Source organism: Tasmannia lanceolata, unplaced genomic scaffold, assembly GCF_043159265.1.
Source record: "Tasmannia lanceolata isolate RefF3 unplaced genomic scaffold, GAP_Taslan_0.1 ptg000018l, whole genome shotgun sequence".
NCBI classification, from domain to species: Eukaryota; Viridiplantae; Streptophyta; class Magnoliopsida; order Canellales; family Winteraceae; genus Tasmannia; species Tasmannia lanceolata.
Window position 1 is genome coordinate 9772713 of NW_027518695.1, and position 279884 is coordinate 10052596.

General features: G+C 38.2%; 5 protein-coding genes, 6 long non-coding RNA genes, 8 other non-coding genes and 1 pseudogene across 28 annotated transcripts; 4 read left to right on the top strand and 16 right to left on the bottom strand.

The window, feature by feature from the left end:
• Positions 1 to 1471: 1471 nt before the first annotated feature.
• On the top strand, positions 1472 to 20253 carry EER4 (Transcription initiation factor TFIID subunit A). Of its 2 annotated transcripts, none has more exons than XM_077359037.1 (10): positions 1472 to 1920; positions 2741 to 2919; positions 3187 to 3408; positions 8207 to 8716; positions 11000 to 11074; positions 14762 to 14840; positions 15104 to 15168; positions 19430 to 19465; positions 19589 to 19821; positions 19931 to 20253. In XM_077359037.1, the coding sequence occupies exons 1-9, from the start codon at positions 1569 to 1571 to the stop codon at positions 19766 to 19768; spliced, it is 1698 nt and encodes a 565-aa protein (XP_077215152.1). In that variant the 5' UTR covers positions 1472 to 1568; the 3' UTR covers positions 19769 to 19821; positions 19931 to 20253. The 2 variants fall into 2 exon arrangements, with proteins under 2 accessions (XP_077215152.1, XP_077215151.1); XM_077359036.1 differs by having other exon boundaries at positions 1474 to 1920; positions 8198 to 8716.
• A 2590-nt stretch (positions 20254 to 22843) lies between these two features.
• LOC143851732 (ultraviolet-B receptor UVR8-like) lies at positions 22844 to 35300 on the bottom strand. 3 transcript variants are annotated; one of them, XM_077361219.1, is made up of 11 exons: positions 35052 to 35300; positions 32447 to 32544; positions 32265 to 32349; positions 30212 to 30343; positions 29894 to 30124; positions 29487 to 29726; positions 28857 to 28900; positions 24391 to 24573; positions 24162 to 24252; positions 23379 to 23422; positions 22844 to 23280 (listed from the first exon to the last, which is right to left on the bottom strand). In XM_077361219.1, exons 1-11 carry the CDS (start codon positions 35221 to 35223, stop codon positions 23158 to 23160), a joined length of 1443 nt encoding a protein of 480 aa, XP_077217334.1. In that variant the 5' UTR covers positions 35224 to 35300; the 3' UTR covers positions 22844 to 23157. The 3 variants fall into 3 exon arrangements, with proteins under 3 accessions (XP_077217334.1, XP_077217336.1, XP_077217335.1); XM_077361221.1 differs by having other exon boundaries at positions 32471 to 32544; positions 35052 to 35295; XM_077361220.1 differs by having other exon boundaries at positions 29487 to 29732; positions 32471 to 32544; positions 35052 to 35295.
• A 4459-nt stretch (positions 35301 to 39759) lies between these two features.
• LOC143851148 (BTB/POZ and MATH domain-containing protein 3-like) lies at positions 39760 to 48076 on the bottom strand (annotated as a pseudogene). Its single transcript, XR_013236225.1, has 4 exons — positions 47321 to 48076; positions 44222 to 44570; positions 42999 to 43275; positions 39760 to 40209 (listed from the first exon to the last, which is right to left on the bottom strand). The product of XR_013236225.1 is annotated as a BTB/POZ and MATH domain-containing protein 3-like (transcript).
• Positions 48077 to 50552: 2476 nt separating this feature from the next.
• LOC143851094 (methylsterol monooxygenase 2-2) lies at positions 50553 to 61961 on the top strand. The gene is made up of 7 exons (XM_077360420.1): positions 50553 to 50777; positions 53043 to 53180; positions 54726 to 54871; positions 55051 to 55170; positions 55277 to 55489; positions 55607 to 55687; positions 61688 to 61961. Exons 1-7 carry the CDS (start codon positions 50748 to 50750, stop codon positions 61761 to 61763), a joined length of 804 nt encoding a protein of 267 aa, XP_077216535.1. The 5' UTR covers positions 50553 to 50747; the 3' UTR covers positions 61764 to 61961.
• A 3636-nt stretch (positions 61962 to 65597) lies between these two features.
• On the bottom strand, positions 65598 to 67501 carry LOC143850038 (putative protein phosphatase 2C 24). Its single transcript, XM_077359364.1, has 4 exons — positions 66878 to 67501; positions 66469 to 66783; positions 66254 to 66359; positions 65598 to 66160 (listed from the first exon to the last, which is right to left on the bottom strand). The coding sequence occupies exons 1-4, from the start codon at positions 67355 to 67357 to the stop codon at positions 65850 to 65852; spliced, it is 1212 nt and encodes a 403-aa protein (XP_077215479.1). The 5' UTR covers positions 67358 to 67501; the 3' UTR covers positions 65598 to 65849.
• A 22615-nt stretch (positions 67502 to 90116) lies between these two features.
• Positions 90117 to 92250, top strand: LOC143851027 (uncharacterized). Its single transcript, XR_013236171.1, has 2 exons — positions 90117 to 90964; positions 92045 to 92250. It is a non-coding gene; the product is annotated as an uncharacterized LOC143851027 (long non-coding RNA).
• A 736-nt stretch (positions 92251 to 92986) lies between these two features.
• On the bottom strand, positions 92987 to 93074 carry LOC143852070 (small nucleolar RNA SNORD34). Its single transcript, XR_013236650.1, has one exon. It is a non-coding gene; the product is annotated as a small nucleolar RNA SNORD34 (small nucleolar RNA).
• A 15578-nt stretch (positions 93075 to 108652) lies between these two features.
• LOC143852071 (small nucleolar RNA SNORD34) lies at positions 108653 to 108740 on the bottom strand. The gene has a single exon (XR_013236651.1). It is a non-coding gene; the product is annotated as a small nucleolar RNA SNORD34 (small nucleolar RNA).
• A 15978-nt stretch (positions 108741 to 124718) lies between these two features.
• On the top strand, positions 124719 to 126629 carry LOC143851989 (uncharacterized). The gene is made up of 2 exons (XR_013236583.1): positions 124719 to 125252; positions 126425 to 126629. It is a non-coding gene; the product is annotated as an uncharacterized LOC143851989 (long non-coding RNA).
• A 741-nt stretch (positions 126630 to 127370) lies between these two features.
• Positions 127371 to 127458, bottom strand: LOC143852073 (small nucleolar RNA SNORD34). Its single transcript, XR_013236652.1, has one exon. It is a non-coding gene; the product is annotated as a small nucleolar RNA SNORD34 (small nucleolar RNA).
• An 18851-nt stretch (positions 127459 to 146309) lies between these two features.
• LOC143852074 (small nucleolar RNA SNORD34) lies at positions 146310 to 146397 on the bottom strand. The gene has a single exon (XR_013236653.1). It is a non-coding gene; the product is annotated as a small nucleolar RNA SNORD34 (small nucleolar RNA).
• Positions 146398 to 163468: 17071 nt separating this feature from the next.
• On the bottom strand, positions 163469 to 163556 carry LOC143852075 (small nucleolar RNA SNORD34). Its single transcript, XR_013236654.1, has one exon. It is a non-coding gene; the product is annotated as a small nucleolar RNA SNORD34 (small nucleolar RNA).
• A 16790-nt stretch (positions 163557 to 180346) lies between these two features.
• Positions 180347 to 181402, bottom strand: LOC143851511 (uncharacterized). Its single transcript, XR_013236368.1, has 2 exons — positions 181098 to 181402; positions 180347 to 180918 (listed from the first exon to the last, which is right to left on the bottom strand). It is a non-coding gene; the product is annotated as an uncharacterized LOC143851511 (long non-coding RNA).
• Positions 181403 to 189947: 8545 nt separating this feature from the next.
• Positions 189948 to 190035, bottom strand: LOC143852076 (small nucleolar RNA SNORD34). The gene has a single exon (XR_013236655.1). It is a non-coding gene; the product is annotated as a small nucleolar RNA SNORD34 (small nucleolar RNA).
• A 13973-nt stretch (positions 190036 to 204008) lies between these two features.
• Positions 204009 to 205064, bottom strand: LOC143851515 (uncharacterized). Its single transcript, XR_013236371.1, has 2 exons — positions 204760 to 205064; positions 204009 to 204580 (listed from the first exon to the last, which is right to left on the bottom strand). It is a non-coding gene; the product is annotated as an uncharacterized LOC143851515 (long non-coding RNA).
• Positions 205065 to 214432: 9368 nt separating this feature from the next.
• Positions 214433 to 214520, bottom strand: LOC143852077 (small nucleolar RNA SNORD34). The gene has a single exon (XR_013236656.1). It is a non-coding gene; the product is annotated as a small nucleolar RNA SNORD34 (small nucleolar RNA).
• A 13514-nt stretch (positions 214521 to 228034) lies between these two features.
• LOC143851085 (uncharacterized) lies at positions 228035 to 232442 on the bottom strand. The gene is made up of 2 exons (XR_013236211.1): positions 231678 to 232442; positions 228035 to 228858 (listed from the first exon to the last, which is right to left on the bottom strand). It is a non-coding gene; the product is annotated as an uncharacterized LOC143851085 (long non-coding RNA).
• On the bottom strand, positions 228458 to 228545 carry LOC143852078 (small nucleolar RNA SNORD34). The gene has a single exon (XR_013236658.1). It is a non-coding gene; the product is annotated as a small nucleolar RNA SNORD34 (small nucleolar RNA).
• Positions 232443 to 247878: 15436 nt separating the features above from the next.
• Positions 247879 to 249292, bottom strand: LOC143850898 (uncharacterized). The gene is made up of 2 exons (XR_013236100.1): positions 248627 to 249292; positions 247879 to 248458 (listed from the first exon to the last, which is right to left on the bottom strand). It is a non-coding gene; the product is annotated as an uncharacterized LOC143850898 (long non-coding RNA).
• A 2182-nt stretch (positions 249293 to 251474) lies between these two features.
• On the bottom strand, positions 251475 to 265624 carry LOC143849605 (eukaryotic translation initiation factor 2 subunit beta-like). Of its 6 annotated transcripts, none has more exons than XM_077358679.1 (10): positions 265310 to 265624; positions 264525 to 264577; positions 257650 to 257758; positions 257441 to 257496; positions 257309 to 257363; positions 257115 to 257209; positions 255824 to 255969; positions 253983 to 254125; positions 252710 to 252795; positions 251475 to 251790 (listed from the first exon to the last, which is right to left on the bottom strand). In XM_077358679.1, exons 1-10 carry the CDS (start codon positions 265395 to 265397, stop codon positions 251713 to 251715), a joined length of 909 nt encoding a protein of 302 aa, XP_077214794.1. In that variant the 5' UTR covers positions 265398 to 265624; the 3' UTR covers positions 251475 to 251712. The 6 variants fall into 6 exon arrangements, with proteins under 6 accessions (XP_077214794.1, XP_077214799.1, XP_077214795.1 ...); XM_077358684.1 differs by having other exon boundaries at positions 265277 to 265624; XM_077358680.1 differs by having other exon boundaries at positions 264525 to 264571; positions 265310 to 265623.
• Between the last annotated feature and the right edge of the window lie 14260 nt (positions 265625 to 279884).

Sequence of the window (279884 nt, forward strand, 5' to 3'; positions counted from 1 at the left end):
CTAGCCAAGTCTCATTCCCTCTCTCTTTCTCTATCTAATTATCTCCTCCTCCCCCTCTATGAAAAGCTTGCTATGGTAGTAGCAGGGGAGCTGACTAAACGTCTAGTTCTGACTCCGCCGCAGAAGCAGGTGATGGAAGGCTGTTAGATCGACATGATGGGCTGAACCAACCGAAGAAATTGGGTCAATTGAGGGGCTAGAGCACCGAAGCTTGAATATTGGATGTGTGTGCCCCTCCACTTCGACGCGAATGTGTTTGGAAAGATCGAATGGTGAAGCATGCCGGCTACTGCAATGACCCGTCTAAGAAGGTTGAAGGACCCGTTAAATTGACCCACTGGTAGAGGTAGAAACCAGTTAAAGGATCCTACAATTGTTGGATGATTAAAGAACTATTCGCTAAGCTCTTGAAAAAATTACCTATTCGATGGCAGAGGGTTTTTGCAAACTATTGGAGAATGATTTATAGGAGAGAGAGGTTAGGTTTAAAATATTCTTCCATGATATTCTTAGTTAGGGGTGGTAAAATTGGCCGAACCGGAACCGAGCCGAAACCGAACCGAAAATTCGGTTTCGGTTTGGTTAAACCAAACCGATTCAAATTTCGGTTTGGTTCGGTTTGGGGATCAAACCGAACCGAAACCAAAAATTTCCAATGATTATGAGTAAGAGGTGGCAAAATTGGCAGAACCGAACCGAAACCGAACCGAAAATTCAGTTTCGGTTCGGTTTCGGTTTGGTAAAACCATACCGATTCAAATTTCGGTTCGGTTTGGTTTGGGGTTGGAACCGAACCGAAACCAAACAATTGCCACCCCTATTCTTAGTTCTAAATCCCTCGCTTTAAATCCTCGTAACGCAAATGTTGAAACTCTTTCCCAAATTAGATTTGTTCAATTAGATTCGTAACGCAAATGTTTTCAATTATATTCGTAACGTAAATATTTTTAATTAGATTCGTAATGCAAGCATTTTTAATTAGATTCGTAAAGTAAATATTTTTCTCTTTTTAGAGAAATATGCATTAATTATAATTAGTGAGAGATTTTGGAGAGAGAGGGAGATATATTTCCATTTAAAATAATCAAAATTCTGGGATTTGCTACAGACCATCCGAGAAGGCATTCTGCGCCTGGGCTGTAGCATGTGAGAGCAGCCACCTTAGATGAATTAAACAAATAAGACAAAATCCAGCCTGTGTGGCTGCTCTCATATGCAACAACCCAGCTGCGAAATGCCTTCTAAAATAGTCCCTAGCAAATACCCCTAACTTTTGCTGGCATCCAAAGCTGGCCTTAATTTTTCAAACCAGCAGTAAATCACAGGCTAGGATCACTTAATGGAGCCTGATTTGTTATTTATAATCAGGCCCACAAAATTGAACGGCCTCGATCATCTAAAAGTGGGCCGACCTATTCATCCCATGCCCTCCCATTTTATTCCGAAAGAACACTTTTCCTTCCTCCCTACTTAACTGTGCGTTCGAATTTCCCCTCCCCCTCCATTCTCTTTTCTCCCTCTCCAGGAAAAAAAAAAAAACCCCTTTTCATTCTTCTAAGAAAAAAAAAATGGCGGAAAACTCATCCCCTCAAAAACCTCTACAAACCCAACCCCCAAATCAAAACGATTCAAACCCTAATCTCCATTCTCCATCAATCTCACCTTCTCCTTCAATGGAAATCCCCCAAATCTCTTCCCCTCGCCTTCCTCCTCTAACCCTAGATTACCAGAAACAACAACAACAACAGCAATTACAATCACAACATCACCAACAGCAAAATCTGATTTCATCTTCGAATTTCCAAATCCAACAAAACCTACAGAGATCTGCTTCCATGCCGAGGATGAATCCGATGCAACAGCAATACAGTGCCGCCACGTCAGCAGCAACAGGAGCGATGCGTCAGCAACAGCAATCTGGTATTGTGAAACAATCAATTACTCCAAAAGCTTAAGCTGTTATAGTTTGTGTTATTTAATCATTTATAGTTCAAACAACCAAAGGCCCTGATTCTTGGACTCAAATTTACGTTTAATTTTGAGTCCAATAATAATTGGTTTTGGACTCACAATCGGTTGGCATAATCTCAAACGAACAGGGTTTAAGCTGTTAGAGTTTGTGTTATTTAATCATTTATACTTCAACACTCTCGCTCATGAGTGACCTTTTTAGGGTTGTCCGTACGTATGGATTTTTAATATCAAGGAGTGGTTGGGTTTTGATTCTTTTGAACCTAGGATCAATGTTTAAAATTTCGGCCAAAACTCCAAAATATTTTGATTTCGATGGAGGCCAAAACGAAATTTACATGAAATCATTTTTCACAAGCTTTTGGCAAAAAATTTCTGAAATTATGAAATTTCGCCAAAATTTCATTTTTACCCCCTTTTTTTTTTTTTTTTTTTTTACAGAAGTTCCGCTGGAATTTTAAAAATGTCCACCAAAATGTTATGATTTCCACCGAAATCTATGAATTTTCCACTGAAATCGCAGAAATATCCACCAGAATTTTGACTGAGATTTAGATATTTCGGTGGAAATTAAAAAAAAAAAAAACAAAAACAAAATTATTGTCATATTTTTACATGATTTCAGCCGAAATTTCCACCAAAACATAATTTAAAACCTTGCCAACGACGTGCCGTGAGCCAATAGGTCTGATACCATGTGAAACAACCAATTACTCCAAAAGTTTAACCTGTTAGAGTTGGTGTTATTGAATCATTTATACTTCAACAGGTATTTACAGTCAGATGAACTTTGGGGGTCAGGGTGTTTCTCACCTTCAGCAGCAACAGTTGGGTGGCGCTCTGTCTCGGGCGGGATTGATTGGACAGAGTGGGCAAGCTGGAGGGAACCTTCCTATGTTACCCGGGCAGGGTCCGCAATTCAATTTGCCGTCACATTTACTTGCCCCGGTATGGGACTTATCTGTCACATGAAAGTTACATTTTGTTCTCTTTGGGTTTTTGATCTTGGATTGATTGGCAGTTGTGATGAAGAATTTCATTCTAGAACTATTTGGGTGATTTTTTTTTTCTTTTTTCAATTCTTATGCAAGATTCTAATGGAATTTTACTTTGGACTGTAATTCAGTCAATTTCTTTGTTAGCTTGCAAATATATGATTGCATTGAATTTTAATGGATTATTATCTCTGATTTTTTTTTTCTTTTCCCATTGCAGCCAAGGCCAAAGACGGGTTTAGTCCAAAATTCTCAATTCCATTCAGCTAATTCTTCAGGGCAGTCGTTGCAAGGCATGCAGGCGATGGGGATGATGGGCTCGCTTGGTTTGAATTCACAGATGAGAGCAAATGGACCTCTTACCTATCCCCAACGTGTGAACCATGCTGCAGCAATGAGGCATCAACAACTGAGTCAACAAACATCTCTTGGTTCTCCTCAGGTATTTGCCCAAGCGATAGCATCAACACAATGATAGAACCTTTTTCATATCATGCTTTGTATTACCACTTTTTGAATTCCAATTTCGGAGAAGTGTTTGCAATATTGAGCATGGTATAATTTCATTTTTATCACTTAGGTGCTATGTTAATCCCTCCTGTATTCCATGAATTTTCAAGTGATCATTAAGTTCTTTTTTTAAATGGATTTTTCAACTTTCTTTATTTTGATCTATGTATGGAAGTGTATAATGAAAACAAAGTAAACAACTTTTTTTAACCCATAATTTATCTAGGAACCCAAGCTTGCACCTTAAATTTTATTGATATGATAAAAGAGTACAAAGAGGGGGGCTGCACCTTAAATTTTATTGATATGATAAAAGAGTACAAAGAGGGGGACATACGAAGTAAGCAGGAAACGCCCCTAAAAAGGGGGAATCACGTTTCCCCGTAGCTCGTTTCGGCCCTAAAAGTAGGGAATCGCATTTCCCAGTAATGCGTTTCCGAAGCGAGAAATGCCTTGATTCCCGAAAAAATGTCGAAGCGGGGGAAGCGCAATTCCCCAATTCATGAATCACGTTTTGTAAAATTAGGAAACACGTTTTTAAGTTTTGGGGAAGTGCGCTCCATAGTTTGGGGAAGCATGATTCCAGATACGGAGAATCACATTTCTAGTTATGTGGGAATCTCAATTCCAAGATCAAGGAACACGATTCCTGTGTCATTTACGCTTATTTTTAAAAGAAATATTAACCACATAAGGCACTTGTAATTTATGTTGTTTGAAGGGTTATAAGTGTCTTTTCACTCTCATAACCCTAAATCATACTTATAAATACGTTTCCCATAGCTTCCCTTCGCACTTTCCCGACCCTTCACACTTCTTGCTTCCCACCATCTTGGAGAGCCTTCGCTTCCCGCTTTTGCTTCCTGCCCTGGCAACCTTGGAACATACTACCTTACCTCCAGATCCACAAAACTAATACTAACTAACCTACATGTTACAAATACTTTGAATGCCCAAGGAGTCACAAAAGTACGTGAGGGGGACATGCCACCTTACCACAGGAAACAAAAAAGCAACACATACCCAAAAATCTTACCTGCTACGAATGCTAGGGATTCCCAAGAAATCACTTCTCATAGCGCCTTTAGCCAATGCTGGAGGATCTCTCCAATGCTAAAAAATATTATTTTTCTTACACTTACAAGCATAGTTAGTAAGGTGATCTGCAGCCTTGTTATCCTATCTGAACTTATTTGTCATTTTAGGCTTCAAATCAAGGGTAAGAGACTAAAACTCCTACCAATAGTATTTAGTCGACCGAGGAGGATCCTTGTTAGAAACTATCACATCAATTAAGACATTGTTGTTTGATTCTACCTAAACATTCAAGAATCCAAAGGCTTTACAATATCTAAGGCCATCAAGAGTGCTTCTAGCTTTTGCATGGATATTGCTTCCCACACCATATTAATGAGAGAACGCAAAGATAATCCTGCTAGCATGATTCCTAACGATCCCACCGCCCTAGATAAGCTAGGATTGTCTTTTTACGTCCCCATCAATATTCAACTTTATCTCACATAGCTTTGGTCTTTCCCCAGCAAACACAAGTAATTCTAAGGCTTTTTTATGGCTTAGGAAATCTGTCAATGTCGCTAAGAGCCATCTCTTCCCAAGAAGAGTAATCCGAAAATTGAGAGATTCACGGCGGCAGAATGGAAAAGGGAGTCCATGATGCTGCGGGGCAGTTTTAAAACTATGTTCCCAAGTGTTTGAACTCGTCTAAGTTCAAAATCTAGATTTAGGCTGACCAAAACTAAAAAATCCTTTACTGCTTCTTTGCTTCTTTATATCTTTAGGAGTGAGGGCTGGTGGCTGATAGTGGTTAAGTTGCTTCCATATTTGCCTAGAAGTCTGAAATTAAGTTGCTTCCATATTTGCCTAGAAGTCTGAAATTATCGTCTATAGATAAAGTTTCCATTATGTATATTCGCAATCTCCTTATACAGTTGATACATTCGGGCTAGATCTTTCCGTTGTGAATACTCTTGGGCGACCGTGTCCCATATGTCCTGTGCTCTCTTCAAAACAAGAAGGCTTCTATTGATGTCTGGGTTCCATTGAATGTAATAGCCAAGCCATCACAAGGAGATCATCACTTTTCAATCATCATGGGTTGGAACATCTTCTTTGGGTTCTTTATCCTTCCCAGTTATGTTACCCAACTTTCTTCGACTATCAATAAACATCCTAGCCGATTGAGGCCATTCCAAGTAGTTTCTTCTATCATTCCAAGTAGTTTCTTCTATCATTCCAAGTAGTTTCTTCTATTAAGTCTAACCGTGATAATCATCAATCATTATGACTACTTCACATGGATGTAATTTCTGCATCTTCTATGAGTGCATTTTACTAAATTTGTCAGTATTATATCCTGCATCTTCGCTGACGAGATCCAAGGCATTTCCAAAATATCATTTGTTTTTATTTTCAGGGTGAATTAGATTGCATTTTATATCTTGATAATAATCATTATACGCACACACAACGGATTTATGTCAGATGTTTCCCTCTTATTTTGGAGCATCAACTATTGTATCTCTTTGACAGGTGATCGGATTGCTTTCAAAATGGAAAATTGGTTTTGCTATTGCTATATGAACTGTCTAATTTTGAGATATTAACAGCTTGATTATATTGTTTGAAATATTGTACACCTGTGAAGATATATATATATATATATATATATATATATATATATATATATATATATAATTGTCTTCTATAGATTGAATGGTTAGGATTATGGTATGGAGATGGTTTGTTAGGAACACCCTATCTATGTGAGGTCCTATAGAATGAATGGGTTGGATGAGTCAACATGTAGATGGTGTATTTATATAGCTCTAGCTCAGGATGAGCTAGAGCTCAGAACCTCGCCTTCTCTCTCTCTCTCTCTCTCTTTATATATATATATATATATATATATATATATATATATATATAGGAAATGGTTTGTGAGCAGCTACTCAGATAAGCTTATCTGAGCAGAGCTCACAAACATAGGGGGGCCCACATTATTTGGATGATCCAAAGCATTCATTTGACAGGCCCTCATATAGATAGGGTGTGCCCCAAAAAATCAGCTCCATGGGATCATCCTAACCCTTCAAACTGTGGAGGCAAAATATGGACAAATTTGTGAATGGTTGTGATGATTCCATGGAGCTTATGAGCTCGAGCTCAGCCCGAGCAATATATATTGGAATTGTAATGAGTAAATTAATATAGAAGAGGAAGAGATACAACACCGGTCAAGGAGATAAGAGAAAATAAGAAAGAAATAACAAAAGAAAAACAACTAAACACCCCCCCCCCCCCCCACCCACACGACCACACCCACCCACCCACACACACACACACACACCAAGGGGGGAAGAAAATAAAGAGCTCTAAGTCCCACCTAGCTACTCCTTAGCCATCCTGTCAACCTCTGAGTTCACTGACCTTTTGACGTGCTAGAAAGAGTTGTTTGAACCCTCTACTCGATCTCTAATATCATCAATCCAGCGAGAGAACCTCCAAGATATAAAATGAGTGAATCCCTTCAACCATCCTATGGTATTGAGTGAATCCCCTTTCACTATCAGCTTGTCCATAATGGATGTATCAATCAACCGAATGCCCTATAATGCGGCCCCGATCTCCGCTTCACTTGAATCTGCATTCCCAACAGGGCCAGAAAATGCCCACTTAGTGAACCCGTTTGCATCTCTTAAGATACCTCCAACTCCTGCAACTAGGGGTGTCAACGGATCCACTTCGGGTTGGATCGACCTATGTCACGGTCACGATCCATTCAAATTCCTTATCGGTCAGATCGGATTCGGATTGTTCTTCGGATCCTAGTTTCCACGTCACGATCACAATCCATTTTAAATCGGACCGTCCATCGGAGTGTCCTATTATGTCCTACTAAGCTAAGTACAAAATTAATTTTTTTCAAAAAGAGTTAGAATGCCAGTTCACCATAATGAAAAGCAGTGATCGACTTCAAAGAAGTGACTAAAAACAGGAAAAAAAATATGTATCCACTATCCAGTATTCTAAGAAGATAATAGAAATCGAAAACTTAGCAGGAGTTTTCCGTGCTTGCTGCTCGGATGCTGGGAAGGCAAGGTTGCAGCGATGGCGAGGGTGAGAGCAATGACTAGGGATAGAACATTAATGTCATTGGAGTAGATGGGTTAGGGTTACCGATAGGAAGATGAGATGTTCGTTCCGCAAATGGGGAAGGGTTACTTACACGGGAAGGAAGAGGAGATTTATTTCGAAAAGGAAAAAGGAGATTTCGTTCAATAAAGATGGAAACTGATAACTACTAAAAGAATATGGCTATTTTGACGAGAATACCCCCACTTAACATTGATGTTGTAATTATTTTTAGGGTATTTCTGTAAGATGATTTCAGATCGTGACTGTCCCTAAGGACTTTCGCAGCATGCCTGGATCTGATCTGAAAATTTTCGGATCATATGATTGGGAATCCAAAATATGCCCATGGACCCTCTTGGTATGCTTATATCCCGTTCATTAAAGTTCAGATTCGGATGGTCCATCGGACCGTCTGGATCCATTGACACCCCTACCTGCAACACCTGTTAAGATATTTATACTTGGTTTCTAGCTTGAGTATATTGTTTCCAATATTGTACACCTGTTAAGATATTTATACGTGGTTTAATTTTCCGTCATGTTTTTGACACCAATTCTATATGTAGAAACTACAGGCTCAAAGCTTACCAAGGACGTCGTCAATAGCAGCTATGAACCCTCAATTATCTGGATTGGCTCAAAATGGGCAATCTCCTATAATGCAAAATTCTTTGTCACAACAGCAATGGATGAAACAAATGCAGCCAGCGATTTCTGCACCAGGGTCTCCTTCATATCTTCAACAGCAGAGGCAACAACATGCCTTCTTGCAACATCAACTCTCTTCATCCCCTCAAATGCATCAAAAATCCGTGACCCTGAGTCAACAGCAAATGTCTCTAGTACAGCCGCCACAGATGAGTGTGCAACAACAGTTGCATCACCAGCAGCCGCCAACTTTGCAACATCAACAGCAGTCTCCTAAGATGCCAGCATCTGGAGTCCAGAAATCTGTGAGTTTGACCGGATCGCAACCAGAAACTCCGGCATCTGGCACGACAACACCAGGTGGAAGTTCAAGTCAAGGGACAGAAGCAAGTAATACCCTTCTTGGAAAGCGAAAGATACAGGATTTGGTTTCGCAGGTATGTTGCTATGTCACAAATATCTCCGAAATTTTCAAAATATAGTGTTTTTATTTACCAAGATGACGTTAAATTGGTAACGGTAAGGTTGCTCCAGTCACGGGTTCGAGTCACGGAAACAGCCTCTCTGCAAAGCAGGGGTAAGGCTGCGTACATCTAGCCCTCCCCAGACCCCGCAATGGCGGGAGCCTCGTGCACTGGGCTGCCCATTTTTAGTGTTTTTATTGCGACATTTTGATAAATGACAAAATCCTGAAATAATCCCTAGTTTTTTTTTTAAATAGCGATATTTTCACTTACCAAGATAATATCGCGATAATATCACGATATTTATATTTTGTATTTTTGCTTAATTTATCTATTTTTTATCTATTTTTAATTTTTTTATCGTTTTTCCCTGTATAAACCTGAAAAAATAAAACGAATTTAATATATCCCGAGATTTTCCCTTGCCGAGAAATTCCCGAGAACGATATTTGTGACTTTGGCCTGTTGGACGTTGTGTTTCATTCCTCGTATGTTACTCAGTTCGTTTTTATACTGTTTTGAATTTTAGGAAATGGAACCATTAAAAAAATAATGAATTTTAGGATCTCCGGTATAATTTTAAACTTTTAAAATGGCCACTCACCTCCTCTTCGACTTATGTAGTTATGTGATTGACCCTCAGCCAGTATTAACCTGTAAGTAGTAGCAAACTGGGCCATTGTCATAGAAAATTCATCATTATTGTGAAGAAATGGCCCATTTTTGGGTCAGTTGTTCATGATATTTAAAAGATGATGTTAATCAACCATCCAGATGAAAATTCTATTCAGAAACTGAAATGCTGTTTTGATTTATTGGTAATTACTAATTATTTTTTACATGTTATGTGCATGCCAATCATTTGCCTGTTACATGATCTTTTTGTTTCGGCTGGACACTGATTAATCATCATAAGTTAGCTTACTAATTGCAATTTATCTTTCTCTCTTGTTCTATTTGTTTCACATGGTAACTAACCACTCAGGCCCCTATAAAATACAATAGGCCAGTGATAAGTGATTTCGAGTTAAATTTTGTGCCCTAGTTTAAGAACCTAAACTTCTGAAAATTGATATTCTTATTCATTTTCATAAGTATAAGAAACAATTCAATTTCGGGCACCATGATCGTCTATTATACCATTCTATTTGTTTCAAATGGTAACTAAGTCGCTCAGGTCCCTATTGACTACAATGGGCCAGTGATAATCGATTTCGAGTTAAATTGTTCTAACCCTGTGACAATTGGTATTCTCAAGTCATTTTCGTGAGTATAAGAAACAATTCAATTTCGGGCACTATGATTGTCTATCATACCCAGATACAGGTATGGACACAGTCATGGAAACAGAGGTAGGGGTCAACATTTTCCAAAATCTAAAACACATACAAATACGGATACCATGAGATAAGACCTAAGACATAAATAAAGTATTATTGAACTATTCTAGATTTTACTTAAAAGGTGGAATTAATGATATGTTGAATACAGCACCTATAATATCCACGTACTCAATTATAATTGCAAATATGCAACACTTAACAAGTAAAAAGCATGATCATTGATTTGAAGTGTGAAATGTTTGAAACGTGATAGTTATTTTTATCAACAAAAGTATCCATGTAATACTAATATCTAATATGAGTATCGGTACTGTATTGTGTGGGACATGGTATATATTGGTTTGCACGAGCATCTGGCTATCATAGATGCATAGTTCGAAACAATAGACTCAGATCAGGACTCGATGACAGGGTCAATTCGATTGCATGACTTTCTGAGCCAAACTGTAGGTTAAGTGAATAACATTTAAATTATTTTATTACACAAAATACTAAAAGAAGTAGAACTATTAGAATATTCTATAACACCTAAATTAAATGTGGGAACCAAGTTTGTCTAATTGGGAATTGACGGAGTTGACTTGGCAAAAACTCACAGGGTGAAATCCGGCTTGGTTTTCTCGACCCATTACCCAGTTAATGACCGAGTCGAGTTGACTAGGATGAATCCCAAGTTGAGTACACGTTGTCTTTCAAACTGTGAAGATGTTAGTTCCCTTACATAACAAAGGAAGCTTCCCAATTTGCCGTTAATTCTGCAATGCATTGTGTGTGTGTGAAGGTGAACACAGATTGTTTTTTGTGCTAGTAGTTTCTTAATCCTATTGGCTAATTTGGCAACATTACTGTAGTTTGTCCTTCAAGTGGAGCTTCCATTTTTTCTTCTAATGATTACCCTTCGGTTGTATGTCAGGTGGATTCAAAAGGAAAGTTAGATCCTGAAGTTGAAGATCTCCTTCTAGAGATAGCCGATGATTTCATTGATTCGGTAATGCCCTTAATATGCTTGTTCCTTATAAGGCAAGATAACAGTGTAACTTGTGCTTAAATGAACATAAGATTAGAACTTTGTCTCTCTTTTTTGGTTCTTCATACGATATCTCCTTTGTTTTCATAGTGTATTAAAATGAGCTTAAAGTCAATATTTTCAATTTTAGTTGGGTTGTTTCTTTGCCATTAGCTATCACTTGTTAATTTTATTGTTGTGGTTTTAGGAAGATATTTCATGAGTTATTGACTTTCTAGGATGTGGAAGCTTGAAACCATGACTCAATATGCACATGAGCTCTGAATGGGTTCTATCTCTTGAGCATCTTTTGATCATTGTTTTCAGTTGATGAACAAAAAATAAATTGATGGTAAAATGGTTACAGAAAGAAGCGGCATTATAAGTGATATCTTTGCTCTGATGGTTAAAGCATATATGTCACTAGTCATTTCTTCTTGTTGTTGTTGTGTTCATCCATTCTATCCATGTGTTGCTAGGAATAACTGCAAAGGGAGTGTTGTGGAATTATGCTTGTTAGACTTAGAACATGCCAAGATGCACGAAATCTAACATGTGCAAAAATTAAACCAACAAATGTTGATGACTAGTAGCTTTTAAATGCCTTTCCATTAGGCTAGGGATAAGATTTTTAAAAGAACGTTGATCAAATCATTGACTTGAGAACATTAGGTGAAATGTTTAGGCTTGCAATTCCAGAACTTCCTTGCAATCATTGGAATCTTCAAATTAATTTAAGTTGACAAGAGTGATGGAAAACTGTAAATAGTTTGTGCAAAATGCCAGAAATAAGTTGGATAGTTCTAGTCTCGTCTTCTATTCTCACCGAACAGCTGGTTTGGTCATGGACACACTGTTGTACTTGTTCAAAGTGATAAAAGGTGTCAAAAGTAATTGGGTAACTTTTCTTATGAGAACAAAAGTGGTATGGTGAATACCCATATCGGATATGTGTGTTGAATATATGTCAAATGGCTTTTTTTTATGACGTAGGGTGTCCCCACCTCACTTTGTAGAGTGGGTACTATTTCCCTCCGGATGCGCGCAATCACCCGTAAACCACGCGCATCGGGTAAGCCCATGGGGATTCGAACTCTTGTCTCTAGGGAGCATACCCAAGACTTTAAGCCAAAGAGCCACACCTGTACGGTTTGTCAAATGGCTATTTGGCCAAAGCATTAATGTTTTTTATTTTGAATGGCGGCATTACTATATTTTCATTTAATGAGTTTTATGTCATTCCCAAAAATGGAAAGGGCTATAAAAGTGAGGGGTTTTAACCAATTATTTTTGCAAAACCAATTAGTATATTTGTGCTCATTCTAGCCTGCATTACCTGAAGTTTCATCTTAAAACTCAATCTTTTGCATAGGATTCGATAACATTTCTGTGATTTTATAGGATTTCCACTAAAATTTCCAACCAAAACCGAAATTGTTCTGTTTCCGTGGCCACCGAAACCGAAATTTAAAACGTTGACCATTTGTAATTTTGTCCCGTTGTAGCAGCTTATGCATACCTATATTTTTTGTTTTTTTCTTTCAGAGTAGGTGCTGCTACATGACAGCTCTTTCTTTTTACTATACTGCTGTTTATTTCAGTAACAATTGACAATAAAGTTTCTTTGTTGCTGCTGCTTATATATATATATATATATATATATATATATATATATATATATATATAGAGAGAGAGAGAGAGAGAGAGAGAGAGAGAGAGAGAGAGAGAGAGAAGGGTTCCTGAGGTTAACCTCATATAGCTTATATGAGGTGGCGCTCACAAAACATAAGGGGCCCACTTTATTAGGAATGATCCAAAGCATTCATTTGAAAGGCCCCATCATAGATAGGGTGTGTACAAAAAATCAGCTCCATTGGATCATCCTAACCCATCCAAAAGTGGAGGGCAAAATGGATAGACACTTTTTGCCCACAAATCTGCCCATTTTTGCCTCCACTTTTGGAGGGGTTAGGATGATCCAATGGAGCTGATTTTTGGTACACACCCTATCTATGATGGGGCCTTGCAAATGAATGGTTTGGATCATCCAAACAAAGTGGGCACCTTATGTTTTGTGTGCACCACCTCATATAAGCTTATATGAGGTTAACCCCTCTCTCTCTCTCTCTCTCTCTATATATATATATATATATATATATATATATATATATATATATATATATATATATATATGAGGAAAGTGTTCCTAAGTTATAGCTTAGATAAGCTTATCTAAAGCTATAGCTCAAAAACACATGTGGCCCCACATTTTTGTGGGATCCAAAGCATTCATTTGGAAGGCCCTTCCATGGATAGGGTGTGTACCTATATATATATATATATATATATATATATATATATATATATATGAGGAAAGTGTTCCTAAGTTATAGCTTAGATAAGCTTATCTAAAGCTATAGCTCAAAAACACATGTGGCCCCACATTTTTGTGGGATCCAAAGCATTCATTTGGAAGGCCCTTCCATGGATAGGGTGTGTACCAAAACTCAGCCCTATAGGATCATCCATCTGTTGAGGGAAAAAATGGGCAGAAACATGGACACACAGTGTCTGTCCATTTTCCACTCCACCTTTGATTGGGTTAGGATGATCCTATAGGGCTGATTTTTGGTACACACCCTATCCATGGAAGGGCCTTCCAAATGAATGCTTTGGATTCCCCAAAAAATGTGGGGCCACATGTGTTTTTGAGCTATAGCCTAGATAAGCTATAGCTTAGGAACACTTTCCTTTATATATATATGAGAATAGAGTTCCTAAGGTGTCACCTCATATAGCTTATATGAGGTGACGCTTAAAAACATAAGGGGCCCACTTTGTTTGGATGATCCAAAGCATTCATTTGATAGGCCCTCACATAGATAGGGTGTGCCCAAAAAATCAACTTCATAGGATCATCCTAACCCTTCCATTTGTGGAGGCTGAAATGAATGGGTATAAACCTCCATAAATCTGCGCATTTTTAACCTCCATAAATGGAAGGGTTGGGATGATCCTATGTACCTGATTTTTTGTAGGCACCATATCCATCTAAGGGCCTTTCAAATGAGTGGTTTGGATCGCCCCAAAAATGTGGCCCCTTATGTTTTGTGAGCGCCACCTCATATAAGCTATATGAGGTGACACCTTAGGAACTCTATTCTCATATATATATATATATTGCAACTTTATCACATTTCTGTTTAAATAGATACACTTTTCTAAGCTATAGCTTATCTAAACTTGAATAGATACACTTTTCTAAGCTATAAGCTTAGATAAGCTATAGCTTAGGAAACTTCTGACACACTCTTTCCATCTTGAAATTTTACCAAGAAAAATGGCTGTGGTTTGATGATGCACTAACTTCATGTATGAATTTTTTTATATAAACTTGAATCTATCCCCCTATTGCACAACTAACACAAATTTACTTTATTTTTGTCCTGTAATCGTGGCTAACATTCCTTGCATGCTAGGTATATGTTTTACATACAGTTTCACATATTTTGTTCCATTTTCTCATTGTTTTGACTGCACTGTTCTTGGACATATCCACCCTCCACTCTCTGCTAGTAAAACTAATACAGGCCATGGTTTGTCTTACTTATTTTAGCAATTTTGTAGGTTTTGATTAAAGATTTATACATTCATTTTTTCATTTTGCAGGTCACTTCATTTGCATGCAGTCTGGCAAAGCATCGAAAATCTTCTACTTTAGAATCCAAGGATTTATTGTTACACCTAGGTCTGAATTGTCATCCCAAGCAGCACTGGCCAATATTTATTTAAATTTTTTTTTCCAAAATAATTTTGTGTTCACTATAAATGAATCTATACTTCTATGATTAGAAGACATTCTTCTGTTAATGTGCCTTTTTCTGCTCATATAACTTCTAAAGAGGCCTTTCAAAGAAGAAAATTTCTAAAGAGTCAATGGTAAACATGTTTTTGCTGTGTTCTGCAGCTGTTTTCATTTCTTGAATCTAATCGAAATGAAATGTTGTGCAGAGAAAAACTGGCACTTGGACATTCCAGGATTTACAAGCGAGGAGCGAAAATACCAAAGAAACAATGTAAGTGTTCTTTTATGTCCATGAAAAACTATGTAAAAATATATATGGTATCAGCTAATCTATACCTGCCGGGTTATATGCAGCTTCCAATTGTGATCATTTCAAGCAAAAAGTCACTGTTTTGAAAAGATTGGTATTGATTGGGACAGATGGTCTAAGAACGAAATCAATGCAATCATTTAATTGACCTGAATCTATTGACTGGCCCACAATCATTTCAGAAGAGGGAAAGGGAACGGTGTTAGTGAAAAAGGGTGAAGCCCAATGATGTCCCCTGATTATGTGCCATATTAGTTATACAACCTTGACACCTAGGTTTACTATATGGTTGGCAGGGATAATGTTTCTCAGCATGCTACAGTTGAAAACTAGCATAGTGCTTCTTCTAGTGATCTCTCGTAAGGAATATGATAAGTTCATGAAGAGTGCTCAACAACTAGTGAATCATCCTTCCTTATCCACTGCTACATTATTCAGAAAATATATTTCTTCTTGTTTCCAGTCAGTCTTCTTGGGTCAGTGTCTCAGGAGCCTCTGAATATATGGCACGAGAGTCGTATGTGCTTTCTTCATTTGATAAGTCTCTTCTAAATCATGGTACTGTAGTCAACTGTTCTTTAGATATTGTGACTAGCGAAGAAGTAGTTTGTCCAACCAAGTCTCTTCCTCTATTTTTTGTTTTGCATGTACCAAAATTTCCCTGCCATTCAAAAAAAAGTACCAAAATTTCCCTTCAATTTGTTGTATGTGTAAGTTAACCAAGTCTCGTTCTCTAACGTTTTCCCATTTTGTGTTTCTTAGGATCTAAAGACAAAGGGGATGTTTGGTGACAGACTTGAGTCTGATGGATTCTAATGTCTGAATCTTAGTCTACCTGGTCCTCTTGATTTTTTTGTCTCTTCTCACTTTTAATGTTATGGACTTAGTCACCCGTAGCTTCTTTGTTTAAAATTGTTGCTTCCTAGTCTTGAGTTTGTTGCTACATTAGATTGTGAATCTTGTGAGCAGGGCAAGCATCACAGTTCCCTTTTATTCTAGAGATGATAAAAGGAACTTAGTTCTTTCTTCAATTGTTCATTCTGATATTTGGGTTATAGCTAGAGTTAAAAGTTTGTCAGGTCATAGGCATTTTGTTATTTTTGGGGACAATTGCTCTCATATGCCTGTTATATATAATGAAAGGGGGATTTGAAGCTTGTCTTTTCTTCAAGTCTCCTCACTTTATCCTATTTACTAATTTATTTTGTTGTGTTTGTTTTATTCGTTCTCTGAGTCCTGGCATTGAAATTCCTGTGCTAGTATGTGTCATTTTGATGTATTCTCGTACTATACAAGCGTATAATTGCTATAATCCTACTCCAAGAGGAAAGTTTATATACGCAAATGTTACCTTTCCTGAAAATAATCCCCATGTCTTTAGTTCAGATATTGGCCAAGTACCAAAATTATTACATACTCAATGCATGGAAACTTTCAAGGAAACAGTGCCTTCTCCTGTTTATATACGCAAATGTTACCTTTCCTGAAAATAATCCCCATGTCTTTATTTCAGATATTTGTCAAGTACCAAAATTATTACATACTCAGTGCATGGAAACTTTCAAGTAAATACTACTAAATAGTGTCTTCTCCAATTTCACTTCCTACCATTATTCCATTGTCTGATACCGATGTTTCTCATTCCACATCTCCCGTAGGTTACATAATGGTCAGCCCTTACAGGTTTATACAAGAAAAAGAGTAAGGAATATGACTCAACCTGTCAACCAATCATTGTCTATGTCAGTGGATCGTTACACCATATACTACTTTAGATCTATACATAGTTCTTTCATAGAGGTAAAAGGTCTTGTATTCAAGCTACATACGTTGTCATTTTGTTTGTGAAAAAGTCACAAGCAAATTTATATCCACTCCATGTATGATGTCTAAAGTCACTAGCATTGAAGCATGGATGGCATCAATGCTCTAGCTTGAGGGACAACATTATGGACTCGGATAGTTGTATATTGTTCATTTATGTTATTCATGTGCAATTGTATAGGTTAAGATAGGGCCCATAGTAAGTAATGGCCTTATTTTAAAAAAAAAAGGCGGCCCAGTGCTTGAGGCTCCTGTCATTGCGCGGTCTGGGGAGGGCTATATATAGTGTTCCTGCGCAGCTGCTCAGATAGCTTATCTAAGCAGCTGCTTCATAAACGCATGTGGCTCACATTTTTTGGGTGATCCAAAGCATTCATTTGAAAGGCCCTTCCAAGAATAGGGTGTGTACCAAAAATCAGCCCTATAGGATCAGTGTTTTGTCCATTTTCCCCTCCACCTTTGATTGGGTTAGGATGATCCTAAATGGCTCATTTTTGGTACATACCCTATCCATGGAAGGGCCTTCGAAATGAATGCTTTGGATCAACCCAAAAATGTGGGGCCACATGAGTTTTTGAAGCAGCTGCTCAGATAAGCTATCTGAGCAGGAACACTTTTCTCATATATATATATATATATATATATATATATATATATATATATATATATATATATATATAAGAAAACGGTTCCTACACATATGTGTAGATAAGTTATCTACACACTAGCTTAAAATACAGCGGGGGCCACATTATTTGGGTGATCCAAACCATTCATTTTTAAGGCCCTTACATAGATAGGGTGTCCACAAAAAATCAGATCCATAGGATCATCCTAACCATTCGAACTGTGGAGGCAAAAATGGACTAATTTGTGAAGGTTTAAAGACATCCATTTTACCTCCACAAATCGTAGGGTTGGGATGATCCTATGTATCTGATTTTTTGTAGACACCCTATCTATGTGAGGGCCTTTAAAATGGATGGCTTGGATCACCCAAACAATGTGGGCCCCCACTGTATTTTAAGCTAGTGTGTAGAGAACTCTCAACACATATGTGTAGGAACCGTTTTCTCATATATATATATATATATATATATATATATAGGGAAATGATTTTAGCGCTCCAATGTTTTGATAAACATGCGCTCACTTGTTTGTCGTGTAGCATTTAAAGGGCTTTAAGAGCCTTTTGAGAACCGTAATATCCTCTGACATCCCTTTAAATACTACACGACAGACAAGTGGAGCGCATGTTTATCAAAACACTGGAGCGCAGAAATCATTTCCCTATATATATGTGTGTGTGTGTGTGTGTGTGTGTGTGTGTGTGTGTGTGTGTGTGTGTGAGTTAAGTGAAGCTACACATACGTGTAGCTAACTTAGCTACACCGACGGCTTAAATTACAGTGGGCCCACATTGTTTGGGTGATCCAAACCATTCATTTGATAGGCCCTCACATTGATAGGGTGTGCCCAAAAAATCAGCTTCATTGGATGATACCAACCCTTCAAATTGTGGAGGCAAAAATGGACAGATTTGTGAAGGTTTTTACACGTCCATTTTTGCCTCGACAAATCGTAGGGTTGGGATGATCCTATGGAGCTGATTTTTTGGGCACACCCTATTTATGTGAGGGGCCATCAAATGAATGGTTTGCATCACCGAAACAATGTGGGGCCCATTGTATTTTAAGGCGTCGGTGTAGCTAAGTTAACTACACGTATGTGTAGCTACACTTCTCTCTCTCTCTCTCTCTCTATATATATATATATATATATATATATATATATATATATATATATATATATATATGGGGAAACATTTTCTGCGCGATACCTCAGATAAGTTATCTGAGCAAGAGCTCAAAAAATCATATGGGCCCACATTGTTTGGATGATCCAAAGCATTCATTTGATAGGCCCTCCCATAGATAGGGTGTGCCTAAAAAATCAGCTCCATAGGATCATCCTAACCCTTCGATTTTTGGAGGTTAAAAATGGACAGATTTGTGGAGGTTTATACCCATCCACTTTAACCTCCACAAATCGAAGGGTTTAGGATAATCTTGTGGAGCAGTTTTTTTGTGCACGCTCTATCTATCTTTGGACTATCCAAATGAATGCTTTGGATCATCCAAACAATGTAGGCCCACATGATTTTTTGAGCTCTTGCTCAAATAACTTATCTGAGGTATCGCTCAGAAAACGTCCCCCCCCCCGCTATATATATATATATATATATATATATATATATATATATATATATAAGGTTATGGGAGTCGTGCGGTTGTACCTTATACCCCATGAATCCTCTTTCCATTAATCATGGATTTTCATCCCCAACTTTGATAATATCATGTCATCTAAAAGGATTTTGTTTCAAATGTTTACGCAGATATCAAGTGATGCCCACAGAAAACGACTTGAGATGGTAATAATTGATTTTTTTTTCTTTTTATTCGTGCATGCACTTTCAGTTTTATGTCCTGTTTGCATTTCATTTGATCTAGATTGATATAATAATATGACCGCTAAGACTGAATGATCAAATCAGATACGATCAATGATAGAATCCTCGAATTCACAAACTGATACAAGCAATGCTAGAGACACAACCAGGCAGGGTTTTGGCAATGCTGTTGTTGATCATCCAATAAAGCCTACACCAAGTTCAGAGCAGTTGATTTCACATTCTCATGGCATTCCAATGATGCATAAAGTACCACGGTTTTAGTCAAGCTTCTTTGGCCTTCAAGGGGCCTCCATTCCTGTGCCTAAAACTGGCTGGTAAGTATTCTCGATCCAACTATGCATGAAAATTTTGTGGCACTCTTATAACATTCAAGGAATCTGAGAACTTTGCTAATCATCTTGACCCTTCCATGTCCTTGTGCAGGTCAGATCAGTGAATGCAGGGGCAGATTAAAATGGTGAAAATGGGGACTGCAGAAAGTTGATAGAAGGCATGCTGTTTTATTACTGCATCTGTTCATAAATAATCCGGGCATGAAAAGAAAAAGGGAAATTATTTCATTTGAGACGATTTATTTATCACCAAGTAGAGATGAATATTATATGGTTGCATTTCAAGTTAGTGAAGTTATTTTATTGTGTTTCGACATTAAAAGAACAGAATAAAGCTTTGTAATGTAGATGTATATGCATTCTTTGCCATACATACATGTGTAAATACTGATATAATTCACAGCTTGTACTTAATTTCCGAGTCCAAGGAATATCTACCTACACACATGCATTTATGTACGGGCATAAACCGATGCATGTGTCATAAAAATGACATGGCATCCATACATGTTCTTGAGAAAGCATTTGATTTAATTGTTTCCCTCCCCTCACATTAGAAGAGCCTGAATTACTTAAAACAGATTCAGAAAAGAAGGGATGGAAACATGATCGGGTGATTAGACACTGAGGCTCGGTGTATATTCTGTTATTACTGTGCAAGTGTAGTTTGAACCCTCTAGGAAGGGCCATAGCCTCAAGCTCGTAGGTGTGTCCTACTAGCTTAATACCAAATTTCGAAGCTTAATACCAAATTTCGGATTTCGGTGGGGTCCGAAATAGGTACCGAAACCGAAATTTAAAACCTTGGGTGTACCTTAACATGAGATAAAATTGCAGGAATTTTCTAGAAAAGTTTAGAAACGAAAAATATTTCTTGAATTTTCTACCTTTTTTTAACATAAGACAAGATAACTTGAACATCATCACATTATTTTCCGCCATAAATATTATCTTGCATGCCAACCAGGGCAAATGTAATGGGAAAAATCGGTGTCCCTATGAGATTATTTAAAACCTTTTGTATTTCTTGTAATCTCACCATATTTAGATGATCTTAAAACATTAATTAAGGTTTCTTTAAGTGCTTTCCAAAAGATGCCAAACCATTGTATCTTGGTCTTAGCTTACCAAAAGATGCCACACCATTGCACGTTGGTCTTACACATGTGTGAGATCAAGATTATGTAGGTGCTCATGAGGATCCTCATTCTATTAATGATCATTTGTACTAGGGCTGCACCAAAAACCGCCCAAACCGAACCAAAGCGGGCCTTTCAGTTTGGTTCGGTTCGGCTTTCCTAGGCATTGGTTCGGTCACGGTTAAGATTTTTACCAAACCGATCACATCGGTTCGGTTGACGGTTTTTTAGTTTTAATCCGAAAATGAACCGAGCCGAACCGATGGGAAACTCTACACACCCCATTTTAGCCACTCCCTGTAGACGCCCATTTTTGGCCGCCAACCCACCCCACCCCACCCACTCCCCCCCCCCCCCCCCCCCCCCCGCCAAAAAAAAAAAAAAAAAAAAAAAAACTCAAAATTGCACCTCCTTTCTTTTGTCTTCTTATTAAAGGGCATTTTTGCCATTTTGGGTAGTCTAGGGGTACTTCTGTCATTATAGTCACCCTAAGTGTATCACCCTAGATATAAATGCAACATAAAAGCTTCATTTGAAGGAGGAATTTTTAAAGCTGAACCAAAAACCAAATAAACCGTGAACCGAACCGGTCAAAATCGGTTCGGTTTGGTTCAGGTATACCTCCCATCGGTTCGGTTACGATTTGGATTTTCTCCAAACAGATGGGATCGGTCCGGTTCAAAAAATCTCCCTAAACTGAACCGGACCGTGTACAGCCCTAATTTGTACTGAACTTATAAATTTAAGCTCTTGATCTTCCATTTTGTACTTTGGTCTCAAATTTTATCTTAAGGCGGCATTTGTCAACATAAAAATGAGACTTTGAGTGATTTAGAGCTGCTCCCGAAGTTTCTCGAGTCGCAAATGCACCAATTTCTCGCACGAATCATGGGCGAGTCTCCATGGATCGCTTAGACAAGTAAGATGGCTAGTATTCCAAGTTCCGGTGTATGCAATTCTTGCACATAAGATCATTAGGGGTGTCAGTGGATCCAAACGGTCCGATGGATCGTCCAAATCTGAACGTTAATGAACGAGATCTAAACATATGAATATGATCCATGGGGATAATTCGGATCATCAAATCTGGGATCCAAAAATTTTTGGATTGTGTACGGGCACACCTCAGATGCCCATTGGATAGTCATGATCCGAAATGGTTTACAAAAATACCTTCCAATTTTTGTTAATGCTAACCGTTCTGTGAAGGTATTTTGGTCAAAACCTCTCTTATCACTTAATGAATCGGATGTGAATGCGATTTCCCTCATTTCAGTCGTTTCGTTTCATTTCATACTTGCACGAAGGAAAAGAGAGAGGGGTTTTGTTCTTTATGCATCATATTCTTTGATAATAGTAATACATTGTATTTGTGTATGTAATTTTGATTAGTTTTATTGTTTATAAGCATTATTATACACCTAGATTAAACATAGATAAATTTTTAATTTAGTTGAAGAAAATGGATAGAGACACTAATAGTGGAGTGCCATTCTATCTCTTAAAAAAATTAATTGTTTACTTAGCTTAGTGGGACATAATAGGACACTCCGATGGACGGTCCGAATTAAAATAGATCGTGATCATGACGTGGAAAGTAGGATCTGAAGAAAAATCCGACTCCGACCCGACCGATAAGGAATTTGAATGGATCGTGACTGTGACGTAGGTGGATCCGACCCGAAGTGGATCCATTGACACCCTTAAAGATCATTCTTCTTAATAGGAAACCATCCAACTTTCTTCGATTGGTTCTCCAGTAAATGGTAAGAAGACAGAACAAAAGGAACGTGTTAAAAATACCCCCTTGCCTTTTGTTACCATACCAAGCTGTTATATTAGTAAACTTAAAGAAAATATGCATACAACATAATGGCATTTCAGATCATTTAAACTGCAAAGAAAAACGTCTGAATTGTGTATGAAACTAGTGATTTTTTTTACATCAGTAATATTCATAATTACATCTGGGAACAGATATTTCCCATTGCAGATGCTCATAAAACAGTTTATGGCATATCATGACTACGAAAGAATGACTAAATATGCATTTAGAAACCTTATGCACATATTACATATAACATAATATGCACATTCAATTGCATATGAGAAATTGAAAGGGACTAACATCCTGACAAAACTGTTGCGCGAATTGCTGCTTACTGGCTTGAATTTGAGTTCAAGTTGGGGATTCGGCCAGCAACAGTGTGTGCCACCACCCACATGAGACGTTTTTCAGGATGCAACCATCAATGGGGACCTGAGAAGGAATGCTACGGTCTACCACGTCGCCTAACCCAAGCTGTTACAAGCAATGGGAAAACCGTTACTATAATTTTCTTATTATCGAAACTAATGAGCAGAGGAAAGGTGAAAAAGATTGAATCTAATAGAGTTTACCTGGCCATACTTGTTCCATCCCCAGCAAAACACCTTTCCTTCCTCTGAAGAAGAATCACAGGCAAAGTTAAAAGAATGTTTGGTGGGTTATAGAGAGGCCTAATTTTTATTGTCACAGGCATAAAAGCATATAGTTTTCAATTTGAGATTATGTACATCTTGAACGGTTTTGTAATACACATTAGTCCATGCCTGCACTCAAATATGCATCTCTTTTGCTTGGAAGAACTGGGAATGGCCGGAATTTGCACTTGGAAATTGATTTTTCTACCCGGGCAAATCAATTTCTGCGTGAGTACAAACTATTATTTGACTGAAAATTACATTTGTTTTGGATTTTGAGAACCGATTTTTTAGTCCAAAACTGATTATTGGACTCAACTTGAAGCTCAAACTGGACATGATGAGCTCTGAATCCATGTCATCTTGAACTGGACCTGATGAGTTTTAAGTGCATGTCAACACAAATATAGTAAAAAACTCTTTTGAATTCTTAAACATTATGTTGTAATCTGAATTTCAGAATGATTTGAGTACTCAACTTATCATGTACTTGAGCAAGAATTTCAAGCATACAATTAAGTTTTTCGATTCATAGACTAGTTGATCGAGTTATTTTGGAGTACTAAAAGAAATAATCTAACAACCGTATAATATGACCCCAATCTTGAATGAATCATTCAAATCAATTAATTGATGTAGTGGAGGATAAGTGAGGAGTAGGAACAAAAATTAGAAATTCTTCACCAAGGCATTTTATAAATCAGATGACTCAAAGCATACCTGTGACTACAGCGCTGTGACGTGCTCCACAAGAAACTATTTTGGCATGTTCGTTTTCCAAACTTGGGGCCTCCAAAAGCCTTGGAAGTGTCTGAAAACAAGATATTCAACGCAATTCAACATTTAATCTCACATGCATTCGATGTAAAAAGCAATGTGACATAATTCATGACTTCTTCCTCAGAGAAAAACTTGCGCGGTTCTCCCATTTGATGGTATTAGAATGTACCTCAGCTTGCTCAACACCAGTCCCCAACTGCCCAAACTGATTTCCACCAAACGCATACACATCCCCATCCGCAGAAATGCATACTGTATGCCACAGTCCAGCGGCGATTCCTTGCATGTGGATACCCCAGAGAGATGACACACAAGTAGGACTTAATTCATCATCTGTGCTTCCTTGCCCACACTAGTCCAAGAGAACACCATAAGAAAAAGAAAAATAGAACTGTTATATCATCTCCATGTAAGATTGTAACAGAACATGCCACAACTGAAAGCATAAAAGCATTGTCGCCTGGTTATGATGAACCTCATCTTGAACATTTTACTGTGCTTTTCTCCACCTTTTCTACAAGTCCTACATGTCGATGCTGGAGCGTATTAATAGTTTGGAAGAGCTGGAGACAAGTCTAATGGATACAGTTGGAAAATAAAGATGACAGAATGTCGGAAGCATGTCAAGGGAAAAAGCAGAAAACCATGTGTCGTAACCAGCACATATTCTTAGGAACTTCGAAGTATCTGTCCAATGTTCAAACTTATATTAAATCAAAGGTATCAATCACATACTGCATGGATTACTTCAGCATTACTCACTCAATATGGTTGCACCATTCGTCAATGAATTATAAACTGTATAACCGAAGTACTGATTTATACATTTGGTTCGCCATATACATAGATGATTAAATTTAAGAATGATGACTAAATAAATTTTACAAGGCAGCAATTTATCCACTTGCAAAAACTAAGCACTGATGTCAATTATTCAGCAACAGGTGAACCAGTAGATGGTACAGTACGAAATCAAATAAACAGAGGATAAACCCCACAGAGACTTAAGTATATCAAATTAATTTCGATCACTATGCTGTTACAAGGTTGTGGCCTATCTCCAGATATCATACCACTAGTTCTAGGGTTCACATGGCACTCATCTGTGTATATCTACAGTTGTAAACCACAGGAATCATTTGAGATTTCAATTTCTTATTTTTGCATGATTTTCCAAACTAAGTATGGGCTCAATTTGTTATATAGCATGGCAACGCATTAACTGTTGAAGAGCTACTGCTCTTCCAATAGCTTTATGCAACGGTTTGCAGGAATACGACTGATTCTGTGAAGGTTGTTGGGTCATGCCAAGCAAGGTTCAAAATATCTACATCGGTCAGCATATCAGCCAGTGGCTGAAATGAGTATAGTACGAAATACAAAGGATAAATGGAATTGAATAAGCTTTCCCCCTTTTTTCACAATGTCTGACTTGAATGTGAATTGATATGGATTTTTTTAACAGATAACAATTTCATTAAAGATAAAATAAAATTACAACAGAAAATCATTGGGTAGAGGTTGCCCCAATGACCGGATCTACTCTATTTACACCACTTTTCACAACTATATCGGCGAGGTAATTTGCACTTCATGGAATTTGCTTAAAACGAATCTGCCTATCTATGCATCTGTCCCAAATCGTATCTACAAAAACGGCCAGTCTCCATGGACCTTCACTCTCTTTCTTTGTCCAAGCAATAATATTGCAAGAGCCCTTCCACGACCGGCTACCCATCACACATCTCATGAAAAAATTTCAACCCAATGAAGACCCACTTCAGCTTCATTAGGATAAAATCCCTGAGTAGGATCTCAAAATATTGTCACCAGGATTGCCGATGGTACATTCAACCGCTGTAGGTCAAGGGCTGCAAATCGAAGAACCATCAAAGTTCAGCTTCAAACTATCTACTGCAAGAGGCTGCCATCTAGCTTGGATGGATTCTCTTGGATCGAAAGTCCAAAAATGCTCCATCCGACCTCTGATCATGTAAGTAAATGAAATACCCTAGCTCTTTTTTCTGGATTTAGCCCACCCAACAACCATAAACTTAATTTTCATCAAAAGCCTGAGATTTGTAGATTTTGTCATTAAAATTTATGCCATTCCTCTCATAGCAATCATAGCAGATGATGCAAAATATGGCAAAGAGGGCATACTTCCACAGGATCTTGTCAGGGGGACCCAAGCCTTTAAGATTTCAAGTCTAAGATATATCCTTAAGCGATCTAGTGATGACCCAACTCATTCCAAACCATCTTAGACTTCTCTGACATATCCATTGGCCGACCTTGCAAACATATGGCACATGATCAAACACCTATTTGTGAAACTAAACTTCTTCTTCTTGAGATGATATTGAGTGTTTATCCTCCTCAAGGCATGCTATCCAAGCAGAAGTGATGATTCGGGGGCAGAACAGGTGCTGCCCAAAGCCTGCTCCAAAAAGTATGTGAAGAATGAGTGGTGCTATGAACGATCTTGAAGGACTTCCTAGTAGATGCCCGTAGGATCCGGGACCCAAATAAGTTTATCTATCTCCACCTGTGAAACAAAGGACTACTCCTACACAAAAATCAAGCTACTGATACAATCAATTAGCTCCTCCATATTCCTACGTAACTCTCAACACCACCCCCCGCCCCCACCCAAAAAAAAAAAAAAAACACCACAAAAATCTCGTACACTCTTTCTTTCTTTTCTAATCTATAGAGCCTCAGGAATCTATGACATAGACATGCTCTACCTAGCCGGACATCTTCCCAAAAAGAATCCCCTCCCCTTTTCACACTCTAAAGCCTAATCCCCGCCCAAAACTCCTATTTCTTAGCTTCTCACCTCTTCTTGCATCCCCATATTTTCTTACGATCATTTTTTCCAATCTTGCTATTCAAAAATAAATAAATAAATCCAATCTTTCTCATTGCTGAATCTCCACAACAAGTTATCGAGACTTTGTTCCTTAGGGTCATATTGCGAGGGTCGAGATCACCATCCTTCTTGTCTTTGCAAACCATCTCTCACTTGACTAGATGCTTGATGCTTTTACCTTCCCCTTAACCCTCCAAAAGTTCTATAGACGTCTTCCAATTCTTTTTGCCACTTTAGGAGGAATACCACAACCCAACAGGAGACCAAGATAAGAGATTGAAAGCTTTTATTTTTAGCAAACCATTATACTCGCAAAATCTTTCGCTTTTGCCTCTTCAATATCACATCCAATAATTGAGCTCTTTTTCAAATTGATCTTGAGACCCGACACGGCCTCAAACCGTTGTAAGATAATCTTTAGATTGCGAATCTGCTCGCTGTTAGCCCCACGGAAAATTAGCATGTCATCATCAAATTGCAGGTGAGTAATAGTTCCCAAGCCCTCGTGTGAACTCCCATTATCAACCCAATAGACATGACCCTAGCAATGACTCTGCTCAAGGCTTCTCCAACCATGGTGACGAGAAATAGGGATAGGGATCCCCTTGCCAAAGGCCTCTTGAGCTAGGAAAGAATCCTTTGAGACTCACATTAAAGATAATCGAAAATGAAGATGGATCACGCATCATAGATATACCTTTGAACTAGGATATGTGAGTCACAAGGCTATGCGCAATATGTCATAAGCCTCAAATGGAGCTTTTGAGTAAATCATTGTACACCAATTAGTCAAGTGAGTAATTCAACCAAGGCTGATGCTTGGACCTAGCTTATGACAACTGATTAAAAAAACTGGATCGATGCTAGGGCCATACGATACTATTAGCAGGACAGCATAACAAAGGCACTCTAACGATCAAAAAGAATAAAATAACATACTACAAGCAACCAAAGTATTACAACTCCTAACAGTGACTTCTTAAATCTCATGGGTAGCTTCTGATAATTGACATCAAACATCAAGCATGTGAGCAAATGGCTACTACCATTCTTTTCGGGGCGGGGAATCAAAACAGAAGGGTTGAAGCTGTGGATAGAAAAAGTTCCAATTTAGGAAATGGAAGATGGATAGAGGATGCTTTCTTCCATGTACAGTATTCCTATTCCACCTTGCTTACTGTTATTTATTCAATATGTATTTCCAAGTAAACAGGTGTAAGGTTTTCTTAATTAGCTTCACATACACGAGAAAAAAAGTAAAGAACTAACAACGGAGAAACAAAAAACCCAAGAAAATCTCATTCACTAGCTTGCAGGATTTCCAACTTTTCTCAAGCTTGACCAAAGTGGACCTATCAAGCAACAAACCGGTGCATTTAGAAGGAAAAATCTGCTTGCATCTTCATTCATGAAAATGCAAAATTCATTGAGTTATGTCCATATGGCCTCCTATTCAATAACCAAAAGCTAGTTTTAACGGTCTAATCCTCTTGAGTTCACACTCCTAGCACTATGCAGAAGTTTATAGAACCAATAACACCCCCTCTGTCATAACAATCAGGGCAAAGCACATCAGCATGTCTAGTGAAATCATATAGCTCAAGCAAACAACAAAACCTTCTATATCAAGGGAATCATTCAATTCTAGTTTTTGAAAGGGAGTAAAAGTTCCCAAAATCAAAGCACCTCCAATGGATATGCCATAAAAAGGAAATCCAAGAAATGCATGGCAAGCAAAGAACATAGTAAACGGAACTTACCTGTCCATAAAGCCCCCATCCAAAAGTAAGCACTACTCCAGCATCTGTTAATGCACAAAATTATAGTTTAAAACAATATTAGGAAAAAAATATGATCCACAAGTTTAAGGAACATGTGTCAACCCAATAAAATGAAGAGAACCAAGCAAATTGCATGCTAGCAAAAGAGCGACCATGATAAGAAGATCCAACACATATTATAAAATAAAACATAAGACAAATAGCATATGTATTTTCCTTGCATAGAGAAGATGCAGATTTTAGTAATAACCTGGCATGATTAAACTAGATAATGATATGTATGAAAAAAAAAAAACATTGTTTAAAATGTGGAAGTTACGGTAATGCCCACCAAAAAATCATTATCCAGCTCAAAATTCACACAACCACCCAAACGCATGTCTTTAACTCCAAAATTGGAATGATTTAACAGCATGTCTCCATGTCTAAGGGAAAAACAAAACATCAGCTCTTAATTTTACGTTTCTATTGAATTAAAACCTATTAGTAGTAGGATCCTTTGAAAGGCAAAAGTCAAACAGAAGAAAATTCAGTCACGGAATGTAACTGAAACACAAACATTAAGCTTTATAAACTATCTGGGATGAAATAAGGCCATCACTCACTAACCTGTGATTACTGAACTATGCCGGCCACCACAAGCAATGGCCTTCACATAACTTCCATTAACATTATAAGCCTGCCCCTCAGAATTCATGCTTCCTCTCGGACCTGATGGAGTTCTGTCTTTCCCATAAGCAGAAGTCTCAATACAAGGTACAGGATGAGGAGAGGACACCATACGGATCCGAGAACCCAAACCTAGCTGTCCTTCCCCGCCGTAGCCCCAACCCCAAACCTGACCTATATCTGAAACTTTAGGGAAAATAGAATATGTAAGCTTTTTTACCTCTACATAATTTATTGTACATAATTTCATGCTTTGTAAATAATGTGCAAAATAAATGATCTTAAAGCATAGCTACATTTATAACCTTGCCTTGGACCTTCCGTACTTCGTAAAAGAGAGGCTTTACCTGACAATGCTAATGTATGGCGTCCACCAGCAGCAACTGTGGCAATCCTGACCCCTGGATTCAGTGCTACCAGACATGGCAATGCTGAAAGGGTTTCATCACCCGATGTTGAACTTTCAGGAGCCTGCTTAGCTGATGATAGTCGTCTACGCTTTGTACTTTCCTCACCACTTCTGTTCTCATAAGTAGATACCACACCAGTTGTTCTTGAAACTTGAGATCTGGGACTCACTGTAACAGACTTAACCATTTATTGAGTTAGTATGCAACAAATGAAGAGGGTTTTGTCCCTAATAAATTGGAATTAATTGAAATTACCTTGTTCACTCAATAACCCGCTCTGTCTCTCAAGTATATCCTTTTCGAGGTTACCCCCTGTAGACTGATCTCCGATGACTTTCCCAGAGGGAACACACTCTTTCCAACCCCATGTGTAGACTTCTCCACTGTCTGCCTTTTCAGAGAACGCAAATAAATTGCTTGACAACTTAGGATGAGTAATCCAAATAGTGAGAGAAATTCAGAGGCCATGGCATGATATATAAACAGCAGGCCCTCTAATGATTAATATTTCATAAACTTTTAACTTTTAATCTTACATAAAATTTTGAGTAACCAAATCTGTCCCATGGTTAAATCTAATAATCTCTATAATTTTCTAAGTTAACTAATAATAATTTTTGGGTGTTCTATGAGAATATTGGATATTAGAACATAACTATATATGTATCATAGTCACAATATTTGTCTCAGGAATTTCTTGGCAAGGGTGTATCAAGGGATATTTTAATTTTTTGTTATTTTCAGGTTTATAACAGGAACAACTGGGAAAATAAAGCATTTAAAATATATAAAAATAAGCATTTTAAGAGCAAAATTAGGATAACAAATAATATCATGAATTTATCAGGATATTTTCCTGATAAAAATAAAATATTAAGACATTTCAGTATTTTTTAGAATCTCGGCAAAATTTTGGAATTTTATCGATCTATAACAGCAAAAAAATCGCTACATTTTCAACACACACACACACACGCGCACACACACACACACACACACACAGATATCTGTGACTATGACATGTATTATGGTCTGAGCATACAAAGACAAAAGGTATGCATAAAAGTGATTAATATGTACACCCAAACAAAAGGAATGCTAGGGAATCCACCCAAAAATCCCCTAACCTGCGCTCACATCCTAACTTTACCAACTCAAGAGGTCTTGACATAAGATGATATGCTTGAAATAACTGAAGAGGAACTAAAATTGCAGTGACAGGAGAAGAGTTTTTTGGATGCACAGCATGCACACCAAATTAATCATTTTCAACACTTACAACCCGCCGTTACCAGCTCAAAAAGTCCTGACAGATGAAGATTTGTTTACACTTTGCAATAACAAATTAATGTGCCATATAAGAGGAAGGAAGACACTGATGAGGAATAACAATTGCAGTGACAAGGAAAGAGTTCTTGGATGTACATCATACACTCCAAATAGTCATTTTAAATTAGAGAAGGAAGCAATTACTAAGCATAAAATCATTAATCAAAAGAGGAAACAGAAGAAAAGAATTAAATGAGCAAGCCACACATTAGCAAGCATCATGCTTAAAAAACAAAGCACTAGGAGCTTTTCATGTAGTAACTTATACTGTGCATGAATGTCCTTTTCTTCGGAAGGGGGTTGCATCCATGTACACATGTACAGTGTTCCAAAACCCGGACTCGGATGAGAACACAGCCATGACAAAAGGGAGTTGACTGAGTCAAAGATTGATGCGATCAACTTTTCATTAACTAGAGTGAGCCAAAGGAATTTTGATTTGATTTGGTTGGCAAAATTCGGACCTGGATGAGAGCTCGACCAAGGTAAAAGGGATCCGACTCGAGCGAGTCAATGGTTGACGCAAGGAATTTTTAAACAGTGCATTACATACTTGAAAACAAAGACTGAACAAGAAATGTGACGTTTTCATACAAATATTATTATAAAGAGACATCTTTAATGAAAAAGAGTATAGAAAACTAATAAATAATACCCTAATACGTTCAAAGTCTCTTTCCACGGCAAATATTATTTACAAGAGGTCTATTGTGCCCATACCTTATACAAAAACTAATACCTAATACCCTAATATGTTCAAAGTCTCTTTCAACTGCAAATATCAGTTAATAGAGGGCCTACTGTACACACATATTATACGCTTGTCAGTTCATATGTCTGTCTCAAGAAGTATGTAGAAAATTCGTGTCCACAGTTCATGCTACTTGGCAGGTTTTTGCCCTGGACTTCTCTTTTTGTCTAGATTCACTTATTCTAACAAAATTTACGCATTACCAATCATTAGGAGAACAAGCATAACCTGTAACTGCAACACAATGGGCCCATCCTGCTGCTGCCTTTACTATGGAAGCTTCAGTTGGAAGAGGAAAAGGCTCTGGAATTTCCTGAACAAAATAAAACAGGAGAGGACATTTTTTTGAAATGGAAACAGGAGAGGACATTTTAATTTGATGAGAAGAACAAATTGGTCCAATCAAATACATGGAGCACCAAACACCTCACAACCTCATGCTTCCCTGAAGTCACATAGCTTTGACCCAGATCATCTGTTGAGCCCCATGTGATGAGCTTTCCTGATTCTGATGAAACAAGAAACAGTTGCAAGTGACATTCACTAGTTGTCAGTAGATTTAATCCAATTTTTTTTTTTGAATGGCATTATTCAAGTTGAAACAGATTTAATCAAAAATTAAAAGAGAGTACTTCAAAATAATATGCCAAATGTCTTCTGAAATATTAGCAATTTGAGAACACAAATGTTTGTGGTGCATTTGGGAGGCTCGAATGGTAAAGAAGAGGAATTGATCGACTCCTTTCGAGCAAAGCAGAAGAAGCCAAAATGATCAGAGATTGCGGAATCTGGTGGGAACTTATATTATTGGAATAGACTCAATAGTAGTCGCATAGGGAAAGTTTATTTACATCTGATGCTCTACCAGATAATGAAACATAAGGAGCTGCTCAAACATTAACATGCAATATCAATCACCAATTGTGCTATGGTGAGAAATGGAGTTTTGGGAACCATCTGCTCAAGATGGGAAATCAAAGGGCATGGCTTTTAGATATGTTGTGAGGATATATCATATAATGATGGCTAGCTGGTTCACCTCATCGGAAAATTTAACTCTATGGAAGGTCTCTTGGCAATCCAATTCCTGCCACCGTGCATGGGTTGTTTAGTGTCAAGAATGGTGACGTGGTTTAAGTGTTTTCAAGTTCGACTAGTGTCAAAGATTCAAATGAAGCAGAGGAACCTGCCTTCGTATTCTCAAGAAAGGCTTCCTGGTATGCTTAGTGGAAGTTGATTCATCCAACTCTATCGGATGGCATCTAGGTTGGGTTCCACACCTTGGAAACTGTCAAATGCTATTGAAAAAAATTTAAGATTTTAGATGACATTTGGATTTTTTTTCCTCACTTTTTTAGAGAAACTGACGGGATAGCAAATGATGTTCCAGGTAGGGTGTATCTAAAGTTGGGCTCTTTGTGGAGCAAGCTCTGCCTCTTATGTTTCCCATTCTTCCATGATAATTTTATTATTACATATCAAACAAAAATAAAAAATAAAAAAATTAATGTGCTAAAAAATCCAGGGGTCTGAACCCAAGAACATAGCACAAACAAATTTTCACTCATTAACTTACTCAAGAAATTACTTTGGAAATCTCTACTGCAATGTTAGCATATACATCTAGGTCTGTAGTCATGCATCTTGTGAATACATGGGAGCATATACAGAAAAAAAAATGATATCTGTCTGAAATAAATCAAATGGAGAAGCTTGAAGAGTATCTTTTCACTTTTCCTGTACTTTTGCATCAAATGAACGAAAATACAAGCCAGAATCACTGGAAAAACAGAGTAGGGAAGAAGCATCAGAAATATCCAAAATGAAAATTGGAGAAAAATCAAGCTTGAATATTAAGAACATGCAGTAATAAATCAGAGACCGAGTAAAATAACAGAAATTGCTTCCGAAACACAGAAAACAAACAAAATTGTCTAGAAAATCAAGAAATTGCTCAAATCTCAGAAGCCAACCCTATATTTCTCCTCAAAGCAAGAAACTGCAATGAGAATAAAATAAAATAATATAATTTAACTCCATCAGTTGCAAAACAAAGCGGAATAGCTAGAAAATGAGTCTTAAGACAGATTTAGATTGATCAATAGCATTTACTACTAAAAGTGAAGAAAGAGATGACAAAGAAAGACGAAAAATCAAATAAAACATTTTAAAAAAAAGAGAGTAAAATAACAGAAATTTCTTACGAATCATAAAAACCAACCAAACTTGTCAAGAAAATTAAAAAAACGTTCAAATCTCAGAAAGCTATATTTCTCCTCAAAGCAAGAAATTACAATGAGAATAGAATATAAAAAAATTCAACCCCATCAGTTGCAAAACGAAGCGGAATAGCTAGAAAATGAGTCAAAAGATGGATTTACGCTTGGATCACTCGATCAGTAGCATTTACCACTAAAAAAGAAGAAAGAGAAGACGAATAAAGACAAAAAATCAAAGAAACATTAGATTTAGGCTTCGATCACTCTCAGTAGCATTTACCACTAAAAATGAAGAAAGAGATGACGAATAAAGACAAAATATCAAATAAAGCATTAGATTTAGGCATCGATCACTCGATCAGTAGCATTTACCACTAAAATGAAGAAAGAGAAGACGAAAATCAAATAAAACATTAGATTTAGGCTTCGATCACTAGATCAGTAGCATTTACCGCTAAAAATGAAGGAAGAGAAAACAAAAATCAAATAAAACATTAGATTTAGGCTTCGATCACTCGAACAGTAGCATTTACCACTAAAAATGAAGGAAGAGAAAACAAAAATCAAATAAAACATAAGATTTAGGCTTCGATCACTCGATCAGTAGTATTTACCACTAAAAATGAAAGAAGAGAAAACAAAAAGACTAAAATCAAATAAAACATTAGGAAAGTTACTGAAAAAACAGCCATGGCAAATCCAGATCCGCCACAAGAGCTTGCATTCAAGAATCTACACCATAGAGAATCCAAAAGAAGATCTGAGACGATCGAAAATCAAGCCAGAGATCCCTTACCAGAAATCGCCATGGCAAATCCACATCCACCACCACAAGCATCTTTCCACGAATCTCCGGGTAAGGACGCCGGGAAAGGAACGACGGTCGGAAAAAGCACTGGTGACCTTTGCGGCGAAACTCCGGGAAGATATCCCCACATGAAAACCACTTTCTCTTTCCCTTCTTCCATTTTTTTCCAACATGAAACCCTAGAAATTGTTTCCCTTCTTCTTACTGGAGGGATGTGTGAGGGAGATTTGGGGAGCGTATCAGGAGAGCCACGTCGGATACCGACGTGGAGAAAAAGTACACGTGGCAAGCGATAAGTCTGTGGAATAGTCTCGACAATTCCTGGCCACAAGTTGCCGAGAAGCTTCTGGAAAGTCGAATGGCGAGGCGAGTTCGCGTGGCCGTATGATGTGGTGCAAACTGTCCTCTGTTCTAATGATTGCGACTTGCCACGTGGCTTACGACGAAGGCCATAGCTTTCGCCTTTTGGGAGTGGACTACACGAGAGTGACCAAATGCTTCGAATGAGGTTGGAATAGAATTAAACACGGGAGTTTGATACAGATATGACCTATAATTTATAAACGAGCCGTAGATATTTGGATGGTAATCGTGGCCGTCCATCTAGTGGGCCCAGTTTTTGCTGGCTTTATTACGAAGATGAGTGATGGTGACATGCTTTCGAAATGCCTTTCGGTCTCACCTAAACCGAAATTTCGGCCGAAATTTTGAAATTTCAGAAGACATCGGACGAAATCAAATAAAAGAATATTTTATCTCTACAGAATTTTGGGAAGACATTAAATAATTAATAAAATTCGAGATTTTTGTGTGAAATCTCTTTGAATTTTGGACGAAATTTCAGAAATTTCAGGACAAGGGAAATTTCAACCTAACAGTGGAAATAAGCTACGGTTTCAGGTATGTGTGATTTCAGTTTTCGTCTCGACCAGAACTCAACATTTCGGATTTCGGTCGAAATTTAAAACCATGGTGGATGGATGGACACGAGCACTTTTCTCTTTTTCATTTAAGTGTAGTATTTGATATTTGCCGACCACAAAAAATATTTCATGGAATATTCGATGGCATTTTGGCAATGGCTGTTGCATGTGAGAGCAGCCACACAGGCTCAGATTTTGTCATATTCATTTAAGTCATCTGAGGTGGCTGCTCTGACATGCAACAGCCCATCCCTGAAATGCCTCATGCAATGGTCCCTAGCAAATCCCCTTAGCAAAACGTGAGATGGGAAACAAAATGGGACAGGAAAAATTAGAGTTTAATACCGTATTGCTTCAAAAAAAAAAAAAAAACCATAATAAAAAAATGAAAATACAGTATAACAAAATTAAAATTAGCTGACACCACTTAGTTTGGGACAAAGGCTTAGTTGAGTTGAGCCCATAGCTTTTACCGCTCCCTCATTCCCACCCTCTCTCGGGATTGAGCCCATAGCTAGCTCAATTGGCTGAGGCTTATACCCTCTATAACACCCCCAATGGGCGTGTTCGAGAAGGGTTTTATTTCGTTCGGGTGAGGATTAGGCCTTGTTCATTTAAGATTATGACAACCAATTTTGAGTCAAAACTAATTATTGGACTCAAAATTAAATATAATTTGCTGGGGCACCATGCATGCAAAAGGCATGTGGGGGTCACAATAATTTGGTGGGACACCTAATTGCACCATGACTGGATGATTTTAGGGACTGCTTGGATCTGCGGAAAAAAGAAAATTGTGGGGGATTGTTAATTTGGTGGGACACCTAATTGCACTGTGGGTGGATGATTTTAGGGACTGTTTAGATCTGTGTAAAAAGAAATTATGGGTAAATTCTATAGAAAAAAATTCAAGGGTCTAGTAGATTTGCAATTTTCCTTCAAAATATAGAAATTTTTTAATTCAAATTCTTTTTTTTCAGTGACTGCTAACCTTACTCATTCCAAATTTGAAATTAAGAACCCATGTTAAAAGGGATTTGGCTCTAAAAAGTTGAACGGGTCGATTATTTTTGGACCTTGGTCGAACGGATGGCAATTGGATATGGTGGGCAAATGGATTCCAATTCATCAAAACCAATGTGAGTCCCATTTCATCTCTCTCTCTCTCTCTCTCTCTCTCTCTCTCTCTCTCTCTCTCTCTCGATCGAGCGCATACAGGTTATGATGCAGGTGCATCCAGCCGGTCGAAAGCTTCAAAGACATGATCGAACAATTTGGGCCTTGAGATCAAACACCAAGCCATCGGATCAATCCCGAGATATTGCCCGATCATTGTATTCACAAGCCGATCACCTCAGATCGCCAAGAGTTCAAGTCCGCATGCAGATCAATGGCGCACGTTGATCCAAAAGCATATAGTGTTTTAGCTTTATTAGAATTTCCTTTTATTATTATTGTCATTAGAAATTTTATTTTTATTAGGATTTTAGTTGGACAAATTTTATGTGTAGAGATTTTAGGTGTTTCATTAAAGTTGGGCATCCAAGGTTACCAAAGTTTTAGGGAATGTGAGAAGTTTTAGGAAAAAAAGAGAGAGCTAGTTAACGAAATTAGAAGATTTTGTTTTAGAGTTTTAGTAGTTTTGGACTTTTGGGATATTTGTTTTAGAGTAGGAAACGTCCACCAGAAGTCTTTAAATAGACATGAATCATGTAATCAAATAGGGGCTATTCAATTATGGAATAAAATTTGTTTTCTTTATCCCCTTCACAAGGTTCTTGTGAGGATTTGAGTTTTGTTTTGAAGAAGATGATGCAAGCTTTCCATGGAGAAAACTTCACATTCTCTTCTATTTATCTAACCCTGTTTTGATGCAGGTTTTCAAGCTTGTTGAAGGCAAGTTCTTATCTTCTAGAGGCATCCCTTACCTGCTTCTAAACCCACCCCAAAAACACATCCCCAACAGTCCCCTTTCACCCGCTTGATTGCCGCAACATCCGTGCATCAAACGCTATCCGCCCCCGCGTCAGGTTAGTATAACATGTTATTCTTGTGACACGGTACATGCCTAGGGGACCTCCTCTAAAGCCAATTCAAAGTCCATATAAAGCTAACAAACTGAAGAAAAAAGACTTGCAGATCAAAATAAGCTAGCAATGGAGAGCATGAAGATGAGGAACAACAGCACCTTTCAAATGCCCCTCCATTACCCTAGATACACAAAGGAGGACTATCAACACATGCCGGAATGGAAGCTCGACAATCTCCTCGCCGATTACGGATTGCCAGTCGCTGAAGATATTTCCGACAAGCGAGAATTCGCCATGGGAGCCTTCCTATGGCCAAATGCCGCGCCTTCCACTACATTATCTCTTGAAAATTCAGTTGGGGCCCAAAAGAAAGCCTAATAAGGCTCTTCAAAAGCCATGGAAATGTGTTTTAGCAGTGATTCCATGTATAACTGACTTGCAATCATGCTTCTTCTATTTTTTTTGTTTTAAGGAAATGATATTGGCACTCTCTTGTTTTGATAATGGTACTACACACTTTATTGACCATTTTTTTTTGTTTTAAGTAAATGATATTGGCACTCTCTTGTTTTTTCCAATATGGGATATTTCCACCCTCTTACCTAGCATTTTCATCCCTGGAAGTAAACCTTTTTTAAGAAAAGACAAACAAAATGTGGTGAAAATGCTTTTAAAGGATGTGGAAATATCATTTTTCAACACAAAAATACTGTTATTTTATTTAAAGGTTCACCATCTTCATGCAATGATCGACCATTGGAATTCATTAAATTTAAAGAAGAAAGGCTTTTTAGAGATTGTCTCTAAGGGGCGGTTTCAATGTTTTTCCCCATGGAAAATAAATTTTGGAGTTTTTCGTAACATCATTTTCCACGGAATCTTTTTTCTAAAATAAAAAATAGTCTTGGTTTTCAAGGAAAACTGCAAACATGTTGGACTCTGGAATTTTATTTTCCATGTAATATTTTTCCATAGAAAATATTATTTTCCCTAATTTTATACAATGAGATGATCAGGTGTAACCTAGCATTTCGACGGGCATGAAACAGCCTAATGATCTCAACCCTTGACACACACCACCCACTGTAGGATTATGCGCCCCCATTTTAACGTGATTTGACATAAAAAAAATAAAAAAAATTCATCTACCCATTTTTTTCATGATTAAGTAGTTTCTCAAGTGGTGAGAGAGTTGTAGGGAGAATGGATGAAGGAGAGGCGAGAGGGCACAAATGAGTAGATGGTGAAAAGTGGCTAAAAGGAAAAAAATAAATCAAATTTTGGTGGAGTTTTTTGTTTCCCTGTCGTTCAGGCTTTTCTTAACCTCTCCTCACTTAGTCCCTCTCGTGTCTATCCTTCTCTCACCGTCCTTCACAATTGGATTGGATGAGTTTATTCCAGGAAAAAAAACATTTCATGGTATCCCGGCAACCACGAATTTTTGGCAACCAGGAATTTTTTTCATGATAAATTTAGTTTCTCGTGAGAGGTGTAGGGCGAGTGGGTGAAGGAGAGATTTGAGAGGGCGGAATGAGAGCAGAGGGTGAGAAGTGCCTGAAAAACAAGGAAAAAATAAATCATACTGAGTGGAATTTTTTGTTTTCACCCTTTGCACTCATTTGTGCCCCCTCTTAAATCTCTCCTCCCACTCTCTCTCGCCGCTTGAGAAACTTAATTTATCACCACAAAAAAAAATCATGATTGCCAAACATGGCCTAAGTATCTCCCACTTTCCATGAAATCTAATAGAAACTCACAGACAGATTACTATTATCATTACCTCAAGGTGCTACAACTGACTAATAATTCCAACCACATGCAACACTGATCCATTTCTTCTCACCCCTCCCCCTCCAAAAAGTCCCCCTCCCTCCCATGAAAAAAACAGAGATTTCTTTTAAGCTCTACAGATGATCCTGTTTAACAGAGAATCTGTGTAGGAGAAGAGACACAAACACAAAAATACAGAGAGCTGAGTTGCACTGCATGATGACTAGAGTCGCCCTCGCCCCCGCCTCCCATTCGGATCAAACCCGCGTTCTAAATTAAGCACAATGTTACTGCTATCGCTCCTTTTCTTGTTCGTAGGGCTAGCGGTGTCATCGTCAACCACCGCCACAGTCTCCAACAGCTCCGACAGTAGCGTCGGACATGTATCCTCCGAGTACCCAAATCCTTCTGACTTCATTACCACTGCAACAAAACACAAGAAAAAAACTAAAACAATGACCGACAATTTCTGTTTACAAAGAACTAACAACTATACTTGCAGCAACCTTATGACATCTACTAACACAAATAAATGAAAGCTTTTCTGATCCACTTGTAGGAATAAACCAACATGCATAAAGCACAGCCCTGGTTTTCTTGGCAAAAAATCATGGGAAATGATATCAGCACAACCTTGTTTTAATAATTGCACTAACCGATCTTGCCTTTTATTATTTAAAGAGCTGTCAACAATTATTACAGTTCCTAAAAAGCTCTCACAAGCCAATTAAAAAAGAAAAGACAAGCTGAGTTTGTGCAATTATTAAAACATGGCTGTGCTATTATCATTTCCCAAAATCATATATTTCTATTTTCCTTCATAATTTTCAGAGGAATGATCCTTGGGACAAACTATATTTATAATAAGGCCCAGTTTACTATTAATGTATTATATTAGATACAGAACTCTTCTTTTTAATTTTTTTGACAAAAAATCACCTCTGAGTAATTGAAAGCACAATGCATTTTTTGCCCGAAAACTTCATTCCAATAAAAATACCAATCTACGAATGTTCCCTAGAATTTAAAATAAATGCCTGCAGGTAATCAGGTACACAATATGCAATGCAGCAAGTCCCCTGACATTAATATTAGTGGTTGATCTCTCATCTCATACTCCACCACAGTATGTTGTTTTGATTCAGTCTTTCACCTAACATTACCTAGCTACAAACTCCTCAGTAGAACTGACACACAAGCCTTTCTGAATCTGGTTCCCTCCCTTAACTAGATACGAGAGCTTTTCGCTAAGAAGCTTAAGGTGCGTTTGGCAGACCCTTTCTGAATCTGGTTCCCTCCCTTAACAGCAGACCTGCAGTTATTGCACAAAAGGTTGGCAGCTGTTGGAATTTGGCTTGGATTTGGAATGCCATTCCACAATTGGTTGCCAAAATAGTATTAGACTCCCCTTTGCCTCCCTTAAATGTCTCCCATGCAATAACTGCTGGTCTGCTGAGGTGGATTCCTTATCCCCTCCTTGTGGCTTTTAAACCAAATTCTTCCAAAAGCAAGAAATTTTGCTTGAATTTTCTAGGGAATGATACTCTCTCTCTCTCTCTCTCTCTCTCTCTCTCTCTCTCTCTCTCTCTCTCTCTCTCTCTACATTGGTAATGACACCCCCTACTTATTCTCCTACTCTGAGTATATGCTGCACAACCAAACACTATTCTCCGAGGTAATTCCAGACAAATAAAAAATGCTTGTCTCCTCCTTTTGACTTCTTATTCCACTACTCTCCAAGCCACCCTCGTGCAACCGAACATAGCTAGAAAACCAAAGGACTTCCACCCTATTTATTCATATAGGAACTGAAAGACTGCACACAAGAGATGGTGGTATTTGAGCTGAATGGCTGTTTGAAATCCTAATCATTTGACAGACATAGCAATTGCTTAGAAAGTTCTTGTGCACCAAAAATATCTGCATTGCCCTACAAGGCTCTGCTAATGACCAGTTTCTTTAAATCTTCATTGGACTTATTCATATTATTCAAACAATCGTATTTTCTTCAACACATCGTTGTCAGCTAAATCTTTTTATCTGATACTGCTACCTCTAACCATCATTTAGCTTCCAAAGCTTCCTTGGATTTTTATTTTTATTTTTTTGAATAATTGCTTGCTTGGTTAAATACGACCCAATGTCTTTTCCCCTGTTCAATTTCCATTTAGCATTTCTCCCCTTGCTAATATTATAGAATTCTTCCCAAGGTTATGCTAGACATAATTCTCCAGATGAACGTAATCAAACAAGATAGAATATTTTCTAACTTGTGGCTAACCACATCCACTATCTATTAATATTTTAACACCACTCCATGGGGGAGAATAGTGCCTTCCATATTTTTTTTCAACCCAGTGCTTGTGCATGGAGGTGGTCTTGCCTTTTTTGGTTCCACCAACAAACTTAATCTACCTGATAGCATTCTACATCAACATTCCTGGGATGCATTTACAACATATTCATAGTTACTAGCATTCCCTTATCATACCACTCAAAAAAGTTCGATTGCAGCATAGGTCATCCTGAATTGGCTTATTCTTTGTTGCATGCTCTCAAAGACCTTACAATGTGCATTTTCAAGCAATCATTAAATTAATATAGTGCATCGAGAGATGGTATCTAAGAGTTCCTAAAACCCAAACTACTCTCAAATCTAAAACATGGTGAATTTTCCTGTACAACCATAACCATAGGGAGCATTGAGCAAACAATAATAGACTTTTAATTAAAGATTAAAAGTAAAAAGACATCAAGCATTTCTACCCATTCCAACACTGACAATCTATAGCCTCCCTTGCACTTTTTTGGTCAGTCTCCTTCCATTAGTCAAGTGAACATCCCCAAGTATACCTAACAAATGAAACTACAACCACTGATTCCTTCCTCAATGCATTCAACATGTTAATTTTTGGTCAAACAAAATATTCAACTCTTTATATTCATCCCCTAGTTGCGTCCTCGCAGCCTAAATGTCATGTTTACTTTTGCTTCCTAACATAACTCAGTTATGATCATTGTACAGATGGCACTGCTAAATTGACTCCTAATCTTTTCTAGCTTTTTAAGCATTTCAAACACTTCTGCTGAAGTAAAGATTCAGGGCATTCAGGGCATTTTCATTATCCCAAGGGTGTATGTGAAATATCGAGGGTTCTTTCAAATTTTTTTACCAATAGGAATAAAACCGAAATGGTAGCAACAACACCTACCTCCCAAGTTTGATGGAGCTGCTGCGAATTTTAAACAGACAGACTTCAACTGAGCACAACAGTGCTTCTCTGCCAGGGCCAACGTCGCTGCCACAGTATCTGAACTGATTTCTTCACATAATTTCGCTTCGCACAGTAATTTCAGCCGATCCAAACCATAGAGGTCTGCTACAGCTAGCAGATGTTGTACCATGACTGTGGATGTCCACATTTAAACTGAACTCGTAAGCTCATGATCAACAGATAGCTCATCTGAGTACATAAATTGCAGCATGGCCTGTGTCACAATATGTAACGCCAAGCTTAGTTACCATAAGGCAAAATAATAAGAATGAAAAAGCAACCATGCACACAAGCTTGCATGTACACATATTCATGGCATGATGACAAGAATATATGCATTAAGCATGATTCAAAATTTCCCATCCACCAACGCAGATCCAATCTATTTTAGAAACAGATTTTTTTCACAGCAAAAAAAAAAAAAAAACAGATGTTATGGACCACATTCTCATGGATCACAATATCTGCATCTGAGCCACTAATTTTTTTTTAAAATGAAATCTTATAGAAAAGAAAATAACTTGATTACTTGTCCACTCTTTATCAAGTTTATAACTTTTTACAGTATACATTCTAACTCAAACAAAAAATATGAAATGGAACTTTGGAAGAACCAATGATATAGGTGTACCATACATAGATAAGTTACAAATGTTCAGAGTTTACCACTATTATTAAAAGTAGATTCACGTCTGGCCTGATATAGAGGTACTGGTGTCGGATGTCAACAAGTTCTGCTAACAACAGGAAGCCTAAAGAATCCATATATCTCTAAATCTATACAATAAAAATTGCATATTAACACTTTACACAAAACAACAACTAAATACATAAATAATTCAACAACTGCGCAAGACTCACAAGTAGAAGAAAAAGGAAGAATTGAGCTTCTACTAGCTAACAGATGAACATTGTCTGATACTACAGCCTTTGTTTACACAAAACAACAACTAGCTACATAAATAATTCAAAAACTCCGCAAGACTAACAAGTAGAAGAAAAAGAAGAATTCAGCTTTTCCTAGCTAACAGATCAACATTGTCTGATACTACAACCTTTGTTACTTGCAACGGACCCTATAATCCAAGGAAGAACGAAAGCATTTTTTTGAAATAGAACCAAGGAGTAATTGATCAAATAGGAGGTTTTAGAAGTGATACCTTGAAAACAGGAGGCTCCATATCCTCCACTACCACTTTGTCCATGTTTGGATTTCCATTCGAACCAAAGAATTGGTCTCTGAATACCGGAGAGCGAGCAGCAATTATCAACTTATGAGCCTTGAATGTCTCATCACCAACCTCAAAAACTATGTCAGAACTAATGCCGGATTCCAACAACCCCTTAAGACACTGACCCATGTCTGAGGGTGGTATGGATATGGAATACTGTTTGGGCCCCTCAGTCCGAGTTCTGACAACACCCACTGTGCAATGAATGGCAAGGCAATCATCCTTGAGGAAATCTGAAGATTCTAGGGCTGCTCTTCTGAAGAAACGCTTGTAACCCCTAACGATGCACATAATAAATCATTTTTCATGGAAATCAACCAAAGTGGCAATACATGTGATCTAAGCATACAAATTTTAACAGAAAGCCAAAGTGAAATCCATGTGATCCGACCATACAAAAAACTCATGGCTACCAATGTTTTGAATTACAACTATCAACTGAAAGCCAGGTGTTTCGGTCATTTGATAAAGGAAATTTATGGATTACAGCCTAAAGATACAAGTTTGACTACAAAGAACGCCCATTTTTTTTGTTTCACAGTCAGCTTGACTAACAACCAAATTAACTATCAAATCATAGACAAACTTAAATTGCCAGAGTGGCAGAACTTGTGATATTATGAGAAATATGATGTCACCGGCTTCTATAATCTGCCCGGAATCAGTTCCCATTAAGAAAGAATCGGATAAATCTACATGATTTCTTTATAGTCAAGCTTACTTTAGCCTGTAAGATATGTGTGAAGGCATCATTTCAAAAAAAAAAAATGTATGAAGGCATTGAACATATCAGATAAATCTACATGACATCAAATTACACTAGGGGATAAAACATAATGATATTGTTCTCACAAAGGCAATTGGACACGGACTATCTTCATATTTATCTTGAAATTCGCAGAAATTTATTTACAAGAAAACAATAGAAATAAACTTTCATGAAGATACACCAAAAAAATTGCAGATGCACCAAAAAAAGAAGGAAGCAAAGAAGATTTGAAGGTTGAGGAAAATTGGAGAAAGAAGTATAAGGAGGGAAAGGAAGGGATAGGAGGGGAAGCTAGTGGCTGGGGCAGTCGTGGACTGCAACCCAGTCACTCGACTGGGTTATCAATTAACATTTGTGACAGAATTGTTTTATGTTAAACAGTTAATAATTCCTGATTCATCCAGATTTATTGACAGTCTTTACCATATTATTGCCTGAATTATTTAGCCTGTAAACCCGACAAGCACTATTAACTGTCCAGATCTGTCATTCTTCCAATACCTGTCATAACAGTCATAAATTGTCTAAATCCAGCCTTATTCAACAGCCTATTAAATCCAAATTTGAACCCATATTTATATAGAGATTGTTTAGATTGCTTGCTTACATCACTTGGCATCAAAGCTGCAAACTAGTCGTCCCTTGGTACCCGTCCTACATCAGTTGGTATCAGAACTATATGAGAAGTGTTTTTGGCGTCCATCCTACATTTTTGTATCACCCCCTTTGGTATGAATCACATGCAAGTAGATGAAAAGTAAAAGTGATGAGCGGGACAGCAACTGTGGATTTTGATTTTACGAAGCAATGGATGTTTTACATATTTGAGTTGGCTTGGGTTCCTTAGGATAGGCATTAATGTCTAGGATTGTTTAGGATTATAAGACTATATTTTAGTTGTTTTGTTTGAATAGAACTGTGTTTTTGTTAATATTGAAGCTAGAATTAAATTGGAGTTATTGCCAATGATATCTTGCTTATTGTTTTGATTATTTCTAACAACTAAAATTCAGATTTCTGCGTTTGTTCGAACTTTCCTGGATTCATAGTTAAATAATGTGTATGAGCCTATTATAAGCTGGAATTTCGAGAGCATTGAATATTGAAAATGGGACGCTTGGATAAACCTTCTCAAGCATGAGACAAAGAAATGGGCATCCAAATGAGGACATTGTATCAATAAGATAAACAAGAAACTAAACATAAGTTTGCATCAATTTCCTTAATTGAGATTTATGAATTTGTTAACAGCACAAGCTATTTGAACTCTAAAAACATGAACATTACAAGCATCAAATTTACCAATCAGCAAAGAAAAGTATCTAGGTTAGGAGGAAAAAAATAAATGGGTAAAATCCCAGAAAGAAAAATAAGCCCGATCTATCAAACTTTCAAGCTATTGTGAGGAGCGAATTAAAAGAATAAAACAAAAGGTGAGTTTGATGCACAAGTCGGAATCTGTAGCAAGTGACACTAAATCTAAGTGGCCTAAATTCAATAAAAGCACAAATCAATTCATCGATTCCAGGAATTCAAAAAGAACAAACCAGAAATTCAAACAAAAGAAAACCCAAGTCTTCCATTGCAAGCAAACTTACAATAACTCATCTAGGCTAACACACCGTTCAAAACTTAAGTTATAGAAATCATTCCATGGATAGTGATATGTGCATGTTCTTAAGGTGTATAAAGGGTGAGTTAGAATCATGGTTTTAAATTTCGGACCGAAATTTCGGATTTCGGTGGAGACCGACACCGAAACCACTAAAATCCGAAACGGTCATTTATTTCGGCCAAAATTCCAAAATTTGACCCAAAAAATCTGTTTTTTTTTTAAATTAATTTAATATTTCACCGATATTGAATAAAATATTACTTTGGATTTTTTTACCAGATTTTGACCGAAAATTCGAAATTTCAGGGTCCGAAACTGGAAGCGAAACCGAAATTTTAAACCTTGGTTAGAATGTAGTAATTATGTGGTTATGCCTTGTGTGCTTTGGCTGCAAATTCTCTCCAACTCCTTGCAATACAACTATTTAATTTCAAGAACAAAGATAGTTACACGTCATCAATTTATTAGCCCACGTACAAAACACATCATCAATAACTAACACCCACCACCTTAAAACACACAAAAGGCGTAACCACATAATAACTATTTTTTGAATTCTACCCACTCACATGACATTGGTGAAAAATTTGTGAATGTAAGTTACTAGGGCACGAAAAAGCAATACTAAGAATGTAAAAGTTACCACATGCTCTCTTTGCATTTCAAAGTATAAGGCCCACTTTCTAGGGGATGATGAAAGTGACTATGAACTTTGTGTTTCCCCTTCCCGCTCTGGTCCAACAGCGTCAGCTCAAACAGTGCCCGCACGTCAGTATTATCACTTGCCAGCACGATGAAAACCGAAACATACAATGAGTCGTCCTCTGGATTTTTACCGTCTGGATAGAAGTAAATCCCCCACTCATACCCTCCCACCGTAAAAATATCACTCGATAAATATTTCCCTGATCCCATCCCTTTGGCCAGCGAGTAGTCCATGATCTTAAACCCGTGCGAACCAATCACTGTCTCGTTCACAGATTTGGAAAACGAATCATTTGGCAATGAATTTGAAACAATATCCGCCTCGAATTCCATTTCATCAGATACTTAGAAATCAAACCCTAGCATGAAAATGGCACCGCCTGAGATCGGAATCGGCTAAAATCCCCTCAAATTCGCATCAGATTCGGTGATTTGTAGGGTTCACGGGACCGAAATCGGGTTAAATTAATCAAAACGATAACGGGAATGGCCGGGACTGGGGGATTCTCGACGCGAATTTTTCGAAAACTCTCGACTCAAAAGCGAAACGATGCGCGAACCCTAATTCCGGTTCTTTCAGTGGGATTTTAATTCAATCGCCAGTCACGGTAGAATTTGTGGTTGTCGTATTGGATTTTGATAATTGATTTTGAAAAAGTGATTATTCGGAAAATGATGGAGAAACCAACGATTCATGAGGGGAGCCACGTGGTTAAGAAAAATCACTTTCATTACTTTGATAATCAGTTTTGGAGTCAGAAAAACAATCACACGAACCAAAACAAACAAGCGGATTGAGTTGCACTGTCAATCGGACGGCTAGGATCATCTGAAAAACGTAACTTTTTGGTAATAAAGACTGAGGAGATTACCATGCAGAACAGATGAAGGTGTTGTGGAATGCTTATACTATGGTGATGGGTGATTGACTCATTATTACTCTTTCAAGGTCCCTCGAGGTTTGATGAAGGTAATTGTCATTTTTAAGGGCTACCGATGTTGGCACTCCCATTTTTTTATAATTGTACTAATTCGGCTTGTCTTTTAATATTTAAACAGCTATCTAATGTCATTACCTTTGCCCAAAAGTCTCAAAAGTCAATTAAAAAAGAAAAGACAAGCTAAGTTTGTGCAATTATTAAAACACATAAGGTGGTAACCTTTTGACAACTCCTTTTGTTTCGTGCCTAATCAGCCGTAACGGAGATAAACGAAAAGAAAATGCAGAAGAGGGGGAGAGAGGTTGATTCGAGACAACCGGACCTCCTAATAACTACTTTGCAACTGCAACACATAGACTGTAGAGAGGTACATATCATCTTTAAATGCTAAAAAACAACATGGTTTGTGAAAATATCAAAATTTGATTGTGCTGGTATCATTTTCCATAAAAATAGTCATTTTATTTGCACATTGTAAACTATTTTCATTTTCCATAAAAATAGTCATTTTAAAGTATAAGTAGATAAATGTCTTTGGAAAATGATATATACGTCCCTTTTTTCTTTCTTGGGCCAGCCCCTTGTAGTGTAAAAGGGTAGCCATAAATAGACTAGAGGTGGCTGGCCCAAAGAGGAAAGGAGGGAATGTGTCACTTCCATGGTTTTAAATTTCGACCGAAATCCGAAATTTTGGATTTCGGTGGGGACCGAAACCGAAATTTCCCGAAATTTAATATTTTGCGAAATACCAAATTAATTTCGAGAAAATGGCATTTTTTTAAAATAAAAAATAAATGTTACAAAATTTTGGAATTTCAGTCTCAAATTTCGAAGATTAATACCAAATTTCGGATTTCGGTGGGGTCCGAAATAGGTACTGAAACCGAAATCTAAAACCTTGGTCACTGCCCATGTCTTTTAGGAAAGACGATATAAGTTGGAAAGAGAATCTAAGCCCACAAAGCCTTCGGCTGTTGATATTGACACTACCATGTTTTAGTAATTGCACAAACTTAGCTTGTCTTTTTTTTTAATTGGCTTCTGACAGTTTTTTGGGAACTGAAAATAACCTTTGAAAGCTGTTTAAATAATATAAGACAAGATGGTTTAGTGAAATTATAAAAACAAGGTAGTGCCAATATCATTAGCCATGCTTTAGGAAGGTGAGTACAAGCACCTTATTTAAAAAAATGGATTCGCTAGCGACCGCATTTCACGGATGGCCTGATACATATGACAGCAGCCACCTCGTGCATGAAGACAAAATAACATTTTAGCAGATTTTGTCTTCATTCACGAGGTGGCTGCTGTTAGATGCAACAGGCCATCCGCGAAATGCCTTATGTGATTGACGCCAGCAAATCCCTTTAAAAAAATTAAGAAGAGATCTGTTTCCATTGTGACCATCCTTCTCAGCTTTTTTGCCCTTCTTGCTTTACTTTCCAATAAGGGTAGATAAGCAAGTGGATCTTTGGAATCCAAAAATAACTATCAAGAAGTTACTTTCATGATCAATGGAGAAGAACAATTTTTGAGTCCTACTTGGGAGCAGGGGGACGTTGATGTGAGATTAAGACCATTATGAGTTGACCCTTATAGTCTACTTCCTGTCTCAAATTTGGGGTGCAACTTGGGTCGATTTTTGGGATTTTGGTTTGAGTTTTAACCTTGGAATAGGGGTGGGTTCGGGTTGATTCTAATTTATTCTGGGAAGTGATATACTCACCCCCTATTTTTATTTGAGATTTTACAAGATCTTATCAACTTGCATTCGGATCAACGGATCTGATCATGTAAACAAGACAGAAGTGAGCCCGATGAGGCCTTTTAGGAAGGAGCATAAAAGTGACTTTCTTTAAAGCATTGAATTCATTATTTTGTTAGGAAATGATAGCAGCACAGCCATGTTTTTGATAATGGCACAATCGGACCTTGTCTTTCCTTTTTAACCATCTGTCAGAAGGTATTACATTTCCTAAAGAACTCTCTCAGCATCCAATTAAAAAGAAAAAATACAAGGTGAGTTTGTGCCACTATCAAAACATTGGTAATGAAAGTATCAGCTGGTCTCCCCTCTCATTCTGGTTGTCGCAGCATAAAAAAATATCGTCCTTTTTTTAGTCAAAAAATCCCATAATAAAGGCAGGGGCAATTCCGGAATTAAAAATGAAAGAACACGCTGGTGACTGATGATGTTATCTTTACTATATGGGGAGAACGTAGTTGTGTTTGTGTGGCCCTTCAAAAACTGCCTCTCTCATTTCCTTTTGTTAAAATAAAGACAGAACGCATATGACGTGAATCCAATTCCCAACAAGGACAGTCTGTCACACCCTCTGTACCTGTATTGTGTCCACGAGCAAAGCTCCTAAAATCCTCTCTCTCTCTCTCTTGCCGGAGATCGAGTTTCTCTCGCCGGATTTCATGGCTTCGATTCTAGAATCCGGTTGGATGGTACGAATTTCTCATTTCTCATTTCTCGTTTCTCGTTTACTTTATCTGTCTAATCTTATTTCTCTCTTTACTTTTTTTTTTTCCGCATTTTGTCTCCCTTTTGCATTCCGCTTGTCTTTTTATTCGACCTATTATAGATTTTCATGTTTTTCTTGCAATCGTATATTCGTTATCAGATCGGTAGATATATGGATTTTTTTTTTCCTTTGTTTCTTGGATTTTCTTCATTTCGTATCGGTTTCTTGAGTTCTTGTTTCGATTAGGTTTTGTTTAGGGTTTTTATACTTTATCTTTTCGTAGTGGTTTGTGTTTGATTTGAGCTGTAGATTGTGGATTCCCTTTTTAGCCTTTTTCGACTCTGAAGATGTTGATGAGCTTAATGCTGATTTCTGAATAGTCATTAGTGATTTTTTCTTGATTTTGATTGTTAATTTGAGTCTTGTTGGTTAGAGTAATCTGTATCGTTCATTTAGAGTAGATCATGTGTGGACTGGTAGATATAATTTATTTATTTATTGTTCAGCTTAAATCATAGGAGACGGAGTTTAGATATTTGATGTGTTCACATGAAGGTTGAAATGCATGTCGTGCTGTGCAGCACTTGTTCACGTAGGAGATATGTGTTTTTTTAATAAATCTTGCCATTACCATTCAACCAAGTGTTTTCTTCATATTGGGTAGTTGTGATTTCTAAGGCCCTGTTCGATTAAGATTATGACAACCGATTATGATTGCCAAACCTACTATTGAACCCAATTTTACATTTAAATGTGAGTCCAAAAATCTGTTTAGCTGTCACAATAAGTGTCATAATCTTAAACGAACAGCGTATAGGTGTTTTCTTTCTCTATTGTGGTTGTGGAAGGATGAGATGGTTGTTTTGAGGAAATTATTCAGTCATTAGTTTCACATCTGGTGATAGTGACAACATTTAGGCCCTGTTTGTGTTTTGGATTTTGAGAACCGATTGAGAGTCAAAAACTGATTATTGGACTCAAAATTAAAGGTAAATTCAAGTCAAATAATCAATTTTGGACACACAATCAGTTCTTGCAATCCAAAACAAACAGGGCCTTAGTGTATGGATGACATTCCGTTATTCGCTCTTGATTTGGGGATGTATTTTCCAAATCATCTTTAAATTTATTTTGTGGATCTTCCCAACCTGCAATTAAATTTTGTTGAATCCGCTCCAAGTTTCTTGCATACATTTTGAAGCTTCAAGCCAGCTTACCTACTTGGAAAAAAAAACTCTATTATATTTTCAATTTTATGCCTCAATTGTAAATATTTCTTGTATTATGTATTGTAATGAAAATTAACTTTCAACAACAAAAAAAGGAAGTTACTGCCAAAAAGTTTTTTCATGCTATTGTGACTTCTTCTGATTGTATCTGTTCAATGGTTGAAACAATTGATTGGGTGCTGAATTACAACTGTACCAATTGGTTGTTGAGAAGTTAAGATATTCTTTTAAGGTGCTCAAGAGTGATAGCTGGGAATTATGCTCCAATCCCTTGGCAGAATCAGCATACCTCCCCCTGAATTCATATCTGGAATCTTGATATGTCAGGTTCAGTGGTTAAGATGGTGCTACAAGTTCTATTACAAGATCTATTATAAGATCGTTAACCTTTGAATATCTGCCGTTAGTACTTGAATGCTTTTCAATTTTTATGCCAAAGCCACTTATAGTTCATTTTTTGCTTTAGCGCAATAACTGTACTCATCATGTTTATAATTTGTGGGTGCATCCTTCATTGAGTTTTTCAGTTTATCTATGTATTTAAGGCCAAAGCCACTTATAATTCATTTTTGCTTTAGCGCAATAACTGTACTCATCCTGTTGATAATAATTGGTGGATACACCGGCCTTCATTGAGTTTTTCTGTTTATCTATGTATTTAAGGCTTTCATGTCATGATAATCTGTTGTTGATGAATAATCGACATTTTAGTTAGGAATGCACATTTCTGTCTTGTTATTGTTGTGGTATTTTTCTTCATATTCTTCTCTTTTTTTCCACCTGGATGGTATCTGTTTGCGAATAGCTTGTTTGCCATTCCATGGCTTAAAATTTCTTTAAAATGCTGAACTGGGGAAAATGTGTGGTGCTCTGAATTCTTATATATTTCTCTAATCACATGGTTTAATCAGGTGTTGAAGTTGATGTTGGCACTAAGTTTCCACTTCACCATATTCATACTACCAATAGCATGCATCTGATTATATAATTTGTTGAATGGTTATTTTCTTGTGCTGCAGTATCTGACCACTCATTTCAGTGATTTTCAACTGGCTTCCCTGGGAAGTTTCTTTCTTCACGAAAGTGTCTTCTTCTTGTCGGGACTCCCATTTATATTCCTTGAAAGGGCAGGCCTACTAAGCAAGTACAAGATTCAGGTTTTCTTTTCTTTCTCAGTTTCTTAAGTGTGAACTAGTTTTATTTTTGTTTATATTAATCGAAATTCCGGATCACTGAAAACTTGGAAGCGCTTGAGGAACTGGTTCTTGAACTTCCATTTTCATGCAAATTGACTATATAAACATCTTTTGTTTGCAAGATTATATGCAAATAACCTATATTAAATAATATAGGATCCTCTCATAAATTGTTCTTTCGATTTTTGAGATTCATTCAGCCAAGTTAATGAAAAGATTAGCAGATTTTTATCATAAATAGGCTGAGGCAATCATCAACTTGGCCGTTTTTTTTTATAAAATTGCAGCTTGAACTCCAGTATTTGGAGTACATCCAAACAAAGTTGACTTGGCCTAGTTCCAAGCAGAACAATGAGTATTTGAATAATGGAAGTTTTACATTAAAAATTAGGCTTAGTACTTAAGATACATTTTGATAAACTGCACATTACCTTACATGATCATTCAGTTAACTGGATGTCACATTAAATTACATTTGTTCTCATACTTGTACTTATGGCTTGAGTGTCATATAAAATATCTTGTTTTTTGTCCTCATCTTTGTCTTTGAAACTAGGCCTGACTTGTTAATCTTTTTTTTTTTACTTTCCATTTTTTTTTCTTATGTGTTACCCTTTCTTTCGTTCTTTATTGAAGCTTTGATTATTAAAACATCATGAAATTGCTAATAGTGGATGAAATAATATTAAGGAGCAGAGAGATTTTTTCCTCATTTTAGAGGCTTATCCACTGTTAAATCATCATGGCTTAGTATGCTTTGAACCTGGCAGCCGTCAATATCTCAAATTTTCTTCCCAGGGAAAGTCCTGACCATAGATCTTCGAACCGTCCCCTGCCCTGCAGCCTATTTCTTTCTGTTCCTAATCAGATTCCACACCCAATATTTAGCTTAAAATATGAGCTTGTTCTCAACACTGTTATTCTAGCTGCATTTCAGCTAGTTAGCTCAGCCATGAACTACAAAATTCTTTGTTGTTCGTTCTCTTCCAGTGCCTCCAATGTTTATGCAGGAAAGCCTTTGTCCGGTCCTTTTTTTATTGAGACGGTAAAAAAACAACTTCGTTAATAAGAGGAAAACAAAATTACAAAAGGGGCAAAACCTGCCCCATGATTAAGGACTCCACATATTTCATGATAAGTGAGACTCCGGAAAAACTTTAAGATAAAAGTCAATCAGAAACAGAAAAATTACATTGTGTGCATTTCATGAACTTAGCAGACTATGGAAATAAATCTTCAAAAACCAGGAGGTGAGCGAGTTTTTGGACTCATGCTTTGGTCCCAGCCAAGCTGAGCAACTTAGCTGATTTCTGACTCTGAGTCTTGATTCCTTGCGCACTGATTTAAGCTTGTTATTATCCATGGAAATGGGATACACACTTCTACTTTCACCGGTTAGCTAGCTAAGTTACAGTTTTTTCTTGATGGGTTAATTCATTCCACATTTCTCTATTAACCAGTGCTTTGTTTGTAACTTTCTCTGACGAGGGGTTTATGGTTCTGCAGGGGAAAAATAACACCCCGGCTGCTCAGGAGAAATGTATTACACGCCTATTGCTGTACCATTTTTGTGTGAACTTACCAGTTATGATTGTTTCCTATCCTGTCTTCAGACGTATGGGCATGAGTAGCAGTCTCCCATTGCCGTCCTGGTATTTTCAGGTTTCTCTAGATACTAAAGCTTCCAATTTTGTGACACAATATGTGGACTTTACATTCTCTGTTATCTCTAATGGAGACTACACACACAATGAAAGTTTGTACAGTATATTATTTTTTCAAGTTCACTTTCAACAAGATCCTACTGATTTTAGAAAATTTTCTTCTACAGGAAAGTAGTTTTGCCGCAAATACTCTTCTACTTCATCCTGGAGGATTTTGTGTTTTATTGGGGGCATAGGATTTTACACACAAAATGGTTGTACAAGCATGTCCACAGTGTTCATCACGAGTAAGTGACAAATTCTTTTGTTGAATTAAATGTGAAGTTTAGAGAGCTTTGTTTTAGTTCCTTCCTTGCTTTGGCTATCTTATGGGCTTATCTTAATCATATGCAGATATGCTACCCCATTTGGACTAACTTCTGAATATGCTCATCCTGCTGAGATATTATTCCTGGGCTTTGCTACGATTGTTGGTCCTGCTATTACTGGGCCTCATCTGTTGACTCTGTGGTTATGGATGGTATTAAGAGTCTTAGAGACAGTAGAGGCACATTGTGGGTACCATTTCCCTTGGAGCCTGTCGAACTTGTTTCCTTTTTATGGAGGGTCTGTAGCTACCTTCTCTTATTTGCATCTTGCCTTGTTGAGAGCATTTTTTTGTGGTTCCTTTGTTCCATTTTACCTCGTGGTGGCTGATTAGTTTCTTTTCATAAAATTATACAGTGCTGATTTTCACGACTATCATCACCGTGTGCTTTACACCAAGTCAGGCAATTATTCATCAACTTTTGTTTACATGGATTGGTACGTTTCTGTAGCCTCAATTGTTCAATTTGTAACTATGAGCTTAAGAATTTCCACAATCTGTCTTTCTTTTGTAACGATGTGGCTATGTCTTCACATAAAAAATAAATGTGTAGAATTTTTTTCACCAGAGACTGTATAATATTCTCCATATGAATCCATTCAATGTTGGTGCTTGGTCTTTTAGGTGTTGGACATTCATTTCTATTTTATTACATGCCTATGAACTTCCCGATCATTAGTTTCAGTTGTATCATATTCATGAAACATTTTACTTACAAGGATGACTGTTTTCTTGAAATGCATTGTGACTGGATTCCTATTATATATGGTTAGTGAACTGAAATCTAGATTGTCAGTAGGATGAACTCTAAGTTTGCCAATCTACATATTTTTTCCCTCTTGGATAAGTAAAGATATAAGTTTTTTTTTTTCTTTTTTCGAACAGATAATTCATTAACAGAGACAAATACAAATTAGCGCAACCAGTAGAAGGGCGTCAAAGGAAAAAAGAACAAAAGAAATACAAAACCATAAAACTGCAAACTAGGTGTATTGTCAAGAAAAGAATTTACATCATCAGAGAACAATTAAAACTGTGATTCTTTAAGGAGAGGTTGGCACATCCTTTTTTTGTGTGTTTCATGTAGTATTCCCATGTGCCTTCAGGTTTTCCTACAATTTCAAAATGTTGATGAGTTTTAGATCGTCCTTGAGTTATCCTCATTGGTACTGTGGAAGCCAACATTGCAGAAGTTAAAATCTTGAACAATACACTTTGCATCTCTATAGTGGACAAAATAACTTTGTTGATATATGAAGTCATCACTTGGTGGAAATCCATCATTTCGGTTACGGAAATCGTTGAGATGCGAGGGGATGAAGTTGAAGAGGAAGACGATGAATGGAGGATGACCAGCCGTAAGCCTCGAATCATGGAAATAAGTACTCATAGAACATTTATGTTGTTGTGATGGAGATCGAGGGACTGGCTGTGTAGTCCGTGTAATTATGTTAACTTCAGGCACAAGAAATGGTATTGCACATAGTGCTTTACCTTATGGAGCTGAAGATGGGAGGAAAGACATTCTTGGTAATTGAGCTCCAGAAGCATGGGCATCGCTCGGAATTTACAGGTTTCCATACAAGGGTGCATTGCTTCACCCTAAGTGCCCGAAGGTTGGTGGTGTAGGACAAATAGGAGAAGTTAAAATCAGAATCTAGATCTAGAAGGAAATGAAGTGAATCAAATTAGATCTGAGCAAATTGAATCTGGATTTTTTAAGGCTGTAAATTAAAGAAGGATTCGAGAGTTGAATCAGATCAGAATTTGATATTATATCTTAAGATGCAATCACAAAATCTGAGGATATTTGAAGTCAGAACCTTGAAATAGGAACAAATCTAGTGGTTTGACCACCACAAAAATGTAGATCTGATCAAATCTCAACAGATATGAGTGGATCTGGTTCAATCAATAATTGGAGAATGGATCTGAGTTTCTGTTTTGAAAACAAACTCTGATGCAGGACAATACCTAATTTAGGAAAAAGCCTACACTCCTAGTGTGATTAAGACTTTAGGACAATTTAGGGTTACGCGGAAAACTAAAAAACACTTAACAACTTACCTAGGGCCGAATTAACGTTTAATTCATCTATGGGCAGCAGCAATAATGAGACTTAAATAGCATAAATAATTGTAAATATTGTAATTAAGTATGAATTAAACCTTATACAGATCAATCAAAGCGATAAGGATTCGTTAGATGAATTGATAATAGAAAGATTAGTCCGAAACTAGGCCTAAGCTTGCAACCAATTAAAAGAACTAAAAGCTAATGTAAGTACCAATGAAATAGATGTCACACAAGCATGAAATAATAATATCCAATGAAGAAAAATAAAAAAAAATGTCCAGCAGCAGTAAAAGGCTCAAAACGGTCCAGTTTTGGATTGTGTGGGTATTTTGGTAATTTGGTAGATCTGGATTTTTGGTTTAATACTGTTGTCCAAATCTTAGGTTAAGGTTTAGAAGGTAAAAGAAAGGTTAATATAGGGTTTAGGCTCTGATTTGGTGGTAGGCTTAGGCTAGGGTTCACTAAAACTAATTTTAGGGCTTGAAAAGGGGTGAAAATTGCAATAAGGCTAAAACTGGGTTTAAAGTTAGGGTTCTTCGGTGTTTAGGCTGAGGTTTGATCATAAACACAATCCCTCAAAATCTCATGACAAGATCTTGGAGAACAAGGGAGATCTATGGATTTTGGGTTTTCTAGTTTTAGGGTTCAAGAACAAAGAAAATAGAAAATCTGATTTACTAACCTTGTTTGTGTTGATTTGATTGAAGAAATAGAAGATAATAGAAGAGAATAGATGAGAGGAGATGAGAGAAGAATGGCTCCAAGCCACCATGAGGAGAAGAGAAGAAGAAGTCCAAGCCACAATAGTTCTCACAAAAATTCTCAATTCTAAAGTCTTTTACATTGCTTTTATAAGATAAAACCCTAGAAGGTAACCTAAAGTTAAAAACTAATTTCAACCATTCATCTAATCCAAAGTAAGCTAAGTAAAGATAAAAAAAACTTACCGAAAATAGTAATCCCGTAATAGCCCTTTACCACTTCCTAAAAACACTCATAACTTGCTCAAATTACATCCAAATCACATGATCTTGGGCCCATTAGATAGGTAATTGAAAAACCTTTCTAATAATATCAAAAACATGTCAAACGGATGAGATTTGATGCCTAAAAAGTAGGTTAAAAATAAAATGACGAAAATAGAAAGTAAATAATAAAAAAAAAGACGCCAATGTCTGTGGCCCATTCTAGAGTCCCCGTCATCAGTCTCGTCTACGTCTACGCTTGTAAACCTTGAATCCATGCCCATTGTTGATGTCCCCATCAAACTCTTTGTTGGAAAGATGAACTGAGAACAACAAGTTTGAGCTGAATTTCAAATATGAACAACGAGACAAATCTGAGTTTCAGATTAAATATGACAGCAGAAAAAGTCAATAGAAATTGGAATTTACAGGTTTCTGAAGTATATTTGGACAATAACAGAAATAACAGAATTAGCTCCAAACCGTGAGTGCTGGAGGAAAGATCCGAAAGTGATGGGTACATGCCATTGTAGCTTTATATCTTGAAAGAATATTAGTAGCAATTGCAGAATTGCTTATCTTGTATGAAAAAACTGCAGTTCTTTAGTTTAGTGTGACCGGTGCAGCACACATATATCTGCTGTGAGGACTGTTGGACAACAGATTCACCTTGATCTAGTTGTTCAGAGTTTTAAAATTTCAGATCTGATGTAGAGTGGTGCAAATAAAAGACTTGCACTAATTTCAGCAATACCTTGATTATCAAGCCGTGAGCAAATTCAGATTTCTTGAAGGACTTCTGGATAGATTCAAGGCATCCCACCTGAGCTTTAAAAAATAGGTCACTTGAAATGGAAATTGCTCCTAAATCTAGTATGATTTTTTTTCTAAAAAGTATATATTCAAGAAAGGATGTTTCATTTCTTTCATGAATTTTGATCTTTCAATATTAGAGTTTGACCTGATTCAAAAATTGGTAATTCAAATTCGAAAATTTGAGCAGTTTTTGAGAATGATGGGAGACATTTCATCTAGTTGGAAAGAAGTGAACAATATAATTACCTTTTTATTATTGAGTGGCAAAGTAAAATTCGAAGAAATATTCAAGATCGTTAACTTCTTAATTATACTTGGTTGTTGATGCAACATTGAGAGGTTCACACCATTATTACTTTTTCTGAGATGATTGATTCTTACATAACATGAAAGAGCAAGTTCGCGATCAATGTCCGTGTTTTTCAAAAGAACTTGTGAAAGTTGGGCCATCATAAGATGTTGGTACTTGAAGATGCAAACTCGAGGGCGGGCTTTTTCCAACCCAAGGAGAACTGACGCAAGAAAATTTCATGAACAAATCCACTATTTGGCAAAGATAATCTGAGAGAATGTCGTTTGAGATCCAAAAGTTGGTCCAAAGGCATCCAAAACACCAAGCTAACGTCATTAGTGCATCCAATAGAGATCGTTCCATCACAACAGTTGGCAGGTCGTGTCATTATGAATTATAGAGATTTATGATAATTTTTGTTTGATTTTGTGAAAAGGCTTAGAGGGTTTTGGTGGGTCGTTTGTAGTGAAAACTTGAATAGTGGTTTTAGGACAACAACATGTAATGCATTTTCGGGATGGTCTCAACTCAACAAAGCCTTTGTCCCAAACTAGTTGGGGTCGGCTAAATGAATCCTTTAGAAAAATTTCATGAAGATGGTGAAAGGAATCTACCTGGCTCTAATCCCGGCTTTAGTTGGGTTCTTCTACGTGCATCATTTTCTTCCATTCTATCCTATCCAAGGTCATGTTCTCTGTTATGTTCTTAGCTATCAAGTCTTTCCGCACTGTTTCTACCCAAGTTGTTTTCGGTCTGCCCCTACCTCTTTTTACTCCATCAATTTGGCACGAGTTGCCTCTTCTCACCGGAGCACCCAAAGGCCTATGTTGGATATGTCCAAACCATTTTAAGTGGTGTTCTCTCATCTTCTCCTCAATTCGTGCCACCCCCACCTTTTTACGAATGTCTTCATTTTTAATTCTATCTAACCTTGTGTGGCCGCACATCTATCTAAGCATTCGCATCTCCGCTACACTCATCTTATGCACATAATGCTTCTTGGTGGCCCAACATGATGAAAATTAGGCATTTTCGGGATGCTCTAAAATAAAAATTAGGCATGTTGAAATTAATCCCATATCAACAGTTAGGATTAAACAGGTTTTAATTTGTTTCGGGCCTGTATGCATGAAATTCTGATCAGCTGTTAATGAGAATAATAAATAGTTACGAGTTGTTTTCTCTATTTTATTATGGGTTTTAAAAACTTTTAATAATGTTTTGATCAAATCAATTATTGCTTTATCTTTTTCTAGCACTCTTTCTAAGGATTTATTGGATTGTTTGTGCGACAGTTTTCAATATTGAGCTGATTTTTGCACCATCTTTTGATAAAATAGCCCATTTGTCTAAGAATTTTCTTTCATTGGCTGTTGCACAATTTTTAGTGAGCTGTATGAGATCCAATTGGAGTCGAAAATAATGATAATGGGTGTGATACCAAAACAAGTGGATGTGAATATCAGCTCCTCAATCAGTATCATATTGCATTTCGGCTGACTTGCCAGCATATTGGGTTACGAGAGGTTTTTTTGTGTGGGTGCGTTCCGCGAACGGCGTGTTCAGATGCTTACACCTTTTGTTTGTTTTATCTTTCAGTCAACATATTTTGGTTTGATCCAAGGAAACAAACTACCTTCTGTGTTCTTTAGCCATTCTCGACAGCGCTTTTGTGCCTTTTTCTGTGCCGGGAATAAAAAATGAATTAAAAATGAAGAATATATTCGTCAAGCTCGACCCACTTTTCCAAATCCTGAATTTTGGCGGCTCAATCTGCCAAATTCTCAGGCGAAGTAGTGGAGTCGCTCCAAGCAATTCTGTTCTGCCCATTTTGCCTCATTCGAAAGTCGGAGAATGAGAATGAGACACATTGAAGAACACAACCTTATCACCTTGACTTTTCTGATTAATTACCACAATAATTAGTAGAACATTATTGCATGAATAAGATGCTCCAAATAGTCAAATGCTCATTCTCTATCACTGTTTTTGTTTGTTTGTGAGAGATGTACCGAGGACTGACAATTGACTAGTTGTTTGGAAAATTGAAAGGAATATAGATATTTGTCCTACCCAGGTCCATGAAGCAGAATCCATTCCAAGTCCGTCTGGCATGCTTTCTGGAAATATAACTACATCATTCCATTTCTTCCTATTCTATTCCACTTTTGATCCCAATTCCATTGCTTTACTTCATTGACAACTATCACATGCCTGTTATTCTGATTCTGATTCCAGTTTGCTCACCACATATAATTTACTAACTCCTGCTTCTGATTGTAAAACAGGATATTTGGTACAGATAAAGGTTACAGAAAATTGCAGGTGCTGAAGAGTGGTGAATCAAACGAAAAGCAAATGTAAGGAAAGAGGAGATTCCTGTTGAAATGTGTGTGTTATGGTCAGGAAATAGTCGGATAACATATGTGACCCTCCACATGGTTTCCCCTATATTTTTTGTTCGGTGATTTTTAGGAGATTGGTTGCTGGTTTGTGTGATTATATGGAATTTTTTTTTACATAAAGTTCACTATGATAAATAAAGAAGAGATTATCAGTTCACATTGAAAGGCAAAAATGCCCTATAAGAAAAGAAGAAGAAGCAATGAGGCAAGTCTCTAGGGACTGAGATGAGAAGCCGAACAAATCTGACTAAATTATTCAAAATCATGACCTATTGCTTAATCTACAACAATGAAAGCCACCATATCATGCAATTTCTATGCTCAATAATAATGTGAGAAATTAAAAAAATAATCTTTTAAATATGGGATTTGCTAGGGACTATCGCAGAAGTCATTTTGCGGAAGGCTATTTGCATGGGAGTGCAGGCATGTAGGTTCAGATTTTGTCTTATTCATTTAATTTGTCTGAGGTGGCTGCACTCATGCAACAGCCGTTTCGCGTAATGCCCTATGTGAGGGTCCCTAGCAACTCCATTTAAATATTGATACATTAATAGAAAAACATCTCTGAGTTTTTATCACCTCAGCACTTACTCGTTAGAGTTGACCTACCCACTTCAAGTGGGGTCGAGTTTTTGAGTTTTTGAATTATGATGTAATGGATGTAGACGGTGTAAATGGGAAAGGACACATGCCTTGCCAAATTATTCCCGAATAGAACATTGGGGTTGGCCTAGTCGGATTCCAACCTCATACAATTTTCAATATATACCTATCTGAATAATTGGCTTATAAGCATCTCTTATGTTCTACAACATGAAATGGTGATGTTCATTTCATAATTGATACTCTCTTACAAGAATCAGATGCCCTCAAACAGTGTGACTTCTAATTATTCTCTTCTTATCACACGCTGAAATTTTTGTTTGCAAGAGAGTTTTCCAAAGAAAAATGGTTTTCCCCTCTCGAACCAGGGGTGCAACTCGGGTTGATTTTTGGGAATTTGGGTTGAGCTTTTACCTTAAATCCGTGTCGGGTTCAGGTTGATTCCTATTCATTTTTTAGCAAAAGCTCAACCTGACCCAACCCAAGTTGAACCCCTATCTCGAACTACAGAATGTGGTTCAAGTCCCACGGGCATGTTTTCTTGAAACCAACATCATTTCGTGGATTCTGATTCCATTTCTTCTGTTTCTATATAAAGCATCTGCTTGATATGTTTCTGCTTTTCATTTGCTCTGATTCTGATTCTGACTCTGATTCTAACCTATATATAGATGCTTCAATGCTCAAGTATATTACTATCTGTCATGCAGCTTATTATTGTAACATATAGGATATTCGGTACATATTTTTATATAATGGTGCCTGACTTTTGAATATTGTTTAAAAAAGGGATTTTCGCAGAAGAAGTCTTCTACGTTGCTTTATTTGCAAAAGCAGCCATCGAGTCTGACAATTTAGAAATGGAGTCATCACATTTCACTGTTGCCATCAGTTTGTGGCCAAATTAGCCATGGTAGTTTTTTTTTCCCATAAAATAACCGAAATAAATTCACACGTAAAAAATAAAAATCACCTCAAATAAAAACCTTGATTTAATTTAGGAGATGATAAAAGTATCCCCTTTTTCATTCTTCTCGTCTGTTGACCCCATTTTGAACCCCACCTTAGGCTTGATTCGAGAAGGTAGAACCCAACCTATCAAAACATGGTATAACCCACCCCTGGTTGGAGATGGTGAGCCCACTCATGAGTGTAAAATGGTAGGCCACTCATATGCAGGTAGAGATGGTAGGCTACATCATACAAAAACCAAGTAAAATAGTGGGCCCCACAAATGCTAAACCGATTAGCCTTGCCTTATCAAAAAAGGTGTTGTAAAAATCCTAGCCCAACACTGGATCTCATTATCTCAGCCCTGACCGGCCCTGACCTTGGGTCAGGGCCGAAAAACCTCAACCCATTGCCCGCCCTGATTGGCCCTGATTGGGCAAGGCCGGGCCGGGCTGGCCCAGATTGACCTTAGTGAAAATACCTGTTAAGAGCGCCAAAATAAAACAGCCGCATATCATATAGAAAAAAATGACCAATAAACAGAGAAGGGGAGCAAAATAAGACTATGAATTCAACAACATGAAGGTCAGCAGAGACAATTAACAATAATAATCTAAAGAAACATCAGTGCAGACCCCGACCCTGAGTCAGGGCCTAAAAAATGAACCCTGGCCCGCCCTCAGGGTTGGAAAATCCAGTCCAGACCCTATTCGGGCTCAGGGCGGGTCAGGGCTGACAGGGCCAAACTTGCACCTCTAGAAGGAGGTGTTAAAAAAAATCCACTAATTCCAGTATATTATGAAAAAAGTTTTTTTCAATAAAAAATTTCCATAAAAGGAAAACAAATGACAAAGTAAAGAAAGGTTATAATATAGAGACGCCTGGTAAGTCGGTGTAAGGCCCATTGACGGAGAGTGGCAACAGTGAGAAGGCGACACACCGTGACTAATTTAGCTGCGTGTGCAAAGGTTTCATCATAGTTTAACCCGGCCTTCACGCTTCCCTACTAAACAAGCATTATATCGTTCAATGGAACGGCCACATGATGCTTGATTTTATACACCTTTGAAGCTAATGGATTTTTTATTAGGTGGAAGAGTGGTGAGGGTCCAAGTTTTATTTGCATCCAAAGCTCAAATTTTCGCCGGCATGGCTTCTCTCCAACGGGGCTCTTTAACAGCTTGGGTAGAGGCAAAGTTACAGTAGTGGCCGCTTGATTGGCTACACAAATGCCATTGATATGTGTCACATACTTAGATTGCATCAGCCCTGGATTATCTTTCTTGGAAAAGACTATAAACTTTGTTGACAACAGGTAGGGTTTCCATTAGCAGGATATCGCTACGACCAAGAGCCTTCGTGACTCCACGGAATACAGTCATTGAGGCCTATTAAGAATTGCATGAGTTTCTCTTGCAGCTTAAACTCAGCAAGAGCCTTCATGACTTCACACAGGAACAGCGAGGGAGAACGAGGTAGTACGATGACAACTCGTCCCAGAGAGTTTTCAGCCTGGTATAATATGCAGAAAGCTGTTCTTAGTGTTCAGCCTGTTATAAAATGCAGAAAGTTGTTCTTAGTGAATGATATCGCATCTAATCCAAAAAAACTCTGGTGGCATTCCCTTAGGAAAAACGCTTGCTGCAGCTGCATTATCTAGAGTAAATAACGCTGTCTTAGAGATGTTCAGATATTGCACAGAGGAGCCAGGAAATGACCATCCTATGTTGCAGCAAGACCACAAGCCAAAATTCGAAGAAGACGCTTTGGGTTGCCGCAGAGAAATGTAACCATAAGGCGGGTAGAGACGAAGGATATTTCGGGGAATAACAGATGGATGAAGGTAGGACTGACTCTTGTAATTGTTAATGAAGGTATTGTTTGACGAATCACCAGGAGTATCCCATGGAGAATTAATTTATAGAAACATTGGAACTATTGGTCTAGCAGAGAGAGAGAGAGAGAGAGAGAGAGAGAGAGAATAACCCAGAAATAAAAAGAGAAGTAGGTGTATCAGAGTCATGAGAAATAGAGGAAGTATTTTAAATTCTGTATGTTCTGTATTCATGTGTGTGTAGGAGTTTACAAAATCCAATCCCCAAAATTAAGGGATGCAAAGAGACATAAAATCCCTACATTAAAGGGATGGTACAACTAGGTGGTGATCACCGATGATATTGGATTGACCAAGAAATCTAACATTTCACTCACATTTGTAAATTGTAAAACTAGGAAGTGAAAAGGGTAAATACCATTCATCCATTTCCAACAATCGGCCACTCAATTGAAAAACGTGAAACATGTATAGAAATTCCACTACATAGCAATATACGCCGTATCTATTCTTTCTTTTTACCGAGATTTTTTACTTCAAAATCCAATGGTAAAAGTGGCCTTCCTTTTTTTCCCAAAACATAAAACACTGAAATTACAGCCCTCCAAAAAAAAAAAAAAAAAACCCACTTTGATTGTCACAAATTCCCCAGTGCTACGTGTCACTCCTAAGATCAACCACGACGACACTCACATTGTCAGTACTCTGCCGGCCCAAAGCCAGCTTGGTCAGAAGAATAGCCGCGTCCGAGCAACCCTTGCCGGAACATTTGCCGCCGGCGCATTTGCCCGGGGAGTTCGCCGGAATGCCACGTAGGCACATGCGCACGATGCTGCAGGCAGTGTCGTTTGACACCACGTCCCACAAACCGTCGCTCGCCAGAATCAGACACTCGTCGTCCGGCGACCGTTCCGTCACCGTCACCTCCGGCTCCGATATCACAAACGGTTTCAAATAATTGTCACCTGAAATGGAAAACAAGAGAGCAAATGAGTTACAAAAATCTAACGTGCGCCGATGAGTGATTGATTAACGTGCGCACCCTTTCTCACACGTACCTATCGCACGTGACATGGCGAGAACGCCCAAAACCCTCGGACCATCCCAGTAGATAACCCGCCCCCCGGCATCTTGGATCCGGTTCAATTCGTCCGGCCGATCCGGCTGTGGCAAATGGAAGAAAAAATCACATCAATACAGGGGCAAAATTGGAAATCTAAATCGCAAAAATTAGATAAGATAACCCCATCGGACAGCTGAGAATGAATCTGACCTTGTGATCGGAGGAGAGGGGGATCGGCTTCCCGTTCCGGCAGAGTACGGCACGAGAATCGCCGCAGTTTGCGACGACAATCTTTTCAGGCGATATAACGGCAACGACGGCCGTTGATCCGACAGCATCGCACTTCGGAGTCTGTAACTCGCAACGGCAATTTGCCGTTAGATTCTCCGTCCGGCCACCAACTACCTCCGTATCCATACGTTTGAAGCTCCTTTCCATTACTTCCTTCCAATTTACTGAATCCTCTCCAGCTCCGAGCTCCTCTGCTACTAGATCATGTAACCGATTCTTGCAACTCGTTGCAACCTATGAAGGAAGGAAAAAAAAAAACAGAGGTACGGTTAGGGTTTGAGTTGATCTAAAGATCAGTGTTTTTAGTAGAAAAAGAAGAGTTTCTTACATGAGAGCATCCATGGCCATCGTAAACGCCGAAATAATGGAGTCTAGTCTCCGTCCGGCAGAATGACGGATGGATCGCGACTGCATCTTCCATGTCTCTTCTCCGGCCGCAGACCGAGGTCACGCCGAAGTTCAGACACCGATCAAAAGCGTCGGATATGGAGGGAAGAGAACTAGAACTAGAATTCAAATTCAGTTCTTCTTCTTGTCCTTGGCCTTTGTTTTCTCTCTCACTTTCCTTTAGCTCCTCTGTGACAGACGTGTCCACCGCGTTCAAGCACTCCCTTGGTGAGGACGGAAGCAAAGAGGCTTCAATCTTCTGCCGCTTGTAAGAGCCGGTATCCGGCACCGGAATCTGTTCTCCGGTGACGAACTTCAGCCGCCGAATCTCGATTCTCCGGCGTCTCGCCGCTCGAGAGCTTTTCTCGCACGGATCGGACGGTTTGGATTCACTCACCACTCCACAACAGATCTCCGCCATTTCCTATCTCCAATCTCCGATTTATGAAACCCTAATTCACATCACAAGAGCAAAAAGAAACAAAAACGAGAAATCTCGATCGTTAAACAACGATAAGAAACCCTAGAAAACAAAAAATAATCTCTCTTCCATGGGTGAATCAGAGCCTCAGGTGTGCCTTTTTACAGAGGGCAATTCAAAGTATCTCTCACGGGCAGCTGCCCGTCACTGTCACGGGCAGCCTCCCGACAGGTACAGTTGGTGTGACGTAGTGGTTCTCAACCAACATGAACTCATCCTGACCGTCCATCTGCCAATCTCCCTTCTCTCTCCTCTCCACCTTCCACCGCGTGTAAAACTATCCGTACAATAAAACACGTGTCCCAATGAAATTCCGACACGGATTTTAGCGGTCCCTCCTACTCTGACACGCATGTGGTCCAAGGTGCCCCTTTGCTTTTTGCGAAGGAGAACCCTTAATTTTTAATTTTCTTTTTTCAGGGAGGGTAGATCGAGACACGTGTCGTAAGCCTGGTATTACTAGTTTGCCACGCTCATTTAATTATTCTCTCTTTATTCCGCTGGTTCCAGTTGTCCAATTAAAAGCGTCTACGAAATGTCATGAGATTTTGACACGTGTGGGGTCCGCGTCGACTTTGTTGACGCTAGCTCTGAAGTTTTGATACCGTATAGCTTTACACTTACGCATTGCATCCGTGGACGGAGCCACTACCTCGTACATCGCGATTGACACGTGTCGATTACGTGATTTCCACGTATAAAATATCCCTGACTTTATAAAATATACAATAGAAATAGGGACATGATAAATACGCACCCCTGTAGGATAATTCGCACAACTGTCAACGTGAATTGTTGGCAGACTTTGACGTAAAGGAGTGCGAATTATCTTTCAGAGGGTGCGAATAAATCCTTGTGCCCTAGAAATAACATGTTTTCATGTGATTGGTGTGCTTCTGCCATAGAGATTAATAAATCTGGAAAGGGTGATGAGATTTCACACTCCTTGTCCACGTCAATTGTGGCAGAATTTAACGAATTTTGCATTTAACAGCGGTGCGAATTATCCTACGGGGGTGCGAATTTATCATGGCCCATCCAGAAACCATTGAAAAGAAAAAGTAATGGTGTCAATGGATCGTCTGAATCCGAACGTTAATGAACGGGATCTAAACATATAAATGGGATCCATTGGCATATTTCGGATCATCAAATCTGGGATCCGAAAAATTTTGGATTGGGTATGGGCACGCCACAGATGCCCATTGGATAGTCAAGTTCCGAAATGTTTTGCAAAAATACCCTACAAATTTTGTTAATGCTAATAGTTCTATGAAGGGTATTTTGGTCAAAAGATCTCTTATCACTTAATGATCGGATAGGAATGCGATTTCACTCATTTCAGTCGTTTCATTTCATACTTTCATGAATTCTTTAATAATAGTTATACATTATATTTGTGTCTGTAATTTTGATTAGTTTTACTGTTTACAAGTATTATTTTACACATTGATTAAACAGATAAATTTTCAATTTAGCTGAAGAAAATGCATAGAAACACTAATAGCGGACTGCCACTCTAACTCTTTTAAAAAAAAATAATTGTTTACTTAGCCTAGTGAGACATAATAGGACACTTCGATAGACGGTCCGAATTAAAATGGATCATGATCATGACGTGGAAAGTAGGATCAGAAGAACAATCTAACTCCGACCCGACCGATAAGGAATTTGAATGGATCGTGACTGTGACATAGGAGGATTCGACCCCAAAGTGGATCTGTTGACACCCCTAAGAAAAAGGAGTACAATGACAAGATTTTTATATGCGGAATGGACATCTCAACCATAAGTTGAACTCCCACAAAAATCAACCGTCGATTTTACTTTTCTGGATAGGCCCGTCTTTTTGAAAAAGTATTGTACGGACCACACTATAGGATGATCCAAACCGTTTATGTGATGGACTGATGGGCCATAACGTAACTAGGTTGTGCCCAAAAACTCATTTCCTTAGGATGATCCTAGCCCTCCGATCTATAGAGGTTTTGAAAAATAGGGGACTAGAAGAGCTTGCACCATATAAAATCTCTACGGATAGACCTCCTAATTATGCCACGACAATAATTTTCAATAATCATTTTCCTATGACAAAAGTACCCATCGTCCTTAATAAAATGACATTTTTTACGGGGTGTGGCCATATAGTCCAGTATTTTTTTTTCAAAAAGTAGAGTACAACCCACTACATGCATTTCAAGAAATAATGTACCACCCACTTCATAGGATGATCCAAACCGTTTCTTTGTCGAGCCAAAACGTTTTGAGCCCCTCCGTAGATCCGAGGGTTAGGATCATCCTTTGTGGTTCGACAAATGAACCAACCATTTTGATCATCCTAGTAAGCCGGTCGTACATTACTTTTTGAAAAATATTGCACTATAGGACCGCACACCATTTAAAACCTCAAACTATAGAAAGCTATTTCGAACAGCCTTGACACTAGCAGTCCCTTAATCCTAAGTGTGCAACTTCGGTTAGGTTCAACCCGATTTTGACTCGGTTGGTTGGCATTTTCTTGGGTCGGGCTGGGGTTGGGAAGAGCTAACCTGTTTTAATTTTGGTTTCGGCTAGGATTGAATCCTTAGGCAATCCAATTAATCTGACCCACCCCATCATCAAATTTTACCTTAAGTTTTTGCAGCTGTTAAAATATTAGGGCTATGTTTCTTGAGATTTTATAATTGGGCACACACTAGCGGGGCATCCACCCTTGATATTTGATCCAACAACAGCCCCACATTTTTAACTTTTTAAGGGGCTGCTGTTGGATCAAATATAAAGGGCAGATCCCCCGCCAGTGCTGGTGCCCGATCGGGCACCATATAATTTCTCTTGATTCTTTTCTTTTTTTTTTTTCTTTTTTTTTTTTTAATTTTCTTCTCTAGGCCAACCACAACAATCTCTGTGGCGTTCCTTGGTTTGCTAGAGTTTCCCTCAGCTCGACCTTGGGTGGGGCTAAGGGTTGCCCTCGACCTGACCCAACTCGGACCGAGTCCACCCCTGCTCCGCACTTCGCCTAACTATTTGGTCCACAAACTGCATCAACCATCATTACATTCTCTCCAAGATATTATATCATATTGCTGTTCTTCTACATCATCTCTCATGAATTCTAAGATCAAGCAATCCACACAAGCAATCTAGTAAAGTAACATGCAATGAATCAATCACCAAATTCCAAAATAATAATAATAAAAGCTTGTAAACTCTTTTTTTGTTTTGGGTAGTTAAGCTGGGGTTTGGCAGGGACCCATACTGGTTTATTTAATGAAAAGAAAGACGATACATTTAAGTATAATGACCACCATTCCTATCCTTGAGACATACTAGATTGGGAAAACAAAAGACTCAAAATGTTTAAAAATACTAGTGAACTCAAACCGATGGCGAAGAAACAAATTTCAAGCTCGTCAGATTGTCTTTGGATCCCAAAAGAGCCAGATGCACCCCTCTTCCACATGGCTATAATTAGCATGGAAATGCCTGGGCCGATAGCTTTAGTGAGCTTGATGCTCCTAATGTTCTTGGAGGTTTATCATCTTCTGACTCAGCTTCTTGATTCTCTGGTTCTTCCTGAACTCCTGAGCCTTTGGGGGTGAATCTAGAGGTTCTTTGTTTCCGATGGCCGATATGTCGTTTGAGAATGAACAACATCTTTACACTCAATTTTGTTTTGTTCCATTGGCTATGCTGGATGGCTGTTTTATTGTTTTTGTTTTCCATTGGCTGTTTCATTTTCTTTTGTTTCTGCTTTGTTTTTTTCATTCTGAAGAGACCTCTCCTTTGTCTAATTTCTCCTAATCAATTAGTTTCCATTTCTCATAGACAAATTACTGACATCATCTTAATCACTGAGAAAGTACAAATATATAGAAACACTATTTTTTCCGGAGGAAAATTAAGAAAGATAGGTGAATTCTAGTACAGATATCGAGAAACACTAGGTTTTTTTTTTGTGCGTGCATGCGTGCGTGCTCGTGCCCGTGCGAGAGAGAGAGAGAGAGAGAGAGAGAGAGAGAGAGGTGCAAAAATATTAGGGCGAGTTCGTTTGGGATTTTGGAATCGTTTTTTAGTCCAAAAATGATTGTCAGACTCAAAATTAAACACAATTTTGAATCAAATAATTAATTGTGGACACAAAATTGATTCTTGAGGAAGTCGCCAAACATGGATTGTGCATCCATACCAATAACACTTCGCTATGATCTCAAATACTTAAAATAAGAATTGGATGTCCTCAATTCCACAAAATTCACTAATTTGGAAGGTAATCATACATTCTATTCGAATTCTTAGAAATAGCCACAGTACCAATACCTGGGAAGATCACTAGGTCCCTAAGTACAAGTGCCTTACGACCCTAACCCCTCTTGCAAATGAATGGAAAGTCTTGATGAATGCTTGAAGATCCACATCTCTTATCCGCATTCTCTTTTTGATAAGTTCATCCTTAACTTTAATGTACCTGATGGAGCTCAGTGAATTATAATTATTGAACAAATCGTCTCCATACACATCTAATTTGGGGTATACTCCTTGGTTCCCTTTGAATGAACACCCTTCTCATAAGCTTCCTCTCCCTCAACATATATGAGGTTGTTTATTCACTTTCCCGTGAATAGCTGAGATTGGTCTAACTGAATTTTTTTTATCAGAAAAGGAAAAGTGAATGGGCTGATTTCGGCCAACACACTTGGTCGACAGAGGTGAAATCTACTCCTATACAAATACTGACCAAAATACTCACTACAAGAAAGTTGTATTTTACCAGTGTACATTTCTTTCTTAAACCTATCCCCTTTCTCCCCCCCCCCCCCCCCTCGCCTCTCTCAAATCTATTCAAATTGTTGAAAGGAGTGACGGACAATATGAGCAATTTGCATTAATGAAAGTATGGAACACCCCATAAATGACTGATCAAAGCAAATGAAAGGTTAGAGGGAAAAAATTGAGCTATCAAGCCCTTGCACATCATAAATCAGAGTATTCCAATTTCAAGCATAACAATAATGTAAATTGGATGATCCAAGTAACTGATTCAAATCCAAGTAACTGATTCAAGAACTCAAATACATCCAATGTTAATAAATATTTTTGATTGAAAATTTATAACTAGCGGAAAGCCCTAAACAAACGAGCAATATGGATCAATGAAAGGTGTTGGCCACTATTAATCAATTATCAAATCAATGAAAAGTTGCTAGAACCTATGTGGTACGTACACACACACTTTAGATAAGCTGTTTTTTTTTTTTTTTTTTTTTGATAAATTTCATAAAAACAATTAGGGATTTGCTAGCATCCATCGCAGAAGGCATTTCACGGATGGGGCTGTTGCTTGTGAAACCAGCCGCATTATGAATGAAGACAAAATCTGCTGAAAAGTGAGCGGGTGCGGCTGCTCTCACATGCAACAGTCTATCCGTGAAATGCCTTCTGCACTTCTGCCTCTAGCAAATCCCAAATAATTATCATTTTGGGCCCCACATTTCATTTCCGGATTGCTCATGATTGTGGGCCCCTTCTTTCATCAATCCATACTGCTCATACACATGGGAAGGGTTAGTTGGGAGAGGAAGAGGGACTAGGTTGAGGAGCGTGTGTGTGTGTGTGTGTGAGAGAGAGAGAGAGAGAGAGAGAGAGAGAGAGAGAGAGAGAGAGGGGGGGAGAGGCAGAGGGTGAGAGTTCTAATACAATACTCCAGAGCATGGTTTTAAATTTTGGCCGAAATCCGAAATTTCAGATTTCGGTCGGGACCGAAACCGAAATTTGGAATGTCGCGAAATACTAAATTTCGGGAGAAATTTCGATTTAATGTAATTTATTTTTAAAAAAAGCCGTTACAAAATTTCAGCCCAAAGTTTGGAATTTCTGTTCGAAATTTCGTAATTAATTAAATAATATTTTTTAATTATTACCGAATTTAGGCTAGAAATTTCGGATTTCAGTGGGGTCCGAAATGGGTACTGAAACCGAAATTTAAAACCTTGCTCTAGAGAAGATGCCAAAGCAAAGTATCTACTCGAGGCCGTAGTTCAACATAGCCCCTACCAAATGTCATTTAATTTTCTTTTAAATGGAAATTTTTTCCTATTAGCCGAGTAAGGATAAAATACTGATAACTAGGAATTCTAGCAGATCATATTTTTCTGTCTTTCTGTAGGCAATTCTAGCAATAATTGTCGACAGAAATCTTCATGTGATACGCCCGTACGTGCTACATGGGGCCTTCAATGGCACAACTGTCAGCCTCTCCATGAGCCATGGTCCCATCACGTACACCAATCACGCAAACATATCTTTCAAAGATTTTCACCCTTTACCCTCTCATCTGTGTGACTGTGTGTGTCAAACCCTAATACCCTATTCACTTTCATCCCTCATCCTCTTTCATATTTTCTATTTCCCACACATATACCCCACCACTATCCTTCTACGTCCAACTAACTCTTCAAGTGAATATCACACTCCAATTTGTGGAGATCCGCCAAGTAGAAAAGTCCTAGCAAAACTCATGATTTTACCTTCACTGGCCAATGTGGTTATATTTGGATGCGTGGCATAGACTCCGAGAGTAGTGGAGTAGGTAGTCAATAGGCGGCAGATAAGCATTGGATTTGCTTAAAATTACCTCAGAGAATGCTGGTAACCTAATGGAATAAGGAGAATTTGTGTCATTACCCATATAGACAAATGAGAGAGAGAGAGAGACTGATTGCACCATTCCCCAAAATCTTCGAGTCATTTTTACCTTCAATGGCACAACTAGACCTGGCAAAAGCAACCCGTGCCCGCGGGTCGACCCGACCCACCCGCAAATTTGCGGGCACGGGTCTGACTTTTAGTGACCCGTCAAATTTAACTCGCGGGTTGACCTAACCCGCAAAAACACGGGCTGGGTCGGGTCAACCCGCAGGCACCTGCATTTTTACAGTAATTTTTAAGAATTTATTGGAGAATATTATCAGCACTTCGGAAATCATCCTATGGAAATAATTTATGGAGCATAACCTATTTATGCTATGGCCCATCTAATGGATGGTTTGGATCATCCGATGGTGTGGGCCATACCATACTTTTAATAAAGTGAGAGTGCCCTCAATAGTGTTGATAACATTTCGTTTTTTTTTGTTTTTTTATAGGTGGTAATACTCTGTGCAAAGATGCGCACATGGGTTTCTAAAGCAAAAAGCAAAACAAAGTAATCATTAAAAAAAAAAAAAAAGTAAAATAACTGAGTTATAAAGTTTTAAATGAAAAATTACGTATAAATGGTTATGAAGTTATAAAATTATGAGAAAAATACTAACAACATGCAGAGAGTTATGACAATTACTGGAAAAACTTCTGCGGTGCGGTCAAATCATGAGAATTGGTCAAATCATGAGAATTACAATCCCATATTATATTTGCGGGTGACCCGCGGGTTGACCCGGCCCACCCGCGGCCGCGCGGGCCGCGCGGGTCACCAAAATTATGACCCGCAAAAATGCGGGTCATCTCTTGACCCGACCCGTGTGACCCGCACCCGCATCACCCGCGGATTGACCCGGCCCGACCCACCCGTTTGCCAGGCCTAGGCACAACTATGCCACGGTCCCATCACGTACACCAATCATGCAAACATATCACTCAAAGATTTTCACCCTTTACCCTCTCATCGTCAAACCTAATGCAGGGCGTATATGCGATAGCGGAAGCTTTGATACCAAATAATGCAGGGGCGTATATGCGATAGGGGCATATATGCGATAGCGGTAGCTTTGACATAAATTGATATTGGGTAGGCTAGCTAAGGGTAAGAGAAGAATGGAAGGGCTGAAAATATAAGGAACTAACCTGAAATAGGGACTCGGTACAGCAGCCACGGGTAATCGAGCAGCAGGTGGCTCGGTTGTGAGAGGGCAAAGAAGAGCAGCGGATGGCTCTCCTGTGCAATTTCCGGGCGGCAATCAGGCAACAAAGCAGCAAATTTTATTTCCAATCAAAGATAAAGAAAAAAAAAAACGTTACAATAATGCCTTTTTATAGGCTTTCATTTGCCGTTCCTAACTAGACTCAAAGTAGGAAACGAAAACAAGAAAATAATCCCAAAAGAAACTCTCGTCAACTCTATCCTAAAAAATAACTAAATCTCCTAAAAACTCTAACTCTAATTTACGTCTAACCAACACAAACTTCTTTCCTATCTAAAGTCTCCTAATGAAACTCTAAAAGATCCCTAAAATCTCTAACACAATCTTTGTAAAGGTAAAACTCCTAAATACAATCTCATCTTAGATGTCCCAATTAAAGAAAAATAACTAAAAATAATTAAAACCAATTCAAACTAATATAGGACTCTATTGAAGAGTAGTAATCAACGTGGGCCGTTGATTTGGGCGCCGTCCGATTGGATCATCAAATTAGTGATTTGGTAGTCCGATTAAGTATCCGACGATCCTAGCCATTCATCTTCTTGACCGTGCGATCCGTCGAGATGCACCTACATCAAAACCCTATTCACTTTCACCCCTCATCCTCCCACATACATACCCCACCACTATCCTTCTACGTCCAACTAACCCTTCAAGTGAATATCACAGCGCCAATATATGGAGATCCGCCAAGTAGAAAAGTCCTAGCAAAACTCATGACTTTACCTTCACCAGCCAATGTGGTTCTGTTTGGATGCGTGGCATACACTCCGAGAATAGTGGAGTAAGTAGTCAACAGGCAGCAGACAAGCATTGGATTTGCCTAAAATTACCTCAGCGAACAGTGGTAAGCAGTGTTTCATGGCATAGACTCAGAGAGTAATGGAATAAGGAGAATTGGTGTCATTACCAATATAGACAAATGAGAGAGAGAGAGAGAGAGAGAGAGAGAGAGAGAGAGAGACTCTGACTGACTGACTCTGACTGACTGCACCATGCCCCAAAATATTCAAGTAATTTTTACCTTTTTTTGTAGAATTTGTATTGAAAGTTATGAGAAGGGGATAAAAATTACACCTCAGAAGACATGCAATAATTACCCAGTAGGCATCCTAAGGAGTCTCCAAGGAGTTCAATGCAATATTGGCCGGCAACCAAATGAAAAATGACATCCCAAAGCCAAGCAAAATTCCAACAGCTGTCAGGATTTGGTGCAACCAAACACAACGACGCATCCCGTCAATAGTCAATAGTTACGACTTCATTAACCTTCCCACTCTAAGTTTTTGAACTCTCCAATGGCTTTTATGCTCTTTTTTTAAACTGTTCATTGGCATCTCATCATTATTTTTTGGCAGGTAAGGTGGCTTGAAACCACAATCTTTGTGATGACACACTAATGACCTTTCAACTGAGTTATGTGTCACTAGATAAAAAGGAAAGTGATGCAAACTCAGAAAATTTAAGGGCACGTTTGGCTTACTCAATGGAGGATGGGAGAAGGATAGACAAGAGAAGCCTGATTGAAGAGAGGGGAAGAAAAGCCTGAAAAATCAAGGAACAAAAACCTCAACCCAAAATATGATTAATTTTTTCCTTGTTTTTTAGCCAATTCTCACACACTGCTCATTCATGACCTCTCAAGTCTCTCCTTCTCCCACCTGCCTGACCGCTCTCTCATCACATGAGAAAATAATTGATCAGGAAAAAAAATCATGGTTTCCACTTTCCAGACATATATGGCTTAAAATCTAAAAATGTTCACGCGATCACTAATTGGATGGCTGAGATAATCCAAATATACCACGATTATTGGGCTAGTTTATCCATTAGTAGGCCCTGCTAGCATATGTCAGATCTTTTGAGATCTGACCATTGGAACTTGGATGATGCAAAGCTAGATTAAACAATCTAAGATCATCTAATATATGTATGCAATGCACATATGACCCTTCGCATTGTGCCAACCCCAAGGGAGTTGTATACAGTTCAAGGGATAGATAAGATGAAAAGAAAAATAGAAGTTCACAAAGAGCAACATTCAAGGAAAAAATGTGAACTTAGAGGCAGTGGTTAAGGCAAGAAAGAGCAAGGCAAGTGTCACGGGCCAAATATTTGAGCAACGGAATAACCCGTGCGGCGCCCCAACATGCACGAATGCTAGGGCCAGCCTTCAATCGTGCAAGCCTTTAAAGGCCCTACACGCCAACACCCCTTGATGCTTCAAATGTGCAAACAAACTCTAAGCTGTTCAACAGGCTACTTGGCTCAGATCTTGACATGCGCTTCTAGATACCCACACTCATGATCAGCCTGCATCACGAGTACATCGAACATAAGGCCTTGGGGCCTAATGCAAAGTCCATCGAGTACGAGGCATGACGATGCCACGCACCAATCCGCCAAGCACTAGGGCTTGGTCATCCAAGGAGCAAGATGCCCCATGGACTGATCCGCAAGGTGTACACCTCGCGAGGGCAACCGAAGTCGCCCCGGCACGAACCCATGGAAGGCCTAGAGAATGGCCTACCCACAAGACGTACCGCGGTGCAGATGGGCAAACAGTATAAGTAGCCCCCTGCACCGGTCCGCCGCGCAATGCATGTGGGAACCCAACCCAACATGCACTGTCTTTGGCCCCCATCCTCAACCAAAGAAACTGGAGCATCCCTATGGATAGCTCGCAGTCCGCACCCAATGTTCCCTTAGGGCACGCCTACGAGTTGAAGTATGATTTCCTACTGTGTGCAACAAAATGCACAAGTAAGTCCTCTTGCAACCCATGAGCAAGCCACCAAGGCTCCTGCCCACACCTGCTGGGCCTAACGGGGGAGGAGTCAGCAAGTCACGGGGTCAACTCCTCCTATAGAGTTTGGCCAACCAACCCCCTTAACCACCAGTGGCGACCAAAGGTGCTATAAACAACGCATTTCCAAGACGCAACGAGACGAGACGAGATGGATTTTAATACCGGTTGTGTCCTGAACTGTTTCCCCATGACACTCCCCCACTGATAACGTCGACGCCCTCGTCGACACTGAACGCTCTGTGAAGCTCAGTTCCACAATAACAATGACTTCTCAATCTTGAAAACAGCTGCCACTGGTACTTCGACAATCAGCGTATTCTGACTTCTACTGCATACCACACTGCCTCAAGTTCTGCCAATCACTGCACTATAGCTCTGCTGGAGTTATCTTTAACAACGATGGTTTTCCCGAACTCCATCAAACTAGGCGAAGGTTTTCTGACGGTGCCTACAAACGCTGTGGGTGACGTGCCATCACTTTCGGCACGGAAGGTTATGGCTCACCTACAACCGGATGACGTGCCACCACTTTCGGCACGGAAGGTTTTGGCTCACCTACAACCGGATGACGTGCCACCACTTTCGGCACGGAAGGTTTTGGCTCACCTACAACCGGATGACGTGCCACCACTTTCGGCACGGAAGGTTTTGGCTCACCTACAACCGGGTAGCGTGCCATCACTTTCAGCACGGAAGGTTTTGGCTCACCTACAACCGGATAACACGCCATCACTTTCGGCATGGAAGGTTTTGGCTCACCTACAACCGGGTAACACGCCATCGCTTTCGGCATGGAAGGTTTTGGCTCACCTACAACCGGATAACATGCCATCACTTTCGGCATGGAAGGTTTTGGCTCACCTACAACCGGGTAGCGTGCCATCACTTTCGGCATGGAAGGTTTTGGCTCACCTACAACCGGTTAACGTGCCAACACTTTCGGCACTGAAGGTTTTGGCTCACCTACAACCGGTGATGATGGTTCTGAGCACTCCACCAAACTCCATAAGGGCAGAGCGACCAGCTTGAATAATTTCCTCAAGCAACTCTCAAGTTCCTCCTCAGCTACACTCGAGCTTCCTCTGGAGTTGTCTTCCGAAATGGCCAACTTGCACCGCTTCGTCTCTCCCTGAATGTGCCACCACTTCTGGCACAGCACCTGCCTCACTTTCGGCCAAGTGCAGCACTTGCCACCTGCAAAGTGCAAACCAACCACGGAGTCCACAAGCACTCCCAAGCAAAGAGACCACCACATCAGTCTCGCCTCCTCCTGAGGCCAAGAATCCCCTGTTGGGATCAATCAACTGCGGCACTTAGTCTTGCCTGCTTCGGTTCAACAACATAGAACTTGATTTGAACAATCAACCCTTATGCCACAAATGGTCTCTTTGGGCACTTGCGGCTAGTACTCACACTGCTAACCACCCCAAATATTCCATCATTCAGATTGAGCTGTCCTTTCAATTTCGACAAACTAAGAGATTCTAAAGCAGCAAGAAACACACAAACATACCATGTCGTCCCATACCAACACAGTCTGCCCATATGCCATCTGAGCTCACCACACTGTCCCATATCAGCACAGCAAACCCATTATCAAATCTAAGCGGCCTTGGCGTTCGTTCCAAGGTCTTTCTGAGAAGAGCATCACGCATGCTCGATTGTAATTGTGAACTGCTATAAAAGTACTTCAGTCATTGACCAGCTCTTCATCCTGAGCATGTCTGCTAATTCGTCAAACTGGTTATGCCATCACACTGAGCAAGCAAATTCACTTCGATGAGCGCTTTGGTGCCGACACGTTCGACACCTCATCTGATAGGGGAAGGCTTATGCTAGCAGCCAACCCTTTTTTCATAGCAAGCCCTTAAGGCCATATGCTAACACATCAATGTTAGCCAACACTGCAACGGAGCATTCACAACTCCCCAACTGCCACTTCCGATCTCACACATCGGTGGGTCACTGAAAGATGCCAACCTGTTCGCTGACGGTTGCAGCTCTAACACTGTATCAAGCTTCGAGCAAATCCATTGAGCAATGCTTGAACAAACACTGATGGTACTAATCTTTGTAGGCCATCACGCCTCTGTTGCGCGACTCAAGTAGAATAAGGGAGAGTCCATCGAAAGGAACATACCCACGCAATTTCAGCTCTTCTTCGGCTGACTAATGGACTTTCAAAGTGTTAGATTCAAAGACATCCGTAACTTAGCACTTCCAACTTGGTGTGCTAACATTCAAGCTCTTTCCAACTCCGCCCCAACAGAAAGCATTTCCCGTTCCTTTGTGCAAAGCAACATGCACTAGAGATGCACTAATCATAGCCGCAAACACTGCCACTTGCTGCAACTATGCCAGCACAGACACCAACTGTATCATAGCTCCTTGAAAACTCTTGATTCACAACCTGCTCTGATCTGGCACTAGATACCATCTGGCACCAATTCTCAAAGCCCACTCTGAATACATAGCTTGGACATTCTGCTCTGATACCAACTGTCACGGGCCAAATATTTGAGCAACGGAATAACCCGTGCGGCGCCCCAACATGCACGAATGCTAGGGCCAGCCTTCAATCGTGCAAGCCTTTAAAGGCCCTACACGCCAACACCCCTTGATGCTTCAAATGTGCAAACAAACTCTAAGCTGTTCAACAGGCTACTTGGCTCAGATCTTGACATGCGCTTCTAGATACCCACACTCATGATCAGCCTGCATCACGAGTACATCGAACATAAGGCCTTGGGGCCTAATGCAAAGTCCATCGAGTACGAGGCATGACGATGCCACGCACCAATCCGCCAAGCACTAGGGCTTGGTCATCCAAGGAGCAAGATGCCCCATGGACTGATCCGCAAGGTGTACACCTCGCGAGGGCAACCGAAGTCGCCCCGGCACGAACCCATGGAAGGCCTAGAGAATGGCCTACCCACAAGACGTACCGCGGTGCAGATGGGCAAACAGTATAAGTAGCCCCCTGCACCGGTCCGCCACGCAATGCATGTGGGAACCCAACCCAACATGCACTGTCTTTGGCCCCCATCCTCAACCAAAGAAACTGGAGCATCCCTATGGATAGCTCGCAGTCCGCACCCAATGTTCCCTTAGGGCACGCCTACGAGTTGAAGTATGATTTCCTACTGTGTGCAACAAAATGCACAAGTAAGTCCTCTTGCAACCCATGAGCAAGCCACCAAGGCTCCTGCCCACACCTGCTGGGCCTAACGGGGGAGGAGTCAGCAAGTCACGGGGTCAACTCCTCCTATAGAGTTTGGCCAACCAACCCCCTTAACCACCAGTGGCGACCAAATGTGCTATAAACAACGCATTTCCAAGACGCAACGAGACGAGACGAGATGGATTTTAATACCGGTTGTGTCCTGAACTGTTTCCCCATGACACAAGTCTCATGCACTTCCCCCAAGGACTTCGGCATCTACCTCAAACGGTAGCTGCGGAAGCCCTTGAGGGAGAGTGAATGCTTAAATGCTTTGGTACAGACAACAATCTCTCACTTGTATCTTCCTTGTAAGCCAATATAATTTATATAGCCTCTAGCTAGGCATGCATGTTGAGAATATAACTTTAACATCTCTGTTGATTTCTACAGATATAGTACATATGATAAAGAATATGTTCCTGTTGTTTGCCAATTGGGTCTCCTCCATTATTTCTATAGGAGAAATATTTAATGAAAAAAGACTACGGCTTAAGTCACGTGTTTGTGTAAGTGCCTTTCACTCTCATGTGGTTCATAAATACATGAATTTGCTTACATACTTCAGGGAAATTCATAGATTTTAGTGTAGGAGACCCCTTGACCCTTGTGAAGAAATGCATTGTGAAAATAAAAAGGATAAAAAAGTGATTGCTGGTTGTCTTGTCTATGTTAAGGCTTAGAGGAATGTCAAATTAACTTTAGGTGCATGAATATTATCCTCAATAGATTTTATTCCCATGTTAAGGATTGAAGCTGCCTCTTAAGTTTTCCAAAAGTCAACCAGTTGGGACCATATGGAAAACTTATCGTGATCTTCTACTGGCATAGTATGGTGTATATAATTGTACTAATTATTTTCATCAAGTGTCGAATAATAATCTCTACTTGATTCCCTTCTTGCTGGAGCGAGAAGGTGCGATAGAGAATTCGATTCGAATAAGGAAAAAATTTATCAACATTTAAACATCACAAGATCTCGCAAATAAACCAAATTTCACGTCGTGGGATCATTCGCTTAATCGTAGCGAAGGCGTAAATGATTAAAAAATACCTCATTTGATAAAATTTGGCCTCTTGAAACTTCTACACATGACTAAAATACTATCCAATCTTATCTTTTAAAACATGACTTATTGGCATTCTGGAACATACCCATTCGACAAACAAGAGGAACTTATTCGTTTTCATTTCTTTATCCCAAAGTCAATCGATTGATCTTATGGACCCCACATGGGTAGCTCTATATAAGTCGCACTCCTCATCTGGTTTTAGCATTGAAGGTGCAGATGAACCTAGAGAGTTCAAATGGACTATTTCTAACAATGCATCTGTCATTCACTCTCCCTCAAGGGCTTCTACAACTACACAATTTGAGAATGAGAGTTGGAGAGGCCCTTAGATAGAGTTAATGAAAGCTGCCTTACACTTTCATTTTGCCACTCCATGCAAGGAACCTAGCTCTTTTACTTCCCCTCCTGGTGCCTCTTTGACTCTTGGTACTTTCTGTTTATTTATTTTGTACATATCTAAAACCTGAATTTGTTATCAAACCTTCTCTCTGACCTTTTTCTTTTCTTTTTTTTTTCCTGAGCTTCCATATTCTATCGATTGAGTCATATTAATTCGAACGTACACCCTCTTAGTTATTTTGATTAGTACAATCTTAAACTTCTATCCTTGGTTGTTAAATTTGGAGGAAGGGGACAAGCTTAATGTTGAAATGTGTTCGGTTGCAACTAAATGTGGTGCAATCTTCATATGAATATTTAATTGATATTCGTACCTCTATTTTTAGTCACTCCACCCCATTTTCTTATTTCATTTTTTTCCTGAGTTTCCCAATAAGACTTGAGAAAGCCCATACTGTTGTTCGGTCATGATCACATAAAAGGCCACCTATTCCAGCAGGCATGGGGTTCTCTAGGGCCATCGAAATTCAACTTGAAATGTCCGCAACTAGGAGGCTCCCATGCTTGTACAATGGCTGGCCTCGGCTCAATACTGGTGCATACCTTAGGCTATCCACACCATAAGTCATATGTTGAGAAAAATTGGAAGCTGTGAAGTGCTCTAACCCAAGAGAAGACCAGGGCTATCACCTTAATGTAGTGAAACGGGGTGTCTTCACTAATCCTTCAGACACTCTAGCATTCCTCTTATTCCATAACACCCAAATGGTGGACAATAGTGTCACCTTTTTATAGCATTTTACCTCATCCTTGCCAAGGAACATTAGACCAGCTTTTCAGTAGCTCAGCAAGCTTGGAAGGAAAAGCCCATAATATACTAAATCTGCGAAGGATTCTTTCTCATACATACATGGCTCTTTTTGCAATGCAGAAAAATATAGTCCAATGTCTCTCCCGCCTCCACACATAAAACGCAATGATCTATGATCTGCATTTTGTCGGTCTCAATTTGTTGTAATCAAATCTTTTAACAAGAAAGTTCCTTGGCGAGGACGACATAAAATCTTTCAACAAGATTAAACAATAAAATGGTTTTTCCCACTGTTGTAATCAAAAGATCTATTGAAAGACCCTAATAGCCCGAAGTGCGATGGGGCTGTTCTATAAGAATACCACCTCCCTTTTGTAAATCAATAGAGAAGAAAAACTAGAGCAAAAATGAAAGTGGCGAGCATGCAAATCAAGATGGGGCTGCTCTTGGGTTTGATATTTCAGGCAGTGAGTGTTGAGCATGTAAGGATTTGGGTAAAAGGATTGGTGAATAGCATTTTGTAATCTTTTATGCTTGTTACTTATAATGGAAGATAGATTCTCAATCGTTTGTGCAACTTGTGTTCTTTGTTTACTCTTTCTATTCATTGATGTGGTTAGAGATTGTTGGAAAAGAACGATCAAGAAATGAAGAGTTTTGAAACCATAATGCATATTCTAGGTGGAGATGGAGTTTCATTATTAGCTAACCTTCATTTCATGTCTATGTATGGTTTAGTTTTTATTTTGAATGTGTGTGGGTCGATCAAAGAAATTTCATATCAATTAGGACAGAAAACAAGAACTTTCTGAAATGCTAATTTCTCCGTCTAGCCAATAAGAGAAACATCTGTACAATCATCCGCACCTTATCCAATCAATTATTGATACTGATTGGATGACTAAAGACCAATTGGTCGTTCCCTAGACAATTGGATGAGTGATAATTCCATCGGACTACTAGAAAATTTGGACGATCAGAACCCAAGTCTAATTGTTTTTTCTATTTTTTTGGTGTGATCTGATGTTGGTCTAAATTGGTGGCAACTGGCTCAAATTCAAAAATTGAGATTAACAAATTTGATTGAAAATGTAGTTTCTCTCTATAGCAAAAAAGAGTGAATGATGTCCTAGTTTAACAGGGTCTTTCTATGACAGTGAAAAGGAAATGATAAGAATACGAAGAAGTTGCACGATAACAATTGGGAAAACTGAGATCCAGGGTCAGTGAGAAAGATATGCAATTTTATTGTGGTAAGAAATTTGACCATTTGAAGCACCAATGTACAGAACATGCTGAAAAGGGAATGTCAATGGTTTTGAAAATACTACAGTAGTAATGGACGTGAGCAAAACAAGGTGGTTGGAGATGTTCTCTTAGTCTGGACAGGTATCAATATTACTTCTCATAATGAGTAGATATTAGACTGACAATGTTCTATTCGTGTATGCCCTAGAAGAGAATACTTTGATACGTTATAGGAGGAAGGGCAGAAAAAATGTCCTTATATGCTGGGTTGACATGTGACGTCACATTACTCGGGACGGTGAAAATCGAAATGTTCAATAGAGTAGTGCACATTTTCGGTGTTGTGATGTTTCAGAGGAATTTGATGTCCCTTTCCAGGTTAGATTCTATTGTTGCAAGCATGGTTTTAAATTTCGACCGAAATCCAAGATTTTCGGTGGAGATCGAAACCGAAATTTTCTGAAATTCGAAGCTTAAAACCAAATTTCGGATTTCGGTGGGGTCCGAAATAGGTACCGAAACCGAAATTTAAAACCTTGGTTGCAAGTACTCAACTAAAGTTGGAACCTTAAAAATGACATACAGTTTGGTTGCTATTTCTAATGAAGGGAAATAAGTGTAGTGTGGATTATATCCGTGAAGTAAGAAATAGGGAAAATGACCAAATGAAAGGACTTTCTACTGACTATGACATATGAAGAGGGGAGACTTGGAAATAACCAATCTATAGTGATGGTGACCGGTTTGCAAGGGTTTAAGACAAAAATACCCTCATTTTTAAAATACCGTCACCTCTCTCTCTCTCTCTCTCATGGGATGATCCCAACCATCAATTAGAGGGTCACAATTCCTCTCTCTTTCTCTCTCATGGGATGATCCCAACAGTCCATTAGAGGGCTCTCTCTCTCTCGTGGGATGATCCCAACCGTCCATTAGAGGGCCCCAATGCCCCCTCTCTCTCATGGGATGATCCCAACCGTCCATTAAAGGGCCACAATGCCCCCCTCTCTCTCATGGGATGATCCCAACCGTCTATTAGAGAGCCACAATTCCTCTCTCTTTCTCTCTCTTGGGATGATCCCAACAGTCCATTAGAGGGCCACAATGCCCCTCGCTCTCTCTCTCTCTCTCTCTCTCTCTCTCTCTCTCTCTCGTGGGATGATCCCAACCGTCAATTAGAGGGCCCCAATGCCCCCTCTCTCTCATGGGATGATCCCAACCGTCTATTAGAGGGTCACAATGCCCCTCTCTCTCTCTCATGGGATGATCCCAACCGTCCATTAGAGGGCCACAATGCCCTCTTTCTCTCATGGGATGATCCCAACCGTCCATTAGAGGGTCACAATGCCCCTCAGGTTCGTGCACCTCTCTCCGGTATCCTCTTATTCTGAGTGAACCTCTTCTCACAGGTTGGTAGTCTCTCCCTCTCAGTTGTTTAAACCCCTAATTTTTTTAGAAATCTATGGTTTAAAGCCTTAAAGTTTGGTTTAAACCCCTAATTTTTCCCAAAATTTTCACAGATTATTGGTTTAAACCTCCAAGTTTGGTTTAGAAATTTAGTTTAGAAAACCCTATATTTTCCCAAATTAGTTGAGAAAACCGTATATTTTGGAAAATCAGTTTAGAAAACTCTATAATTTTCCCAAATCAGTTTAGACTCAAACTAATAAGTTAGGGTTGGTACTCTCTCTCTTTCAGTTTGGAAAATCAGCAACTAAAACCCTAATTTTTTTTTAGAAATCTATGGTTTAAAGCCCTAAAGTTTGGTTATGTTTTTTAGAAATATATGGTTTAAAGTCGTAAAGTTTTGTTTGAACCCCTAATTTCTTAGAATTGTATGGTTTAGAGCCCTAAAGTTTGGTTTAAACTCCTAATTACTTCCAATTTTTTCACAATTTTTTTCGACCCACAATTACGGGCAACTTCTTCCCGCCGATGTATTCAAATGATACCGCATCCTTTACAAAGCCGTAGACGTGTAAGATAAAAGAAGCTCTTCGTTCTACCGTTCTTCTGTTTACACAAAATTAAACCATTGTCAAAATAACCAATTGAAAAAAAATCATTCCAATTAACAAGTAAAGCAGCCATTTTAGAATTATGCACAACTTCAACCACTACTAAATCTCCATAAAACAACATAAACCACTACTAAGACAATTCGGGCCACTTTTAAACACTCTAGACCACTACTAAGTCATGACAAGGAAATATGAACCACTGCTTACCCTATGTAAACCACTTATAAATTCTATAAACCACTGTTAAGCCAATAGAAACCACTTATAAACACTCTAAACCATTGGTAATCCTAAATAAACAACTTATAAACACTCTAAAACCACTGGTAAGTCTATATAAACCACTTATAAACACTCTAAACGACTGATAGGGTTATATAAACCACTTATAAACACTATAAACCACTGATAAGCCACTCTAAAACCACTGGTAAGTCTATATAAACCACTTCTTACCCTGTATAAACCATGTATAAACACTTTAAACCACTGATAAGCCTACATAAACCACTTATAAACAGTCTAAACCACTGATAGGCTTATATAAACCACTGTTTACCCTATATAAACCAGTTGTAAAAACTCTAAACCCCTGATAAACCTATATAAACCACTTACAAACACTATAAACTTCTTCTTACCCTGTATAAACCATGTATAAACACTCTAAACCACTGATAAGCCTACATAAACCACTTATAAACAGTCTAAACCACTGATAGGCTTATATAAGCCACTGTTTACCCTATATAAACCAGTTGTAAACACTCTAAACCACTGATAAGCTTATATAAACCACTTATAAACACTATAAACTACTTCTTACCCTGTATAAACCAATGATAAACACTCTAAACCACTGATAAGCCTACATAAACCACTTATAAACACTCTAAATCACTGATAGGCTTATATAAACCACTGTTTACCCTATATAAACCAATTGTAAACACTCTAAACCACTTATAAGCCTATATAAACCACTTATAAACACTATAAACTACTGCTCACCCTGTATAAATCATTTATAAATCCTTATAAACCAATTATAAACACTCTAAACCACTGGTAAGCCTTAATAAACCACTAATTACGATTATAAACCACTACGGAGGATTCTTAACCAAAGAAGCTATATAAACCACTTATAAACACCCACTTCAGTACCGGTTTATGGTAGTGAAATACTGGTTAAACTTAAGAAATTAGTGGTTTACAGAAAAATAACAATGATTATAAAGTGTTTAAAGTAATTTAAATAAGATTAAATAGTGATTGAAGGCTTTCTGCAATGGAAGACAATAGTTTAGCATGGAAAACTTTCATTCAAGTTTATAAACATACCTTATAATGGAAAGAGAGGGGAGAGGGGTAAAAATACACACCTTTCCATTAAATGGAAGCTTTCTGCAATGGAATGGTGGTTTCTAGTGAAGATTTTTAAAATTTCCAAATCCAATAACATTTTTTTTCAATATTTGTTGAAAATGGAGGCGTTGTGCAATGCAATGAAGGGTTAGGAAGGCTTTCACATCTAAAAATGAGGTTTTCAGCAATAGAATGGAGCTTTTGGCATCTAACAATGGAGGTTTTTGGGTTTTTCATACGTACGTTTTTTTGGTAGGTGGGAGGAAGAAGAAGAAGAGGGAAAAAGGTGGGTTTTGGGATTTGTTTTTCTCTAAATGTAATCATTTCAAAAAGGTGATTTGATAGGGAGAGAGAGATAGAGAGAGAGAGAGTCAAGGGCATTTTAGTCATATGCACTATTGATTGGTGATTTAGAAAACACCCCTCTTGAAATGTCATAGTCAGTAGAAACCCCTTCTATTTGGTCATTTTCCCTAAGAAATATGGTGGCTAAAAGTATTCCTATGGCCTCAACAGTTGATTTGAAATGGAGTGCACAGAGTGCGGCAGAGGTAAATGCGACATAAATGTGATAGGTTTTTAGGGTGCATAAGATTGTAAGAGGCTAGTTCTTGTGATGGGAAAGGACAATTCGAGATATCTCCAGAGTTGACTAGTTGAGTTAACTCAGACAGCTATACATATGCATCGGCCATGTTCCTCGAATTATGTAGATTCAGTGAGAATGATTCTATGGTGTGGGTAGCTATTATTTCACAAGCCCAATGAGGGACACGTGTTTACGATGACAGCAGATTGCTAGAGTGCAAACAAAAATCTTCAGGCCTTTCGAATTATTATTTTATGATCCCATAAATCTTATCAAAAGTCTTTTGTCCACTAAATATGTATTTTTGGCCACTTTACCCTTAATAGCAGTGAATGTTGGATCATCTAGGAGTGCGGTTATGTGAGGGTGATCCCCCACCTATTGGAACCACTAAACTATGGGCCCCATCAATGGATGTGCCACTGTCCAAACGTCATCCATCTGAATGACCCCAATCATCCAATCAACAAACCCTTACATGTTAGATGAATGTAATAGAGAAAAACTAAGAGAAGCTATAAAGGATTGGTTATTGTAGACCTAAATCTTATAGATGGGATGTCCTTTCGCCAAAAGCTCCAAAAAGCTCCGATGGATTGTGTTAGGCTAGGCCCGTTAAACGTGTCCCATGCTATGTTGGGTCCCACCTAGTCACTTACCTAGGGAAGCCCCCACTCAGGGCCGTAACAGTTCGCCCCTTGCAAGCTAAACATAGAACATATCATTCACCTGTATAGACCTATACATTTAGCGACTGATACACTTGGTTCTTGAACGTAGATTACCATAAAGAATAATTTCCAACTGGGTCTCCTCCATAATCTCAATTACAGATTATTTTAAGATAAAAAAACCTACAGTTCTAGTAATGATCATGGTTTTCAACGGCCATGTTGTACATGGTGATGTTCTTGTGGATAATATTTTATATTTTACAAAAAAACATGTCCATTTATATTTCTACATATGTTGTAATTTGATATGCTGAATGCAGTGTATGATTTTGTTTATCTATTCCAAGAAAATCAATATTTTATCAGTCTCATGGATGGATTCATGAAACAAATGCACAAATTGATTTGTTAAAAGAAGATAAGAAAGTCCATGAAGGAATTTTCATATATGTGCCAAGATATAGAACGAATGTCTTGGATACATGATTAAGATTCTCAATCGACTTTATTCCCTCTTTAGGGATAGAAGCTACCTCTCAAGGTTATCTAAGAGTCAACCAATTGGGCCACTGAACTATATTATGTATTTATTAGTTGTATCAACTCGACCCCACATAGCATTCAACTTTCTAAAAGAACTCTTTCTTAATTGAACTACATGCATGGGCTTGCAGCTTCTAATCTATATGACCCTGTTGAGTCTCTGAGAGACAACAAAAGCTATATAAAGAAGCAAATTTCCCTTGGTGTTTTTACTTTCTAATTCACTAATTTTTGTTTTGCTAACCATTGTATAAATATGATCAATATATCAGTAAATTCACTTATAATTAGTAGACCTACATAGTTGTATAATTGTCGAATATAATCCCCCTTCGTTGGTTCGATGACAACTTGCCACGTTGTAAAATCACATTCGATTCGCGTCACCAAACAAACTGTGCAACTACTGAAAATTCTAGAAATTTTAAAGCTAACTGCCGCATGAACATAATGAAAGCTCAATTAAATCAACTTTCGTTCGATGAAATTATTAGCTTAATAATAATCGACAAATGATCAGAAAACCCTTCTTGAGAGTTAAGCACATGACTAAAAGCTATACGATCTTATCTTCAAAATCATGGCTGGTTGACATTCTGGAACATGAACAATTGGCAAACAAGAGGAACATATTCTTTATCTTATCTTTAGTGGTAGAATTGTTAAAGATCTTAGTGACCCCGCATGCATTAGTCTATATAACCATTAGAGTCCATCTGGTATTAGCATGGAAGAATAAGCAAATGAAACTTTAAAGCTGAAAGGAGACTACTTTCTTCCAAGGCATCTATCATTCACTCTCCCTCAATGGCTTTCAACTACCAGTGTTGGGCACTAGAGGTAGAGTAGATGAAAGCTGCCTTGTTCTTTCTTGTCCTGATCATTGCAAGTAATTAAACTCACTTAATAGTTTTACTCAATTTTTCCAATCAGGTACTTTCTCAACTCCAATTTCATTATGGTTATACATATATGTTTATAGTTTAACAAAGTTGATATCACCTTATTCTCTCATCCTTCCTTTTGATCATGAAACAAATATCTCCTCCCATTTGTATGCCATTAGAATTTTTTCGTTGGCTACAAAATATTCAAAATTAGGTGCACTTTTTAAATAAAGAGATGGTTGGGTACGAGTTTAATTGGTGGAAATATCCTTACCCAACTTTCTATTTTCACTTGTAGTTAGGAGGAGGGTTTATTCTCTGATCCATGTCTTTATTTTCTTCGAGAATTCAAGTGTTGCAAGTTAGAAATCTAATGGGACTGTTCAACATTAAAAAAAAAAGAAAAAAGGATAGCAAGCCAGGGATTAATATAGGGAAATGATTTCAACACAAACATGTTTTGATACAAGACGCTCATGTTTCTTGTCTTTTAGTATTTAAAGAGCTGTAAAAGGGTTTGTACAGTTCCCAAGAAGCAATTACATTTACATGACAATTAAATGCTAAAAGACAAGACACACGAGCGTATGTATCAAAACATAGTTGTGCTAAAATCATTTCCATTAATTTATCCTTCCATAAACTTGCTATCCTCTATGCATTTTGACCTCTGATCTTGGATAAAATATATTTTTTCGAAGGGTATGTTGGATAAAATATTACAAGAATAAAATCAGTGAACAACAGAAAAGATTAATTCGAAATAAAACTTTTTGAGCACGATAACCAATCCTTTTAACAGCTTGTCCAAGGATTTCTATCCCCATCATGATCAGCCCAGCTATATTGATCAAGGGTCTTGATCATCCAATCAAGGTGTTCTCACCATCATATGGCCATTCTTATGTTCAACAGATAGATACACGGATCCAATAACAAACACATGTGGCACAAGAGGGGATCTCCAATATTAGTGTCCTTTTACCTTGAGATATTTGAGGGAAATCAATCTTTCTTTTTCAAGTTGTGGTTAAAGTAATAAATATTATCAGCGTTTTAAGTTCATATCTCTTCTATTGTTATTCATATATTCTCTGCTTTCTTAACCCTTGTTTTCTGAAAGCAGGATTTGGCCCTTGATTGCCCATTTTTAATTCCAAGGTTTCTCTCAATTTGAAAGTTTCGCTTTGTGGAAGTTTGGAATGTAACGCATTTCACCATAGCCCAGTATTTCAGGATAGGTTGTTTTGGATAATTCCTGTCCCAAATGTTTTTATTCCTGAAAGATGTTGTATTAAAAAGTGAGAATAAGTGGAATTCTAGCTTTTGTTAGGAATTACCTCATCTTTATGTTTTTCAAGATAAAGTGCTTTTCTGAATACACTACTTACTTTTGTGCGACAGACAAATGAATAACTATCCATAGGCATCTATCTTGCAATCGGATGGTCAGCGTGTATCCATAATTCAAGATCTATGATTGGAATTCTGAAGATTTTGGCCATTTGTGGCTAATTTGGTGAGTCGACTCGGGTCGATTACCTGATTTGTGCATGCCATCTTATGGTGGGACCCACCAATGTACAGTTAATATTTGGGCCCCACCATTGCATGCCCATCTATAATATTTGAAAAAGGGTTACGCTTAAACCAACATTGTCACCTTCCATCCACATAAGATCCAAAATTCAAACTCAGGAAATGTAAAATAGTAAGTAATATTGTAGCTTTACATAGAAATGGTCAGGCAAAATCACAGGCTTTTAAGGAAAAACACTAGAAAACTAGAGCAACTATATAGGGTTTTAAAGACATTTGAAGATAATAAAACCATGTTACCCAATCATGTCCCAGCCTTACGACGTCCAACACGAGCCACAAAACCAGCCTTGATAGCTGCAACAGACCGCGAGCAGCCACACTGAAAAACAAAGAAAATAACATGAGAGAAAGAGAGAGACCAACAAAGGAACAGGTTAGATCATCTCAATAGGTAGGCCTCTCTCTTCTGTGGGCATGTATTAACACCGATTTACACTGCCATGTATCATATAAAATCTCTTGTAAAAGAGGCCACAGAATGAATGCAGATTCTTATCACGGATGAGAGAATCAAACAATGTAGGCCATTTTTGAAATAATCATCACAGGCCTCATCAAAAGAACAGAAATAATGGCAAAACAAAACTCAGAAAGGCAAGTATCTAACTCAAGATAAAATCAGCAGTTACCCAATTCCCTTTATTCAAATATAAACAAGGACTAACTTCTTTTTTTTGGAAAGAGACCAACATAGAAATGATGGCAATAAGATTTAGTATAGTGGACCATTCAAAAAAAAAAGAGAGATTTAGTATAGTGTAAAGAGCAAAGCTAAGTAATACCTGTTCGCATCGGAGAAAGAACATGCTGTTCTCCTTTGAAATTATAGTGTCTGGACTTTTACAGCCATTGCATATGACATACTCGTCTGGAAACATAATAAGAAATGTCACCGCTCAATAAAAACACCTGGACGAGATGTCTTTGGAAGGAAAGAAATTCTAGGATCTTTGAGGGTAAGGCGAAGTCTCCGTATTTTCTGTACATGAGCATTATCGCCTCGGTGATTTCATGGACGAGATGTCTTCCATCATTTCAATTTGTTTCGGCTTTTGACCTTTGGGAAGGTTGGAGGGAAGTGTGTTTTAGTAGTGAAAGATTGCCTAGCATCTTCCAAAGATGGGAACCTGCCTCCTCTTGGTATGTTCAAACTTAATTTTGATGGTGCTTCTTTCGGTAATCCCGGGCCGGCCAGGGTGGGAGGGTTATGCCGTAATGGTGAGGGTGTTGTTCAATGGGCCTTCTATGGGCCGATTGGTGTATGCAATGCTTCGGAGGCAGAAGTTAAGGCAGTATTCTACGGTATCAAGAAAATAAGTGGTGATTGTCTTGACAAGGTTATTATTGAAGGGGATTCCTTAAATGTTATCCGGTGGCCTAAGGGGGGAGTGGCGCCTCCTTGGAGATTCTTGCCGTTCATAGATGAGATCCACGAGATTATATCAGGGTCATCGGCTGTCATGAAGCATGTGAGGAGGGCGGCCAATGAGAAGGCTGATTTGTTAGCCAAGAGGGGTGTGAATAGTGGCTCTTTACAACGGTTTGCTTATTTTCCCCCTTGATCAGCCATGTCTTGTTCTGTTTTTCTGTTTCTGCTTTCTTATCTTGTAATCTGTTCTATTGGGCTGTCCCACCTCGGGCTTCCCTTTCCATTCTAATATGATTCACCATTCAAAAAAAATAAAAACACATAAAAAATAAAAAAAGTGTTGTGATCGGGTGTTCCATGGGACATTGTTAGAGCACCATCTAACAAAAAAACTCGACTAAATTGGATAAATGAGAATCACAAAAAGGCATTTATTTTGGGACAAAGAAGTGTTTTTCTTAATCCAAACATAACTTCCCCTCAGAAAAGCAGTCATAAACCTCACTACTTATAGGATTAATACTTGCAGGAAATTTAAACAGGGTGAGAATGTTAGGCCTAATGTTTATGGGTAAAAATTAAAAAGTATAACCAACTTGAGGACAACATCAATAGTCTAAAATTCATCAAATTGCCTCGCTGATGAACTGTCCTGATTCTCCTTGCTAAGCATATTTACGTAAGTAATGCATTTGTTCCACCATTCCATCCTCCCTGAGCATCCACATGCTATACTTCTAAATATTTGAGTTATTGAGAATCATTTTTTTAATGGTTTTATTGAGAATTATATCTTCACCAATGTTTTAGTTTAGCAATTAACAATAGCTTGGGGTTGAGCCTTTAGCCCAACTGGTTAAGGATTTGCGCTTCAACCATGAGGTCAGGGGTTCAATCCCAGCTTACTTACCCAAAAAAAGAAAAAAAAGAAAAAAAGATAGGTTATGCATGCAAGCATTACTTCATTTTCTGTTTTTCTTTTGCATCATAGCGCAGGTCCAATTTCTAATTATGCAACATGTCCTTCAGGAACTTTTTTCTAAGAAAACAGAATTTCCTTCCTTAACCAATGTAATCCTAAGGCATGGTTCAAAATGTCGGCTGAAACTGACACGGAATGGCAGATATATTTTCGTCAAAATTTAGACCAAAGCAAATAGAGAAGCTTGGGTCTTCACATTTTTCCTCGCAAGTGCAGATTTTATGTTTTTTTTGGCGGAAAGAAGCTTGGCCCTTATTACAATGATATTAGCTAAATCACTAACACAGCATGTGAGCAAACGTGTCCTCAGAAGGAAAAGGAAGGTTCAACGATGGGAAAAATATGAAGGCATACTGATTTTTTTTTTTTTGAAATAGCGATTTTGTATAAAATGAAAAGGGAGCACCCGAGAAGGGGCAACCCAGAGAACAAAAACAAGAAAGATACAGGAAAGAAGGAGAAAAAACAACAAAAATTACAATTTTAAACTACGGGGGAAGATGATCGAACCAGAGAATACTCTCCCCCCCAACACCCAGCTTGGCTAACACATCCGCCTTTTCGTTTGCTGACCTCCAAACGCATTTAAAGACAATAGCCGAACCCGCAACAAAATCCTCAATTTCATCAAATAATGCCAAAAATCTCCAAGGAGGAGCTGCTCCACCCTTCAACCACCGAATCACATTCAATGAATCCCCTTCAACAATAATATGGTCCAAGACTTCCCTACTCAACTTCTTGATCCCAAAATAGGCCGCTTTGACTTCCGCCTCCGAAAAATCAGACACACCAATAGGGCCAGAAAAAGCCCAAAGTATCTCACCAAACTCATCACGACTAAGGCCTCCCACCCCTGCCGGACCCGGGTTTCCAAAACAAGCACCATCGAAGTTGATTTTCAACAATCCTAGCATCGGAGGCTCCCATCTTTGGACTATGTTAATTTTGCTCTCACTACTAGAGCACACTTCCCTCCAACCTTCCCAAAGATCAATGGCCGATACAAAACGAAATGATGGAAGACATCTAACCCAGGATATGACCAATGCTATAATCTGCATGTACAGATAATAAGGTGATTTGGCCGTACCCTGAAACACCCTAGAGTTTCTTTCCTTCCAAACCACCTACCACGTAGCAAACACACATTCCACAATAATTTCCCTTTCTTTTTCCACGGCACAAACCCCCATATACTCAAAAGATTCTGATATATACTAGAAGTCGACACCATTCTGTGCAAGTACGCATATATGGCTTATGCTAAAAAAAAGTAAGCATATATGAAGGTGATATTATAGAAACTTACTGACATATCTTCTCAGTATCCCTTCAAAGTTTTTAGGAGCAAATCTTCCCTTAACAACTAATCTTTGCTGCCCATCAAGAGATCCACTCGTACCCATCTCAGCAAGTAAGAAATTCATAACATGTTCTGGCTGCCTATGCATCCCGTAAATTGTAATAACATAAACTGCTTATCGGTTAAAGAAAGGTAACAACTCAGTTCCTTTTATTAGGAGCTAAAACATATAATAACCTTGTGTTGATATTAACAAAAAAGATAACCATGTGGGAAACAAAAACTCAAATCAATATACATTTTGCAACTGAAAGGCTGCTACAACAGAAGATATTAGCTGAGATTTGGCAAACTTCGCTGAAGAATTAGGTGTATCAAAGAAATATTGGATTTAGAAAATACAAAGCAATGAGCTTGTTATTTGTTCTAGGTATTAATTATGGACTGGTCCATTGTTTTTTTCTTTCATTTTTTTTTTTCGTATCAAACTCTAAAGAAAAAATCGACGAGTCACACACTAAGCATATCAGATCTACCCTAGTGGGATTCGAACCTACCACCTCCCGGAACTTCCTCGTAGCAGCCCCGTTCAACGCTTCATTTCATAGAGAACCTCAAAGTGACTCCATTTCATTATATTCCATCCATATTCCAATTCAACCAGCTTGGAGAAGAAGAAAGATATAGCAGCCCAGTCTTATACAAATACTGACCAAAATACTCACTACAACAAAGTTGTATTTTCGGCCAACCGTTCACGGAAAAGGAAAAGTGAATGGGCTGATTTCGGCCAACACACTTAGTCGCGACAGAGGTGAAATCTACTCCTATACAAATACTGACCAAAATACTCACTACAAGAAAGTTGTATTTTACCAGTGAACATTTCTTTCCTAAACCTATTCCCTTTCTCTCTCAACTGAGATTCCTCCTCCTCCTCCCCCCCCATCTCTCTAAAATCTATTCAAACTTGGATTAATGAAAGTATGGAACACACCATAAATGGCTGATCAAAGCAATAAAAGGTTAGAGGGAAAAAATTAAGCTATCAAGCCCTTGCACATCATAAAATCAGAGTATTCCAATTTCAAGCACAACAATAATGTAAATTGGATGATCCAAGTAACTGATTCAAATCCAAGTAACTGATTCAAGAACTCAAATACATCAAATGGTAATAAATATTTTTGATTGAAAATTTATAAATAGCGGAAATCCCTTAACAAACGAGCAAATATGGATCAATGAAAGGTGTTGGCCACTATTAATCAATTATCAAATCAATGAAAAATTGCTAGAACCTATGTGGTACGTACACACACACTTTAGATCATGGTTTAAAATTTTGACCGAAATCCGAAATTCCGAAACCGGTTTTTGTCGAAAGTAAGTATTTCGCCATTTACCAAATTTCGGCCGAAATTTCGAGAAAATGCATTTTTTATTTAAAAAAAAAAAAACGTTACAAAATTTCGGTCTGAAATTTCGGAATTTTGGTCTGGAATTTCGAATGAGAGTACCAAATTTCGACTAAAATTTCGAAATTTCAGTCGAAATTTCGGTTTTCCGGAAGTCTGAACGGTTACTGAAACCGAAATTTTAAACCATGCTTTAGATAAGCTGTTTTTTTTTTTTTTGATAAATTTCATAAAAATAATTAGGGATTTGCTAGCGTCCATCGCAGAAGACATTTCACGGATGGGGCTGTTGCTTATGAAAGCAGCCGCATCATGAATGAAGACAAAATCTGCTGAAAAGTGAGCGGGTGCGGCTGCTCTCACATGCAACAGCCTATCCGTGAAATGTCTTCTGCACTTCTGCCTCTAGCAAATCCCCAATAATTATCATTTTGGGCCCCACATTTCATATCCGGATTGCTCATGATTGTGGGCCCCTTCTTTCATCAATCCATACTGCTCATACACTTGGGAAGGGTTAGTTGGGAGAGGGAGGGGGACTAGGTTGGGGAGTGTGTGTGTGGGTGTGTGTGTGTGTGTGTGTGTGTGTGTGTGTGTGAGAGAGAGAGAGAGAGAGAGAGAGAGAGAGAGAGAGAGAGAGAGAGAGAGAGAGAGAGAGTACTCCAGAGCAAGGTTTTAAATTTCGGCCGAAATCCGAAATTTCAGATTTCGGTCAGGACCGAAACCGAAATTTGGAATGTCGCGAAATACCAAATTTCGGCCGAAATTTCGATTTAATGTAATTTATTTAAAAAAAGAAACTGTTACAAAATTTCAGCTGAAATTTCAGAATTTCTGCTGAAATTTCAGAATTTCTGTCAAAATTTCGAAATTAATTAAATAATTTTTTTAATTATTACCGAATTTCGGCCCGAAATTTCAGATTTCGGTGGGGTCCGAAATGGGTACCGAAACCGAAATTTAAAACCTTGCTCTAGAGAAGATGACAAAGCAAATTATCTACTCGAGGCCGTAGTTCAACATAGCCCCTACGAAATGTCATTTAATTTTCTTTTAAATGGAATTTTTTTCCTATTAGCCGAGTTAGGATAAAATACGGATAACTAGGAATTCTAGCAAATCATATTTTTCTGTCTTTCTGTAGGCAATTCTAGAAATAATTGTCGACAGAAATCTTCATGTGATATGCCCGTACGTGCTACATGGGGCCTTCAATGGCACAACTATCAGCCTTTCCATGAGCCATGGTCCCATCACGTACACCAATCATGCAAACATATATTTCAAAGATTTTCACCCTTTAGCCTCTCATCTGTGTCAAACCCTATTCACTTTCACCCCTCATATGTCCTCTTTCATATTTTCTATTTCCCACTATATACCCCACCACTATCCTTCTACGTCCAACTAACCCTTCAAGTGAATATCACAGCTCCAATTTATGGAGATCCGCCAAGTAGAAAAGTCCAACCAAAACTCATGATTTTACCTTCACTGGCCAATGTGGTTATGTTTGGATGTGCGGCGTAGACTCCGAGAGTAGTGGAGTAATAGTCAACAGGCAGCAACAGGCAAGCATTGGATTTGCTTAAAATTACCTCAGAGAATAGTGGTAACCAGTGTTTCATGGCATAGACTCAGAGGGTAATGGAATAAGGAGAATTTGTGTCATTACCAATATAGACAAATGAGAGAGAGAGAGAGAGAGAGAGAGAGAGAGAGAGAGAGAGAGAGAGAGAGAGAGCACCATTCCCCAAAATCTTCGAGTCATTTTTACCTTTTTTTTGTAGAATTTCGATTGAAAGTTATAAGAAGGGGACAAGAATTACATCTCACAAAGACATACAATAATCACCCAGGAGGCATCCCAAGGAGTCTCAAAGAAGTTCAATGCAATATTGGCTGGCAACCAAACACGAAATGACATCCCAAAGCCAAGCAAAATTCCAAAAGGCTGTCAGGATTTTGTGCAACCAAACACAACGACGCATCCCGTCAATAGTCAATAGTTGCAGACTTCATTAACCTTCCCACACCAAGTTTTTGAACTCTGCCAAAGGCTTTTATGCTTGAAACCACAATCTTGGTGATGACACACTAATGACCTTTTCAACTGAGTTATGTGTCACTCGATAAAATAAAATAAAAGTGATGCAAACTCCGAAAATTTAAGGCACATTTGGCTACCATCATTTTTTTCCTCGAATATTAGCTTACCCGATGGAGGGTGGGAGAAGCATAGACAAGAGAAGGCTTAGTGTAGAGAGGGTAAGAAAAGTCTGAAAAATCAGGGAACAAAAACCTCAACCCAAAATATGATTAATTTTTTCCTTGTTTCTTAGCCACTTCTCACACATTGCTCATTCATGACCTCTCAAGTCTCTCCTTCTCCCACCCGCCCGACCCCTCTCTCACCACTTGAGAAAATAATTGATCAAGAAAAAAAAAATCATGGTTTCCAGGCATGGCTTAAAATCAAAATATGTTCACGCGATCACTAGTTGGATGGCTGAGATAATCCAATTATACCATGATTATTGGGTTAGTTTATCCACAAGTAGGCCCTGCTAGAATATGACAGATCTTTTGAGATCTGACCGTTGGATCATGCAATGCTAGACTAAACAATCTAAGATCATCTAATATATATGCATGCAATGTACATATGACCCTTGGCATTGTGCCAACGCCATGGGAGTTGTATACAGTTCAAGGGATAGATAAGATGAAAAGAAAAATAGAAGTTCACAAAGAGGAACATTCAAGGAAAAAATGTGAATTTAGAGGCAGTGATTAAGGCAAGAAAGAGCAAGGCAACTCTCATGCACTTCCCCCAAGGACTTCGGCATCTACCTCAAACGGTAGCTGCGGAAGCCCTTGAGGGAGAGTGAATGCTTAAATGCCTTGGTACAAGACAACAATCTCTCACTTGTATCTTCCTTGTAAGCCAATATAGTTTATATAGCCTCTAGCTAGGCATGCATGTTGAGAATATAACTTTAACATCTTTGTTGATTTCTACATATATAGTACATATGATAAAGAATATGTTCCTGTTGTTTGCCAATTGGGTCTCCTCCATTATTTCTATAGGAGATATATTTAATGAAAAAAGACTGGCTTAAGTCACGTGTTTATGTAAGGGCCTTTCACTCTCATGTGGTTCATAAATACATGAATTTGCTTACATACTTCAAGGAAATTCATAGATTTTAGTGTAGGAGATCCCTTGTCCCTTGTGAAGAAATGCATTGTGAAAATAAAAAGGATAAAAAAGTGATTGCTGGTTGTCTTGTCTATGTTAAGGCTTAGAGGAATGTCAAATTAACTTTAGGTGCATGAATATTATCCTCAATAGATTTTATTCCCATGTTAAGGATTGAAGCTGCCTCTTAAGTTTTCCAAAAGTCAACCAGTTGGGACCATATGGAAAACTTATCGTGATCTTCTACTGGCATAGTATGGTGTATATAATTGTACTAATTATTTTCATCAAGTGTCGAATAATAATCTCTACTTGATTCCCTTCTTGCTGCAGCGAGAAGGTGCGATAGAGAATTCGATTCGAATAAGGAAAAAATTTATCAACATTTAAACATCACAAGATCTCGCAAATAAACCAAATTTCACGTCGTGGGATCATTCGCTTAATCGTAGCGAAGGCGTAAATGATTAAAAAATACCTCATTTGATAAAATTTGGCCTCTTGAAACTTCTACACATGACTAAAATACTATCCAATCTTATCTTTTAAAACATGACTTATTGGCATTCTGGAACATACCCATTCGACAAACAAGAGGAACTTATTCGTTTTCATTTCTTTATCCCAAAGTCAATCGATTGATCTTATGGACCCCACATGGGTAGCTCTATATAAGTCGCACTCCTCATCTGGTTTTAGCATTGAAGGTGCAGATGAACCTAGAGAGTTCAAATGGACTATTTCTAACAATGCATCTGTCATTCACTCTCCCTCAAGGGCTTCTACAACTACACAATTTGAGAATGAGAGTTGGAGAGGCCCTTAGATAGAGTTAATGAAAGCTGCCTTACACTTTCATTTTGCCACTCCATGCAAGGAACCTAGCTCTTTTACTTCCCCTCCTGGTGCCTCTTTGACTCTTGGTACTTTCTGTTTATTTATTTTGTACATATCTAAAACCTGAATTTGTTATCAAACCTTCTCTCTGACCTTTTTCTTTTCTTTTTTTTTTCCTGAGCTTCCATATTCTATCGATTGAGTCATATTAATTCGAACGTACACCCTCTTAGTTATTTTGATTAGTACAATCTTAAACTTCTATCCTTGGTTGTTAAATTTGGAGGAAGGGGACAAGCTTAATGTTGAAATGTGTTCGGTTGCAACTAAATGTGGTGCAATCTTCATATGAATATTTAATTGATATTCGTCCCTCTATTTTTAGTCACTCCACCCCATTTTCTTATTTCATTTTTTTCCTGAGTTTCCCAATAAGACTTGAGAAAGCCCATACTGTTGTTCGGTCATGATCACATAAAAGGCCACCTATTCCAGCAGGCATGGGGTTCTCTAGGGCCATCGAAATTCAACTTGAAATGTCCGCAACTAGGAGGCTCCCATGCTTGTACAATGGCTGGCCTCGGCTCTATACTGGTGCATACCTTAGGCCATCCCCACCATAAGTCATATGTTGAGAAAAATTGGAAGCTGTGAAGTGCTCTAACCCAAGAGAAGACCAGGGCTATCACCTTAATGTAGTGAAACGGGGTGTCTTCACTAATCCTTCAGACACTCTAGCATTCCTCTTATTCCATAACACCCAAATGGTTTTATAGGATTTTACCTCATCCTTGCCAAGGAACATCAGACCAGCTTTTCAGTAGCTCAGCAAGCTTGGAAGGAAAAGCCCATAATATACTAAATCTGCGAAGGATTCTTTCCCATACATACATGGCCGTTTTGCAATGCAGAAAAATATAGTCCAATGTCTCTCCCGCCTCCAGACATAGAGCGCAATGATCTATGATCTGCATTTTGTCGGTCTCAATTTGTTGTAATCAAATCTGTTAACAAGAAAGTTCCTTGGCGAGGAAGACATAAAATCTTTCAACAAGATTAAACAATAAAATGGTTTTTCCCACTGTTGTAATCAAAAGATCTATTGAAAGACCCTAATAGCCCGAAGTGCGATGGGGCTGTTCTATAAGAATACCACCTCCCTTTTGTAAATCAATAGGGAAGAAAAACCAGAGCAAAAATGAAAGTGGCGAGCATGCAAATCAAGATGGGGCTGCTCTTGGGTTTGATATTTCAGGCAGTGAGTGTAGAGCATGTAAGGATTTGGGTAAAAGGATTGGTGAATAGCATTCTGTAATCTTTTATGCTTGTTACTTATAATGGAAGATAGATTCTCAATCGTTTGTGCAACTTGTGTTCTTTGTTTACTCTTTCTATTCATTGATGTGGTTAGAGATTGTTGGAAAAGAACGATCAAGAAATGAAGAGTTTTGAAACCGTAATGCATATTCTAGGTGGAGATGGAGTTTCATTATTAGCTAACCTTCATTTCATGTCTATGTATGGTTTAGTTTTTATTTTGAATGTGTGTGGATCGATAAAACAAATTTCATATCAATTAGGACAAAAAACAAGAACTTTCTGAAATGCTAATTTCTCCGTCTAGCCAATAAGAGAAACATCTGTACAATCGTCCGCACCTTATCCAATCAATTATTGATACTGATTGGATGACTAAAGACCAATTGGTCGTTCCCTAGACAATTGGATGAGTGATAATTCCATCGGACTACTAGAAAATTTGGACGATCAGAACCCAAGTCTAATTGTTTTTTCTATTTTTTTGGAGTGATCTGATGTTGGTCTAAATTGGTGGCAACTGGCTCAAATTCAAAAATTGAGATTAACAAATTTGATTGAAAATGTAGTTTCTCTCTATAGCAAAAAAGAGTGAAGGATGTCCTAGTTTAACAGGGTCTTTCTATGACAGTGAAAAGGAAATGATAAGAATACGAAGAAGTTGCACGATAACAATTGGGAAAACTGAGATCCAGGGTCAGTGAGAAAGATATGCAATTTTATTGTGGTAAGAAATTTGACCATTTGAAGCAGCAATGTACAGAACATGCTGAAAAAGGGAATGTCAATGGTTTTGAAAATACTACAGTAGTAATGGAGGTGAGCAAAACAAGGTGGTTGGAGATGTTCTCTTAGTCTGGACAGGTATCAATATTACTTCTCATAATGAGTAGATATTAGACTGACAATGTTCTATTCGTGTATGCTCTAGAAGAGAATACCTTGATACGTTACAGGAGGAAGGGCAGAAAAAATGTCCTTATGTGATGGGTTGACATGTGACGTCACATTACTCGGGACGGTGAAGATCGAAATGTTCAATAGAGTAGTGCACATTTTCGGTGTTGTGATGTTCAGAGGAATTTGATGTCCCTTTCCAGGCTAGATTCTAGTGTTGCAAGCATGGTTTTAAATTTCGACCGAAATCCGAGATTTTCGGTGGAGATCGAAACCGAAATTTTCTGAAATTCGAAGCTTAAAATCAAATTTCGGATTTCGGTGGGGTCCGAAATAGGTACCGAAACCGAAATTTAAAACCTTGGTTGCAAGTACTCAACTAAAGTTGGAACCTTAAAAATGACATACAGTTGGTTGCTATTTCTAATGAAGAGAAATAAGTGTAGTGGATTATATCCGTGAAGTATGAAATATGGTGGCTAAAAGTATTCCTATGGCCTCAACAGTTGATTTGAAATGGAGTGCACAGAGTGCGGCAGAGGTAAATGCGACATAAATGTGATAGGTTTTTAGGGTGCATAAGATTGTAAGAGGCTAGTTCTTGTGATGGGAAAGGACAATTCGAGATATCTCCAGAGTTGACTAGTTGAGTTAACTCAGACAGCTATACATATGCATCGGCCATGTTCCTCGAATTATGTAGATTCAGTGAGAATGATTCTATGGTGTGGGTAGCTATTATTTCACAAGCCCAATGAGGGACACGTGTTTACGATGACAGCAGATTGCTAGAGTGCAAACAAAAATCTTCAGGCCTTTCGAATTATTATTTTATGATCCCATAAATCTTATCAAAAGTCTTTTGTCCACTAAATATGTATTTTTGGCCACTTTACCCTTAATAGCAGTGAATGTTGGATCATCTAGGAGTGCGGTTATGTGAGGGTGATCCCCCACCTATTGGAACCACTAAACTATGGGCCCCATCAATGGATGTGCCACTGTCCAAACGTCATCCATCTGAATGACCCCAATCATCCAATCAACAAACCCTTACATGTTAGATGAATGTAATAGAGAAAAACTAAGAGAAGCTATAAAGGATTGGTTATTGTAGACCTAAATCTTATAGATGGGATGTCCTTTCGCCAAAAGCTCCAAAAAGCTCCGATGGATTGTGTTAGGCTAGGCCCGTTAAACGTGTCCCATGCTATGTTGGGTCCCACCTAGTCACTTACCTAGGGAAGCCCCCACTCAGGGCCGTAACAGTTCGCCCCTTGCAAGCTAAACATAGAACATATCATTCACCTGTATAGACCTATACATTTAGCGACTGATACACTTGGTTCTTGAACGTAGATTACCATAAAGAATAATTTCCAACTGGGTCTCCTCCATAATCTCAATTACAGATTATTTTAAGATAAAAAAACCTACAGTTCTAGTAATGATCATGGTTTTCAACGGCCATGTTGTACATGGTGATGTTCTTGTGGATAATATTTTATATTTAAAAAAAAAACATGTCCATTTATATTTCTACATATGTTGTAATTTGATATGCTGAATGCAGTGTATGATTTTGTTTATCTATTCCAAGAAAATCAATATTTTATCAGTCTCATGGATGGATTCATGAAACAAATGCACAAATTGATTTGTTAAAAGAAGATAAGAAAGTCCATGAAGGAATTTTCATATATGTGCCAAGATATAGAACGAATGTCTTGGATACATGATTAAGATTCTCAATCGACTTTATTCCCTCTTTAGGGATAGAAGCTACCTCTTAAGGTTATCTAAGAGTCAACCAATTGGGCCACTGAACTATATATTATGTATTTATTAGTTGTATCAACTCGACCCCACATAGCATTCAACTTTCTAAAAGAACTCTTTCTTAATAGAACTACATGCATGGGCTTGCAGCTTCTAATCTATATGACCCTGTTGAGTCTCTGAGAGACAACAAAAGCTATATAAAGAAGCAAATTTCCCTTGGTGTTTTTACTTTCTAATTCACTAATTTTTGTTTTGCTAACCATTGTATAAATATGATCAATATATCAGTAAATTCACTTATAATTAGTAGACCTACATAGTTGTATAATTGTCGATTATAATCCCCCTTCGTTGGTTCGATGACAACTTGCCACGTTGTAAAATCACATTCGATTCGCGTCACCAAACAAACTGTGCAACTACTGAAAATTCTAGAAATTTTAAAGCTAACTGCCGCATGAACATAATGAAAGCTCAATTAAATCAACTTTCGTTCGATGAAATTATTAGCTTAATAATCATCGACAAATGATCAGAAAACCCTTCTTGAGAGTTAAGCACATGACTAAAAACTATACGATCTTATCTTCAAAATCATGGCTGGTTGACATTCTGGAACATGAACAATTGGCAAACAAGAGGAACATATTCTTTATCTTATCTTTAGTGGTAGAACTTTTAAAGATCTTAGTGACCCCGCATGCATTAGTCTATATAACCATTAGAGTCCATCTGGTATTAGCATGGAAGAATAAGCAAATGAAACTTTAAAGCTGAAAGGAGACTACTTTCTTCCAAGGCATCTATCATTCACTCTCCCTCAATGGCTTTCAACTACCAGTGTTGGGCACTAGAGGTGGAGTAGATGAAAGCTGCCTTGTTCTTTCTTGTCCTGATCATTGCAGGTAATTAAACTCACTTAATAGTTTTACTCAATTTTTCCAATCAGGTACTTTCTCAACTCCAATTTTCATTATGGTTATACATATATGTTTATAGTTTAACAAAGTTGATATCACCTTATTCTCTCATCGTTCCTTTTGATCATGAAACAAATATCTCCTCCCATTTGTATGCCATTAGAATTTTTTCGTTGGCTACAAAATATTCAAAATTCGGTGCACTTTTTAAATAAAGAGATGGTTTGGTACGAGTTTAATTGGTGGAAATATCCTTACCCAACTTTCTATTTTCACTTGTAGTTAAGAGGAGGGTTTATTCTCTGATCCATGTCTTTATTTTCTTCGAGAATTCAAGTGTTGCAAGTTCGAAATCTAATGGGACTGTTCCAACATTAAAAAAAAAAAAAAGGATAGCAAGCCAGGGATTAATAATATAGGGAAATGATTTCAACACAAACATGTTTTGATACAAGACGCTCATGTTTCTTGTCTTTTAGTATTTAAAGAGCTGTAAAAGGGTTTGTACAGTTCCCAAGAAGCAATTACATGACAGTTAAATGCTAAAGGACAAGATACACGGGCGTATGTATCAAAACATAGTTGTGCTAAAATCATTTCCATTAATTCATCCTTCCATAAACTTGCTATCCCCATCGGGTGGGTCATTTCAAGAACAAATTGTATAAATGACGTTGCAAATATCCAATAGGGAAATGATATTTCACTCCCTATCTCAGCATTACCCCCATTTGGTTGCCTTTTCTTGAAAATGACTATGAAAACACAACAGAAGAAGTGGAAATGCAGCCATCTTTCGAAAAAATTAAGACAAAAAAGAGGGTGGAAATGATGGAAAAGAGGATGGAAATATCACTGATCCCATCTTGATCTGATGATTCTCTTCCTAAATCTAAATGACGCTTTATTGATCAAGGGCCTTGATCATCCAATCAAGGTGTTCTCACCATCATATGGCCATTCTTATGTTCAACACATGTGGCACAAGAGGGGATCTCCAATATTAGTGTCCTTTTACCTTGAGATATTTGAGGGAAATCAATCTTTCTTTTTCAAGTTGTGGTTAAAGTAATAAATATTATCAGCGTTTTAAGTTCATATCTCTTCTATTGTTATTCATATATTCTCTGCTTTCTTAACCCTTGTTTTCTGAAAGCAGGATTTGGCCCTTGATTGCCCATTTTTAATTCCAAGGTTTCTCTCAATTTGAAAGTTTCGCTTAGTGGAAGTTTGGAATGTAACGCATTTCACCATAGCCCAGTATTTCAGGATGGGTTGTTTTGGATAATTCCTGTCCCAAATGTTTTTATTCCTGAAAGATGTTGTATTAAAAAATGAGAATAAGTGGAATTCTAGCTTTTGTTAGGAATTGCCTCATCTTTATGTTTTTCAAGATAAAGTGCTTTTCTGAATACACTACTTACTTTTGTGCGACAGACAATGGATAACTATCCATAGGCATCTATCTTGCAATCGGATGGTCAGCGTGTATCCATAATTCAAGATCTATGATTGGAATTCTGAAGATTTTGGCCATTTGTGGCTAATTTGGTGAGTCGACTCGGGTCGATTACCTGATTTGTGCATGCCCATCTTATGGTGGGACCCACCAATGTACAGTTAATATTTGGGCCCCACCATTGCATGCCCATCTATAATATTTGAAAAAGGGTTACGCTTAAACCAACATTGTCACCTTCCATCCACATAAGATCCAAAATTCAAACTCAGGAAATGTAAAATAGTAAGTAATATTGTAGCTTTACATAGAAATGGTCAGGCAAAATCACAGGCTTTTGAGGAAAAACACTAGAAAACTAGAGCAACTATATAGGGTTTTAAAGACATTTGAAGATAATAAAACCATGTTACCCAATCATGTCCCAGCCTTACGACGTCCAACACGAGCCGCAAAACCAGCCTTGATAGCTGCAACAGACCGCGAGCAACCACACTGAAAAACAAAGAAAATAACATGAGAGAGAGAGAGACCAACAAAGGAACAGGTTAGATCATCTCAATAGGTAGGCCTCTCTCTTCTGTGGGCAGGTATTAACACCGATTTACACTGCCATGTATCATATAAAATCTCTTGTAAAAGAGGCCACAGAATGAATGCAGATTCTTATCACGGATGAGAGAATCAAACAATGTAGGCCATTTTTGAAATAATCATCACAGGCCTCATCAAAAGAACAGAAATAATGGCAAAACAAAACTCAGAAAGGCAAGTATCTAACTCAAGATAAAATCAGCAGTTACCCAATTCCCTTTATTCAAATATAAACAAGGACTAACTTTTTTTTTTTGGAAAGAGACCAACATAGAAATGATGGCAATAAGATTTAGTATAGTGGACCATTCAAAAAAAAAAGAGAGATTTAGTATAGTGTAAAGAGCAAAGCTAAGTAATACCTGTTTGCATCGGAGAAAGAACAGGTTGTTCTCCTTTGAAATTATAGTGTCTGGACTTTTACAGCCATTGCATATGACATACTCGTCTGGAAAGATAACAAGAAATGTCACCGCTCAATAAAAACACATGGACGAGATGTCTTTGGAAGGAAAGAAATTCTAGGATCTTTGAGAGTTAGGCGAAGTCTCCGTATTTTCTGTACATGAGCATTATCGCCTTGGTGATTTCATGGACGAGATGTCTTCCATCATTTCAATTTGTTTCGGCTTTTGACCATTGGAAAGGTTGGAGGGAAGTGTGTTTTAGTAGTGACAGATTGCCTAGCATAATCCAAAGATAGGAACCTGCCTCCTCTTGGTATGTTCAAACTTAATTTTGATGGTGCTTCTTTTGGTAATCCCGGGCCGGCCGGGGTGGGAGGGTTATGCCGTAATGGTGAGGGTGTTGTTCAATGGGCCTTCTATGGGCCGATTGGTGTATGCGATGCTTCGGAGGCAGAAGTTAAGGCGGTATTCTACGGTATCAAGAAAATAAGTGCTGATTGTCTTGACAAGGTTATTATTGAAGGGGGTTCCTTAAATGTTATTCGGTGGCTTAAGGGGGGAGTGGCGCCTCCTTGGAGATTCTTGCCGTTCATAGATGAGATCCACGAGATTATATCAGGGTCATCGGCTGTCATGAAGCATGTAAGGAGGGCAGCCAATGAGAAGGCTTATTTGTTAGCCAAGAGGGGTGTGAATAGTGGCTCTTTACAACGGTTTGCTTATTTTCCCAGCCCAGTCCTAGTCCTATACAAATACTGACCAAAATACTCACTACAAGAAAGTTGTATTTTCGGCCAACCGTTCACGGCAAAGGAAAAGTGAATGGGCTGATTTCGGCCAACACACTTAGTCGCGACAGAGGTGAAATCTACTCCTTTACAAATACTGACCAAAATACTCACTACAAGAAAGTTGTATTTTACCAGTGAACATTTCTTTCTTAAACCTATTCCCTTTCTCTCTCAACTGAGATCCCTCCTCCTCCTCCCCCCCCCCCCATCTCTCTAAAATCTATTCAAATTTGGATTAATGAAAGTATGAAACACACCATAAATGGCTGATCAAAGCAATAAAAGGTTAGAGGGAAAAAAATTAAGCCATCAAGCCCTTGCACATCATAAAATCAGAGTATTCTCAAGCACAACAATAATGTAAATTGGATGATCCAAGTAACTGATTCAAATCCAAGTAATTGATTCAAGAACTCAAATACATCCAATGGTAATAAATATTTTTGATTGAAAATTTATAAATAGCGGAAATCCCTTAACAAACGAGCAAATATGGATCAATGAAAGGTGTTGGCCACTATTAATCAATTATCAAATCAATGAAAAATTGCTAGAACCTATGTGGTACGTACACACACACTTTAGATCATGGTTTAAAATTTTGACCGAAATCCGAGGGGGACCGAAACCGGTTTTTGTCGAAATTAAGTATTTCGCCATTTACCAAATTTCGGCCGAAATTTCGAGAAAATGCATTTTTTATTTAAAAAAAAAAACGTTACAAAATTTCGGTCTGAAATTTCGGAATTTTGGTCCAAAATTTCGAATGAGTACCAAAAATTTTGGAATTTCAGTCGAAATTTCAGTTTTCCGGGAGTCCGAAACGGTTACCGAAACCGAAATTTTAAACCATGCTTTAGATAAGCTGTTTTTTTTTTGGATAAATTTCATAAAAATAATTAGGGATTTGCTAGCGTCCATCGCAGAAGACATTTCACGGATGGGGCTGTTGCTTATGAAAGCAGCCGCATCATGAATGAAGACAAAATCTGCTGAAAAGTGAGCAGGTGCGGCTGCTCTCACATGCAACAGCCTATTCGTGAAATGCCTTTTGCACTTCTGCCTCTATCAAATCCCCAATAATTATCATTTTGGGCCCCACATTTCATATCCGGATTGCTCATGATTGTGGGCCCCTTCTTTCATCAATCCATACTGCTCATACACTTGGGAAGGGTTAGTTGGGAGACTAGGTTGGGGAGCGTGTGTGTGTGTGTGTGTGTGAGAGAGAGAGAGAGAGAGAGAGAGAGAGAGAGAGAGAGAGAGAGAGAGAGAGTTCTAATACAATACTCCAGAGCAAGGTTTTAAATTTCGGCTGAAATCCAAAATTTCAGATTTCGGTCAGGACCGAAACTGAAATTTGCCGAAATTTGGAATGTCGCGAAATACCAAATTTCGGCCGAAATTTCGATTTACTGTAATTTGTTAAAAAAAAGAAACTGTTAAAAAATTTCAGCTGAAATTTCAGAATTTCTGTCCAAATTTCGAAATTAATTAAATAATTTTTTTAATTATTACCGAATTTCGCTGAAATTTCAGATTTCGGTGGGGTCCGAAATGGGTACCGAAACCGAAATTTAAAACCTTGCTCTAGAGAAGATGCCTAAGCAAAGTATCTACTCGAGGCCGTAGTTCAACATAGCCCCTACGAAATGTCATTTAATTTTCTTTTAAATGGAAATTTTTTCCTATTAGCTGAGTTAGGTTAAAATACGGATAACTAGGAATTCTAGCAAATCATATTTTTCTGTCTTTCTGTAGGCAATGCTAGCAATAATTGTCGACAGAAATCTTCATGTGATATGCCCGTACGTGCTACATGGGGCCTTCAATGGCACAACTATCAGCCTTTCCATGAGCCATGGTCCCATCACGTACACCAATCATACAAACATATATTTCAAAGATTTTCTCATCTGTGTCAAACCCTATTCACTTTCACCCCTCATATATCCTCTTTCATATTTTCTATTTCCCACATATATACCCCACGACTATCCTTCTACGTCCAACTAACCCTTCAAGTGAATATCACAGCTCCAATTTATGGAGATCCGCCAAGTAGAAAAGTCCAAGCAAAACTCATGATTTTCCCTTCACTGGCCAATGTGGTTATGTTTGGATGCGTGGCATAGACTCCGAGAGTAGTGGAGTAAGTAGTCAACAGGCAGCAGGCAAGCATTGGATTTGCTTAAAAGTACCTCAGAGAATAGTGGTAACCAGTGTTTCATGGCATAGACTCAGAGGGTAATGGAATAAGGAGAATTTGTGTCACTACCAATATAGACAAATGAGAGAGAGGAGAGAGAGAGAGAGAGAGAGAGAGAGAGAGAGAGAGAGAGAGAGAGAGAGAGAGCACCATTCCCCAAAATCTTCGAGTCATTTTTACCTTTTTTTCGTAGAATTTTGATTGAAAGTTATAAGAAGGGGACAAGAATTACATCTCAGAAAGACATACAATAATCACCTAGGAGGCATCCCAAGGAGTCTCCAAGGAGTTCAATGCAATATTGGCTGGCAACCAAACACGAAATGACATCCCAAAGCCAAGCAAAATTGCAATGGCTGTCAGGATTTTGTGCAACCAAACACAACGACGCATCCCGTCAATAGTCAATAGTTACAGACTTCATTAACCTTCCCACACCAAGTTTTTGAACTCTGCAAAGGCTTTTATGCTCGAAACCACAATCTTGGTGATGACACACTAATGACCTTTCAACTGAGTTATGCAAACTCCGAATATTAGCTTACCCAATGGAGGGTGGGAGAAGGATAGACAAGAGAAGGCTTAGTGTAGAGAGGGTAAGAAAAGTCTGAAAAATCAGGGAACAAAAACCTCAACCCAAAATATGATTAATTTTTTCCTTGTTTCTTAGCCACTTCTCGCACATTGCTCATTCATGACCTCTCAAGTCTCTCCTTCTCCCACCCGCCCGACCCCTCTCTCACCACTTGAGAAAATAATTGATCACGAAAAAAACAAAAATCATGGTTTCCAGGCATGGCTTAAAATCGAAATATGTTCACGCGATCACTAGTTGGATGGCTGAGATAATCCAATTATACCATGATTATTGGGTTAGTTTATCCACAAGTAGACCCTGCTAGAATATGACAGATCTTTGAGATCTGACCGTTGGATCATGCAATGCTAGATTAAACCATCTAAGATCATCTAATATATATGCATGCAATTAATGGACATATGACCCTTGGCATTGTGCCAACGCCAAGGGAGTTGTATACAGTTCAAGGGATAGATAAGATGAAAAGAAAAATAGAAGTTCACAAAGAGGAACATTCAAGGAAAAAATGTGAATTTAGAGGCAGTGATTAAGGCAAGAAAGAGCAAGGCAACTCTCATGCACTTCCCCCAAGGACTTCGGCATCTACCTCAAACGGTAGCTGCAGAAGCCCTTGAGGGGGAGTGAATGCTTAAATGCCTTGGTACAAGACAACAATCTCTCACTTGTATCTTCCTTGTAAGCCAATATAGTTTATATAGCCTCTAGCTAGGCATGCATGTTGAGAATATAACTTTAACATCTTCGTTGATTTCTACATATATAGTACATATGATAAAGAATATGTTCCTGTTGTTTGCCAATTGGGTCTCCTCCATTATTTCTATAGGAGATGTATTTAATGAAAAAAGACTATGGCTTAAGTCACGTGTTTGTGTAAGTGCCTTTCACTCTCATGTGGTTCATAAATACATGAATTTGCTTACATACTGCAAGGAAATTCATAGATTTTAGTGTAGGAGACCCCTTGTCCCTTGTGAAGAAATGCATTGTGAAAATAAAAAGGATAAAAAAGTGATTGCTGGTTGTCCTGTTTATGTTAAGGCTTAGAGGAATGTCAAATTAACTTTAGGTGCATGAATATTATCCTCAATAGATTTTATTCCCATGTTAAGGATTGAAGCTGCCTCTTAAGTTTTCCAAAAGTCAACCAGTTGGGACCATATGGAAAACTTATCGTGATCTTCTACTGGCATAGTATGGTGTATATAATTGTACTAATTATTTTCATCAAGTGTCGAATAATAATCTCTACTTGATTCCCTTCTTGCTGGAGCGAGAAGGTGCGATAGAGAATTCGATTCGAATAAGGAAAATATTTATCATCATTTAAACATCACAAGATCTCGCAAATAAACCAAATTTCACGTCGTGGGATCATTCGCTTAATCGTAGCGAAGGCATAAATGATTAAAAAATACCTCATTTGATAAAATTTGCCCTCTTGAAACTTCTACACATGACTAAAATACTGTCCAATCTTATCTTTTAAAACATGACTTATTGGCATTCTGGAACATACCCATTCGACAAACAAGAGGAACTTATTCGTTTTCATTTCTTTATCCCAAAGTCAATCGATTGATCTTATGGACCCCACATGGGTAGCTCTATATAAGTCGCACTCCTCATCTGGTTTTAGCATTGAAGGTGCAGATGAACCTAGAGAGTTCAAATGGACTATTTCTAACAATGCATCTGTCATTCACTCTCCCTCAAGGGCTTCTACAACTACACAATTTGAGAATGAGAGTTGGAGAGGCCCTTAGATAGAGTTAATGAAAGCTGCCTTACACTTTCATTTTGCCACTCCATGCAAGGAACCTAGCTCTTTTACTTCCCCTCCTGGTGCCTCTTTGACTCTTGGTACTTTCTGTTTATTTATTTTGTACATATCTAAAACCTGAATTTGTTATCAAACCTTCTCTCTGACCTTTTTCTTATTTTATTTTTATCCTGAGTTTCCATATTCTATCGATTGAGTCATATTAATTCGAACGTACACCCTCTTAGTTATTTTGATTAGTACAATCTTAAACTTCTATCCTTGGTTGTTAAATTTGGAGGAAGGGGACAAGCTTAATGTTGAAATGTGTTCGGTTGCAACTAAATGTGGTGCAATCTTCATATGAATATTTAATTGATATTCGTACCTCTATTTTTAGTCACTCCACCCCATTTTCTTATTTCATTTTTTTCCTGAGTTTCCCAATAAGACTTGAGAAAGCCCATACTGTTGTTCGGTCATGATCACATAAAAGGCCACCTATTCCAGCAGGCATGGGGTTCTCTAGGGCCATCGAAATTCAACTTGAAATGTCCGCAACTAGGAGGATCCCATGCTTGTACAATGGCTGGCCTCGGCTCAATACTGGTGCATACCTTAGGCCATCCACACCATAAGTCATATGTTGAGAAAAATTGGAAGCTGTGAAGTGCTCTAACCCAAGAGAAGACCAGGGCTATCACCTTAATGTAGTGAAACGGGGTGTCTTCACTAATCCTTCAGACACTCTAGCATTCCTCTTATTCCATAACACCCAAATGGTGGACAATAGTGTCACCTTTTTATAGCATTTTACCTCATCCTTGCCAAGGAACATTAGACCAGCTTTTCAGTAGCTCAGCAAGCTTGGAAGGAAAAGCCCATAATATACTAAATCTGCGAAGGATTCTTTCTCATACATACATGGCTCTTTTTGCAATGCAGAAAAATATAGTCCAATGTCTCTCCCGCCTCCACACATAAAACGCAATGATCTATGATCTGCATTTTGTCGGTCTCAATTTGTTGTAATCAAATCTTTTAACAAGAAAGTTCCTTGGCGAGGACGACATAAAATCTTTCAACAAGATTAAACAATAAAATGGTTTTTCCCACTGTTGTAATCAAAAGATCTATTGAAAGACCCTAATAGCCCGAAGTGCGATGGGGCTGTTCTATAAGAATACCACCTCCCTTTTGTAAATCAATAGAGAAGAAAAACTAGAGCAAAAATGAAAGTGGCGAGCATGCAAATCAAGATGGGGCTGCTCTTGGGTTTGATATTTCAGGCAGTGAGTGTTGAGCATGTAAGGATTTGGGTAAAAGGATTGGTGAATAGCATTTTGTAATCTTTTATGCTTGTTACTTATAATGGAAGATAGATTCTCAATCGTTTGTGCAACTTGTGTTCTTTGTTTACTCTTTCTATTCATTGATGTGGTTAGAGATTGTTGGAAAAGAACGATCAAGAAATGAAGAGTTTTGAAACCATAATGCATATTCTAGGTGGAGATGGAGTTTCATTATTAGCTAACCTTCATTTCATGTCTATGTATGGTTTAGTTTTTATTTTGAATGTGTGTGGGTCGATCAAAGAAATTTCATATCAATTAGGACAGAAAACAAGAACTTTCTGAAATGCTAATTTCTCCGTCTAGCCAATAAGAGAAACATCTGTACAATCATCCGCACCTTATCCAATCAATTATTGATACTGATTGGATGACTAAAGACCAATTGGTCGTTCCCTAGACAATTGGATGAGTGATAATTCCATCGGACTACTAGAAAATTTGGACGATCAGAACCCAAGTCTAAATGTTTTTTCTATTTTTTTGGTGTGATCTGATGTTGGTCTAAATTGGTGGCAACTGGCTCAAATTCTAAAATTGAGATTAACAAATTTGATTGAAAATGTAGTTTCTCTCTATAGCAAAAAAGAGTGAATGATGTCCTAGTTTAACAGGGTCTTTCTATGACAGTGAAAAGGAAATGATAAGAATACGAAGAAGTTGCACGATAACAATTGGGAAAACTGAGATCCAGGGTCAGTGAGAAAGATATGCAATTTTATTGTGGTAAGAAATTTGACCATTTGAAGCAACAATGTACAGAACATGCTGAAAAGGGGAATGTCAATGGTTTTGAAAATACTACAGTAGTAATGGAGGTGAGCAAAACAAGGTGGTTGGAGATGTTCTCTTAGTCTGGACAGGTATCAATATTACTTCTCATAATGAGTAGATATTAGACTGACAATGTTCTATTCGTGTATGCCCTAGAAGAGAATACTTTGATACGTTATAGGAGGAAGGGCAGAAAAAATGTCCTTATATGATGGGTTGACATGTGACGTCACATTACTCGGGACGGTGAAAATCGAAATGTTCAATAGAGTAGTGCACATTTTCGGTGTTGTGATGTTTCAGAGGAATTTGATGTCCCTTTCCAGGTTAGATTCTATTGTTGCAAGCATGGTTTTAAATTTCGACCGAAATCCGAGATTTTCGGTGGAGATCGAAACCGAAATTTTCTGAAATTCGAAGCTTAAAACCAAATTTCGAATTTCGGTGGGGTCCGAAATAGGTACTGTGGACCCCGATCCAAGGACGTAGTGAGGTGAGGGAAACTAGTCCCTACACCATCCTCTGGATCATCCACGTGAATGGAGAGCTCTGCCAAGGAACTCTCGAAACGGATGCCACCCTCATAGCATAGCACGAGTGGCGATATAAAAAGAAAGAGATATGTCTCGATCAGGAGCCAAAGCTCGAAACCGAGACATACCTAAAATAAACTCAGAGTCGCCATCGATGGATATGCCATGGAACCCTAAAATCAAATCCTCTGTGCAATGGATAACCAGAAATATATATGGGTTCGTGCCTAGTTACGAATGGGGAAGGTCTGAGAGCACCCCCGATTCGTCCGAGTGCAAGCACTTGGTCTCTTATGCCATTTTTAATAACTTCAAAGAAGTTTGGATAAAAATCATGTGAAGTGGGAACAATCCTCAGGACTCGTCTACCTAAGCATGCATTTCCTGAGGATAAAAATAATAAACACATATAAAATAAAATGAAAGATGTGTCACCTAAGCATAGCTAGGTTATGAGTGACGAGCCTAATGGGTGTCTAAGTTCTGATGTGCAAACACATGCAAGCTATAGCTAAAGGTATAAGATCAGTACAATAAAGTAAGAAAACATATCAAATCCTACAATAACAACACAACAAAACCTAAGACTCTAAACGAATTAGCCCGAGTCCTCGGATGGTCTGGTATTCATCCAAAGAAGCCTACGTATCCCCGCCTCCACGAGAATCAAGGCAACGTAGTTCTTCGCGCCTATTCTAAGATAGGATGCCTAAGACACCTAGACCTCTATCCTAGACTCGATCTAAAAGATCAGACTAGTTATTAAAGTTTCTTTTACAATTATTTAAATTCCAGTGAATTGTGGATTTTAGGACACCCTATATGCCCTAACTAAATGCAGATTAGCCCTAAGCTAATGCAGGTGGTTCCTACAACCTATGTGTAACTAGGCTGTATTTCCTAAGGAAAACAAAGAGTTGACTAACGCATCCTATTCTATTCATCACTCGGCGATGTGGATCGCCGACTGATCGGACGGAGGCGCTCCTATAACTCTAGGACAGACCCCTAACTCTAAAACAAGCACACAACAAACAATCAATCAAACAACCTATCAAAAGAAAAACCTAACTCTAAAACTCTCTATCTAGGAGAAACTCCTAACTCTAGAGGAAGATCTTTTGAAAACAAGATTTTAAAGGTTTTTGAAGAAGGTTTAAAACGTTTATTTACAAAAAGGTTTGGCTGGACTTGGGATGTAAATCCCAAGTTGCACTACGTACCTCGTGGAAGAGGATCAAGCCAACGTAGTTCGAAACGAACTCTCTAACTACTAATTCTAAAAAACACTCAACACTTTAGGCTTTTTAAGGTTTTTCAGATGTTTTTTCGTATTTTTAAAGTTTTCAAAAGTTTTTGAAGTAAAGAGTTTTCACCCTTTTGGTCAAAGACCTAAGGGAAAATACAAAGCAAAACCTTAGGGCCAAACCCTAGGGCAAATAGGGGAAAACCCTAAACAAGGCAAACTAAGCTATCGATGACAACAAAAAGATCTACGATCTCAAAAGGCAAAGCTATAATGAGACTGGGCTAGTCTCCAAAGAAGAAGGAAAGACAACAAGACTAAGGAGAAACTCCTTACTAACAGCACCAAAGAAGACAAATGAGCCATAGGCTCTCTAATACTACAACTTAAAGGAGAAATGAGTCAAAGACTCCCAAATAACACCAACGGAAGAACCAACGAGTCAAAGACTCCTTAGTAATACCACAAAAGAACGAATGAGTCAAAGACTCTCTAATAATACCAACTAAGAAAACGAAGTGAGTCAAAGACTCTCTAAAAGAAATGGAAATATGAGTCAAAGACTCCAATAATAGCAACTAAAGGATAAATGAGTCAAAAACTCTCTAAAAGAGAATGAAACACGAGTCAAAGACTCCACTAACACCAACTAAAAGATAGATGAGTCAAAGACTCTCTAAAAGAGAAGGAAACACGAGTCAAAGACTCCACTAACACCAACTAAAGGATAGATGAGTCAAAGACTCTCTAGAAAAACCAATAAGAGAAAGATTGAGTCAGAACTCTTTAATAACACCACCTGAAAGACAAATGAGTCAAAGACTCTCCTATAACACCAACGAAAATGCAAATGAGCCAAAGACTCTCCTATAACACCACCTAAAAGGCGAATGAGTCAAGGACTCTCTAATAACACTATCTAAAGGATGAATGAGTCAAAGACTCTCTAATCAAGGCTGACTCCTATGCGAATGGACTAACGACTAAGGAGAAGCTTACAAGCAAAAGGAATAAGAGACCTTGTGCATATTTGGCAAAGGTAAAACACCCAACCAGGCCGGACAGCTACCTAGCCCTAGGGTGCAACAAATGTGCAACCCAATACCCATAAGGGTAAGGGTATGAAGCCAAGCCGAGTAGGGTGTTCTTCCAAAACCAAACAGCGCACAAAGAGGAGGTTTAATAAGAGAATGAGACCGGGCGGGTCTAAAAAGGAATAAGAGACCTTGTGCATATTTGGCAAAGGTAAAACACCCAACCGGGCCGGACAGCTACCTAGCCCTAGGGTGCAACAAATGTGCAACCCAATACCCATAAGGGTAAGGGTATGAAGCCAAGCCGAGTAGGGTGTTCTCCCAAAATCAAAAAGCACACAAAGAGGACTAACGAGAGAATGAGACCGGGTGGGTCTCCCAAATACACACAAAGATGGGCTCCAAGTAACCTTATCATTGCCCCCAAGGGGTAAGCAAGGCTAAGACAACTAATTGACCAAATTGGTCTCTAATTTAACAGAGGAACAAACTGAGGTGCAATATCAGAGAGGATTTTACAAATGAGGCTTGCCTCCAAAGGAGGATTGCCTAACGAGACAGAGTATGACTCCTAGTACAGGTTCTATTATCTAAAGAAGTCTAGAAGACTACGCTAGTCTATCCAAAGAGAGAAGAAAAATGTTACCAAGTAAACTCAAATTTCCATTCAATTATTATAAAAACAAATCAAATATCCGCAAAGTAAGATCTACAACTAAAGAGTGCACAACATGTAGCAATCATAAAATGATAAACAACATTAATTAGTCCAGACCAGCCGCTGGATAGCCTAATAAAGTAAAAACAATATCAAACACTTCAAAGCCAACCACAAACCCCAATACAGGGACTCCAATGAAATCAGATGATGCCAAAGTAATCATCTGATTTCCTACACATATAATATTTCTACAAACCGCCTTGAAATCAGACGATATTCGTGTCAAGGACATCGAATAGTGCAAATCGTCTGATTTCCTTCTTCAATCAAACAATTTATAAAATTAATTAGCCCAGACCAGCCGCTGGGTAGCCTAATGAAATAAAAGAAAGTATGATAAGGTTTCAAGATAGTCTCACCTGAATAATCCATTCATCACCATCTTCAAAACCTAACTCAAAGCTTAGTATAAGAAGAGTATTAGATTTTCAACAGATTATACGAATATATCAAATGATATTCCCAATTTATAAAAATTTTAGTGCAAAACATAGTTGAAAAGTGGACGGATAAAGCTAGCTCTATAGAGACACAAATTGTCTCTCTAAAGGAGAGGCTCTAAGCAACGAGGCTTGTCCCCAGAGGAGAGCTGCCTAACGAGACAAAGCGTGTCTCCTAGAACGGTACTTGCTAATGAGACCACAATGGTCTCCTAAATGAAGAAGAGAAACTACCATCTAATGGTGTCTAAAAGACTAAGTAAGTCTACTAAACTAAGAGGGGAAACCTACTCGGACTAAGCAAGTCCCCAAAGGATGGGCTTGGGCTAGCTTGAAAATTAGATGAATCTCCTGCAATTATACTTGCTAACTGCCATGACTCGAGAATTAACATATAAACAAGAACCGAAATGAATAAACTACCTGAATCTATGTCAAAAGCTTAAGAGTGAACGAACTTGCTGGGCCTACATCTACTGAAGTAACAACAATATCTCCAAGAAAAGAGTAATATCTAAAAGAGAAGATCATTAGGCACAATTACCTTGATATACCAAAGATATTGTCATATGCTTAAATTGACAAGCATAAACAAAGATTCAGCTATGGTTACCAAGACAGAACTACATTACCCTCATGAAATCATTACAAAATGAAAATGTCAGCCCCTCTTTTGAATTAAAGCCATTGCATAACAATGTAAATCTCCTTTGCCACTCAGACACTAGGAAGCTATATATCATGCGATTATCTAAATGGTATTTAAACTAATACAACCAAGCTGTCGAATATCCAGGAAACTATAAACTCAGTTCTACTAAAAGATAATCTCTAACCCCAAAATATTCCAAGTTCCAAGGTACAAGCAGATTTAGCATTTGATCACATACCAAGACCTTGCTTAAAAACAAATGCAGCATTAGCAAAGGCTGGTATCCATGAAATATAAACCAGTAAAACAGGGGATTGATTCATTGGATGAGAAATTTATAACCAAGCAAAGCAACTATTAATCACAGAGAAAGAATAGGAGTGAGATATGCTACCTGTTAATTGGAGATGAAAACGTTACAAGGGATTAAATCCACTCCTTTCAAATCAAAATTTGCATTCGACGATCATCGCGGCAAAGCTTCACACGCTCAGATCTGAGTTATATGCGCTCAAATCCAATGCTTTGAGTAAAGAAAATTGAAGATCAAAATTTAGAAAGCTCGAAATCTTAGCTTTAATGCCTTGAATCGGGATATGACCGGAATCCAGCCGGAGGTAGCCGCAGATCTTAGGAAAAATGAAAGGGGTTTGGGGTTTTGGGGTTTTGGGGTTTTGCAGAGAAGAAGAAGGTGGGGTTGCTGGTGGTCGGAGGTGGCTGGTGATGGTAGAGGTTGCAAATGGTGATTGGAAATGGTGACGGCTTAGATTCCGGCGGCTTGTGGTGGCCGGCGGTGATGAGATTACCGGATTCTGGTAGGGGAGAAGATGGTGGGGCCGGAGAAAAGGAGATGGCCGGCGAGCTCTCTCTCTCTCTCTCTCTCTCTCTCTCTCTCTTCTCAGATCTGAGATTTCAAATTTCAGATCTGAGATTTCAGATCTCAGATCCTGGAATCTAGCCATGATCGGCCAGAGCTTGGAGGTGGGAGAGGTGGCGGTGGAGGAAATAGAAGAAGAAGAAGAAGAAGTGGAGGCCGGAAGTGATGGAGGTGGGATTCGGCCGGAGTTGCAGAGATGGGTTTCGGCTGGGGGTAGAGATCAAGAAGAAGAAGAAGAAGAAGAAGCCGGAGATGGGGATGGTGATCGGAGGTGGCACGGCCGTGGGAGAGAAAATGGTGGCCAGCCACCCAAAAACCCTCGTCCCTCCTCTCTCTGCCGTTCTTTACGAAGAAAATGGAGATCTCTCCTTTTTTTCTTTTTTTTTCGAAACCCTAATCGGTTGGGTTTATAAAGAAAAAGGGAGCAATATTCGACCCCCTTTCTTCCTTGGACAGCCCCCCATATGGTGAATTTGTGACCATTTTTCTATACTAGCAAAGGGGGCTAAACAGAAAACATGGGGGGGGAATATTTTTCTTCTCTCTCTTAATCTAAACCCTAGTTTGTTTGGTATTTATAAGGAAAATGATAAATTCTCACACCCACTACTTCATGGACAGCCCCTTCTGCAGATAGCTCACCCCCCCCCCCCTTATACATCTGCACTGCGCACATTCTCTCGGCTAGTTGGTTAGGTGAATGAGCTCAGATCTCGACGAAATTTTGTGAGGATCTGGACGAGACCCTAATCTATGCTGGGGTTAAATTTGGGGCACATACTCACTCATTGGACAGGGTTTTGCACAATCAATACGAATTTGGGTCTGGTCAAAATGGGGTGTCTACAGGTACCGAAACCGAAATTTAAAACCTTGGTTGCAAGTACTCAACTAAAGTTGGAACCTTAAAAATGACATACAGTTTGGTTGCTATTTCTAATGAAGGGAAATAAGTGTAGTGTGGACTATATCCGTGAAGTAAGAAATATGGTGGCTAAAAGTATTCCTATGGCCTCAACAGTTGATTTGAAATGGAGTGCACAGAGTGCGGCAGAGGTAAATGCGACATAAATGTGATAGGTATTTAGGGTGCATAAGATTGTAAGAGGCTAGTTCTTGTGATGGGAAAGGACAATTCGAGATATCTCCAGAGTTGACTAGTTGAGTTAACTCAGACAGCTATACATATGCATCGGCCATGTTCCTCGAATTATGTAGATTCAGTGAGAATGATTCTATGGTGTGGGTAGCTATTATTTCACAAGCCCAATGAGGGACACGTGTTTACGATGACAGCAGATTGCTAGAGTGCAAACAAAAATCTTCAGGCCTTTCGAATTATTATTTTATGATCCCATAAATCTTATCAAAAGTCTTTTGCCCATTAAATATGTATTTTGTCCACAAATCTTTATGCCTGCCAAATCATCCCAACGATCTTATCAAAAGTCTTTTGTCCACTAAATATGTATTTTTGCCCACTTTACCCTTAATGCACCATGATTGTTCAAATAGCAGGGAATGTTGGATCATCTAGGAGTGCGGTTATGTGAGGGTGATACCCCTCCTATTGGAACCACTAAACTATGGGCCCCATCAATGGATGTGCCACTGTCCAAACATCATCCATCTGAATGACCCCAATCATCCAATCAACAAACCCTTACATGTTAGATGAATGTAATAGAGAAAAACTAAGAGAAGCTATAAAGGATTGGTTATTGTAGACCTAAATCTTATAGATGGGATGTCCTTTAGCCAAAAGCTCCAAAAAGCTCCTATGGATTGTGTTAGGCTAGGCCCGTTAAACGTGTCCCATGCTACGTTGGATCCCACCTAGTCACTTACCTAGGCAAGCCCCCGCCCAGGGACGTAACAGTTCGCCCCTTGCAAGCTAAACACAGAACATATCATTCACCTGTACTGACCTATACATTTAGCGACTGATACACTTGGTTCTTGAACCGTAGATTACCATAAAGAATAATTCCCAACTGGGTCTCCTCCATAATCTCAATTACAGATTATTTTAAGATAAAAAAACCTACAGTTCTAGTAATGATCATGGTTTTCAACGGCCATGTTGTACATGGTGATGTTCTTGTGGATAATATTTTATATTTTACAAAAAAACATGTCCATTTATATTTCTACATATGTTGTAATTTGATATGCTGAATGCAGTGTATGATTTTGTTTATCTATTCCAAGAAAATCAATATTTTATCAGTCTCATGGATGGATTCATGAAACAAATGCACAAATTGATTTGTTAAAAGAAGATAAGAAAGTCCATGAAGGAATTTTCATATATGTGCCAAGATATAGAACGAATGTCTTGGATACATGATTAAGATTCTCAATCGACTTTATTCCCTCTTTAGGGATAGAAGCTACCTCTCAAGGTTATCTAAGAGTCAACCAATTGGGCCACTGAACTATATTATGTATTTATTAGTTGTATCAACTCGACCCCACATAGCATTCAACTTTCTAAAAGAACTCTTTCTTAATTGAACTACATGCATGGGCTTGCAGCTTCTAATCTATATGACCCTGTTGAGTCTCTGAGAGACAACAAAAGCTATATAAAGAAGCAAATTTCCCTTGGTGTTTTTACTTTCTAATTCACTAATTTTTGTTTTGCTAACCATTGTATAAATATGATCAATATATCAGTAAATTCACTTATAATTAGTAGAGCTACATAGTTGTATAATTGTCGAATATAATCCCCCTTCGTTGGTTCGATGACAACTTGCCACGTTGTAAAATCACATTCGATTCGCGTCACCAAACAAACTGTGCAACTACTGAAAATTCTAGAAATTTTAAAGCTAACTGCCGCATGAACATAATGAAAGCTCAATTAAATCAACTTTCGTTCGATGAAATTATTAGCTTAATAATAATCGACAAATGATCAGAAAACCCTTCTTGAGAGTTAAGCACATGACTAAAAGCTATACGATCTTATCTTCAAAATCATGGCTGGTTGACATTCTGGAACATGAACAATTGGCAAACAAGAGGAACATATTCTTTATCTTATCTTTAGTGGTAGAACTGTTAAAGATCTTAGTGACCCCGCATGCATTAGTCTATATAACCATTAGAGTCCATCTGGTATTAGCATGGAAGAATAAGCAAATGAAACTTTAAAGCTGAAAGGAGACTACTTTCTTCCAAGGCATCTATCATTCAATCTCCCTCAATGGCTTTCAACTACCAGTGTTGGGCACTAGAGGTAGAGTAGATGAAAGCTGCCTTGTTCTTTCTTGTCCTGATCATTGCAAGTAATTAAACTCACTTAATAGTTTTACTCAATTTTTCCAATCAGGTACTTTCTCAACTCCAATTTCATTATGGTTACACATATATGTTTATAGTTTAACAAAGTTGATATCACCTTATTCTCTCATCCTTCCTTTTGATCATGAAACAAATATCTCCTCCCATTTGTATGCCATTAGAATTTTTTCGTTGGCTACAAAATATTCAAAATTAGGTGCACTTTTTAAATAAAGAGATGGTTGGGTACGAGTTTAATTGGTGGAAATATCCTTACCCAGCTTTCTATTTTCACTTGTAGTTAGGAGGAGGGTTTATTCTCTGATCCATGTCTTTATTTTCTTCGAGAATTCAAGTGTTGCAAGTTAGAAATCTAATGGGACTGTTCAACATTAAACAAAAAGAAAAAAGGATAGCAAGCCAGGGATTAATATAGGGAAATGATTTCAACACAAACATGTTTTGATACAAGACGCTCATGTTTCTTGTCTTTTAGTATTTAAAGAGCTGTAAAAGGGTTTGTACAGTTCCCAAGAAGCAATTACATTTACATGACAATTAAATGCTAAAAGACAAGACACACGAGCGTATGTATCAAAACATAGTTGTGCTAAAATCATTTCCATTAATTTATCCTTCCATAAACTTGCTATCCTCTATGCATTTTGACCTCTGATCTTGGATAAAATATATTTTTTCGAAGGGTATGTTGGATAAAATATTACAAGAATAAAATCAGTGAACAACAGATAAGATTAATTCGAAATAAAACTTTTTGAGCACGATAACCAATCCTTTTAACAGCTTGTCCAAGGATTTCTATCCCCATCATGATCAGCCCAGCTATATTGATCAAGGGTCTTGATCATCCAATCAAGGTGTTCTCACCATCATATGGCCATTCTTATGTTCAACAGATAGATACACGGATCCAATAACAAACACATGTGGCACAAGAGGGGATCTCCAATATTAGTGTCCTTTTACCTTGAGATATTTGAGGGAAATCAATCTTTCTTTTTCAAGTTGTGGTTAAAGTAATAAATATTATCAGCGTTTTAAGTTCATATCTCTTCTATTGTTATTCATATATTCTCTGCTTTCTTAACCCTTGTTTTCTGAAAGCAGGATTTGGCCCTTGATTGCCCATTTTTAATTCCAAGGTTTCTCTCAATTTGAAAGTTTCGCTTTGTGGAAGTTTGGAATGTAACGCATTTCACCATAGCCCAGTATTTTAGTATGGGTTGTTTGGATAATTCCTGTCCCAAATGTTTTTATTCCCGAAAGATGTTGTATTAAAAAGTGAGAATAAGTGGAATTCTAGCTTTTGTTAGGAATTGCCTCATCTTTATGTTTTTCAAGATAAAGTGCTTTTCTGAATACACTACTTACTTTTGTGCGACAGACAAATGAATAACTATCCATAGGCATCTATCTTGCAATCGGATGGTCAGCGTGTATCCATAATTCAAGATCTATGATTGGAATTCTGAAGATTTTGGCCATTTGTGGCTAATTTGGTGAGTCGACTCGGGTCGATTACCTGATTTGTGCATGCCCATCTTATGGTGGGACCCACCAATGTACAGTTAATATTTGGGCCCCACCATTGCATGCCCATCTATAATATTTGAAAAAGGGTTACGCTTAAACCAACATTGTCACCTTCCATCCACATAAGATCCAAAATTCAAACTCAGGAAATGTAAAATAGTAAGTAATATTGTAGCTTTACATAGAAATGGTCAGGCAAAATCACAGGCTTTTGAGGAAAAACACTAGAAAACTAGAGCAACTATATAGGGTTTTAAAGACATTTGAAGATAATAAAACCATGTTACCCAATCATGTCCCAGCCTTACGACGTCCAACACGAGCCACAAAACCAGCCTTGATAGCTGCAACAGACCGCGAGCAACCACACTGAAAAACAAAGAAAATAACATGAGAGAGAGAGAGAGAGAGACCAACAAAGGAACAGGTTAGATCATCTCAATAGGTAGGCCTCTCTCTTCTGTGGGCAGGTATTAACACCGATTTACACTGCCATGTATCATATAAAATCTCTTGTAAAAGAGGCCACAGAATGAATGCAGATTCTTATCACGGATGAGAGAATCAAACAATGTAGGCCATTTTTGAAATAATCATCACAGGCCTCATCAAAAGAACAGAAATAATGGCAAAACAAAACTCAGAAAGGCAAGTATCTAACTCAAGATAAAATCAGCAGTTACCCAATTCCCTTTATTCAAATATAAACAAGGACTAACTTTTTTTTTTGGAAAGAAACCAACATAGAAATGATGGCAATAAGATTTAGTATAGTGGACCATTCAAAAAAAAAAGAGAGATTTAGTATAGTGTAAAGAGCAAAGCTAAGTAATACCTGTTCGCATTGGAGAAAGAACAGGTTGTTCTCCTTTGAAATTATAGTGTCTGGACTTTTACAGCCATTGCATATGACATACTCGTCTGGAAACATAATAAGAAATGTCACCGCTCAATAAAAACACATGGACGAGATGTCTTTGGAAGGAAAGAAATTCTAGGATCTTTGAGGGTTAGGCGAAGTCTCCGTATTTTCTGTACATGAGCATTATCGCCTTGGTGATTTCATGGACGAGATGTCTTCCATCATTTCAATTTGTTTCGGCTTTTGACCTTTGGGAAGGTTGGAGGGAAGTGTGTTTTAGTAGTGACAGATTGCCTAGCATAATCCAAAGATAGGAACCTGCCTCCTCTTGGTATGTTCAAACTTAATTTTGATGGTGCTTCTTTTGGTAATCCCGGGCCGGCCGGGGTGGGAGGGTTATGCCGTAATGGTGAGGGTGTTGTTCAATGGGCCTTCTATGGGCCGATTGGTGTATGCGATGCTTCGGAGGCAGAAGTTAAGGCGGTATTCTACGGTATCAAGAAAATAAGTGGTGATTGTCTTGACAAGGTTATTATTGAAGGGGGTTCCTTAAATGTTATCCGGTGGCTTAAGGGGGGAGTGGCGCCTCCTTGGAGATTCTTGCCGTTCATAGATGAGATCCACGAGATTATATCAGGGTCATCGGCTGTCATGAAGCATGTGAGGAGGGCAGCCAATGAGAAGGCTGATTTGTTAGCCAAGAGGGGTGTGAATAGTGGCTCTTTACAACGGTTTGCTTATTTTCCCCCTTGATCAGCCATGTCTTGTTCTGTTTTTCTGTTTCTGCTTTCTTATCTTGTAATATGTTCTATTGGGCTGTCCCACCTCGGGCTTCCCTTTCCATTCTAATATGATTCACCATTCAAAAAAAATAAAAACACATAAAAAATAAAAGAAGTGATGTGATCGGGTGTTCCATGGGACATTGTTAGAGCACCATCTAACAAAAAAACTCGACTAAATTGGATAAATGAGAATCACAAAAAGGCATTTATTTTGGGACAAAGAAGTGTTTTTCTTATTCCAAACATAACTTCCCCTCAGAAAAGCAGTCATAAACCTCACTACTTATAGGATTAATAATTGCAGGAAATTCAAACAGGGTGAGAATGTTAGGCCTAATGTTTATGGGTAAAAATTAAAAAGTATAATCAACTTGAGGACAACATCAATAGTCTAAAATTCATCAAATTGCCTCGCTGATGAACTGTCCTGATTCTCCTTGCTAAGCATATTTACGTAAGTAATGCATTTGTTCCACCATTCCATCCTCCCTGAGCATCCACATGCTATACTTCTAAATATTTGAGTTCTTGAGAATCATTTTTTTAATGGTTTTATTGAGAATTATATCTTCACCAATGTTTTAGTTTAGCAATTAACAATAGCTTGGGGTTGAGCCTTTAGCCCAACTGGTTAAGGATTTGCGCTTCAACCATGAGGTCAGGGGTTCAATCCCAGCTTAATTACCCAAAAAAAGAAAAAAAGATAGGTTATGCATGCAAGCATTACTTCATTTTCTGTTTTTCTTTTGCATCATAGCGCAGCTCCAATTTCTAATTATGCAACATGTCCTTCAGGAACTTTTTTCTAAGAAAACAGAATTTCCTTCCTTAACCGATGTAATCCTAAGGCATGGTTCAAAATGTCAGCTGAAACTGACACGGAATGGCAGATAAATTTTCGTCAAAATTTAGACCAAAGCAAATAGAGAAAGCTTGGGTCTTCACATTTTTCCTCGCAAGTGCAGATTTTATGTTTTTTTTTTGCGGAAAGAAGCTTGGCCCTTATTACAATGATATTAGGTAAATCACTAACACAGCATGTGAGCAAACGTGTCCTCAGAAGGAAAAGGAAGGTTCAACGATGGGAAAAATATGAAGGCATACTAGGTAAATCACTAACACAGCATGTGAGCAAACGTGTCCTCAGAAGGAAAAGGAAGGTTCAACGATGGGAAAAATATGAAGGCATACTGATTTTTTTTTTTTGAAATAGCGATTTGTATAAAATGAAAAGGGAGCACCCGAGAAGGGGCAACCCAGAGAACAAAAACAAGAAAGATACAGGAAAGAAGGAGAAAAAACAACAAAAATTACAATTTTAAACTACGGGGGAAGATGATCGAACTAGAGAATACTCTCCCCCCCAACACCCAGCTTGGCTAACACATCCGCCTTTTCGTTTGCCGACCTCCAAACGCGTTTAAAGACAATAGCCGAACCCGCAACAAAATCCTCAATTTCATCAAATAATGCCAAAAATCTCCAAGGAGGAGCTGCTCCACCCTTCAACCACGGAATCACATTCAATGAATCCCCTTCAACAATAATATGGTCCAAGACTTCCCTACTCAACTTCTTGATCCCAAAATAGGCCGCTTTGACTTCCGCCTCCGAAAAATCAGACACACCAATAGGGCCAGAAAAAGCCCAAAGTATCTCACCAAACTCATCAAGACAAAGGCCTCCCACCCCTGCCGGACCCGGGTTTCCAAAACAAGCACCATCGAAGTTGCTTTTCAACAATCCTAGCATCGGAGGCTCCCATCTTTGGACTATGTTAATTTTGCTCTCACTACTAGAGCATACTTCCCTCCAACCTTCCCAAAGATCAATGGCCGATACAAAACGAAATGATGGAAGACATCTAACCCATGATATGACCAATGCTATAATCCGCATGTACAGATAATAAGGTGATTTGGCCGTACCCTGAAACACCCTAGAGTTTCTTTCCTTCCAAACCACCTACCACGTAGCTAGCAAACACACATTCCACAATAATTTCCCTTTCTTTTTCCACGGAACAAACCCCCATATACTCAAAAGATTCTGATATATACTAGAAGGCGACACCATTCTGTGCAAGTACGCATATATGGCTTATGCTAAAAAAAAGTATACATATATGAAGGTGATATTATAGAAACTTACTGCCATATCTTCTCAGTATCCCTTCAAAGTTTTTAGGAGCAAATCTTCCCTTAACAACTAATCTTTGCTGCCCATCAAGAGATCCACTCGTACCCATCTCAGCAAGTAAGAAATTCATAACATGTTCTGGCTGCCTATGCATCCTGTAAATTGTAATAACATAAACTGCTTATCGGTTAAAGAAAGGTAACAACTCACTTCCTTTTATTAGGAGCTAAAACATATAATAACCTTGTGTTGATATTAACAAAAAAGATAACCATGTGGGAAACCAAAACTCAAATCAATATACATTTTGCAACTGAAAGGGTGCTACAACAGAAGATATTAGCTGAGATTTGGCAAACTTCGCTGAAGAATTAGGTGTATCAAAGAAATATTGGATTTAGAAAATACAAAGCAATGAGCTTGTTATTTGTTCTAGGTTATTAATTATGGACTGGTCCATTGTTTTTTTCTTTCGTTTTGTTTTTTCGTATCAAACTCTAAAGAAAAAACCGACGAGTCACACACTAAGCATATCAGATCTACCCTAGTGGGATTCGAACCTACCACCTCCCGGAACTTCTTCGTAGCAGCCCCGTTCAATGCTTCATTTCATAGAGAACCTCAAAGTGACTCCATTTCATTATATTCCATCCAGATTCCAATTCCACCAGCTTGGAGAAGAAGAAAAATATAACAGCCCAGTCCTATACAAATACTGACCAAAATACTCACTACAAGAAAGTTGTATTTTCGGCCAACCGTTCACGGCAAAGGAAAAGTGAATGGGCTGATTTCGGCCAACACACTTAGTCGCGACAGAGGTGAAATCTACTCCTATACAAATACTGACCAAAATACTCACTACAAGAAAGTTGTATTTTACCAGTGAACATTTCTTTCTTAAACCTATTCCCTTTCTCTCTCAACTGAGATCCCTCCTCCTCCTCCTCCTCCCCCCCCCCCCCCCCCCAATCTCTCTAAAATCTATTCAAATTTGGATTAATGAAAGTATGGAACACACCATAAATGGCTGATCAAAGCAATAAAAGGTTAGAGGGAAAAAATTAAGCTATCAAGCCCTTGCACATCATAAAATCAGAGTATTCCAATTTCAAGCACAACAATAATGTAAATTGGATGATCCAAGTAACTGATTCAAATCCAAGTAACTGATTCAAGAACTCAAATACATCCAATGGTAATAAATATTTTTGATTGAAAATTTATAAATAGCGGAAATCCCTTAACAAACGAGCATATATGGATCAATGAAAGGTGTTGGCCACTATTAATCAATTATCAAATCAATGAAAAATTGCTAGAACCTATGTGGTACGTACACACACACTTTAGATCATGGTTTAAAATTTTGACCGAGGGGACCGAAACCGGTTTTTGTCGAAATTAAGTATTTCGCCATTTACCAAATTTCGGCCGAAATTTCGAGAAAATGCATTTTTTATTTAAAAAAAAAATGTTACAAAATTTCGGTCTAAAATTTCGGAATTTTGGTCCAAAATTTCGAATGAGTACCAAATTTCGACCGAAATTTTGGAATTTCAGTCGAAATTTCAGTTTTCCGAGAGTCCGAAACAGTTACCGAAACCGAAATTTTAAACCATGCTTTAGATAAGCTGTTTTTTTTTTTGGATAAATTTCATAAAAATAATTAGGGATTTGCTAGCGTCCATCGCAGAAGACATTTCACGGATGGGGCTGTTGCTTATGAAAGCAGCCACATCATGAATGAAGACAAAATCTGCTGAAAAGTGAGCAGGTGCGGCTGCTCTCACATGCAACAGCCTATTCGTGAAATGCCTTCTGCACTTCTGCCTCTAGCGAATCCCCAATAATTATCATTTTGGGCCCCACATTTCATATCCGGATTGCTCATGATTGTGGGCCCCTTCTTTCATCAATCCATACTGCTCATACACTTGGGAAGGGTTAGTTGGGAGACTAGGTTGGGGAGCGTGTGTGTGTGTGTGTGTGTGTGTGTGTGTGTGTGAGAGAGAGAGAGAGAGAGAGAGAGAGAGAGAGAGAGAGAGAGAGTTCTAATACAATACTCCAGAGCAAGGTTTTAAATTTCGGCCGAAATCCGAAATTTCAGATTTCGGTCAGGACCGAAATCGAAATTTGCCGAAATTTGGAATGTCGCGAAATACCAAATTTCGGCCGAAATTTTGATTTAATGTAATTTATTAAAAAAAAAGAAACTGTTACAAAATTTCAGCTGAAATTTCGGAATTTCTGTCCAAATTTCGAAATTAATTAAATAATTTTTTTAATTATTACCGAATTTCGGCCCGAATTTCGCTGAAATTTCAGATTTCGGTGGGGTCCGAAATGGGTACCGAAACCGAAATTTAAAACCTTGCTCTAGAGAAGATGCCAAAGCAAAGTATCTACTCGGGGCCGTAGTTCAACATAGCCCCTACGAAATGTCATTTAATTTTCTTTTAAATGGAAATTTTTTCCTATTAGCCGAGTTAGGATAAAATACGGATAACTAGGAATTCTAGCAAATCATATTTTTCTGTCTTTCTGTAGGCAATTCTAGCAATAATTGTTGACAGAAATCTTCATGTGATATGCCCGTACGTGCTACATGGGGCCTTCAATGGCACAACTATCAGCCTTTCCATGAGCCATGGTCCCATCACGTACACCAATCATACAAACATATATTTCAAAGATTTTCACCCTTTAGCCTCTCATCTGTGTCAAACCCTATTCACTTTCACCCCTCATATATCCTCTTTCATATTTTCTATTTCCCTCATATATACCCCACGACTATCCTTCTACGTCCAACTAACCCTTCAAGTGAATATCACAGCTCCAATTTATGGAGATCCGCCAAGTAGAAAAGTCCAAGCAAAACTCATGATTTTACCTTCACTGGCCAATGTGGTTATGTTTGGATGCGTGGCATAGACTCCGAGAGTAGTGGAGTAAGTAGTCAACAGGCAGCAGGCAAGCATTGGATTTGCTTAAAATTACCTCAGAGAATAGTGGTAACCAGTGTTTCATGGCATAGACTCAGAGGGTAATGGAATACGGAGAATATGTGTCACTACCAATATAGACAAATGAGAGAGAGAGAGAGAGAGAGAGAGAGAGAGAGAGAGAGCACCATTCCCCAAAATCTTCGAGTCATTTTTACCTTTTTTTCGTAGAATTTTGATTGAAAGTTATAAGAAGGGGACAAGAATTACATCTCAGAAAGACATACAATAATCACCTAGGAGGCATCCCAAGGAGTCTCCAAGGAGTTCAATGCAATATTGGCTGGCAACCAAACACGAAATGACATCCCAAAGCCAAGCAAAATTCCAACGGCTGTCAGGATTTTGTGCAACCAAACACAATGACGCATCCCGTCAATAGTCAATAGTTACAGACTTCATTAACCTTCCCACACCAAGTTTTTGAACTCTGCAAAGGCTTTTATGCTCGAAACCACAATCTTGGTGATGACACACTAATGACCTTTCAACTGAGTTATGTGTCACTCGATAAAATAAAAAAAAGTGATGCAAACTCCGAATATTAGCTAACCCAATGGAGGGTGGGAGAAGGATAGACAAGAGAAGGCTTAGTGTAGAGAGGGTAAGAAAAGTCTGAAAAATCTGGGAACAAAAACCTCAACCCAAAATATGATTAATTTTTTCCTTGTTTTTTAGCCACTTCTCACACATTGCTCATTCATGACCTCTCAAGTCTCTCCTTCTCCCACCCGCCCGACCCCTCTCTCACCACTTGAGAAAATAATTGATCACGAAAAAAACAAAAATCATGGTTTCCAGGCATGGCTTAAAATCGAAATATGTTCACGCGATCACTAGTTGGATGGCTGAGATAATCCAATTATACCATGATTATTGGGTTAGTTTATCCACAAGTAGACCCTGCTAGAATATGACAGATCTTTGAGATCTGACCGTTGGATCATGCAATGCTAGATTAAACACTCTAAGATCATCTAATATATATGCATGCAATTAATGGACATATGACCCTTGGCATTGTGCCAACGCCAAGGGAGTTGTATACAGTTCAAGGGATAGATAAGATGAAAAGAAAAATAGAAGTTCACAAAGAGGAACATTCAAGGAAAAAATGTGAATTTAGAGGCAGTGATTAAGGCAAGAAAGAGCAAGGCAACTCTCATGCACTTCCCCCAAGGACTTCGGCATCTACCTCAAACGGTAGCTGCGGAAGCCCTTGAGGGGCAGTGAATGCTTAAATGCCTTGGTACAAGACAACAATCTCTCACTTGTATCTTCCTTGTAAGCCAATATAGTTTATATAGCCTCTAGCTAGGCATGCATGTTGAGAATATAACTTTAACATCTTTGTTGATTTCTACATATATAGTACATATGATAAAGAATATGTTCCTGTTGTTTGCCAATTGGGTCTCCTCCATTATTTCTATAGGAGATATATTTAATGAAAAAAGACTATGGCTTAAGTCACGTGTTTGTGTAAGTGCCTTTCACTCTCATGTGGTTCATAAATACATGAATTTGCTTACATACTTCAGGGAAATTCATAGATTTTAGTGTAGGAGACCCCTTGACCCTTGTGAAGAAATGCAATGTGAAAATAAAAAGGATAAAAAAGTGATTGCTGGTTGTCCTGTTTATGTTAAGGCTTAGAGGAATGTCAAATTAACTTTAGGTGCATGAATATTATCCTCAATAGATTTTATTCCCATGTTAAGGATTGAAGCTGCCTCTTAAGTTTTCCAAAAGTCAACCAGTTGGGACCATATGGAAAACTTATCGTGATCTTCTACTGGCATAGTATGGTGTATATAATTGTACTAATTATTTTCATCAAGTGTCGAATAATAATCTCTACTTGATTCCCTTCTTGCTGCAGCGAGAAGGTGCGATAGAGAATTCGATTCGAATAAGGAAAAAATTTATCAACAATTAAACATCAGAAGATCTCGCAAATAAACCAAATTTCACGTCATGGGATCATTCGCTTAATCGTAGCGAAGGCATAAATGATTAAAAAATACCTCATTTGATAAAATTTGGCCTCTTGAAACTTCTACACATGACTAAAATACTATCCAATCTTATCTTTTAAAACATGTCTTATTGGCATTCTGGAACATACCCATTCGACAAACAAGAGGAACTTATTCGTTTTCATTTCTTTATCCCAAAGTCAATCGATTGATCTTATGGACCCCACATGGGTAGCTCTATATAAGTCGCACTCCTCATCTGGTTTTAGCATTGAAGGTGCAGATGAACCTAGAGAGTTCAAATGGACTATTTCTAACAATGCATCTGTCATTCACTCTCCCTCAAGGGCTTCTACAACTACACAATTTGAGAATGAGAGTTGGAGAGGCCCTTAGATAGAGTTAATGAAAGCTGCCTTACACTTTCATTTTGCCACTCCATGCAAGGAACCTAGCTCTTTTACTTCCCCTCCTGGTGCCTCTTTGACTCTTGATACTTTCTGTTTATTTATTTTGTACATATCTAAAACCTGAATTTGTTATCAAACCTTCTCTCTGACCTTTTTCTTATTTATTTATTTTCCTGAGTTTCCATATTCTATCGATTGAGCCATATTAATTCGAACGTACACCCTCTTAGTTATTTTGATTAGTACAATCTTAAACTTCTATCCTTGGTTGTTAAATTTGGAGGAAGGGGACAAGCTTAATGTTGAAATGTGTTCGGTTGCAACTAAATGTGGTGCAATCTTCATATGAATATTTAATTGATATTCGTACCTCTATTTTTAGTCACTCCACCCCATTTTCTTATTTCATTTTTTTCCTGAGTTTCCCAATAAGACTTGAGAAAGCCCATACTGTTGTTCCGTCATGATCACATAAAAGGCCACCTATTCCAGCAGGCATGGGGTTCTCTAGGGCCATCGAAATTCAACTTGAAATGTCCGCAACTAGGAGGATCCCATGCTTGTACAATGGCTGGCCTCGGCTCAATATTGGTGCATACCTTAGGCCATCCACACCATAAGTCATATGTTGAGAAAAATTGGAAGCTGTGAAGTGCTCTAACCCAAGAGAAGACCAGGGCTATCACCTTAATGTAGTGAAACGGGGTGTCTTCACTAATCCTTCAGACACTCTAGCATTCCTCTTATTCCATAACACCCAAATGGTGGACAATAGTGTCACCTTTTTATAGCATTTTACCTCATCCTTGCCAAGGAACATTAGACCAGCTTTTCAGTAGCTCAGCAAGCTTGGAAGGAAAAGCCCATAATATACTAAATCTGCGAAGGATTCTTTCTCATACATACATGGCCGTTTTGCAATGCAGAAAAATATAGTCCAATGTCTCCCGCCTCCACACATAGAACGCAATGATCTATGATCTGCATTTTGTCGGTCTCAATTTGTTGTAATCAAATCTTTTAACATGAAAGTTCCTTGGCGAGGACGACATAAAATCTTTCTACAAGATTAAACAATAAAATGGTTTTTCCCACTGTTGTAATCAAAAGATCTATTGAAAGACCCTAATAGCCCGAAGTGCGATGGGGCTGTTCTATAAGAATACCACCTCCCTTTTGTAAATCAATAGAGAAGAAAAACTAGAGCAAAAATGAAAGTGGCGAGCATGCAAATCAAGATGGGGCTGCTCTTGGGTTTGATATTTCAGGCAGTTAGTGTTGAGCATGTAAGGATTTGGGTAAAAGGATTGGTGAATAGCATTTTGTAATCTTTTATGCTTGTTACTTATAATGGAAGATAGATTCTCAATCGTTTGTGCAACTTGTGTTCTTTGTTTACTCTTTCTATTCATTGATGCGGATAGAGATTGTTGGAAAAGAACGATCAAGAAATGAAGAGTTTTGAAATCGTAATGCATATTCTAGGTGGAGATGGAGTTTCATTATTAGCTAACCTTCATTTCATGTCCATGTATGGTTTAGTTTTTATTTTGAATGTGTGTGGGTCGATCAAAGAAATTTCATATCAATTAGGACAGAAAAGAAGAACTTTCTGAAATGCTAATTTCTCCGTCTAGCCAATAAGAGAAACATCTGTACAATCATCCGCACCTTATCCAATCAATTATTGATACTGATTGGATGACTAAAGACCAATTGGTCGTTCCCTAGACAATTGGATGAGTGATAATTGCATCGGACTACTAGAAAATTTGGACGATCAGAACCCAAGTCTAATTGTTTTTTCTATTTTTTTGGAGTGATCTGATGTTGGTCTAAATTGGTGGCAACTGGCTCAAATTCAAAAGTTGAGATTAACAAATTTGATTGAAAATGTAGTTTCTCTCTATTGCAAAAAAGAGTGAATGATGTCCTAGTTTAACAGGGTCTTTCTATGACAGTGAAAAGGAAATGATAAGAATACGAAGAAGTTGCACGATAACAATTGGGAAAACTGAGATCCAGGGTCAGTGAGAAAGATATGCAATTTTATTGTGGTAAGAAATTTGACCATTTGAAGCAACAATGTACAGAACATGCTGAAAAAGGGAATGTCAGTGGTTTTGAAAATACTACAGTAGTAATGGCGGTGAGCAAAACAAGGTGGTTGGAGATGTTCTCTTAGTCTGCACAGGTATCAATATTACTTCTCATAATGAGTAGATATTAGACTGACAATGTTCTATTCGTGTATGCTCTAGAAGAGAATACCTTGATACGTTACAGGAGGAAGGGCAGAAAAAATGTCTTTATGTGATGGGTTGACATGTGACGTCACATTACTCGGGACGGTGAAGATCGAAATGTTCAATAGAGTAGTGCACATTTTCGGTGTTGTGATGTTTCAGAGGAATTTGATGTCCCTTTCCAGGTTAGATTCTAGTGTTGCAAGCATGGTTTTAAATTTCGACCGAAATCCGAGATTTTCGGTGGAGATCGAAACCGAAATTTTCTGAAATTCGAAGCTTAAAACCAAATTTCGGATTTCGGTGGGGTCCGAAATAGGTACCGAAACCGAAATTTAAAACCTTGGTTGCAAGTACTCCACTAAAGTTGGAACCTTAAAAATGACATACAGTTGGTTGCTATTTCTAATGAAGGGAAATAAGTGTAGTGGATTATATCCGTGAAGTATGAAATATGGTGGCTAAAAGTATTCCTATGGCCTCAACAGTTGATTTGAAATGGAGTGCACAGAGTGCGGCAGAGGTAAATGCGACATACATGTGATAGGTTTTTAGGGTGCATAAGATTGTAAGAGGCTAGTTCTTGTGATGGGAAAGGACAATTCGAGATACCTCCAGAGTTGACTAGTTGAGTTAACTCAGACAGCTATACATATGCATCGGCCATGTTCCTCGAATTATGTAGATTCAGTGAGAATGATTCTATGGTGTGGGTAGCTATTATTTCACAAGCCCAATGAGGGACACGTGTTTACGATGACAGCAGATTGCTAGAGTGCAAACAAAAATCTTCAGGCCTTTCGAATTATTATTTTATGATCCCATAAATCTTATGAAAAGTCTTTTGCCCATTAAATATGTATCTTGTCCACAAATCTTTATGCCTGCCAAATCATCCCAACGATCTTATCAAAAGTCTTTTGTCCACTAAATATGTATTTTTGCCCACTTTACCCTTAATGCACCATGATTGTTCAAATAGCAGGGAATGTTGGATCATCTAGGAGTGCGGTTATGTGAGGGTGATACCCCTCCTATTGGAACCACTAAACTATGGGCCCCATCAATGGATGTGCCACTGTCCAAACATCATCCATCTGAATGACCCCAATCATCCAATCAACAAACCCTTACATGTTAGATGAATGTAATAGAGAAAAACTAAGAGAAGCTATAAAGGATTGGTTATTGTAGACCTAAATCTTATAGATGGGATGTCCTTTCGCCAAAAGCTCCAAAAAGCTCCGATGGATTGTGTTAGGCTAGGCCCGTTAAACGTGTCCCATGCTATGTTGGGTCCCACCTAGTCACTTACCTAGGGAAGCCCCCACTCAGGGCCGTAACAGTTCGCCCCTTGCAAGCTAAACATAGAACATATCATTCACCTGTATAGACCTATACATTTAGCGACTGATACACTTGGTTCTTGAACCGTAGATTACCATAAAGAATAATTTCCAACTGGGTCTCCTCCATAATCTCAATTACAGATTATTTTAAGATAAAAAAACCTACAGTTCTAGTAATGATCATGGTTTTCAACGGCCATGTTGTACATGGTGATGTTCTTGTGGATAATATTTTATATTTTACAAAAAAACATGTCCATTTATATTTCTACATATGTTGTAATTTGATATGCTGAATGCAGTGTATGATTTTGTTTATCTATTCCAAGAAAATCAATATTTTATCAGTCTCATGGATGGATTCATGAAACAAATGCACAAATTGATTTGTTAAAAAAGATAAGAAAGTCCATGAAGGAATTTTCATATATGTGCCAAGATATAGAACGAATGTCTTGGATACATGATTAAGATTCTCAATCGACTTTATTCCCTCTTTAGGGATAGAAGCTACCTCTTAAGGTTATCTAAGAGTCAACCAATTGGGCCACTGAACTATATTATGTATTTATTAGTTGTATCAACTCGACCCCACATAGCATTCAACTTTCTAAAAGAACTCTTTCTTAATTGAACTACATGCATGGGTTTGCAGCTTCTAATCTATATGACCCTGTTGAGTCTCTGAGAGACAACAAAAGCTATATAAAGAAGCAAATTTCTCTTGGTGTTTTTACTTTCTAATTCACTAATTTTTGTTTTGCTAACCATTGTATAAATATGATCAATATATCAGTAAATTCACTTATAATTAGTAGACCTACATAGTTGTATAATTGTCGAATATAATCCCCCTTCGTTGGTTCGATGACAACTTGCCACGTTGTAAAATCACATTTGATTCGCGTCACCAAACAAACTGTGCAACTACTGAAAATTCTAGAAATTTTAAAGCTAACTGCCGCATGAACATAATGAAAGCTCAATTAAATCAACTTTCGTTCGATGAAATTATTAGCTTAATAATCATCGACAAATGATCAGAAAACCCTTCTTGAGAGTTAAGCACATGACTAAAAACTATACGATCTTATCTTCAAAATCATGGCTGGTTGACATTCTGGAACATGAACAATTGGCAAACAAGAGGAACATATTCTTTATCTTATCTTTAGTGGTAGAACTATTAAAGATCTTAGTGACCCCGCATGCATTAGTCTATATAACCATTAGAGTCCATCTGGTATTAGCATGGAAGAATAAGCAAATGAAACTTTAAAGCTGAAAGGAGACTACTTTCTTCCAAGGCATCTATCATTCACTCTCCCTCAATGGCTTTCAACTACCAGTGTTGGGCACTAGAGGTAGAGTAGATGAAAGCTGCCTTGTTCTTTCTTGTCCTGATCGTTGCAGGTAATTAAACTCACTTAATAGTTTTACTCAATTTTTCCAATCAGGTACTTTCTCAACTCCAATTTCATTATGGTTATACATATATGTTAATAGTTTAACAAAGTTGATATCACCTTATTCTCTCATCCTTCCTTTTGATCATGAAACAAATATCTCCACCCATTTGTATGCCATTAGAATTTTTTCGTTGGCTACAAAATATTCAAAATTAGGTGCACTTTTTAAATAAAGAGATGGTTGGGTACGAGTTTAATTGGTGGAAATATCCTTACCCAACTTTCTATTATCACTTGTAGTTAGGAGGAGGGTTTATTCTCTGATCCATGTCTTTATTTTCTTCGAGAATTCAAGTGTTGCAAGTTCGAAATCTAATGGGACTGTTCAACATTAAAAATAAAAACAAAGGATAGCAAGCCAGGGATTAATATAGGGAAATGATTTCAACACAAACATGTTTTGATACAAGACGCTCATGTTTCTTGTCTTTTAGTATTTAAAGAGCTGTAAAAGGGTTTGTACAGCTCCCAAGAAGCAATTACATGACAATTAAATACTAAAAGACAAGATACACGAGCGTATGTATCAAAACATAGTTGTGCTAAAATCATTTCCATTAATTTATCCTTCCATAAACTTGCTATCCTCTATGCATTTTGACCTCTGATCTTGGATAAAATATATTTTTCGAATGGTATGTTGGATAAAATATTACAAGAATAAAATCAGTGAACAACAGATAAGATTAATTCGAAATAAAACTTTTTGAGCACGATAACCAATCCTTTTAACAGCTTGTCCAAGGATTTCTATCCCTATCATGAACAGCCCAGCAATATCGGGTCATTTCAAGAACAAATTGTATAAATGACGTTGCAAATATCCAATAGGGAAATGATATTTCACTCCCTATCTCAGCATTACCCCCATTTGGTTGCCTTTTTTTGAAAATGACTATGAAAACACAACAGAAGAAGTGGAAATGCAGCCATCTTTCGAAAAAATTAAGACAAAAAAGAGGGTGGAAATGATGGAAAAGAGGATGGAAATATCACTGATCCCATCTTGATCTGATGATTCTCTTCCTAAATCTAAATGACGCTTTATTGATCAAGGGCCTTGATCATCCAATCAAGGTGTTCTCACCATCATATGGCCATTCTTATGTTCAACAGATAGATACACGGATCCAATAACAAACACATGTGGCACAAGAGGGGATCTCCAATATTAGTGTCCTTTTACCTTGAGATATTTGAGGGAAATCAATCTTTCTTTTTCAAGTTGTGGTTAAAGTAATAAATATTATCAGCGTTTTAAGTTCATATCTCTTCTATTGTTTTTTTTTTTGAAGAAGGCAACAGAATATGTATATATATATATATATATATATATATATATATATATATATATATATATATATGAAGAAGAAGAACAGAGATGGTCCTGTTGGAACAATGAGCAGAGAAAATAGCAAAACAATAACTCAAGAGGGGAGATAGTCAAAACACTCCAATTCGGCCCGAGAAACACCGCTCTTAGCCAGGGAGTCGGCTGCCACATTGGCCGATCTCCGGACATGCTGAAATACCATGGAGTAGCCCTTTGCTCTATCCTCTATCTCCTCAAAGAAAGGCACAAGTCGCCAAGGGGGAGAAGCGGCTCCCGAAAGCCAGCGAATAACATTTACGGAGTCGCCTTCGACTATCAGTCTGTTGCACTCCAAGCGAGGCATGGAGAGAATCCCACTGTGAACGGCTCTAACCTCCGCCTCAGTCGAGTCGGCAAATCCAAGAGGCCCCGAATAGGCCCAAATGACTTCCCCTTTGTGATTCCGACATAACCCCCCCACTCCTGGGTTGCCGAGAGAGGAACCGTCAAAATTGAGCTTCAGAGACTCCGGCGGCGGGGGGGACCAGAAGGGCCGAGATTTCACTTTGGTAACTGATTCCATGCATATGGTGGACCACCCTTCCCAGAGGGCATACGCAAAAACAAACCGAAAAAGAGGAAGTGAACGTGCCCAGGAGATGACCGCTGCTACCACCTGTATATATATCCAATATGGGGCCCGGGCCTTCCCTTCAAAGACCCGCGCATTCCGCTCTTTCCACAAGAACCACCAGGATGCTAAGAGACACATCTTCCACAAAATTCTACCTTTCCTCTTCCACGGAGCCCAGTCCCAACTCCGAATGAATTCGGCCATAGAATTGGAAGCAACCCAACTGACTCCAAATCTAGAAAAGAGATGACCCCAAATATATGAAGCAACCTGGCAATGTATAAAAAGGTGGTCGATGGATTCCCCGGCGGATAGACATAGCGGGCAGTGATCCACCAGCCACATTCCTCGCTTCCGCAAGAAATCCATCGTCTGGATTCGTCCCCAGCTAACCGACCACCCAAAGAAAGGAACTCTTGGAGGGCACGCGTGGCGCCAAACCGCGGAGGACGCATGTTCCACTAGAGTGGGGGTCAGATGGATATAAAAAGATTTAACGGAGAAAATCCTCGACGGATTCCAAATCCAAATTCGACGATCTACGCCCGAAGACTTGATGTAGCAGGAGGCCAATAAGGATATGAGGGCGCTGTAATCGCTTAACTCCCGAACAAAGAAGGCTCTGCGGAACTTGGGAGTCCACTCCACTTGCCCTTGTACCCGAGCGAAACATTCCGATACCCAAGCATCTTTCTGAGAAGATACAATATATAAGGCAGGAAACAAAACTTGGAGAGAATGGGACGAACACCAAGGGTCCTGCCAAAACCGAATGTGATCCCCCCTATAGACTCGGAAGCGCACTCCAGAGGCAAATACGGACTTCAAACGCAATATGTCCCTCCATACAGTGATTCCTTTGATTTTAAAATTATCAACAGAGTCCCAATTCCCATGAGATGAACCATACTTACTGTCAATGACCCGAACCCACAAAGAGGAGTGTTCGTCTCCATATCGCCACAACCACTTGCCCATAAGGGCCTGATTAAAGAGCTGGACTCTCCTGATACCCAAACCTCCATTTTTAATTGGTGAGCAGACTAGACGCCATTTAAGAAGGGAGACCCCCTTGGAAGTCCTTGAACCACCCCACAAAAATCGTCTCTGAATTTGCTCTATGCGCTTAGCAACAGAAGCGGGACAATGAAAAAGGGAAAGAAAATAAATCGGCATATTAGAGAGAACAGCCTTTATAAGCACCAATCTACCTCCTTTGGATACCAAACGGCGCTTCCATGTGGCCAACCGACGCTCAATCCGTTGTATAATAGGAGCCCATAGGTTGTGTCTCGGACGGCCCACCCCGAGGGGGAGACCCAAATATGTAGCGAGAAAGACATCTAGACCGCACCCCATAATTCCGGCGAAGGAGGCCTCGCTCTCAGATACATTAATCGCATACAACCGAGATTTGCCAAAATTGGATCGTTGACCTGAGACCATCTCATAACACCGAAGCATGGCTTTAAGATTGAGAAGTTGGGAGAGGACCGGAGAACAGAACAGGAGGGTGTCATCCGCAAACTGAAGCAGCGAGACTTCCACCTTACTGTTCCCAATTAGGAATCCTCTATATAGCCCCATGTCACTACCTTTCTTCAGAATACTGCATAAGGATTCGGCCACTATCAAGAAAAGAAATGGAGAGAGAGGGTCGCCCTGCCGCAATCCTCTAGAGGATTTGAAGAATCCTTTTACTGAGCCGTTGAGGAGAACAGAAAACCATGCAGAGGATAAGCAATTCCGGATCCACCCTCTCCACCTTTCCCCAAACCCCATACGACCCATAAGATAATCTAGAGCGGCCCAATCCACACGGTCATATGCTTTCTCCATATCAAGCTTGCACAGTATGCTGCCTTCCCCTGTCCTCCGGTAATAGTCAATGGCCTCATTTGCTGTTAAGGAACAATCAAGAATTTGACGCTTGCCTAGAAAAGCACTCTGATTTACCGAGATAATGGATGGAAGAACCACTTTGATACGGTCCGCCAGCACCTTCGCAAGCACTTTGTATAGGCTGCCCATCAAGCTAATCGGGCGAAAATCTGATACTTTGGATGCTCCATCAATTTTGGGAATAAGGACTAGAAAAGTTGCCCCCGTCCCCTTGTCGAGAATAGCACCCTCAAAAAATTCTTGGAAAAAACGAACAAGATCCGGTTTAACTGTGTCCCAACACGTCTGAAAGAATGCCAAGCAGAATCCGTCAGGACCAGGGGCTTTGTCCTGAGCTAGAGAGAACAGAGCGATTCGGATTTCCTCCTCAGAGAAGGAGATTTCTATTGTTATTCATATATTCTCTGCTTTCTTAACCCTTGTTTTCTGAAAGCAGGATTTGGCCCTTGATTGCCCATTTTTAATTCCAAGGTTTCTCTCAATTTGAAAGTTTCGCTTAGTGGAAGTTTGGAATGTAACGCATTTCAACATAGCCCAGTATTTCAGCATGGGTTGTTTTGGATAATTCCTGTCCCAAATGTTTTTATTCCTGAAAGATGTTGTATTAAAAAGTGAGAATAAGTGGAATTCTAGCTTTTGTTAGGAATTGCCTCATCTTTATGTTTTTCAAGATAAAGTGCTTTTCTGAATACACTACTTACTTTTGTTTGACAGACAATGGATAACTATCCATAGGCATCTATCAGCGTGTATCCATAATTCAAGATCTATGATTGGAATTCTGAAGATTTTGGCCATTTGTGGCTAATTTGGTGAGTCGACTCGGGTCGATTACCTGATTTGTGCATGCCCATCTTATGGTGGGACCCACCAATGTACAGTTAATATTTGGGCCCCACCATTGCATGCCCATCTATAATATTTGAAAAAGGGTTACGCTTAAACCAATATTGTCACCTTCCATCCACATAAGATCCAAAATTCAAACTCAGGAAATGTAAAATAGTAAGTAATATTGTAGCTTTACATAGAAATGGTCAGGCAAAATCACAGGCTTTTAAGGAAAAACACTAGAAAACTAGAGCAAATATATAGGGTTTTAAAGACATTTGAAGATAATAAAACCATGTTACCCAATCATGTCCCAGCCTTACGACGTCCAACACGAGCCACAAAACCAGCCTTGATAGCTGCAACAGACCGCGAGCAACCACACTGAAAAACAAAGAAAATAACATGAGAGAGAGAGAGAGAGACCAACAAAGGAACAGGTTAGATCATCTCAATAGGTAGGCCTCTCTCTTCTGTGGGCAGGTATTAACACCGATTTACACTGCCATGTATCATATAAAATCTCTTGTAAAAGAGGCCACAGAATGAATGCAGATTCTTATCACGGATGAGAGAATCAAACAATGTAGGCCATTTTTGAAATAATCATCACAGGCCTCATCAAAAGAACAGAAATAATGGCAAAACAAAACTCAGAAAGGCAAGTATCTAACTCAAGATAAAATCAGCAGTTACCCAATTCCCTTTATTCAAATATAAACAAGGACTAACTTTTTTTTTTGGAAAGAGACCAACATAGAAATGATGGCAATAAGATTTAGTATAGTGGACCATTCAAAAAAAAGAGAGAGATTTAGTATAGTGTAAAGAGCAAAGCTAAGTAATACCTGTTCGCATTGGAGAAAGAACAGGTTGTTCTCCTTTGAAATTATAGTGTCGGACTTTTACAGCCATTGCATATGACATACTCGTCTGGAAACATAATAAGAAATGTCACCGCTCAATAAAAACACATGGACGAGATGTCTTTGGAAGGAAAGAAATTCTAGGATCTTTGAGGGTTAGGCGAAGTCTCCGTATTTTCTGTACATGAGCATTATCGCCTTGGTGATTTCATGGACGAGATGTCTTCCATCATTTCAATTTGTTTCGGCTTTTGACCTTTGGGAAGGTTGGAGGGAAGTGTGTTTTAGTAGTGACAGATTGCCTAGCATAATCCAAAGATAGGAACCTGCCTCCTCTTGGTATGTTCAAACTTAATTTTGATGGTGCTTCTTTTGGTAATCCCGGGCCGGCCGGGGTGGGAGGGTTATGCCGTAATGGTGAGGGTGTTGTTCAATGGGCCTTCTATGGGCCGATTGGTGTATGCGATGCTTCGGAGGCAGAAGTTAAGGCGGTATTCTACGGTATCAAGAAAATAAGTGGTGATTGTCTTGACAAGGTTATTATTGAAGGGGGTTCCTTAAATGTTATCCGGTGGCTTAAGGGGGGAGTGACGCCTCCTTGGAGATTCTTGCCGTTCATAGATGAGATCCACGAGATTATATCAGGGTCATCGGCTGTCATGAAGCATGTGAGGAGGGCAGCCAATGAGAAGGCTGATTTGTTAGCCAAGAGGGGTGTGAATAGTGGCTCTTTACAACGGTTTGCTTATTTTCCCCCTTGATCAGCCATGTCTTGTTCTGTTTTTCTGTTTCTGCTTTCTTATCTTGTAATATGTTCTATTGGGCTGTCCCACCTCGGGCTTCCCTTTCCATTCTAATATGATTCACCATTCAAAAAAAATAAAAACACATAAAAAATAAAAGAAGTGATGTGATCGGGTGTTCCATGGGACATTGTTAGAGCACCATCTAACAAAAAAACTCGACTAAATTGGATAAATGAGAATCACAAAAAGGCATTTATTTTGGGACAAAGAAGTGTTTTTCTTATTCCAAACATAACTTCCCCTCAGAAAAGCAGTCATAAACCTCACTACTTATAGGATTAATACTTGCAGGAAATTCAAACAGGGTGAGAATGTTAGGCCTAATGTTTGTGGGTAAAAATTAAAAAGTATAATCAACTTGAGGACAACATCAATAGTCTAAAATTCATCAAATTGCCTCGCTGATGAACTGTCCTGATTCTCCTTGCTAAGCATATTTACGTAAGTAATGCATTTGTTCCACCATTCCATCCTCCCTGAGCATCCACATGCTATACTTCTAAATATTTGAGTTCTTGAGAATCATTTTTTTAATGGTTTTATTAAGAATTATATCTTCACCAATGTTTTAGTTTAGCAATTAACAATAGCTTGGGGTTGAGCCTTTAGCCCAACTGGTTAAGGATTTGCGCTTCAACCATGAGGTCAGGGGTTCAATCCCAGCTTAATTACCCAAAAAAAGAAAAAAAGATAGGTTATGCATGCAAGCATTACTTCATTTTCTGTTTTTCTTTTGCATCATAGCGCAGCTCCAATTTCTAATTATGCAACATGTCCTTCAGAAACTTTTTTCTAAGAAAACAGAATTTCCTTCCTTAACCGATGTAATCCTAAGGCATGGTTCAAAATGTCAGCTGAAACTGACACGGAATGGCAGATAAATTTTCGTCAAAATTTAGACAAAAGCAAATAGAGAAAGCTTGGGTCTTCACATTTTTCCTCGCAAGTGCAGATTTTATGTTTTTTTTTTGCGGAAAGAAGCTTGGCCCTTATTACAATGATATTAGGTAAATCACTAACACAGCATGTGAGCAAACGTGTCCTCAGAAGGAAAAGGAAGGTTCAACGATGGGAAAAATATGAAGGCATACTAGGTAAATCACTAACACAGCATGTGAGCAAACGTGTCCTCAGAAGGAAAAGGAAGGTTCAACGATGGGAAAAATATGAAGGCATACTGATTTTTTTTTTTGAAATAGCGATTTGTATAAAATGAAAAGGGAGCACCCGAGAAGGGGCAACCCAGAGAACAAAAACAAGAAAGATACAGGAAAGAAGGAGAAAAAACAACAAAAATTACAATTTTAAACTACGGGGGAAGATGATCGAACCAGAGAATACTCTCCCCCCAACACCCAGCTTGGCTAACACATCCGCCTTTTCGTTTGCCGACCTCCAAACGCGTTTAAAGACAATAGCCGAACCCGCAACAAAATCCTCAATTTCATCAAATAATGCCAAAAATCTCCAAGGAGGAGCTGCTCCACCCTTCAACCACTGAATCACATTCAATGAATCCTCTTCAACAATAATATGGTCCAAGACTTCCCTACTCAACTTCTTGATCCCAAAATAGGCCGCTTTGACTTCCGCCTCCGAAAAATCAGACACACCAATAGGGCCAGAAAAAGCCCAAAGTATCTCACCAAACTCATCAAGACAAAGGCCTCCCACCCCTGCCGGACCCGGGTTTCCAAAACAAGCACCATCGAAGTTGATTTTCAACAATCCTAGCATCGGAGGCTCCCATCTTTGGACTATGTTAATTTTGCTCTCACTACTAGAGCATACTTCCCTCCAACCTTCCCAAAGATCAATGGCCGATACAAAACGAAATGATGGAAGACATCTAACCCATGATATGACCAATGCTATAATCCGCATGTACAGATAATAAGGTGATTTGGCCGTACCCTGAAACACCCTAGAGTTCCTTTCCTTCCAAACCACCTACCACGTAGCTAGCAAACACACATTCCACAATAATTTCCCTTTCTTTTTCCACGGCACAAACCCCCATATACTCAAAAGATTCTGATATATACTAGAAGGCGACACCATTCAGTGCAAGTACGCATATATGGCTTATGCTAAAAAAAAGTATGCATATATGAAGGTGATATTATAGAAACTTACTGCCATATCTTCTCAGTATCCCTTCAAAGTTTTTAGGAATCTTTGCTGCCCATCAAGAGATCCACTCGTACCCATCTCAGCAAGTAAGAAATTCATAACATGTTCTGGCTGCCTATGCATCCTGTAAATTGTAATAACATAAACTGCTTATCGGTTAAAGAAAGGTAACAACTCACTTCCTTTTATTAGGAGCTAAAACATATAATAACCTTGTGTTGATATTAACAAAAAAGATAACCATGTGGGAAACCAAAACTCAAATCAATATACATTTTGCAACTGAAAGGTTGCTACAACAGAAGATATTAGCTGAGATTTGGCAAACTTCGCTGAAGAATTAGGTGTATCAAAGAAATATTGGATTTAGAAAATACAAAGCAATGAGCTTGTTATTTGTTCTAGGTTATTAATTATGGACTGGTCCATTGTTTTTTTCTTTCGTTTTGTTTTTTCGTATCAAACTCTAAAGAAAAAACCGACGAGTCACACACTAAGCATATCAGATCTACCCTAGTGGGATTCGAACCTACCACCTCCCGGAACTTCTTCGTAGCAGCCCCGTTCAATGCTTCATTTCATAGAGAACCTCAAAGTGACTCCATTTCATTATATTCCATCCAGATTCCAATTCCACCAGCTTGGAGAAGAAGAAAAATATAGCAGCCCAGTCCTATACAAATACTGACCAAAATACTCACTACAAGAAAGTTGTATTTTCGGCCAACCGTTCACGGCAAAGGAAAAGTGAATGGGCTGATTTCGGCCAACACACTTAGTCGCGACAGAGGTGAAATCTACTCCTATACAAATACTGACCAAAATACTCACTACAAGAAAGTTGTATTTTACCAGTGAACATTTCTTTCTTAAACCTATTCCCTTTCTCTCTCAACTGAGATCCCTCCTCCTCCTCCTCCCCCCCCCCCCCCCCCCCCCCAATCTCTCTAAAATCTATTCAAATTTGGATTAATGAAAGTATGGAACACACCATAAATGGCTGATCAAAGCAATAAAAGGTTAGAGGGAAAAAATTAAGCTATCAAGCCCTTGCACATCATAAAATCAGAGTATTCCAATTTCAAGCACAACAATAATGTAAATTGGATGATCCAAGTAACTGATTCAAATCCAAGTAACTGATTCAAGAACTCAAATACATCCAATGGTAATAAATATTTTTGATTGAAAATTTATAAATAGCGGAAATCCCTTAACAAACGAGCAAATATGGATCAATGAAAGGTGTTGGCCACTATTAATCAATTATCAAATCAATGAAAAATTGCTAGAACCTATGTGGTACGTACACACACACTTTAGATCATGGTTTAAAATTTTGACCGAGGGGACCGAAACCGGTTTTTGTCGAAATTAAGTATTTCGCCATTTACCAAATTTCGGCCGAAATTTCGAGAAAATGCATTTTTTATTTAAAAAAAAAATGTTACAAAATTTCGGTCTGAAATTTCGGAATTTTGGTCCAAAATTTCGAATGAGAGTACCAAATTTCGACCGAAATTTTGGAATTTCAGTCGAAATTTCAGTTTTCCGAGAGTCCGAAACAGTTACCGAAACCGAAATTTTAAACCATGCTTTAGATAAGCTGTTTTTTTTTTTGGATAAATTTCATAAAAATAATTAGGGATTTGCTAGCGTCCATCGCAGAAGACATTTCACGGATGGGGCTGTTGCTTATGAAAGCAGCCGCATCATGAATGAAGACAAAATCTGCTGAAAAGTGAGCAGGTGCGGCTGCTCTCACATGCAACAGCCTATTCGTGAAATGCCTTCTGCACTTCTGCCTCTAGCGAATCCCCAATAATTATCATTTTGGGCCTCACATTTCATATCCGGATTGCTCATGATTGTGGGCCCCTTCTTTCATCAATCCATACTGCTCATACACTTGGGAAGGGTTAGTTGGGAGACTAGGTTGGGGAGCGTGTGTGTGTGTGTGTGTGTGTGTGTGTGTGAGAGAGAGAGAGAGAGAGAGAGTTCTAATACAATACTCCAGAGCAAGGTTTTAAATTTCGGCCGAAATCCAAAATTTCAGATTTCGGCCGAAATCTGAAATTTCAGATTTCGGTCAGGACCGAAATCGAAATTTGCCGAAATTTGGAATGTCGCGAAATACCAAATTTCGGCCGAAATTTCGATTTAATGTAATTTATTAAAAAAAAAGAAACTGTTACAAAATTTCAGCTGAAATTTTGGAATTTCTGTCCAAATTTCGAAATTAATTAAATAATTTTTTTAATTATTACCGAATTTCGGCCCGAATTTCGCTGAAATTTCAGATTTCGGTGGGGTTCGAAATGGGTACCGAAACCGAAATTTAAAACCTTGCTCTAGAGAAGATGCCAAAGCAAAGTATCTACTCGGGGCCGTAGTTCAACATAGCCCCTACGAAATGTCATTTAATTTTCTTTTAAATGGAAATTCTTTCCTATTAGCCGAGTTAGGATAAAATACGGATAACTAGGAATTCTAGCAAATCATATTTTTCTGTCTTTCTGTAGGCAATTCTAGCAATAATTGTTGACAGAAATCTTCATGTGATATGCCCGTACGTGCTACATGGGGCCTTCAATGGCACAACTATCAGCCTTTCCATGAGCCATGGTCCCATCACGTACACCAATCATACAAACATATATTTCAAAGATTTTCACCCTTTAGCCTCTCATCTGTGTCAAACCCTATTCACTTTCACCCCTCATATATCCTCTTTCATATTTTCTATTTCCCACATATATACCCCACGACTATCCTTCTACGTCCAACTAACCCTTCAAGTGAATATCACAGCTCCAATTTATGGAGATCCGCCAAGTAGAAAAGTCCAAGCAAAACTCATGATTTTACCTTCACTGGCCAATGTGGTTATGTTTGGATGCGTGGCATAGACTCCGAGAGTAGTGGAGTAAGTAGTCAACAGGCAGCAGGCAAGCATTGGATTTGCTTAAAATTACCTCAGAGAATAGTGGTAACCAGTGTTTCATGGCATATACTCAGAGGGTAATGGAATAAGGAGAATATGTGTCACTACCAATATAGACAAATGAGAGAGAGGAGAGAGAGAGAGAGAGAGAGAGAGAGCACCATTCCCCAAAATCTTCGAGTCATTTTTACCTTTTTTTCGTAGAATTTTGATTGAAAGTTATAAGAAGGGGACAAGAATTACATGTCAGAAAGACATACAATAATCACCCAGGAGGCATCCCAAGGAGTCTCCAAGGAGTTCAATGCAATATTGGCTGGCAACCAAACACGAAATGACATCCCAAAGCCAAGCAAAATTCCAACGGCTGTCAGGATTTTGTGCAACCAAACACAATGACGCATCCCGTCAATAGTCAATAGTTACAGATAGGGGTGGTTATTCGGTTAAAACCGAACCGAATAGACCGAAATTTGGAAACCGAAATAATTTCGGTTCCAAATTTCGGTAACCGAAACCGAACCGAAATTTGCCAAAAACCGAACCGAAACCGAACCGAAATTTTATTCGGTTATTCGGTTATAACCGAATAACCGAATTGTGGGAGAAAAGAGGGAAAAAAATCAAAATCTCGGTTTGGATCGGAGGGCTAGGATCATCCGATCGAAATGATTTTTTGAGCATAACCTAATTAAGTTGTGATCAATCAAATTGACGGTTTTGATCATCCTACGGAGTACACATATAGCACTTTTTTTGGGGAAATAATGGTTTTCATCCATTATTTCGGTTAATTCGGTTAACCGAATTTTTTTTTTATAAAACCGAAACCGAAACCGAATAACCGAATTTCCGAAAAAAAAAAACCGAAACCGAACCGAAAAGAAAAAAACCGAACCGAATCAGCCAATTCGGTTCGGTTCGGTTCGGTTATTCAGTTTTAACCGAATAATGCTCACCCCTAGTTACAGACTTCATTAACCTTCCCACACCAAGTTTTTGAACTCTGCAAAGGCTTTTATGCTCGAAACCACAATCTTGGTGATGACACACTAATGACCTTTCAACTGAGTTATGTGTCACTCGATAAAATAAAAAAAAGTGATGCAAACTCCGAATATTAGCTAACCCAATGGAGGGTGGGAGAAGGATAGACAAGAGAAGGCTTAGTGTAGAGAGGGTAAGAAAAGTCTGAAAAATCAGGGAACAAAAACCTCAACCCAAAATATGATTAATTTTTTCCTTGTTTTTTAGCCACTTCTCACACATTGCTCATTCATGACCTCTCAAGTCTCTCCTTCTCCCACCCGCCCGACCCCTCTCTCACCACTTGAGAAAATAATTGATCACGAAAAAAACAAAAATCATGGTTTCCAGGCATGGCTTAAAATCGAAATATGTTCACGCGATCACTAGTTGGATGGCTGAGATAATCCAATTATACCATGATTATTGGGTTAGTTTATCCACAAGTAGACCCTGCTAGAATATGACAGATCTTTGAGATCTGACCGTTGGATCATGCAATGCTAGATTAAACAATCTAAGATCATCTAATATATATGCATGCAATTAATGGACATATGACCCTTGGCATTGTGCCAACGCCAAGGGAGTTGTATACAGTTCAAGGGATAGATAAGATGAAAAGAAAAATAAAAGTTCACAAAGAGGAACATTCAAGGAAAAAATGTGAATTTAGAGGCAGTGATTAAGGCAAGAAAGAGCAAGGCAACTCTCATGCACTTCCCCCAAGGACTTCGGCATCTACCTCAAACGGTAGCTGCGGAAGCCCTTGAGGGGGAGTGAATGCTTAAATGCCTTGGTACAAGACAACAATCTCTCACTTGTATCTTCCTTGTAAGCCAATATAGTTTATATAGCCTCTAGCTAGGCATGCATGTTGAGAATATAACTTTAACATCTTTGTTGATTTCTACATATATAGTACATATGATAAAGAATATGTTCCTGTTGTTTGCCAATTGGGTCTCCTCCATTATTTCTATAGGAGATATATTTAATGAAAAAAGACTATGGCTTAAGTCACGTGTTTGTGTAAGTGCCTTTCACTCTCATGTGGTTCATAAATACATGAATTTGCTTACATACTTCAGGGAAATTCATAGATTTTAGTGTAGGAGACCCCTTGACCCTTGTGAAGAAATGCATTGTGAAAATAAAAAGGATAAAAAAGTGATTGCTGGTTGTCCTGTTTATGTTAAGGCTTAGAGGAATGTCAAATTAACTTTAGGTGCATGAATATTATCCTCAATAGATTTTATTCCCATGTTAAGGATTGAAGCTGCCTCTTAAGTTTTCCAAAAGTCAACCAGTTGGGACCATATGGAAAACTTATCGTGATCTTCTACTGGCATAGTATGGTGTATATAATTGTACTAATTATTTTCATCAAGTGTCGAATAATAATCTCTACTTGATTCCCTTCTTGCTGCAGCGAGAAGGTGCGATAGAGAATTCGATTCGAATAAGGAAAAAATTTATCAACATTTAAACATCACAAGATCTCGCAAATAAACCAAATTTCACGTCGTGGGATCATTCGCTTAATCGTAGCGAAGGCATAAATGATTAAAAAATACCTCATTTGATAAAATTTGGCCTCTTGAAACTTCTACACATGACTAAAATACTATCCAATCTTATCTTTTAAAACATGTCTTATTGGCATTCTGGAACATACCCATTCGACAAACAAGAGGAACTTATTCGTTTTCATTTCTTTATCCCAAAGTCAATTGATTGATCTTATGGACCCCACATGGGTAGCTCTATATAAGTCGCACTCCTCATCTGGTTTTAGCATTGAAGGTGCAGATGAACCTAGAGAGTTCAAATGGACTATTTCTAACAATGCATCTGTCATTCACTCTCCCTCAAGGGCTTCTACAACTACACAATTTGAGAATGAGAGTTGGAGAGGCCCTTAGATAGAGTTAATGAAAGCTGCCTTACACTTTCATTTTGCCACTCCATGCAAGGAACCTAGCTCTTTTACTTCCCCTCCTGGTGCCTCTTTGACTCTTGGTACTTTCTGTTTATTTATTTTGTACATATCTAAAACCTGAATTTGTTATCAAACCTTCTCTTTGACCTTTTTCTTATTTATTTATTTTCCTGAGTTTCCATATTCTATCGATTGAGGCATATTAATTCGAACGTACACCCTCTTAGTTATTTTGATTAGTACAATCTTAAACTTCTGACCAAAATACTCACTACAAGAAAGTTGTATTTTCGGCCTACCATTCACGGAAAAGGAAAAGTGAATGGGCTGATTTCGGCCAACACACTTAGTCGCGACAGAGGTGAAATCTACTCCTATACAAATACTGACCAAAATACTCACTACAAGAAAGTTGTATTTACTAGTGAACATTTCTTTCTTAAACCTATTCCCTTTCGCTGAAATTTCAGATTTCGGTGAAATTTCAGATTTCGGTGGGGTCCGAAATGGGTACCGAAACCGAAATTTAAAACCTTGCTCTAGAGAAGATGCCAAAGCAAATTATCTACTCGAGGCCGTAGTTCAACATAGCCCCTACGAAATGTCATTTAATTTTCTTTTAAATGGAAATTTTTTCCTATTAGCCGAGTTAGGATAAAATACGGATAACTAGGAATTCTAGCAAATCATATTTTTCTGTCTTTCTGTAGGCAATTCTAGCAATAATTGTCGACAGAAATCTTCATGTGATATGCCCGTACGTGCTACATGAGGCCTTCAATGGCACAACTATCAGCCTTTCCATGAGCCATGGTCCCATCACGTACACCAATCATACAAACATATATTTCAAAGATTTCACCCTTTAGCCTCTCATCTGTGTCAAACCCTATTCACTTTCACCCCTCATATATCCTCTTTCATATTTTCTATTTCCCACATATATACCCCACGACTATCCTTCTACGTCCAACTAACCCTTCAAGTGAATATCACAGCTCCAATTTATGGAGATCCGCCAAGTAGAAAAGTCCAAGCAAAACTCATGATTTTACCTTCACTGGCCAATGTGGTTATGTTTGGATGTGCGGCATAGACTCCGAGAGTAGTGGAGTAAGTAGTCAACAGGCAGCAGGCAAGCATTGGATTTGCTTAAAATTACCTCAGAGAATAGTGGTAACCAGTGTTTCATGGCATAGACTCAGAGGGTAATGGAATAAGGAGAATTTGTGTCATTACCAATATAGACAAGTGAGAGAGAGAGAGAGAGAGAGAGAGAGAGAGAGAGAGAGAGAGAGCACCATTCCCCAAAATCTTCGAGTCATTTTTACCTTTTTTTCGTAGAATTTCGATTGAAAGTTATAAGAAGGGGACAAGAATTACATCTCAGAAAGACATACAATAATCACCCAGGAGGCATCCCAAGGAGTCTCCAAGGAGTTCAATGCAATATTGGCTGGCAACCAAACACGAAATGACATCCCAAAGCCAAGCAAAATTCCAACGGCTGTCAGGATTTTGTGCAACCAAACACAACGACGCATCCCGTCAATAGTCAATAGTTACAGACTTCATTAACCTTCCCACACCAAGTTTTTGAACTCTGCAAAGGCTTTTATGCTCGAAACCACAATCTTGGTGATGACACACTAATGACCTTCCAACTGAGTTATGTGTCACTCGATAAAATAAAAAAAAGTGATGCAAACTCCGAAAATTTAAGGGCACATTTGGCTACCATGATTGTTTTTCCTCAAATATTAGCTTACCCAATGGAGGGTGGGAGAAGGATAGACAAGAGAAGGCTTAGTGTAGAGAGGGTAAGAAAAGTCTGAAAAATCAGGGAACAAAAACCTCAACCCAAAATATGATTAATTTTTTCCTTGTTTTGTAGCCACTTCTCACACATTGCTCATTCATGACCTCTCAAGTCTCTCCTTCTCCCACCCGCCCGACCCCTCTCTCACCACTTGAGAAAATAATTGATCATGAAAAAAACAAAAATCATGGTTTCCAGGCATGGCTTAAAATCGAAATATGTTCACGCGATCACTAGTTGGATGGCTGAGATAATCCAATTATACCATGATTATTGGGTAGTTTATCCACAAGTAGGCCCTGCTAGAATATGACAGATCTTTTGAGATCTGACCGTTGGATCGTGCAATGCTAGATTAAACAATCTAAGATCATCTAATATATATGCATGCAATGTACCTATGACCCTTGGCATTGTGCCAACGCCAAGGGAGTTGTATACAGTTCAAGGGATAGATAAGATGAAAAGAAAAATAGAAGTTCACAAAGAGGAACATTCAAGGAAAAAAGGTGAATTTAGAGGCAGTGATTAAGGCAAGAAAGAGCAAGGCAACTCTCATGCACTTCCCCCAAGGACTTCGGCATCTACCTCAAACGGTAGCTGCGGAAGCCCTTGAGGGAGAGTGAATGCTTAAATGCCTTGGTACAAGACAACAATCTCTCACTTGTATCTTCCTTGTAAGCCAATATAGTTTATATAGCCTCTAGCTAGGCATGCATGTTGAGAATATAACTTTAACATCTGTGTTGATTTCTACATATATAGTACATATGATAAAGAATATGTTCCTGTTGTTTGCCAATTGGGTCTCCTCCATTATTTCTATAGGAGATATATTTAATGAAAAAAGGCTATGCCTTAAGTCACGTGTTTGTGTAAGGGCCTTTCACTCTCATGTGGTTCATAAATACATGAATTTGCTTACATACTTCAGGGAAATTCATAGATTTTAGTGTAGGAGACCCCTTGACCCTTGTGAAGAAATGCATTGTGAAAATAAAAAGGATAAAAAAGTGATCGATTGCTGGTTGTCTTGTCTATGTTAAGGCTTAGAGGAATGTCAAATTAACTTTAGGTGCATGAATATTATCCTCAATAGATTTTATTCCCATGTTAAGGATTGAAGCTGCCTCTTAAGTTTTCCAAAAGTCAACCAGTTGGGACCATATGGAAAACTTATCGTGATCTTCTACTGGCATAGTATGGTGTATATAATTGTACTAATTATTTTCATCAAGTGTCGAATAATAATCTCTACTTGATTCCCTTCTTGCTGCAGCGAGAAGGTGCGATAGAGAATTCGATTCGAATAAGGAAAAAATTTATCAACATTTAAACATCACAAGATCTCGCAAATAAACCAAATTTCACGTCGTGGGATCATTCGCTTAATCGTAGCGAAGGCATAAATGATTAAAAAATACCTCATTTGATAAAATTTGGCCTCTTGAAACTTCTACACATGACTAAAATACTATCCAATCTTATCTTTTAAAACATGACTTATTGGCATTCTGGAACATACCCATTCGACAAACAAGAGGAACTTATTCTTTTTCATTTCTTTATCCTAAAGTCAATCGATTGATCTTATGGACCCCACATGGGTAGCTCTATATAAGTCGCACTCCTCATCTGGTTTTAGCATTGAAGGTGCAGATGAACCTAGAGAGTTCAAATGGACTATTTCTAACAATGCATCTGTCATTCACTCTCCCTCAAGGGCTTCTACAACTACACAATTTGAGAATGAGAGTTGGAGAGGCCCTTAGGTAGAGTTAATGAAAGCTGCCTTACACTTTCATTTTGCCACTCCATGCAAGGATCCTAGCTCTTTTACTTCCCCTCTTGGTACTTTCTGTTTATTTATTTTGTACATATCTAAAACCTGAATTTGTTATCAAACCTTCCGTCTGACCTTTTTCTTATTTCATTTTTTTCCTGAGTTTCCATATTCTATCGATTGAGTCGTATTAATTCGAACGTACACCCTCTTAGTTATTTTGATTAGTACAATCTTAAACTTCTATCCTTGGTTGTTAAATTTGGAGGAAGGGGACAAGCTTAATGTTGAAATGTGTTCGGTTGCAACTAAATGTGGTGCAATCTTCATATGAATATTTAATTGATATTCGTACCTCTATGTTTAGTCACTCCACCCCATTTTCTTATTTTCATCAAATGGTTTTATAGGATTTTACCTCATCCTTGCCAAGGAACATTAGACCAGCTTTTCAGTAGCTCAGCAAGCTTGGAAGGAAAAACCCATAATATACTAAATCTGCGAAGGATTCTTTCCCATACATACATGGCCGTTTTGCAATGCAGAAAAATATAGTCCAATGTCTCTCCCGCCTCCACACATAGAGCGCAATGATCTATGATCTGCATTTTGTCGGTCTCAATTTGTTGTAATCAAATCTTTTAACAAGAAAGTTCCTTGGCGAGGACGACATAAAATCTTTCAACAAGATTAAACAATAAAATGGTTTTTCCCACTGTTGTAATCAAAAGATCTATTGAAAGACCCTAATAGCCCGAAGTGCGATGGGGCTGTTCTATAAGAATACCGCCTCCCTTTTGTAAATCAATAGAGAAGAAAAACCAGAGCAAAAATGAAAGTGGCGAGCATGCAAATCAAGATGGGGCTGCTCTTGGGTTTGATATTTCAGGCAGTGAGTGTTGAGCATGTAAGGATTTGGGTAAAAGGATTGGTGAATAGCATTTTGTAATCTTTTATGCTTGTTACTTATAATGGAAGATAGATTCTCAATCGTTTGTGCAACTTGTGTTCTTTGTTTCCTCTTCTATTTATTGATGTGGTTAGAGATTGTTGGAAAAGAACGATCAAGAAATGAAGAGTTTTGAAACCGTAATGCATATTCTAGGTGGAGATGGAGTTTCATTATTAGCTAACCTTCATTTCATGTCTATGTATGGTTTAGTTTTTATTTTGAATGTGTGTGGATCGATCAAAGAAATTTCATATCAATTAGGACAGAAAACAAGAACTTTCTGAAATGCTAATTTCTCCGTCTAGCCAATAAGAGAAACATCTGTACAATCATCCGCACCTTATCCAATCAATTATTGATACTGATTGGATGACTAAAGACCAATTGGTCGTTCCCTAGACAATTGGATGAGTGATAATTCCATCGGACTACTAGAAAATTTGGACGATCAGAACCCAAGATTCTCAATCGACTTTATTCCCTCTTTAGGGATAGAAGCTACCTCTCAAGGTTATCTAAGAGTCAACCAATTGGGCCACTGAACTATATTATGTATTTATTTTGTATCAACTCGACCCCACATAGCATTCAACTTTCTAAAAGAACTCTTTCTTAATTGAACTACATGCATGGGCTTGCAGCTTCTAATCTATATGACCCTGTTGAGTCTCTGAGAGACAACAAAAGCTATATAAAGAAGCAAATTTCCCTTGGTGTTTTTACTTTCTAATTCACTAATTTTTGTTTTGCTAACCATTGTATAAATATGATCAATATATCAGTAAATTCACTTATAATTAGTAGAGCTACATAGTTGTATAATTGTCGAATATAATCCCCCTTCGTTGGTTCGATGACAACTTGCCACGTTGTAAAATCACATTCGATTCTCGTAACCAAACAAACTGTGCAACTACTGAAAATTCTAGAAATTTTAAAGCTAACTGCCGCATGAACATAATGAAAGGTCAATTAAATCAACTTTCGTTCGATGAAATTATTAGCTTAATAATCATCGACAAATGATCAGAAAACCCTTCTTGAGAGTTAAGCACATGACTAAAAACTATACGATCTTATCTTCGAAATCATGACTGGTTGACATTCTGGAACATGAACAATTGGCAAACAAGAGGAACATATTCTTTATCTTATCTTTAGTGGTTGAACTATTAAAGATCTTAGTGACCCCGCATGCATTAGTCTATATAACCATTAGAGTCCATCTGGTATTAGCATGGAAGAATAAGCAAATGAAACTTTAAAGCTGAAAGGAGACTACTTTCTTCCAAGGCATCTATCATTCACTCTCCCTCAATGGCTTTCAACTACCAGTGTTGGGCACTAGAGGTAGAGTAGATGAAAGCTGCCTTGTTCTTTCTTGTCCTGATCATTGCACGTAATTAAACTCACTTAATAGTTTTACTCAATTTTTCCAATCAGGTACTTTCTCAACTCCAATTTCATTATGGTTATACATATATGTTTGTAGTTTAACAAAGTCGATATCACCTTATTCTCTCATCCTTCCTTTTGATCATGAAACAAATATCTCCTCCCATTTGTATTCCATTAGAATTTTTTCGTTGGCTACAAAATATTCAAAATTAGGTGCACTTTTTAAATAAAGAGATGGTTGGGTAAGAGTTTAATTGGTGGAAATATCCTTACCCAACTTTCTATTTTCACTTGTAGTTAGGAGGAGGGTTTATTCTCTGATCCATGTCTTTATTTTCTTCGAGAATTCAAGTGTTGCAAGTTCGAAATCTAATGGGACTGTTCAACATTAAAAAAAAAAGAAAAAAAAAGGATAGCAAGCCAGGTATTAATATAGGGAAATGATTTCAACACAAACATGTTTTGATACAAGACGCTCATGTTTCTTGTCTTTTAGTATTTAAAGAGCTGTAAAAGGGTTTGTACAGTTCCCAAGAAGCAATTACATGACAATTAAATGCTAAAAGACAAGACACACGAGCGTATGTATCAAAACATAGTTGTGCTAAAATCATTTCCATTAATTTATCCTTCCATAAACTTGCTATCCTCTATGCATTTTGACCTCTGATCTTGGATAAAATATACTTTTTCGAATGGTATGTTGGATAAAATATTACAAGAATAAAATCAGTGAACAACAGATAAGATTAATTCGAAATAAAACTTTTTGAGCACGATAACCAATCCTTTTAACAGCTTGTCCAAGGATTTCTATCCCCATCATGATCAGCCCAGCTATATTGATCAAGGGTCTTGATCATCCAATCAAGGTGTTCTCACCATCATATGGCCATTCTTATGTTCAACAGATAGATACACGGATCCAATAACAAACACATGTGGCACAAGAGGGGATCTCCAATATTAGTGTCCTTTTACCTTGAGATATTTGAGGGAAATCAATCTTTCTTTTTCAAGTTGTGGTTAAAGTAATAAATATTATCAGCGTTTTAAGTTCATATCTTCATATATTCTCTGCTTTCTTAACCCTTGTTTTCTGAAAGCAGGATTTGGCCCTTGATTGCCAAGGTTTCTCTCAATTTGAAAGTTTCGCTTAGTGGAAGTTTGGAATGTAACGCATTTCACCATAGCCCAGTATTTCAGGATGGGTTGTTTTGGATAATTCCTGTCCCAAATGTTTTTATTCCTGAAAGATGTTGTATTAAAAAATGAGAATAAGTGGAATTCTAGCTTTTGTTAGGAATTGCCTCATCTTTATGTTTTTCAAGATAAAGTGCTTTTCTGAATACACTACTTACTTTTGTGCGACAGACAATGGATAACTATCCATAGGCATCTATCTTGCAATCGGATGGTCAGCGTGTATCCATAATTCAAGATCTATGATTGGAATTCTGAAGATTTTGGCCATTTGTGGCTAATTTGGTGAGTCGACTCGGGTCGATTACCTGATTTGTGCATGCCCATCTTATGGTGGGACCCACCAATGTACAGTTAATATTTGGGCCCCACCATTGCATGCCCATCTATAATATTTGAAAAAGGGTTACGCTTAAACCAACATTGTCACCTTCCATCCACATAAGATCCAAAATTCAAACTCAGGAAATGTAAAATATTTACATAGAAATGGTCAGGCAAAATCACAGGCTTTTGAGGAAAAACACTAGAAAACTAGAGCAACTATATAGGGTTTTAAAGACATTTGAAGATAATAAAACCATGTTACCCAATCATGTCCCAGCCTTACGACGTCCAACACGAGCCACAAAACCAGCCTTGATAGCTGCAACAGACCGCGAGCAACCACACTGAAAAACAAAGAAAATAACATGAGAGAGAGAGAGAGAGACCAACAAAGGAACAGGTTAGATCATCTCAATAGGTAGGCCTCTCTCTTCTGTGGGCAGGTATTAACACCGATTTACACTGCCATGTATCATATAAAATCTCTTGTAAAAGAGGCCACAGAATGAATGCAGATTCTTATCACGGATGAGAGAATCAAACAATGTAGGCCATTTTTGAAATAATCATCACAGGCCTCATCAAAAGAACAGAAATAATGGCAAAACAAAACTCAGAAAGGCAAGTATCTAACTCAAGATAAAATCAGCAGTTACCCAATTCCCTTTATTCAAATATAAACAAGGACTAACTTCTTTTTTTTTGGAAAGAGACCAACATAGAAATGATGGCAATAAGATTTCGTATAGTGGACCATTCAAAAAAAAAGAGAGAGATTTAGTATAGTGTAAAGAGCAAAGCTAAGTAATACCTGTTCGCATCGGAGAAAGAACAGGTTGTTCTCCTTTGAAATTATAGCGTCTGGACTTTTACAGCCATTGCATATGACATACTCGTCTGGAAACATAATAAGAAATGTCACCGCTCAATAAAAACACATGGACGAGATGTCTTTCGAAGGAAATAAATTCTAGGATCTTTGAGGGTAAGGCGAAGTCTCCGTATTTTCTGTACATGAGCATTATCGCCTTGGTGATTTCATGGACGAGATGTCTTCCATCATTTCAATTTGTGTCGGCTTTTGACCTTTGGGAAGGTTGGAGGGAAGTGTGTTTTAGTAGTGAAAGATTGCCTAGCATCGTCCAAAGATGAGAACCGCCTCCTCTTGGTATGTTCAAACTAAATTTTGATGGTGCTTCTTTTGGTAATCCCGGGCTGGCCGGGGTGGGAGGGTTATGCCGTAATGGTGAGGGTGTTGTTCAATGGGCCTTCTATGGTCCGATTGGTGTTTGCGATGCTTCGGAGGGAGAAGTTAAGGCGGTATTCTACGGTATCAAGAAAATAAGTGGTGATTGTCTTGACAAGGTTATTATTGAAGGGGATTCCTTAAATGTTATCCGGTGGCTTAAGGGGAGAGGCGCCTCTATGGAGATTCTTGCCGTTCATAGATGAGATCCACGAGATTATATCAGGGTCATCAGCTGTCATGAAGCATGTGAGGAGGGCGGCCAATGAGAAGGCTGATTTGTTAGCCAAGAGGGGTGTGAATAGTGGCTCTTTACAACGGTTTACTTATTTTCCCCCTTGATCAGCCATGTCTGGTTCTATTTTTCTGTTTCTGCTTTCTTATCTTGTAATCTGTTCTATTGGGCTGTCCCACCTCGGGCTTCCCTTTCCATTCTAATATGATTCACCATTCAAAAAAAATAAAAACACATAAAAAATAAAAAAAGTGATGTGATCGGGTGTTCCATGGGACATTGTTTGAGCACCATCTAATAAAAAAACTCGACTAAATTGGATAAATGAGAATCACAAAAAGGCATTTATTTTGGGACAAAGAAGTGTTTTTCTTAATCCAAACATAACTTCCCCTCAGAAAAGCAGTCATAAACCTCACTACTTATAGGATTAATACTTGCAGGAAATTCAAACAGGGTGAGAATGTTAGGCCTAATGTTTATGGGTAAAAATTAAAAAGTATAATCAACTTGAGGACAACTTCAATAGTCTAAAATTCATAAAATTGCCTCGCTGATGAACTATCCTGATTCTCCTTGCTAAGCATATTTACGTAAGTAATGCATTTGTTCCACCATTCCACCCTCCCTGAGCATCCACATGCTATACTTCTAAATATTTGAGTTATTGAGAATCATTTTTTAATGGTTTTATTGAGAATTATATCTTCACCAATGTTTTAGTTTAGCAATTAACAATAGCTTGGGGTTGAGCCTTTAGCCCAACTGGTTAAGGATTTGCTCTTCAACCATGAGGTCAGGGGTTCAATCCCAGCTTACTTACCCAAAAAAAGAAAAAAAGATAGGTTATGCATGCAAGCATTACTTTATTTTCTGTTTTTCTTTTGCATCAAAGCGCAGCTCCAATTTCTAATTATGCAACATGTCCTTCAGGAACTTTTTTCTAAGAAAACAGAATTTCCTTCCTTAACCGATGTAATCCTAAGGCATGGTTCAAAATGTCGGCTGAAACTGAGACGGAATGGCAGACATTTGGGTCTTCACATTTTTCCTCACAAGTGCATATTTTATGTTTTTTTTGGCGGAAAGAAGCTTGGCCCTTATTACAATGATATTAGGTAAATCACTAACACAGCATGTGAGCAAACGTGTCCTCAGAAGGGAAAGGAAGGTTCAACGATGGGAAAAATATGAAGGCATACTGATTTTTTTTTTTTGAAATAGCGATTTCTATTAAATGAAAAGGGAGCACCCGAGAAGGGGCAACCCAGAGAACAAAAACAAGAAAGATACAGGAAAGAAGGAGAAAAAACAACAAAAATTACAATATTAAATTACGGGGGAAGATGATCGAACCAGAGAATACTCTCCCCCCCAACACCCAGCTTGGCTAACACATCCTCCTTTTCGTTTGCCGACCTCCAAACGCGTTTAAAGAGAATAGCCGAACCCGCAACAAAATCCTCAATTTCATTAAATAATGCCAAAAATCTCCAAGGAGGAGCTGCTCCACCCTTCAACCACCGAATCACATTCATTGAATCCCCTTCAACAATAATATGATCCAAGACTTCCCTACTCAACTTCTTGATCCCAAAATAGGCCGCTTTGACTTCCGCCTTCGAAAAATCAGACACACCAATAGGGCCAAAAAAAGCCCAAAGTATCTCACCAAACTCATCACGACAAAGGCCTCCCACCCTTGCCGGACCCGGGTTTCCAAAACAAGCACCATCGAAGTTGATTTTCAACAATCCTAGCATCGGAGGCTCCCATCTTTGGACTATGTTAATTTTGCTCTCACTACTAGAGCACACTTCCCTCCAACCTTCGCAAAGATCAATGGCCGATACAAAACGAAATGATGGAAGACATCTAACCCATGATATGACCAATGCTATAATCCGCATGTACAGATAATAAGGTGATTTGGCCGTACCCTGAAACACCCTAGAGTTTCTTTCCTTCCAAACCACCTACCACGTAGCTAGCAAACACACATTCCACAATAATTTCCCTTTCTTTTTCCACGGCACAAACCCCCATATACTCAAAAGATTCTGATATATACTAGAAGGCGACACCATTCTGTGCAAGTACGCATATATGGCTTATGCTAAAAAAAAGTAAGCATATATGAAGGTGATATTATAGAAACTTACTGACATATCTTCTCAGTATCCCTTCAAAGTTTTTAGGAGCAAATCTTTGCTGCCCATCAAGAGATCCACTCGTACCCATCTCAGCAAGTAAGAAATTCATAACATGTTCTGGCTGCCTATGCATCCTGTAAATTGCAATAACATAAATTGCTTATCGGTTAAAGAAAGGTAACAACTCAGTTCCTTTTATTAGGAGCTAAAACATATAATAACCTTGTGTTGATGTTAACAAAAAAGATAACCATGTGGGAAACAAAAACTCAAATCAATATACATTTTGCAACTGAAAGGCTGCTACAACAGAAGATATTAGCTGAAATTTGGCAAACTTCGCTAAAGAATTAGGTGTATCAAAGAAATATTGGATTTAGAATATACAAAGCAATGAGCTTGTTATTTGTTCTAGGTTATTAATTATGGACTGGTCCATTGTTTTTTTCTTTCGTTTTGTTTTTTCGTATCAAACTCTAAAGAAAAAACCGACGAGTCACACACTAAGCATATCAGATCTACCCTAGTGGGATTCGAACCTACCACCTCCCGGAACTTCTTCGTAGCAGCCCCGTTCAATGCTTCATTTCATAGAGAACCTCAAAGTGACTCCATTTCATTATATTCCATCCAGATTCCAATTCCACCAGCTTGGAGAAGAAGAAAAATATAGCAGCCCAGTCCTATACAAATACTGACCAAAATACTCACTACAAGAAAGTTGTATTTTCAGCCAACCGTTCACGGCAAAGGAAAAGTGAATGGGCTGATTTCGGCCAACACACTTAGTCGCGACAGAGGTGAAATCTACTCCTATACAAATACTGACCAAAATACTCACTACAAGAAAGTTGTATTTTACCAGTGAACATTTCTTTCTTAAACCTATTCCCTTTCTCTCTCAACTGAGATCCCTCCTCCTCCTCCCCCCCCCCCCCGCCCCCCCCCCCCCCATCTCTCTAAAATCTATTCAAATTTGGATTAATGAAAGTATGGAACACACCATAAATGGCTGATCAAAGCAATAAAAGGTTAGAGGGAAAAAATTAAGCTATCAAGCCCTTGCACATCATAAAATCAGAGTATTCCAATTTCAAGCACAACAATAATGTAAATTGGATGATCCAAGTAATTGATTCAAATCCAAGTAACTGATTCAAGAACTCAAATACATCCAATGGTAATAAATATTTTTGATTGAAAATTTATAAATAGCGGAAATCCCTTAACAAACGAGCAAATATGGATCAATGAAAGGTGTTGGCCACTATTAATCAATTATCAAATCAATGAAAAATTGATAGAACCTATGTGGTACGTACACACACACTTTAGATCATGGTTTAAAATTTTGACCGAGGGGACCGAAACCGGTTTTTGTCGAAATTAAGTATTTCGCTATTTACCAAATTTCGGCCAAAATTTCGAGAAAATGCATTTTTTATTTTAAAAAAAAACGTTAAAAAATTTCGGTCTGAAATTTCGGAATTTTGGTCCAAAATTTCGAATGAGAGTACCAAATTTCGACTGAAATTTTGGAATTTCAGTCGAAATTTCAGTTTTCCGGGAGTCCGAAACGGTTACCGAAACCGAAATTTTAAACCATGCTTTAGATAAGCTGTTTTTTTTTTTTTGGATAAATTTCATAAAAATAATTAGGGATTTGCTAGCGTCCATCGCAGAAGACATTTCACGGATGGGGCTGTTGCTTATGAAAGCAGCCGCATCATGAATGAAGACAAAATCTGCTGAAAAGTGAGCAGGTGCGGCTGCTCTCACATGCAACAGCCTATTCGTGAAATGCCTTCTGCACTTCTGCCTCTAGCGAATCCCCAATAATTATCATTTTGGGCCCCACATTTCATATCCGGACTGCTCATGATTGTGGGCCCCTTCTTTCATCAATCCATACTGCTCATACACTTGGGAAGGGTTAGTTGGGAGACTAGGTTGGGGTGTGTGTGTGTGTGTGTGTGTGTGTGTGTGAGAGAGAGAGAGAGAGAGAGAGAGAGAGAGAGAGAGAGAGAGTTCTAATACAATACTCCAGAGCAAGGTTTTAAATTTCGGCCGAAATCCGAAATTTCAGATTTTGGTCAGGACCGAAACCGAAATTTGCCGAAATTTGGAATGTCGCGAAATACCAAATTTCGGCCGAAATTTCGATTTAATGTAATTTATTAAAAAAAAAAAACTGTTACAAAATTTCAGCTGAAATTTAGGAATTTCTGTCCAAATTTTGAAATTAATTAAATAATTTTTTTAATTATTACCGAATTTTGCTGAAATTTCAGATTTCGGTGGGGTCCGAAATGGGTACCGAAACCGAAATTTAAAACCTTGCTCTAGAGAAGATGCCAAAGCAAAGTATCTACTCGGGGCCGTAGTTCAACATAGCCCCTACGAAATGTCATTTAATTTTCTTTTAAATGGAAATTTTTTCCTATTAGCCGAGTTAGGATAAAATACGGATAACTAGGAATTCTAGCAAATCATATTTTTCTGTCTTTCTGTAGGCAATTCTAGCAATAATTGTTGACAGAAATCTTCATGTGATATGCCCGTACGTGCTACATGGGGCCTTCAATGGCACAACTATCAGCCTTTCCATGAGCCATGGTCCCATCACGTACACCAATCATACAAACATATATTTCAAAGATTTTCACCCTTTAGCCTCTCATCTGTGTCAAACCCTATTCACTTTCACCCCTCATATATCCTCTTTCATATTTTCTATTTCCCACATATATACCCCACGACTATCCTTCAAGTGAATATCACAGCTCCAATTTATGGAGATCCGCCAAGTAGAAAAGTCCAAGCAAAACTCATGATTTTACCTTCACTGGCCAATGTGGTTATGTTTGGATGCGTGGCATAGACTCCGAGAGTAGTGGAGTAAGTAGTCAACAGGCAGCAGGCAAGCATTGGATTTGCTTAAAATTACCTCAGAGAATAGTGGTAACCAGTGTTTCATGGCATAGACTCAGAGGGTAATGGAATAAGGAGAATTTGTGTCACTACCAATATAGACAAATGAGAGAGAGAGAGAGAGAGAGAGAGAGAGAGAGCACCATTCCCCAAAATCTTCGAGTCATTTTTACCTTTTTTTCGTAGAATTTTGATTGAAAGTTATAAGAAGGGGATAAGAATTACATCTCAGAAAAACATACAATAATCACCCAGGAGGCATCCCAAGGAGTCTCCAAGGAGTTCAATGCAATATTGGCTGGCAACCAAACACGAAATGACATCCCAAAGCCAAGCAAAATTCCAACGGCTGTCAGGATTTTGTGCAACCAAACACAACGACGCATCCCGTCAATAGTCAATAGTTACAGACTTCATTAACCTTCCCACACCAAGTTTTTGAACTCTGCAAAGGCTTTTATGCTCGAAACCACAATCTTGGTGATGACACACTAATGTCCTTTCAACTGAGTTATGTGTCACTCGATAAAATAAAAAAAAGTGATGCAAACTCCGAATATTAGCTTACCCAATGGAGGGTGGGAGAAGGATAGACAAGAGAAGGCTTAGTGTAGAGAGGGTAAGAAAAGTCTGAAAAATCAGGGAACAAAAACCTCAACCCAAAATATGATTAATTTTTTCCTTGTTTTTTAGCCATTTCTCACACATTGCTCATTCATGACCTCTCAAGTCTCTCCTTCTCCCACCCGCCCGACCCCTCTCTCACCACTTGAGAAAATAATTGATCACGAAAAAAACAAAAATCATGGTTTCCAGGCATGGCTTAAAATCGAAATATGTTCACGCGATCACTAGTTGGATGGCTGAGATAATCCAATTATACCATGATTATTGGGTTAGTTTATCCACAAGTAGACCCTGCTAGAATATGACAGATCTTTGAGATCTGACCGTTGGATCATGCAATGCTAGATTAAACAATCTAAGATCATCTAATATATATGCATGCAATTAATGGACATATGACCCTTGGCATTGTGCCAACGCCAAGGGAGTTGTATACAGTTCAAGGGATAGATAAGATGAAAAGAAAAATAGAAGTTCACAAAGAGGAACATTCAAGGAAAAAATGTGAATTTAGAGGCAGTGATTAAGGCAAGAAAGAGCAAGGCAACTCTCATGCACTTCCCCCAAGGACTTCGGCATCTACCTCAAACGGTAGCTGCGGAAGCCCTTGAGGGGGAGTGAATGCTTAAATGCCTTGGTACAAGACAACAATCTCTCACTTGTATCTTCCTTGTAAGCCAATATAGTTTATATAGCCTCTAGCTAGGCATGCATGTTGAGAATATAACTTTAACATCTTTGTTGATTTCTACATATATAGTACATATGATAAAGAATATGTTCCTGTTGTTTGCCAATTGGGTCTCCTCCATTATTTCTATAGGAGATATATTTAATGAAAAAAGACTATGGCTTAAGTCACGTGTTTGTGTAAGTGCCTTTCACTCTCATGTGGTTCATAAATACATGAATTTGCTTACATACTTCAGGGAAATTCATAGATTTTAGTGTAGAAGACCCCTTGACCCTTGTGAAGAAATGCATTGTGAAAATAAAAAGGATAAAAAAGTGATTGCTGGTTGTCCTGTTTATGTTAAGGCTTAGAGGAATGTCAAATTAACTTTAGGTGCAGGAATATTATCCTCAATAGATTTTATTCCCATGTTAAGGATTGAAGCTGCCTCTTAAGTTTTCCAAAAGTCAACCAGTTGGGACCATATGGAAAACTTATCGTGATCTTCTACTGGCATAGTATGGTGTATATAATTGTACTAATTATTTTCATCAAGTGTCGAATAATAATCTCTACTTGATTCCCTTCTTGCTGCAGCGAGAAGGTGCGATAGAGAATTCGATTCGAATAAGGAAAAAATTTATCAACATTTAAACATCACAAGATCTCGCAAATAAACCAAATTTCACGTCGTGGGATCATTCGCTTAATTGTAGCGAAGGCATAAATGATTAAAAAATACCTCATTTGATAAAATTTGGCCTCTTGAAACTTCTACACATGACAAATACTATCCAATCTTATCTTTTAAAACATGACTTATTGGCATTCTGGAACATACCCATTCGACAAACAAGAGGAACTTATTCGTTTTCATTTCTTTATCCTAAAGTCAATCGATTGATCTTATGGACCCTACATGGGTAGCTCTATATAAGTCGCACTCCTCATCTGGTTTTAGCATTGAAGGTGCAGATGAACCTAGAGAGTTCAAATGGACTATTTCTAACAATGCATCTGTCATTCACTCTCCCTCAAGGGCTTCCACAACTACACAATTTGAGAATGAGAGTTGGAGAGGCCCTTAGGTAGAGTTAATGAAAGCTGCCTTACACTTTCATTTTGCCACTCCATGCAAGGAACCTAGCTCTTTTACTTCCCCTCCTGGTGCCTCTTTGACTCTTGATACTTTCTGTTTATTTATTTTGTACATATCTAAAACCTGAATTTGTTATCAAACCTTCTCTCTGACCTTTTTCTTATTTTTTTTTTTCCTGAGTTTCCGTATTCTATCGATTGAGCCATATTAATTCGAACGGACACCCTCTTAGTTATTTTGATTAGTACAATCTTAAACTTCTATCCTTGGTTGTTAAATTTGGAGGAAGGGGACAAGCTTAATGTTGAAATGTGTTCGGTTGCAACTAAATGTGGTGCAATCTTCATATGAATATTTAATTGATATTCGTACCTCTATTTTTAGTCACTCCACCCCATTTTCTTATTTCATTTTTTTCCTGAGTTTCCCAATAAGACTTGAGAAAGCCCATACTGTTGTTCCGTCATGATCACATAAAAGGCCACCTATTCCAGCAGGCATGGGGTTCTCTAGGGCCATCGAAATTCAACTTGAAATGTCCGCAACTAGGAGGATCCCATGCTTGTACAATGGCTGGCCTCGGCTCTATACTGGTGGATACCTTAGGCCATCCACACCATAAGTCATATGTTGAGAAAAATTGGAAGCTGTGAAGTGCTCTAACCCAAGAGAAGACCAGGGCTATCACCTTAATGTAGTGAAACGGGGTGTCTTCACTAATCCTTCAGACACTCTAGCATTCCTCTTATTCCATAACACCCAAATGGTGGACAATAGTGTCACCTTTTTATAGCATTTTACCTCATCCTTGCCAAGGAACATTAGACCAGCTTTTCAGTAGCTCAGCAAGCTTGGAAGGAAAAGCCCATAATATACTAAATCTGCGAAGGATTCTTTCTCATACATACATGGCTCTTTTTGCAATGCAGAAAAATATAGTCCAATGTCTCTCCTGCCTCCACACATAGAACGCAATGATCTATGATCTGCATTTTGTCGGTCTCAATTTGTTGTAATCAAATCTTTTAACAAGAAAGTTCCTTGGCGAGGACGACATAAAATCTTTCAACAAGATTAAACAATAAAATGGTTTTTCCCACTGTTGTAATCAAAAGATCTATTGAAAGACCCTAATAGCCCGAAGTGCGATGGGGCTGTTCTATAAGAATACCACCTCCCCTTTTGTAAATCAATAGAGAAGAAAAACCAGAGCAAAAATGAAAGTGGCGAGCATGCAAATCAAGATGGGGCTGCTCTTGGGTTTGATATTTCAGGCAGTGAGTGTTGAGCATGTAAGGATTTGGGTAAAAGGATTGGTGAATAGCATTTTGTAATCTTTTATGCTTGTTACTTATAATGGAAGATAGATTCTCAATCGTTTGTGCAACTTGTGTTCTTTGTTTACTCTTTCTATTCATTGATGTGGTTAGAGATTGTTGGAAAAGAACGATCAAGAAATGAAGAGTTTTGAAACCGTAATGCATATTCTAGGTGGAGATGGAGTTTCATTATTAGCTAACCTTCATTTCATGTCTATGTATGGTTTAGTTTTTATTTTGAATGTGTGTGGGTCGATCAAAGAAATTTCATATCAATTAGGACAGAAAACAAGAACTTTCTGAAATGCTAATTTCTCCGTCTAGCCAATAAGAGAAACATCTGTACAATCATCCGCACCTTATCCAATCAATTATTGATACTGATTGGATGACTAAAGACCAATTGGTCGTTCCCTAGACAATTGGATGAGTGATAATTCCATCGGACTACTAGAAAATTTGGACGATCAGAACCCAAGTCTAATTGTTTTTTCTATTTTTTTGGAGTGATCTGATGTTGGTCTAAATTGGTGGCAACTGGCTCAAATTCAAAAGTTGAGATTAACAAATTTGATTGAAAATGTAGTTTCTCTCTATAGCAAAAAAGAGTGAATGATGTCCTAGTTTAACAGGGTCTTTCTATGACAGTGAAAAGGAAATGATAAGAATACGAAGAAGTTGCACGATAACAATTGGGAAAACTGAGATCCAGGGTCAGTGAGAAAGATATGCAATTTTATTGTGGTAAGAAATTTGACCATTTGAAGCAACAATGTACAGAACATGCTGAAAAAGGGAATGTCAATGGTTTTGAAAATACTACAGTAGTAATGGAGGTGAGCAAAACAAGGTGGTTGGAGATGTTCTCTTAGTCTGGACAGGTATCAATATTACTTCTCATAATGAGTAGATATTAGACTGACAATGTTCTATTCGTGTATGCTCTAGAAGAGAATACCTTGATACGTTACAGGAGGAAGGGCAGAAAAAATGTCCTTATGTGATGGGTTGACATGTGACGTCACATTACTCGGGACGGTGAAGATCGAAATGTTCAATAGAGTAGTGCACATTTTCGGTGTTGTGATGTTTCAGAGGAATTTGATGTCCCTTTCCAGGTTAGATTCTAGTGTTGCAAGGATGGTTTTAAATTTCGACCGAAATCCGAGATTTTCGGTGGAGATGGAAACCGAAATTTTCTGAAATTCGAAGCTTAAAACCAAATTTCGGATTTCGGTGGGGTCCGAAATAGGTACCGAAACCGAAATTTAAAACCTTGGTTGCAAAGTACTCCACTAAAGTTGGAACCTTAAAAATGACATACAGTTGGTTGCTATTTCTAATGAAGGGAAATAAGTGTAGTGGATTATATCCGTGAAGTATGAAATATGGTGGCAAGAAGTATTCCTATGGCCTCAACAGTTGATTTGAAATGGAGTGCACAGAGTGCGGCAGAGGTAAATGCGACATAAATGTGATAGGTTTTTAGTAGGGCTGCAACTCGGGTCGGGCGGGTCGGGTTTTGGAGAACCCAACCCTACCCGAGAAATATCTCGGGTCGGGTTTTTTTTCGGAAAACCCACGATTCCCAAACCCGGCCCTACCCATGATAAATCTCGGGTCGGTTCGGGTCGGGTCGGGTTTTTTCACGTTGACGCAAATTTTTAAGGAAAATTCTTGTTTGGCAAGGCAACTCAACTCATAGAAGCAGAAATTACACTCACATTACACTTGAATCAAACAATGATGTAATTACACTCACATCACACTTGAATCAAACAATGCTGTAATCAAACAATGTTGTAATTACAATCAAACAATGCTGAATCAAACACTTGAATCAACCCAACTCATAGAAGCAGAAATTACACTCACATACAGTAACAGTGGGTGCGTGGGTTTTCACTTTTAACTTTGGGATAATTACATTTACACCCCCTCTAGTTTCTGACACATCCACTTCCACCCCTATAGTTTAAAACGTGACAAATACACCCTTGTAGTTTCAATTTGTTTAAGGTTTGCCCCCTCAGCTGAAGGTTCGTCCATAGATTGAAGGGTTAGGATGATCCGATGGAGCTGATTTTTTGGGCACACCATATCTATGTCAGGACCCATCAAATGAACGCTTTGGATCATCCAAATAATGTGGGCCCCTACCCGAATCCAAACACTACCAAAAAATCATCCAAATAATGTGGGCCCACATTGTTTGGATGATCTAAAGCGTTCATTTGATGGGTCCTGACATAGATATGGTGTGCCCAAAAAATCAGCTCCATCGGATCATCCTTACCCTTCAATCTATGGACGAACCTTCAGCTGAGGGGGCAAACCTTAAACAAATTGAAACTACAAGGGTGTATTTGTCACGTTTTAAACTACAGGGGTGGAAGTGGATGTGTCAGAAACTAGAGGGCGTGTAAATGTAATTATCCCTTTAACTTTTAACTAACAATAGAAAAAAATGTACATACTATAACTTATGTAACTCGGGTCGGGTCGGGTCGGGCCCCTTCAAACCCGGCTCGACCCGAGATTCATGCGGGTTTTTGAATGCTGAACCCGGCTCGACCCGAAACCCATGAAACCTGAACCCGACTCAGGCTATTTTTGGGTCGGGTCGATGCGGGTCGGGTAAAACCCGGCTCGAGTTGCAGCCCTAGTTTTTAGGGTGCATAAGATTGTAAGAGGCTAGTTCTTGTGATGGGAAAGGACAATTCGAGATATCTCCAGAGTTGACTAGTTGAGTTAACTCAGACAGCGATACATATGCATCGGCCATGTTCCTCGAATTATGTAGATTCAGTGAGAATGATTCTATGGTGTGGGTAGCTATTATTTCACAAGCCCAATGAGTGACACGTGTTTCCGATGACAGCATATTGCTAGAGTGCAAGCAAATTAAAATCTTCAGGCCTTTCGAATTATTATTTTATGATCCCATAAATCTTATGAAAAGTCTTTTGCCCATTAAATATGTATTTTGTCCACAAATCTTTATGCCTGCCAAATCATCCCAACGATCTTATCAAAAGTCTTTTGTCCACTAAATATGTATTTTTGCCCACTTTACCCTTAATGCACCATGATTGTTCAAATAGCAGGGAATGTTGGATCATCTAGGAGTGCGGTTATGTGAGGGTGATCCCCCTCCTATTGGAACCACTAAACTATGGGCCCCATCAATGGATGTGCCACTGTCCAAACATCATCCATCTGAATGATCCCAATCATCCAATCGACAAACCCTTACATGTTAGATGAATGTAATAGAGAAAAACTAAGAGAAGCTATAAAGGATTTGTTATTGTAGACCTAAATCTTATAGATGGGATGTCCTTTCGCCAAAAGCTCCAAAAAGCTCCAGAACTGATGGATTGTGTTAGGCTAGGCCCGTTAAACGTGTCTCATGTTAGGTTGGGTCCCACCTAGTCACTTACCTAGGCAAACCCCACTCAGGACCGTAACAGTTCGCACCTTGCAAGCTAAACACAGAACATATCATTCACTTGTGTAGACCTATACATTTAGTGACTGATACACTTGGTTCTTGAACCGTAGATTACCATTAAGAATAATTTCCAGCTGGGTCTCCTCCATAATCTCAATTACAGATTATTTTAAGATAAAAAAAACCTACAGTTCTAGTAATGATCATGGTTTTCATTGGCCATGTTGTACATGGTGATGTTCTTGTGGATAATATTTTATATTTTACAAAAAAACATGTCCATTTATATTTCTACATATGTTGTAATTTGATATGCTGAATGCAGCGTATGATTTTGTTTATCTATTCCAAGATAATCCATATTTTATCAGTCTCATGGATGGATTCATGAAACAAATGCTCAAATTGATTTGTTAAAAGAAGATAAGAAAGTCCATGAAGGAATTTTCATATATGTGCCAAGATATAGAACGAATGTCTTGGATACATGATTAAGATTCTCAATCGACTTTATTCCCTCTTTAGGGATAGAGGCTACCTCTTAAGGTTATCTAAGAGTCAACCAATTGGGCCACTGAACTATATTATGTATTTATTAGTTGTATCAACTCGACCCCACATAGCAATCAACTTTCTAAAAGAACTCTTTCTTAATTGAACTACATGGGCTTGCAGCTTCTAATCCATATGACCCTGTTGAGTCTCTGAGAGACAACAAAAGCTATATAAAAAAGCAAATTTCCCTTGGTGTTTTTACTTTCTAATTCACTAATTTTTGTTTTGCTAACCATTGTATAAATATGATCAATATATCAGTAAATTCACTTATAATTAGTAGACCTACATAGTTGTATAATTGTCGAATATAATCCCCCTTCGTTGGTTCGATGACAACTTGCCACGTTGTAAAATCACATTCGATTCGCGTCACCAAACAAACTGTGCAACTACTGAAAATTCTAGAAATTTTAAAGCTAACTGCCGCATGAACATAATGAAAGCTCAATTAAATCAACTTTCGTTCGATGAAATTATTAGCTTAATAATCATCGACAAATGATCAGAAAACCCTTCTTGAGAGTTATGCACATGACTAAAAACTTTACGATCTTATCTTCAAAATCATGGCTGGTTGACATTCTGGAACATGAACAATTGGCAAACAAGAGGAACATATTCTTTATCTTATCTTTAGTGGTAGAACTATTAAAGATCTTAGTGACCCCGCATGCATTAGTCTATATAACCATTAGAGTCCATCTGGTATTAGCATGGAAGAATAAGCAAATGAAACTTTAAAGCTGAAAGGAGACTACTTTCTTCCAAGGCATCTATCATTCACTCTCCCTCAATGGCTTTCAACTACCAGTGTTGGGCACTAGAGTAGATGAATTAAAGCTGTAGAGTAGATGAAAGCTGCCTTGTTCTTTCTTGTCCTGATCATTGCAAGTAATTAAACTCACCTAATAGTTTTACTCATTTTTTCTCTTCAGGTACTTTCTCAACTCCAATTTCATTATGGTTATACATATATGTTTATAGTTTAACAAAGTTGATATCACCTTATTCTCTCATCCTTCCTTTTGATCATGAAACAAATATCTCCTCCCATTTGTATGCCATTAGAATTTTTTCGTTGGCTACAAAATATTCAAAATTAGTTGCACTTTTTAAATAAAGAGATGGTTGGGTACGAGTTTAATTGGTGGAAATATCCTTACCCAACTTTCTATTTCACTTGTAGTTAGGAGGAGGGTTTATTCTCTGATGCATGTCTTTATTTTCTTCGAGAATTCAAGTGTTGCAAGTTCGAAATCTAATGGGACTGTTCAACATTAAAAAAAAAAAAAAAAAGGATAGCAAGCCAGGGATTAATTTAGGGAAATGATTTCAACACAAACATGTTTTGATACAAGACGCTCATGTTTCTTGTCTTTTAGTATTTAAAGAGCTGTACAAGGGTTTGTACAGTTCCCAAGAAGCAATTACATGACAATTAAATGCTAAAAGACAAGATACATGAGCGTATGTATCAAAACAGAGTTGTGCTAAAATCATTTCCCTCAATTTATCCTTCCATAAACTTGCTATCCTCTATGCATTTTGACCTCTTATATTAGATAAAATATTTTTTTTCGAATGGTATTTTGGTTAAAATTTTTCAAGAATAAAATCAGTGAACAACAGATAAGATTAATTCGAAATAAAACTTTTTGAGCACGATAACCAATCCTTTTAACAGCTTGTCCATGGATTTCTATCCCCATCATGAACAGCCCCGCTATATCGTGTAATTTCAAGAACAAATTGTATAAAATGACGTTGCAAATATCCAATAGGGAAATGATATTTCACTCCCTATCTCAGCATTACCCCCATTTGGTTGCCTTTTCTTGAAAATGACTATGAAAACACAACAGAAGAAATGGAAATGCAGCCATCTTTCGAAAAAATTAAGACAAAAAAGAGGGTGGAAATGATGTAAAAGAGGATGGAAATATCATTTCCCTTTCCAACATAAATATGTAATGGTTGAGAATAGTTCTGGCAGAACATGTTTTTAAGGCAGGGGGTTTCTCTATCGACATCCAAAGACCAAAAATACATTCAAATAGATGTTAGGATTGTATGATTGGTGTATTTTTTTGGGCATTGGGTCACACCCTCCCTCTTACGCCTCCTCCTCTCCTTGATATTGTATCTTCGGATAGTAGAGAGTCATGCTATTTCAGATTGTAATTGTTATTCTTTATAAATAAACCGGTAGGTTCTCCTAAACCCCAGCTTACCTACCAGAAAATAAGGGCCGCACCCTTTATCGGTCCGAACCTTTCATTTGGTAGATCTTGCTTTGGATATCCTATGGATCAAAAATCACACCAACCAATAAATACTAACATCCAATGATGTGTATTTTTTGCCATTGAATGTCAACCTTAGCCTACATGTAGTTTTCAACTGCCCATGGTCAATTACAATATCACACAATGTTCAATGTTCGGATTATATGATTGGTGCCATTTTTGGGCCATAGAAGATTGATCTGAACTATCAAGTGGACAGTTCAAATCAATTATACGCCGGACCCATTAGTGGGCACACCTCATTGTATAACAACAAGGTAGCTCTGAACTTTTAGCATTCCTCTTTGATTGTGTAGCTTGTAATATACTAGGTATTTCAAATCTGCAAGCTAATTTGTATGTTTGGAAAGTAAATGGTTTTAAGGAGAGGACACCACTAATTTTCTAGAAGGAAAGTTGCACAAGACTGAAATATAGAACCCCTATTTTTCTGGTAGGTAAGCTGGGATATAGAAGCATGGTTTCTTGTATACTACGGTGGTTTTGTTAAGTCAAGGGGGTAGTAGTACCTCATTCCATCTTGTATATCCTTGCCCTATACGACGTTATGTCAATTGCAGAGCGAGAGAGACTAATAAATGTCATTGTCTTAGACTATAACAACCAATTGGATATAGAAGTTCCACCAAATGGAGCATTATTGTATGGAATATCAAGAAACATTGAAATATGATTCACTCTGGAGTCTTGACTCTTGAAAATATCCAATGGAAATAAAACACATAAACACAATACAACACTCATCAAAGTACAGAGCATGGAAGACAGGGTAACATGTCACAAAGAACAAGTAGATAAACCAATGGAATTAAAACAAACACATCACATTAAACCAGGCCCCCAAACCATTACATTCATAAAAAAGAAAAAACATAGAACAAGTCCCTAAAACATTTGGGGCATTACTAACATGCAGATAAACTCATCTAAGCACAGAGCTTGGGAGATAAAAAGAGGATGATATTTGTAATGTAATCAATGGAAATGGCTGTGATGGTGGTGGTGTCTGTGCTCATCCAATCCAAAGCATTGCAAGAAAGGGTAGCAAGCCACAAAGAAGCATCTCCCAATTCCTCTAAATAGAGAGGCAACCAGAAAACAAGGGCAACAACAACAAGCCAAAAAAGGATCATCATAAGGGCTTTCACTTCCATGGTGATGATGATGGTGGTGGTGGTCATGGTGACCCATATCCCTTCCTTTCAACTAATTACAAAATATAACAAAAGACCCACCAACCCAATATCAAATTAGAGCAAAACCCTTTAACTTGAATCACTTTAATCAGAGGATACTGTGGTCCTGATCACAGATCCAAAGCCAATCTCCTTGAATACCTTCCCTAATATCAATCTGACAAATTAGTAAATTCCAATGAGTAAATACAAGCTTAAAAAATACCCAAAAAAACCATTCAAAAAACCAGTATTGGGGAAAATGGATGTAAGTCCAATGATGCCAAAGGATTCTGATCAAGAAAAGAAAGAGAAGATTAAAATAAAGCAAAACTTCAAATGATACCTTGTGTTACTGGCGCCAAAAACCTTGTGTTGAAGGCAAGACCAGCACAAATACTCACCAACAGGCAACAACAGCCTAAAATACTAATCAGAAGACAACCCAGTTTGGCTTTGACGTTTGTGTTTTGAGAGAAATTTATATGGATCCGTCCAAAAGAATAAGAGTGGGTTTCCTTGTTAGAGATGGGATCTATACAAAAATAGGAAGCTAGGGTGGTAAACGCGTTGATGACGTGTATTTTGTGCGTGTACTAGAAAAACGGGATGATGTGGGCATAAGTCTGAGCAACTGTCACTGATCCCCTCTTGATCTGATGATTCTCTTCCTAAATCTAAATGAGGCTTTATTGATCAAGGGCCTTGATTTACCTTGTAGACAGAGGGAGGGGTGTCATTACCAATATATATATATATACTAGTAAATCACCCCGCGCGATGCGCGGGTGAGAAAAAAAACTTAATTGTTATAAAACGACATCTTAGTAGTTATTTAACAAAAAAAATGTAATGCATTGATTATAATTATTTCAATCAGAAGTTAGTTTTGATTAAGAGAAGTTAAAAGGGAGCAAGGGACATGATTACAATGGTAATACAAAACTAACACAATGAGTGGGATTGGAAATATCCCTCTAAATCTTCGAAAGAAATTTTTTACCTATTTACATTGTGGCTATCAAATGGACGGTTTGGATCATCCAATAGTGGGGGTTGGATAGTGTTTTTACATTGTCGCCATCGAATGGACGGTTTGGATCATCCTATGGTGTGGGCTGTATAGTCCATTTTGAAAAATAGGGGTGAATCTTGTAGTAGAACTGTAGAAGGGGGTGAATTTATCACCGGGAAATGGCATACATTTATATGAAGTGGGCCCCACAGAGCATCCATAACGTGGGAGATATGCTGGCCATCAAATAGACTGTTTGGATCATCCAATAGTGGGGCTGGATAATGGTTTTAGCCATCAAATGGACGGTTTGGATCATCCTATGGTGTGGGCTAACAGCCACAAATGTTGACTTTTGATCCACATAACATTTGGGATGTACTAGCGTCCAATGCTACAGGCATTTCGCGGATGATTTGTTGCAACTGGCAGCAGCCACCACGTGAATGAAGAGAAAATCTGCAACAGAACATCTGCGACATGTCTTCTAAGATGGATGCCAGCAAATCCCTAAACATTTTAATCTTCCACGTGTCAAGCTATTGGTTTTTTCAACAAAGTAAAAAAAAAATCTGAATTTCCGTATCTTATTATATATATATATATATATATATATATATATATATATATATATATATATATATATATATATATATATATATATATATGAGCAAAGTGTTCCTGCGCAGCTGCTCAGTTAGCTTAACTGAGCAGCTGCCCCAAAAAATTCATGTGGCCCCATTTGAAGCAGATGGAGTTTCATTATTAGCTAACCTTCATTTCATGTCTATGTATGGTTTAGTTTTTATTTTGAATGTGTGTGGATCGATCAAACAAATTTCATATCAATTAGGACAGAAAACAAGAACTTTCTGAAATGCTAATTTCTCCGTCTAGCCAATAAGAGAAACATCTGTACAATCGTCCGCACCTTATCCAATCAATTATTGATACTGATTGGATGACTAAAGACCAATTGGTCGTTCCCTAGATAATTGGATGAGTGATAATTCCATCGGACTACTAGAAAATTTGGACGATCAGAACCCAAGTCTAATTGTTTTTTCTATTTTTTTGGAGTGATCTGATGTTGGTCTAAATTGGTGGCAACTGGCTCAAATTCAAAAATTGAGATTAACAAATTTGATTGAAAATGTAGTTTCTCTCTATAGCAAAAAAGAGTGAAGGATGTCCTAGTTTAACAGGGTCTTTCTATGACAGTGAAAAGGAAATGATAAGAATACGAAGAAGTTGCACGATAACAATTGGGAAAACTGAGATCCAGGGTCAGTGAGAAAGATATGGAATTTTATTGTGGTAAGAAATTTGACCATTTGAAGCAGCAATGTACAGAACATGCTGAAAAAGGGAATGTCAATGGTTTTGAAAATACTACAGTAGTAATGGAGGTGAGCAAAACAAGGTGGTTGGAGATGTTCTCTTAGTCTGGACAGGTATCAATATTACTTCTCATAATGAGTAGATATTAGACTGACAATGTTATATTCGTCTATGCTCTAGAAGAGAATACCTTGATACATTACAGGAGGAAGGGCAGAAAAAATGTCCATATGTGATGGGTTGACATGTGACGTCACATTACTCGGGACGGTGAAGATCGAAATGTTCAATAGAGTAGTGCACATTTTCGGTGTTGTGATGTTCAGAGGAATTTGATGTCCCTTTCCAGGTTAGATTCTAGTGTTGCAAGCATGGTTTTAAATTTCGACCGAAATCCGAGATTTTCGGTGGAGATCGAAACCGAAATTTTCTGAAATTCGAAGCTTAAAACCAAATTTCGGATTTCGGTGGGGTCCGAAATAGGTACCGAAACCGAAATTTAAAACCTTGGTTGCAAGTACTCAACTAAAGTTGGAACCTTAAAAATGACATACAGTTGGTTGCTATTTCTAATGAAGGGAAATAAGTGTAGTGGATTATATCCGTGAAGTATGAAATATGGTGGCTAAAAGTATTCCTATGGCCTCAACAGTTGATTTGAAATGGAGTGCACAGAGTGCGGCAGAGGTAAATGCGACATAAATGTGATAGGTTTTTAGGGTGCATAAGATTGTAAGAGGCTAGTTCTTGTGATGAGATTGGACAATTCGAGATATCTCCAGAGTTGACTAGTTGAGTTAACTCAGACAGCTATACATATGCATCGGCCATGTTCCTCGAATTATATAGATTCAGTGAGAATGATTCTATGGTGTGGGTAGCTATTATTTCACAAGCCCAATGAGGGACACGTGTTTACGATGACAGCAGATTGCTAGAGTGCAAACAAAAATCTTCAGGCCTTTCGAATTATTATTTTATGATCCCATAAATCTTATCAAAAGTCTTTTGTCCACTAAATATGTATTTTTGGCCACTTTACCCTTAATAGCAGGGAATGTTGGATCATCTAGGAGTGCGGTTATGTGAGGGTGATCCCCCTCCTATTGGAACCACTAAACTATGGGCCCCATCAATGGATGTGCCACTGTCCAAACATCATCCATCTGAATGACCCCAATCATCCAATCAACAAACCCTTACATGTTAGATGAATGTAATAGAGAAAAAGTAAGAGAAGCTATAGAGGATTGGTTATTGTAGACCTAAATCTTATAGATGGGATGTCCTTTCGCCAAAAGCTCCAAAAAGCTCCGATGGATTGTGTTAGGCTAGGCCCGTTAAACATGTCCCATGCTATGTTGGGTCCCACCTAGTCACTTACCTAGGGAAGCCCCCACTCAGGCCGTAACAGTTCGCCCCTTGCAAGCTAAACATAGAACATATCATTCACCTGTATAGACCTATACATTTAGCGACTGATACACTTGGTTCTTGAACCCGTAGATTACCATAAAGAATAATTTCCAACTGGGTCTCCTCCATAATCTCAATTACAGATTATTTTAAGATAAAAAAACCTACAGTTCTAGTAATGATCATGGTTTTCAACGGCCATGTTGTACATGGTGATGTTCTTGTGGATAATTGTAAGCCCAAGGGTTCCCCATGGGTTCATTCAATCATCTTGTTTTGATGATTAATAAACGCAAATTGATTAGTCGTTTATGGATTAATTGTTTGCCTTGAGTGTTGTGCTATACACAGGGAATTCATATGTCAATCCATGCTAGCACACACCATTGTTGGCCTATGCTTAAAGATGAACCAAACACAATGGCAAAGGAGCTTGGAACATACTTGGACCAATCACACCTTGGAGGACCAAGGAGAAGTTCCACACAACCATATCAAAGCATTGAACAAGCAAAGGAAGATCAATGAAGGCCAAAGCTTGTGGATCAACAACTTGCAAATGAGCTTGAACCAAATGGTGGCATCATCCTTTGAAGGTGTCAAGCAAAGAAGCTCAACCTTGAAGATCCCAAAGCAAGCCATGCACTCAAAGAGAAGATCAAGCAATGGCTACCTCAAGAGTTCATTCAAGAGAGTGGTAAAAATGGTAGATTGTATCACCTATCTCTCTTGTGTTTTCTCTTATCAAAGCACATCTTAAAACCCCTAAAATATGTTTTTCAAAGAGACTAACACACCCTTTAAGGACTTAAATGGATAAGTGAATGGCCATGGTGGTGTACCAACATGTTGGGACCCATATGGCATTCAACACAAGAAAGAACAAAACAGAGTTCCGAAGCAACAACCTGGACCAGCAACTAAATCCTATCAAAACTTATTTAAAACATTTTCAAATATTTTTGAAAATATTTTTAACAGATAGTTCTCATTTTTCTCATATCCGTAGAGTATAAGAACATCGAAATCTGACGAGAAATGAGGGAGATATGAATTTTTCAAATGAAACACTGTTTACTGGAAATCCAGGCTCGGAACTCCGAGAATTATTCTCGGAGCTCCGAGCTCGGAACTCCGAGACCATTCTCGGAGCTCCGAGAAATGGTCCAGGTTCTAAAAATAAAGACTCTGTTTGGATTCTCGGAACTCCGAGAATTTTGCTCGGAACTCCGAGAATTTGCTCGGAACTCCGAGAACACTATGAATTCAAAAAAATATAGCCGTTGTTGTACAACGGCTAGTTGATTTTTTGACCCAGTTTTGACTGTTTTGCCCCCCAAACGGTCACATGGAGTTGGAACACCATATATACCCATCTAATGGGTCTAAAACAAGAGAGGAACATTGTCCAACTTCAACAAACTATAGAAAATCATTTGTGAACTATTTTTGGTTAAATTCTCTCACCAACCAAACTCTTTGTGCCTTGATTTGAGAAAATCTTTTGAGATTGGTTTAGGCTTAAACTTGTTTATTCTTGAGAGCATCCTTGGAGCTTCAACTTGCATTGTAGCCTACATAGAGGCAAAGCTTTTATCTTCTTCTTTATTCGATCGGTGGCAAGGGCATCCGTGTTTAATTCCCTTGGGAGAAAGCGCTTAGAACTCGGCGGAGAAGGAGAGTCATTGTAAAGGTGGAAGGGCATCCTTATCTAATTCCCTTGGAGTGTAAAAGCCTCGGAGCCGGGCGTCGTGGAGGTCTCAATAGTGAAAATCCTCAAGTGCGACCTTGAGTAGAGTGGAGTAGGCCGTTTGCCGAACCACTATAAATCTTTGTGTCACTTGTGTTGGTATTTCTCTATCTTTCTCTCCCTCTCACTTTCTTATTTATTTGTGCTTGCATTCTTACATATTTGGAATTGAGTGAGTAGTTAGCATTTTGGTTTTGATTGAATATTGGTACCTTGCTAACTAGGCTATAAATCACCAAATTAAGTTTGCTAATCAACAAGGATTTTTGAACTTATATTAATTTGTAATATTGTTTAAGTTCAACTATTTCAAACTTAATTAAACAAGGGATAAGTCTTGGGTGAAATTTTAGTAAAAGTTTTCAAAATGTAAAATTTTTATAAACATCCTATTCACCCCCCCTCTAGGTTGCCAAACCAAGTCACTACTTGGATTTCAATAATATTTTATATTTTACAAAAAAACATGTCCATTTATATTTCTACATATGTTGTAATTTGATATGCTGAATGCAGTGTATGATTTTGTTTATCTATTCCAAGAAAATCAATATTTTATCAGTCTCATGGATGGATTCATGAAACAAATGCACAAATTGATTTGTTAAAAGAAGATAAGAAAGTCCATGAAGGAATTTTCATATATGTGCCAAGATATAGAACGAATGTCTTGGATACATGATTAAGATTCTCAATCGACTTTATTCCCTCTTTAGGGATAGAAGCTACCTCTCAAGGTTATCTAAGAGTCAACCAATTGGGCCACTGAACTATATTATGTATTTATTAGTTGTATCAACTCGACCCCACATAGCATTCAACTTTCTAAAAGAACTCTTTCTTAATTGAACTACATGCATGGGCTTGCAGCTTCTAATCTATATGACCCTGTTGAGTCTCTGAGAGACAACAAAAGCTATATAAAGAAGCAAATTTCCCTTGGTGTTTTTACTTTCTAATTCACTAATTTTTGTTTTGCTAACCATTGTATAAATATGATCAATATATCAGTAAATTCACTTATAATTAGTAGAGCTACATAGTTGTATAATTGTCGAATATAATCCCCCTTCGTTGGTTCGATGACAACTTGCCACGTTGTAAAATCACATTCGATTCGCGTCACCAAAGAAACTGTGCAACTACTGAAAATTCTAGAAATTTTAAAGCTAACTGCCGCATGAACATAATGAAAGCTCAATTAAATCAACTTTCGTTCGATGAAATTATTAGCTTAATAATCATCGACAAAAGATCAGAAAACCCTTCTTGAGAGTTAAGCACATGACTAAAAACTATACGATCTTATCTTCAAAATCATGGCTGGTTGACATTCTGGAACATGAACAATTGGCAAACAAGAGGAACATATTCTTTATCTTATCTTTAGTGGTAGAACTGTTAAAGATCTTAGTGACCCCGCATGCATTAGTCTATATAACCATTAGAGTCCATCTGGTATTAGCATGGAAGAATAAGCAAATGAAACTTTAAAGCTGAAAGGAGACTACTTTCTTCCAAGGCATCTATCATTCACTCTCCCTCAATGGCTTTCAACTACCAGTGTTGGGCACTAGAGGTAGAGTAGATGAAAGCTGCCTTGTTCTTTCTTGTCCTGATCATTGCAGGTAATTAAACTCACTTAATAGTTTTACTCAATTTTTCCAATCAGGTACTTTCTCAACTCCAATTTCATTATGGTTATACATATGTTTATAGTTTAACAAAGTTGATATCACCTTATTCTCTCATCCTTCCTTTTGATCATGAAACAAATATCTCCTCCCATTTGTACGCCATTAGAATTTTTTCGTTGGCTACAAAATATTCAAAATTCGGTGCACTTTTTAAATAAAGAGATGGTTTGGTACGAGTTTAATTGGTGGAAATATCCTTACCCAACTTTCTATTTTCACTTGTAGTTAAGAGGAGGGTTTATTCTCTGATCCATGTCTTTATTTTCTTCGAGAATTCAAGTGTTGCAAGTTCGAAATCTAATGGGACTGTTCAACATTAAAAAAAAAAAAAAAAGGATAGCAAGCCAGGGATTAATAATATAGGGAAATGATTTCAACACAAACATGTTTTGATACAAGACGCTCATGTTTCTTGTATTTTAGTATTTAAAGAGCTGTAAAAGCGTTTGTACAGTTCCCAAGAAGCAATTACATGACAGTTAAATGCTAAAAGACAAGATACACGAGCGTATGTATCAAAACATAGTTGTGCTAAAATCATTTCCATTAATTCATCCTTCCATAAACTTGCTATCCCCATCGGGTGGGTCATTTCAAGAACAAATTGTATAAATGACGTTGCAAATATCCAATAGGGAAATGATATTTCACTCCCTATCTCAGCATTACCCCCATTTGGTTGCCTTTTCTTGAAAATGACTATGAAAACACAACAGAAGAAGTGGAAATGCAGCCATCTTTCGAAAAAATTAAGACAAAAAAGAGGGTGGAAATGATGGAAAAGAGGATGGAAATATCACTGATCCCATCTTGATCTGATGATTCTCTTCCTAAATCTAAATGACGCTTTATTGATCAAGGGCCTTGATCATCCAATCAAGGTGTTCTCACCATCATATGGCCATTCTTATGTTCAACAGATAGATACACGGATCCAATAACAAACACATGTGGCACAAGAGGGGATCTCCAATATTAGTGTCCTTTTACCTTGAGATATTTGAGGGAAATCAATCTTTCTTTTTCAAGTTGTGGTTAAAGTAACAAATATTATCAGCGTTTTAAGTTCATATCTTCATATATTCTCTGCTTTCTTAACCCTTGTTTTCTGAAAGCAGGATTTGGCCCTTGATTGCCCATTTTTAATTCCAGGATGGGTTGTTTTGGATAATTCCTGTCCCAAATGTTTTTATTCCTGAAAGATGTTGTATTAAAAAATGAGAATAAGTGGAATTCTAGCTTTTGTTAGGAATTGCCTCATCTTTATGTTTTTCAAGATAAAGTGCTTTTCTGAATACACTACTTACTTTTGTGCGACAGACAATGGATAACTATCCATAGGCATCTATCTTGCAATCGGATGGTCAGCGTGTATCCATAATTCAAATCTATGATTGGAATTCTGAAGATTTTGGCCATTTGTGGCTAATTTGGTGAGTCGACTCGGGTCGATTACCTGATTTGTGCATGCCCATCTTATGGTGGGACCCACCAATGTACAGTTAATATTTGGGCCCCACCATTGCATGCCCATCTATAATATTTGAAAAAGGGTTACGCTTAAACCAACATTGTCACCTTCCATCCACATAAGATCCAAAATTCAAACTCAGGAAATGTAAAATAGTAAGTAATATTGTAGCTTTACATAGAAATGGTCAGGCAAAATCACAGGCTTTTGAGGAAAAACACTAGAAAACTAGAGCAACTATATAGGGTTTTAAAGACATTTGAAGATAATAAAACCATGTTACCCAATCATGTCCCAGCCTTACGACGTCCAACACGAGCCACAAAACCAGCCTTGATAGCTGCAACAGACCGCGAGCAACCACACTGAAAAACAAAGAAAATAACATGAGAGAGAGACCAACAAAGGAACAGGTTAGATCATCTCAATAGGTAGGCCTCTCTCTTCTGTGGGCAGGTATTAACACCGATTTACACTGCCATGTATCATATAAAATCTCTTGTAAAAGAGGCCACAGAATGAATGCAGATTCTTATCACGGATGAGAGAATCAAACAATGTAGGCCATTTTTGAAATAATCATCACAGGCCTCATCAAAAGAACAGAAATAATGGCAAAACAAAACTCATAAAGGCAAGTATCTAACTCAAGATAAAATCAGCAGTTACCCAATTCCCTTTATTCAAATATAAAAAAGGACTAACTTTTTTTTTTGGAAAGAGACCAACATAGAAATGATGGCAATAAGATTTAGTATAGTGGACCATTCAAAAAAAAAAGAGAGATTTAGTATAGTGTAAAGAGCAAAGCTAAGTAATACCTGTTCGCATCGGAGAAAGAACAGGTTGTTCTCCTTTGAAATTATAGTGTCTGGACTTTTACAGCCATTGCATATGACATACTCGTCTGGAAAGATAACAAGAAATGTCACCGCTCAATAAAAACACATGGACGAGATGTCTTTGGAAGGAAAGAAATTTTAGGATCTTTGAGGGTTAGGCGAAGTCTCCGTATTTTCTGTACATGAGCATTATCGCCTTGGTGATTTCATGGACGAGATGTCTTCCATCATTTCAATTTGTTTCGGCTTTTGACCTTTGGAAAGGTTGGAGGGAAGTGTGTTTTAGTAGTGACAGATTGCCTAGCATAATCCAAAGATAGGAACCTGCCTCCTCTTGGTATGTTCAAACTTAATTTTGATGGTGCTTCTTTTGGTAATCCCGGGCCGGCCGGGGTGGGAGGGTTATGCCGTAATGGTGAGGGTGTTGTTCAATGGGCCTTCTATGGGCCGATTGGTGTATGCGATGCTTCGGAGGCAGAAGTTAAGGGGGTATTCTACGGTATCAAGAAAATAAGTGGTGATTGTCTTGACAAGGTTATTATTGAAGGGGGTTCCTTAAATGTTATTCGGTGGCTTAAGGGGGGAGTGGCGCCTCCTTGGAGATTCTTGCCATTCATAGATGAGATCCACGAGATTATATCAGGGTCATCGGCTGTCATGAAGCATGTGAGGAGGGCAGCCAATGAGAAGGCTGATTTGTTAGCCAAGAGGGGTGTGAATAGTGGCTCTTTACAACGGTTTGCTTATTTTCCCAGCCCAGTCCTAGTCCTATACAAATACTGACCAAAATACTCACTACAAGAAAGTTGTATTTTCGGCCAACCGTTCACAGCAAAGGAAAAGTGAATGGGCTGATTTCGGCCAACACACTTAGTCGCGACAGAGGTGAAATCTACTCCTATACAAATACTGACCAAAATACTCACTACAAGAAAGTTGTATTTTACCAGTGAACATTTCTTTCTTAAACCTATTCCCTTTCTCTCTCAACTGAGACCCTCCTCCTCCTCCCCCCCCATCTCTCTAAAATCTATTCAAATTTGGATTAATGAAAGTATGGAACACACCATAAATGGCTGATCAAAGCAATAAAAGGTTAGAGGGAAAAAATTAAGCTATCAAGCCCTTGCACATCATAAAATCAGAGTATTCCAATTTCAAGCACAACAATAATGTAAATTGGATGATCCAAGTAACTGATTCAAGAACTCAAATACATCCAATGGTAATAAATATTTTTGATTTAAAATTTATAAATAGCGGAAATCCCTTAACAAACGAGCAAATATGGATCAATGAAAGGTGTTGGCCACTATTAATCAATTATCAAATCAATGAAAAATTGCTAGAACCTATGTGGTACGTACACACTTTAGATCATGGTTTAAAATTTTGACCGAAATCCGAAATTTCGGATTTCGGTGGGGACCGAAACCGGTTTTTGTCGAAATTAAGTATTTCGCCATTTACCAAATTTCGGCCGAAATTTCGAGAAAATGCATTTTTTATTTTAAAAAAAAAACGTTACAAAATTTCGGTCTGAAATTTCGGAATTTTGGTCCAAAATTTCGAATGAGAGTACCGAATTTCGACCGAAATTTTGGAATTTCAGTCAAAATTTCAGTTTTCCGGGAGTCCGAAACCGAAATTTTAAACCATGCTTTAGATAAGCTGTTTTTTTTTTGGATATATTTCATAAAAATAATTAGGGATTTGCTAGCGTCCATCGCAGAAGACATTTCACGGATGGGGCTGTTGCTTATGAAAGCAGCCGCACCATGAATGAAGACAAAATCTGCTGAAAAGTGAGCAGGTGCGGCTGCTCTCACATGCAACAGCCTATTCGTGAAATGCCTTCTGCACTTCTGCCTCTATCAAATCCCCAATAATTATCATTTTGGGCCCCACATTTCATATCCGGATTGCTCATGATTGTGGGCCCCTTCTTTCATCAATCCATACTCCTCATACACTTGGGAAGGGTTAGTTGGGAGACTAGGTTGGGGAGCGTGTGTGTGTGTGTGTGTGTGAGAGAGAGAGAGAGAGAGAGAGAGAGAGAGAGAGAGAGAGAGAGTTCTAATACAATACTCCAGAGCAAGGTTTTAAATTTCGGCTGAAATCCGAAATTTCAGATTTCGGTTAGGACCGAAACCGAAATTTGCCAAAATTTGGAATGTCGCGAAATACCAAATTTCGGCCGAAATTTCGATTTACTGTAATTTGTAAAAAAAAAGAAACTGTTACAAAATTTCAGCTGAAATTTCGGAATTTCTGTCCAAATTTCGAAATTAATTAAATAATTTTTTTAATTATTACCGAATTTCGCTGAAATTTCAGATTTCGGTGGGGTCCGAAATGGGTACCGAAACCAAAATTTAAAACCTTGCTCTAGAGAAGATGCCAAAGCAAATTATCTACTCGAGGCCGTAGTTCAACATAGCCCCTACGAAATGTCATTTAATTTTCTTTTAAATGGAAATTTTTTCCTATTAGCCGAGTTAGGATAAAATACGGATAACTAGGAATTCTAGCAAATCATATTTTTCTGTCTTTCTGTAGGCAATTCTAGCAATAATTGTCGACAGAAATCTTCATGTGATATGCCCGTACGTGCTACATGGGGCCTTCAATGGCACAACTATCAGCCTTTCCATGAGCCATGGTCCCATCACGTACACCAATCATACAAACATATATTTCAAAGATTTTCACCCTTTAGCCTCTCATCTGTGTCAAACCCTATTCACTTTCACCCCTCATATATCCTCTTTCATATTTTCTATTTCCCACATATATACCCCACGACTATCCTTCTACGTCCAACTAACCCTTCAAGTGAATATCACAGCTCCAATTTATGGAGATCCGCCAAGTAGAAAAGTCCAAGCAAAACTCATGATTTTACCTTCACTGGCCAATGTGGTTATGTTTGGATGCGGGGCATACACTCCGAGAGTAGTGGAGTAAGTAGTCAACAGGCAGCAGGCAAGCATTGGATTTGCTTAAAATTACCTCAGAGAATAGTGGTAACCAGTGTTTCATGGCATAGACTCAGAGGGTAATGGAATAAGGAGAATTTGTGTCACTACCAATATAGACAAATGAGAGAGAGAGAGAGAGAGAGAGAGAGAGAGCACCATTCCCCAAAATCTTCGAGTCATTTTTACCTTTTTTTCGTAGAATTTTGATTGAAAGTTATAAGAAGGGGACAAGAATTACATCTCATAAAGACATACAATAATCACCCAGGAGGCATCCCAAGGAGTCTCCAAGGAGTTCAATGCAATATTGGCTGGCAACCAAACACGAAATGACATCCCAAAGCCAAGCAAAATTCCAATGGCTGTCAGGATTTTGTGCAACCAAACACAACGACGCATCCCATCAATAGTCAATAGCTACATACTTCATTAACCTTCCCACACCAAGTTTTTGAACTCTGCAAAGGCTTTTATGCTCGAAACCACAATCTTGGTGATGACACACTAATGACCTTTCAACTGAGTTATGTGTCACTCGATAAAATAAAAAAAAGTGATGCAAACTCCGAATATTAGCTTACCCAATGGAGGGTGGGAGAAGGATAGACAAGAGAAGGGTTAGTGTAGAGACGGTAAGAAAAGTCTGAAAAATCAGGGAACAAAAACCTCAACCCAAAATATGATTAATTTTTTCCTTGTTTTTTAGCCACTTCTCACACATTGCTCATTCATGACCTCTCAAGTCTCTCCTTCTCCCACCCGCCCGACCCCTCTCTCACCACTTGAGAAAATAATTGATCACGAAAAAAACAAAAATCATGGTTTCCAGGCATGGCTTAAAATCGAAATATGTTCACGCTATCACTAGTTGGATGGCTGAGATAATCCAATTATACCATGATTATTGGGTTAGTTTATCCACAAGTAGACCCTGCTAGAATATGACAGATCTTTGAGATCTGACCGTTGGATCATGCAATGCTAGATTAAACCATCTAAGATCATCTAATATATATGCATGCAATTAATGGACATATGACCCTTGGCATTGTGCCAACGCCAAGGGAGTTGTATACAGTTCAAGGGATAGATAAGATGAAAAGAAAAATAGAAGTTCACAAAGAGGAACATTCAAGGAAAAAATGTGAATTTAGAGGCAGTGATTAAGGCAAGAAAGAGCAAGGCAACTCTCATGCACTTCCCCCAAGGACTTCGGCATCTACCTCAAACGGTAGCTGCGGAAGCCCTTGAGGGGGAGTGAATGCTTAAATGCCTTGGTACAAGACAACAATCTCTCACTTGTATCTTCCTTGTAAGCCAATATAGTTTATATAGCCTCTAGCTAGGCATGCATGTTGAGAATATAACTTTAACATCTTTGTTGATTTCTACATATATAGTACATATGATAAAGAATATGTTCCTGTTGTTTGCCAATTGGGTCTCCTCCATTATTTCTATAGGAGATATATTTAATGAAAAAAGACTATGGCTTAAGTCACGTGTTTGTGTAAGTGCCTTTCACTCTCATGTGGTTCATAAATACATGAATTTGCTTACATACTTCAGGGAAATTCATAGATTTTAGTGTAGGAGACCCCTTGACCCTTGTGAAGAAATGCATTGTGAAAATAAAAAGGATAAAAAAGTGATTGCTGGTTGTCCTGTTTATGTTAAGGCTTAGAGGAATGTCAAATTAACTTTAGGTGCATGAATATTATCCTCAATAGATTTTATTCCCATGTTAAGGATTGAAGCTGCCTCTTAAGTTTTCCAAAAGTCAACCAGTTGGGACCATATGGAAAACTTATCGTGATCTTCTACTGGCATAGTATGGTGTATATAATTGTACTAATTATTTTCATCAAGTGTCGAATAATAATCTCTACTTGATTCCCTTCTTGCTGCAGCGAGAAGGTGCGATAGAGAATTCGATTCGAATAAGGAAAAAATTTATCAACATTTAAACATCACAAGATCTCGCAAATAAACCAAATTTCACGTCGTGGGATCATTCGCTTAATCGTAGCGAAGGCATAAATGATTAAAAAATACCTCATTTGATAAAATTTGCCCTCTTGAAACTTCTACACATGACTAAAATACTATCCAATCTTATCTTTTAAAACATGACTTATTGGCATTCTGGAACATACCCATTCGACAAACAAGAGGAACTTATTCGTTTTCATTTCTTTATCCCAAAGTCAATCGATTGATCTTATGGACCCCACATGGGTAGCTCTATATAAGTCGCACTCCTCATCTGGTTTTAGCATTGAAGGTGCAGATGAACCTAGAGAGTTCAAATGGACTATTTCTAACAATGCATCTGTCATTCACTCTCCCTCAAGGGCTTCTACAACTACACAATTTGAGAATGAGAGTTGGAGAGGCCCTTAGATAGAGTTAATGAAAGCTGCCTTACACTTTCATTTTGCCACTCCATGCAAGGAACCTAGCTCTTTTACTTCCCCTCCTGGTGCCTCTTTGACTCTTGGTACTTTCTGTTTATTTATTTTGTACATATCTAAAACCTGAATTTGTTATCAAACCTTCTCTCTGACCTTTTTCTTATTTATTTATTTTCCTGAGTTTCCATATTCTATCGATTGAGTCATATTAATTCGAACGTACACCCTCTTAGTTATTTTTATTAGTACAATCTTAAACTTCTATCCTTGGTTGTTAAATTTGGAGGAAGGGGACAAGCTTAATGTTGAAATGTGTTCGGTTGCAACTAAATGTGTTGCAATCTTCATATGAATATTTAATTGATATTCGTACCTCTATTTTTAGTCACTCCACCCCATTTTCTTATTTCATTTTTTTCCTGAGTTTCCCAATAAGACTTGAGAAAGCCCATACTGTTGTTCCGTCATGATCACATAAAAGGCCACCTATTCCAGCAGGCATGGGGTTCTCTAGGGCCATCGAAATTCAACTTGAAATGTCCGCAACTAGGAGGTTCCCATGCTTGTACAATGGCTGGCCTCGGCTCTATACTGGTGCATACCTTAGGCCATCCACACCATAAGTCATATGTTGAGAAAAATTGGAAGCTGTGAAGTGCTCTAACCCAAGAGAAGACCAGGGCTATCACCTTAATGTAGTGAAACGGGGTGTCTTCACTAATCCTTCAGACACTCTAGCATTCCTCTTATTCCATAACACCCAAATGGTGGACAATAGTGTCACCTTTTTATAGCATTTTACCTCATCCTTGCCAAGGAACATTAGACCAGCTTTTCAGTAGCTCAGCAAGCTTGGAAGGAAAAGCCCATAATATACTAAATCTGCGAAGGATTCTTTCTCATACATACATGGCTCTTTTTGCAATGCAGAAAAATATAGTCCAATGTCTCTCCTGCCTCCACACATAGAATGCAATGATCTATGATCTGCATTTTGTCGGTCTCAATTTGTTGTAATCAAATCTTTTAACAAGAAAGTTCCTTGGCAAGGACGACATAAAATCTTTCAACAAGATTAAACAATAAAATGGTTTTTCCCACTGTTGTAATCAAAATATCTATTGAAAGACCCTAATAGCCCGAAGTGCGATGGGGCTGTTCTATAAGAATACCACCTCCCTTTTGTAAATCAATAGAGAAGAAAAACCAGAGCAAAAATGAAAGTGGCGAGCATGCAAATCAAGATGGGGCTGCTCTTGGGTTTGATATTTCAGGCAGTGAGTGTTGAGCATGTAAGGATTTGGGTAAAAGGATTGGTGAATAGCATTTTGTAATCTTTTATGCTTGTTACTTATAATGGAAGATAGATTCTCAATCGTTTGTGCAACTTGTGTTCTTTGTTTACTCTTTCTATTCATTGATGTGGTTAGAGATTGTTGGAAAAGAACGATCAAGAAATGAAGAGTTTTGAAACCGTAATGCATATTCTAGGTGGAGATGGAGTTTCATTATTAGCTAACCTTCATTTCATGTCTATGTATGGTTTAGTTTTTATTTTGAATGTGTGTGGGTCGATCAAAGAAATTTCATATCAATTAGGACAGAAAACAAGAACTTTCTGAAATGCTAATTTCTCCGTCTAGCCAATAAGAGAAACATCTGTACAATCATCCGCACCTTATCCAATCAATTATTGATACTGATTGGATGACTAAAGACCAATTGGTCGTTCCCTAGACAATTGGATGAGTGATAATTCCATCGGACTACTAGAAAATTTGGACGATCAGAACCCAAGTCTAATTGTTTTTTCTATTTTTTTGGTGTGATCTGATGTTGGTCTAAATTGGTGGCAACTGGCTCAAATTCAAAAGTTGAGATTAACAAATTTGATTGAAAATGTAGTTTCTCTCTATAGCAAAAAAGAGTGAATGATGTCCTAGTTTAACAGGGTCTTTCTACGACAGTGAAAAGGAAATGATAAGAATACGAAGAAGTTGCACGATAACAATTGGGAAAACTGAGATCCAGGGTCAGTGAGAAAGATATGCAATTTTATTGTGGTAAGAAATTTGACCATTTGAAGCAACAATGTACAGAACATGCTGAAAAAGGGAATGTCAATGGTTTTGAAAATACTACAGTAGTAATGGAGGTGAGCAAAACAAGGTGGTTGGAGATGTTCTCTTAGTCTGGACAGGTATCAATATTACTTCTCATAATGAGTAGATATTAGACTGACAATGTTCTATTCGTGTATGCTCGAGAAGAGAATACCTTGATACGTTACAGGAGGAAGGGCAGAAAAAATGTCCTTATGTGATGGGTTGACATGTGACGTCACATTACTCGGGACGGTGAAGATCGAAATGTTCAATAGAGTAGTGCACATTTTCGGTGTTGTGATGTTTCAGAGGAATTTGATGTCCCTTTCCAGGTTAGATTCTAGTGTTGCAAGCATGGTTTTAAATTTCGACCGAAATCCGAGATTTTCGGTGGAGATGGAAACCGAAATTTTCTGAAATTCGAAGCTTAAAACCAAATTTCGGATTTCGGTGGGGTCCGAAATAGGTACCGAAACCGAAATTTAAAACCTTGGTTGCAAGTACTCCACTAAAGTTGGAACCTTAAAAATGACATACAGTTGGTTGCTATTTCTAATGAAGGGAAATAAGTGTAGTGGATTATATCCGTGAAGTATGAAATATGGTGGCAAGAAGTATTCCTATGGCCTCAACAGTTGATTTGAAATGGAGTGCACAGAGTGCGGCAGAGGTAAATGCGACATAAATGTGATAGGTTTTTAGTAGGGCTGCAACTCGGGTCGGACGGGTCGGGTTTTGGAGAACCCAACCCTACCCGAGAAATATCTCGGGTCGGGTTTTTTTTCGGAAAACCCACAATTCCCAAACCCGGCCCTACCCATGATAAATCTCGGGTCGGTTCGGGTCGGGTCGGGTTTTTTCACGTTGACGCAAATTTTTAAGGAAAATTCTTGTTTGGCAAGGCAACTCAACTCATAGAAGCAGAAATTACACTCACATTACACTTGAATCAAACAATGATGTAATTACACTCACATCACACTTGAATCAAACAATGTTGTAATCAAACAATGTTGTAATTACAATCAAACAATGCTGAATCAAACACTTGAATCAACCCAACTCATAGAAGCAGAAATTACACTCACATATAGTAACAGTGGGTGCGTGGGTTTTCACTTTTAACTTTGGGATAATTACATTTACACCCCCTCTAGTTTCTGACACATCCACTTCCACCCCTATAGTTTAAAACGTGACAAATACACCCTTGTAGTTTCAATTTGTTTAAGGTTTGCCCCCTCAGCTGAAGGTTCGTCCATAGATTGAAGGGTTAGGATGATCCGATGGAGCTGATTTTTTGGGCATACCATATCTATGTCAGGACCCATCAAATGAACGCTTTGGATCATCCAAATAATGTGGGCCCCTACCCGAATCCAAACACTACCAAAAAATCATCCAAATAATGTGGGCCCACATTGTTTGGATGATCTAAAGCGTTCATTTGATGGGTCCTGACATAGATAGGGTGTGCCCAAAAAATCAGCTCCATCGGATCATCCTAACCCTTCAATCTATGGACAAACCTTCAGCTGAGGGGGCCTACCTTAAACAAATTGAAACTACAAGGGTGTATTTGCCACGTTTTAAACTATAGGGGTGGAAGTGGATGTGTCAGAAACTAGAGGGCGTGTAAATGTAATTATCCCTTTAACTTTTAACTAACAATAGAAAAAAATGTACATACTATAACTTATGTAACTCGGGTCGGGTCGGGTCGGGTCCCTTCAAACCCGGCTCGACCCGAGATTCATGCGGGTTTTTGAATGCTGAACCCGGCTCGACCCGAAACCCATGAAACCTTAACCCGACTCAGGCTATTTTCGGGTCGGGTCGATGCTGGTCGGGTAAAACCCGGCTCGAGTTGCAGCCCTAGTTTTTAGGGTGCATAAGATTGTAAGAGGCTAGTTCTTGTGATGGGAAAGGACAATTCGAGATATCTCCAAGAGTTGACTAGTTGAGTTAACTCAGACAGCTATACATATGCATCGGCCATGTTCCTCGAATTATGTAGATTCAGTGAGAATGATTCTATGGTGTGGGTAGCTATTATTTCACAAGCCCAATGAGGGACACGTGTTTACGATGACAGCAGATTCCTAGAGTGCAAACAAAAATCTTCAGGCCTTTCGAATTATTATTTTATGATCCCATAAATCTTATGAAAAGTCTTTTGCCCATTAAATATGTATTTTGTCCACAAATCTTTATGCCTGCCAAATCATCCCAACGATCTTATCAAAAGTCTTTTGTCCACTAAATATGTATTTTTGCCCACTTTACCCTTAATGCACCATGATTGTTCAAATAGCAGGGAATGTTGGATCATCTAGGAGTGCGGTTATGTGAGGGTGATCCCCCTCCTATTGGAACCACTAAACTATGGGCCCCATCAATGGATGTGCCACTGTCCAAACATCATCCATCTGAATGACCCCAATCATCCAATCAACAAACCCTTACATGTTAGATGAATGGAATAGAGAAAAACTAAGAGAAGCTATAAAGGATTGGTTATTGTAGACCTAAATCTTATAGATGGGATGTCCTTTCGCCAAAAGCTCCAAAAAGCTCCGACGGAGTGTGTTAGGCTAGGCCCGTTAAACGTGTCCCATGCTACGTTGGGTCCCACCTAGTCACTTACCTAGGCAAGCCCCCACTCAGGGCCGTAACAGTTCGCCCTTGCAAGCTAAACACAGAACATATCATTCACCTGTATTGACCTATACATTTAGCGACTGATACACTTGGTTCTTGAACCGTAGATTACCATAAAGAATAATTCCCAACTGGGTCTCCTCCATAATCTCAATTACAGTTTATTTTAAGATAAAAAAACCTACAGTTCTAGTAATGATCATGGTTTTCAACGGCCATGTTGTACATGGTGATGTTCTTGTGGATAATATTTTATATTTTACAAAAAAACATGTCCATTTATATTTCTACATATGTTGTAATTTGATATGCTGAATGCAGTGTATGATTTTGTTTATCTATTCCAAGAAAATCAATATTTTATCAGTCTCATGGATGGATTCATGAAACAAATGCACAAATTGATTTGTTAAAAGAAGATAAGAAAGTCCATGAAGGAATTTTCATATATGTGCCAAGATATAGAACGAATATCTTGGATACATGATTAAGATTCTCAATCGACTTTATTCCCTCTTTAGGGATAGAAGCTACCTCTCAAGGTTATCTAAGAGTCAACCAATTGGGCCACTGAACTATATTATGTATTTATTAGTTGTATCAACTCGACCCCACATAGCATTCAACTTTCTAAAAGAACTCTTTCTTAATTGAACTACATGGGCTTGCAGCTTCTAATCCATATGATCCTGTTGAGTCTCTGAGAGACAACAAAAGCTATATAAAGAAGCAAATTTCCCTTGGTGTTTTTACTTTCTAATTCACTAATTTTGGTTTTGCTAACCATTGTATAAATATGATCAATATATCAGTAAATTCACTTATAATTAGTAGACCTACATAGTTGTATAATTGTCGAATATAATCCCCCTTCGTTGGTTCGATGACAACTTGCCACGTTGTAAAATCACATTCGATTCGCGTCACCAAACAAACTGTGCAACTACTGAAAATTCTAGAAATTTTAAAGCTAACTGCAGCATGAGCATAATGAAAGCTCAAGTAAATCAACCTTCGTTCGATGAAATTATTAGCTTAATAATCATCGACAAATGATCAGAAAACCCTTCTTGAGAGTTATGCACATGACTAAAAACTAAAGGATCTTATCTTCAAAATCATGGCTGGTTGACATTCTGGAACCTGAACAATTGGCAAACAAGAGGAACATATTCTTTACCTTATCTTTAGTGGTAGAACTATTAAAGATCTTAGTGTCCCCACATGCATTAGTCTATATAACCATTAGAGTCCATCTGGTATTAGCATGGAAGAATAAGCAAATGAACCTTGAAAGCTGAAAGGAGACTACTTTTTTCCAAGGCATCTGTCATTCACTCTCCCTCAATGGCTTTCAACTACCAGTGTTGGGCACTAGAGGTAGAGTAGATGAAAGCTGCCTTGTTCTTTCTTGTCCTCATCATTAATTGGTTTACTCAATTTTTTCCTTCAGGTACTTTCTCAACTCCAATTTCATTATGGTTATACATATATGGTTATACATATATGAAACAAATATCTCCTTCCATTTGTATTCCTTTCCACACATCTCTTAGAATTTTTTCGTTGGCTACAAAATATTCAAAATTAGGTGCACTTTTTAAATCAAGAGATGGTTGGGTACGAGTTTAATTGGTGGAAATATCCTTACCCAATTTTCTATTTTCACTTGTAGTTAGGAGGAGGGTTTATTCTCTGATCCATGTCTTTATTTTCTTCGAGAATTCAAGTGTTGCAAGTTCGAAATCTAATGGGACTATTCAACATTTAAAAAAAAAAAAAAAAAGGATAGCAAGCCAGGGATTAATTTAGGGAAATGATTTCAACACAAACATGTTTTGATACAAGACGCTCATATTTCTTGTCTTTTAGTATTTAAAGAGCTGTAAGGGTTTTTACAGTTCCCAAGAAGCAATTACATGACAATTAAATGCTAAAAGACAAGATACATGAGCGTATGTATCAAAACAGAGTTGTGCTAAAATCATTTCCCTTAATTTATCCTTCCATAAACTTGCTATCCTCTATGCATTTTGACCTCTGATCTTGGATAAAATATATTTTTTCGAATGGTATGTTGGATAAAATATTACAAGAATAAAATCAGTGAACAACAGATAAGATTAATTCGAAATAAAACTTTTTGAGCACGATAACCAATCCCTTTAACAGCTTGTCCAACGATTTCTATCCCCATCATGAACAGCCCCGCTATATCGTGTAATTTCAAGAACAAATTGTATAAAATGACGTTGCAAATATCCAATAGGGAAATGATATTTCACTCCCTATCTCAGCATTACCCCCATTTGGTTGCCTTTTCTTGAAAATGACTATGAAAACACAACAGAAGAAATGGAAATGCAGCCATCTTTCGAAAAAATTAAGACAAAAAAGAGGGTGGAGATGATGGAAAAGAGGATGGAAATATCATTTCCCTTTCCAACATAAATATGTAATGGTTGAGAATAGTTCTGGCAGAACATGTTTTTAAGGCAGGGGGTTTCTCTATCGACATCCAAAGACCAAAAATACATTCAAATAGATGTTAGGATTGTATGATTGGTGTATTTTTTTGGGCATTGGGTCACACCCTCCCTCTTACGCCTCCTCCTCTCCTTGATATTGTATCTTCGGATAGTAGAGAGTCATGCTATTTCAGATTGTAATTGTTATTCTTTATAAATAAACCGGTAGGGTCTCCTAAACCCCAGCTTACCTACCAGAAAATAAGGGCCGCACCCTTTATCGGTCCGAACCTTTCATTTGGTAGATCTTGCTTTGGATATCCTATGGATCAAAAATCACACCAACCAATAAATACTAACATCCAATGATGTGTATTTTTTGCCATTGAATGTCAACCTTAGCCTACATGTAGTTTTCAACTGCCCATGGTCAATTACAATATCACACAATGTTCAATGTTCGGATTATATGATTGGTGCCATTTTTGGGCCATAGAAGATTGATCTGAACTATCAAGTGGACAGTTCAAATCAATTATACGCCGGACCCATTAGTGGGCACACCTCATTGTATAACAACAAGGTAGCTCTGAACTTTTAGCATTCCTCTTTGATTGTGTAGCTTGTAATATACTAGGTATTTCAAATCTGCAAGCTAATTTGTATGTTTGGAAAGTAAATGGTTTTAAGGAGAGGACACCACTAATTTTCTAGAAGGAAAGTTGCACAAGACTGAAATACAGAACCCCTATTTTTCTGGTAGGTAAGCTGGGATATAGAAGCATGGTTTCTTGTATACTACGGTGGTTTTGTTAAGTCAAGGGGGTAGTAGTACCTCATTCCATCTTGTATATCCTTGCCCTATACGACGTTATGTCAATTGCAGAGCGAGAGGGACTAATAAATGTCATTGTCTTAGACTATAACAACCAATTGGATATAGAAGTTCCACCAAATGGAGCATTATTGTATGGAATATCAAGAAACATTGAAATATGATTCACTCTGGAGTCTTGACTCTTGAAAATATTCAATGGAAATAAAACACATAAACGCAATACAACACTCATCAAAGTACAGAGCATGGAAGACAGGGTAACATGTCACAAAGAACAAGTAGATAAACCAATGGAATTAAAACAAACACATCACATTAAACCAGGCCCCCAAACCATTACATTCATAAAAAAGAAAAAACATAGAACAAGTCCCTAAAACATTTGGGGCATTACTAACATGCAGATAAACTCATCTAAGCACAGAGCTTGGGAGATAAAAAGAGGATGATATTTGTAATGTAATCAATGGAAATGGCTGTGATGGTGGTGGTGTCTGTGCTCATCCAATCCAAAGCATTGCAAGAAAGGGTAGCAAGCCACAAAGAAGCATCTCCCAATTCCTCTAAATAGAGAGGCAACCAGAAAACAAGGGCAACAACAACAAGCCAAAAAAGGATCATCATAAGGGCTTTCACTTCCATGGTGATGATGATGGTGGTGGTGGTCATGGTGACCCATATCCCTTCCTTTCAACTAATTACAAAATATAACAAAAGACCCACCAACCCAATATCAAATTAGAGCAAAACCCTTTAACTTGAATCACTTTAATCAGAGGATACTGTGGTCCTGATCACAGATCCAAAGCCAATCTCCTTGAATACCTTCCCTAATATCAATATGACAAATTAGTAAATTCCAATGAGTAAATACAAGCTTAAAAAATACCCAAAAAAACCATTCAAAAAACCAGTATTGGGGAAAATGGATGTAAGTCCAATGATGCCAAAGGATTCTGATCAAGAAAAGAAAGAGAAGATTAAAATAAAGCAAAACTTCAAATGATACCTTGTGTTACTGGCGCCAAAAACCTTGTGTTGAAGGCAAGACCAGCACAAATACTCACCCACAGGCAACAACAGCCTAAAATACTAATCAGAAGACAACCCAGTTTGGCTTTGACGTTTGTGTTTTGAGAGAAATTTATATGGATCCGTCCAAAAGAATAAGAGTGGGTTTCCTTGTTAGAGATGGGATCTATACAAAAATAGGAAGCTAGGGTGGTAAACGCGTTGATGACGTGTATTTTGTGCGTGTACTAGAAAAACGGGATGATGTGGGCATAAGTCTGAGCAACTGTCACTGATCCCCTCTTGATCTGATGATTCTCTTCCTAAATCTAAATGAGGCTTTATTGATCAAGGGCCTTGATCATCCAATCAAGGTGTTCTCACCATCATATGGCCATCCAATCACGGATCCGATAACAAACACGTGTGGCACAAGAGGGGATCAATATTAGTGTCCTTTTAGCTTGAGATATTTGAGGGAAATCAATCTCTCTTTTTCACCATAGCCCAGTATTTCAGGATGGGTTGTTTTGGATAATACCTGTCCCAAATTTTTTTATTCCCGAAAGATGTTGTATTAAAAAGTGAGAATAAGTGGAATTCTAGCTTTTGTTAGGAATTGCCTCATCTTTATGTTTTTCAAGATAAAGTGTTTTTCTTGTAACTATCCACACGCATCTATCTTGTAATCGGATGGTCAGCGTGTATCCATAATTCAAGATCTATTATTGGAATTCTGAAGATTTTGGCCATTTGTGGCTAATTTCGTGAGTCGACTCGGGTCGATTACCTGATTTGTGCATGCCCATCTTATGGTGGGACCCACCAATCTACAGTTAATATTTGGGCCCCAGCACTGCTTCCTTTAGTCCAATGCAAAAGTAGCAATTTCAGGGAAAATTAAGACAGCTGTTTATTCTCACTCGTTCGTTATTTTGAAGGCGCCCATAAAATTTGAATCCGATTTCGTAGGCTGTGTGTGTGTGTGTGGGGGGGGGGGGGGGGGGGGGGGCTATTTAGTCGTTTTTTAAGCAGATCCCTTGTTCCAGGAAATTGGTTTCTGTCGAAAATGGATTCCCACAAAAACCCATTTTCTCCACAAGAATTACTTGCATCCAAACTACTTTTTTGTGGGGAAAGCTGTAGATAGGCAGGAGGGAGAGATTTAAGAGGGTTTGAGGGGAGCATGTTGATTTACCTTGTAGACAGAGGGAGGGGTGTCATTACCAATATATATATACTAGTAAATCACCCCGCGCGATACGCGGGTGAGAAAAAAAACTTAATTGTTATAAGACGACATCTTAGTAGTTATTTAACAAAAAAAAATGTAATGCATTGATTATAATTATTTCAATAAGAAGTTAGTTTTGATTAAGAGAAGTTAAAAGGGAGCAAGGAACATGATTACAATGGTAATACAAAACTAACACAATGAGTGGGATTGGAAATATCCCTCTAAATCTTCGAAAGAAATTTTTTACCTATTTACATTGTGGCTATCAAATGGACGGTTTGGATCATCCAATAGTGGGGGTTGGATAGTGTTTTTACATTGTCGCCATCGAATGGACGGTTTGGATCATCCTATGGTGTGGGCTGTATAGTCCATTTTGAAAAATAGGGGTGAATCTTGTAGTAGAACTGTAGAAGGGGGTGAATTTATCACCGGGAAATGGCATACATTTATATGAAGTGGGCCCCACAGAGCATCCATAACGTGGGAGATATGCTGGCCATCAAATAGACTGTTTGGATCATCCAATAGTGGGGCTGGATAATGGTTTTAGCCATCAAATGGACGGTTTGGATCATCCTATGGTGTGGGCTAACAGCCACAAATGTTGACTTTTGATCCACATAACATTTGGGATGTACTAGCGTCCAATGCTACAGGCATTTCGCGGATGATTTGTTGCAACTGGCAGCAGCCACCACGTGAATGAAGAGAAAATCTGCAACAGAACATCTGCGACATGTCTTCTAAGATGGATGCCAGCAAATCCCTAAACATTTTAATCTTCCACGTGTCAAGCTAATGGTTTTTTCAACAAAATAAAAAAAAAATCTGAATTTCCGTATCTTATTATATATATATATATATATATATATATATATATATATATATATATATATATATATATATATATATATATATGAGCAAAGTGTTCCTGCGCAGCTGCTCAGTTAGCTTAACTGAGCAGCTGCCCCCAAAAATTCATGTGGCCCCATTTGAAGCAGATGGAGTTTCATTATTAGCTAACCTTCATTTCATGTCTATGTATGGTTTAGTTTTTATTTTGAATGTGTGTGGATCGATCAAACAAATTTCATATCAATTAGGACAGAAAACAAGAACTTTCTGAAATGCTAATTTCTCCGTCTAGCCAATAAGAGAAACATCTGTACAATCGTCCGCACCTTATCCAATCAATTATTGATACTGATTGGATGACTAAAGACCAATTGGTCGTTCCCTAGATAATTGGATGAGTGATAATTCCATCGGACTACTAGAAAATTTGGACGATCAGAACCCAAGTCTAATTGTTTTTTCTATTTTTTTGGAGTGATCTGATGTTGGTCTAAATTGGTGGCAACTGGCTCAAATTCAAAAATTGAGATTAACAAATTTGATTGAAAATGTAGTTTCTCTCTATAGCAAAAAAGAGTGAAGGATGTCCTAGTTTAACAGGGTCTTTCTATGACAGTGAAAAGGAAATGATAAGAATACGAAGAAGTTGCACGATAACAATTGGGAAAACTGAGATCCAGGGTCAGTGAGAAAGATATGGAATTTTATTGTGGTAAGAAATTTGACCATTTGAAGCAGCAATGTACAGAACATGCTGAAAAAGGGAATGTCAATGGTTTTGAAAATACTACAGTAGTAATGGAGGTGAGCAAAACAAGGTGGTTGGAGATGTTCTCTTAGTCTGGACAGGTATCAATATTACTTCTCATAATGAGTAGATATTAGACTGACAATGTTCTATTCGTCTATGCTCTAGAAGAGAATACCTTGATACATTACAGGAGGAAGGGCAGAAAAAATGTCCATATGTGATGGGTTGACATGTGACGTCACATTACTCGGGACGGTGAAGATCGAAATGTTCAATAGAGTAGTGCACATTTTCGGTGTTGTGATGTTCAGAGGAATTTGATGTCCCTTTCCAGGTTAGATTCTAGTGTTGCAAGCATGGTTTTAAATTTCGACCGAAATCCGAGATTTTCGGTGGAGATCGAAACCGAAATTTTCTGAAATTCGAAGCTTAAAACCAAATTTCGGATTTCGGTGGGGTCCGAAATAGGTACCGAAACCGAAATTTAAAACCTTGGTTGCAAGTACTCAACTAAAGTTGGAACCTTAAAAATGACATACAGTTGGTTGCTATTTCTAATGAAGGGAAATAAGTGTAGTGGATTATATCCGTGAAGTATGAAATATGGTGGCTAAAAGTATTCCTATGGCCTCAACAGTTGATTTGAAATGGAGTGCACAGAGTGCGGCAGAGGTAAATGCGACATAAATGTGATAGGTTTTTAGGGTGCATAAGATTGTAAGAGGCTAGTTCTTGTGATGAGAAAGGACAATTCGAGATATCTCCAGAGTTGACTAGTTGAGTTAACTCAGACAGCTATACATATGCATCGGCCATGTTCCTCGAATTATATAGATTCAGTGAGAATGATTCTATGGTGTGGGTAGCTATTATTTCACAAGCCCAATGAGGGACACGTGTTTACGATGACAGCAGATTGCTAGAGTGCAAACAAAAATCTTCAGGCCTTTCGAATTATTATTTTATGATCCCATAAATCTTATCAAAAGTCTTTTGTCCACTAAATATGTATTTTTGGCCACTTTACCCTTAATAGCAGGGAATGTTGGATCATCTAGGAGTGCGGTTATGTGAGGGTGATCCCCCTCCTATTGGAACCACTAAACTATGGGCCCCATCAATGGATGTGCCACTGTCCAAACATCATCCATCTGAATGACCCCAATCATCCAATCAACAAACCCTTACATGTTAGATGAATGTAATAGAGAAAAAGTAAGAGAAGCTATAGAGGATTGGTTATTGTAGACCTAAATCTTATAGATGGGATGTCCTTTCGCCAAAAGCTCCAAAAAGCTCCGATGGATTGTGTTAGGCTAGGCCCGTTAAACATGTCCCATGCTATGTTGGGTCCCACCTAGTCACTTACCTAGGGAAGCCCCCACTCAGGCCGTAACAGTTCGCCCCTTGCAAGCTAAACATAGAACATATCATTCACCTGTATAGACCTATACATTTAGCGACTGATACACTTGGTTCTTGAACCGTAGATTACCATAAAGAATAATTTCCAACTGGGTCTCCTCCATAATCTCAATTACAGATTATTTTAAGATAAAAAAACCTACAGTTCTAGTAATGATCATGGTTTTCAACGGCCATGTTGTACATGGTGATGTTCTTGTGGATAATTGTAAGCCCAAGGGTTCCCCATGGGTTCATTCAATCATCTTGTTTTGATGATTAATAAACGCAAATTGATTAGTCGTTTATGGATTAATTGTTTGCCTTGAGTGTTGTGCTATACACAGGGAATTCATATGTCAATCCATGCTAGCACACACCATTGTTGGCCTATGCTTAAAGATGAACCAAACACAATGGCAAAGGAGCTTGGAACATACTTGGACCAATCACACCTTGGAGGACCAAGGAGAAGTTCCACACAACCATCTCAAAGCATTGAACAAGCAAAGGAAGATCAATGAAGGCCAAAGCTTGTGGATCAACAACTTGCAAATGAGCTTGAACCAAATGGTGGCATCATCCTTTGAAGGTGTCAAGCAAAGAAGCTCAACCTTGAAGATCCCAAAGCAAGCCATGCACTCAAAGAGAAGATCAAGCAATGGCTACCTCAAGAGTTCATTCAAGAGAGTGGTAAAAATGGTAGATTGTATCACCTATCTCTCTTGTGTTTTCTCTTATCAAAGCACATCTTAAAACCCCTAAAATATGTTTTTCAAAGAGACTAACACACCCTTTAAGGACTTAAATGGATAAGTGAATGGCCATGGTGGTGTACCAACATGTTGGGACCCATATGGCATTCAACACAAGAAAGAACAAAACAGAGTTCCGAAGCAACAACCTGGACCAGCAACTAAATCCTATCAAAACTTATTTAAAACATTTTCAAATATTTTTGAAAATATTTTTAACAGATAGTTCTCATTTTTCTCATATCCGTAGAGTATAAGAACATCGAAATCTGACGAGAAATGAGGGAGATATGAATTTTTCAAATGAAACACTGTTTGCTGGAAATCCAGGCTCGGAACTCCGAGAATTATTCTCGGAGCTCCGAGCTCGGAACTCCGAGACCATTCTCGGAGCTCCGAGAAATGGTCCAGGTTCTAAAAATAAAGGCTCTGTTTGGATTCTCGGAACTCCGAGAATTTTGCTCGGAACTCCGAGAATTTGCTCGGAACTCCGAGAACACTATGAATTCAAAAAAATATAGCCGTTGTTGTCCAACGGCTAGTTGAATTTTTGACCCAGTTTTGACTGTTTTGCCCCCCAAACGGTCACATGGAGTTGGAACACCATATATACCCATCTAATGGGTCTAAAACAAGAGAGGAACATTGTCCAACTTCAACAAATCATAGAAAATCATTTGTGAACTATTTTTGGTTAAATTCTCTCACCAACCAAACTCTTTGTGCCTTGATTTGAGAAAATATTTTGAGATTGGTTTAGGCTTAAACTTGTTTATTCTTGAGAGCATCCTTGGAGCTTCAACTTGCATTGTAGCCTACATAGAGGCAAAGCTTTTATCTTCTTCTTTATTCGATCGGTGGCAAGGGCATCCGTGTTTAATTCCCTTGGGAGAAAGCGCTTAGAACTCGGCGGAGAAGGAGAGTCATTGTAAAGGTGGAAGGGCATCCTTATCTAATTCCCTTGGAGTGTAAAAGCCTCGAAGCCGGGCGTCGTGGAGGTCTCAATAGTGGAAATCCTCAAGTGCGACCTTGAGTAGAGTGGAGTAGGCCGTTTGCCGAACCACTATAAATCTTTGTGTCACTTGTGTTGGTATTTCTCTATCTTTCTCTCCCTCTCACTTTCTTATTTATTTGTGCTTGCATTCTTACATATTTGGAATTGAGTGAGTAGTTAGCATTTTGGTTTTGATTGAATATTGGTACCTTGCTAACTAGGCTATAAATCACAAAATTAAGTTTGCTAATCAACAAGGATTTTTGAACTTATATTAATTTGTAATATTGTTTAAGTTCAACTATTTCAAACTTAATTAAACAAGGGATAAGTCTTGGGTGAAATTTTAGTAAAAGTTTTCAAAAGGTAAAAGTTTTATAAACATCCTATTCACCCCCCCTCTAGGTTGCCAAACCAAGTCACTACTTGGATTTCAATAATATTTTATATTTTACAAAAAAACATGTCCATTTATATTTCTACATATGTTGTAATTTGATATGCTGAATGCAGTGTATGATTTTGTTTATCTATTCCAAGAAAATCAATATTTTATCAGTCTCATGGATGGATTCATGAAACAAATGCACAAATTGATTTGTTAAAAGAAGATAAGAAAGTCCATGAAGGAATTTTCATATATGTGCCAAGCTATAGAACGAATGTCTTGGATACATGATTAAGATTCTCAATCGACTTTATTCCCTCTTTAGGGATAGAAGCTACCTCTCAAGGTTATCTAAGAGTCAACCAATTGGGCCACTGAACTATATTATGTATTTATTAGTTGTATCAACTCGACCCCACATAGCATTCAACTTTCTAAAAGAACTCTTTCTTAATTGAACTACATGCATGGGCTTGCAGCTTCTAATCTATATGACCCTGTTGAGTCTCTGAGAGACAACAAAAGCTATATAAAGAAGCAAATTTCCCTTGGTGTTTTTACTTTCTAATTCACTAATTTTTGTTTTGCTAACCATTGTATAAATATGATCAATATATCAGTAAATTCACTTATAATTAGTAGAGCTACATAGTTGTATAATTGTCGAATATAATCCCCCTTCGTTGGTTCGATGACAACTTGCCACGTTGTAAAATCACATTCGATTCGCGTCACCAAAGAAACTGTGCAACTACTGAAAATTCTAGAAATTTTAAAGCTAACTGCCGCATGAACATAATGAAAGCTCAATTAAATCAACTTTCGTTCGATGAAATTATTAGCTTAATAATCATCGACAAAAGATCAGAAAACCCTTCTTGAGAGTTAAGCACATGACTAAAAACTATACGATCTTATCTTCAAAATCATGGCTGGTTGACATTCTGGAACATGAACAATTGGCAAACAAGAGGAACATATTCTTTATCTTATCTTTAGTGGTAGAACTGTTAAAGATCTTAGTGACCCCGCATGCATTAGTCTATATAACCATTAGAGTCCATCTGGTATTAGCATGGAAGAATAAGCAAATGAAACTTTAAAGCTGAAAGGAGACTACTTTCTTCCAAGGCATCTATCATTCACTCTCCCTCAATGGCTTTCAACTACCAGTGTTGGGCACTAGAGGTAGAGTAGATGAAAGCTGCCTTGTTCTTTCTTGTCCTGATCATTGCAGGTAATTAAACTCACTTAATAGTTTTACTCAATTTTTCCAATCAGGTACTTTCTCAACTCCAATTTCATTATGGTTATACATATGTTTATAGCTTAACAAAGTTGATATCACCTTATTCTCTCATCCTTCCTTTTGATCATGAAACAAATATCTCCTCCCATTTGTACGCCATTAGAATTTTTTCGTTGGCTACAAAATATTCAAAATTCGGTGCACTTTTTAAATAAAGAGATGGTTTGGTACGAGTTTAATTGGTGGAAATATCCTTACCCAACTTTCTATTTTCACTTGTAGTTAAGAGGAGGGTTTATTCTCTGATCCATGTCTTTATTTTCTTCGAGAATTCAAGTGTTGCAAGTTCGAAATCTAATGGGACTGTTCAACATTAAAAAAAAAAAAAAAAAGGATAGCAAGCCAGGGATTAATAATATAGGGAAATGATTTCAACACAAACATGTTTTGATACAAGACGCTCATGTTTCTTGTATTTTAGTATTTAAAGAGCTGTAAAAGCGTTTGTACAGTTCCCAAGAAGCAATTACATGACAGTTAAATGCTAAAAGACAAGATACACGAGCGTATGTATCAAAACATAGTTGTGCTAAAATCATTTCCATTAATTCATCCTTCCATAAACTTGCTATCCCCATCGGGTGGGTCATTTCAAGAACAAATTGTATAAATGACGTTGCAAATATCCAATAGGGAAATGATATTTCACTCCCTATCTCAGCATTACCCCCATTTGGTTGCCTTTTCTTGAAAATGACTATGAAAACACAACAGAAGAAGTGGAAATGCAGCCATCTTTCGAAAAAATTAAGACAAAAAAGAGGGTGGAAATGATGGAAAAGAGGATGGAAATATCACTGATCCCATCTTGATCTGATGATTCTCTTCCTAAATCTAAATGACGCTTTATTGATCAAGGGCCTTGATCATCCAATCAAGGTGTTCTCACCATCATATGGCCATTCTTATGTTCAACAGATAGATACACGGATCCAATAACAAACACATGTGGCACAAGAGGGGATCTCCAATATTAGTGTCCTTTTACCTTGAGATATTTGAGGGAAATCAATCTTTCTTTTTCAAGTTGTGGTTAAAGTAACAAATATTATCAGCGTTTTAAGTTCATATCTTCATATATTCTCTGCTTTCTTAACCCTTGTTTTCTGAAAGCAGGATTTGGCCCTTGATTGCCCATTTTTAATTCCAGGATGGGTTGTTTTGGATAATTCCTGTCCCAAATGTTTTTATTCCTGAAAGATGTTGTATTAAAAAATGAGAATAAGTGGAATTCTAGCTTTTGTTAGGAATTGCCTCATCTTTATGTTTTTCAAGATAAAGTGCTTTTCTGAATACACTACTTACTTTTGTGCGACAGACAATGGATAACTATCCATAGGCATCTATCTTGCAATCGGATGGTCAGCGTGTATCCATAATTCAAATCTATGATTGGAATTCTGAAGATTTTGGCCATTTGTGGCTAATTTGGTGAGTCGACTCGGGTCGATTACCTGATTTGTGCATGCCCATCTTATGGTGGGACCCACCAATGTACAGTTAATATTTGGGCCCCACCATTGCATGCCCATCTATAATATTTGAAAAAGGGTTACGCTTAAACCAACATTGTCACCTTCCATCCACATAAGATCCAAAATTCAAACTCAGGAAATGTAAAATAGTAAGTAATATTGTAGCTTTACATAGAAATGGTCAGGCAAAATCACAGGCTTTTGAGGAAAAACACTAGAAAACTAGAGCAACTATATAGGGTTTTAAAGACATTTGAAGATAATAAAACCATGTTACCCAATCATGTCCCAGCCTTACGACGTCCAACACGAGCCACAAAACCAGCCTTGATAGCTGCAACAGACCGCGAGCAACCACACTGAAAAACAAAGAAAATAACATGAGAGAGAGACCAACAAAGGAACAGGTTAGATCATCTCAATAGGTAGGCCTCTCTCTTCTGTGGGCAGGTATTAACACCGATTTACACTGCCATGTATCATATAAAATCTCTTGTAAAAGAGGCCACAGAATGAATGCAGATTCTTATCACGGATGAGAGAATCAAACAATGTAGGCCATTTTTGAAATAATCATCACAGGCCTCATCAAAAGAACAGAAATAATGGCAAAACAAAACTCATAAAGGCAAGTATCTAACTCAAGATAAAATCAGCAGTTACCCAATTCCCTTTATTCAAATATAAAAAAGGACTAACTTTTTTTTTTGGAAAGAGACCAACATAGAAATGATGGCAATAAGATTTAGTATAGTGGACCATTCAAAAAAAAAAGAGAGATTTAGTATAGTGTAAAGAGCAAAGCTAAGTAATACCTGTTCGCATCGGAGAAAGAACAGGTTGTTCTCCTTTGAAATTATAGTGTCTGGACTTTTACAGCCATTGCATATGACATACTCGTCTGGAAAGATAACAAGAAATGTCACCGCTCAATAAAAACACATGGACGAGATGTCTTTGGAAGGAAAGAAATTTTAGGATCTTTGAGGGTTAGGCGAAGTCTCCGTATTTTCTGTACATGAGCATTATCGCCTTGGTGATTTCATGGACGAGATGTCTTCCATCATTTCAATTTGTTTCGGCTTTTGACCTTTGGAAAGGTTGGAGGGAAGTGTGTTTTAGTAGTGACAGATTGCCTAGCATAATCCAAAGATAGGAACCTGCCTCCTCTTGGTATGTTCAAACTTAATTTTGATGGTGCTTCTTTTGGTAATCCCGGGCCGGCCGGGGTGGGAGGGTTATGCCGTAATGGTGAGGGTGTTGTTCAATGGGCCTTCTATGGGCCGATTGGTGTATGCGATGCTTCGGAGGCAGAAGTTAAGGGGGTATTCTACGGTATCAAGAAAATAAGTGGTGATTGTCTTGACAAGGTTATTATTGAAGGGGGTTCCTTAAATGTTATTCGGTGGCTTAAGGGGGGAGTGGCGCCTCCTTGGAGATTCTTGCCGTTCATAGATGAGATCCACGAGATTATATCAGGGTCATCGGCTGTCATGAAGCATGTGAGGAGGGCAGCCAATGAGAAGGCTGATTTGTTAGCCAAGAGGGGTGTGAATAGTGGCTCTTTACAACGGTTTGCTTATTTTCCCAGCCCAGTCCTAGTCCTATACAAATACTGACCAAAATACTCACTACAAGAAAGTTGTATTTTCGGCCAACCGTTCACAGCAAAGGAAAAGTGAATGGGCTGATTTCGGCCAACACACTTAGTCGCGACAGAGGTGAAATCTACTCCTATACAAATACTGACCAAAATACTCACTACAAGAAAGTTGTATTTTACCAGTGAACATTTCTTTCTTAAACCTATTCCCTTTCTCTCTCAACTGAGACCCTCCTCCTCCTCCCCCCCCCCATCTCTCTAAAATCTATTCAAATTTGGATTAATGAAAGTATGGAACACACCATAAATGGCTGATCAAAGCAATAAAAGGTTAGAGGGAAAAAATTAAGCTATCAAGCCCTTGCACATCATAAAATCAGAGTATTCCAATTTCAAGCACAACAATAATGTAAATTGGATGATCCAAGTAACTGATTCAAGAACTCAAATACATCCAATGGTAATAAATATTTTTGATTTAAAATTTATAAATAGCGGAAATCCCTTAACAAACGAGCAAATATGGATCAATGAAAGGTGTTGGCCACTATTAATCAATTATCAAATCAATGAAAAATTGCTAGAACCTATGTGGTACGTACACACTTTAGATCATGGTTTAAAATTTTGACCGAAATCCGAAATTTCGGATTTCGGTGGGGACCGAAACCGGTTTTTGTCGAAATTAAGTATTTCGCCATTTACCAAATTTCGGCCGAAATTTCGAGAAAATGCATTTTTTATTTTAAAAAAAAAACGTTACAAAATTTCGGTCTGAAATTTCGGAATTTTGGTCCAAAATTTCGAATGAGAGTACCGAATTTCGACCGAAATTTTGGAATTTCAGTCAAAATTTCAGTTTTCCGGTAGTCCGAAACGGTTACCGAAACCGAAATTTTAAACCATGCTTTAGATAAGCTGTTTTTTTTTTTGGATATATTTCATAAAAATAATTAGGGATTTGCTAGCGTCCATCGCAGAAGACATTTCACGGATGGGGCTGTTGCTTATGAAAGCAGCCGCATCATGAATGAAGACAAAATCTGCTGAAAAGTGAGCAGGTGCGGCTGCTCTCACATGCAACAGCCTATTCGTGAAATGCCTTCTGCACTTCTGCCTCTATCAAATCCCCAATAATTATCATTTTGGGCCCCACATTTCATATCCGGATTGCTCATGATTGTGGGCCCCTTCTTTCATCAATCCATACTCCTCATACACTTGGGAAGGGTTAGTTGGGAGACTAGGTTGGGGAGCGTGTGTGTGTGTGTGTGTGTGTGTGAGAGAGAGAGAGAGAGAGAAAGAGAGAGAGAGAGAGAGAGAGAGAGAGAGAGAGAGTTCTAATACAATACTCCAGAGCAAGGTTTTAAATTTCGGCTGAAATCCGAAATTTCAGATTTCGGTCAGGACCGAAACCGAAATTTGCCAAAATTTGGAATGTCGCGAAATACCAAATTTCGGCCGAAATTTCGATTTACTGTAATTTGTAAAAAAAAAGAAACTGTTACAAAATTTCAGCTGAAATTTCGGAATTTCTGTCCAAATTTCGAAATTAATTAAATAATTTTTTTAATTATTACCGAATTTCGCTGAAATTTCAGATTTCGGTGGGGTCCGAAATGGGTACCGAAACCAAAATTTAAAACCTTGCTCTAGAGAAGATGCCAAAGCAAATTATCTACTCGAGGCCGTAGTTCAACATAGCCCCTACGAAATGTCATTTAATTTTCTTTTAAATGGAAATTTTTTCCTATTAGCCGAGTTAGGATAAAATACGGATAACTAGGAATTCTAGCAAATCATATTTTTCTGTCTTTCTGTAGGCAATTCTAGCAATAATTGTCGACAGAAATCTTCATGTGATATGCCCGTACGTGCTACATGGGGCCTTCAATGGCACAACTATCAGCCTTTCCATGAGCCATGGTCCCATCACGTACACCAATCATACAAACATATATTTCAAAGATTTTCACCCTTTAGCCTCTCATCTGTGTCAAACCCTATTCACTTTCACCCCTCATATATCCTCTTTCATATTTTCTATTTCCCACATATATACCCCACGACTATCCTTCTACGTCCAACTAACCCTTCAAGTGAATATCACAGCTCCAATTTATGGAGATCCGACAAGTAGAAAAGTCCAAGCAAAACTCATGATTTTACCTTCACTGGCCAATGTGGTTATGTTTGGATGCGGGGCATACACTCCGAGAGTAGTGGAGTAAGTAGTCAACAGGCAGCAGGCAAGCATTGGATTTGCTTAAAATTACCTCAGAGAATAGTGGTAACCAGTGTTTCATGGCATAGACTCAGAGGGTAATGGAATAAGGAGAATTTGTGTCACTACCAATATAGACAAATGAGAGAGAGAGAGAGAGAGAGAGAGAGAGAGAGCACCATTCCCCAAAATCTTCGAGTCATTTTTACCTTTTTTTCGTAGAATTTTGATTGAAAGTTATAAGAAGGGGACAAGAATTACATCTCAGAAAGACATACAATAATCACCCAGGAGGCATCCCAAGGAGTCTCCAAGGAGTTCAATGCAATATTGGCTGGCAACCAAACACGAAATGACATCCCAAAGCCAAGCAAAATTCCAATGGCTGTCAGGATTTTGTGCAACCAAACACAACGACGCATCCCATCAATAGTCAATAGCTACATACTTCATTAACCTTCCCACACCAAGTTTTTGAACTCTGCAAAGGCTTTTATGCTCGAAACCACAATCTTGGTGATGACACACTAATGACCTTTCAACTGAGTTATGTGTCACTCGATAAAATAAAAAAAAGTGATGCAAACTCCGAATATTAGCTTACCCAATGGAGGGTGGGAGAAGGATAGACAAGAGAAGGGTTAGTGTAGAGACGGTAAGAAAAGTCTGAAAAATCAGGGAACAAAAACCTCAACCCAAAATATGATTAATTTTTTCCTTGTTTTTTAGCCACTTCTCACACATTGCTCATTCATGACCTCTCAAGTCTCTCCTTCTCCCACCCGCCCGACCCCTCTCTCACCACTTGAGAAAATAATTGATCACGAAAAAAACAAAAATCATGGTTTCCAGGCATGGCTTAAAATCGAAATATGTTCACGCTATCACTAGTTGGATGGCTGAGATAATCCAATTATACCATGATTATTGGGTTAGTTTATCCACAAGTAGACCCTGTTAGAATATGACAGATCTTTGAGATCTGACCGTTGGATCATGCAATGCTAGATTAAACCATCTAAGATCATCTAATATATATGCATGCAATTAATGGACATATGACCCTTGGCATTGTGCCAACGCCAAGGGAGTTGTATACAGTTCAAGGGATAGATAAGATGAAAAGAAAAATAGAAGTTCACAAAGAGGAACATTCAAGGAAAAAATGTGAATTTAGAGGCAGTGATTAAGGCAAGAAAGAGCAAGGCAACTCTCATGCACTTCCCCCAAGGACTTCGGCATCTACCTCAAACGGTAGCTGCGGAAGCCCTTGAGGGGGAGTGAATGCTTAAATGCCTTGGTACAAGACAACAATCTCTCACTTGTATCTTCCTTGTAAGCCAATATAGTTTATATAGCCTCTAGCTAGGCATGCATGTTGAGAATATAACTTTAACATCTTTGTTGATTTCTACATATATAGTACATATGATAAAGAATATGTTCCTGTTGTTTGCCAATTGGGTCTCCTCCATTATTTCTATAGGAGATATATTTAATGAAAAAAGACTATGGCTTAAGTCACGTGTTTGTGTAAGTGCCTTTCACTCTCATGTGGTTCATAAATACATGAATTTGCTTACATACTTCAGGGAAATTCATAGATTTTAGTGTAGGAGACCCCTTGACCCTTGTGAAGAAATGCATTGTGAAAATAAAAAGGATAAAAAAGTGATTGCTGGTTGTCCTGTTTATGTTAAGGCTTAGAGGAATGTCAAATTAACTTTAGGTGCATGAATATTATCCTCAATAGATTTTATTCCCATGTTAAGGATTGAAGCTGCCTCTTAAGTTTTCCAAAAGTCAACCAGTTGGGACCATATGGAAAACTTATCGTGATCTTCTACTGGCATAGTATGGTGTATATAATTGTACTAATTATTTTCATCAAGTGTCGAATAATAATCTCTACTTGATTCCCTTCTTGCTGCAGCGAGAAGGTGCGATAGAGAATTCGATTCGAATAAGGAAAAAATTTATCAACATTTAAACATCACAAGATCTCGCAAATAAACCAAATTTCACGTCGTGGGATCATTCGCTTAATCGTAGCGAAGGCATAAATGATTAAAAAATACCTCATTTGATAAAATTTGCCCTCTTGAAACTTCTACACATGACTAAAATACTATCCAATCTTATCTTTTAAAACATGACTTATTGGCATTCTGGAACATACCCATTCGACAAACAAGAGGAACTTATTCGTTTTCATTTCTTTATCCCAAAGTCAATCGATTGATCTTATGGACCCCACATGGGTAGCTCTATATAAGTCGCACTCCTCATCTGGTTTTAGCATTGAAGGTGCAGATGAACCTAGAGAGTTCAAATGGACTATTTCTAACAATGCATCTGTCATTCACTCTCCCTCAAGGGCTTCTACAACTACACAATTTGAGAATGAGAGTTGGAGAGGCCCTTAGATAGAGTTAATGAAAGCTGCCTTACACTTTCATTTTGCCACTCCATGCAAGGAACCTAGCTCTTTTACTTCCCCTCCTGGTGCCTCTTTGACTCTTGGTACTTTCTGTTTATTTATTTTGTACATATCTAAAACCTGAATTTGTTATCAAACCTTCTCTCTGACCTTTTTCTTATTTATTTATTTTCCTGAGTTTCCATATTCTATCGATTGAGTCATATTAATTCGAACGTACACCCTCTTAGTTATTTTTATTAGTACAATCTTAAACTTCTATCCTTGGTTGTTAAATTTGGAGGAAGGGGACAAGCTTAATGTTGAAATGTGTTCGGTTGCAACTAAATGTGTTGCAATCTTCATATGAATATTTAATTGATATTCGTACCTCTATTTTTAGTCACTCCACCCCATTTTCTTATTTCATTTTTTTCCTGAGTTTCCCAATAAGACTTGAGAAAGCCCATACTGTTGTTCCGTCATGATCACATAAAAGGCCACCTATTCCAGCAGGCATGGGGTTCTCTAGGGCCATCGAAATTCAACTTGAAATGTCCGCAACTAGGAGGTTCCCATGCTTGTACAATGGCTGGCCTCGGCTCTATACTGGTGCATACCTTAGGCCATCCACACCATAAGTCATATGTTGAGAAAAATTGGAAGCTGTGAAGTGCTCTAACCCAAGAGAAGACCAGGGCTATCACCTTAATGTAGTGAAACGGGGTGTCTTCACTAATCCTTCAGACACTCTAGCATTCCTCTTATTCCATAACACCCAAATGGTGGACAATAGTGTCACCTTTTTATAGCATTTTACCTCATCCTTGCCAAGGAACATTAGACCAGCTTTTCAGTAGCTCAGCAAGCTTGGAAGGAAAAGCCCATAATATACTAAATCTGCGAAGGATTCTTTCTCATACATACATGGCTCTTTTTGCAATGCAGAAAAATATAGTCCAATGTCTCTCCTGCCTCCACACATAGAACGCAATGATCTATGATCTGCATTTTGTCGGTCTCAATTTGTTGTAATCAAATCTTTTAACAAGAAAGTTCCTTGGCAAGGACGACATAAAATCTTTCAACAAGATTAAACAATAAAATGGTTTTTCCCACTGTTGTAATCAAAATATCTATTGAAAGACCCTAATAGCCCGAAGTGCGATGGGGCTGTTCTATAAGAATACCACCTCCCTTTTGTAAATCAATAGAGAAGAAAAACCAGAGCAAAAATGAAAGTGGCGAGCATGCAAATCAAGATGGGGCTGCTCTTGGGTTTGATATTTCAGGCAGTGAGTGTTGAGCATGTAAGGATTTGGGTAAAAGGATTGGTGAATAGCATTTTGTAATCTTTTATGCTTGTTACTTATAATGGAAGATAGATTCTCAATCGTTTGTGCAACTTGTGTTCTTTGTTTACTCTTTCTATTCATTGATGTGGTTAGAGATTGTTGGAAAAGAACGATCAAGAAATGAAGAGTTTTGAAACCGTAATGCATATTCTAGGTGGAGATGGAGTTTCATTATTAGCTAACCTTCATTTCATGTCTATGTATGGTTTAGTTTTTATTTTGAATGTGTGTGGGTCGATCAAAGAAATTTCATATCAATTAGGACAGAAAACAAGAACTTTCTGAAATGCTAATTTCTCCGTCTAGCCAATAAGAGAAACATCTGTACAATCATCCGCACCTTATCCAATCAATTATTGATACTGATTGGATGACTAAAGACCAATTGGTCGTTCCCTAGACAATTGGATGAGTGATAATTCCATCGGACTACTAGAAAATTTGGACGATCAGAACCCAAGTCTAATTGTTTTTTCTATTTTTTTGGTGTGATCTGATGTTGGTCTAAATTGGTGGCAACTGGCTCAAATTCAAAAGTTGAGATTAACAAATTTGATTGAAAATGTAGTTTCTCTCTATAGCAAAAAAGAGTGAATGATGTCCTAGTTTAACAGGGTCTTTCTACGACAGTGAAAAGGAAATGATAAGAATACGAAGAAGTTGCACGATAACAATTGGGAAAACTGAGATCCAGGGTCAGTGAGAAAGATATGCAATTTTATTGTGGTAAGAAATTTGACCATTTGAAGCAACAATGTACAGAACATGCTGAAAAAGGGAATGTCAATGGTTTTGAAAATACTACAGTAGTAATGGAGGTGAGCAAAACAAGGTGGTTGGAGATGTTCTCTTAGTCTGGACAGGTATCAATATTACTTCTCATAATGAGTAGATATTAGACTGACAATGTTCTATTCGTGTATGCTCGAGAAGAGAATACCTTGATACGTTACAGGAGGAAGGGCAGAAAAAATGTCCTTATGTGATGGGTTGACATGTGACGTCACATTACTCGGGACGGTGAAGATCGAAATGTTCAATAGAGTAGTGCACATTTTCGGTGTTGTGATGTTTCAGAGGAATTTGATGTCCCTTTCCAGGTTAGATTCTAGTGTTGCAAGCATGGTTTTAAATTTCGACCGAAATCCGAGATTTTCGGTGGAGATGGAAACCGAAATTTTCTGAAATTCGAAGCTTAAAACCAAATTTCGGATTTCGGTGGGGTCCGAAATAGGTACCGAAACCGAAATTTAAAACCTTGGTTGCAAGTACTCCACTAAAGTTGGAACCTTAAAAATGACATACAGTTGGTTGCTATTTCTAATGAAGGGAAATAAGTGTAGTGGATTATATCCGTGAAGTATGAAATATGGTGGCAAGAAGTATTCCTATGGCCTCAACAGTTGATTTGAAATGGAGTGCACAGAGTGCGGCAGAGGTAAATGCGACATAAATGTGATAGGTTTTTAGTAGGGCTGCAACTCGGGTCGGACGGGTCGGGTTTTGGAGAACCCAACCCTACCCGAGAAATATCTCGGGTCGGGTTTTTTTTCGGAAAACCCACGATTCCCAAACCCGGCCCTACCCATGATAAATCTCGGGTCGGTTCGGGTCGGGTCGGGTTTTTTCACGTTGACGCAAATTTTTAAGGAAAATTCTTGTTTGGCAAGGCAACTCAACTCATAGAAGCAGAAATTATACTCACATTACACTTGAATCAAACAATGATGTAATTACACTCACATCACACTTGAATCAAACAATGTTGTAATCAAACAATGTTGTAATTACAATCAAACAATGCTGAATCAAACACTTGAATCAACCCAACTCATAGAAGCAGAAATTACACTCACATATAGTAACAGTGGGTGCGTGGGTTTTCACTTTTAACTTTGGGATAATTACATTTACACCCCCTCTAGTTTCTGACACATCCACTTCCACCCCTATAGTTTAAAACGTGACAAATACACCCTTGTAGTTTCAATTTGTTTAAGGTTTGCCCCCTCAGCTGAAGGTTCGTCCATAGATTGAAGGGTTAGGATGATCCGATGGAGCTGATTTTTTGGGCATACCATATCTATGTCAGGACCCATCAAATGAACGCTTTGGATCATCCAAATAATGTGGGCCCCTACCCGAATCCAAACACTACCAAAAAATCATCCAAATAATGTGGGCCCACATTGTTTGGATGATCTAAAGCGTTCATTTGATGGGTCCTGACATAGATAGGGTGTGCCCAAAAAATCAGCTCCATCGGATCATCCTAACCCTTCAATCTATGGACAAACCTTCAGCTGAGGGGGCCTACCTTAAACAAATTGAAACTACAAGGGTGTATTTGCCACGTTTTAAACTATAGGGGTGGAAGTGGATGTGTCAGAAACTAGAGGGCGTGTAAATGTAATTATCCCTTTAACTTTTAACTAACAATAGAAAAAAATGTACATACTATAACTTATGTAACTCGGGTCGGGTCGGGTCGGGTCCCTTCAAACCCGGCTCGACCCGAGATTCATGCGGGTTTTTGAATGCTGAACCCGGCTCGACCCGAAACCCATGAAACCTTAACCCGACTCAGGCTATTTTCGGGTCGGGTCGATGCGGGTCGGGTAAAACCCGGCTCGAGTTGCAGCCCTAGTTTTTAGGGTGCATAAGATTGTAAGAGGCTAGTTCTTGTGATGGGAAAGGACAATTCGAGATATCTCCAAGAGTTGACTAGTTGAGTTAACTCAGACAGCTATACATATGCATCGGCCATGTTCCTCGAATTATGTAGATTCAGTGAGAATGATTCTATGGTGTGGGTAGCTATTATTTCACAAGCCCAATGAGGGACACGTGTTTACGATGACAGCAGATTCCTAGAGTGCAAACAAAAATCTTCAGGCCTTTCGAATTATTATTTTATGATCCCATAAATCTTATGAAAAGTCTTTTGCCCATTAAATATGTATTTTGTCCACAAATCTTTATGCCTGCCAAATCATCCCAACGATCTTATCAAAAGTCTTTTGTCCACTAAATATGTATTTTTGCCCACTTTACCCTTAATGCACCATGATTGTTCAAATAGCAGGGAATGTTGGATCATCTAGGAGTGCGGTTATGTGAGGGTGATCCCCCTCCTATTGGAACCACTAAACTATGGGCCCCATCAATGGATGTGCCACTGTCCAAACATCATCCATCTGAATGACCCCAATCATCCAATCAACAAACCCTTACATGTTAGATGAATGTAATAGAGAAAAACTAAGAGAAGCTATAAAGGATTGGTTATTGTAGACCTAAATCTTATAGATGGGATGTCCTTTCGCCAAAAGCTCCAAAAAGCTCCGACGGAGTGTGTTAGGCTAGGCCCGTTAAACGTGTCCCATGCTACGTTGGGTCCCACCTAGTCACTTACCTAGGCAAGCCCCCACTCAGGGCCGTAACAGTTCGCCCTTGCAAGCTAAACACAGAACATATCATTCACCTGTATTGACCTATACATTTAGCGACTGATACACTTGGTTCTTGAACCGTAGATTACCATAAAGAATAATTCCCAACTGGGTCTCCTCCATAATCTCAATTACAGTTTATTTTAAGATAAAAAAACCTACAGTTCTAGTAATGATCATGGTTTTCAACGGCCATGTTGTACATGGTGCTGTTCTTGTGGATAATATTTTATATTTTACAAAAAAACATGTCCATTTATATTTCTACATATGTTGTAATTTGATATGCTGAATGCAGTGTATGATTTTGTTTATCTATTCCAAGAAAATAAATATTTTTTCAGTCTCATGGATGGATTCATGAAACAAATGCACAAATTGATTTGTTAAAAGAAGATAAGAAAGTCCATGAAGGAATTTTCATATATGTGCCAAGATATAGAACGAATGTCTTGGATACATGATTAAGATTCTCAATCGACTTTATTCCCTCTTTAGGGATAGAAGCTACCTCTCAAGGTTATCTAAGAGTCAACCAATTGGGCCACTGAACTATATTATGTATTTATTAGTTGTATCAACTCGACCCCACATAGCATTCAACTTTCTAAAAGAACTCTTTCTTAATTGAACTACATGCATGGGCTTGCAGCTTCTAATCTATATGACCCTGTTGAGTCTCTGAGAGACAACAAAAGCTATATAAAGAAGCAAATTTCCCTTGGTGTTTTTACTTTCTAATTCACTAATTTTTGTTTTGCTAACCATTGTATAAATATGATCAATATATCAGTAAATTCACTTATAATTAGTAGAGCTACATAGTTGTATAATTGTCGAATATAATCCCCCTTCGTTGGTTCGATGACAACTTGCCACGTTGTAAAATCACATTCGATTCGCGTCACCAAAGAAACTGTGCAACTACTGAAAATTCTAGAAATTTTAAAGCTAACTGCCGCATGAACATAATGAAAGCTCAATTAAATCAACTTTCGTTCGATGAAATTATTAGCTTAATAATAATCGACAAATGATCAGAAAACCCTTCTTGAGAGTTAAGCACATGACTAAAAACTATACGATCTTATCTTCAAAATCATGGCTGGTTGACATTCTGGAACATGAACAATTGGCAAACAAGAGGAACATATTCTTTATCTTATCTTTAGTGGTAGAACTGTTAAAGATCTTAGTGACCCCGCATGCATTAGTCTATATAACCATTAGAGTCCATCTGGTATTAGCATGGAAGAATAAGCAAATGAAACTTTAAAGCTGAAAGGAGACTACTTTCTTCCAAGGCATCTATCATTCACTCTCCCTCAATGGCTTTCAACTACCAGTGTTGGGCACTAGAGGTAGAGTAGATGAAAGCTGCCTTGTTCTTTCTTGTCCTGATCATTGCAAGTAATTAAACTCACTTAATAGTTTTACTCAATTTTTCCAATCAGGTACTTTCTCAACTCCAATTACATTATGGTTATACATATATGTTTATAGTTTAACAAAGTTGATATCACCTTATTCTCTCATCCTTCCTTTTGATCATGAAACAAATATCTCCTCCCATTTGTATGCCATTAGAATTTTTTCGTTGGCTACAAAATATTGAAAATTAGGTGCACTTTTTAAATAAAGAGATGGTTGGGTACGAGTTTAATTGGTGGAAATATCCTTACCCAACTTTCTATTTTCACTTGTAGTTAGGAGGAGGGTTTATTCTCTGATCCATGTCTTTATTTTCTTCGAGAATTCAAGTGTTGCAAGTTAGAAATCTAATGGGACTGTTCAACATTAAAAAAAAAGAAAAAAGGATAGCAAGCCAGGGATTAATATAGGGAAATGATTTCAACACAAACATGTTTTGATACAAGACGCTCATGTTTCTTGTCTGTTAGTATTTAAAGAGCTGTAAAAGGGTTTGTACAGTTCCCAAGAAGCAATTACATTTACATGACAATTAAATGCTAAAAGACAAGACACACGAGCGTATGTATCAAAACAGAGTTGTGCTAAAATCATTTCCATTCATTTATCCTTCCATAAACTTGCTATCCTCTATGCATTTTGACCTCTGATCTTGGATAAAATATATTTTTTCGAAGGGTATGTTGGATAAAATATTACAAGAATAAAATCAGTGAACAACAGATAAGATTAATTCGAAATAAAACTTTTTGAGCACGATAACCAATCCTTTTAACAGCTTGTCCAAGGATTTCTATCCCCATCATGATCAGCCCAGCTATATTGATCAAGGGTCTTGATCATCCAATCAAGGTGTTCTCACCATCATATGGCCATTCTTATGTTCAACAGATAGATACACGGATCCAATAACAAACACATGTGGCACAAGAGGGGATCTCCAATATTAGTGTCCTTTTACCTTGAGATATTTGAGGGAAATCAATCTTTCTTTTTCAAGTTGTGGTTAAAGTAATAAATATTATCAGCGTTTTAAGTTCATATCTCTTCTATTGTTATTCATATATTCTCTGCTTTCTTAACCCTTGTTTTCTGAAAGCAGGATTTGGCCCTTGATTGCCCATTTTTAATTCCAAGGTTTCTCTCAATTTGAAAGTTTCGCTTTGTGGAAGTTTGGAATGTAACGCATTTCACCATAGCCCAGTATTTCAGGATGGGTTGTTTTGGATAATTCCTGTCCCAAATGTTTTTATTCCTGAAAGATGTTGTATTAAAAAGTGAGAATAAGTGGAATTCTAGCTTTTGTTAGGAATTGCCTCATCTTTATGTTTTTCAAGATGAAGTGCTTTTCTGAATACACTACTTACTTTTGTGCGACAGACAAATGGATAACTATCCATAGGCATCTATCTTGCAATCGGATGGTCAGCGTGTATCCATAATTCAAGATCTATGATTGGAATTCTGAAGATTTTGGCCATTTGTGGCTAATTTGGTGAGTCGACTCGGGTCGATTACCTGATTTGTGGATGCCCATCTTATGGTGGGACCCACCAATGTACAGTTAATATTTGGGCCCCACCATTGCATGCCCATCTATAATATTTGAAAAAGGGTTACGCTTAAACCAACATTGTCACCTTCCATCCACATAAGATCCAAAATTCAAACTCAGGAAATGTAAAATAGTAAGTAATATTGTAGCTTTACATAGAAATGGTCAGGCAAAATCACAGGCTTTTGAGGAAAAACACTAGAAAACTAGAGCAACTATATAGGGTTTTAAAGACATTTGAAGGTAATAAAACCATGTTACCCAATCATGTCCCAGCCTTACGACGTCCAACACGAGCCACAAAACCAGCCTTGATAGCTGCAACAGACCGCGAGCAACCACACTGAAAAACAAAGAAAATAACAAGAGAGAGAGAGACCAACAAAGGAACAGGTTAGATCATCTCAATAGGTAGGCCTCTCTCTTCTGTGGGCAGGTATTAACACCGATTTACACTGCCATGTATCATATAAAATCTCTTGTAAAAGAGGCCACAGAATGAATGCAGATTCTTATCACGGATGAGAGAATCAAACAATGTAGGCCATTTTTGAAATAATCATCACAGGCCTCATCAAAAGAACAGAAATAATGGCAAAACAAAACTCAGAAAGGCAAGTATCTAACTCAAGATAAAATCAGCAGTTACCCAATTCCCTTTATTCAAATATAAACAAGGACTAACTTTTTTTTTTGGAAAGAGACCAACATAGAAATGATGGCAATAAGATTTAGTATAGTGGACCATTCAAAAAAAAGAGAGAGATTTAGTATAGTGTAAAGAGCAAAGCTAAGTAATACCTGTTCGCATTGGAGAAAGAACATGTTGTTCTCCTTTGAAATTATAGTGTCTGGACTTTTACAGCCATTGCATATGACATACTCGTCTGGAAACGTAATAAGAAATGTCACCGCTCAATAAAAACACATGGACGAGATGACTTTGGAAGGAAAGAAATTCTAGGATCTTTGAGAGTAAGGCGAAGTCTCCGTATTTTCCGTACATGAGCATTATCGCCTTGGTGATTTCATGGACGAGATGTCTTCCATCATTTCAATTTGTTTCGGCTTTTGACCTTTGGGAAGGTTGGAGGGAAGTGTGTTTTAGTAGTGAGAGATTGCCTAGCATCGTCCAAAGATGGGAACCTGCCTCCTCTTGGTATGTTCAAACTTAATTTTGATGGTGCTTCTTTTGGTAATCCCGGGCCGGCCGGGGTGGGAGGGTTATGCCGTAATGGTGAGGGTGTTGTTCAATGGGCTTTCTATGGGCCGATTGGTGTATGCGATGCTTCGGAGGCAGAAGTTAAGGCGGTATTCTACGGTATCAAGAAAATAAGTGGTGATTGTCTTGACAAGGTCATTATTGAAGGGGATTCCTTAAATGTTATCCGGTGGCTTAAGGGGGGAGTGGCGCCTCCTTGGAGAGTCTTGCCGTTCATAGATGAGATCCACGAGATTATATCAGGGTCATCGGCTGTCATGAAGCATTTGAGGAGGGCGGCCAATGAGAAGGCTGATTTGTTAGCCAAGAGGGGTGTGAATAGTGGCTCTTTACAACGGTTTGCTTATTTTCCCCCTTGATCAACCATGTCTTGTTCTGTTTTTCTGTTTCTGCTTTCTTATCTTTTAATCTGTTCTATTGGGCTGTCCCACCTCGGGCTTCCCTTTCCATTCTAATATGATTCACCATTCAAAAAAAATAAAAACACAAAAAATAAAAAAAGTGATGTGATCGGGTGTTCCATGGGACATTGTTAGAGCACCATCTAACAAAAAAACTCGACTAAATTGGATAAATGAGAATCACAAAAAGGCATTTATTTTGGGACAAAGAAGTGTTTTTCTTAATCCAAACATAACTTCCCCTCAAAAGCAATCATAAACCTCACTACTTATAGGATTAATACTTGCAGGAAATTCAAACAGGGGGAGAATGTTAGGCCTAATGTTTATGGGTAAAAATTAAAAAGTATAATCAACTTGAGGACAACATCAATAGTCTAAAATTCATCAAATTGCCTCGCTGATGAACTGTCCTGATTCTCCTTGCTAAGCATATTTACGTAAGTAATGCATTTGTTCCACCATTCCATCCTCCCTGAGCATCCACATGCTATACTTCTAAATATTTGAGTTATTGAGAATCATTTTTTTAATGGTTTTATTGAGAATTATATCTTCACCAATGTTTTAGTTTAGCAATTAACAATAGCTTGGGGTTGAGCCTTTAGCCCAACTGGTTAAGGATTTGCGCTTCAACCATGAGGTCAGGGGTTCAATCCCAGCTTACTTACCCAAAAAAAGAAAAAAAGAAAAAAAGATAGGTTATGCATGCAAGCATTACTTCATTTTCTGTTTTTCTTTTGCATCATAGCGCAGCTCCAATTTCTAAATATGCAACATGTCCTTCAGGAACTTTTTTCTAAGAAAACAGAATTTCCTTCCTTAACCGATGTAATCCTAAGGCATGGTTCAAAATGTCGGCTGAAACTGACACGGAATGGCAGATATATTTTCGTCAAAATTTAGACCAAAGCAAATAGAGAAGCTTGGGTCTTCACATTTTTCCTCGCAAGTGCAGATTTTATGTTTTTTTTGGCGGAAAGAAGCTTGGCCCTTATTACAATGATATTAGGTAAATCACTAACACAGCATGTGAGCAAACGTGTCCTCAGAAGGAAAAGGAAGGTTCAACGATGGGAAAAATATGAAGGCATACTGATTTTTTTATTTTTGAAATAGCGATTTGTATAAAATGAAAAGGGAGCACCCGAGAAGGGGCAACCCAGAGAACAATTTTAAACTACCGGGCAACCCAGAAAACAAGAAAGATACAGGAAAGAAGGAGAAAAAACAACAAAAATTACAATTTTAAACTACGGGAGAAGATGATCGAACCAGAGAATACTCTCCCCCCCCCCAACACCCAGCTTGGCTAACACATCCGCCTTTTCGTTTGCCGACCTCCAAACGCGTTTAAAGACAATAGCCGAACCCGCAACAAAATCCTCAATTTCATCAAATAATGCCAAAAATCTCCAAGGAGGAGCTGCTCCACCCTTCAACCACCGAATCACATTCAATGAATCCCCTTCAACAATAATATGGTCCAAGACTTCCCTACTCAACTTCTTGATCCCAAAATAGGCCGCTTTGACTTCCGCCTCCGAAAAATCAGACACACCAATAGGGCCAGAAAAAGCCCAAAGTATCTCACCAAACTCATCACGACAAAGGCCTCCCACCCCTGCCGGACCCGGGTTTCCAAAACAAGCACCATCGAAGTTGATTTTCAACAATCCTAGCATCGGAGGCTCCCATCTTTGGACTATGTTAATTTTGCTCTCACTACTAGAGCACACTTCCCTCCAACCTTCCCAAAGATCAATGGCCGATACAAAACGAAATGATGGAAGACATCTAACCCATGATATGACAATGCTATAATCCGCATGTACAGATAATAAGGTGATTTGACCGTACCCTGAAACACCCTAGAGTTTCTTTCCTTCCAAACCACCTACCACGTAGCTAGCAAACACACATTCCACAATAATTTCCCTTTCTTTTTCCACGGCACAAACCCCCATATACTCAAAAGATTCTGATATATACTAGAAGGCGACACCATTCTGTGCAAGTACGCATATATGGCTTATGCTAAAAAAAAGTAAGCATATATGAAGGTGATATTATAGAAACTTACTGACATATCTTCTCAGTATCCCTTCAAAGTTTTTAGGAGCAAATCGTCCCTTAACAACTAATCTTTGCTGCCCATCAAGAGATCCACTCGTACCCATCTCAGCAAGTAAGAAATCCATAACATGTTCTGGCTGCCTAGGCATCCTGTAAATTGTAATAACATAAACTGCTTATCGGTTAAAGAACGGTAACAACTCAGTTCCTTTTATTAGGAGCTAAAACATATAATAACCTTGTGTTGATATTAACAAAAAAGATAACCATGTGGGAAACAAAAACTCAAATCAATATACATTTTGCAACTGAAAGGCTGCTACAACAGAAGATATTAGCTGTGATTTGGCAAACTTCGCTGAAGAATTAGGTGTATCAAAGAAATATTGGATTTAGAAAATACAAAGCAATGAGCTTGTTATTTGTTCTAGGTTATTAATTATGGACTGGTCCATTGTTTTTTTCTTTCGTTTTTTTTTCGTATCAAACTCTAAAGAAAAAACCGACGAGTCACACACTAAGCATATCAGATCTACCCTAGTGGGATTCGAACCTACCACCTCCCGGAACTTCTTCGTAGCAGCCCCGTTCAATGCTTCATTTCATAGAGAACCTCAAAGTGAGTCCATTTCATTATATTCCATCCATATTCCAATTCAACCAGCTTGGAGAAGAAGAAAAATATAGCAGCCCAGTCCTATACAAATACTGACCAAAATACTCACTACAAGAAAGTTGTATTTTCGGCCTACCGTTCACGGAAAAGGAAAAGTGAATGGGCTGATTTCGGCCAACACACTTAGTCGCGACAGAGGTGAAATCTACTCCTATACAAATACTGACCAAAATACTCACTACAAGAAAGTTGTATTTTACCAGTGAACATTTCTTTCTTAAACCTATTCCCTTTCTCTCTCAACTGAGATCCCTCCCCCCCCCCCCATCTCTCTAAAATCTATTCAAATTTGGATTAATGAAAGTATGGAACACACCATAAATGGCTGATCAAAGCAATAAAAGGTTAGAGGGAAAAAATTAAGCTATCAAGCCCTTGCACATCATAAAATCAGAGTATTCCAATTTCAAGCACAACAATAATGTAAATTGGATGATCCAAGTAACCGATTCAAATCCAAGTAACTGATTCAAGAACTCAAATACATCCAATGGTAATAAATATTTTTGATTGAAAATTTATAAATCGCGGAAATCCCTTAACAAACGAGCAAATATGGATCAATGAAAGGTGTTGGCCACTATTAATCAATTATCAAATCAATGAAAAATTGCTAGAACCTATGTGGTACGTACACACACACTTTAGATCATGGTTTAAAATTTTGACCGAAATCCGAGGGGGACCGAAACCGGTTTTTGTCGAAATTAAGTATTTCGCCATTTACCAAATTTCGGCCGAAATTTCGAGAAAATGCATTTTTTATTTTAAAAAAAAAACGTTACAAAATTTCGGTCTGAAATTTCGGAATTTTGGTCCGAAATTTCGAATGAGAGTACCAAATTTCGACCGAAATTTCGGAATTTCAGTCGAAATTTCGGTTTTCCAAGAGTCCGAAACGGTTACCGAAACCGAAATTTTAAACCATGCTTTAGATAAGCTGTTTTTTTTTTGATAAATTTCATAAAAATAATTAGGGATTTGCTAGTGTCCATCGCAGAAGACATTTCACGGATGGGGCTGTTGCTTATGAAAGCAGCCGCATCATGAATGAAGACAAAATCTGCTGAAAAGTGAGTGGGTGCGGCTGCTCTCACATGCAACAGCCTATCCGTGAAATGCCTTCTGCACTTCTGCCTCTAGCAAATTCCCAATAATTATCATTTTGGGCCCCACATTTCATATCCGGATTGCTCATGATTGTGGGCCCCTTCTTTCATCAATCCATACTGCTCATACACTTGGGAAGAAGGAGGGGGACTAGGTTGGGGAGCGTGTGTGTGTGTGTGTGTGTGTGTGTGTGTGTGTGTGTGTGAGAGAGAGAGAGAGAGAGAGAGAGAGAGAGAGAGAGTTCTAATACAATACTCCAGAGCAAGGTTTTAAATTTCGGCCGAAATCCGAAATTTTAGATTTCGGTCAGGACTGAAACCGAAATTTGGAATGTCGCGAAATACCAAATTTCGGCCGAAATTTCGATTTAATGTAATTTATTAAGAAAAAGAAACTGTTACAAAATTTCAGCTGAAATTTCGGAATTTCTGTCCAAATCTCGAAATTAATTAAATAATTTTTTTATTATTACCGAATTTCGCTGAAATTTCAGATTTCGGTGGGGTCCGAAATGGGTACCGAAACCGAAATTTAAAACCTTGCTCTAGAGAAGATGCCAAAGAAAATTATCTACTCGAGGCCGTAGTTCAACATAGCCCCTACGAAATGTCATTTAATTTTCTTTTAAATGGAAATTTTTTCCTATTAGCCGAGTTAGGATAAAATTCGGATAACTAGGAATTCTAGCAAATCATATTTTTCTGTCTTTCTGTAGGCAATTCTAGCAATAATTGTCGACAGAAATCTTCATGTGATATGCCCGTACGTGCTACATGGGGCCTTCAATGGCACAACTATCAGCCTTTCCATGAGCCATGGTCCCATCACGTACACCAATCATACAAACATATATTTCAAAGATTTTCACCCTTTAGCCTCTCATCTGTGTCAAACCCTATTCACTTTCACCCCTCATATATCCTCTTTCATATTTTCTATTTCCCACATATATACCCCACGACTATCCTTCTACGTCCAACTAACCCTTCAAGTGAATATCACAGCTCCAATTTATGGAGATCCGCCAAGTAGAAAAGTCCAAGCAAAACTCATGATTTTACCATCACTGGCCAATGTGGTTATGTTTGGATGTGCGGCATAGACTCCGAGAGTAGTGGAGTAAGTAGTCAACAGGCAGCAGGCAAGCATTGGATTTGCTTAAAATTACCTCAGAGAATAGTGGTAACCAGTGTTTCATGGCATAGACTCAGAGGGTAATGGAATAAGGAGAATTTGTGTCATTACCAATATAGACAAATGAGAGAGAGAGAGAGAGAGCACCATTCCCCAAAATCTTCGAGTCATTTTTACCTTTTTTCGTAGAATTTCGATTGAAAGTTATAAGAAGGGGACAAGAATTACATCCCAGAAAGACATACAATAATCACCCAGGAGGCATCCCAAGGAGTCTCCAAGGAGTTCAATTCAATATTGGCTGGCAACCAAACACGAAATGACATCCCAAAGCCAAGCAAAATTCCAACGGCTGTCAGGATTTTGTGCAACCAAACACAACGACGCATCCCGTCAATAGTCAATAGTTACAGACTTCATTAACCTTCCCACACCAAGTTTTTGAACTCTGCAAAGGCTTTTATGCTCGAAACCACAATCTTGGTGATGACACACTAATGACCTTCCAACTGAGTTATGTCACTCGATAAAATAAAAAAAAGTGATGCAAACTCCGAAAATTTAAGGGCACATTTGGCTACCATGATTGTTTTTCCTCAAATATTAGCTTACCCAGTGGAGGGTGGGAGAAGGATAGACAAGAGAAGGCTTAGTGTAGAGAGGGTAAGAAAAGTCTGAAAAATCAGGGAACAAAAACCTCAACCCAAAATATGATTAATTTTTTCCTTTTTTTGTAGCCACTTCTCACACATTGCTCATTCATGACCTCTCAAGTCTCTCCTTCTCCCACCCGCCCGACCCCTCTCTCACCACTTGAGAAAATAATTGATCATGAAAAAAACAAAAATCATGGTTTCCAGGCATGGCTTAAAATCGAAATATGTTCACGCGATCACTAGTTGGATGGCTGAGATAATCCAATTATACCATGATTATTGGGTTAGTTTATCCACAAGTAGGCCCTGCTAGAATATGACAGATCTTTTGAGATCTGACCGTTGGATCATGCAATGCTAGATTAAACAATCTAAGATCATCTAATATATATGCATGCAATGTACATATGACCCTTGGCATTGTGCCAACGCCAAGGGAGTTGTATACAGTTCAAGGGATAGATAAGATGAAAAGAAAAATAGAAGTTCACAAAGAGGAACATTCAAGGAAAAAAGGTGAATTTAGAGGCAGTGATTAAGGCAAGAAAGAGCAAGGCAACTCTCATGCACTTCCCCCAAGGACTTCGGCATCTACCCCAAACGGTAGCTGCGGAAGCCCTTGAGGGAGAGTGAATGCTTAAATGCCTTGGTACAAGACAACAATCTCTCACTTGTATCTTCCTTGTAAGCCAATATAGTTTATATAGCCTCTAGCTAGGCATGCATGTTGAGAATATAACTTTAACATCTGTGTTGATTTCTACATATATAGTACATATGATAAAGAATATGTTCCTGTTGTTTGCCAATTGGGTCTCCTCCATTATTTCTATAGGAGATATATTTAATGAAAAAAGACTATGGCTTAAGTCACGTGTTTGTGTAAGGGCCTTTCACTCTCATGTGGTTCATAAATACATGAATTTGCTTACATACTTCAGGGAAATTCATAGATTTTAGTGTAGGAGACCCCTTGACCCTTGTGAAGAAATGCATTGTGAAAATAAAAAGGATATGTAGACACCCCATTTTGACCGTGCCCTAAACCTTCCAATTTTGTGCAAAACCCCATCAAATCAATGAGCTAGGGTCCCAAACTTAACCCTATGCTATCTTTGGGTCCCACCAAGGCCCCTGCGAAATTTCGTCGAAATCCGAGCGCGTTTGCCTAGCGAACGAGCCAAGATAATGTGCGTAGTGTAAACCAGAAAGGGGGGTGAATGTATCCTGAGAGAAGAGCGATTTATCTAGTTAGGAGGTGTTCTAATTAGGCTATTTTCGCAGAAAAGGGTTATCTGTGGGTAACTAAAGGGTCTAATAAATATTCTAAATTTTCATTGAACATTTTTTTTCTGTGGACCACCCTTCCCAATCGAAAATAAGGTTAATTCACTAATGAGGTGGCTGTCCATAGCAAAAGCAAGGTCAAGTTTATCATTGCCCTTTTTGATTTCCCATCTTTTTTTAACCTAGACACCCCCCCTATAGGGTACAAAAGTAGTCATAAGTGCACTAAGGTTTTGTCCAGGGTAATATAAAGGGGTGAAAAAAAAAAATATCATAATGTAAAAGGTGGGTGATCCATCAAATCATGGGTGTGGTCATACCAATTACCATGCAGAAAAGGCAAGTTGAAGGGGGTGGTATTACTAAGGTTTGGAGGTGCAAACATCAGCCCTCACCTCTCTTTAAAGGGGTAGTCGGCTAGGGTTTTGAGAGGGGGGAGAGGATTTTCTAAAAAAAAAAAGAAAAGAAGGGGGAGGAGGGCAGCAGCAACACACACAAGGAGGAGGGCAGCAGCAGCAGCAGCAGAGAGAGAGAGAGGAAGGAGGAGGAGGAGGACCGACCAACACCTCCATCTTCACCATCACCGGCCGTTTGCTCCGGTTGTGCCACCTCCACCCACCCGCCGGCCATCTTCTTCTTCCCTAGTTACCCTCTCACACCATCCCCATCTTCTCTTCTCTAACCCCTTTTCCATCGTTTTCACCACCTCTAACCCCATTCCATTTTGTACCCGAACCCATTTCAGTTTAACCTCTCCCATTTCAGATTTTTTTACAAACCCATTTCACCACCCATCTCCACCATCATCCCCACTACCCACTTCCACTTCACAGCCAACTCCCACCTCCCTCACCTCTCCAACCATCGCACTTCCCTCACCTCTGCAAACCCAAGTCCAAACCCTCTTTTCATCTCCTCCGGCTCATGCTCCGGCCAGCTCCGATTAGCTCCGGCCGATTATCTTGTTCTAGATCTAGGTCTTCAAAACTATAGATCAAGTTGTGCAAGCCGTAGGTCTGATCTTACAACTGTGGAGAGGTTCCTCTTTAGATCAATCTCAGATTTGGTAGAATTGGAAAGAGGAGTCTCATTTCGTCGGCCATAACAGTTCAAAGGAGGAGAAGAAGGAAAATTTTAGTTTGAAGTTCGGTGCTTTCAAACGGCTAAAAGGGATACTTCTCTTTGGATTTTGGGAGGGTGGTATAATCTTAGAGAGAAAAAGGAGAGTTGCAGATTTTAGGACTTGAAAGGGGTTTTCTTGCTTCAAGCAAGGAGTAATCAAAGCAAGTTCAGACGTTTGTGGCGAAGATGGACTCCCAAAGCACATAGCCGCTGTCCTATGGATTTATACACTGGTAAAAGCCCTTCATTGGTTTAATTTTTCACTGATCTACATAGTTCATACACTTGTTCAGTTTCTCATTGGTTCTATGTTTGGTGATAGACTTGTTTTCATAGTTCAGCACATAGATTCAGTTCCGGCTGCTGCCCAATTTTGCACACAATCCAGTCCATAGTTCTGCCCCAGTTGTGCACAGAATCCAGTCCATGTTGCTGCCCCAATTTTGCACACAATCCAGTCCATAGTTCTGCCCCAGTTTTGCACAGAATCTAGTCCATGTTGCTGTCCCAGTTGTGCACAGAATCCAGTCCATGTTGCTGCCCCAATTTTGCACACAATCCAGTCCATAGTTCTGCCCCAGTTTTGCACAGAATCTAGTCCATGTTGCTGTCCCAGTTTTGCACACAATCCAGTCCATAGTTCTGCCCCAGTTTTGCACAGAATCCAGTCCATGTTGCTGCCCCAATTTTGCTCACAAATTCTGTCCAAAATTCAGCCCAGTTTTAATACAAATTCTGTCCACAATTCAGCTTGGTTTTGGCACAGAATTCTGTCCATGATTCAACCCTTGTTTTAGTACGAATTATGTCCATAATTCAATCCTTATTTTGGCAATTCTGCCTATGGTTCAGCCTCAGTTTTGCCCATGGTTCGGTCATTTGAGAACACATGAATAGGGGTTCTACCTTCCTCTTCGGTTTGATTCTCCTCACGTTCTTAGGGATCCTGCTCGAGCTTCGGGATTCCCTCGATTTCAGGAACACATCGTCGGGTTTTGGCGACGACGGACGGCAACCTCCTGAGCCAAAACCCCCTTTCAATCAAAAGGGACAAAAACTCAATAAAAATCAAATAACAAAAATCCAAAAACAACAAAAATTCAAAAAACAACAAAAGCGTTTTTCGAAAAAGCAGTCCGAACTACGGATGGCTTGATCCCTAGCTGAGGGGTACGTAGGCAGCTCAGGCGTGCTGCTGGCATCCTGAGTGCAGTCACCATTTTTGTAAATATTTCTCACAATTTTCACAATTTCCACAATTTCCACAATTTCAGTCACTTCACTCTTTTTTACACCTTTCCGTCCGAACTACGGATGGCTTGATCCCTAGCTGAGGGGTACGTAGGCAGCTCAGGCGTGCTGCTGGCATCCTGAGTTCAGTCACCATTCTTTTTTTACACTATTTTCACCACTTTTTCATCACCATTTATTTTTTACACAAGTTTTACACACCCTTTTTCATCACCATTTTTACATCACCTTTTTTTTTCTTTTTTTTTAAATCACCATTTTACAAATATTTCTCACATTTTCGTCCACCCAAGTTCAGTCAAACCCTTTTAATAAATATTTTCAAACATTTCAAAACAAAAGCAAAAAAATGGGCAAGGACGGTGATTGCCAGGTCACTCGGAGCCCTCTTTTCATTCCATTTTCGGTTTTCATCGGGGTTTGCCGGTTTTATCGATTTTCCGACTTTTTTATCGCGTTTTGGGACGGGCGACGACGTAGCGTGGCCCCTTCGCAGGGATTGTCCTCGCTGAGCCCAACGATAGGCTATGACGATCGTGAGACCTATCCGATCTTCAGCGGATCAGGATTTTTGAGTTTGATTCATTAGAATCGCTCCCTGAGCCTATCGTACGCTCCCTTTTATTTTCCCTGGCATTCTCGGTCCTCATGTACCGTCGATTTATCGATTCATTTCTTTCCTCACATCTTTTGTTTATCGTGTGTTTGTCTTTGGTTCCTTGTGTGTTTACTTTCAGCTTGCTTATTATTTGTGCGCTTAGTTTCACATGCTTAGCTGTGGCTATTTACTGCTTTCTGCTTACCATATCTGATATTGCTTGTTTAGCTGTAGCTGTGCATGCGGATGTTACTGCTTTCCTAGATGTGATGGGTTAGGAGTAGATGCGATGAGTTAGGATTTGGATGTCTATTTTCTTTTGCCCATCCCCGGGTCATGCATGCTTAGATAGACGTTTTCTCGGGGATGCTCGTTCCCATTTCACATGATTTTCGCCCAAAATTCTTCAAAGTTAATAATAAATGGCATAAGAGACCAGGTGCTCGCACTTGGGCGAATTGGGGGCGCCTAACCCCTTCCCCATTCGTCATCAGGCACGGACCTTTTATATCTCTGGTTATCTGTTGCGACAGAGCACAGCATGGGATCCAGGGCCCACTTCCTTGGATGGCGACTCTTCTTTGTTTAAGGTACGCCTCGAATCTGGGCTAGTCCCCGAATCGAGAGGTATCTCACTTTACATCGCCGCTCATGCTGTGAGGGGCACTCTTTCGAGAGTTCCTTGGTGGGGCTCTCCTTCACGTGGACGATCTAGAGAGACTCGCGCGGGGGCCCGTCCTCCACGCCCGTCCCGGATCGCGGTCCACAGGATAAAAAAGTGATCGATTGCTGGTTGTCTTGTCTATGTTAAGGCTTAGAGGAATGTCAAATTAACTTTAGGTGCATGAATATTATCCTCAATAGATTTTATTCCCATGTTAAGGATTGAAGCTGCCTCTTAAGTTTTCCAAAAGTCAACCAGTTGGGACCATATGGAAAACTTATCGTGATCTTCTACTGGCATAGTATGGTGTATATAATTGTACTAATTATTTTCATCAAGTGTCGAATAATAATCTCTACTTGATTCCCTTCTTGCTGCAGCGAGAAGGTGCGATAGAGAATTCGATTCGAATAAGGAAAAAATTTATCAACATTTAAACATCACAAGATCTCGCAAATAAACCAAATTTCACGTCGTGGGATCATTCGCTTAATCGTAGCGAAGGCGTAAATGATTAAAAAATACCTCATTTGATAAAATTTGGCCTCTTGAAACTTCTACACATGACTAAAATACTATCCAATCTTATCTTTTAAAACATGACTTATTGGCATTCTGGAACATACCCATTCGACAAACAAGAGGAACTTATTCTTTTTCATTTCTTTATCCGAAAGTCAATCGATTGATCTTATGGACCCCACATGGGTAGCTCTATATAAGTCGCACTCCTCATCTGGTTTTAGCATTGAAGGTGCAGATGAACCTAGAGAGTTCAAATGGACTATTTCTAACAATGCATCTGTCATTCACTCTCCCTCAAGGGCTTCTACAACTACACAATTTGAGAATGAGAGTTGGAGAGGCCCTTAGGTAGAGTTAATGAAAGCTGCCTTACCTTTCATTTTGCCACTCCATGCAAGGAACCTAGCTCTTGTACTTCCCCTCCTGGTGCCTCTTTGAGTCTTGATACTTTCTGTTTATTTATTTTTTACATATCTAAAACCTGAATTTGTTATCAAACCTTCTCTCTGACCTTTTTCTTATTTCATTTTTTTCCTGAGTTTCCATATTCTATCGATTGAGTCATATTAATTCGAACGTACACCCTCTTAGTTATTTTGATTAGTACAATCTTAAACTTCTATCCTTGGTTGTTAAATTTGGAGGAAGGGGACAAGCTTAATGTTGAAATGTGTTCGGTTGCAACTAAATGTGGTGCAATCTTCATATGAATATTTAATTGATATTCGTACCTCTATTTTTAGTCACTCCACCCCATTTTCTTATTTCATTTTTTTCCTGAATTTCCCAATAAGACTTGAGAAAGCCCATACTGTTGTTCCGTCATGATCACATAAAAGGCCACCTATTCCAGCAGGCATGGGGTTCTCTAGGGCCATCGAAATTCAACTTGAAATGTCCGCAACTAGGAGGATCCCACGCTTGTACAATGGCTGGCCTCGGCTCTATACTGGTGCATACCTTAGGCCATCCACACCATAAGTCATATGTTGAGAAAATTTGGAAGCTGTGAAGTGCTCTAACCCAAGAGAAGACCAGGGCTATCACCTTAATGTAGTGAAACGGGGTGTCTTCACTAATCCTTCAGACACTCTAGCATTCCTCTTATTCCATAACACCCAAATGGTGGACAATAGGATTTTACCTCATCCTTGCCAAGGAACATTAGACCAGCTTTTCAGTAGCTCAGCAAGCTTGGAAGGAAAAGCCCATAATATACTAAATCTGCGAAGGATTCTTTCCCATACATACATGGCCGTTTTGCAATGCAGAAAAATATAGTCCAATGTCTCTCCCGCCTCCACACATAGAGCGCAATGATCTATGATCTGCATTTTGTCGGTCTCAATTTGTTGTAATCAAATCTTTTAACAAGAAAGTTCCTTGGCGAGGACGACATAAAATCTTTCAACACGATTAAACAATAAAATGGTTTTTCCCACTGTTGTAATCAAAAGATCTATTGAAAGACCCTAATAGCCCGAAGTGCGATGGGGCTGTTCTATAAGAATACCACCTCCCTTTTGTAAATCAATAGAGAAGAAAAACCAGAGCAAAAATGAAAGTGGCGAGCATGCAAATCAAGATGGGGCTGCTCTTGGGTTTGATATTTCAGGCAGTGAGTGTTGAGCGTGTAAGGATTTGGGTAAAAGGATTGGTGAATAGCATTTTGTAATCTTTTATGCTTGTTACTTATAATGGAAGATAGATTATCAATCGTTTGTGCAACTTGTGTTCTTTGTTTACTCTTTCTATTCATTGATGTGGTTAGAGATTGTTGGAAAAGAACGATCAAGTAATGAAGAGTTTTGAAACCGTAATGCATATTCTAGGTGGAGATGGAGTTTCATTATTAGCTAACCTTCATTTCATGTCTATGTATGGTTTAGTTTTTATTTTGAATGTGTGTGGATCGTTCAAAGAAATTTCATATCAATTAGGACAGAAAACAAGAACTTTCTGAAATGCTAATTTCTCCGTCTAGCCAATAAGAGAAACATCTGTACAGTCGTCCGCACCTTATCCAATCAATTATTGATACTGATTGGATGACTAAAGACCAATTGGTCGTTCCCTAGACAATTGGATGAGTGATAATTCCATCGGACTACTAGAAAATTTGGACGATCAGAACCCAAGTCTAATTGTTTTTTCTATTTTTTTGGAGTGATCTGATGTTGGTCTAAATTGGTGGCAACCGGCTCAAATTCAAAAATTGAGATTAACAAATTTGATTGAAAATGTAGTTTCTCTCTATAGCAAAAAAGAGTGAAGGATGTCCTAGTTTAACAGGGTCTTTCTATGACAGTGAAAAGGAAATGATAAGAATACGAAGAAGTTGCACGATAACAATTGGGAAAACTGAGATCCAGGGTCAGTGAGAAAGATATGCAATTTTATTGTTGTAAGAAATTTGACCATTTGAAGCAACAATGTACAGAACATGCTGAAAAAGGGAATGTCAATGGTTTTGAAAATACTACAGTAGTAATGGAGGTGAGCAAAACAAGTTGGTTGGAGATGTTCTCTTAGTCTGGACAGGTATCAATATTACTTCTCATAATGAGTAGATATTAGACTGACAATGTTCTATTCGTGTATGCCCTAGAAGAGAATACTTTGATACGTTATAGGAGGAAGGGCAGAAAAAATGTCCTTATGTGATGGGTTGACATGTGACGTCACATTACTCGGGACGGTGAAGATCGAAATGTTCAATAGAGTAGTGCACATTTTCGGTGTTGTGATGTTTCAGAGGAATTTGATGTCCCTTTCCAGGTTAGATTCTATTGTTGCAAGCATGGTTTTAAATTTCGACCGAAATCCGAGGTTTTCGGTGGAGATCGAAACCGAAATTTAAAACCATGCTTGCAAGAGATTGTAAGAGGCTAGTTCTTGTGATGGGAAAGGACAATTCGAGATATCTCCAGAGTTGACTAGTTGAGTTAACTCAGACAGCGATACATATGCATCGGCCATGTTCCTCGAATTATGTAGATTCAGTGAGAATGATTATATGGTGTGAATAGCTATTATTTCACAAGCCCAATGAGGGACACGTGTTTACGATGACAGCAGATTGCTAGAGTGCAAACAAAAATCTTCAGGCCTTTCGAATTATTATTTTATGATCCCATAAATCTTATGAAAAGTCTTTTGCCCATTAAATATGTATTTTGTCCACAAATCTTTATGCCTGCCAAATCATCCCAACGATCTTATCAAAAGTCTTTTGTCCACTAAATATGTATTTTTGCCCACTTTACCCTTAATGCACCATGATTGTTCAAATAGCAGGGAATGTTGGATCATCTAGGAGTGCGGTTATGTGAGGGTGATACCCCTCCTATTGGAACCACTAAACTATGGGCCCCATCAATGGATGTGCCACTGTCCAAACATCATCCATCTGAATGACCCCAATCATCCAATCAACAAACCCTTACATGTTAGATGAATGTAATAGAGAAAAACTAAGAGAAGCTATAAAGGATTGGTTATTGTAGACCTAAATCTTATAGATGGGATGTCCTTTCGCCAAAAGCTCCAAAAAGCTCCGACGGAGTGTGTTAGGCTAGGCCCGTTAAACGTGTCCCATGCTACGTTGGGTCCCACCTAGTCACTTACCTAGGCAAGCCCCCACTCAGGGCCGTAACAGTTCGCCCTTGCAAGCTAAACACAGAACATATCATTCACCTGTATTGACCTATACATTTAGCGACTGATACACTTGGTTCTTGAACCGTAGATTACCATAAAGAATAATTCCCAACTGGGTCTCCTCCATAATCTCAATTACAGTTTATTTTAAGATAAAAAAACCTACAGTTCTAGTAATGATCATGGTTTTCAACGGCCATGTTGTACATGGTGATGTTCTTGTGGATAATATTTTATATTTTACAAAAAAACATGTCCATTTATATTTCTACATATGTTGTAATTTGATATGCTGAATGCAGTGTATGATTTTGTTTATCTATTCCAAGAAAATCAATATTTTATCAGTCTCATGGATGGATTCATGAAATAAATGCACAAATTGATTTGTTAAAAGAAGATAAGAAAGTCCATGAAGGAATTTTCATATATGTGCCAAGATATAGAACGAATATCTTGGATACATGATTAAGATTCTCAATCGACTTTATTCCCTCTTTAGGGATAGAAGCTACCTCTCAAGGTTATCTAAGAGTCAACCAATTGGGCCACTGAACTATATTATGTATTTATTAGTTGTATCAACTCGACCCCACATAGCATTCAACTTTCTAAAAGAACTCTTTCTTAATTGAACTACATGCATGGGCTTGCAGCTTCTAATCTATATGACCCTGTTGAGTCTCTGAGAGACAACAAAAGCTATATAAAGAAGCAAATTTCCCTTGGTGTTTTTACTTTCTAATTCACTAATTTTTGTTTTGCTAACCATTGTATAAATATGATCAATATATCAGTAAATTCACTTATAATTAGTAGACCTACATAGTTGTATAATTGTCGAATATAATCCCCCTTCGTTGGTTCGATGACAACTTGCCACGTTGTAAAATCACATTCGATTCGCGTCACCAAAGAAACTGTGCAACTACTGAAAATTCTAGAAATTATTAGCTCAAGTAAATCAACCTTCGTTCGATGAAATTATTAGCTTAATAATCATCGACAAATGATCAGAAAACCCTTCTTGAGAGTTATGCACATGACTAAAAACTAAAGGATCTTATCTTCAAAATCATGGCTGGTTGACATTCTGGAACCTGAACAATTGGCAAACAAGAGGAACATATTCTTTACCTTATCTTTAGTGGTAGAACTATTAAAGATCTTAGTGTCCCCACATGCATTAGTCTATATAACCATTAGAGTCCATCTGGTATTAGCATGGAAGAATAAGCAAATGAACCTTGAAAGCTGAAAGGAGACTACTTTTTTCCAAGGCATCTGTCATTCACTCTCCCTCAATGGCTTTCAACTACCAGTGTTGGGCACTAGAGGTAGAGTAGATGAAAGCTGCCTTGTTCTTTCTTGTCCTCATCATTAATTGGTTTACTCAATTTTTTCCTTCAGGTACTTTCTCAACTCCAATTTCATTATGGTTATACATATATGGTTATACATATATGAAACAAATATCTCCTTCCATTTGTATTCCTTTCCACACATCTCTTAGAATTTTTTCGTTGGCTACAAAATATTCAAAATTAGGTGCACTTTTTAAATCAAGAGATGGTTGGGTACGAGTTTAATTGGTGGAAATATCCTTACCCAATTTTCTATTTTCACTTGTAGTTAGGAGGAGGGTTTATTCTCTGATCCATGTCTTTATTTTCTTCGAGAATTCAAGTGTTGCAAGTTCGAAATCTAATGGGACTATTCAACATTTAAAAAAAAAAAAAAAAAAGGATAGCAAGCCAGGGATTAATTTAGGGAAATGATTTCAACACAAACATGTTTTGATACAAGACGCTCATGTTTCTTGTCTTTTAGTATTTAAAGAGCTGTAAGGGTTTTTACAGTTCCCAAGAAGCAATTACATGACAATTAAATGCTAAAAGACAAGATACATGAGCGTATGTATCAAAACAGAGTTGTGCTAAAATCATTTCCCTTAATTTATCCTTCCATAAATTTGCTATCCTCTATGCATTTTGACCTCTGATCTTGGATAAAATATATTTTTTCGAATGGTATGTTGGATAAAATATTACAAGAATAAAATCAGTGAACAACAGATAAGATTAATTCGAAATAAAACTTTTTGAGCACAATAACCAGTCCCTTTAACAGCTTGTCCATGGATTTCTATCCCCATCATGAACAGCCCCGCTATATCGGGTCATTTCAAGAACAAATTGTATAAAATGACGTTGCAAATATCCAATAGGGAAATGATATTTCACTCCCTATCTCAGCATTACCCCCATTTGGTTGCCTTTTCTTGAAAATGACTATGAAAACACAACAGAAGAAATGGAAATGCAGCCATCTTTCGAAAAAATTAAGACAAAAAAGAGGGTGGAAATGATGGAAAAGAGGATGGAAATATCATTTCCCTTTCCAACATAAATATGTAGTGGTTGAGAATAGTTCTGGCAGAACATGTTTTTAAGGCAGGGGGTTTCTCTATCGACATCCAAAGACCAAAAATACATTCAAATAGATGTTAGGATTGTATGATTGGTGTATTTTTTGGGCATTGGGTCACACCCTCCCTCTTACGCCTCCTCCTCTCCTTGATATTGTATCTTCGGATAGTAGAGAGTCATGCTATTTCAGATTGTAATTGTTATTCTTTATAAATAAACCGGTAGGGTCTCCTAAACCCCAGCTTACCTACCAGAAAATAAGGGCCGCGGCCCTTTATCGGTCCGAACCTTTCATTTGGTAGATCTTGCTTTGGATATCCTATGGATCAAAAATCACACCAACCAATAAATACTAACATCCAATGATGTGTATTTTTTGCCATTGAATGTCAACCTTAGCCTACATGTAGTTTCAACTGCCCATGGTCAATTACAATATCAAACAATGTTCGATGTTCGGATTATATGATTGGTGCCATTTTTGGGCCATAGAAGATTGATCTGAACTATCAAGTGGACAGTTCAAATCAATTATACACGGGGCCCATTAGTGGGCACACCTCATTGTATAACAACAAGGTAGCTCTGAACTTTTAGCATTCCTCTTTGATTGTGTAGCTTGTAATATACTAGGTATTTCAAATCTGCAAGCTAATTGTATGTTTGGAAAGTAAATGGTTTTTAAGGAGAGGACACCACTAATTTTCTAGAAGGAAAGTTGCACAAGACTGAAATATAGAACCCCTAATTTTCTGGTAGGTAAGCTGGGATATAGAACCATGGTTTCTTGTATACTACGGTGGTTTTGTTAAGTCAAGGGGGTAGTAGTACCTCATTCCATCTTGTATATCCTTGCCCTATACGACGTTATGTCAATTGCAGAGCGAGAGAGACTAATAAATGTCATTGTCTTGGACTATAACAACCAATTGGATATAGAAGTTCCACCAAATGGAGCATTATTGTATGGAATATCAAGAAACATTGAAATATGATCACTCTGGAGTCTTGACTCTTGAAAACATCCAATGGAAATAAAACACATTAACACAATACAACACTCATCAAAGTACAGAGCATGGAAGACAGGGTAACATGTCACAAAGAACAAGTAGATAAACCAATGGAATTAAAACAACATCACATTAAACCAGGCACCCAAAACATTGCATTCATAAAAAAGAAAAAACATAGAACAAGTCCCTAAAGCATTTGGGGCATTACTAACATGCAGATAAACTCATCAAAGCACAGAGCTTGGGAGATAAAAAGAGGATGATATTTGTAATGTAATCAATGGAAATGGCTGTGATGGTGGTGGTATCTGTGTTCATCCAATCCAAAGCATTGCAAGAAAGGGTAGCAAGCCACAAAGAAGCATCTCCCAATTCCTCTAAATAGAGAGGCAACCAGAAAACAAGGGCAACAACAACAAGCCAAAAAAGGATCATCATAAGGGCTTTCACCTCCATGGTGATGATGGTGGTGGTGGTGGTCATGGTGACCCATATCCCTTCCTTTCAACTAATTACCAAATATAACAAAAGACCCACCAACCCAATATCAAATTAGAGCAAAACCCTTTAACTTGAATCACTTTAATGAGATGAGAGGATAATGTGGTCCTGATCACAGATCCAAAGCCAATCTCCTTGAATACCTTCCCTAATATCAATCTGACAAATTAGTAAATTCCAATAAGTAAATACAAGCTTTAAAAATACCCAAAAAAACCATTCAAAAAACCAGTATTGGGGAAAATGGATGTATGTCCAATGATGCCAAAGGATTCTGATCAAGAAAAGAAAGAGAAGATTAAAATAAAGCAAAACTTGAAATGATACCTTGTGTTACTGGCACCAAAAACCTTGTGTTGAAGGCAAGACCAGCACAAATACTCACCAACAGGCAACAACAGCCTAAAATACTAATCAGAAGACAACCCAGTTTGGCTCTGACGTTTGTGTTTTGAGAGAAATTTATATGGATCCGTCCAAAGGAATAAGAGTGGGTTTCCTTGTTAGAGAAGGGATCTATACAAAAATAGGAAGCTAGGTTGGTAAACGCGTTGACGACGTGTATTTTGTGCGTGTACTAGAAAAACGGGATTTATAGGATACACGTCATTGGGCCCACATGTGCCAAATGAATGTAATCTTGTCCATCGATGATGTGGGCATAAGTTTTAGCAGCTGTCACTGATCCCATCTTGATCTGATGATTCTCTTCCTAAATCTAAATGAGGCTTTATTGATCAAGGGTCTTGATCATCCAATCAAGGTGTTCTCACCATCATATGGCCATTCTTATGTTCAACAGATAGATACACGGATCCAAATAACAAACACATGTGGCACAAGAGGGATCTTTCTTTTTCTAAGTTGTGGTTAAAGTAATAAATGGGGAGATGATATTTTCACCGCTCTGAAGTATATGCATTCGCCCCCTTATAGCATGAATAGTGGGCAACTTTAACGCTTTTTGACGTCAAATCACATTACAAGGGGCGAATGCGTACTGCAGGGTGAAAATATCATCGCCCTAATAAATATTATCAGCGTTTTAAGTTCATATCTCTTCTATTATTATTCATATATTCTCTGCTTTCTTAACCCATGTTTCTGAAAACAGGATTTGGCCCTTGATTGCAAGGTTTCTCTCAATTTGAAAGTTTCGCTTCGTAGAAGTTTGGAATGTAACGCATTTCACCATAGCCCAGTATTTTAGGATGGGTTGTTTTGGATAATTCCTGTCCCAAATGTTTTTATTCCCGAAAGATGTTGTATTAAAAAGTGAGAATAAGTGGAATTCTAGCTTTTGTTTGGAATTGCCTCATCTTTATGTTTTTCAAGATAAAGTGCTTTTCTGAATTGACTACTTACTTCTGTGTGACAGACAATGGAGAACTATCCATAGGCATCTATCTTGCAATCGGATGGTCAGCGTGTATCCATAATTCAAGATCTATGATTGGAATTCTGAAGATTTTGGCCATTGTGGCAAATTTGGTGAGTCGACTCGGGTCGATTACCTCATTTGTGCATGCGCATGTTATGGTGGGACCCACCAATGTACAGTTAATATTTTGGTCCCACCATTGCTTCCTTAGTCCAATGCAAAAGTAGCAATTTCAGGGAAAATTAAAACTCGTTCGTTATTTTGAAGGCGCCCATAAAATTTGAATCCGATTTCCTGGGATAGGCTGTGTGTGTGTGTGTGTGTGTGTGTGTTTGTGGGAGTGGGGGCAGCCTATTTAGTCGTTTTTTAAGCAGATCTCTTGTTCCAGGAAATTGGTTTCTGTCGAAAATGGATTCCCACAAAAACCCATTTTCTCCACAAGAATTACTTGCATCCAAACGACTTTTTTGTAGGGAAAGCTGAAGATAGGCAGGAGGGAGAGACTTAAGAGTTTGAGGGGAGCATGAAAAGCCCCAAGGAACTCAAGAGGGAAGGAGAAACAGTTGATTTACCTTGTAGAATAGAGTAGTATTTGGTTGCCATCCACAGAGGGAGGGGTGTCATTACCAATATATATATATATATATATATATATAGTAGAAGAGAAAAGAAGAGAATTTTTTGAAAATTCTATGAGAATTACACATCACTTTTTTTAACAAATGCACCCATTCAACCCACATATTTTCAATCCTACCCCCTCATTTATGCTTTTTAACAAAGGCATCCATTAAAGCTACATAATTTCAATCTTACCCCCCTTCTTTATGCTTTTTTAATAAAAAATCTGTAGGGTGATCTTAACCATCCGATTGACGAGGAATTATGGAAACCTCTATAGATTGGAGGGCTAGGATCAGCCTATGGAAATGATTTTTGGGGCACAACCTATTTATGTTGTTTTCCATCACATGGATGGTTTAGATCAACCTACGATGTGGTCTAAACAATTCTTTGTGCGATGGGGTTTTTTGCTAGTGTATATATATATATATATATATATATATATATATATATATATATATATATATATATATATATAGAGAGAGAGAGAGAGAGAGAGGTTCCTACACAAGTGTAGATAAGTTATCTACACACTAGCTTAAAATACAGTGGGGGCCACATTATTTGGGTGATCCAAACCATTCATTTTTAAGGCCCTCACATAGATAGGGTGTCCACAAAAAATCAGATCCATAGGATCATACAAACCAATCGAACTGTGGAGGCAAAAATTGGACTAATTTGTGAAGGTTTAAAGACATCCATTTTACCTCCACAAATCGTAGGGTTGGGATGATCCTATGGATCTGATTTTTTGTAGACACCCTATCTATGTGATGGCCTTTAAAATGGATGGCTTGGATCACCCATATAATGTGAGCCCTCACTGTATTTTAAGCTAGTGTGTAGAGAACTCTCTACACATGTGTACGAACCGTTTTCTCATATATATATATATATATATAGAGAGAGAGAGAGAGAGAGAGAGAGAGTTAAGTGAAGCTACACATACGTGTAGCTAACTTAGCTACACCGACGGCTTAAAATACAGTGGGCCCACATTATTTGGGTGATCCAAACCATTCATTTGATAGGCCTTCACATTGATAGGGTGTGCCCAAAAAATCAGCTCCATAAGATCATCCCAACCCTTCAAACTCTGAAGGCAAAAATTGATAGATTTGTGAAGGTTTTTACACGTCCAATTTGGTGAAATATCAACAAGAGGCATACAAACGAAAGAAAAATAATTTGAAAAAGGGTTACACGCTTAAACCAACATTGTCACCTTCCATCCACTTAAGATCCAAAATTCAAACTCAGGAAATGTAAAACAGTACGTAATATTGTACATTTACATAGAAATGGTCAGGCAAAATCACAGGCTTCTAAGGAAAAACACTAGAAAACTAGAGCAACTATATGGGGTTTTAAAGACATTTGAAGATAATAAAACCATGTTACCCAATCATGTCCCAGTCTTACGACGTCCAACACGAGCCACAAAACCAGCCTTGATAGCTGCAACAGACCGCGAGCAACCACACTGAAAAACAAAGAAAATGACATTTGAGAGAGAGAGAGAGAGAGAGAGAGAGAGAGAGGTAAAGATTCTCCAACACTATCATTGCACTTCATAAAATTAAACCTATCCTGCTCCTGTTGTCCCAAATAATCAAATCAGCAGTTTCCAAACCCCATCATTTAAACACAGGCATGGGATTTTAGGAGATCTTATGTTATAGATGGGCATGTGTTTCCACGGAAAATAGTCTCAAAAAAGTGCAATGAAGCCTGCCGTTTGGATGATCCAAACCATTCATTTGGTGGTCCCCACCATAGACAGGCCATGCCCCAAAAATTCTCCATACGACGACCCTAACAACAATATATTTGGTGTAAAATGGATGGGATGGAAAGTTCAATTTGGTGTAAAATGGATGGGTCAGAAGAAAAAAAAGACGCCTTAGAAACCTACAGAAATCAAAAGGCTAGGATCATCCTGTGGAGATTTTTGAGGCACAGACTACCCACGACAGAGACCAACAAAGGAACAGGTTAGATCATCTCAATAGGTAGGCCTCTCGCTTCTGTGGGCATGTATTAACACCGATTTACACCGCCAGGTATCATATAAAATCTCTTCTAAAAGACGCATCTGAATGAATGCAGATTCTTATCACGGATGAGAGAATCAAACAATGTAGGGAAATTTTGAAACAATCATCACAGGCCTCATCAAAAGAACAGAAATAATGGCAAAACAAAACTCAGAAAGGCAAGTATCTAACTCAAGATAAAATCAGCAGTTACCCAATTCCATTTATTCAAATATAAACAAGGACTTACTTCTTTTTTTTTGGAAAGAGACCAACATAGAAATGATGGCAATAAGATTTAGTATACTGGACCATTCAAAAAAAAAGAGAGATTTAGTATAGTGTAAGAGCAAAGCTAAGTAATACCTGCTCGCAGCGGAGAAAGAACAGGCGGTTCTCCTTTGAAAGTATAGTGTCTGGACTTTTACAGCCATTGCATATGACATACTCGTCTGGAAACATAATAAGAAATGTCACCGCTCAATAAAAACACATAAAAAATAAAAAAAGTGATGTGATCGGGTGTTCCACGGGACATTGTTCCACCAAATTTGACACATATCTCCTCCAGATATAAAGAAGAGCACCATCTAACAAAAAAACTCGACTAAATTGGATAAATGAGAATCACAAAAAGGCATTTATTTTGGGACAAAGAAGTGTTTTTCTTAATCCAAACATAACTTCCCGTCAGAAAAACAGTCATAAACCTCACTACTTATAGGATTAATACTTGCAGGAAATTCAAACAGGGTGAGAATGTTAGGCCTAATGTTTACGGGTAAAAATTAAAAAGTCTAATCAACTTGAGGACAACTTCAATAGTCTAAAATTCATCAAATTGCCTCGCTGATGAACTGTCCTCATTCTCCTTGCTAAGCATATTTACGTAAGTAATGCATTTGTTCCACCATTCCATCCTCCCTGAGCATCCACATGCTATATATACTACTAAATATTTGAGTTATTGAGAATCATTTTTTTAATGGTTTTATTGAGAATTATAACTTCACCAATGTTTTAGTTTAGCAATTAACAATAGCTTGGGGTTGAGCGTTTAGCCCAACTGGTTAAGGATTTGCGCTTCAACCATGAGGTCAGGGGTTCAATCCCAGCTTACTTACCCAAAAAAAGAAAAAAGAAAAAAGATAGGTTATGCATGCAAGTATTACTTCATTTTCTGTTTTTCTTTTGCATCATAGCGCAGCTCCAATTTCTAATTATGCAGCTTGTCCTTTGGGAACTTTTTTCTAAGAAAACAGAATTTCCTTCCTTAACCGATGTAATCCTAAGGCATGGTTCAAAATGTCGGCTGAAACCGACACGGAATGGCAGACATATTTCGTCAAAATTTATACCAAAGCAAATAGAGAAGCTTGGGTCTTCACATTTTTCCTCGCAAGTGCTTATTTTATGTTTTTTTTTTGCGGAAAGAAGCTTGGCCCTTGATATTAGGTAAAGCACTAACATAGCAAGTGAGCAAACGTGTCCTCAGAAGGAAAAGGAAGGTTCAATGATGGGAAAAATATGAAGGCATACTGATATATACTAGAAGGCGACACCATTCTGTGCAAGTACGCATATATGGCTTATGCTAAAAAAAGTAAGCATATATGAAGGTGATATTATAGAAACTTACTGACATATCTTCTCAGTATCCCTTCAAAGTTTTTAGGAGCAAATCTTCCCTTAACAACTAATCTTTGCTGCCCATCAAGAGATCCACTCGTACCCATCTCAGCAAGTAAGAAATTCATAACATGTTCTGGCTGCCTATGCATCCTGTAAATTGCAATAACATAAACTGCTTATCGGTTAAATAAAGGTAACAACTCAGTTCCTTTTATTAGGAGCCAAAACATATAATAACCTTGTGTTGATATTAACAAAAAAGATAACCATGTGGGAAACAAAAACTCAAATCAATATACATTTTGCAACTGAAAGGCTGCTACAACAGAAGATATTAGCTGAAATTTGGCAAACTTCGCTGAAGAATTAGGTGTATCAAAGAATTATTGGATTTAGAAAATACAAAGCAATGAGCTTTGTTATTTGTTCTAGGTTATTAATTATGGACTGGTCCATTGTTTTTTTCTTTTTCTTTTTTTTTTTTTTTCGAATCAAACTCTAAAGAAAAAACCGACGAGTCACACACTAAGCATATCAGATGTACGCGAGTGGGATTCAAACCTACCACCTCCCGAAACTTCTCCGTAGCGGCCCCGTTCAATGCTTCATTTCATAGAGAACCTCAAAGTGACTCCATTCCATTATATTCCATCCATATTCCAATTCAACCAGCTTGGAGAAGAAGAAAAATATAGCGGCCCAGTCCCGTAAAGAACTGGCTGAGAACATAAAATACTCGATATATAGTCCAAAATCCAAATGATGTATGTGTCATAGCACCACAAAGACAAAATATCATTGATCCTACCATGAATAACCAAGAAACACACAAAATCTAAATCCTGAAAAATTAAAAAACTGAACTGAGAATATGAAGAAACGTTGTCTAATTAGTGTTCTTGGACGGAGACACAAGACAGACCTTTCCCAACTAGAAAGTATTTTTTTCTACCAAAAAAAAGTATTTTGTAGAAAAAAAAAGTAAGTATTTTTTTCTGCAAGAGCCAAATTCATCTCAAGGCTTTCAAATGCATCCAAACAATTGGTATCCAATTGAAACATAGAAACCAACGTTTTGTGTTGTCTACTTGCTGAAAGCACAAATGAAATGGCTGATCATTCATTGTATGAAGTTTTTAAAACCTCGCTAAACAACCTTCCACATGTAAAGGCCACTACCACTGCTTTTCCACCAACTATTACAAACTTCACACACACGCACGCACGCACGAGCGCGCACACTGACACAGCGGCAGCATGTGGAAAAGGCGAAGAGCACCGTCTTCTTTGATAAAAATTCTTTGAATCCACAAAGAAAACAAGAGAAAACCTGGAATCCACAAGGAAAAAACTGAAATAAATTTATTTCATCGAAAGACCCCCTTTCAATATACACCACACACCCATATTTATAGAACTTTTGTTTCCTGATTTCTCTCAACTAAAATAGTAACTAATACACTAATCCCATAAGGATTCTAGCCTATCTAAAATTAGAAATTCAAACTTACTAAGAAATCTACATAAATTAGAAAGTGTCCCACATCACAGACACAAACACAAGCGATGCATTTCTCATTGTAAACGTTTTCAAATAGTCAGCTTGGTGTTGGTAGTGGTAATGTTGACTGGGTCAAATCAACACTAAAGTCTCTAGCCAATTCTCAAGTCATTGGCTAGCTACTAAATATCACTTGGTAGTCGATACACAGTGTAGAAAATCAAAGGTTAAAGAATAAATACAACACATGACCATTTTACACACAGCTTCGACAGGCCAACCTCAATAATTTTGCAAAAAAGATTTAACATGAAGAGAAATACATAGTAAAGAAAAACAGATCATACGTCTTGCAAAGATCCATAAAGTTCACAAAAACCGTCTTCTTTGTGCCTTCTCGAAGAACTTGTGGTGGTCTCATTACTGTCCTGCGCCTATCTCCTGCGAGCTCTGGATTATTCTCACGCAAAATATTGAAAACCCTACCAAGAAGCTGCACAATTATCAAGAAAATATGCATCATAATATACTCAATCACAAACATAGCAGAAATTTCAACAATACACCAGATGAGGATGGCAAGAATACCAAAAACAACAGACCATGATATAAAACTACAAATCTCGACAGCTTACTTATATAGGCTTCGAATCCACAAAGAGATGTAGCAAATAAGCATCTCTCTTATAAATGCTGGTATACTTCTTTACTGTTGATAGTTCACAATTGATTGAAGTTCTATTGAATTCATGAAAGGTTGTGGTTTTGAAACCTCTACCATCCCATGCAAACTATAAATAAAACACAGACATATTCACATAAAGTAATTTAAATAGAATATAATGATTGAATTTCGTAATTTGTTTTCAATATTTGTTTGTAGATAAAGGAAAAAATCAAAATGCTTAGAAAGGAAAATTAAACAACATAATGAAAGCCACAAGTCCTGAACTGCGCAAAGGCAGCATAGCCCGTGATACCCTTTGCCCAAGCCGAAGAGTCCAATGTTGTCATAGGGCTCACAAGATCTAGGGGTGTTAAGTATATTTTTACTGTTCCGAATAAAATCCAATGTCACGTCTAAATAAATTAGGTGAATAAATAAACCTTAACAATTGCCAAGTTAAATTTCCATTCAAAAAACAAAAAAAAAACAATTGCCAAGTTAAAATATGCTTAAAGAAATGTTCCCATAAATTTGGCAACATGCGTAAAGAATTCACTAGAAAACACAGCCACGAATCCAACAAAACATAGATCCAATTAACAAAAGTCAAACATGGTACAAAACATAGATCGAATTAACAAAAGTCAAACATGGTATTCATATATCAATGGATCATATCCACTACACAGATACTAAACAATGGTGTGATTTGATTTACACTCAAAGGACTCAACTCAACTCAACAAAGCCTTTGTCCCAAACTAGTTGGGGTTGGCTATGAATCCTTTAGAAAAAAATTCATGAAGAAGGTAAAAGGAATCTACCCGGCTCTAATCCTGGTTCTAGTTGGGTTTTACACTCAAATGACTGACTTGAAGAAAAGATCAAGAGAATTTGCACAGCAATAAGAACTGAATAACTAAATACATAGTAAGAACTGTGATATAAAGTATGAACAAGAGAAAACAAACCTCTTCATACTCATAATCCCGGTCACTCCCTTCCCATGGATAGCGAATTTGCAGGACAATGCCCTCTCCTTCTTCATCCTCACCAATTGGATCACCTAAACAGTAAATAAAATATGTGTCTCACTTTCCATTAAGAAATAACATATTAAAAACACATGGTCATTGTATTCTCTTAAAATGATCACACTTCTTACCATCGACATCATCTCCACCTTCCTCATTCTCCTCATTAAGGAAGTCAGTCTCCACCTACAATAATGAGATAAAATAATTAGCAACAAGATTCCATTTATGGAAAATGATTAGGTAATTGCATGCCAACTTACCGGCTTCTTCTTCTTTTTCTTCAAGCCAGCAAAACTAGACTCAAGCCCATCCGCAACTGCATGAACATAAGCTCGTAAGTTTGCAAAAACAGTAACGTATCCATTAAAGTGCCAATTAAAAAAAAGAAACAGATCAATAATATATAAAGAAAAATATGAACTTCTGTGAGGGAAATAAATAATCAGTCTTTGCTTGATTCAAAAGATACCTGACAAGTTTTCTGTTTTTTCAGCCAGTTTATCTGCGGCATCATCTGCGGGATCCTGAATTATGACTTTCTTCTTTTTCTTCTTCTTTGTAGGATCGAATGGGGCAAGCTGCAAGATAATGAACATATAGGAGAGAATAAAAATTATCGCACACAAGAAATTAAATGCCCCAAAAATATGGAATGCAACTTAAGTGCAAAAAAAAAAATCCATAAATAATGTCAATCAGAATCCATCTCTGATTCTCTGCTTGTTCATGACTATGTTGTTTTAAAGTATTCTTTCTGCAAGCCCGGAGCAACATTAAATCATTCAAAGATCTCTACCTAGGGTCATCTCGACGCTTCTCTATTATGCTCTCTTCTCCTAATGAATATTTGTTATTTCTCAAAGAATAAGTAAATAAATAAAAGGAATACAGAATCAAGCATCACTGCAAATACTTCAACTGACTATCTAAATTAAACAATCAAAGGAAACTAGAATCCAGTCATTTTCATAGCATATTCCGACATCCCAATTCCCATGTTCATCCAAAATTCCTGAGAAGTTCCAGCACAAGAAATATATTCGGCATAATCTTGCATGTGAATATGTGATATCATGATAAAAGATGAGATCTATAGAAATGCTTATGCATATGAATACACAGGGTGCATCCACAAACCCATATATAGGGTACAATTGCTTTTTATAATTATACCAACTGCTATTATCAATTTCACCACTTGGTGAGAAAGTGTAGATATAGAATAGGGTGCGCGCATCCAACAAGATACGTCTACCCTCCTACGAGTATATGCAGTATGGAGGCAAACAAACATATTAAATACAGGCAATATTTCAATAGTTATATCTTATGCATGCTTATGAATGTCGAGAACTATTCCACCATAGGCCTATCATGGTACCAACATGCTTCCTGTTGTGGAGGCAAACATATAATGTAGGCCACATACTTCTGTTGGGCTAAGGCATATGAGTGTCTCCTACACAGTATTGACAGAATCTGGCCATAGTTTTAAATTTCCGATGAAACCGACACGAAACAACCAAAATGTTTTTGTTTCCATCCCCACCAAAATGCATACTGAAATGAAATTATATGGTGGATGGCCATGCATGAACATGCAGCCCAAAAAAACAGTGGGCCCACCTTATTTGGGTGAACTAAAACATTCATTTTTTGGGCCCTGACGTAGGTAGGGGGAGCCCAAAAAATCTTCCCCATAGGATGATCCTAACCCTCCGATCTATGGAGGTTTCAATACTTTGGCGTCCATTTTAAACCTTTGCAAATCAGAGGGTTAGGATCATCTAATGGATAAGATTTTCTGGGCACACTCTATCTACATCAGGGCCCAACAAATGAACGGTTTGGATCACCGAAACAAGTTGGGCCCCACTGTTTTTCACTTTTTTGGGACTGCACGTGCATTAACGACCATCCACCGTGTAATTTATACCAAAACCATAGTGCATTAGTGGTATACTATATCAATATGTGTTATATAATTATGATTATATTAATTGCACGTTAAATGTGATGCATGTATTAACTAGCATTCATGGCCCATGCTATGTATGGGTGCAAAAATGGTGTCCTCTACCCTATGCATGGGTTTGGCTAGAGATAGTGGGACCTCTGCATCAAAACATGAGGTGTGAAATGGTGAGCCGTGGACCCCATTCCCATCAAAATGAGGTGTAAATGGTGGGCTGGGCCCTATCGTATGAAAAATGGTGTGCTCTACCCTATGCATGGGTTTGCCTAGAGATAGTGGGACCCATCCATCAAAACATGAGGTGTGAAATGGTGGGTCGTGAGCCCCATCCCCATCAAAATGAGGTGTAAATGGTGGGCCCTATCGTATGAATGGTCTATGTGGAGATGTAGGCCAACCCCATCAAAACAAGAGGTGTAAAATAGTGGGCCCAACCCCATCAAAAGTCAAACCATGAGCTACAAAATGGTGAGCCCCACCCCAACAACAGTAAAACCATGAGCTACAAAATGGTGGGCCTTGCCCTAACTCATGGGCTTGGGTGGATTATGTTGAGACCCACCAATCAAAAGATGAGGTATAAAATGGTGGGCCCTATCCTTAGAAGCAGGAATCTTCCCTCATGGGTGTCGGTCTCGTCCCAAAACCACGAGTCAGTGCTTCTTAGGAAGGAGTTTCCAGGGTTTGCAACACCGAAGAGACAGGAACCGCTCCCTTGACGCTCACAATCTTCTCCTATTACTCCATTAGTCCCACAACCACCAACTTCTTTGCATCAAACTCCTCCAACTCTTCAAAGTACTTCATTGGAGCAAGCACAGAGACATCTTCAGAAGGCACTAGGAAAGAGAACATGAAAATGAATATGGTTAGAAATTATTGCTTTTTGACGTACTTTTTTAAAGATATATACATATGAAGGTGCTTAACCATTCAATATATATATATATATATATATATATATAGAGAGAGAGAGAGAGAGAGAAAACGGTTTCTACACACAAGTGTAGATAAGTTATCTACACACTAGCTTAAAATACAGTGGAGGGCATATTGTTTGGGGGATCCAAACCAATGTTACCTGGAAAGCGGTTCGTTCCAGTACGTGGTACGGGAACGGCTACGGGGTACGATGGTAGCCCGGTACGCGGTACGATAAGGGTATATATATATATATATAAATAATTTCATATATTTTTACAAGAATGTCATTCCATAGTACATTTAATACACAAAATATAAAAAACTCATGTATGTCATAAATATTTTTTCAAAAAGAAAGTTCCCGTTGGAATATATGAATATCCTTCCATAGTCCATACTACATCCATTTAATAAAAATATAGAAAAACCTCATGTATGCCCTACATATTTTTTTCAAGAATAAAGCTCTAGTTCCAATTCAACCCAAAATATATAAAATGTGTAGCTCTCTCCCCATCTCTCTCTTAGTCTATATGCATCTCTCTCTCTCTCCCACAGGTCGTTGCGGTTCGTCATTTTTGGTGATCCGGGTCACTAGCGAACCGTGTTTGGGATCGTGCGACCCCGGATCGCGGATCGGAGGGCAGATGGTGAATCCGGTAACTATGATCCAGGCCATTCATTTGATTGGCCCTCACATAGATAGGGTGTCCACAAAAAATCAGCTTCATAGGATCATCCCAACCCTACAATTTGTGGTGGTAAAATGAACGTGCATAAATCTTCACAAATCTATCCATTTTTTGCCTCCACGGTTCGAAGGGTTAGGATGATCCTATGGAGCTGATTTTTTGTGGACACCCTATCTATGTGAGGGCCAATCAAATGAATGGTTTGGATCACCCAAACAATGTGGGCCTCTACTGTATTTTAAGCTAGTGTGTAGATAACTTATCTACACTTGTGTGTAGAAACCGTTTGCTCATATATATATATATACTAGTAAAAAATCCTGTGCGATGCACGGGCCGACAAAGAACTGTACGGACCACATCATAGGTTGATCCAAACTGTCCATGTAATGGAACACAACATAAATAGGTTGTGCCCCAAAAATCATTTCCATAGGTTGATCCTAGCCCTCCAATCTATAGAGGTTTCCATAATATGTTGTTCCTCTTAAATCGGATGGTTAAGATCACCCTATAGATTTTTTTATTAAAAAAGCATAGAGGAGGGGGATAAGATTGAAATTATGCGGCTTTATAGGTTGATCCAAACCGTCCATGTGATGGAACACAACATCAATTGGTTGTGCCCGTAAAATCATTTCCATAGGTTTATCCTAGCCCTCCAATCGATATAGGTTGATCCTAGCCCTCCAATCGATAGAGGTTTCCATAATTGTTGTTCCTCTTCAGGTGCCCGGAATCCGTCAATATTTTGCAAGTGTCCTGCATGAGTAATATAAAGTAGTTCTTTCGTCATTGTCATGTGTCTTTACCCCTTCTCGGTAGGTTTTTTCCGTAATTGTCATAGAAAGGTATCCTATGTCGGTACTTTTCGTATGTAAATTACGATTTTACCCTCACATAGATAGTATGTACAGATATGTGGGGAGGGCAAAAAACGGTAAAAATCATCCCCATTGACGTGTTAAATGGACAATAGTTCTCCCTTTTCTCTTCTGTTATATATATATATATATATATATATATATATATATATATATATATATATATATATATATATATATATATATATATTATAAATATATATATATATATTTATAAATATATATATATATATATGAAGGTGCTTAGTAATTACTATTTTTTTGATGTGCTTGAATTTTGAAGAAAATATTACATACACACTTCCATGGCGCTCCAAACATAGACTCTTCTAGACCCCACGCTTCACCACCCCCTCCCTCTCCTGATGTGCTTGAATTTTGAAGAAAATATTACATACACGCTTCCATGGCGCTCCCAAACATAGACTCTTCTAGACCCCACGCTTCACCACCCCCTCCCTCCCCCCCTGGGCACCCACTTCGTGCCTATAAGGCCCTACGCTATGCAAGGTTCTAGTGGAGACGGCGGTACGTGGCCCCACACCATCAAAACATGAGGTGTGAAATAGTGGGCCCCATTCCATGGAAAAAATCCAAGGCCTAGTAATTCCACAATTTTCCTTGAAAATTGAAACTTTTGGAAAGACAATTTCTTTGGAAAAATTTCCAATAAACATCATATGGAAAAAAAATTCTAATAAAAATTTTCTATAGAATAAAAGTATATAGCAAAGTAAAAAATCATGTTTAGAATAAATTTAAATCTACATGCTAGAGAGGAATGGAGTAAGCTCCTTTGTATATTTGGCTTATTATGGGTCTTCTCTGAGAAATTCATTGATCTACTTCAGACATGGTAGGAAGCCCCTTGGAAGAAAAAAGTAAAAAATCTATGGGAGGTGTCCTTCTTAGCTATTGTTTGGGTACTCTAAAAGGAAAGGAATGCAAGAATATTTAAGGGGGTATATAGGAGTCCCTCTTTCCTCTTCGTTAAAGTAATAGCATTATCAATCTCTTGGGTAATCTCTCTTCCATATTTCAGATTCGTTCCAACCTTCAATTTATGGGAAGGCTGGAGAGAGCTGTGATGCAACATGGAGCCTAAGCAAAAAATAGTTCAAGAATGGGAGCCCCCTGCTCAGGGTGTTCTAAAGTTGAACTTTGATGGTTCAAGCTTGGGCAACCTTGGACCGGCTGGAATGGAGGGCCTCTGGCTAATGAGGTGGCAGACCGTCTAGCTAGAAGTGGGGTGTCCAAAGAAGCGCTTTCATTGTTTGACTCTATTTCTCCATGGTTTTTTCCGCTCTGTAGTTTGTTAAATGTGTCTTAAGGTATTGTTCGTATGTACTTTGACCATCTCGGTCTCCTTTATTTAGAAATAAAATTGGCGATCAATCATTCAAAAAAAATGTGAAATGTGGTATGTAACGAATTATTAGACAGGCGGCAGGGAATGTCACTAGGCGTTCAATATTGTTAAACCAATATGGACGGATGTCTTGGTTATGTGATAGTATCTAAGTGTGTGGTCGTCCTTTTTCTTTTTCTTTTCTTGAAAAGGAAGTCTGTGTTTGTCCTTATTCTAATATTTCATGAAGTTTCATCTTAAAATCCTATCAGTTGCATATGTTTCTATATATTTTATTGATTTAACAGGATTTCCACCAAATTTCAAATTGAAATCGAAACATTTCTAGTTTTGTGGCAACAGAAACCAAAATTTAAAACCTTGGATATAGCATTATAGCTCTATGCTCCAAGTAATATCTTTTGATTTTTTTATTTTAGTGGCAACTATAAATCAAATCTCCCATTTGGTAGAAAATGCAAGTCGAGATCAGAACAGACACACGCATAGCAACTATCCACTGACTTCCATTATATTGAAGTATACCAGGCTATCCTCTACAAGTATAGAATTATAGATAAAGCTACAGGAAACGGATAGATACTCCTCCACAAACCAAATTGATATCCTGTGGTCCCTTTCTAAGCGTGAGGCCAGTTTAATATCCTTTAACTACCACAATCAGTGTCTACACCTATTCCACTCTACATGCAGGTGATAGTGTGGAGGGACTAGGAATGTAAGTCCTAAAACTAAAATCTCATCAACCCAGTTATCTAAGCCATTGCATGGCTACCGATGTGTGTAAAACAAAATGGGCTAACAGTTCACATTCACCAGGCCAAAGTCCTTAAAAGATGGTTAGAATAGACCAATTGGTACAATATTTGGACGGCCCATCAATGGTGCCCCCACCCCCACACATGATTCCACTCACAATGCAGAAAGGTCAGATTTCCAACTTTGATATTTCAAAGACTACCGTCCTTGTCCCCTTTTAAGTGTAGGAGCATAAAAAAGGATACATTCCCAATTCCTTACATGCGTTCTAGGAAAATAAAAGTCATTTCCAAACATGTCTTTGTATCTTTAAGTCCATTTTTGTATGCTTCTTTACACGAAAGCAGAAGCATCGGAACACTGAAGAGAGACTGAGAGACACATACGTGTATGCAAGAATGACCACAAATAAGAGCTAATTGCAACCCAACCCATAACAATATCAAATAAACATTGACACCAATTACAGGGGGGGAAAAACTAATCCAAGCATTAATATGGAGGCATGATATCAGCAAAATCATGTTTTAATAATTGCACAAACCCAGCTTGTCTTTTTTGTTTTTACTGGCTTTTCAAAGTTTTTTGTGAACTGTAATAACTTTTCACAGCTCTTTAATTAATAAAAGACAAGATAAATTAGTGCAAATATCAAACATGGATGTGCTGAAATCATTTCCCTTAATAGATAAACAACACTTGCGTATTAGAAAGTGTAAAATTCCCAAAAAATAAACTCACATCTGCTACATCGTCCCTCATGTCATTCGGTGCTTCTTCTGCCATATCTGCTTCTTTTTGAACAATTAAAATACTGATCAAACCCTAATACAAGAAGGGGAGTACAAGCAGATAAAGAAAACAACACACACAAATTCTAGTTTTCTGCTCTTAAATCTATTCCACCCATGAATATTAGCAACAATAAAAATAAAAAACTAAGAACTAGACGCCTTGAATCCGCTCAAGAAAACAAATCAAACCCCAAAAAAATACTGATCAAACCCTAATACAAGACGGAAAGTACAATCAGATACAGAAAAAAAAAACACAAATTCTACTTTCGGCCTCTTTAAATCCATTCCACCAATGAATATTAACATCAATAAAGAAAAACTAAAGACCGGACGCATCAAATCCGCTCAAAAAGCAAATCAAACCCTAAAAACACGGAAAGAAAATACAAAAGAAATTCTTTGCTTCAGAGAGATACAATATATAAGTATATAACTAATTCACGGTGGAGATTCTCACGAATCAATCGGGGAAAAAAAAGAAAACAGAAAGATAAAATCGAAAGGTGAGGACCCGTAGAATCAGAGGAAAAAGAGAGAAAACTAAACCCTAGATCTATGAAATCAAGAAAAGAGGTCCGCAATTAAATCGAAAAAGAAAATGAAAGATGAACGGTTCGCATAGATCCGATTAGTAGATTTTATTTTTTTTGTTTAATTTATGTTTTAGAAGAATCAAAGATGAAGAATCTGCATTACCTTACGAGAAGGACAGAGAGATGAACAAATCACCTGAGCTCGTAAGAGAATAACGAATTTTTGGAGACGACAGGGATAGCGGTTGTGGTTGATTTTGTGTTGAGGGTTTGGTTGATATCATATAATATATAATACTAGTTGCAGTCCGTTGCGATGAACGGGGCGAAGAAAAAATTATGATCTTATGCACTGTTTGGATGCTGGTAGATGTTGGGTGGATTTTGGAGAAAAAAGAAGTCAAGGAAGATTAAAATCAAATAAAAAAGAAATCAGTCAACGAGGAGATTGAGAGCAAATCTCTGGGACATTATTTGGTTGCGTTAGGAGATGTGAATGAGGTTTTTTGCCTTATTTTTTAAGATTTTTTTTGGAAATGTTATCAGCACTACTGTTTTTTTATGAGGCACTCGTCACTTTATTACAAGTACAGTATGGCCAGCACCAAAGGATGATCCAAACCGTCCATTAGATGGGCCATAGCCTAAATAGGTTATGCCCCAAAATTATTTCCATAGTTGATTCTAACCCTCTGATCTATAGAGGGTTAGAATCAACCCTCTAACATTCAGATTGGACAATTAGGATCAGCCTATGGAAATGATTTTTGGGGCATAACCTATTTAGGCTATGGTCCATCTAATGGACGGTTTGGATCATCCTATGGTGTGGGCCATACCGTACTTTTAATAAAGTGATGAGTGCACTTATCAAAAAACAGTAATGCTGATAACATTTTCTTTTTTTGTATAGGAATTTGCTAGCCACCTTCTCCGAGGCCACTTCTCGGCTTGTGGCCCATCCTTTGTGCAAAGATTGGCACATGGTGCAAAGGTTGCTAGCAAAACATAAAATAGCAAAAATAGTAATCATTACGAAAAAAAATAGTAAAATAGCATAAGTATTAAGTTTTAAATGAAACATTACGGAAAAATGGTAGCAAAGTAGGAAAATTATGAAAAAACATATGACAATTACCGAAAAAACTACAATGAAAATTAAAAAGTTATGACAATTACAGGAAAAAAGAATTTGCCTTAGAATTTCTCTCATTTTTTCTTCGATTCGGAGAATTTCATCCAACGAATTTTGAGGGTTCCACGTCACCGACAAGCGCCCGACTTCCCCTGCGGTCAAACTCCCCAGTTTCGCTAATTTCTCTACCAAACACCCTTAAGAAGAATTACAATCCCCCCTATTTTTCTCAAAAAAACACAACCAAACAGAGCATTACGGATTTTTACAAATCAATTTAAAATCATTCCTATTTTTATGGGATTATTTACTGGAAAACTTTATTGCGTTAAATGCGTACCTAAAATGCGTATGTCAGCTTACCACATTCAGCTTTATATATATATATATATATATATATATATATATATATATATATATATATATATATATATATATATATATATATATGAGAAAACGGTTCCTACACATGTGTAGATAAGTTATCTACACACTAGCTTAAAATACAGTGGGGGCCACATTATTTGGGTGATCCAAACCATTCATTTTTAAGGCCCTCACACAGATAGGGTGTCCATAAAAAATCAGATCCATAGGATCATCCTAACCATTCGAACTATGGAGGCAAAAAATGGACTAATTTGTGAAGGTTTAAAGACATCCATTTTACCTCCACAAATCGTAGGGTTGGGATGATCCTATGGATCTGATTTTTTGTAGACACCCTATCTATGTGAGGGCCTTTAAAATGGATGGCTTGGATCACCCAAACAATGTGGGCCCCCACTGTATTTTAAGCTAGTGTGTAGAGAACTCTCTACACATGTGTAGGAACCGTTCTCTCTCTCTCTCTCTCTCTCTCTCTCTCTCTCTCTCTATATATATATATATGAGGAAAAGGATTGTGAGCTTGAGCGCACCATCCTTATGGTGCGCTTGAGCTCTCAAACCGATGTGGCCCACATTGTTAGGATGATCCAAAGCATTCATTTGAAAGGCCCTTACATAGATAGGGTGTGTACAAAAAATCAGCTCCATATGATCATCCTAATCCATCCATTTGTGGAGGTCAAATTGGACAGACCACAAATCTGCCCATTTTTTCCCTTCACTTTTGGAGGGGTTAGGATAATTCAATGGAGCTGATTTTTGGTACACACCCTATCTATGATAGGGCCTTGCAAATGAATGGTTTGGATCCTCACAGAAATTGTGGGACCCATGTGATTGGTGCATTCAAGCGCACAATTTGATTGGTGCGCTCAAGCGCACCAACACATTCCTCTCTCTCTCTCTCTCTCTCTCTCTCTCTATATATATATATATATATATATATATATATATATAGAGAGAGAGAGAGAGAGAGAGAGAGAAAGAGAGAAAACGGTTCCTACACACATATGTGTAGAGAGTTCTCTACACACTAGCTTAAAATACAGTGGGGGCCCACATTGTTTGGGTGATCCAAGCCATCCATTTTAAAGGCCCTCACATAGATAGGGTGTCTACAAAAAATCAGATCCATAGGATCATCCCAACCCTACGATTTGTGGAGGTAAAATGGATGTCTTTAAACCTTCACAAATTAGTCCATTTTTTGCCTCCACAGTTCGAATGGCTAGGATGATCCTATGGATCTGATTTTTTGTTGACACCCTATCTATGTGAGGGCCTTAAAAATGAATGGTTTGGATCACCCAAATAATGTGGTCCCCACTTTATTTTAAGCTAGTGTGTAGATAACTTATCTACGCATATGTGTAGGAACCGTTTTCTCATATATATATATATATATATATATATATATATATATATATACTCACAGGCATGGTTTTAAATTACGACTGAAATCCGAAATTTCAGTCAAAATTTCAGATTTTGGTGGGGACAGAAAATGAAATTTCCCGAAATTTGATACTTCACGAAATATTGGTTTGAAATTTCAAGAAAATGGCATTTTTTTGAAAAAAAAATAAATGTTACAAAATTTCGAGATTTCGGAAGTTCAAAATTTCGGAATTTCAGTGGGGTCCGAAATAGGTACCGAAACCGAAATTTAAAACCTTCAATGAGGTGGCGCTCACAAAACATAAGGGGCCCACATTTTTTGGGTGATCCAAACCACTCATTTGAAAGGCCTTTAGATGGATATGGTGCATACAAAAAATCAGGTCCATAGGATCATCCTAACCCTTCCATTTATGGAGGTTAAAAATGGGCAGATTTATGGAGGTTTATACCCATCCATTTCAACCTCCACAAATGGAAGGGTTAGGATGATCCTATGAAGTTGATTTTTTGGGCACACCCTATCTATGCGAGGGCCTATCAAATGAATGCTTTGGATCATCCAAACAAAGTGGGCCCCTTATGTTTTGTGAGCGCCACCTCATATAAGCTATATGAGGTGACACCTTAGGAACTCTATTCTCATATATATATATATATATATATATATATATATATATAGAGGAAAATGATTGTGAGCTTGAAGCTCATATAGCTTATATGAGCTTGAGGGCCCAAACACATGTGGGCTACATTGTTAGGATGATCTAAAGCATTCATTTGAAAGGCCACATAGATAAGGTGTGTACAAAAAATCAGCTCCATAAGATCATCCTAACCCATCCAAAAGTGGAGGGCAAAATGGACAGACACCGTTTGTCACAAATCTGCCCATTTTTGCCCTCCGCTTTTGGAGGGGTTAGGATAATCCAATGGAGCTGATTTTTGGTACACACCCTATCTATGATGGGGCCTTGCAAATGAATGGTTTGGATCACCACATAAAATGTGGGACCCATGTGTTTGGGCCCTCAAGCTCATTTAAGCTATATGAGCTTCAAGCTCACAATCATTTTCCTCACATATATATATATATTAGTAAAAAACCCCGTGCGATGCACGGGCCGACAAAGAACTATACGAACCACATCATAGGTTGATCCAAACCGTCCATGTGATGGAACACAACATCAATATGTTGTGCCCGTAAAATCATTTTCATAGGCTGATCCTAGCCCACCAATCTATAGAGGTTTCCATAATCTGTTGTTCGTCTGAAGGTGCCCGGAATTTGTAAATATTTTTACAAGTCTGCGGAATTCGTAATATCCTCAAAAAATTAATAAGGAAAAATAGTTTTTTCGTAATTGTCATATTTTGATACATCTTCTTTGTAGTTTTTTCCGTAATTGTCATATCCAGGTACCCGTTGTCCATAATTTCCCTCCCAAACTTTACCGGTATTATTGCTAGCTTCTTTCTTAACGTATTATTGCTAGCAACCTTTTAAGAAATAGTACTTCCGTGCAATTTTTCATCACATCTAATAAGACTCTCTGAATACATACATTTGCAAAGGATGGGCGAGACATAGCGTTTGGAGAAAGTAGCATATTTTGATACATCTTCTTTGTAGTTTTTTCCGTAATTGTCATATCCAGGTACCCGTTGTCCATAATTTCCCTCCCAAACTTTACCGATATTATTGCTAGCTTCTTTCTTAACGTATTATTGCTAGCAACCTTTTAAGAAATAGTACTTCCGTGCAATTTTTCATCACATCTAATAAGACTCTCTGAATACATACATTTGCAAAGGATGGGCGAGACATAGCGTTTGGAGAAGGTGGCTAGCAAACATTCATACCTTTTTTACCCTCACATAGATTGTGTATACAGATATGTGGGGAGGGCAAAAAACAGTAAAAATCATCCACATTGACGTTGTAAATGGACAAAATTCTCTCATTTTCTCTTCTACTATATATATATATATACTAGTAAAAAATATACTAGTAAAAAACCTCGTGCGATGCATTTTAAGCTAGTGTGTATTTTAAGCCCCGCTGTATTTTAAGCTAGTGTGTAGATAACTTATCAACACTAGTGTGTAGATAACTTATCAACACTAGTGTGTAGAAACCGTTCTCTTTCTCTCTCTCTCTCTCTCTCTCTCTCTATATATATATATATATATATATATATATATATATATATATATATATGAGAAAAGTGTTTCTAGTCCGACCGACTAGAGATCATTCTCTAGTCCGCCACCCAAAAACACATGGGTCCCACATATTTTGTGGTGATCTAAAGCATTCATTTGATAGGCCTCATCATAGATAGGATGTCCACAAAATTTTAGCTTCATAGGATCTTCTTAACCCTTCGATTTCTGGAGTTAAACAATGGACAGATTTGTGGCGGTTTATAACCGTCCATTTTAAGCTCCACAAATCATAGGGTTGGGATGATCCTATGAAGCTAATTTCTTGTGGACATCGTCTCTATGTCAGGGCCCATCAAATGAATGCTTTGCATCGCCCAAATATGTGGGACCCATGTGTTTTTGGGTGGCGGACTAGAGAATGATCTCTAGTCAGCCGGACTAGAAACACTTTCCTCATATATATATATATATATATATATATATATATATATATATATATATATATATATATATATATAGAAAACGGTTCCTAGCGAGTTCTCTACACACTAGCTTAAAATACAGTGGGGGCCCACATTGTTTGGGTGATCCAAGCCATCCATTTTAAAGGCCCTCGCATAGATAGGGTGTCTACAAAAAATCAGATCCATAGGATCATCCCAACCCTACGATTTGTGGAGGTAAAATCGATGTCTTTAAACTGTTAGAAAATTGATGTGCAAATCTGTAATTTAGGATTCGAGAATACCTTATAACAAATTAACCTCACAACTTGAAGACAGAGATCAATAATACTATTTTCTGCAATAATAATCTGTAAAGAAAAAGAGAAATCGTTAGATCACTTATCGAGTTGAGGCACGAAGAATCTTCGCTGTCCTTAAGGCAAACCTCGCCCCCACTATAACGAATCAACGGTGCAGATGGGTATCTCGGCGTATGCCTCCAGGATACAACAACTCTCGCTCCAAGGGTGTGCACTCACGCAGCCCAGATGCCTAAGAACTCGCTTATATTTGCCAAAAGCCTTGAGCAGAAAACCAGAGAGAAAACCAGAGAAGAGAAAGAGCAGAAGAAGAATCCGTCAAGGATATCTTTCTGTTTTCTCTAAAACCGATTTTATAGAAAGGTAATCGACACGTTAGGGTGAAACGTAGCACTCTTTTAATGCGTGAGAGACGTTTTTCAAATGGTCACTAAATCACGATTAAGCAATCTCAAACGGTAAAAAATAGTTAAAACAAAATAAATAAATTCTTGACCGTTAAAAGGAAAAAATAAATAATAGAAAAAAAAAGCCTTAGGTCGCGCGCGTGTATGGTAAGATCAAAAGCCCACCGGACCCAAGTGGGCGATCCGTGCGTGTAGGATCCCCATGACCTCTTGCTCATTCACAAGGCTAAGAGAGTGAAAGTATATATATATGGCCACTCTCATCCTCTCACACTTCCCATCTAGGACTAAAGTTTTCTCATGACTGTAGTCTTTTTGGAGGGAAGCCCAAGTAATTTGAATGAGAAGCCCAAAAGCATACATATAATGACTAAAAACACCCCATTGTAAGTTTGAATTACAAAAAGACTTTTTTCACATAAACAGTCAACATCAACTTGGGCCGAGCTCTAACTGGCAACTGCTCAACCCGGACCGGACGGGTTCAACCCAATTTCAGATCTGGCTGGGTTGGGTTGTGTTGGGTTGGGTTAGGGTTACGAAGAGCCACCATGATTTAATTTTGGGTTAGGTTACGATTCAGGCCTTGGGCAACCCAACTCGGCCCGAGCCTAACCTTGTCCCCCTAATTTTATTGTGATTTTATCTAGATTTCCGTTTTGTAAGAAAAAAAAGGATGATTTTTCGCCCCCGTAGGATGATGCGCCCCCTGTTAACATGAATTGTGGGCAGACTTAACATTTTTTTACATCAATTCACGTTAAAAAGGGGGGCGCATCATCCTAAAGGGGGTGAAAAATCATCGCCCAAAAAAAAAAAAAAACATGATATCCTATGTCATGCCACGCGTGCAAGGCAACTAAGAAGAGAGCTCAAGTCACGAGAAAACCAAAAAGGCATTGTGAAGATAGGGTTGCAACTCGGGTCAGGTTCAACCCGGAAAAAAACACGGGACAGGCTATGTTTGATCAGGTCGGGTTCAATTCGGGTTGGGGAAGCTGTGCCCCAGTCATGTCGAGTTTGGTTTGGGTTGAGGTATCGGGTTGACCCGACCCACATCTAAACCTGACATATTTTTTTAAAAATTACCATTTTTCTATTTTGTTTATGGCACGACATGTGGCCCCTCTTTTGGGTTCATCATACACGTGGATTTTATTATGTCAAGGGGTTTATTTAAAAAAATAAAATGTCAAGGAGTTGTTGGTTTTGAATGTAGGACCTATCTATCACGAGGCAATAGCTCTGATACCATGTGAAACAACCAATTGCTCCATAAGCTTAAGATGTTGGAGTTGGTGTTATTTAATCATTTATACTTCAACAAACGCCAATTGATGCATAGCTCCTTTTCACCTTGTCAGATAGGTCATCAATCAGTAGCTCTCTCTTACATTATCGATTTTAAATTCAAAAATAGGTGTAAACACTGCCCTCCACTAGGGGTGTAAACGAGCCGAGCCGAGCCGAGCCAGGCTCGGCTCGGTCAGGCTCGCGAGCCGAGCCGAGCTTGGGTTATATTATGTTCACACCCCCACATCTTCCTTGGACAGCCCTACTAGTGTAATTTGACTACTTTTTTTACATTATGGGGGGTGATCCTAGTAACAAATGGGGTTCCAAAAATGAAGTGATGTATTTTGCCCCCCCCCCCCCCCCCTCATTTCACTCCATGGACAACCCTTTTAATGTATATATTAATATATAATATATATATATTTAAATATATTAAATTCTTAACGAGCTTTAACGAGCCGAGCCTGGCCTAACTCGGGCTCGGCTCGTTAAGCTTAACGAGGATTCGAGCCGAACTCGAGCGAGCCTCCGAGCCCGAGCCAAAATTGACACCCTTACCCTCCACATTCCTTTGATTGATTGAAGGAAGTAGATGGAATGTCCTTGGGATCGAGAGAGAAAATTGTTCTAAGTACTTGCATCCATCTTTTTCAAAACTTTGAAATTCAAATTCGAGATCTTTGCTCGATCTTGTCGTTCCGTATTTTAGATTTTGGCATTATACCCGGTGTAAGTGTCATTACCCGGTTCAGAACTGTTTCTTGAGGACCTATGAATTATGCTTTGAAGGGAAGGAAAACGACAGTAATCATCATTTCACTTTTGTCAACTTTCTATGTTCTTTAGCATCTTACTGTTGTAAGTCTTCTCTTGTTGGATCTCGCCTTCGTGGCTTGCTAGACTCAGTCAGTATCTCTTCCCAGTTGCTATGGCTATGATACCACTCGTAGAGATTAATGCAACCGAAGTTTCAAAGTAAATATCAAGAACAAAACAAAATTTTAGCTGAAAAGAAGAATGCAAAGAAATCACTAAGAATTGGAGAGGAAGAAGAAATTTTCGCTTTAAAAAATTAATATATCCTAGCTTATACAAAGGTGCTAGATTTCTTCTATATTAGACCTGGCAAACGGGTGGGTCGGGCCGGGTCAACCCACTGGTGATGCGGGTGCGGGTCAGAATTTAGGTGACCCGCGCGGCCCGCGGGTGGGCCGGGTCAGCCCACGGGTCACCCACCCGCAAATTCAAACGGTTGTTTATTTTGGAAAATGTTATCACTGGATTTTGATGAGGGCAGTATGGCGGCACCGTGGGATGATCCAAACCATCCATTAGATGGCCCACAGGCTAAATAGGTGTTGCCCCAAAAATCATTTCAATAGGTTGATCCTAACTAGATTAGATGGCCCACAACCATAACCTATTCAGGCATCAAACCCTTAACAAATAGATTAGCATGACAAAATCACCATCCTTTGCATTAGAAAAAAAAGCCATCTAACTAGATTAGCATAACAAAATCACCACCCTTAAAAAAGCCAAGTGACCCGCGGGTGCCCGAGGGTTGACCCGACCCGACCCGTGTTTTTGCGGGTTGGGTCACCCGCGTGTTAGTTTTGACGGGTCACTAAAACTCAGACCCGTGCCCGCAAATTTAGGGGTGGGTCGGGTCGACCCGTGCCGCGTATGCTAGGTCTATTCTATATAAAGAAAACCAAATACTTAATCCCACTTGAATAGTAACTCCTATTCTAAGTCAAACAAAGACTCAACTCCTGTAACAGAAGTAGAAAATAACAGTACTACTTCAACTAATTAAATCAATAGTCAAAAAAGGAATATTCTGATAATTATAATCTAATATGGTTACTTTACTAATTCTAATCTCATGTTGTATGGACACTTTACTAATTCTAATCTCATGATGTTGTGCAAGTGTTGGTGATGAATTCAACATGAGATAAGCCCCACTTATTTTTAAATTCATTTGCTGGAAAAACAAAGAAGGCATTCCCTTGTTTTTTCTCTCTGGAAAAAGACGAATCCTTACAAGAAAGTCACTTTTGGCTCCATCCTAAGACTTGTTTTAGGCTCCACTGTTGCCTCATTTACCTGATCAGACCTGTTGGCAGAACGGTAAACTTTGATCGAATGATTGTAGGCCCTTAATAGTCATCTTCTTTAAAAACAATCTCAACTACATTCCCAAGATCCCTAGATGTTATTTTCATATAACACCATATGCATGTAGTCTTATTTGCATATAATATTTTATGCAAGTAATTGTTATAAATAATCGGATATCTATCTTATTGGTTTTCAAAGTCAGCTTAGGCCCCGTTCGTTTTGGATTTTGAGTCCAAAACAGATTATTGAACTAAAATAATTGAGTTTGAGTCCAAAAATCGGCTTTTGAGTCCAACAATCGGTTTTGGACTCAAAATCAATTCTCAAAATCCAAAACGAACTGGGCCTTAATGTTTAACTTAAAAAAACTTTACTGGCAAATAAGGATTGAAGTTATTAGAATCCAAAGACAGACTTTCAATTTCATTGGGTCTACCTGCTTTTTCTCGACAACAAATATGTGGGTGCCTGTTGACCGTATTTTGCAAAAGAAAAATAAAAAGAAACAAATGGAAGACCACTCACTTGGCCGTATTTTGCAAAAGAAAAATAAGGACAAACAAGAAAAAAGGGCTCTCGGCAGACACCCAAAAGGTAATCTTTCGTGACAGGTTCGTCTCATTCCTTCTCCTATATGGATCTCCCACCGTCCCTCACCGTTGGGTAAGCTAATATTCTAAGAAAAAAAAAAAATTCATATTAGCCAAACATGCCCTTATGCCCTATTTGGATTCCGGGAAGAATTAATTTTCTAAAAAAGTTTGGAAAGGAGAAACTTTCTACAATTTCCTGTTTTTTTAACATGTGAAAAGAGATAACTTGAACTAGCCCTATTCAATTTTGACTCGGAGAGACCTTCAATTTATGATAAAATTCTCCCTAAATTATGGGAAGAAAAAAATTGTAAGGAAATTTTTTTCCATTATAAAATCCAAACAAGGCCTTAGTGAAAAAGGACAGGCCTCATAATTTAATAGTCTGGCAGAGGGTCAGGTCGAGTTGTTGTTTGTTTTAAAATTACCCGAGATTCCTAAACCTGACGGCCGGGTTTTCTTCATTCTCGATATATGCACAATGAGTTCAGATTGGCAAATGTTTTCTTTAATCTCCTTTATATGATATCGGCCTGTCAAGTGTCCTACCCTTGTAAATTATAATATTGACGGTTAATTCTCTCTATTTACCTTTAATTTTGCCTACACTTCCACTCGCTTGTAAATTGTAACTGTGAATTCAGTTCAAGAGAAAACAATATACGGGGAACTGGTACATCGAAATAGAATTTTAGTTATAAATGAAGTACCATATTTGATAGATTGGATTACAAGAACCCTTGTAAAGTCAATGAAACCATCTCAATCTTGATGAAACTCATCCATAATCATCATCAGCGAGTTCTAGCACACCTTCTTGGGATACAAATGCAGTTCTAGCTAATTGAATCATATAATACAAACAATCACACCATTTTCTCCCTTCTTTCCCTTCATCATTTTATCATTTGTGAAAGATTAAAAAAAACCCAAGTTGCAACTCGGGTCGGGCTGGGTTTTCTAGGCCCCTACCCCTACCCCTACCCTACATTCTATTTTGGCCTTTTGGGTTTCCTTTTGTCTTTTTCTTTTTTATAAAAGCCCGAGATTCCTAGACCCGATGATTTTTTATTTTTTTCGGATCAATGGGATCCAGGTTTACCCGACCTAAGTTGCAACCTACCTGTCTCTCTCTCTCCGCCGTTGCTTTTCTACACACCGTCTGTTAGACAGCGTATTACGTGGACGTGTGAACAGAGTTTCCTTTTTATCCGCTCTGCGTCAGCAGTCTATCCACTCGTGACCCATTAACTTTCCTTTCCCACGACAAGAGTGCCACGTCAGCTGAACGATATTCAGACGAACCTTTTGCTAAGGACACTCCCCACTTTTTCACTATTTTTTTCGCTCGAGTGCCTCACACAACACACGTACTACGAGTAGTAGTTAGTGACTAGTGAGAATCGCGAGATTACAATTTATTCCATGTGGAAGGAATAATCTTAACTGTCATGTGATGAGCTCTAAACATTGTATAAATTTATATGAGAGTGATCATGTGCTATTTGAGAAAAATATTCTATTTTTTTAACTAAAATCTCCAAGGTAAATTGCCTAAAAAAATCAATGGTTTAGCCTTCGTTTTGGATTTTGATAATCAATTTGAGTCCGATAATCAATTTTGGGCTCAAAATCGGTTATCAAAATCCAAAAAATGAACATTGGTTTAGTATGCTTTTTATAACATGACAGATGGTTACAAGTAGAGTATAGAAGAAGATAATTGCAAAGATAAAAGAAGGAGCAACAGAAATGAATCTTTAGCAGCTTACAAGGCTGGCATGTGTCAATGAAGCTTGTCCCTTATCACACCAAGCTGTTTCTCCTTAATACTTGGTATCCATGTGTTGGTGAAGCTTATCCTTTCTCAACAATAAATATTGATTTCCTTAATTTATTATTTTAGTTATAGAGGGTGTTTAATGACTATAAGGAAACATTTATTAGATTTAAATGTATGCATTATTTAAGACATAGGGAGATTCCTTGGATGTTAAAAACCTAAGAGAATGTGCTCACTATTGGACAAGCTTTTCCATTTCTTTAATTTCTTTTAATATTAAAAAATTTCTACTCGATCATATACAACTTCTCCGCAGAGTAAGGGTAAGGTTGGGCACATCTAACCCTCCCCAGATCCGGCAATGGCGGGAGCCTAGTGCACTGGCCTAGTGCCTCATGCATATATTTTGTACATGAGGCACAATAAAAAGCATGGAACGACACTTGTGATGAATTTTTACTATAACGTGTCGTTTTATGTAACTTTGAATTTTTCACTATATTTACAAATAATAACTGTGAAACTGATGAGTTATCAAATTCGAGTTTAATTAGGAAAAATGGGATTTATTATAAAAATTACATTTAATTAAAAAATGATAAATTTTAAATTATTCAGGCATTTTTTAAAGTTTGAAAACAGATAATTAGAAGTTCAAAATTCCTAGAAGAATTTTTCAATTCTTTTTGGAGCATTTGTAAAGTGTGGCTTGGGATCTGCTAGGGACCATTGCAGAATGCATTTAGCTGCGGGTTGTTGCATGAGAGAGCAGCCACCTAATGAATAAGACAGAATCTGTTGAAAAGTGAGCCTACGTAGCTGTTCTCTGATCCAACAGCAGGCCTGCGAAATGCCTTCTGCCATGGCCCCTATCAAATCCATTGTGGCTCTTAGAATGAAAAAAGTAGAAGAAATTCAAGGGGGGGAAAAAAGGAAGAGCCTCTCGTTCATGGAAGGATTAGGATCATGTATACCCGCCCGTCCTTTCGTGTACAAAAAAACAAATGCTTTTGTGGGACCCATGAATCAATGCCCCTAATCACTGTACATTGGCTGAAGCCTGAAGGTGTGTCTTTAAGGCCATTTACTTTTCCACTGGCACGACACTACCACGTGGTTCCATACACGCTTTTACCAGATTCTCCCTTTCCCTTATATGCGATAATAGTTGGGATTTGCTAGGGTCCATCGCAGAAGGAATTTCGCAGCTGAGTTTGTACGAGAGATCAGTCACCTGAGAAGAAATAAATGTATAAGATAAAATATGCTGAAAAGTGAGCGTGGGTGGCTGTTCTTTCATGCAAAAATCAGCCGGGAAATGCCTTTCTACGAAATTCCCTAGGAAATTATATTTGCTAGGGAATTTCCTCAAGAAATTCTTCATATAAAGTTAGAGCACAGAAAATATAAAATGGAGCCCCAGTCTCCAGTATGTTTGCTGTAAGATGAACGGTTCAAAAATTAAAAAAATAAGAGTTATAAAAACTGCTGCAAGTTAAAGGGTTAGAATCATCAAATGAACGGTGTAGATCATCCAAATAGGTGGGCCCCAGTATACTTTTTTTTTTCTTTTTTCTGGGCTTAAAAATACACACTCACATTTCATGTAGATTAATCTCATATGGAAGATCATATATGTCTCCTAAAAAAGTTCTTGATATTCCAAAATTCATTCTATTTAGAATAATTACACTATATGATTAGGGCAGTGATAAATCGACCCCATATATCTTAAATCGACCCGAGGTCTAAGACATATCGGGGTCGATTTATCACTGTCCAAGCTATTTAGGACACTTGTGATTGGGTCCACCAATTCCACCATTGCAGAAAAATGAGAGAATTTAACACATGTTAATTGTTTGATTTGATCGACACCTAAATGCGTACCAACTCTATATTACAACCCACAGATTAACTGCTAGGATTGATGTGATGCCCGTGTAAGTGGGTCCCACATTCATTAAGAGAGTATGTAGGGAAGATGGAAATAAGAAAGTGGGAAATGGCTAGGCAATTTCTCGGATGACTTTTGGATGAGAGAACAACCACCTGAGATGAATTAGACGAATAAGACAAAATATGCTGAAAAGTGAGCCCACGTGGCCTTTTTTCTCATGGCTTTCCAGGAAATTGCCTAGCAAATCCTACATAGAGGTAAGCAATGTTAAGATATGTGGATCTAACCGTTGGATTGCATGGTGGCAGATTAGGTAGTTGGTTTAGATTAGGATGATTAGATAAGGGAAGATGATTAGATCAGGGAAGTTGATTTAGGTTAGGAAGAACTTCATCTCTTGTTCTTATCTTTATCTCTTTTCTTATGTTTATCTTTATCTGTAATTGCTTATTTAAGCAATCTCTATTATTAATAAAAATCAATCGGAGATTAGTGAAACCCTAAATTCAACAAGTAATTTGGTAGTTTTGTCTTGTTAGTATTGTGCTACCAAGACACTTGACTATGTTTTCTTTTATTTAAGTTATGCAAGGGCTCCCTCGTATCTATCATTCCTCTTTATTATTTAATAACCAATTTTATTAACTAAAATGCTTTTATATACTTCACAAATCGCAAAATATATCCCTCTAGAAGTACACGTGGCGCCATTGAATTGGCTGTTTGGGACAACCACTATGCACGCGCGTCTCCCTATCATCTTCCCATTATGACGGTAAATCACGTCATTTCACGACATTTTGT

Excerpts from the sequence above, each read along its gene's own strand:
- EER4 (XM_077359036.1), top strand. The coding sequence starts at position 1,569 with ATGGCGGAAAACTCATCCCCTCAAAAACCTCTACAAACCCAACCCCCA. Across the intron at positions 3,409-8,197 it reads CATCTCTTGGTTCTCCTCAG|AAACTACAGGCTCAAAGCTT; the intron begins GTATTTGCCCAA and ends TTCTATATGTAG. Across the intron at positions 15,169-19,429 it reads GAAAATACCAAAGAAACAAT|ATATCAAGTGATGCCCACAG; the intron begins GTAAGTGTTCTT and ends ATGTTTACGCAG.
- LOC143851732 (XM_077361219.1), bottom strand. The coding sequence starts at position 35,223 with ATGGAAGAAGGGAAAGAGAAAGTGGTTTTCATGTGGGGATATCTTCCC. Across the intron at positions 30,125-30,211 it reads CGGGTTATTGAGTGAACAAG|TGAGTCCCAGATCTCAAGTT; the intron begins GTAATTTCAATT and ends AGTCTGTTACAG. Across the intron at positions 23,281-23,378 it reads GATGGAACAAGTATGGCCAG|CTTGGGTTAGGCGACGTGGT; the intron begins GTAAACTCTATT and ends TGCTTGTAACAG.
- LOC143851094 (XM_077360420.1), top strand. The coding sequence starts at position 50,748 with ATGGCTTCGATTCTAGAATCCGGTTGGATG. Across the intron at positions 55,171-55,276 it reads GTCCACAGTGTTCATCACGA|ATATGCTACCCCATTTGGAC; the intron begins GTAAGTGACAAA and ends AATCATATGCAG. Across the intron at positions 55,688-61,687 it reads ACTTTTGTTTACATGGATTG|GATATTTGGTACAGATAAAG; the intron begins GTACGTTTCTGT and ends ATTGTAAAACAG.
- LOC143850038 (XM_077359364.1), bottom strand. The coding sequence starts at position 67,357 with ATGGCGGAGATCTGTTGTGGAGTGGTGAGTGAATCCAAACCGTCCGAT. Across the intron at positions 66,784-66,877 it reads ATGGCCATGGATGCTCTCAT|GTTGCAACGAGTTGCAAGAA; the intron begins GTAAGAAACTCT and ends CTTCCTTCATAG. Across the intron at positions 66,360-66,468 it reads CCCTCTCCTCCGATCACAAG|CCGGATCGGCCGGACGAATT; the intron begins GTCAGATTCATT and ends CATTTGCCACAG.
- LOC143849605 (XM_077358679.1), bottom strand. The coding sequence starts at position 265,397 with ATGATATCAACCAAACCCTCAACACAAAATCAACCACAACCGCTATCC. Across the intron at positions 264,578-265,309 it reads TTATTCTCTTACGAGCTCAG|AAGCAGATATGGCAGAAGAA; the intron begins GTGATTTGTTCA and ends TTGTTCAAAAAG. Across the intron at positions 257,497-257,649 it reads AAAAACAGAAAACTTGTCAG|TTGCGGATGGGCTTGAGTCT; the intron begins GTATCTTTTGAA and ends ATGTTCATGCAG.